Source organism: Ornithodoros turicata, chromosome 2 (assembly GCF_037126465.1).
Source record: "Ornithodoros turicata isolate Travis chromosome 2, ASM3712646v1, whole genome shotgun sequence".
NCBI lineage: Eukaryota > Metazoa > Arthropoda > Arachnida > Ixodida > Argasidae > Ornithodoros > Ornithodoros turicata.
Window position 1 is genome coordinate 84,486,080 of NC_088202.1, and position 256,334 is coordinate 84,742,413.

The 256,334-nt window shown below is 44.5% G+C and overlaps 9 protein-coding genes and 3 long non-coding RNA genes across 18 annotated transcripts; 7 read left to right on the forward strand and 5 right to left on the reverse strand.

The window, feature by feature from the left end:
* Nucleotides 1-2,077: 2,077 nt before the first annotated feature.
* Nucleotides 2,078-23,569, reverse strand: LOC135385635 (galactosylgalactosylxylosylprotein 3-beta-glucuronosyltransferase S-like). Of its 2 annotated transcripts, none has more exons than XM_064615079.1 (6): nt 23,358-23,569; nt 22,189-22,297; nt 21,926-22,107; nt 17,313-17,516; nt 15,767-16,054; nt 2,078-3,111 (listed from the first exon to the last, which is right to left on the reverse strand). In XM_064615079.1, exons 1-6 carry the CDS (start codon nt 23,421-23,423, stop codon nt 2,986-2,988), a joined length of 975 nt encoding a protein of 324 aa, XP_064471149.1. In that variant the 5' UTR covers nt 23,424-23,569; the 3' UTR covers nt 2,078-2,985. The 2 variants fall into 2 exon arrangements, with proteins under 2 accessions (XP_064471149.1, XP_064471151.1); XM_064615081.1 differs by lacking the exon at nt 2,078-3,111 and adding an exon at nt 13,594-14,211.
* Nucleotides 12,966-22,792, forward strand: LOC135385636 (uncharacterized). The gene is made up of 3 exons (XR_010420460.1): nt 12,966-13,018; nt 21,683-21,802; nt 22,708-22,792. It is a non-coding gene; the product is annotated as an uncharacterized LOC135385636 (long non-coding RNA).
* A 49,214-nt stretch (nt 23,570-72,783) lies between the features above and the next one.
* Nucleotides 72,784-76,020, forward strand: LOC135385634 (uncharacterized). 3 transcript variants are annotated; one of them, XR_010420458.1, is made up of 4 exons: nt 72,784-73,445; nt 73,942-74,036; nt 74,241-74,982; nt 75,809-76,020. It is a non-coding gene; the product is annotated as an uncharacterized LOC135385634 (long non-coding RNA). The 3 variants fall into 3 exon arrangements; XR_010420459.1 differs by having other exon boundaries at nt 72,790-73,445; nt 74,241-74,348; nt 74,874-76,020; XR_010420457.1 differs by having other exon boundaries at nt 72,792-73,445; nt 74,241-76,020.
* Nucleotides 76,021-98,449: 22,429 nt separating this feature from the next.
* LOC135385637 (peroxisomal biogenesis factor 19-like) lies at nt 98,450-106,440 on the reverse strand. Of its 2 annotated transcripts, none has more exons than XM_064615082.1 (8): nt 106,219-106,440; nt 104,875-104,936; nt 104,637-104,793; nt 103,890-103,972; nt 101,827-102,009; nt 100,183-100,359; nt 100,040-100,081; nt 98,450-98,849 (listed from the first exon to the last, which is right to left on the reverse strand). In XM_064615082.1, exons 1-8 carry the CDS (start codon nt 106,352-106,354, stop codon nt 98,751-98,753), a joined length of 939 nt encoding a protein of 312 aa, XP_064471152.1. In that variant the 5' UTR covers nt 106,355-106,440; the 3' UTR covers nt 98,450-98,750. The 2 variants fall into 2 exon arrangements, with proteins under 2 accessions (XP_064471152.1, XP_064471153.1); XM_064615083.1 differs by having other exon boundaries at nt 98,450-98,830; nt 106,219-106,438.
* Nucleotides 106,441-113,987: 7,547 nt separating this feature from the next.
* LOC135383801 (uncharacterized) lies at nt 113,988-117,834 on the reverse strand. The gene is made up of 3 exons (XR_010420073.1): nt 117,314-117,834; nt 117,006-117,144; nt 113,988-116,436 (listed from the first exon to the last, which is right to left on the reverse strand). It is a non-coding gene; the product is annotated as an uncharacterized LOC135383801 (long non-coding RNA).
* Nucleotides 117,835-122,920: 5,086 nt separating this feature from the next.
* LOC135385638 (ubiquitin-ribosomal protein eL40 fusion protein-like) lies at nt 122,921-125,428 on the reverse strand. The gene is made up of 4 exons (XM_064615084.1): nt 125,337-125,428; nt 124,805-124,996; nt 124,609-124,711; nt 122,921-123,064 (listed from the first exon to the last, which is right to left on the reverse strand). The coding sequence occupies exons 2-4, from the start codon at nt 124,986-124,988 to the stop codon at nt 122,971-122,973; spliced, it is 381 nt and encodes a 126-aa protein (XP_064471154.1). The 5' UTR covers nt 124,989-124,996; nt 125,337-125,428; the 3' UTR covers nt 122,921-122,970.
* A 134-nt stretch (nt 125,429-125,562) lies between these two features.
* LOC135385639 (small ribosomal subunit protein eS25-like) lies at nt 125,563-137,618 on the forward strand. The gene is made up of 4 exons (XM_064615085.1): nt 125,563-125,674; nt 126,181-126,270; nt 132,677-132,860; nt 137,503-137,618. The coding sequence occupies exons 1-4, from the start codon at nt 125,672-125,674 to the stop codon at nt 137,574-137,576; spliced, it is 351 nt and encodes a 116-aa protein (XP_064471155.1). The 5' UTR covers nt 125,563-125,671; the 3' UTR covers nt 137,577-137,618.
* Nucleotides 137,619-138,417: 799 nt separating this feature from the next.
* LOC135385640 (protein turtle-like) lies at nt 138,418-216,815 on the forward strand. Of its 3 annotated transcripts, none has more exons than XM_064615086.1 (16): nt 138,418-138,655; nt 151,340-151,702; nt 153,515-153,630; nt 158,811-158,964; nt 164,944-165,231; nt 166,194-166,478; nt 167,775-167,890; nt 167,998-168,151; nt 183,389-183,500; nt 188,867-189,045; nt 189,257-189,337; nt 192,300-192,515; nt 193,499-193,600; nt 196,812-196,973; nt 198,631-198,712; nt 212,662-216,815. In XM_064615086.1, the coding sequence occupies exons 1-16, from the start codon at nt 138,592-138,594 to the stop codon at nt 213,578-213,580; spliced, it is 3,393 nt and encodes a 1,130-aa protein (XP_064471156.1). In that variant the 5' UTR covers nt 138,418-138,591; the 3' UTR covers nt 213,581-216,815. The 3 variants fall into 3 exon arrangements, with proteins under 3 accessions (XP_064471156.1, XP_064471158.1, XP_064471157.1); XM_064615088.1 differs by having other exon boundaries at nt 138,420-138,655; nt 192,336-192,515; XM_064615087.1 differs by having other exon boundaries at nt 138,422-138,655; nt 196,833-196,973.
* Nucleotides 216,816-219,331: 2,516 nt separating this feature from the next.
* Nucleotides 219,332-224,222, forward strand: LOC135385642 (26S proteasome regulatory subunit 6B). The gene is made up of 9 exons (XM_064615089.1): nt 219,332-219,441; nt 219,835-219,912; nt 220,070-220,256; nt 221,365-221,511; nt 221,571-221,774; nt 222,917-223,084; nt 223,465-223,541; nt 223,667-223,891; nt 224,050-224,222. Exons 1-9 carry the CDS (start codon nt 219,409-219,411, stop codon nt 224,161-224,163), a joined length of 1,233 nt encoding a protein of 410 aa, XP_064471159.1. The 5' UTR covers nt 219,332-219,408; the 3' UTR covers nt 224,164-224,222.
* Nucleotides 224,223-225,025: 803 nt separating this feature from the next.
* Nucleotides 225,026-226,209, forward strand: LOC135383796 (dual specificity protein phosphatase 14-like). Its single transcript, XM_064613118.1, has 2 exons — nt 225,026-225,347; nt 225,435-226,209. The coding sequence occupies exons 1-2, from the start codon at nt 225,309-225,311 to the stop codon at nt 226,014-226,016; spliced, it is 621 nt and encodes a 206-aa protein (XP_064469188.1). The 5' UTR covers nt 225,026-225,308; the 3' UTR covers nt 226,017-226,209.
* Nucleotides 226,210-228,977: 2,768 nt separating this feature from the next.
* LOC135383797 (uncharacterized) lies at nt 228,978-231,454 on the reverse strand. The gene has a single exon (XM_064613119.1). It carries the CDS (start codon nt 231,342-231,344, stop codon nt 229,041-229,043), a length of 2,304 nt encoding a protein of 767 aa, XP_064469189.1. The 5' UTR covers nt 231,345-231,454; the 3' UTR covers nt 228,978-229,040.
* A 328-nt stretch (nt 231,455-231,782) lies between these two features.
* On the forward strand, nt 231,783-242,367 carry LOC135383798 (ubiquitin-fold modifier-conjugating enzyme 1). The gene is made up of 5 exons (XM_064613120.1): nt 231,783-232,098; nt 235,730-235,861; nt 236,889-236,965; nt 237,200-237,290; nt 242,244-242,367. The coding sequence occupies exons 1-5, from the start codon at nt 231,976-231,978 to the stop codon at nt 242,325-242,327; spliced, it is 507 nt and encodes a 168-aa protein (XP_064469190.1). The 5' UTR covers nt 231,783-231,975; the 3' UTR covers nt 242,328-242,367.
* Nucleotides 242,368-256,334: the final 13,967 nt, after the last annotated feature.

Below are 256,334 nucleotides of genomic sequence, written 5' to 3' on the forward strand. Positions count from 1 at the left end.
AAGTTCAGCCTGCCCGTGGCCGACTGGGACGCTGGGGGGTCGTACCCCACTCTACGTGCCCCTTTTGCAGACACCCCGAGTCGAACGAACATGTCGTTTATGACAGTCGTGTAGCCAGAGCTTTTTGGCAGAATCTGCGAAGGTCCACACGCATTCGGTGTCCCGGGATTTTCGGGAAACCTTGCTTCGTCTGCGTTCGCGCGACGGTCACATGCGAGCATTGCTAACCGCACGCGGATCATCAGTCTTGTGGTCCGCCAGTTGCCAAGCTGTTGTTCAGAGTCCCCGAGAGACTCCCACCCCGCTACTTGTACAGCGGGCAAGGTGTCTCGTGATCAAGACACTCCAAGAAGAGCTCTCTTCAAGTGCTGACCACGTTTTCCTTGCAAGATAGGAAGTCCTGTCTTATCTGGAACGTTGGGGAGGATCGATCTCCTTGCGGGACTATCGAGTATTGCAGCGCGGAGCAGTGGCGTATCTAGGGTGTGGCAGGTGTGGACAGGTGCCATGGGCGCCAGGTGAACAGGGGCGCCATTATGTGGTAGGGTGTGAATGTGCCAGGTCGGGCACTCAACCTGGCACATTCATAAATGATGTATGCACCCGCCATTAGAGAGGTTGTAGTGTGAAACGTAGTGCGGACCACACGAAAACGCATCCCCAAGGACATCATGTTAACCACGAGGTAGCTAAACTGGGCGCGTGACGTATTTGACGAGAACGGGGCACAGTGAGCAAACCGAACCAGCTCAGTGAGCGACTGTCACGGCCGAGACCAAAGCAGCCTAAACAAAAGGGAGATCCCACTCGAGACGTGACAGCAGCATTTGAGGATGTTTAGGTAGCAAGCCGATCGCAGCAGTGTGACTTTGAGAGAGATATCTGAGCAAGAAAATCGACCCGACGAAAAGAGGAGTTCGTATCGGGCGGACCAACAAAAGGGTCGACCTGAACCCGTGTGTCGGGCTGGGGCAGGTGTAAAGGTGTAGGGGCGATTTCGGCAAATTTTACACTTCCGATGTGGACAGCAACGAGCTGTACGAAGAAATTTTGTACTGCAGAATATTGCTCGCGAGGCGCACAGAAAACAAAATATCGAGACCCGAAGAGCTTCTTGAATTTATTGTTCACTATCAAGATGAGAATGTCTTCCCGAATCTTCGGGTTGCGGTCCAGATAATGCTTACGATCGCGGTTTCAATTGCCAGCTGTGAGCGGTCATTTAGCAAGCTTATACTTTACAAGCAAGCTTAGCAAGCTGATACTTTCGTATTTAAGAGCATCAGTGGGCCAGGACAGGCTCTCCGACCTTGCTGTCCTAAGTGTTGAAGGAGAAGAAACAGAAATAATTGATTTCAGTGACATTAGCGACAAATTTGCAGCAGCAAAAGCCAGAAAGGCTATCATGTGACGTTAGTGGGCCATTTGCATGTGTAGTAGTTCTGTGGACTTCATTAAAGTATTTACAAAACATGAGCAACTGTGTCCTCGATATGTGCCTGAACAGGGGCGCAGACTCATTGGTTGCCATGGGCGCAGGTAGCTCTAGATACGCCACTGGCGCGGAGGTCGCTAAGTGGAACGATTTCGTCATTCCGTCATCTCTGTTTTTCATTGCTTAGTCCATCTGTATGTATCTCATTAACACCTGTGTATAGCCTGCACATTAAATTTTTTCGCCGTAGCATATATTGGCCTCACCTTTACATCACGTTCACACATGTTCATTAGCACAGTACTTTTAAAAGCCATGTCTTCGTACCACCTGTAATTACGCCACCCACTGAATAAATTTCTCTATGAAGTTTTTTCTCTCGAAACTATGAAGTTTTGAGGGCTCTTTCGAAAATTTGTTGAAGTGTGTAAGTGGGGAAACTAAAGCGAATCAGTAAATTAATGATATAGAGAATGGTATACTAAAACGCTAAAGAAGATGGGCTCACTAATTCTGTGACTCATCTAATGAGTCAACAATACAATTGCGTAATGTCCAGTGGCTGCATTTACATTTATATTTTGCGTACTGAATCTTTCAGCGAGGTTGCTTTATAATAAAGTATTATAAATATTTAATTAGTATTAATATAAATATGGTGGCACTTTAATAGTTGGTGTACATACATGGTAGATTGAACGAGCATGCATTTTTAGGAAAATAAGTTATATAATAACTTATAATAAGTTAAGTAATAATATAATAAGTTATAGAAGTGTTATAAATATATATAAGCACATGCGCGCCCATTATGTGCACACGTGAATCAGGTTCATCCTGCGTGAAAGTCACGATTCATGAAGCCCTCCTGTATAAGAGCACTAACCAGGAACAGCAGTCGAGCCAAATACTGCATAAGTAGTAATTTTCGCGAGGTACTAATTTTCGCGAAATTTTCAGGCGCACTTTTCTTCGCGAATTTAAAGTTCCGCGAAATATTCGAACCAATGACAGAAAAATACGCGAACGAAATATGTAAGAAATTTTACCTAGGAGGCAACTATGTATGTATGGTGTATGTATGAGGCACTTATGTATGCGGTTTCTTACGCTGCATTGAATGCCAATCGTACATGCTCGACGCGGTGACAGGAATGACGGGAGACAGGGCAATTCGGCAATGACCCAGATACCAGCCGAGTAAGAACCCCCCAATCTCAGCTCTCTCAGTCAGAAGGGCTCAAAAGGAAGACAAATCAACGGGTTATTACCCAGTTTGTGATACCTTTTGTTAACTTCTTCCTGGATTTTCAAGGTGGAGGGCGCCTAAGACACCTGGTGCAGGGTCAAGGCACCGCGGTACCGCGAATTCAAGGCTCCGCGAATAATTGCCTGATCCTGGCTCCTCAAAAATTCGCGAATGATTGAGCCCGCGAGTTTAACCACTTATACAGTAAATAACAAAAATGCGTGGCTGTTCCACTGGACGGGACACTATTATATTCCACTTGCTGAGACGCATCTTCTCACTACGCCTAAGGTCGCCTTTGTTACCGAGGCCACAAAACGTTCTTGTAGAGTTCATGCACACTCGTGTTGAGGAGTCGTCGGTCTTTTTGCAACGTGTTCCATCTGGGATACACCGAAGATACCGTTTTGGTGTGCCAGACGTAAACCTGCAAGGGAAGGGTAGAGCAGGCTCATAACGTGCATATATCAGCGTCAGATACCAGCACCTTCAGACAAAAATATGCAAAACGGCGCAAGGTCCATCTGCCCTTAAATAGACCATGAAGAAACTCCCGAAAATTTTGAGCTTTCGGTTTAGAATGGCACTAAATCTCCAAAACATCGTGATTTGAAACATATCACATTTTTGCAATAGTGCATTCCACGCGTGAAAATAGCGGCAAGCGGCCGCACGATATACATCCTATACAAGCGACCTAACGTCAATGGCATCATTGCCCACGTTCTTTATTCAACCAAGGTAACTCCAGGGTTGGGGAATGACGTACACTTCTCGTTCGTAGCGTGAAGCGAGAATAGCTACTCCCGACGAGAATTTTCGCCCAGCGATAGTGACCCCCAACCGATTTTCAACATGGCCGCCGTAACAGTCGTTCACAAACGACAAAGGTTTCGGTAATAGTAACGCTTACGAATGCACTCATGCACGGCGAAGGTCTAAGCGGCATTAATGGCATGGTATGGCATTAATGGATCAGTCTTAAATAACCTTGAATGAGAGATAAGATGCAGGCTAGCCCTTTCGGCCCTGGAATTATTTATTTTAAGCCAGATTTTTTCAAATTTGTATTTTTACTACTGTGCACCTATATAGTATGCTTACATAAAAAATATTCAGTTCATAGTTATTTCGTGAAATGGCTACGTGTCGTCAAAACAGAGCACCAGGGCTCAATGGTTGTTGACTGCGGGGGCATATGGGAGACGAAGGCTGCGAGTCTAGTGAATGGTAGGACTGACTGAACGCGCGTTCAATGACCATAGTATTCGAATACAAGCAGCATGAACATATGGGGTGCGTTTTCTTATTCAACCCGAGTAGCCAGGAGTCGGGTTACGACGTCAGAGCCTATATCATCACGTGACTCCAGAGTAGCCACCTTTGACCGTAATTTTCGAACGGCTAGAGTTACTCTGCGCTGAAAATGGCGGACTGGCCTGACGGGCGAGACGATGTAGAAGTGGTGGCATACTGCCTGTTTAACAACTTACCGCACATGCGTGCACTCTAGCAGATTTTGAAAATGTTCGACAGTTTTTAACCAGTCCTACACTTCCAAATTGAACACCACCGAAATTGTCTATCAACAGGACGGTTGGTAGCAGACGACGTATCGTCGTTTGCTATCTTGTGTGTGACGTCAGAACGACGGCTACCCTTCTTGCTGCAGGAAGCCTGCCCCTGTGGCCGGCCTTCCATTTGATGCCAATACACTCTTCACTCCCTTCACCAATCCAATACACTCTCCCTTCTTCAGAGCAGAGTAGAGAAGAGTTATTACTCCTGGCTACTCTGGCTAATTTTCGCCGCAGAGTTATGACGTCATTTCCGCTAATCTGGCTACTCTGGCTATTTTACGCCGACTGAGAGTAACTCGGAGTTGCCAGAGTTGAATAAGAAAACGCACCCATGGAGTTTACGTGATGCACATTTGAAGACATTGGTACGAAGTTTTCGTAGGGTTTACTTGATTGCGTCGTTTTCGTAGGCTTTACCTACAACGATTAGGATTTTTTATCGACGCTTTCTATGCTGCACTTATATACTCACGACAACTGGGCAATATGGGTCTTGCATAGCATTTGTCAGGCTTGCTCCACCGACATTGTGTAACGTATTCTTCTCAGAACAGACAGCAGGGTGCTGTGGTTTATCGTGGACCCCAGGCATGGGGGTCTTGCAAAAAAACTTGGACCGAACATTGGATAATTTATTCCATGAGCAACAAGCTTTTTGGTATGCACTCCGAAAAGAATGCATCGATATGGTGCGTTACTCTTGTAGATTGTTGCAAGCTGTCACCTGGTCAAGCTGTCAACTGAGAAGAGGTGTGACACTGGCGCACATTTCTTCTCATTATCACGATGGTTCACTACGCGTGCCCTCGTACACTTGTGTGCTCTTTTCGGTGCCTTCGCTGCTTTATCTTTGCTCGATCGTCCCCTCGCCTCACCCCGAACAAATCCAGCAATAAGGCATGTCCATACCCCTCCCCTCACCAGCGGCATGGCCGAGTGGGCTAAGGCGTCCGCTCGTTGGTGGTAACCAAGGTCGTGCTCTAGACTGGGAGGTGGTGGGTTCGAATCCTACCGCCGGCTGTGCTGTCTGAGGTTTTCCCTGGGTTTTCCGAAGACTTTCCAGACGAATGTCGGCACAGTTCCCCCTGAAGTCGGCCCAGGACGCATACTAACCCCCCTGTCCCCCACTCCTTCCTGCTATCCTCTCTCCGTCTGTCCACATCTGTACGTCGCTCATAGCCACAGTTGCTTCGCGGCGCTAACACGCAATCAAAAAAAAAAAAAAAAAAAACCTCCCCTCAAGTACGTCCTTCGAGAAAGGGCTCCGTTTCCCCCCAGAGTGATGGTCTGGAAGGCAACTATTTGAAAAGCATGCGAAAGTACCAAAACGAAGAAGATGATCGCAAGTTATGCGACAAGTGCTGCATGAACTATCGACGTACGCGCCCTATTTGCACAGTCACTGAGCCCTGATGGTGTCAAAATCGCCCAAGTGGTTAACACCCCGGACAAAAGATAAGCGCGCACCGATCAGTTTCTCAATGCACTGATGTTTCCTAGGTCTCACTTTATGTCATAGAAAAAGATCAATGTCGTTACCCTGTAGAGAAAGCCACAATAAAAGGACAAAGTTCACCCATTCTGCGTTCATAACCACGACCCTGCTCCGCCATTTTTAGCGCTTCGTCTTCGTCTCGGCACGCGACTAACGAAAGAAAATTGATGCTGTCGACGCGTGGGATGCCCAACATGCAGTTCTATGTCGGTTCCACACTGTTAAAACAGAACTTCACCACATAGCACGCTCCTAACCAACCATCATACCGAATGATATCATTCTGTGTCATGATTTGTTCAAAACAGGCGGGAGGCGCCAATCTGGGACAGATTATCTTGTCCCAGATAGGCGCCTCCCCCGTGTTTTGAACAAATCATAACACAGAATGATATCATTCAGTATGATGGTTGGTTAGGAGCGTGCTATGTGGTGAAGTTCTGTTTTAACAGTGCAGTAGTTTCGGTTCGGTTCCCGAGTTCCACGAGCACTTTTTCTGACCTGTCCGATTTTGACAACGCCAGGGCCGAAAGGGCTAGCTGGTTGTACATGATGATGATGGTAATAATAGTGTTATTTACGCTCACAAAACATTAAAAGCCAATGAAAAAAATGGCTAAGTAGCAAGCGAGCTGGTGAAGATGATGCATAATGTAAAACCCCGAGACTACACTCTTAGAAATGATGGATGGTGGTGGTGATGGCGATAGGGCTTGCGATAGGGTTCTTAGAAATGAACTTCACCACATAGCACGCTCGTAGCCAACCATCATCCCGAATGACAATGTTCTCGCCCCTGATTTGCTGAAAACGGGAGGAGGAGCCTATTTTGTGCCATTATGCACGGCACAAAATAGGCTCCTGCTCCCGTTTTCAACAAATCTAAGGCGAGAACGTTGTTATTCGGTGTGACACCCCCCCCCCCTCATTTTTAAGAGTGTAGGGAACACGAAGGGAACACGTGTTGTGTCTGTCTCTTCGTGTTCCCTCGTCTCGGTGTTTTACATTATGCAACATTAAAAGCCTTTGAATAAAATTTTGCTAGCATTTCAGAAAAAGCTTGGCTCAAATTTATTGCCAGCGATGCTAACACACTTAAACACGTTTGACAGAATGACACAAAATGCAGCCGGTTTTTGACACCGTCAAAGTCAAGGTCTGCACGGTACATACATATCAATCTATTGTATAGAGATTCGAATAAAAGCAGGACTACAAAACTATATAACTATGTAAGATTGATGTACAGCTATGAACCTGTATGGACGTTCCTTTCTGCATTCCTCAACTTCATCGTCGCCACTCATGATCGATGTCCTTTGCTGACAGCACAGGCAGCGGTAGCACATTGGGTCATTTGCTTCCTTTCCCACAGGCATACTTAACAGCAACCGTGCTATTGTTGCGCACTCAGAATCGCCAGTCACCTGTTTTACAGTCCAAGAACTGATAGTCGCGGTGTTCGTGATATTGGTCCATAAAATAGTACCGGTATTGGGTTATTATTCAAATCAGCAATTAACACTCAGACGCAAACACGAGCTTCAGGAGGTAGGAAGGTATTCATGACAATGGTCCCCAAAGTATGACAAGACAATGGCAGCGTCTCTTCCTGCAGGTGATATTACATTGCTAAGCTAGAATTTGATAACTTTCGATGCACTAAAACCCGTTAAAGTCGAAAGGTACGCTGCAATTGAATGACATGATCTCATTATCAGACCAGAATTTATTTGTTTTCTTCCCAAAGAAGCTTATCTATCTTCGCCAATTTGTATGCAACCTATTTTTCAAGCACCTTACATTTTCTACGCCATGACCCTACGACTGAATACGACAACACACGAACGAGTTCGCAGGTGCACACTACAACCATAGTTGTAAGGGGCGAATGTCGCCTTCGTAGAAATACTCACTCACAATCCGCTCTGCTCTTGGCTCGCTCGCTCACTCACGCTCAATCACCGCCCGCTCAACTCTCGGATCGTTCACTCACGCTCACTCACTCAACGCCAGTGGCGTATCTAGGGTGTGGCAGGTGTGGACAGGTGCCATGGGCGCCAGGTGAACAGGGGCGCCATTATGTGGTCGGGTGTGAATGTGCCAGGTCGGGCACTCAACCTGGCACATTCATAAATGATGTATGCACCCGCCATTAGAGAGGTTGTAGTGTGAAACGTAGTGCGGACCACACGAAAACGCATCCCCAAGGACATCATGTTAACCACGAGGTAGCTAAACTGGGCGCGTGACGTATTTGACGAGAACGGGGCACAGTGAGCAAACCGAACCAGCTCAGTGAGCGACTGTCACGGCCGAGACCAAAGCAGCCTAAACAAAAGGGAGATCCCACTCGAGACGTGACAGCAGCATTTGAGGATGTTTAGGTAGCAAGCCGATCGCAGCAGTGGGACTTTGAGAGAGATATCTGAGCAAGAAAATCGACCCGACGAAAAGAGGAGTTCGTATCGGGCGGACCAACAAAAGGGTCGACCTGAACCCGTGTGTCGGGCTGGGGCAGGTGTAAAGGTGTAGGGGAGATTTCGGCAAATTTTACACTTCCGATGTGGACGGCAACGAGCTGTACGAAGAAATTTTGTACTGCAGAATATTGCTCGCGAGGCGCACAGAAGAGCTTCTTGAATTTATTGTTCACTATGAAGATGAGAATGTCTTCCCGAATCTTCGGGTTGCGGTCCAGGTAATGCTTACGATCGCGGTTTCAATTGCCAGCTGTGAGCGGTCATTTAGCAAGCTTATACTTTACAAGCAAGCTTAGCAAGCTGATACTTTCGTATTTAAGAGCATCAGTGGGCCAGGACAGGCTTTCCGACCTTGCTGTCCTAAGTGTTGAAGGAGAAGAAACAGAAAAAAATTGATTTCAGTGACATTAGCGACAAATTTGCAGCAGCAAAAGACAGAAAGGCTATCATGTGACGTTAGTGGGCCATTTGCATGTGTAGTAGTTCTGTGGACTTCATTAAAGTATTTACAAAACATGAGCAACTGTGTCCCCGATATGTGCCTGAACAGGGGCGCAGACTCATTGGTTGCCATGGGCACAGGTAGCTCTAGATACGCCACTGCTCAACGCCCGTCGTCCGCTCAACGCAGTGTCATTGTTTGTGCTGTTTCGAGCTGTTTGCTTACTCGTATGCTCACTGTGGTGGTGGTGGTGGTGGTGGTGGTGCTGATGAAAGGGCTAGCCGTTGTCGGCCTCACAGAGGTGGGCAACGTCACGAATGACACCCTGGGGGAATGTGCGTCCTGGGCCGACTTCTAAGGGAACTGTGCCGGCTTATGTCTGAAAGCGTCTGGGGAAAACCCAGGAAAAACCCCAGACAGCACAGCCGGCACCGGGATTCGGACTGAGAGGTACAGGGTTCGGTTCCCGGTGCCGGCTGTGCTGTCTGGGGTGTGCTGTCGTATGCTCACCTTATTGCCTTCCGCGAAGAATCAAATAAAGCAACCGCCTATGAACGAGCGCTGAAAACGCAGAGAGTTTGCACGGAGAGCACACGAGAGTTTGCACGGTCATGGGGGCCATACATTGAACGCAGCAAGCTTCTTCGTCGGTGAAGGTCAACGATCAACGTCACATAAGAGAGAGGAGGACAAGGCGCGAGAAGGCACCCCGCCCATTGGGAAACAATGGGCGGATTGAGACCGATAATTGTTGCACCTTGACTGGTTTTATTTGCTTTGGCGGATATTGGAGTAATTGAGGAGGCGAACACTAACAGGAGTTAACAGGGGCAACGCGTCTCTCGCTTGTTAAAGGAGCACAGAAAGCGCTTCAGTCACGACCAATTATTCAAACCAAGCCGTTAACCTGACTGCTAAAACGCACCATGCGAAGTGGTTCACTCGACAGACGCATACACATCGCGGAATTCGATTTTCAAAATCGCGACTACGCGCAACAGTGGCAGTGCCCACAACTAGCCGCCAGAGTCGTTTTGTCGTCATCCCGGTGCAACCCGCTAGCTGGTTTACGTGTTTGGGGAAGCGTCGTGAGCTACATAGGGAGAGAAATGGAAGTAAAAACGAAAAAGCAAAAAAAAAATGCGAAAAGCGCTGGCTCCGACTGGAGCGCGGTCTGTCTTGTAACCCTGATGACATCACAATCCTCCTCCTCGTTTCGGCCTGCAGAGCGAGTCGAGCGGGAACGCGCGCGCGATGTTCGGGGGCGTTTTATCCCAAGAAAAATATGTGCACAGAGAATTTTGTTGTGTTAGATATCACGTCATGTTACAACCTTTCGTAATTCACCGGAAAGTTTGCACTTCCTGAAAGCTTGAATGCGCACTATGACTACCTCGGCAGTTCAAAGGACCGTAAAAAAATAATTTTCGTCTGCCGGTATTGCTCCGAAGAGAAATCAGGACCCCAAGTGACCAGATCGAACTTCAAGCGGCACTTAGAGGTGGGTATTCTGCCGTGGCCCTTGTGGATTTAAGTGATGCATTTAGGCACACTGTAGCAATTTCGCGACGCACAACATTCCTAAGAAAAAGAGGATCGTTTCATCGTTTAATGTGTCTTAAAGTTCATTCTCTTTTACTTCTCTGGATGTTTTACTATCACATTATAGTCAAGTAAGTGTTTTTCTGGAATGTAATGACCGACGTTGGTGCAACGTTGTCATCGTTGCGCAAGACTAGCTTTCGTATTGCTCACCTTGCAGTTTTGAGTAAAGTCACGAGGTCTGCTTCGTTTTCGCAGCTCAAGCATCACGATCAATATAGGGAGGTACAAGCGAAGAAGTAAGAGACTTTGGATGCGAACACTGCAGCGTTTGGGAAGCGTGCAACACTACGCAAGCTGTCACCGTCTGACACCTTTCAAAAGAAATTCAATGCAACGGTTGCAGAAATGGCGGCGCAGGATGGACTTCCACTGAGCGTAACAAGCGGGTTGGGGTTTAGGAGGCTCCTTGGACTTCTGAGGCCAGAGGTCAATGTTATTTCACCTCGGACAATGAGCCACACTCTGGAGGACTTGGCAAAGCAATATGCAGAGCCTGCACTGCGCGAAGATATCCAGTCTGCCTCAGATCACAGCTTGCACTTTGTCGTGTATCTGTGGTCTAGCAGGACGCAGCAGTCGATACGTGGCATAGAGGTACAGTTTGTAAACATTGGGCACTGAAGACCGCAACACTCTCGTTTCACTACTTCCCGGGGCACCATACCGAAAATCAAATTCAAGAGACATTTGAACAAGAATTCCTGGATCACTGCGTTGAGCTGAGACATATTGGTTGTGTCGTTTCAGACAATGCGTCTGACATGACGAAAGCTTTCAACATGTCCAACATGTTCTTGGATAAATGGACCTTCTGGAGCCCAGACCTGGAGGCGATCAGGATGAAGAGAGTCCAGAGGACTGCAGAGGACTCAAGCACTGAAATTGATGTTGCCGATGCTCTCAATTCATGCCACAGGATCAGATGCGCCGCTCACACACGTGAACTTGCGGTCAACGGTCTACTCTCTTCTGTAGAGCCTGCTTCTGAGCTATTGACTGTACTTTCTCGCGTTATTAACATTGTGGCGGACCGTGGAAGACGACGACGACGCGCCTCTGCTGCCGCGCGCTACTGCGCCTGGCAGCCAGTTCTGCCGGCACCGTCCTAGTGTGAGGCCACGTCCATCTGCCCGCTGGGACATTCCATCATCGCCGGTCAGGACTCATGTAGGGGAACACCACCTCCTCTACATTTGGTGACCCGAACAATGAACACCATGTTCGGCGTAATTCGGCCATTCATCATCCTAAATTTTTCGCCAAACCAGCAGCGAACCATCTTCTAGCAGGCAAGGCGCACTGGGACCACTGTTCCACCGAGGACCCGCAGGGAGACAACAGCAAGCTGACTTTACAGCCTCCACCTGCTTCATGATGGTCCTCCCCGGCACTTCTCTGGCGACAACCAGCATTCACGCTCTCGTACCGGTCGCGGTACTGTCGCCCACTCAGCCAACAATCAACGCTCGGCAGCAATCACTCAACGCACTCAACAACCGCTCAGCGCAATCAGCAGCCAATCAACGTAATCAGCAACTACTCAAGCACCCAACCACTCAACCAATCAGAACTCACATCATCACTGGAACCCGCCCGGATCGCGGCGCTCTTGTTCCCGCCATCCCGCTGCTGCTGCATCAACAGCCACAATCGCAAGCCGTGTCTCCAATCGTCCACCATCCACGAGTCGTCCTCATTCTCCTCTTCGTAGTATCGACGCGAACCTCAACCGCATGCAGCGCTCCGCGTCTGAGGTGGGGAGTGATGTGGCGGTCCGTGGAAGACGACGACGACGCGCCTCTGCTACTGCGCCTGGCAGCCAGTTCTACCGGCACCGTCCTAGTGTGAGGCCACGTCCATCTGCCCGCTGGGACATTTCATCATCGCCGGTCAGGACTCATGTAGGGGAACACCACCTCCTCTACATCTTCTTCAGGCAGTCATCTTACAGGACAGAACAACGTAAAGACGCTTGCGGAAAAGATATTGTCCCACCTACGGGAACACGATGGAATTCAGTGTCGGCAGCACTCAATCGTCTCAGTGAAGTAAGAATTATCTCTGATTCACGCGTTCTGTCGTTCGTGTTAGCAGCATTGGCCTCATTTCAGCGGTAATGCGTTGTGTTGAAGTGGCACATGAAATCGGCGAGTTTCTTACCCACCGGGGAAGTCTACGTAGCAGTCGAGGGCCTCGTTCAGACCAACAGCATCCATGAGTCAAAGGCTGTCGGAATGATACCTCCTATGTTCACCCTCTCACGTGTGAAAGAATTGCAGAAAGTGTTGCAACCACTCGCTGATGCAATCAATCGGCTTCAGGGTGAAGCAGTCAAATCCAACATTCTCCATTTGTGCATTTCTGTGTGTTTTTCACGGGTTATGGACGTGGAGACAATAGAGTAAGTTGAACTGTTCCGGATTGTGTAAAATCAATATGCAGTGGCTGCATTGTGCAATGTAATGGCGCTCCAGCGACCAGCAGCGAACTTACAAGCTACGCGGGCGTAGTATTCAACGCATTATCTGCTCCTTTTGCGGAACTGCAGTCGTTGTTGCTAAAAAAAAACAAGACTTCTCCCCTTCTTCAAGATGCCGTGATGATCGCAGCAAGTGTCCTGTGTCCTAGGCAGAAGCTACGGACTTTTCAACCAAGTGTAGGGGAAGGGCTGTTGAAGCTGTCTGCTGCTCACGCTCGTGCCGCTGTAGAAAAGCTCCTCTACTCCCTCGGTAAAGTGCGGAAGTGTTTACGTCCTACAGCTATTCGTTTAAGGCCATTTACAGACAGGGAACGTCGAACTTTCAACATTTAATCATAATCAACTTTTAATCATATGATTAAAGTTTGGAAGTTCAACATTTCCTGTCTGGATCTCTGTGTTATTTTTGTCGTCTTCGCTGGTGACTCTCTGAACCGGCCCCTGCGTGACTGATGTTTACTTGATGAAAGAAGGAAGTCACTGAAAAGGTTAGCTAGCTGTAGGACACGAACCCACAATCTTCTGGATTACCGGTCCAGGACGATGTTTATGTTTAGGGTTCGATGTTTTCTTGCTTGATAGTACTAGTACATTCATGCCAAAATTTCGGAGCAAACCTTACATGGCCGATATGTAATATTGACGCCTTCAGTGCCACCAGAAACGCACCAGTTCTGTCACACGCTTGCTGATCTCCCAAGTGAATCCGAGCAACAACTACTTTATTTTGGCTTCGGAGAGTGGGGAGCTTCATCGCCACAGGCGATACTCTACCCCATTGCTGGTGGGAAAGTGGGGAATAAAATAACCAGCCCCTTCACAATTACGATCGAAGTCCGATAGTGTCCAGAAATGTCAGAAGAGCTTTGAGCGCAGAGCGTTGCTGGGCTGGATTAGGCCAGGGACCGAGCAATTTCGATAGGGAGAAGGGGCGAGAGTCCAGCTGAAGAGGAGACTAGGAGAGTGTGGTTCGGGAAGGTTGGGAGTGGGAGCAATGAAGAAGAATATGAATCCGAGCAAAGGTTATAAGCTCAGGATACTTGCAACGGAGCTTTTTTGTGTCGCCGTTTCCAGCAGGTGCGGACAGCGTTCCTGATGACTTACAAATGGAACTGATTGACCTGCAGTGCGATGTACTGATATAGAACAAATTCGCTGAAGTTGGTACGGCTTCGTTTTATTCTTACATTGGGCGAAAATGTCCGAAGATACGTATGTTGTCGCAGAGAAACCCGTCCATGTTCGGTATAACAGACCTCTAATAGTAGTAATAATTCGTGGTTTTACGTCGCAAGACAACTGTATCAACATAGGTCTGCGAGCAGGTGTTTTCATTGATGAACCTGAATAGGTCAGAGTTACGTTAACTCACAAACGAACACCTCAAAGCAGCCCTTAGGATTGGAACTGCACAGCCACCTTCACCTGATGTTGACGCAATACCTAAAACAAGAGGTGCAAAGTTTCCTCAGGACACAGCAAATAAAAAGGATTGCCGACCATGTGATCCAACAACGCAAATATATACGTTATATGTCATCGCAACTTCTGTGTTGCATCATCCATAGGAACAAGCTACCCCAAACCCATGGTATGAGGCCCGCCGACGCGAATGAGTTCGGCACCCCTGCTGTACAGTTAATATAGGAGATATAGGTCCTATATCTCCTGTAATACATATATTTCCTATAACCTCTATAAGACCCATAACTCCTGCTATACTTATTTCACTTATGGGCCCTATATCCAATAAGAAATGTATATACATATACATAGAGGATTTGTTTGTTTCTCTTTTTTCTGGCACTATTTTTCCACCCACAAACGCGTTTTGGAGTAGCCAGTTCTGACTGGGTCGGGACTAATATCTCCATGTTTTTCTTTCTTTTCCAATTCCATTCCAATTCCAGGATTATCAGTAGGGACGTCAGTTTTTCAAAGTATTCACCGTGTACATCTAGGTACCGCTGTCACTGCTGTGGCAACTGTTTGATGCCTTTAGCCTAGAAAGGAGAGGGTTGTTGTCGTGGCCACAGCAGGACATCTTTCTGGAGGGCTGCCTCTGTGTGGAACGTCTTTCCTCCAAAGGGGCTCAAACAAATGGTAATCGCTTGGGGCTAAGTCTGGTCTGTAAGGGGCATGGGGGCAAACCCTCACAGCACATTGTCAGAGATATTGACTCTTCCGAACAACATCCCAAGGTAGCATTGGCAATCCTCGGTCATTTTTTTGAATCCCGGGATTTCGGAATTGTTCCAGACCAACACCCGGACGGGATTTCGGGATTGAGATGAGGAGAATGCGGGCAGGCCATACACAGCATGTTTCCTGTATGTAGTGTGTGTGTCATCATCGCTCTGTGTGTACATGTCAATCAAAACATTCGTAAACTTATGTCTTTCCATTGTGTTTGGTAGTGTGCGGCAATTTTTGGTGTTCGGTATATTTGTCGAAGAGCAAGGTGGAAGCCCTAGGCCCATATGAGCACATTCATTGTAAAATCATGTTCGTGAAAATGGTTAAAGCCTGCTTTCCTTTTGTATTAGAACCTGAATTGGTACTACATGAGTGTTCGCGATGAGTTCACAATAACTGAACGTCAAGCAATGTGCTTGGCATCCACAGTGGCGCTATTCTTGATAAGTTTGCTTAAATAAATTTGCCCTATTGATGAACCCGCGCGGATACAGAGGTCGCCAAGTCAGCACACACTGCCTGTCTGCTCTCAATTACAGTTAACGTGATGTTATGCACCGGGCATTCAGGAGCACCTAAGTTAGGGCCCCCACAGTTAGCCCCCCAAGCCTTTTACGTCGTGCCGGATCCGAAAAGATGCGAAAGTTACATTTGATTTCAGGTATGTCGTACACCCGGTTTATATCTCCAAAGCTGGCTCCAACCACAGTTATGCAGCTATATGACTTAGTCGAGTTCGAGCGTATACTTGGACCTTCTTAACGAATTTTTCATTGGTTAGCCCACTTACTATCCAACTCACCTGGGTGCAGTTGTTGCAGAGGGGCTCCAGATCCCCTATGCTGACGTTGAAACTGCGCAGAAATATATCCTCTTGTTTTCCCAGTATATGGGGCATGACTGCGCGTTTGTTACCACACAGCAGGCTCAAGTTGACGGCAAATCCCGCCATGTCAACTGCGAACTTCCGGCCGCCCCTGTAGCTGTCGTGGAAGGCCGCTACTTTGCCAGATATCACAACAGGAGCGCTTACGCCATATTCTCCGATAGTGCCCACTGGGAAAACACTGATGCGTTTGGTCTGCCGTATCTGCAGCATTAAATAGGGTCCATAATTACCAGCAAATGGTTGCTAAATGCAACAACATATAATTGAATTATGGCAGTTGAAGAAAAGGCATCAGCAGCGGTATTCGAACCCACACCCTCTGGTTGCCGGTCAGAGCATCTCTGGTAGCATCACGGCAATCAGAATGTGTCGGTTCGAAGCCCACTGCTGGTGCCCTTTGTTCAAGTGCGATCATTCAATTGAAGTATGCAACTGGGCGTTGTGAGGCTCGTGTTGCGTTTGTCCTTCTGTGTTTATCTACCTCATCCGCTACAACAACGTATACATGACGACGATGCTATGAGGTGTCGAATGCAACAAGCGACAGATACCCAAACATCTATAGCATCAGAGAGTAGCGTTGCTCTAAGACCTTATTACGAATAATAATGTTAGTATTTTTTGCATTGATTCATTTTTGTTTTTGTTTTTCCTGATCTGTGGAATAAACATCTGTTAGTTAGCATAGAATAGAAAAGCATAGTTCGTTAGAATAGAATATGGTAGTTAGCAGAATGGGATTACTTTGTGGTCACCAGGTGTCCCTAGCATGTGCATGGTAGTAAGCTGGAATCCTTGTAAATATAAGATATGTTTCTGAGTCTACCCGATGGCTTTGCGATAACATGACCTGCGAATAAAGTAATATTCTCTATACACCGTTTTCCCGTGGACGTCGCCATATTTGAACCGCAGAGCTGTCTAGCTGGGGAAGCACGTTGAAGGCTGTTTACCGCATATGCCAGAGAGAAGGAAAACACGCGGGACGTATGCTTCCTCCGTGGTATCGTTGTCCTCCTTCCTGGAATGTGCTGGGTGCGAAAGCGCTGGGGGGCGCGAGGCTGACTGGAAAACGGTGTATAGAAAAGTCACTAGGGGCACTAAGCTTAGAAGTAAATAAATCATGCGACTTTTTGTAAGCAAAGGTCCGAAAGCCGCCACTACGTCATGTGTCTTCATTGCATGCATGTCATTCGCCGTTATAAGTTTAATTAACTCGCTCGTAGGTACACCTTTATCGTCCAAATATGGCCATCATGGAAAAGCCGAGAGAGGTCTACAAACCCGGACGAATGACACATATATAATATACACGGTACCGTTAATGTCTGTGGCAATCGCCCACACGTACAAATCTTTCGATTTCAATATGGATGAGCTACACGAGGAATGAGATCAATACGCTGCGACCGAACCATGTGAATTTATAATCAACTTTGCTATGTGTCTACTTACTGACCTCGTCGAACAGCCTAACGTCATAAGAGTTGTCATCGTCAGCGAAGTACACAACTCCAGGACCTGTAGCGTTGGTTCTTAACCACTGGATGGCCCTGTTTCGAGCTGATACGCCCCGTCCATATTTCTTTAGCTTTCTGTTGCTCGCAGTTGGACCCAGCAGGTGCACTCCCGGGATACCAGATCTCTCTAGTATGCTACTCACCTGCGCAACAACAATCGTGCAGACACACTGCCATCACAACAACTTTATTTTGAAATGGAGAGTGGGGAGGTTCATCGCCAGACTTCTTTCTCTGCCGCATCCGCCTCGGATGCGGCAGAGAAAGAAGTTGAGCGTGGGGGGACGCAACAACGGAAGAGTGTAAGTAAAACTTCCACTCGACGCGAACCCGGGAGGAGGGGGACCCATGGCTGTGCAAGGTGAGCTAGTTCTGGCCTCGAAAGAAAGGTGGAGGCCACAGGGGACCTGTGGAGCTGATCATATCTTTGGTACATCAAATAGAGCATTTTGGAGATTAAGGGCAGAATTGCGAGACGAGTGCAAGAAACAGCCGGCCTTGTCCTGATTGTCGTTTGGATGAGACCATTCGCTATTCATCTTACCGTAGCACCTTCTTGGTGGTCCCGTTCTGTTCAGAAGTCATTCCCCTCACGGTTTCTGCCATCCTCTCGTTTGGTCGTCCTTCTGGGCGCTGCTTACCTCATACCATCTTTTTCTCAATCATCTCCTACATGTCATCCACTCAGCGTTCTTCATAATGTGTGGTGGTGGTGATGGCGAGAGGGCTTGCCGTTGACGGCCTCGGACAGTCGGAAGCAACTGTGGCTATGAGCGGCGTACAGATGTGGACAGATGGAGAGAGGACAGCAGAACGGAGGGGGGGACAGGGAGGGTTAGTATGGGTCCTGGGCCGACTTCAGGGGGAACTGTGCCGACATTCGTCTGGAAAGTCTTCGGAAAACCCAGGGAAAACCTCAGACAGCACAGCCGGTGGTAGGATTCGAACCAACCACCTCCCAGTCTTCAGCACGACCGTGGCTACCACCAACGAGCCGGACGCCTTAACCCGAATGGCCATGCCGCTGGTCATCGCATATGGATGTATGAGCTCATTCGGCCCTTCAACGCCCAAATTGTTGTAATAGTTATTTTCTCAGTCTTTCATTGTATGTATCATCCATGAGTATTCAGAAAACTGTCTATGTGTTTTCCAACTGTCGTATTCATGAATCTATAGAGTTATGCAGATAGCAAGGGGCACCGGGTCCGTCTCCATCTTCACCCTTTTTCCCCAGGTCTATCTTCCCTTACAGTACTAAATGCCCTCTAGCGGTCGTTTGTGGCAAAATCCCCATCTTGTCCTGATCGCACGTCATAGGCAACGTCGTCTCTAGGTCATGTGTTACTTTATTGTATGTCGCTATCGCGCTTGTCGACCTGTTCCAATCAGCATAAGAAAAGGAGGTGAACGTGTGTTGCCAGTGTAAATGATACGGCGCTTCTTACAAGACAGGTAGCCTATTTCACCGAAGTATGAGTGCACCGCATCGGCTGGCTGTGCTTTAACGTCGGTGTCGTTGTCATATCCTTAGGAGTAGCCAGCTGTACAAGGCCTCAAGCGCAAATTTACGTGCTTTACTGCGAGGATATCGTGTAAAACTAATTACCAATGTTGAAAGAAGTTACAAAACGGCACACAGAAACAGCAAACGAGTTGTTTACAAAGTGCTCGACCACCCATCATGGGAGCAGTCATCTATAATGTCACGTGCATCTTGACTTTTGCAATGACGTCTCACGAGGACCTGTTCGGAATGCATTGCGTTCCCTGTGTTCGACACTCCCCCAATGATGTCATGTTTATACGTGAATGACAGTCTCCACATTCGATGCCGGAAATTGGCTCCATGTGCGCACCACAAACAACAACATATATGTTGTGATGATGAAGTGGGGAGGTTTTCCACTCTAGGAGTGGAACGGTACACCACAAAAGTTTCCACAGGACCGCCGAAAAAAGAAATATGGGACAATATGGGCGCGTTTTTCTTATTCTATCCGGGTGGTTCAGAGTAATCTGCGCTGGGAGAAAAATCGACGGTAGAAATCGACGGACGAAAAATGACGCCCTAACACACCGCTGAAAATTCAATTCTCGTCACTCAAGGGATGTCGCCAGTACCTACTCTAAGTAACCAGGTTCAGCAGGTGGGTAAGAGAGAGTTGTGACGTCACGCATACATAATTCAAAGGAGCTGTCCGCTGCTGCCGCAAAAAAAGAAGTGAATGTAGCGTTCTATTTCATTTCTATTTAGCTCCCTGAGTTGGAGGGTTAGAAACCAATCTGAAATTTTGAACAATGCTTTTACAAAAGTTCTAAATTTTTGTCAGATATGTTAAGTTGTGCCTGCCCTGCCCTCATAGGGCCCTTGGGATTTGATAAACGAAATGAAATAGAAAAACGAATGTTCGTTAAGTGGGTCTTCTTCGCAAAGTAATTTTTGAAGGTGCGCGGCGGTAGCGCGCCTTCCGACAACGGGACGACGAGCGCCATCTCTCTACGAAGACAATAAGCCGAAGTGCGTGGAACGAAAAGTGCGGCATTGTTCGCTATAACTGCTATAACGTCAACGTCTGACGGACGCCACGCACGTGACAAAACAAGTACCAACTAGAAATATGTTACGTATCAACAGAGGGAAATTTTCGGGATCTTGTTCGACGCACCCAGGGATTCAAATTGGAACGTTTAGAGCCGTTAATAAAATTTAATGCGGATAAGAACTATACAAATTTGGGACAGTTACAAAATCTGCAAAATAACTCTCCGGAATGTGTACGAGCCAGTACAGAAGCGCGTATTTTCCTCTTTCTCTTGAATAACTTTTGGATAAACTAGCTCGGGATGTAGTATCCTTCGTGATAATGAGATTCAGTTTAATACAGACGACTACTGATAAAACGAAATATTGTGGATACTGCAATAACTCTAACTGTGAAACAATGTAATGCAACGCCGTGGTCTCCTTTTCCGGTGGCGACCTATGTTCTAAAAGAGAGAGAGAAACATTTGCCTAATTTCCGCGCTTTGAAAGTAAAGAAATCGTCCATTTGGAATGCTGACAATCTCTACTCAAGCAAGCCGGTGTGGTAGCCTCCAATGTGCAGACGTGATTACCACATTATTATTATTATTATTATTTTCGCACACTCTTGCGACAGTAACTCCACTCCTTCGTTACCGTTTCTTTCATCTTCCTTTTTTATTTACATCTTAATTTTGAGCACGCAGCTTTAAGCGTCACGGAGTAGACGGATCCACAGTTGCGTAACCACCATCTCCATATTTTTGTTCACATATCCATTCCATTCCTTTATCATTATAGTGCCATTGGAGAAGGTGGCTCTGACATGTGTATTTACCTATGTATACCCACATCCGCAAATAAAACTCCGCTTAATTAAAAATATTGATGCATACCGCACCACAATTGATCAAATACCACTGTCCACCCTGGCTATCCTCTTGCTTCATCTAGAGTCATACTTTCGGCCTTCGTCACACCTCACCTCATCATAACCTCTGCGGTACCACACGAGTGAGATCAACAACGACAAGCCGGTCCACCGTCATCACAACCGCCACCCATGCATGTGACTGTCTGCCGATGGTACTCTGTGGTTCGCGTATGTTGTGCCGGCTTCATATAGGAAACTCTGCCGAATGTGACTATGGGAAAACCCAGAGAGAAAAATTCACACAGTACAGTACACCACAGTAGGTGTTCTGTATTACCCGATTGACTGAGTGTGAGCGAGGACGCTGCATCAGAAGAGTTGAACTGCAGACACGTAAGGAGTGTCCACACTGGAACTGAAGGAGCAAGGACATGAATTATCAGCGCTCTCACGAACCAAGTCTCATGAAGTAGCTGGTCGCAGAGGCGAGACCTACTTCTATATTTGTCTTTTCTATATCTATCTATCTATATCTATAAATCAGATAAGGAAGTAGTAAACAAATACACATTCGCCTCCTCATTTGAGCTCCTGTTGAGAATGCTGATGATCACCCAGGTCACTCAATGACCGACACTTGTTGCTCCCCGTCCCCCGCAACCAAACTGGTGTGGCGGCGCTCAATAATGTGCAGGACTATTTCTCGCCACTCTAAATGGCTCTCTGCAATAATGATGACAGTTTGCCTACATCGCTTATTACTTGCATGCTGACTGTGTTTCTTGTGTGCCGAATGACATCGATAAGTTACATGACGCTCGTAAAATGACGTTATATCTGCTAAAATACGCAGGTTCACGATATTACTGCCCCTCTACAATAATAATTCGTGTTATGTTTCCTTCTAGTGTGTCCTCTTCACTCCGCCAGGACGCAGTTTGAGTCAGATGACATAACGGCGATGAGGTAGAACTCAAAGGCGTCGAGTTCCTAAGATTATTCTCAACCGTGCTCACTGGAACCTCTAGGTAACAAGCTTTCGTTTCTAGAGTGTTTAAGTGGTACTTTAGATCATTAGTGCAGCGAGATATTTACTTGTAGTCGACACGAAAGGCTCTCAGGTGTAAGAAATGTCGGATGAGATAACTCACTAGTGGCGTGTACTTGTGCGAATCCTCGACGATGATCCAGCAAATGTCGTTGGCCAATCTAAGGGTCTGCATGAGTCGCGTTAAGTCAGGAGCTTGGGTCGCCCTCCTGTATGTCGGAGTTACGACGTATACGACGACTGGTACATATTGTTTCTGTGCTTCTCCTTCTCGTAGGGGTTTGCCTTGAAGGGAATCGTTGATATTACCATGCATGCATAACTACAACCCCCGGTGCCCCAGATAGGCTTATTAGCGTGAAGTACTTGTGAAAAACGTTGCACCACCAAGGTAGATGAAAAGGTAGCCGACGGTGAAAATTGCACAGGCGGATGCAGTAATCCCCTTGAAACCGTATATCTGCAGGAACGGGCACTGTTAGACAGAAAATAAAATAAAATAGTATCTCAAGCTGTATCAATTGGTGGTGTCGATGAAACAAACGTAGGAGGAAAGCGAAAGAAAACAGTGTTCCTCAGACGAGCTAATGCACCGCCCAATTTGCTGAAATTCGAAGAAGAGGGATAACACAAGGGTAATTCCGCTGCTCATGCACAAATTTAAGAAACACCCTGTCCGCTGCGTTTCATCGATATCATTTTAGGGGACGTTTTAACTCTTTGGTGAGAACTCATACTGATCTCATATAACTCACGTCAGACCCTGCTACTTCACCCAAAGTCTTTTGAAAGTAACGTACCAGCTAAACCCGTGCAGGTACGTTCGCAAAGTCCTGTCCCTACAGCAGCGGGAAAACCGAAATGACTTTTCGTTCTTTCTACTAGGTTTGCAAGCAGTCACCGTAAAACAGGAAGCAAATATTAGAGGGTCGTCTTTCGAACGGATACGGCTACTGTAGACATAACATAACGTGGACGTGCTGCGCAGCATGACAGGGTAAGCATCTTCGTTGTGATTATATTTGTGACCTATAACGGATAGCTGAACTCAACGCTGCAAGTAACACTTCGTTGTTTTCTTCAAAAATTTAAAAACAATCATTTTGCCAGACGCATAACTTTGCGAGGAACAACATCTGCACCAACATTTATACCCTTGGGGCCTTTTTTGATATGTGCATAGTTGTATTGTTGACTGCTTAGATGTGTCATAAAAATACTGAGACCATCTTCCTTATTATTATATGCATATTAAACATAGCCAAGCTGTAAGACTAGGAAAAACCCTTCCAGGAGCAGTACTGCAAGCGACACTGCCCGGCGACCAGGAAAGAACGGGAAAAGGGCACTGCACAACAAAGCCAGCGGGACTCCGGCTGTCACTCGTGGTGCAAACCAACCGAACACACCACTTTTTCCTCGGTGCTTCAGGAAGCGCACCGATGTCCTTCTGCTCCGTCCTAGTGCATATCGTGTCTCAATTGTCACTTTCGTTTCCTCAAGCGAAATTTCGGAGAAGAGAAAATTTTACTTACAAGCCTTATCCGTTGGGTGGCACTGATGAATATTCTGGAGTGCAATATCTTCATTAGGAAAGGCATGCAGAATTAGTATGTTTTTTAGCCGCCACACACGCACTATAGTCAGTACAGGATCTCTTGTAGCCCGCTCCCTATACTGATGGCCCTCCTGTAAACTTGATGTCGGACTGCCGCAACCAATGGTCCGTTACGAATAGCTGAACACGAAGGCGTGTGTCGCAAAACGGGAAACGCGATAAGGCCTCCCACTACTTTCCTGTCTGTATTAATTGGGAACACGCTGTACGGCGCTCACAACGCAGCACCCTGCAAACAACGCGCCTTCGTTCCGCAGAGGCAACCACACGATTTATGTTCGTTGGCGCTTTGCCGATAGGTACGAGAATTGATCGGACGTTCAACAAGTCGTCGCATCCCTACACTTCGTGCCTGACGTTTTGGCAAATTGCTTCCAAATTTGCATATTTTTCTCTCGCGATAATACTGGAGGAATTTACCGCTGTTACTGCGTTTGTATGTGCGTTATTCAACGAATCAGAAATATGCCCGCAGGGACTAATCATTTAATAGGATACTGTTGAATGTTGATTTCCACAAATTATACCACGTTTCACCTACAAACATCATTACTGTTGTAGACGTCAAGTTCACTTCAAGTGTTAATGGAGAAGTATATGCGTGAAGCGTGATGTTCTTTGTGTTCCTCCTCTCTCGGTTGCGTTGAGCTGGTGAGTTGCTATAAATAGGTGCTCCCACTGTGATCCCACCTGATGTACTTTACAGTGCAATTGACAGGTCAAACATGAATTACAGCGATCGACGTTAATATTGCCATTCGAGCGGCATTCTTTTATAGCACTTGACCGCAAAGGAACTTGGTTCCCAACTACGCGCTTTTGATAGATACAACCGTATATTACTTGAACCTACCAAACCACTTTCCTTATTTTCCCTCGTTATATTGTTATTGCGGGACCCGCATTAATTGTTACCCATTAGCCGTTATTGCGGGATCAGACAGCATGCCACTTATACACCGTTTTCCAGCCAGCCTCACATCCAGCGGTTTTGCAGCCAGCAAAAGCCAGACAGGAGGAAAGCGATACAAGGGAGGAAACACATGACCGTGTGTTTTGCTTTCCTTCTCTTTTGCTTGTGCGGCAAACAGCTTTAAACGTGGTCCGCCGGCTAGACGGCGCTGCGCTTTCAATATGGCGGCGTCCACGAGAAAACTGTGTCTATCCAGTCACCTTATGCGTGTCTTAGGGGGAGTAGGGGTGATGTACGGGGAAGGTGGCCGTCAGCCTGCTCTGAAGTGGCGGGCTGGTGCACCCAGGGGATGGAGAAAAGGGGAAGTGAATGACGATGGTGGCACATGAGAGGCAGAGGTGTGCTAACCCTCTTGCTCAGGGATTGGCACAGAAAACATCCGAGCATCCCTCAGTAGTCCTTTATCTTTTAAGCTGGCGGGCACCGCACGTCATGCGGCGCACTTATCGAGCGGCATGGAATAACGAAAGGTTAAAAATCGACTCGAAGGCTGCCGTTGAGACATGTACTGGACCCCAACTACAGCTGGGTGGTTTTACACAGCAGCGTCCAATGTCGTCGACATTTCAACGGCGTTTGACTTTAACCGGGAGAAGTGGTCTTAATTGAGTTAGTCAACTGGCATTATGAAAGCAATCACTGAGATAAACTATGCGTCGAACAAGCTCTTCGTGTAGACCGGTACCTTTCTTGGACAGTTCTGGCTTTTATGTGGCCTACTTTTATGTTGTGCGCTTTAGTTCGCGCCAAAAATTGCAATTACAACGCGCCAAAAATTGCCAGGAGCGTGTGCCACTTATGGTAGAATGAGACAAATTTTATTGCGCCTACAACATTCACGTGGTGGGCACTTGGAAGAAAAGTTGAACCCAATGACGCACTTAAAGGGTCGTGTAAGTACAAAGAACAGCCGTTTACTAGAAGGACCTTGGAGGCGGTTCAACTCGCATTTACTTCGACGGTAGTTGAGAGTGTCAGTGTAACATGGATATCATGTGCCGGTCAACCTCTCATCTAATTTCTCTAAAGGAATCTGTATATCTCTTTGTGTTCCATTATGTAACATTATCCGATGCAGTACCGTTGCACAGGAGACACTTTGCCGCGGACAAGACCAGCTGATCTAGAAAACCAGACCTGCATCGCGAATAAACAATTGAAATTCGTGATAGAGCAGAGACAGGCACCGCCGTAGCACACAGCACGCGACAGTGGCATAGACAAGAATTTTTTGACGCAAAAGTTATGTGGCTAACACTTTTCATGAAACGTTTTTGCGTTATGGTTTGGTTGAGCGTTACATATATTGGTAAAATAATAATTATTATTTGATTATTTATTTAATAATAACATAAATATGATTCAATTAAATTACATGTTACCACAGTAAATTGTACGCCCAAAAACATCTTGGACGTTTGTAACGTAGGGGGTGCTCCTAATTTTTTTTTTTTTTTTTCGCCGGGACTACTGGGAGGGGGACGTAAGCTAGACTGCCTTACCAACGCCAATGTGCTTCTGTCATATTGACATGCTGGTCTCTAGGTAGTCTCTGAGGGGTGGGCAGGTGCTGCGCTCGCTGCGCCCCTGGCACGAGGTTCGTCCTATAGCTACTTTCGAAGCTATTATCACTGCATATATAACTATTTGAATGACACATCTCTTGCGCAAACCACTGAAGATCCCAGCAGAGACATACAACCGTCCTGTGAGTAACGATAACGCACCATAACGTGGTGGCGCGGCATAAATGGCATGCATAAACCCGGCATTAACTTTTTTTATGTACTCTGCTTATCCATAGGGTGGGGTAAGCTGATGAAAATATGTAGCTTGTCATTTTCGGCTCGTACGAAATAAATATCTGGTTTAGCACCACAGTAATTTGTGGATCACTTCTCAAAGTTTTGGGGATTCAGTTAACGAATTATGGTACAATTTAGGCGATTATTCTGACTGCTACTAACAAAATAGTTGCCTTCAACTGCCTTCAACATAGACCACCTTACCCTATGGCCTATGCATATCAAGCAAAGTAAATACATATCATGAAAATGTGATGCATTGTGTATCGGTATTGCAGATAAACCCTTATGAAAATGGATTTTGCCTTTCTACAGACTTCTTATGTACTCTTCATTCCTTACATTTACAGTCTGTTGACTTTGACCGCTTGCTGATCAAGTCAACAGGAATTTCTGTTGTCTATGTGTGCACTACCTGTGGGCTACATTATATGTACTTTCTGTGACGGAACTTCGTTGACAACATGTACAAAGTTTGTTTACTACAATTATATGTACTTTTTGTAGACTGATCATACAGGAGGTCCTGAAATTCTCTTGACTTCCTGTGCGATTATCCAGCAAAGCTAGTGTTGACCCTTGCGGTTGTTTTCTGTTCACAGTCAACAGACCAGAGCCAACAGAAACTACAAATTTTCTTTAGATTTTTTGTTAACTTTGTGCTGACATGATATGTTTACTTGCTGTTTACTTAGATACGGTAAGTTTCTGTAGACCACTCACAACACAGATGAAGTATGTTTTTCTATTGAATTTACACATACTTTTTGCATATCCCTTTCAAAAATGGCTGTTGGTTTCTGTTTACAGTCAACAAACCAGAGTAAACACAAACAGCAGATTTTCTTGAGAATTTCTGTGAACTTTGTGCTGGCATCATATGTTCACTTGTGGCGTTTAACTTTCTGTGGACCACTCACAACAACAAGAAAGGCAACATGTTTTTCTTTTGAACTTAGCAGACTTTTTGCATTGGGAACAACATGAAACGAATAAGGAAATTTAACCTGTTTGATTCACTGTTACATAAGTATAGTTTATTCTCAATAAGCGAGCAAAACCACTTTGTGCTACAAGTGCCTTTCAAAGAGCGAGATCCTAGCTGCACACGTCCCTTATGAAAATGAATTTTGCAGGTTTATTGACATATTTTTGCATCCTTTGGCCTGTTTTTCATTTGTTCCCACTTTGATTTCCTGTACGTTATTGTAAAACAAAACGTCTATAGACGTCCTTTGAAGTTCAGTTTTTCAAACTGTCCAAACAGGTCGACAACAAGAAGTAACTTTATTTGGATTTCCTTTTTCTTCATGTTCAAAAAACAGCATGAAATAGAAAATCAAAAGACGTGCCTTGTTATATGAAAGCCTGTTGTGCCAAACTACAGAACATGAATAGGCAAAATACGAGGTAGGGTATCGCCTGCATAAAATCTGTACATACAGATCTCCTTTGAACAGGTGTAACTCTATTCGTCGACTTTCCTTTGGCTATTTGGCACGAACTTTCTGTAGACATCTGTTCAAAAGAAAATCGATAGAATATTTGTCTTTTGTCTCTGCATAGAATTTACTCAGATGAAAACTGTTATGGAAATTCCGTTGAAGTGTATCAAACAGCCCATAAATTTCCTGTTGACAAAAACACGATTTTCTATTGCCGGAGCTATTCACATATTTCAGGCAACGTTGAAAATTGGCCACCGCATACCTCTTGGAATTCTGTTGAGTTCCTGTCGTGTGAAAGTGCATTGATGATTTATTTAACCTGTGTTGAAAAGCAACACGTGGCCATTATTAGCACACGCGTGGGGATCATCGAGGATAATCCTCTGCGCCATTCGCAATGGCTTAATTTACCAATGCTTTCACGGTGTCCACTTCTGAGCACTTAGCATGTAGAAAGACATACTTATTAAAGAAAACAGTACTACAGCTTGTCTTGCCAGCTTCCGCAAATTCGAGACTCCTGCTTGCGTCCGAGTCAGAATGAAGGGTGAGGTGTCCCACCTTAATTCGATTACGCATACATACAACACTGAAGTGGGGAATTCCTTGAAGTATCAACTCACCATCAAGATAACGTATGTGTTTATAACTGCAAGTTTACACATCAGCGCGTAATTTGCCATCCAGGTTCACATTGATGCAAATGGAAATGGCCATCTCAAAACGCACCAACAAACAAACAAACAACAACAACTTTATTTGAGAATGTTGATTGTGTTAGAAACACAGATGCTATCTTGATGGTAAGTTATATAGTCCAAGCAATTACTAACTTCAGTGTTGGTTGTATGGGCAATCCAATTAATCTGAGACACATCACCCTTCATTCTGACTCACAGGTAAGCAAGAATCTCGCAAGACAAGCAGTATGGCTTATACTATTTGATCCCTTAGGAAGGAAATGCCAGTGCTGCATATGCCTTTCTAGTTCCACATGCTACGTGTTCAGCGGTGGACGTACTGAAAGCACCGGCAAATTAAGCTATTGCGAATGACACTGAGGACTGTCCTCGATGATCCTACATGTGTGTGAATGATGGCCAGAATTGGCCAGAATGCCAATGATTTGTTCCTTAATTTGTAACTTTCTTCCACACTGCTGCTCTCTCTCATTTGTTTCCAAATTCCGCAAAATGCCCAATACTGCCAACACAGCTATGCCCATGAAACATGTCTGCAACGTCAATAGTAAGTCAACAGGAGGGCTTCAGGAAATCTGTATACTGGCACCGCTTCATTTATGCAAAAAGGATATGTAAATTCAATACAAAAGACATTGCCTTTCTGTTGGGAGTGGTCTACAGAAAGTTAAAGACCATAAGTCAATAAAAATAAGCAAATGATGTCAACACAAAATTAACAAAAAGCTAGTATGGGACCCCGTGTTAGTTACAGCATGAATTAACAGCCCTATTTACATTCTGATATCAAGTGATATAAAAATGTAATAAACTTGGCTAGGTATAATATACTGAAAAATAAACTGTGGCAGCTCAGAGGTCACATACTGTTATTGGTACGACTACATAATATACATCAATAAAATTAGTATTGTGGGATAGCATAAAGAAAAACATTTCTTACAACGGGTGTATGAGAGATGCAGCGTGGTTTATTGGTATTGCTGCAGGAGGAATATTACTGGTAATAAAAAGGTAATGGGATGAAGAGCATCTTGTTGTGGTGGGGAAGCATGCGTTACTCGTGTGATTTTAAGAAAGAAATCTCCCCAGCAACAGGAACAGCAACGAACATCAGATGGTACGGAGCTCCGGAGACGGGAGGTGTTGTAGGCAGAGAAGAAGCGTACCTATTGGTACGCATCTACGTATAGGGGGAATGTGTAACGACTGGGTTGAAGCACTTCTTGTGTGTTCAGTTGATTGCAGAGGTGTAAGTGTTATAGACTATATTGCAGCCTGGTTGTTTATAATTTTGCATGCTAATTGTAGTGATGTGAACATAATATATTTCTCCACGGTTAATATTTCTAGTCAGTTCTGTAAGCGAAAGCTATGAGGTCATGTTTCTTATGAAACAATATAGTTCCTATGGCATTATCTACGATGGTTTCCACAGGGCGTAATGATGTTTTATATGTCAGTCCATATATGTTGTTTGAAACAGTATTCCTCATTTTGATACGTTTCATCTTCTTTCCTACCGCGGTAACAATCTACTTCAGAGCGGAATCAGACCAGTGATTCGCCCTCAGCGACCCCTAGAAACCAAGTGCACTTACAGGACCCTTTCTTATTGCTTCGGTCACGCAATTGTCTTCGTTGCACAATTTGGTTGGCTTCTCTTGACCTGACGACATACCCCACAAACCTGACAACAATGTCGCCACAGCTTTCCGCTCCGCTTGAAGCTACGCAATATAGGACACTCAAGGGCTGCTGGAAGGTGGTTCAGCGCGCCCTTGGGTGGAAGGAACGGCGAGGGGAGGCGCTGAGGTAGAGTGCGGTTCGAGGGTAAAAGAAAGTGGAACGCTCGAAGCGCGGGCTCCGGAGTGCAGCGGAAAGGAAAAGACCGACGAAGGGAGGGTGCCCACTAGGTATCCCCGAGTGCGATAACCTTAGAATACGGTATCCTTTTCTACCGCATTAACTTGCTTTTAGTAGAATATCAAACTGAGATTTTAAACGAAACAGTCTCACAGCTGTGAGAGGGACATTGGGACGATACGTAACTGTAGAGCATGTGTACGTAGTCCTATAGAGGCCGTACAACATTCTCGTAGAGCGGTTGCATGTTGGTGCCATTTAGCGCCTTCCTTTGCATTCCATCCAAAGGCGGGAAATGAGACTTGATAGTTTTTGTGTGCCAGACGTACACCTAGAAAGAACGTAACAAGTGTTAAGGAGGCCGTTGCAAAATTTATTGCGAAATAGATTGTCAGAAGATCTCAGTATGTGCCCATGCTACGGGACGTAAAGTTTGCGCTGACGCATTCCCTGCACTCTCACTTCCTTCAGCTCAATAATTCGTTGTTCCTTCATAACTCCAGCGAGGTTATTTCTATGTCTGAACATCTCTATTTTTATCTGGCCAAGTATTTGAGCTATTTGTATATTTTACTGGCCATTTTACTGGCCATTTACTGGCCATACTGGCCATTATTTGTATATTTTACATTAGGCCAAGTATCTGAGCACGTAGCATTGGCATCTCCTTCCTAAGAGAAAACAGATACCATATAGTGCTTGACTTGCGAACTTCCGCATATTCGATAGTCCTGCTTACCTGTGAGTCAGAATAAAGGGTGAGGTGTTCCAGCTTAATTCGATTACGCGTACATTCAAGACCGAACTAAGGAACTAATTGCTTGGACTATTAACTCACCACCGAGATTACGCGTGTGTTTGTAACTGCTTTCGGTTTGAAGCATTCAGTAGATCCATTGAAAGTCAAACTTGTGCAGTGAGATGGCTATTTGCATCAATGTGATTTAAAATGCATGGCAAATTACGCACTGCACAAGTCTAACTTTCAATGGTCCTACTGAATGCCTCAAACCGAAAGCAGTTACAAACACATGTGTTAGCATGGTCGTGAGTTAATACTCCAAGCAATTCCTGATTTCGGTGTTGGATGTATGCAAAATCAAATCAAGCTGGGACACCTCACCCTTCATTCTGACTAGTCAGAGGCATGCAGGACACTCGAATTTGCGGAAGCTCGAACGTGAAGCAACATATATCTGTTTTCTCTTGGGATGGAGATGACGGTGTTGCATATACCTTTCTAACTGCACGTGCTACGTCTTTGCACTGGTTAAGCTATTGCAGACAGCACTAAGGATTATGATGATCCTAGACGTGGGCCAATGATGACTACGTATTGCTTCTCAACACAGGTAAAAAAAGATCAATGCGCTGTCACACAACAGGAACTCAGCAGAATTCCAGGTGCAGACTCAATAGATCAGAGTTCAATCCCAAGATTCGCGGTCACCGCCCCCCCCCCCTCCCCCCGCCGGCGCACTCCGCCACTATGCTCAGCCGCTATGGGGGAAGCGGCCTTACAGGATGTGAATTCAATGGGAGACAGTGTTTATGCCAATTAACAGTAAAACAGAATACAATTTTTAAGATGTCATCGTCTAGTAGAGAAGAACACCATGTAAAGAACCCCTGGAGACACAAAAGGCGCTAGCAGAATATAAACCTAGTGCACCCTGGCCAAATGATTTTAATGCATTGCGCCTATGAGGATTCCGTCGATTTTTGCACAGCGCCCATGTTTAGACTACGATTTTTCGACAAAGACAGTCAAATTTTGGAAATGTCATCGCCTATTTTTGTTCAGTACGTCCTCCAGGCCACATACCAACCATGGCACGATGTGTGAGTGTTAATCCTGATGCACCCAGTGCCTTCAAAGTTGCTACTCAAACAGGGCTCCCCTCCTAGGCGCTCAACGGACTAAGTCACAGTATTATCGTAATACGCATGCGCTTAGACTGTACGGCCGGTCTGAAGGAGTTCGAAAGGCGAACGGTCATTTTTTCCAGAAGTCGAAAGGGCTGACAGAATAGACAACTTTATGTTGAGTGAGTAATATACAAATGATACCGTTTTGTATTTTATATCGCTTTTATATGAAACTATACAACTTGAAACGCGGCCCCTGAGGGTGCAACAGGGGAACAAGATACGGGGTTCAAACCCCGTGGTCTTACTTTCACATATACATATTACAAAATCAGCTTAGGACGTCTTTAATATTATTTTATATCAAATGATATTAATCCTCGAAGTTGACAAAATTGGCCACTTGGCCATTTTGAGTGCCGTTTTGGAAGTGATTTTGTCAAACGCGACCTCTCAGGGTGCAACAGGGGAACAAGATACGGAGTTCGAACCCCGTGATCTTACTTTCACATATACATGTTACAAAATCAGCTTAGGACATCTTTAATATTATTTTTATATCAAGTAATATTAAGCCCCGAAGTTGACGAAATTGCCCACTTGGCCATTTCGAGTGCCGTTTTGGAAGTGATTTTGTCAAACGCGACCTTTCAGCGTGCAGCAGGAGAACAAGATACGGGGTTCAAACGCCGTGATCTTACTTTCACATATACATATTACATAATCAGCTTAGTATATCTTTATTATCATCGTTATATCAAATGATATTAAGCACCGAACTTGATGAAATTCGCCATTTGGCCATTTCGAGGGCAGTTTTGGAAGCGATTTTGTCAAACGCGACCACTCAGGTTGCAACAGGGGAAGATACGGAGTTCTTACCCCGTGATCTTACTTTCACATATACATATTACAAAATCAGCTTAGAACATCTTTAATATTATTTTTATATCAAATGATATTAAGCCCAGAAGTTGACGAAATTGGCCACTTGGCCATTTTGATGCCGCTTTGGAAGCGATTTTGTCAAACGCGGCCCCTGAGGGTGCAACAGGGGAACAAGATACGGGGTTCAAACCCCGTGATCTTACTTTCACATATACATATTACAAAATCAGCTTAGAACATCTTTAATTTTATTTTATATCAAATGATACTAAGCCCCGAAGTTGACAAAATTGGACACTTGGCCATTTTGAGTGCCGTTTTGGAAGTGATTTTGTCAAGCGCGACCTCTCAGGGTGCAACAGGGGAACAAGATACGGGGTTCAAACCCCGTGGTCTTACTTTCACATATACATATTACAAAATCAGCTTAGGACATCTTTAATATTATTTTATATCAAATGATATTAATCCTCGAAGTTGACAAAATTGGCCACTTGGCCATTTTGAGTGCCGTTTTGGAAGTGATTTTGTCAAACGCGACCTCTCAGGGTGCAACAGGGGAACAAGATACGGGGTTCAAACCCCGTGATCTTACTTTCACATATACATATTACATAATCTGCTTAGTATATCTTTATTATCATCGTTATATCAAATGATATTAAGCCCCGAATTTGACGAAATTGCCCACTTGGCCATTTTGAGTGCCGTTTGGGAAGCGATTTCGTCAAACGCGGCCTCTGAGGGTGCAACAGAAGAACAAGATACGGGGTTCTTACCCCGTGATGTTACTTTCACATATACATATTACATAATCTGCTTAGTATATCTTTATTATCATCGTTATATCAAATGATATTAAGCCCCGAATTTGACGAAATTGCCCACTTGGCCATTTTGAGTGCCGTTTGGGAAGCGATTTCGTCAAACGCGGCCTCTGAGGGTGCAACAGAAGAACAAGATACGGGGTTCTTACCCCGTGATGTTACTTTCACATATACATATTACAAAATCAGCTTAGGACATCTTTAATATTATTTTTATATCAAATGTTATTAAGCCCCGAAGTTGACGAAATTGGCCACTTGGCCATTTTGATGCCGTTTTGGAAGCGATTTTATCAAACGCGGCCCCTGAGGGTGCAACAGGGGAACAAGATGCGGGGTTCAAACCAGGGTGTCGAACCGAACCCGAACCCGAACCGAAAACCGTACACGAACCGTTATTTTTGCCGGAACCGAACCCGAACCGAAATTTTCATGACACTGTTGAACCCGAACCGGAGCAGAACCGTAAAAAATAATAGCGGTAACCGGTTCGCAACAAAACGGTTCTGACATAACAGAAGTCAGCATAAGAGTTCCTCTCTATCCCCGAACGAAGACACATTGGTATCATCATCACGCGCCTATATCATGGATTTCAGAAATTTTCACCTAGCAGTGAGACGACGACGTATAGTAAGTATACTTTCAGCGTCTTTTTAACATGTTGAAGCGCAGTTGTCCTCGTGAGCGCCGCGGCTAGCGCCCCACGCACGCGGTGCGGCACCTACTCTTCAGAGACCAGGTGCCACGCGGACGAATGAAACAGGAATGGAGTAGGCCAGTTATGTAGCTCTACAGGACGAATATGCGATCAAATAAGCGCCCAAGATTTCCCTTTACACGTGAGGAGTACAAATTAAACAAGTCAGAAACATGAGAAGTGGAGAAGGAGCGTACGCAGAACGGTGCCTGTTTGATTGGTCGTGGCTTGAAAAGTAAATGTGGTTGTGCTTATTGATGGTGCAGTTGTGTCGTGACATATTGCCTTTGTGTTGTGTATTAACTAGTACACTGCTGTGAGCTCGGACAGAGTAAGGCTGGCAGGCTTATTTTCGACATGCTTCAGTACGGTTTCAGATCGATTCACGTTGCGAAGGCAGTGTGCCGGCTAGTACTGTCGTCGCTGTTACGCTGTCCATCTTATTAGGCTTCCTTTAAGTGTATCTTGCTGGCACTGTGCGTGTGAAAAAAGAGATTTTGGGAACAGAAAGTAGCAGAACTACACCGCTTCAACAGCGTGGACTCTATTTGCAATAAGTGTTCATCCATTCCTCATTTCTCTCGCTAAAGGGCTACCTCACCGCTAGAGACGTCAATGCAGACAACAGCAGTAAGCTATTAGCCACGCATTTCCTGATAAAAGCAGTTTTATGGAACATATAAAACGGAAGCGTTGAACCGGTTCGCGAACCGGTTCGGGGCTGCGAACCGGTTTGCGAACCGGTTCGATTCTTGGCGTGACCGAACAGGAACCGAACCCGAACGAAATCAAAACAACGCGAACCCGAACCGAACCGAACCCGTATTTTTTGCGGTTCGACACCCTGGTTCAAACCCCGTTATCTTACTTTTACATATACATATTACAAAATCAGCTTAGGACATCTTTAATATTATTTTATATCAAATGATATTAAGCCCCGAAGTTGAAAAAATTGGCCACTTGGCCATTTTGAGTGCCGTTTTGGAAGTGATTTTGTCAAACGCGACCTCTCAAGGTGCAACAGGGGAACAAGGTGCAGGGTCCAAACCCCGTGATCCTACTCTCTCATATACAGGTTACAAAATCAGCTTAGGACATCTGTAATAATATTTTTATATCAAATGATATTAAGCCCCGAATTTGACGAAATTGGCTAGTTGGCTATTTCGAGTGCCGTTTTGGAAGCGATTTTGTCAAACGCGACCTCTCAGGGTGCAACATGGGAACAAGATACGGGGTTCAAACCCCGTGATCTTACTTTCACATATACATGTTACAAAATCAGCTTAGGACATCTTTAATATTACTTTTATATGAAATGATATTAAGTTCCGAAGTTGACGAAATTGGCCACTTGGCCATTTTCAGTGCCGTTTTGGAAGTGATTTTGCCAAACGCGACCTCTCAGGGTGCAACAGGGGAACAAGATACGGAGTTTAAGGCCCCGTGATCGTACTTTCACATATACGTGTTACAAAATCAACTTAGGACATCTTTAATATTATTTTTATATCAAATGATATTAAGCCCCGAATTTGACGAAATTGCCCACTTGGCCATTTTGAGTGCCGTTTTGGAAGCGATTTTGTCAAACGCGGCCCCTGAGGGTGCAACAGGGGAACAAGATACGGGGTTCAAACCCCGTGATCTTACTTTCACATATACATGTTACAAAATCAGCTTAGGACATCTTTAATATCATTTTATATCAAATGATATTAAGCCCCGAACTTGACAAAATTGGCCACTTGGCCATTTTGAGTGCCGTTTTGGAAGTGGTTTTGTCAAACGCGACCTCTCAGGGTGCAACAGGGGAACAAGATACGGAGTTCAAACCCCGTGATCTTACTTTCACATATATATGTTACAAAATCAGCTTAGGACATCTTTAATATTATTTTTATATCAAATGATATTAAGCCCCGAAGTTGACGAAATTGCCATTTTGAGTGCCGTTTTGGAAGCGATTTTGTCAAACGCGACCTCTCAGGGTGCAACAGGGGAACAAGGTGCGGGGTCCAAACCCAGTGATCCTACTCTCTCATATACAGGTTACAAAATCAGCTTCGGACATTTGTAATAATATTTTTATATCAAATGATATTAAGCCCCGAATTTGACGAAATTGGCTAGTTGGCTATTTCGAGTGCCGTTTTGGAAGCGATTTTGTCAAACGCGACCTCTCAGGGTGCAACATGGGAACAAGATACGGGGTTCAAACCCCGTGATCTTACTTCCACATATACATGTTACAAAATCAGCTTAGGATATCTTTAATATTACTTTTATATCAAATGACATTAAGTTCCGAAGTTGACGAAATTGGCCACTTGGCCATTTTCAGTGCCGTTTTGGAAGTGATTTTGTCAAACGCGACCTCTCAGGGTGCAACAGGGGAACAAGATACGGGGTTCAAACCCTGTGACCTTACTTTCTCATATACATACTACAAAATCAGCTTAGGACATCTTTAATATTATATTTATGTCAAATGATATTAAAGGGACTCTGACCAGAGGTTCAACAAATCTTTCGTTTGCATCTATTACGAAGGTATAATATGCCTCCAAGCCACACGCGAAATATTTTGGCTATGCGCGGCGGCAAAGTTTGCCAAATGGGGAGCTGAAAACCAGCTTGGCTTTTCCTCCTCAACTCACGCAATCGGCGCCAAAATCTATCCTCTTGCGTGACGAAAACGTGAGATTCTTGTTTCATTGGGCGCCCGGACCGGAAGTTCTGTTGTTCGTTTGTGAGAGCGCCGGCATCCGGAAAGCGATCTTCAAGATGGACGTCGAAGCAAGAAATGCGGAGACTTCGAGACTTCGACTTTTTTCTGACCTTTCTGCGATCGAGAAGGAAGTGGTTCTGTGTGCTGAACAGTTCGGACGCCTCGCTTTCGAAACGTCGCCGATGCCGCAAAGGCGAGCTCAAGTCAATTAAGATCTACGAACATGGGTAACAGATGAAGCAATCAGTCGCCTGTCTTCGACAGACAGGTGAGCGATGAGCTTTTTAACGCACACTGTGATCGAACATGTAAACGCGTTCTCTGAAATTTCATGTCCTCATATTTAATGCGTACTTGCTGTTTAAGGTGCCGGGGCGGCTGGTGTGTCATAATGCCGAAGGAGATCGAATGCTTGTGATGCAAGGAGCTCGAAAGCGCAGCCGAATGACAGCAATATGAGTGCATTACATCCCACGCAGATTTCCAACTTCTATGCCTCAATACGACTGTCCTGAAGGTGACATATATTGAATTCCGTGGGCAGCGCGAACCTATGAGCGACCATATTCACAAGTAAGATGGGTAGAAATCCAGCGAACCGGTGGAGATATAGGAAGGGAGTTGCCCCAGGATAGAAGCCGCCGATATTTCGAACAGAGACTGTTCTTCTTCTGGGAAGAACAGTCTCTCGGAAGAACAGTCTCTGTTCGAAATATCGGCGGCTTCTGTCCTGAGGCAACTCCCTTCCTATATTCACAAGTAACTAACATTTGGCCCTGTCGAACGATGTTAAAATTTGGTCGCTCAAAATTGGTTTGGTCCTGCATTAAAGTCGCTAAAGCGTACAAGTGTATTCATATTTTGTACATATTTTTCCCCATCCATGATCATTTAGCATTCATTGCCTCTCATTTGTTAATAGCCGCATTTTGTATCGTCCTGTATCGTTGATCTTGTGTGTGTCTTGTGCTTGTTGTATAATACCCACGTGAAATTCGTTCAGTAAATCTCTCCCACACAAAAACTCCAGTACAGGGCACACCACATAAAAGACGACACAATACAGAACTGTGAACTGGAGAAAAGCAATATAGGCAACTGTGTAATTGTCAGTGTGCTGTGTCTTAAGTCACCTTTTTATGTCTTGCCCTGTGCTTAGGTCTTTAGCGTAAGCTTTTAGCGATATTGAGTGTTCTTACTTTCGATTCACTGAAAAGTAAAAAAAATGTTAGCTTCTAAAAGAATACAGCATATGTATATACAGGGCGTGTGCAGATAAATTGCAGTCGCTCTCAAGTACACGTGGAAATGCCACGACACACACCCTATACTGTGACCGGCTACCTATTTGCCTAAATTATATTTTATGTACATCTGCGTACACGATATGGATATACTGCTTATCGCCAGTTTGCAACGTGTTTTTATCACAAGCTTGGAAAAAACAAGAACATGATCATCCCAGCCTGTGCAGCAAACAGGGTCTGGCGAGCCTTCCACACAGAAACTGCCACAGGCTTCAAGTGCCCAACATCCTAACTGGAGGTACCTCTTCGTACAGCTCGTCTATCGCATTTAAACTAATTCAGCATCTGTATTTAGGATTACTTATAGCTCTCAGGATGATGCATGGTCCATGAGTTCAATATGCATATTGAACTCGGCCACGGTTTCTATTACAGGCTGATGCATCACGTCTGATAAACCAGGACTCTAAGCACTTTCTAGGCCCCCTTCGCTAGTCATGTGCAAAGGTTACCGCACCATGAAAATTAAATACATGTCCCTTAGGCCAACAATGGTAGATTAATTCGGTTAATTAATTCGGTAGATTAATGGTTTGAGTAGCATTAGAAGCCTTGGCAACGTCCCTTGTGTGCTCTTTTAGTCTTGTCCCATGTTTATCTGTCTCGCCAACGGTTGCATCACAGTCTATGTACTTAACTTTATATGCACAGTCTTAACGCCTGATGGGTACAGTGCCCTTCAAATGGCGTATGAAACACCTTGGTTGAGAGGAATGCACACCACTGATTTGACTCCTTCGATGTTGTTTTTGACTGTTCTCTGTTGTAGCGATGATGCGACCCGGATAGTCGACAAGACGTTCACTCTCTTTGTTCTCAACTGTTGTGTTAAGTCGGTGTTTTCAGTAAAGGATTCTACATTATGAACTTTGTTTGAATGATGATTAGTGGCGAGCGTCATACCCTGGGCCACTACTAACAATTGCTTGGGGTGATGTGGTGAAATGGGGTAATGAGCCTTGTAAACAATTTACTTGGCAATATATTTCTTTATCTGTCATAGGTTGAAGAACCGTGTGGTGCTACATAACGGAGAGGCGTGTAATTATACAAGACCGATCACCTAAAGGCATTGCTGCACACTAGATTAAAATGTGATGCAAATGTAACGTGACAAATGCTGCATGGTGGCAATATGATAGGTTCTCCTCACGAATTATTGGCACGGTTGCGGTTAGTCAAGGAACTGCATATCCAGTTGATGGTAGCAGGATCAAATTTTAATGAGGCTAGTTTGGCCAACAAACAAGCATAAAGCACAGTGTCAAAAGCCCTCACGAAATAAAAAAACACTGCATCTGCGTGAACCCAGAAATCAAGACAGTTTAAAATGCTGTACAAGAGATAAACTGATGTTCTGAGGCTGGAACAACATAGAGGGGACAGATACAAACAAAGCCTCAAATTGCCTAAGAAATCAACGATGAAAGATGAAAGTCACTGAAAAGGTTAGCCAGCTGTAGGGATCGAACCCACAGTTTGTATCTGTCCCCTCTATGTTGTTCCAGCCTCAGAACATCAGTTTATCTCTTGTTCAACAGGTGCCGCTTGCGTCGATTTCCGTCGTATGAATGTGTGTATAAGTGAGCAAAAATGTAAGAGTGAAAGGAGGGTGAGTGAGAGTGAGTGGCTGGTTTGTCGTCCCTTCAGATGACGCACCCCGAAAGTCGCTGGAGAGGCGTGTTAGCTTAGCTCAATTGGTAGAGCCCTGGACCGGCAATCCAGAAGATGTGGGTTCGATCCCTACAGCTGGCTAACCTTTTCAGTGACTTTCATCTTTCATCGTTGACTTTCATCTTGTGACTGAATTCTGTTAGTTTTGTCTAAATTCCCTTTTCTAAAGCCATGCTGGAATTTAAAAAAGAAATTGATAGACTCAACATGGTTAACAATGTGCTGGCATATGATGTGCTCCATTAGTTTGCAGGGAACCCTAAAAAGTGGAGCTGGTTAGTAGATAGAAAGAGCATAGTTGACACCTCTTCTGAAGACAGAAATTAGCTTGTGACCTATGCCCACGACTCAGACGTATACAAAGCACCTTTCACACAGATTAACGCATCTTCGTTCCAGGACTTCCACCTTCAAATGTTCATCACTGTTGAGTAGCCTGTCATTCTTGTAACACATATCTTAATTGAAATGCAGGTGCATAAGGGATGGTCTGAAAGAAAAGCGTTTGGTTGTAGTCCGCTTAATGTTTCCGAAAACAAACTCCACATTGACTATTCTTCTGAAATGAGCAACTCCGCAACAAAAGCAAAAACTATCTCTGGCCACATCATTGTATCCAACTGAAACATGATACTTCAATCAAATAATGGCAGTTAAAGATGATGATGCTGATTCAATTTTAATGGCGCATAAGCAACTCATGTTCAACAGTTGCCGCCTGCGTCGATCCCGTCGTATGAATGTGTGTATGAATGAGCAAAAATGTAAGAGTGAAAGGAGGATGAGTGAGAGAGAGTGGCTGGTTTGTCCCTTCAGATGGCGCACCCTGGAAGTCGCTGAGAAGGCGTGTTAGCTTAGCTCAATTGGTAGAGCCCTGGACCGGCAATCCAGAAGATGTGGGTTCGAGTCCTACAGCTGGCTAACCTTTTCAGTGACTTTCATCTTTCACCTTCAAAGTCAGGCTATAGCACGCCAAAACCATGGGAAAATTGTGACTATTAAAAAGCAGACGATTATACTAAAATAATATTATATTAAAAATAAGCAGTGGAAGAAAAGGCAGAAACAATTGTTGGCATTGTGTGGCTGGTGTCGATTTTTCCACGCTAGGTGTTCAATAATAATGTACGCTAGATATCCTATAGCATCAAAAGTACAGCGATATACAGACTCAATATGTGGTGGGGATATGTGAAACCAATATAACACATACTTACATTTCAAACTTCATTGAAAAAGGCAGTTCAGGTCTGTCGGATTTGTCAGACTCGATACAAAGCCAGTAAACACAGTGTGGAATGACTGATTCATCTTTCGAAAGCAGAGGTGCAGCCCCCACGACCTTTCGTCATATCGATGCTTCAGAGCGGCATAGCCTAGTCAAGAGCCATCAGATGAGTCACATAAAGTATAACTGGGTTCATCAAGCGGACGGTTCTGTGCGATACGTAAGAAAGCATACGTGTTACAGAACAGCTACAAGAATGATCGGATGCACTTGCATGGTTTTTAGTGCGTAGACTTAGAACTGAAAAATAAATGTGCTAACCTTGTTGAAATTGCTTTTATGTCAGAACCACACGAGAGCACACTTGGTTTCTTCAGGTGAAGGTTCAAAGAATTCAACTTCAGCATTTGCAGTACATCATCATCATCAGGTCACGATGCTCCTTTGATACGCAGCAGACATAATTTCGCTGAGGCGAGTGACTGCCGTAGCGGTTCGTTGCTACGCAGCAGATCAAGGACAGTACGCCGCAATGATAGGTGAAACGTTCATAATATGGCGAACAACTCCAACACCAAATACAATGACCCGAAAAAGGCAGGATGAGCCGGGAATCACACAAGTTCGCAAGTTCGTCATATGGCAGCCATTACAGCTGACCGGATACGGAACCATATGGAACGCAAGACAACAGAACGCAGATTGAAACGGCAATCGTAGAAACTACTGCATGTGTTAAATGCAGGGTATATTTTTCTTTTTGAGACTCCGTAACAAAAACATATTAACATATAAATGTCATTTCATAAATGGAATTGACAGGGCATTGTGTGATCACGTGACGCGTTTGAGCCAATAGTGGGCGTTGCCAGTGGCCCTCATGTTGACGTCATTTTGAGGGTGGGCTGGGGTTGATACATATGTTTTCTCGGTTTGACGCTAGGCGTGCTGCCCTCGGATGAAGTCGAATGTTTAAAATTCGAATTTAGAGAAACCGTGGGGTTTTAGTGCGTGAATTTACGCATGGAGAGTCCTTGTTGGGTGCTCTATCGACTGCAAGTACGAACGAGCTCCCACAACTTCTGGTCAGAGTCCCTTTAAGCCCCGAAGTTGATGAAATTGGTCACTTGGCTATTTCGAGTGCCGTTTTGGAAGCGATTTTGTCAAACGCGACCTCTAAGGGTGCAACAGCGGAGTAAGGTACGGGGTTCAAACCTCGTGATCTTACTGTCACATATGTATATTACAAAATTAGCTTAGGACGTCTTTAATAATATTTTTATATCAAATAATATTAAGCCCCGAAGTTGACGAAACTGGCCATTTTGCCATTTCGACTGCCGTTTTGGAGGCGATTTTGTCAAACGCGACCTCTCAAGGTGCAGGTTGGTGCACGATTAAAGGGGTTTCGAACGTTTTAAAGCGGTCGATCTGCTGCCGAACGTTGCGGTATCCTCTGTTACAATCCCAGTACAAGCCTTTCATAGTATCTTTTTGGCACCATGATACAAGTCATTTGAGTCATTCTAAAGGGCTTTGCTGCCGCCTTTTCCAAATTTTGCGGTGGTTTCCGATGCAATCACAGGAGAGGGGCATAACATAAGCCTTCTCGTCTTTATATGTGTGTAAAGTGTCTGCCACCATGATTAAAGGGGTTTTCGTCCGTTTTAAAGGGCTCTGCTGGAACCATTTATGAAATTTTTTTCCTTGCCATATCGTCGCGGCTCTCTCATGCTGAATTCAAACGGCAGGTATCAGCTTTCAGTCCTTTGCGCAACTCGTATCAGCACCGAAGAGCAACGACAATTTTCTTCTTTGTCATTGTTGTTGGAGCTGGCACTATCATCAATGCGCATAGAAGCCAAGATGCGGTACCCGGCGTGATAAAATGTCTGCGTGATTTCGAGTGGAGCGAACCATAGGGTGGTATATCTTTATGGATACATATCTATGGGTATATATACATTGGTGGCCAGCTTCGCGTAAACAGCTGAGCGGAGTTATTAGGCATTCGCATATACAATTCATCAATGAAAAACTTCACTTGATACACCACCAGAAACAAATGAGCTTCTTTTCCAAATGAGACACTGAAAATTTGAAAGGCGTTTCAAGTTCTTCGTACATAATTCTTCACGAACGATTATCCCAACGTTCAGGAGCACTGAAATTGTCGGTTTACACACTGTATTGTTGATTTTGCTTGCATTTTCAACGTGAGAAAGGAAAAAAGAACAAGGAAAGAGAAATCATTAAAAATTTTCACACACTGACCCTCGTACAAAACTACTCCATCTCTGTTTTTTTTTTCTTTTTTTTCTTTTTTCTCTGCGCCTCTCTGTGCTCCGTATAGTTTTTCGCGCATGATATCCGGAGAGGCTGCTGTTATGTTGCAAGCCCATAAACTTCGTATAATAATTAAGATGATGCCATTTTCTGCACTTGTCTCCACTATTACTTCTTAATTATCATATTACTTACAGTGTAGTTTATCAAAATGCACGTTCAGACCAGATCGCTCTAACTACTTGTTGAGGTTCATGAGCCACAAGAACTGCTCGAATGTGAATGTACTTCGTAACGTCGACAGGAGCAGCACTACATCGAACAAGGGTAAAAACAATGCCTGAAAATCTGGTCATACCATTCATTTCGAATTCTTCATTGTTGGGGGTGGGGGGGGGGGGTGGCAGTTTTATTCTATTTAGTGGTCAAAAGACCTCGGGGCACAGAATAGCTGACTGCTGAAATGCGCATGACTGCAAGCCATGCACATGCGGCCCGCGTGTGTGAGAGCTCTGATTACCCTGATCTACGCATTGCTTGATCTTAAGCGAGAAATAAATTATGTACTTCAGGGCGCGTAGCACTTGTTTAGCGTTATCTCCAAATCTGCTAATGAACAACTTTATTTTTGAAGTTGGGGTGTCTAATCGCCGCCGGCGATATTCTACCCTGTTCCAGTTTCTACTTCCCTATACAGGCTATACTCAATCCCATGCCAGTCTTCATGCCATGGATCCATACAAGTGGTTATTGGAAATCTACAATAAACATTGGAGACGGAGTTGAAAGGTATAGGCTGCATGGGACTGAAGGAACGGGCCGCACCATCAAACGCGTTATTGTTGTTTCGCTTCAAGCTGATCTAAACTCGCTGATTGCTATGCAATTTATTTTTGGAGCACCTTACATTTTCCACGCATAACGTCAACGTCAACGCCTGTACCGCCTCATAGCCGCAGTTACTTCGCGGCGCTAACACGCAATAAAAGAAAACAATACAACAAAATCCGTACGGTGCATCCGATGCATCCTACATTTGTAGTTGTAAAGGACGAATGTCGCTGCAACATCTGTTGTAATTGTCTGTTCTTGTGTTGTTGTAAATTGCCGTGTGACCTATCCACCTGCGACTATACCTATAAGTATGGGTAAACAGTATTGTAAATACACTAAAATAAAATTCGCTCAGTGTCCTCTACTTCTTCACCGCCTCGTGTGTCGGTAACCTTCTGTATTCCTACCCACTAATGGGATTTGGGAATATACACGCCTTCGATTCTGAATGTATTTAGTTCTGCACCAGAATCTCTGGTCCAACGAAGTGGCGTTTGATCAAATCATTGCCACTCGCAGACGCCACCACTCGCATCGCCACAGCACTCGCAGACGCCAAATTGTCCATGTCTTCCATTTCATTTAGTAATAACTCTGGATATAAACGTGATATCGAAGATGTCATCATTTAATTGCGTAGTCTGTATATCCATGCTTAATAGCTATGAGTCCGCGGCCCATACCTGTATCCCTTGCTGCAGCCTGCGAAGTAGCGTTTGGTCAAATCGTTAATTCTCAAGCGACCAAAGAACAAACAGGAGACAAGATCACACACAAGTCGCTCTGTTGTTGTTTCGGGTTTGTTCTTTGGTCGCTTGTGGATTTACACCAACCAGCCCAATCTATATACTTCAGACATTTCGCCAAATCGTCGCCCAAGTGGCACTCACTGGCGCCAAATTATCAGTTTCCTCGAATATCTAGGGCGGTCATTCTCTGTGAAGTTATCCCCATATAAAGGTCGCTCACGAATAGCGCTCTGACACTACGCATTTTGTTTTTACAAAAAGAATATCGAGCGAGATGGGCAACAGCCATCGTTTGCATTCTGTACTTTTCACTTTCTGTTTCTGCACAGTGCTTGCCCGTTTGTTCCTCTGAAGAAAGCGCTCGAGAACTCTTCGCTCATCATAGTATCCCATCGCAAGTCCGCAGCAAGCATTTTTTTCTTGGAGTCTTAGCACGTCAAGGAGCACGCTACGGAAACGATACGACAAAGGGGACTGTCAAATGCGAGACCAGCAACCCCACATGAAGCTGAAAGCTATCCAGCGACTGCGTTCTCCTTATAATGGAGCAGAATAACGTGCAGGCTTTCCGATCTGCTGAAACTCCCTGCTACCGGAAACAGTAACGGAAACGAAAATGAGACAGTGGTATCGGAAACCAGTAACGGAAACGAAAATAGCTGAGAAACGAAAGAGGAAACGGTAACCGAAATATGTCCGCTATCTTTCCCTGAGTCGAGACCTGTACAAGAGCGCGGTATGGGATACTCCGAGAGACATTGTGGCCACGACATTGAGACGGTCGAAAAAGGTCAATAGGCAGATCACCTTTTTATTATTAACTTAATTAGCTTAGAGAACAGTCTCCAGCATTTCTCTTGCAATAATTTCAGTTTTATGCTACGTTTTTCAAGGGGAGCAGGACCAAGGTGCGCTCATACTCGGTGACCACGCTGCGAAGCCAACGTTGCAAGTATGCCGCCGACAAAAATTAGGTTCTTCAGTTTAATAAAAAGTGCATAAATGAGGTGTTCTTGTACATTTCTATGTGAAGCACGTATTTCTAACTTCTTGTCGCGGTCGAAAGTGTTCCCACTGAAATATTCACTTTTCAATGATTTCCGTTATTTTACGATTTTTTTACTACACCTAAATCGCTTAGAAGAGAGTTCAGAATTTTTTACTAGAACTTTATGGACTTTACAACCGCAAAATTTGCTTGTGTTTTGTGTGGTGTAGTTATTTTTATTTAAAAAATGTCAAAGTTTGGTAAATTTTGCAGTATTTCTCAGAATTCCCCAAATCCTAAATTTTTCGGCATACTACTGACATTAGCATGTTGCTGACTAGTCAGCCTGTGGCATGGTCTTTCTAGAAAACACGTTTAAAGTTTGAGCTTCTTCGGTGCAGTAGGACGCTCATGACACGCTTCCATAGGGAGTATGGTTTTTGCTCGCAGCCCAAACTTCAGAGCCCTCTAGCGTAGGAACGCGGCGGTGCTTGAGGCGAATATTTGGGATTTAGTATATGTCTACTACCACAATGAACTCCGATTTTTTCTTTTTTTTTTTTTTTGTGACAATCGGCGATGGTCGAACAGCATCGCTGGATCACTTGGCGTCGAATGCACCAGCAGTGACGCTAACGAGAGGGGGGCTCCCAGTAAACGCAAAGGAGTGCAGACATACCTCTGGCGGAGTTGGTCAAAATGAGGGCAGAGGAGCAAAATCTCTTTCATCCTGGCCACAATGGGAGCAAGCAATGGACAAAGAGCGTCAAGCACGGTGAACGTAAAAATTTAGGGGTAGCCCCATGCATCGAGCTCGCGTCAATGAGACTTCTGTCTGCCTGGAGCTGCAGAGGTTAGGATTCCACGAGGAGGAGAGATGTTCATAGGGGGGTCGTGGAATGACAGCCCGAGACACGCTTGTGAGTTGTCTATACCTGGCAAGAGAAGTACGCCGAATACCTGGAGCTGCAGAAGTTAGGGTTCCACGAGAAGGAGAGATGTTCATAGGGGGTCGTGGAAGGACAGCCCGAGACAGGCTTGTGGGTTGTCTATATCTGGCAACAGAAAGTACGCCCAAGACCTAGAGCTGCAGAGGTTAGGGTTGCACAAGAAGGAGAGATGTTCATAGGGAGGTCATGGAAGGACAGCCCGAGACAGGCTTGAGAGACGTCTGTATCTGGCAACAGAAGTACGCCCACGACCTGGAGGTGCAGAGGTTAGGGTTCCACGAGAAGGAGAGATGTTCATGGAAGGGTCGTGGAATAACAGCCCGAGACAGGCTTGTGAGTTTTCTATATATGGCAACAGAAGTACGCCCAAGACCTAGAGCTGCAGAGGTTGGTTCCACGAGAAGGAGAGATGTTCGTAGGGGGTCGTGGAGGGACCGCCCGAGACAGGCTTGCGAGTCGTCTATATCTGGCAACAGAAGTACGCCGAAGACCTGGAGCTGCAGAGGTTAGGGTTCCACGAGAAGGAGAGATGTTCATAGTGGGGTCGTGGAAGGACAGCCACGAGAAGGAGGGTTCCACGCATGTGTCGACTACAGGCTTGTGAGTCGTCTATATCTGGCAACAGACGTACGCCCAAGAACAGAGAAGAGAGGAAATATCTCCTCGGTCTTGATCTTTCACGTAGCGGTCGTTATTGTTATATTTAAAGTTCGCGCGCTCCAAAGCCGCTTTGGTAGGCTCGCGCAAGAATTCGTGGCGATCACGGGCCGAAGCACTGATCTCTATGTATACGTGGTGTATACTCTATGTATACCAGGGCGTGAGTCGTGACGTGGCCCACATACGTGAGGCCGACAACGGCAAGCCCTATCACCCTATCACCACCACCACCACCTCTATGTATACGGATATGTATATATTAGAAGTCGGCCCAGGACGCATATTCCCCCAGGGCGTCAGTCGTGACGTTGCCCACCTACGTGAGGCCGACAACGGCAAGCCCCATCACCACCACCACCACCACCTCTATGTATACGACAACGGCAAGCCCTTTCACCATCACCACCACCTCTATGTATACTGGGAGGTACCGAATCCCGGTGCCGGCTGTGCTGTCTGGGGTTTTTTCCTGGGTTTTCCTCAGACGCTTTCAGACATATGTCGGCACAGTTCCCCTAGAAGTCGGCCGAGGACGCATATTTCCCCAGGGCGTCAGTCGTGACGTTGCCCACATACGTGAGGCCGACAACGGCAAGCCCTTTCACCACCACCACCCCCCTCTATGTATAAAGGCTGGATCGCGTACGGGAGAGGGGCTCGTGGGAGACAGGCACGCATTCGGGCCGCCATGTTGGTGGGCCCTAAAACGCAGCGTGTGCCCATTGGAAACAATGGGAGGCAACAGAGATTGTGAGTATATATGGCGCTACAGGCGTTGATCATTGTTTGTCGTCACGCGATTTTGTAAGGTGCCAGTATACTGATGTATCCTAACAGTGTTTCGCAGGTGCCCTGCATTTCGATTCTTAATAACGTTATGTTTTGCATTCCGAAACTAGACCGTCACTGCAGTGCAGCGCTGGGAATTGTACTACAGCACGTTTCCCAGCCAATATTTCAATAAGGAACGATGTGAGGTTAACAACAACTATGTATATAATATCCCGTGCTGCGTTCTGGACAAAAAATTTTCCGCAAAGAACGGTCCCAGAAGGGATATACCCGCATGGTAGAAAGAAATCGCCCCGTAGAATCACAGCCGTTGTTCCAAACAGGCGTATGCGTTTAATTTGATTGATATCAAGCAAGAAAGGGTCTTTTAGTGAACGACAGTGGTGTCTTCGATGTAATGCCTCGCAAATATGAACACACCGAAGCATCCCAAACAATTACTGCACGCAATTAGATTACGCTTAGGCCAGTTAATCTAGGTGTTGATGTAAACTTAATCAAGTTATTTAGTAAGTGGTAACACCTCCTTGAGACACAAGACTTATCTCCTTTTGAAGTACAGCACTTCTTTTTTCTTCTTCCTTCATTTGCTCTGATTATTTGCAGGTGAAATTGAATGTCCTTCTCGCGTACTCACATGCTTTTGCTGAATAGAACTGCAGCGTGAATAAAGCTGCGTAAGGATGGGGGCCTGCCATCCACTGCTGACTTTTTCATGCTAGTTATGTGGAGCACGTTGCAAAAAATGCAGCTGCACATCTGAAACTCCAATCATTATCATCGTCATCTAAAAGGGAATGTGGTAGCACTGCTGTGAAACCAGGCACGATTTCTGAAAACCCTCTATGGCACTTTCCGCAGTTTGCACACTTTTCTTCAGCGTCAGTCTCTCTCACATGAGTCACTTTGCATTAACAGTGACTCCCATCTTACATTTTCATGTGCGAGGGCTCTCTTGCACTACACATGTACGGTTTCCCAACTGCAACATGACGATTTGGAGCTTGAAACTGGAGCCCTGGTGTTCCCTGTGTATGAAATGATACCAACAGAATCTTGTCAAACGTGATGTTTAGTGGAAGATGGCTTTCTTGGTTGTGCATTCTGAGTGACAAAGATTAAAACGATATGCTTTTGTAAAGATAAGTGATGTTATGCTCTATGAATAAAGAAAATATACATTTTTCAAGTTCAACATTTATTCTGGCATATACGCATTTCAAGATACAATGAATGCGCAGGGAAGTGACAAAACAATACATGTATTGTTTTGTGACCTCCCTGCAATGACAATATATATCACAGAAATGACAACGTACAGGTACACTATGTAAATTTGTTGCACCCAATTTTCATACATGCTGAATTTTAAATTTTTGTTTTGCTGCCTATGTGTTCAGTGTATTACAAATTGCGTAATGCAAATAACACTTTGTTAATTTCAAGCTTTTTGCTCCCATCCAAGATATTCCTGTCCTGAAGGAACCGCCCCTTCGACACCATAAATATTCAGTAGGTTTCACCCTGGCAGGCCCTGCCACTGCAAATTTCCTGAATTGAAACCCTTCAAACTGTGTCATAACCTTAAATGCGTCAATATTTTTGCAAGTAGTTTACATGCTGGAGGACACTCCTCCTGCAGCTAAGGCAACTACAGAGAGTTCCAAGAGGCCGAAGGTAAACCTACAGCTGCATGAGTTTGATCAACAGTAGTGCATTCTCAAGAAATAATTTTCTTCTTATAGCATATATGTGCATGCCTAGTAACTGAAACAATGACCACAGTTCCGCAACGAGTTTTACTTCCTGAGGGTGTACACTGTAGAGGTGGGTTAGATCTACAACAGGTAATACAAGGTATTATGTACTATGAATCAGTGATGGCCACTAAGTACTTCTACTACTTCTACTATAACTACTTTGCAATGAAGTAGTTTAACTAGTAGTTCAACTACTTTTCAGGCAGGGTAGTTAAAACTACTTCTTTAGCTACTGCAGTGTAGTTTAACTACATCTATAACTACTTAATGTTGTCCATCAGCGCCAATCCCATTCTATAGCGTTCTTAGACCCCTAAATATGAATCACAAGCAGTGATAAAAGTGAAAATTTAGTACACATGCACGGCACAATTGCTCTGCACCTCCGTTCTCATCAAACAAGTAGCTCAAGGTAAAAATGGGAAGCACAGCCATGCCGTAAAGCTTGCGGCAAAATCGGAAGTAGTTGGCGCCTGCAGTAACCTAAAAAACAACAACAACAACTTTATTTTCGGCCTTGGAGAGTGGGGAGTTTCATCGCAACAGGCGATACTCTACCCCAGTGCTTGGTGGAATGGGGGGAATAAAATAACGTGCCCCTTTACAATAACGATCGAAGTCCGATGGTGTCCAGAAATGTCAGAAGACCTTTGAGCGCAGAGCGTTGCTGGGCTGGATTGGGCCAGGGACCTAACTACTGTAGCCAACTACTCGAAATAGTAGTTTAACTAGTAATTGCACACTACATTTCTGCAAGTAGTTGATAACTACTTTTTAACTACAATCAGGTAGTTTAACTACATGTAGTTAACTACTGGCCATCACTGCTATGAATACCTTTAAAAATCTCATGTGACACATATGCTTTTACTTTTTGGAGGTGCTGCGGTGATCGAAGTTTGTGGGCACTGCTCAGGTTTTGCACCCATTTCTTGCGTATGTCGAGGCAGCTGTGAAGGAGAGAACATTTGTTAGGTTGCAACTAGTTAAAAATAAATATGTTGTTTAGTAAAAGCATCGCATAAATGTTTAAAACATCAGTTTAAAACAGGGTTTACAAGCTTGATATCTTTTAAAAATTTCAACGTTTAAACGCTGTTGTAAAAGAAATTATAGCTTCATCACTAAGACACAATGCTGGGTGAAGGGATCTAAGGTGTATATAAAGCTCTTTGAAGTGATGTGTTGCATGATGTGAACATGTAAAGAGAATGTACAAAATTGAGAGAGGTTCACCACAGTGCGTGCACTGGGGTGGTTCCTCCTCGTAAAGTAGGAACCCGTGAATGAGGAACATGATACTTATCTGTAAGCTCGATCGCATCAGACGATGACACAGGTGATGCTCGATGACACAGACGATCCTCTGGGCAGCCCCCGTGAGGAAACCTGTATTGAGGGACCACACTGCTGCAAATAACACGACAAGATACAAATTATTATTATCGCAACAAGCTGACAACATAGCTCAGACACAAAGGCGGTATCCAAGTCACACCACACCACCGTTACGTAGGATTCTTTGTCACAAATCAAACCAAGGCACAAAATAATACCAATACAAGAAAAAGGGTGACTATCTTGGTCTTATTATGACGTAATACTGAACTTATACGCGAAGGTGGTTCAAAGAAATGACTGTGCACTTGCTTCCGTAGAGAACACTTGGTACCGTGCTAGCAATGCATGCAGAAAAGCGCTCGAGTGCTCGCGCATATTGATGACACCACTATCAGTGTAGTGTAACATGTTCTCTCCAGCATGTTATGCACTCAAACTGTATTTGCCGGCGGGTAAAATGCAAGTGCGTTCGATTGAACCTCGGAAGAGCGATCAAACAACTTGCACCCAGTGCTGGTTTTGGACAAAAAAACACTTCATAATTGTCAAATAAATGTACAGAATGGACACCTATTTATTCCTTGATAAAGAATGACTCACCTGTAGAAATTTCGGCCCGGTATCATTGCCGGTACGGTTGGTACGACCGTAATTGCAAGAAGTTGCCATGATCGCTGCGGCGACTGTTTTGGGTACAGTAAGATGGCGGCCGGTTGCCGCACGATCGCGCTCCCTATCCGCGATCCAGCCTTTTACAATCGAGATCAGTGGGCCGAAGTGATGCATTTAACGCGCGCGTTATGGGATAATGTCGTCTTCGTCGTCGTCGTCACTACTGTGTTTTCTTCTAAATAAACAGTGCAAGATACAAAGCCCCCACTACGCCGAACGTGAAGCACCACTAAATCACTATATACACTAGGAGGTAAATGTCCTTCCTTCTGGCGACGCCGTGATCCCCCTGCCCTCGATGCCGATGCCCCGGCAGGTTGCTTGGCGTCTTGTCACCGCGGCCTAGTTGGACGCCCGTCGAGCTAGCCTGGCACACGACGTTTTACCGCTTCGGGGCCGTCTTTCTCGGTTCGGAGTTGCCACTCCTTTCTGTCCACTCTGCGCTTGTCATGAGACTTCTGAGCATGCGTTTCATACTGTCTGGTGCCTTATACACTGTGGCACGAAGTCGAGGTCCTGTTCGGCGTCCCCCAGATTCGGTGGAGTGCCATTCAATTGCTCTTCCAGGCTCCCGTCCCGCATCGCGATAGGAAACAGTTTTTTCTTCTGGCAGTCGAGATCAATTACTAGGTGTGGATTGCTCGCTGCATTGCAGCACAGGGTAGCTGCGTCTGTAGTGTAGCAGAAGTGCTAAATCTTGTACGACCAGGGATTCGCAGAGCCCTTCTCAGAGAGAGAGCAGTGCTGGGAGCTGTGCACTTCGCAAGGCAGTGGCAGACGTCATCGGTCCTCTTTGAAGATGACAGAGGTACGTATGTGCTACACTATTAGGTGGTCATGTAGATTGTGCCGTTGTCACTTACGCAACTTTCCACGTGTCTTCGATCCTTGCATGGTGACGTCCAGCACACATATTAATCTTTGACATTCAGTGATCTGCTCTAAAGTTGGCATCTACGTAGTCCTACACTCTTAAAAATGAACTTCACCGCATCGCACGCTCCTAGCGAACCATAACCTCGAATGATATCGTTATCTGCCCTGATTTGTTGAAAACAGGGGCGTACGCCTTCTTTGTGACACTTATGCTGTTTATAATTGTCACAAAAAAGGCGTACGCCTCCCGTTTTCAACAAATCAGAGCAGATAACGATATCATTCAAGATAATGGTTGGCTAGGAGCGTGCTATGCGGTGAAGTTCATTTTTAAGAGTGTACGTGATACTATATGTGCGGACCTCCTACGCGGAGAGGAGCGACACGCCATTCTGTATGCTTAGACGGTACAAGAAAACGCTACTTGTATAAATTTGTCTTACCGCATTTAATGAAACCATCAACAAGTATTTCAGTTTGTGCTGCTCTAATGCCAATATCTTTTTCGCCTCAAGGTAATCAAAAACGCGTGATGGTTTTATCCCGATCTGCATTACAACCTCCACCGTCATCAGATTGCTTGCGAGTCATTTCTAATAAGATCATCAATGGCTCTCATGTTTGTATTTGCCGCACTTCTCAATCCATAACCATGCACCGTAGTGACCTCCTCTAAGTTAGGTTAGGTTGGGTTAGGTTAACGCCCCCCCCCCCCCTGCCGTGAAAGACTTCCGACGCCTCTGCTTGCCTATAGAAATATCCGTGTCGTTGATCCGTCGGGCCAACCTTTTCGGTATCAGACCAAAGAAATAGCGCTCCGGCGCCATGAACTTTGTGAACATACTCATCAATACACACAATCCTTGAATTGCATAAATGCATACACACCGTCCTCATTCCCAGTCGTGTGGAGCGCAGCAGCAATAGGAACAGCCGCGTTTCTTACAACTGGCTCCTATGTTCCGGTTGCAGGTTTTTGAACTCGATCAGCAGCACGTGCGGTGAGTTACGCTCTGCACTGCGGACGTATGTAAAGGGGATCGTGCACCTCCCACACACCCTGTGGGTGGATTGTGTTACAACTCTGTTGTGTGGTATATACCTGGTGTGTGACTGTGCTACACCTTGCGTGGAAGCGAAATCTTAGAGACTGAGCGTCGGAAACCATCACAAAAAATCACGCATCGTGGACGAAATATTTTGCGATGGATTCTCTTTCTGCCAAAGCACCCGCTACTTGCTCATACATGGCAGGGTCAAGGTTCTTTGAAAATGTTTTCTACCTTTGATATGCCAAACCGAGAGCAGCCTGAAGAAAAAATGTCCCAACCTCATCGGTTACACATAATTTAATGGTAGGTATAAAGCGGGAAACAGCTTGATGCTATACTAAAAGGCCACATTGCATCAAATAAATATCGATAAATCTATACGTGATCGCCAGGAAATTTGGGAACAAAAAATGAAGGGTATTTCAAGGACATTTTAAGGCTCAGCCGTCATTTTGCCTGGGACGTAAAATGTAGTCGATGACCAGGGTTTCAATGTTTCACAATGATATTCATAAGCTATAGAACCGAACCGAACCCGAACCGAAAACCGTTTTTAACCGTTATTTCTGGCCTAACCGGAACTGAACCGAAACACTCGACGCCATCTTGGAGCTGAACCCGAACTGAACCGTTAAAAAATACCGGTAACCAGTTCAAATAACGGTTCGTACGGAACTAAGGGCGGAACTTTGCACGTTGTGCATCAACATAAAAACGACATTCTTCGTCTTTTTTTTTTTCCTTCTTCTTGTATTAGCTTCGTAGTCTCCCTGTTGCTTGCCGAAAAAGTCGTGCCCTGCTGGAATGCTCTGGATTTTCTGGAGTCGCAAAATAACAAAGATTGTAACTTAAAAACTGTTATGACTACTAATGTTTAAAGGGATTGTAAAGTGAAAAGTAACCCCCATATTTTTGCTCACTATCGTGCATAACGTCATTGTTTGATAACACTCGGAAAGCATTACTTCTCAATTCGGTATATTTTTTACGTATATCCATTCCCAGAATTCGCGGTCACCCTCCCGTCGGCACGCTCCACCGCTATACCGAGCTGCTTTGCGGGAAGCGACCTTACCGGACAGGAATACAATGGGAAATTGCGTTTATGCCAATTAACACCAAAACTGAATAAAAATTTTAACGTGTCATCGTCTAAGAAGCAAGAACAACATGTAAAAAACTCCTAGAAACAAGAATGGCAGTAGCAGAATGTATATCTAGTGCACCCAGGTCAAATGAATTTTAATGCATTGCGCCTATGGGGATTTCGTTGATTTTTGCACAGGGCCCATTTTTGGACTATGATTTTTCGACAAAGAAAGTGAACTTTTTGAAATGTCATCGCCTATTTTGAATCAGTACATTCTCCAGGCCACATATCCACCACCGCACGGTGTGTGAGTGTTAACCCTGATGCACCCTGGGCCTTTAATGCGTTCCAGACAAGAACCCGTTCTTAGGCGTCCCGCGCACTAAGTTCTAGTATTATCGTAATACGCATGCGTCTAAACTCGGAGTTCGAAAGGCGAAGGGCTATTCCTTGCGGATATCCAAAGGGAACACCCGGGGTGCAACAGGGGAACGAGACCCGGGTCCGATACTCTGGGATATTAATTAATAATATACAGACTAAATAAATAGATTATGACATCTCTGATATCAATTTTATATCAAGTGTTATTATCAATCAAAGTTTACCAGAATGTCATTTTGGCGTCTCGGACGGCCGTCTCGACGAGGATTTGAGCAAACGCGCCGACCGTGGGTGCAACAGGGGAACGAGACCCGGGTCCGATACTCTTGGATATTAATTAATAATATACAGACTAAATAATTAGATGATGACATCTCTGATATCAATTTTATATCAAGTGTTATTATCAATCAAAGTTGATCAAAATGTCATTTCGGCGTCTGGGACGGCCGTCTGGACGAAGATCTGAGCAAACGCGCCGACCGTGGGTGCAACAGGAGAACGAGACCCGAGTCCGATACTCTGGGATATTAATTAATAATATACAGACTAAATAATTAGATTATGACATCTCTGATATCAATTTTATATCAAGTGTTATTATCAATCAAAGTTTACCAGAATGTCATTTTGGTGTCTCGGACGGCCGTCTGGACGAGGATTTGAGCAAACGCGCCGACCGTGGGTGCAACAGGGGAACGAGACCCGGGTCCGATACTCTGGGACATTAATTAATAATATACAGACTTATAATTAGATTATGACATCTCTAATATCAATTTTATATCAAGTGTTATTATCAATCAAAGTTTACCAGAATGTCATTTTGGTGTCTCGGACGGCCGTCTGGACGAGGATTTGAGCAAACGCGCCGACCGTGGGTGCAACAGGGGAACGAGACCCGGGTCCGATACTCTGGGACATTAATTAATAATATACAGACTAAATAATTAGATGATGACATCTCTGATATCAATCTTATATCAAGTGTTATTAGCAATCAAAGTTTACCAGAATGTCATTTTGGTGTCTCGGACGGCCGTCTGGACGAGGATTTGAGCAAACGCGCCGACCGTGGGTGCAACAGGGGAACGAGACCCGGGTCCGATACTCTGGGACATTAATTAATAATATACAGACTTATAATTAGATTATGACATCTCTAATATCAATTTTATATCAAGTGTTATTATCAATCAAAGTTTACCAGAATGTCATTTTGGTGTCTCGGACGGCCGTCTGGACGAGGATTTGAGCAAACGCGCCGACCGTGGGTGCAACAGGGGAACGAGACCCGGATCCGATACTCTGGGACATTAATTAATAATATACAGACTAAATAATTAGATGATGACATCTCTGATATAAATTTTATATCAAGTGTTATTAGCAATCAAAGTTTACCAGAATGTCATTTTGGCGTCTCGGACGGCCGTCTGGACGAGGATTTGAGCAAACGCGCCGACCGTGGGTGCAACAGGGGAACGAGACCCGGGTCCGATACTCTGGGACATTAATTAATAATATACAGACTAAATAATTAGATTATGACATCTCTGATATCAATTTTATATCAAGTGTTATTATCAATCAAAGTTTACCAGAATGTCATTTTGGCGTCTCGGACGGCCGTCTCGACGAGGATTTGAGCAAACGCGCCGACCGTGGGTGCAACAGGGGAACGAGACCCGGGTCCGATACTCTGGGACATTAATTAATAATATACAGACTAAATAATTAGATTATGACATCTCTGATATCAATTTTATATCAAGTGTTATTATGAATCAAAGTTTACCAGAATGTCATTTTGGCGTCTCGGACGGCCGTCTCGACGAGGATTTGAGCAAACGCGCCGACCGTGGGTGCAACAGGGGAACGAGACCCGGGTCCGACACTCTGGGACATTAATTAATAATATACAGACTAAATAATTAGATTATGACATCTCTGATATCAATTTTATATCAAGTGTTATTATCAATCAAAGTTTACCAGAATGTCATTTTGGCGTCTCGGACGGCCGTCTCGACGAGGATTTGAGCAAACGCGCCGACCGTGGGTGCAACAGGGGAACGAGACCCGGGTCCGATACTCTGGGACATTAATTAATAATATACAGACTAAATAATTAGATTATGACATCTCTGATATCAATTTTATATCAAGTGTTATTATCAATCAAAGTTGATCAAAATGTCATTTTGGCGTCTGGGACGGCCGTCTCGACGAGGATTTGAGCAAACGCGCCGACCGTGGGTGCAACAGGGGAACGAGACCCGGGTCCGATACTCTGGGATATTAATTAATAATATACAGACTAAATAATTAGATTATGACATCTCTGATATCAATTTTATATCAAGTGTTATTATCAATCAAAGTTTACCAGAATGTCATTTTGGTGTCTCGGACGGCCGTCTGGACGAGGATTTGAGCAAACGCGCCGACCGTGGGTGCAACAGGGGAACGAGACCCGGGTCCGATACTCTGGGACATTAATTAATAATATACAGACTTATAATTAGATTATGACATCTCTAATATCAATTTTATATCAAGTGTTATTATCAATCAAAGTTTACCAGAATGTCATTTTGGTGTCTCGGACGGCCGTCTGGACGAGGATTTGAGCAAACGCGCCGACCGTGGGTGCAACAGGGGAACGAGACCCGGGTCCGATACTCTGGGACATTAATTAATAATATACAGACTAAATAATTAGATGATGACATCTCTGATATCAATCTTATATCAAGTGTTATTAGCAATCAAAGTTTACCAGAATGTCATTTTGGTGTCTCGGACGGCCGTCTGGACGAGGATTTGAGCAAACGCGCCGACCGTGGGTGCAACAGGGGAACGAGACCCGGGTCCGATACTCTGGGACATTAATTAATAATATACAGACTTATAATTAGATTATGACATCTCTAATATCAATTTTATATCAAGTGTTATTATCAATCAAAGTTTACCAGAATGTCATTTTGGTGTCTCGGACGGCCGTCTGGACGAGGATTTGAGCAAACGCGCCGACCGTGGGTGCAACAGGGGAACGAGACCCGGATCCGATACTCTGGGACATTAATTAATAATATACAGACTAAATAATTAGATGATGACATCTCTGATATAAATTTTATATCAAGTGTTATTAGCAATCAAAGTTTACCAGAATGTCATTTTGGCGTCTCGGACGGCCGTCTGGACGAGGATTTGAGCAAACGCGCCGACCGTGGGTGCAACAGGGGAACGAGACCCGGGTCCGATACTCTGGGACATTAATTAATAATATACAGACTAAATAATTAGATTATGACATCTCTGATATCAATTTTATATCAAGTGTTATTATCAATCAAAGTTTACCAGAATGTCATTTTGGCGTCTCGGACGGCCGTCTCGACGAGGATTTGAGCAAACGCGCCGACCGTGGGTGCAACAGGGGAACGAGACCCGGGTCCGATACTCTGGGACATTAATTAATAATATACAGACTAAATAATTAGATTATGACATCTCTGATATCAATTTTATATCAAGTGTTATTATGAATCAAAGTTTACCAGAATGTCATTTTGGCGTCTCGGACGGCCGTCTCGACGAGGATTTGAGCAAACGCGCCGACCGTGGGTGCAACAGGGGAACGAGACCCGGGTCCGACACTCTGGGACATTAATTAATAATATACAGACTAAATAATTAGATTATGACATCTCTGATATCAATTTTATATCAAGTGTTATTATCAATCAAAGTTTACCAGAATGTCATTTTGGCGTCTCGGACGGCCGTCTCGACGAGGATTTGAGCAAACGCGCCGACCGTGGGTGCAACAGGGGAACGAGACCCGGGTCCGATACTCTGGGACATTAATTAATAATATACAGACTAAATAATTAGATTATGACATCTCTGATATCAATTTTATATCAAGTGTTATTATCAATCAAAGTTGATCAAAATGTCATTTTGGCGTCTGGGACGGCCGTCTCGACGAGGATTTGAGCAAACGCGCCGACCGTGGGTGCAACAGGGGAACGAGACCCGGGTCCGATACTCTGGGACATTAATTAATAATATACAGACTAAATAATTAGATGATGACATCTCTGATATCAATTTTATATCAAGTGTTATTAGCAATCAAAGTTTACCAGAATGTCATTTTGGTGTCTCGGACGGCCGTCTGGACGAGGATTTGAGCAAACGCGCCGACCGTGGGTGCAACAGGGGAACGAGACCCGGGTCCGATACTCTGGGACATTAATTAATAATATACAGACTTATAATTAGATTATGACATCTCTAATATCAATTTTATATCAAGTGTTATTATCAATCAAAGTTTACCAGAATGTCATTTTGGTGTCTCGGACGGCCGTCTGGACGAGGATTTGAGCAAACGCGCCGACCGTGGGTGCAACAGGGGAACGAGACCCGGGTCCGATACTCTGGGACATTAATTAATAATATACAGACTAAATAATTAGATGATGACATCTCTGATATCAATTTTATATCAAGTGTTATTAGCAATCAAAGTTTACCAGAATGTCATTTTGGTGTCTCGGACGGCCGTCTGGACGAGGATTTGAGCAAACGCGCCGACCGTGGGTGCAACAGGGGAACGAGACCCGGGTCCGATACTCTGGGACATTAATTAATAATATACAGACTAAATAATTAGATGATGACATCTCTGATATCAATTTTATATCAAGTGTTATTAGCAATCAAAGTTTACCAGAATGTCATTTTGGTGTCTCGGACGGCCGTCTGGACGAGGATTTGAGCAAACGCGCCGACCGTGGGTGCAACAGGGGAACGAGACCCGGGTCCGATACTCTGGGACATTAATTAATAATATACAGACTAAATAATTAGATGATGACATCTCTGATATCAATTTTATATCAAGTGTTATTAGCAATCAAAGTTTACCAGAATGTCATTTTGGCGTCTCGGACGGCCGTCTCGACGAGGATTTGAGCAAACGCGCCGACCGTGGGTGCAACAGGGGAACGAGACCCGGGTCCGATACTCTGGGACATTAATTAATAATATACAGACTAAATAATTAGATGATGACATCTCTGATATCAATTTTATATCAAGTGTTATTAGCAATCAAAGTTTACCAGAATGTCATTTTGGCGTCTCGGACGGCCGTCTCGATGAGGATTTGAGCAAACGCGCCGACCGTGGGTGCAACAGGGGAACGAGACCCGGGTCCGATACTCTGGGACATTAATTAATAATATACAGACTAAATAATTAGATTATGACATCTCTGATATCAATTTTATATCAAGTGTTATTATCAATCAAAGTTTACCAGAATGTCATTTTGGCGTCTCGGACGGCCGTCTCAACGTCGGCTGAGTTATATGCTATCCTGTTGTTTCTACGTAAGACGCCCTGTGACGATCCGCGGGCCTGGGTCATCTACTCAGATTCAAAGGCTGCTCTTCAATGCATAGCCAACATGGGAATACGTGGATCGCTCGCCCCAGTTGTCACTGATATCCTCCATCAGGTTCAGCTTCTAAGCGATCACGGTCATCATATATCCCTGCAGTGGGTCCCGGGTCACTGTGGTTTGAGCGGAAACGAAGAAGCCGACAGAGCGGCAACGGCTGCCCAACAGTCTCCGGCTGTTGTACCAACGGTGTTATCAAGAGGAGACAGGAGATCACTTCTGAATGAGCTCATTCAGCCACTAGCTCGCCAGCAGTGGAATCGGGACATCACTGACAGGTCTGTCATGTATTCTGTGGATCCCACTATGTCCTTCTCAGTTCCTGACCGTTTACCACGCTGTTTCACGTCCCTCCTGCACAGGCTTCGTCTCAACGTTGCCTTCACTCCCCAATTCAAGTGCTGAATCGGATACTGTGACAGCTGCCTATGCTCCAAATGTGGCGTTGAAGCGAACATTGAGCACGTCCTAATAGAATGTAAGCTCTACGAAACGGAGAGGCGGCAACTCTGTGCTCAGCTGAGTGGTGCTAGCCGGCAGACGTTCAACCTGGCTGCAATTCTTGGCCCATGTCAGAGCCATGTCCAACACCGTCGAGGACTTCTGATGTTCTTGGAGTTCCTCTTGGCTACCGGCTTGCTCCAGACGCTGTAGGGTCCACCCCTGCATCTCAAGGACCATTGGCGCTTCTTTCATGTGCTTCTTCCTTTTGTGCGACGTATAGCGTTGCGCAACCAGACGACGGGAGTTCGAGTTGGACTTGCACATAACTTCATTTTCATATTTCACATCTCATGCTTCTCGTGTAATGGGGTAGGGTACTGCTCTCAAGCGGTGAATCACCCCAGGCCATAGTCATGATTTAGTTGTTGTTGTTGTTGTTGTTCGACGAGGATTTGAGCAAACGCGCCGACCGTGGGTGCAACAGGGGAGCGAGACCCAGGTCCGATACTCTGGGACATTAATTAATAATATACAGACTAAATAATTAGATGATGACATCTGTGATATCAATTTTATATCAAGTGTTATTATCAATCAAAGTTTACCAGAATGTCATTTTGGCGTCTCGGACGGCCGTCTCGATGAGGATTTGAGCAAACGCGCCGACCGTGGGTGCAACAGGGGAACGAGACCCGGGTCCGATACTCTGGGACATTAATTAATAATATACAGACTAAATAATTAGATTATGACATCTCTAATATCAATTTTATATCAAGTGTTATTATCAATCAAAGTTCACCAGAATGTCATTTTGGTGTCTCGGACGGCCGTCTGGACGAGGATTTGAGCAAACGCGCCGACCGTGGGTGCAACAGGGGAACGAGACCCGGGTCCGATACTCTGGGACATTAATTAATAATATACAGACTAAATAATTAGATTATGACATCTCTGATATCAATTTTATATCAAGTGTTATTATCAATCAAAGTTTACCAGAATGTCATTTTGGCGTCTCGGACGGCCGTCTCGACGAGGATTTGAGCAAACGCGCCGACCGTGGGTGCAACAGGGGAACGAGACCCGGGTCCGATACTCTGGGACATTAATTAATAATATACAGACTAAATAATTAGATTATGACATCTCTGATATCAATTTTATATCAAGTGTTAGTATCAATCAAAGTTTACCAGAATGTCATTTTGGCGTCTCGGACGGCCGTCTGGACGAGGATTTGAGCAAACGCGCCGACCGTGGGTGCAACAGGGGAACGAGACCCGGGTCCGATACTCTGGGACATTAATTAATAATATACAGACTAAATAATTAGATTATGACATCTCTGATATCAATTTTATATCAAGTGTTATTATCAATCAAAGTTTACCAGAATGTCATTTTGGCGTCTCGGACGGCCGTCTCGACGAGGATTTGAGCAAACGCGCCGACCGTGGGTGCAACAGGGGAACGAGACCCGGGTCCGATACTCTGGGACATTAATTAATAATATACAGACTAAATAATTAGATTATGACATCTCTGATATCAATTTTATATCAAGTGTTATTATGAATCAAAGTTTACCAGAATGTCATTTTGGCGTCTCGGACGGCCGTCTCGACGAGGATTTGAGCAAACGCGCCGACCGTGGGTGCAACAGGGGAACGAGACCCGGGTCCGATACTCTGGGACATTAATTAATAATATACAGACTAAATAATTAGATTATGACATCTCTGATATCAATTTTATATCAAGTGTTATTATCAATCAAAGTTTACCAGAATGTCATTTTGGCGTCTCGGACGGCCGTCTCGACGAGGATTTGAGCAAACGCGCCGACCGTGGGTGCAACAGGGGAACGAGACCCGGGTCCGATACTCTGGGACATTAATTAATAATATACAGACTAAATAATTAGATTATGACATCTCTGATATCAATTTTATATCAAGTGTTATTATCAATCAAAGTTTACCAGAATGTCATTTTGGCGTCTCGGACGGCCGTCTGGACGAAGATTTGAGCAAACGCGCCGACCGTGGGTGCAACAGAAGAACGAGACCCGGGTCCGATACTCTGGGATATTAAATAATAATATACAAACTAAATAATTAGATGATGACATCTCTGATATCAATTTTATATCAAGTGTTATTATCAATCAAAGTTTACCAGAATGTCATTTTGGTGTCTCGGACGGCCGTCTGGACGAGGATTTGAGCAAACGCGCCGACCGTGGGTGCAACAGGGGAACGAGACCCGGGTCCGATACTCTGGGACATTAATTAATAATATACAGACTAAATAATTAGATTATGACATCTCTGATATCAATTTTATATCAAGTGTTATTATCAATCAAAGTTGATCAAAATGTCATTTTGGCGTCTGGGACGGCCGTCTCGACGAGGATTTGAGCAAACGCGCCGACCGTGGGTGCAACAGGGGAACGAGACCCGGGTCCGATACTCTGGGACATTAATTAATAATATACAGACTAAATAATTAGATGATGACATCTCTGATATCAATTTTATATCAAGTGTTATTAGCAATCAAAGTTTACCAGAATGTCATTTTGGTGTCTCGGACGGCCGTCTGGACGAGGATTTGAGCAAACGCGCCGACCGTGGGTGCAACAGGGGAACGAGACCCGGGTCCGATACTCTGGGACATTAATTAATAATATACAGACTTATAATTAGATTATGACATCTCTAATATCAATTTTATATCAAGTGTTATTATCAATCAAAGTTTACCAGAATGTCATTTTGGTGTCTCGGACGGCCGTCTGGACGAGGATTTGAGCAAACGCGCCGACCGTGGGTGCAACAGGGGAACGAGACCCGGGTCCGATACTCTGGGACATTAATTAATAATATACAGACTAAATAATTAGATGATGACATCTCTGATATCAATTTTATATCAAGTGTTATTAGCAATCAAAGTTTACCAGAATGTCATTTTGGTGTCTCGGACGGCCGTCTGGACGAGGATTTGAGCAAACGCGCCGACCGTGGGTGCAACAGGGGAACGAGACCCGGGTCCGATACTCTGGGACATTAATTAATAATATACAGACTTATAATTAGATTATGACATCTCTAATATCAATTTTATATCAAGTGTTATTATCAATCAAAGTTTACCAGAATGTCATTTTGGTGTCTCGGACGGCCGTCTGGACGAGGATTTGAGCAAACGCGCCGACCGTGGGTGCAACAGGGGAACGAGACCCGGGTCCGATACTCTGGGACATTAATTAATAATATACAGACTAAATAATTAGATGATGACATCTCTGATATCAATTTTATATCAAGTGTTATTAGCAATCAAAGTTTACCAGAATGTCATTTTGGCGTCTCGGACGGCCGTCTCGACGAGGATTTGAGCAAACGCGCCGACCGTGGGTGCAACAGGGGAACGAGACCCGGGTCCGATACTCTGGGACATTAATTAATAATATACAGACTAAATAATTAGATGATGACATCTCTGATATCAATTTTATATCAAGTGTTATTAGCAATCAAAGTTTACCAGAATGTCATTTTGGCGTCTCGGACGGCCGTCTCGATGAGGATTTGAGCAAACGCGCCGACCGTGGGTGCAACAGGGGAACGAGACCCGGGTCCGATACTCTGGGACATTAATTAATAATATACAGACTAAATAATTAGATTATGACATCTCTGATATCAATTTTATATCAAGTGTTATTATCAATCAAAGTTTACCAGAATGTCATTTTGGCGTCTCGGACGGCCGTCTCAACGTCGGCTGAGTTATATGCTATCCTGTTGTTTCTACGTAAGACGCCCTGTGACGATCCGCGGGCCTGGGTCATCTACTCAGATTCAAAGGCTGCTCTTCAATGCATAGCCAACATGGGAATACGTGGATCGCTCGCCCCAGTTGTCACTGATATCCTCCATCAGGTTCAGCTTCTAAGCGATCACGGTCATCATATATCCCTGCAGTGGGTCCCGGGTCACTGTGGTTTGAGCGGAAACGAAGAAGCCGACAGAGCGGCAACGGCTGCCCAACAGTCTCCGGCTGTTGTACCAACGGTGTTATCAAGAGGAGACAGGAGATCACTTCTGAATGAGCTCATTCAGCCACTAGCTCGCCAGCAGTGGAGTCGGGACATCACTGACAGGTCTGTCATGTATTCTGTGGATCCCACTATGTCCTTCTCAGTTCCTGACCGTTTACCACGCTGTTTCACGTCCCTCCTGCACAGGCTTCGTCTCAACGTTGCCTTCACTCCCCAATTCAAGTGCTGAATCGGATACTGTGACAGCTGCCTATGCTCCAAATGTGGCGTTGAAGCGAACATTGAGCACGTCCTAATAGAATGTAAGCTCTACGAAACGGAGAGGCGGCAACTCTGTGCTCAGCTGAGTGGTGCTAGCCGGCAGACGTTCAACCTGGCTGCAATTCTTGGCCCATGTCAGAGCCATGTCCAACACCGTCGAGGACTTCTGATGTTCTTGGAGTTCCTCTTGGCTACCGGCTTGCTCCAGACGCTGTAGGGTCCACCCCTGCATCTCAAGGACCATTGGCGCTTCTTTCATGTGCTTCTTCCTTTTGTGCGACGTATAGCGTTGCGCAACCAGACGACGGGAGTTCGAGTTGGACTTGCACATAACTTCATTTTCATATTTCACATCTCATGCTTCTCGTGTAATGGGGTAGGGTACTGCTCTCAAGCGGTGAATCACCCCAGGCCATAGTCATGATTTAGTTGTTGTTGTTGTTGTTCGACGAGGATTTGAGCAAACGCGCCGACCGTGGGTGCAACAGGGGAGCGAGACCCGGGTCCGATACTCTGGGACATTAATTAATAATATACAGACTAAATAATTAGATGATGACATCTGTGATATCAATTTTATATCAAGTGTTATTATCAATCAAAGTTTACCAGAATGTCATTTTGGCGTCTCGGACGGCCGTCTCGATGAGGATTTGAGCAAACGCGCCGACCGTGGGTGCAACAGGGGAACGAGACCCGGGTCCGATACTCTGGGACATTAATTAATAATATACAGACTTATAATTAGATTATGACATCTCTAATATCAATTTTATATCAAGTGTTATTATCAATCAAAGTTCACCAGAATGTCATTTTGGTGTCTCGGACGGCCGTCTGGACGAGGATTTGAGCAAACGCGCCGACCGTGGGTGCAACAGGGGAACGAGACCCGGGTCCGATACTCTGGGACATTAATTAATAATATACAGACTAAATAATTAGATTATGACATCTCTGATATCAATTTTATATCAAGTGTTATTATCAATCAAAGTTTACCAGAATGTCATTTTGGCGTCTCGGACGGCCGTCTCGACGAGGATTTGAGCAAACGCGCCGACCGTGGGTGCAACAGGGGAACGAGACCCGGGTCCGATACTCTGGGACATTAATTAATAATATACAGACTAAATAATTAGATTATGACATCTCTGATATCAATTTTATATCAAGTGTTAGTATCAATCAAAGTTTACCAGAATGTCATTTTGGCGTCTCGGACGGCCGTCTGGACGAGGATTTGAGCAAACGCGCCGACCGTGGGTGCAACAGGGGAACGAGACCCGGGTCCGATACTCTGGGACATTAATTAATAATATACAGACTAAATAATTAGATTATGACATCTCTGATATCAATTTTATATCAAGTGTTATTATCAATCAAAGTTTACCAGAATGTCATTTTGGCGTCTCGGACGGCCGTCTCGACGAGGATTTGAGCAAACGCGCCGACCGTGGGTGCAACAGGGGAACGAGACCCGGGTCCGATACTCTGGGACATTAATTAATAATATACAGACTAAATAATTAGATTATGACATCTCTGATATCAATTTTATATCAAGTGTTATTATGAATCAAAGTTTACCAGAATGTCATTTTGGCGTCTCGGACGGCCGTCTCGACGAGGATTTGAGCAAACGCGCCGACCGTGGGTGCAACAGGGGAACGAGACCCGGGTCCGATACTCTGGGACATTAATTAATAATATACAGACTAAATAATTAGATTATGACATCTCTGATATCAATTTTATATCAAGTGTTATTATCAATCAAAGTTTACCAGAATGTCATTTTGGCGTCTCGGACGGCCGTCTCGACGAGGATTTGAGCAAACGCGCCGACCGTGGGGGCAACAGGGGAACGAGACCCGGGTCCGATACTCTGGGACATTAATTAATAATATACAGACTAAATAATTAGATTATGACATCTCTGATATCAATTTTATATCAAGTGTTATTATCAATCAAAGTTTACCAGAATGTCATTTTGGCGTCTCGGACGGCCGTCTGGACGAAGATTTGAGCAAACGCGCCGACCGTGGGTGCAACAGAAGAACGAGACCCGGGTCCGATACTCTGGGATATTAAATAATAATATACAAACTAAATAATTAGATGATGACATCTCTGATATCAATTTTATATCAAGTGTTATTATCAATCAAAGTTGATCGAATGTCATTTTGGCGTCTGGGACAGCCGTCTGGACAAAGATTTGAGCAAACGCGCCTACCGTGGGTGCAACAGAGGAACGAGACCCGGGTCCGATACTCTGGGATATCAATTAATTATATACAGACTAAATAATTAGATTATGACATCTCTGATATCAATTTTATATCAAGTGTTATTATCAATCAAAGTTGATCAAAATGTCATTTTGTCGTCTGGGACGGCCGTCTGGACGAAGATTTGAGCAAACGCGCCGACCGTGGGCGCAACAGGGGAACGAGACCCGGGTCCCATACTCTGGGACATTAATTAATAATATACAGACTACATAATTAGATGATGACATCTCCGGTATCACTTTTATATCAAGTGTTATTATCAATCAAAGTTGATCAAAATGTCCTTTTGGCGTCTGGGACTGCCGTCTGGACGAGGATTTGAGCAAACGCGCCGACTGTGGGTGCAACAGGGGAACGGTGCTGCCAACGAACGGCGAAAAAGAGCAACTTAGGTTTCGGGTACCGGGCTCGCAGGGATTGGTCAACCCTTACCACGTGAGCATTAATTTTGTAGAGAACAAAGTTGACGCACATTATCTTACAGCTAAACACCATTTTAAAAATGACGCTCACTTCCATAGTTTCTACGTTAATAAAGCGTTCAGCTACTTCGCCACCACGAGCTACGATCCGCCGCGCCATCTGCAAGGCCGTCTGTGTAATCACGTTCATGCATTTATTGTCTACGTCGTGGGTGGTCATGTCGGTCGCGCGAAGCAGAAAATGGAAGTGAATGAATGTCTTTGGCTGCTGTGTCACGTATTCGAGATACCTACATATGCCTGGTGTAGTTTTAGTGTTCGGGGATGAAAAAATCATCTTCGTTCATCTTCGACGACGGGCGTTTTCTACCACAAGATTCCACAGGAGAGTGCGCGAAAACGGATGTGGTTCGAGGCACTGCTGAGCTCATTTTGCTGGCGATGACTACGAAGATGCCGTAGAAGGCGAATTGCGAAGCCGTCCGAAGCAAACTGCCGTTCAGTAACCAGTGATTTTGCTTCACCGAGGTGAGGTGTTCAACACAACGTCTCAGGTATGTACAAGTGTCCCACATGTATAAATTACAATATAGCGATGACGTATTCCATTCAACTTATGTTATCCTACTTGTCCCGTACTGAACGTTGTCAATATCAACAAATTTAATTTTAGGGCCTTCCAGTATTGAAATGACGCCAGACTGCTTCGTGTGTGTGTGATCCAGGCACTCAAATTGACCTTACAGAAATAGCTGAAAGCAGGTATGCAAAGTTCACAGAGGGAAGCACTAGATTTGTTACGTGTTGCAGACTTTATTGTGTCATTTTTGGAGTCTTTGGACAGCTGCAGAACATTAGTATGATGTCAACACTAGGAGAAGAAACCGATAAGAACTACTACTTCTTTGAAGAGTAGACCCAGGGAACACATGGTAGTCAACTAGACGTCCAGACCTGTTCTAGCCCTAGACTTTAGGGATAGTGCCCAAACTAGACGTTGACTAGACGTCTAAAAGTCTTACCATTATTTAGACGTCTAAAATTAGTGATTTACTAGACATCTTGTAGACATTTAGTAATTGACGTCTAATTGTAGACGTCTTGTAGCTGGCCTTGTATGTACCACATATTAGAAATCATCAAGATTTTTGTTTTATTAGCTTTTTAAGAGGTGTGAACACATTCACACATCAAATACAGTCACTATATTATAAGAGGTGGTTCTAAGCTTAGCTTTCAGGCTTACAAAACTGAAGTTCAATTGTTACAAAACATATGCAGGAAACTGAATTACTTGATGGCAGAGTTAACATAATTGTGGTGTTCAAGTTGTCCGTGAACCGGCCCTGGTGAGTGAGTCTGTTCGCCTTCTGATCCCGAGATCGCTGGTTCGAACCCGGCCAAAAACAGCAGCAACTTAGTGCCAGGATACAGGTTGCTTAGACATGCCATCTTCCACAAGGGACATTAAATACGGTGTGTTGTGTGGTGAGCTTTCATTGCACATTTAAGGACACTCAGGTGGGCAATCCACAGACCGACTGCTGTGGTGTCGCTCATGATCTCAGTTGTCTCGCAATGTAAACCCCAATTGTTATTAAGTCTTCCATGCTGGTATTTGTCCACAAGAGTCGTCACAAGAAATCTAAAAAATGTAGCCAAATGCAGAAAGAGAACTGGAATTAGGAGGGCCATCCAAAAATAAGTTTCCCGATATTTGTTATTCAAAGGAAACACCACTAGGACAAACTGAATGGTGTAGTAGTTGGGTGTGACATCCCGGCACTGCAGATGTTGGTTAATGAAGTGCCGTTCACCTAATGTGTCAGGCATTCAAGCATGGATGTAATATTTCCGAGTACGTCTGACTATCCTAGTAAGGAAGAGTTATCCTATTTTTCGTTAAAGAATAAAAGAGTGAAAGAGTACTTTAGAGAATATCCACTGACAGTTAACACCTGTTTATACAAAACACTTTACAGGCATTGAAATGGTGTGTCCTCTATACAGGGTCGTGAAAATCTGCACAATGAACAGTACAGTGGGAGATCAGCTATAACACCACGAAACGACGTTTCTTTTCTGAAATTCCGAGAATTGTTAACGGAGACTGGCGGGTCACTGGTACTGCACTCTGATACTAATGAGAACAAATTTCCTTCAGCATGGTCAACGAAAGTTATGCGAGATGGGGGCCACATTTGCTCGGTAACGTTTGTAAAGAGCAACGAATGAATGCAGCTTGCATTTTCCTTCAATGGTATCAAGACAATTTTACTTAATGAAACCTGGATGCATTATGCAAGTGCTGAGACAAAATACCATAGGAAGTCATGATGGGTGCCCGGTGAAAGCATTCTGAAGGAGGTCAAACTCGAGTTTTCGTCTGGAAAGGCTATGCCGACAGTGTTTTAGGACTATCGTTGTCTGCAACTTGTAGATTACCTCACATGCACAACCACAGTAAATGCAAAGATGTACTGCGAGATCCTGGGAAAGCGTCAAACTACAATGAAAGAAAAACGCACAGGACTTGGAAGGGTGTAGTACAACCACGTCAACGCTGTCTGCACTCGTCTTGAAAGACTCGGGATTTGTTCCAGAAATTCATCTGGAAATTTGCCAAAGAGAGAAAAAGTACACAAGCGAGCTGGTACAACGTTGAAGTAGGAAGCATCACCTTGAGCATGAGGAGAATGAAGTATACAGGAGACACACAAACGTGAGTTTCCTTTTCGTGGGCTTCCTGTATACTTTGTTCTCCTCGTGCTCAAGGTGATGATTCCTACTTCAATGAAAATTTGCCCAATCTGCTGTTCCATCTTCCTCTCAAAGCACCCCTCGGCAGTCACCAATTCGCAAGTGATCATGAAACACAAATTGATCAGGTGAAATGCAAAGTGAATGCCTCACTTTGTAAACAGGGCATAGCATGGCACAGACAACGTATTGAATACTTGGTATCACAGTATCAAAAATGTTCAGCTAAATAAGGTGACTGTGTTAGGGAGTAACGTTGAGCTCTAATCTGTACATAAATTTTTTCAATGTTGTGCTATAGGTTTATTATTTTGATCACAGCAGAGGAACTTTTGTTGGATGATCCTCATACATGAAGGAAATTCCTTATTCTCTTACTTTCCATCACACGTGTGTGGAGCAGCAAGTACAATCTGTTTGCAAATGATCATACTGAGGTAATAAAACTGGACTCTGCAACAACCTTCAGAAACTATGCAAGGAATGGATCACATTAACTTTGTCCAATTATATTATGACCAAATGGATAGTATGTAGTCTTTCATGTTATGTGAGTTGTATGCCCATATATTGTAACAAAAGATCAGTCAAATGAAGGCAGTCTGACTGAGGTATGTAGATAATTTAAATAATGTCCATACATATGATGATCCGAGTGTTTTTGGCTCACTGACATGCATATACACTGACAGCATCCACAACTAGAAGACATTACCAGAATCTAAGTGCTGTGAAGTAATATTTTATTTTACTGAATATATATCTTTTTTTCTTAACGGAAGCCCGCATTTGTTCGGGGCAATGTTTTTTGAACTAGCGTTCCTGATGGCGTTACCGTTGCTGGTAAATGTAAATTTTGTACGACGTAACTCCCCTGCACCAACACCTTAGCACCAACTGCTACACCAACTTAAAGAAATCAGCAACTAAATTATTGAATCACTGAAACGTCAATAAAAAAGTCGACGACGCCGACGAATCGTGCAGCGCAGCACTATAAACCATAGCTCCACAAACACAGAAGCACTTTGCACGTACTGTGGGCAGCAGATAGCAGATGTTTGTTTACTGCACATAACATTTTCCCACAAGCTACACAGCTGCAGCAGTAAAATGGAATCTGACGTGACTCGGGGATTTCAGAACCCTTCAAAAAATCTTGAAACTGCCCATGGTATCTCTTTGAAACCACTGAACAGGCAATGCGCTACATATTAGGCACACCTGTAGCTCAGTAGCAAAGGCACTGATAAAATGTTTGCAAAAAGAACAGCGATTTTCAACACATACATCACAAAATACGACACTCGTCGCTGCAACAACGATGGCGATTGCATAATGATGATGATGTTGGTGTAACTTCCGCTGGATTGGCATATGTGTTATTTAACATTTAACCTCCACCACCCAATTATAATGAACGGCCACAGAAATTAAAGTATTACAAAAAATAAGTACTCAATAAGCACGAGCTAAAGCAATGGCAATGACGCCTGCCCGTCTACCCAATCACCATCCATCCATCCAACCAGTTCGAACCAGTTCAGTTTCAACGGTTGAAACTTCAAACTTTCCGGACGCGCAACGGGTAGCAGTTGGGGTCTTCGCGGCTGCATTCCACTGGTTGTTATACGAAAACCTTTCGAAGTTCTAATCTCCCGCGCGTTTTGTCTTGCAATTTTTGAGCATAGCGAGAACGTACGCCGTGCTGTCCAGTGATAAAAGCTGTTGAGCACAGCAGAGCTCCCAGAGTACTGTGGTGGACAACGTTTCTTTGTTCTCTGGCTTTCAAGTTTAAGGGGTGAGTTCACTCTTCATTAAAGTATGTGCCTGTTTCTGTGCACCAAATCGCATGTAGTAGAGATGCGTGGCATAATATTGGAATATCGTTTCCTTTATTTCGGCTTCGTATCACCGATTGAAGCATATTGGAAGTGTGGGTTGACCTGACTGCACTTGCATTCAAAGTAGTGATTAACCTTGTATGTTCGGCAGTACAACGTTTAATTAAGTGCCTTGGTTCGTCTTTGTGCTAAAACAAATACGGTATCACTAATTAACCATCGATATTAACGAGTTTTCGATGACTGTTGAAGTCTTGAGTACACGAAAGTCGACAGTTACGGTTTGCAGGGCGGACATGCTGGAACATAAATGCTGGTTAGTTCATTGTCATGTCAGCCCGACTTCGGTTGTTGCATTTTTCGCTGGTAGTGAAACTACACACTGAAAATTTTGCGCAAGTACTTTTGTTTGCATATCATGGTTTCATAGCAACTGGGTTTTTCTTTTTATAGGTGCTTGGACTATCTTGCATCGGTGGATATGAAAATAGTGGTAACCTACCCTACGAAACAGCTGTTTGCACATAAGCTTAACAGTTCCCTGTGAGGTGAGGGGAAGCAGTTGTCACTGACGTGTGACTGTGTTGTCCTCCAATGTTCCTGATGTTCGATGTGCCCCCTAATCTTACTCTGGAGGGTGCCTCTTCAAATTTTTTGTCAACAAAGTATTGCAAATATAGTTGGTGGAAGACTCTAACTGCTTTCCATTTACATGGTTGTCTTGTGGTTAACGAAATCGAACTTTTTTTCAGATGCTGTGAAAGTCAGCAGGGAAGTGCGATGTAGAAGAAACGACTGCCAGAAGCTTGCTAAGGAACCGCACAACCTGTGTGGGCAGCAGACAAAATATTCATCAAACGGTACAAAACTAGTATTTTTGTGCTTTGTCGTTTTGAGACATCCTTGGTATTGTATGGAGAACAGCGTGACTATGTCATTTCGTCTTACTTCACACAAACAGCTATCTGGTAGTAGTGCAAGATTTGAGTTCCTAAAAGGTTTATTCACTGAAGTCACCTCAGCGCCATACTATAGGTCCCGCAATGTTTAGTCCTTGCATTTGTTTGCTGCATTATGCTTTTTAGGTGACTATTAACACCAAAAATATGGAAATTGCTCAGACATTCTACAAATCACAGAGCAACAAGTTTTAAACACCAGATATACGGTGAGTATAATATGGGTAACAGCTTGACTGAAATCTACAATAGGGCCGATGGCAGCAAATCTGCCTGCTAGCGACAGTGGCGGTCTCCTGCGGATGACGTCATGTGAATAAACTTGTATACTACTTGTACGTACTTATAATATTTGACGTGGTGATACAGCTCTTGCTTTGTATTGTCTTTTATAATATACACAGTGTTTATTTTTATCCTGTACAGAAGCTTTGCACCAAAGTTATGAGAGCAGCACAGATGTTGTTTTAGCGTAATGCAGTGATGGAAGTGCTGCGCCAATCATGGAGTGCTTAGCAGTCGCCTGCTCGACCAGGTAAGGTCGTGTGTCACGAGAAAACGCCTGTCACATTGATGTACTTTCACAGCGAAAGCTGTTACATCCTCATTTCCCTGAGATCCTGGCAGCATCTGCTAGAGCCCTGTGCAGATAAGATTTTTAGCATCCGCGTACACGTTATCCGATCCGCACCGTTGCATACACAATCGTTTAGATCCGCAAGTTTCGAAGGACGCGTAAACACAGCCGGAAGAATGTTGGTATAATTTCGGATGCCTCCATGCTCTCATGGAAGGACTCATGGCGACAAGCAAAGGTAAACCTTTCAACAAACGCGATATGGAGAGACTTCTGGAACGCTTCCTCACCGGTGCTCGTGTGGACGCCAAAATGCCTTCTCTCCCGTCTTGGCCGTGCATGGTCAAAGGTGAACCCGGACATGCGCTCACTGTCGGTGCGCAATACAAATAAATTGCTAGTAGAAAAATTATAGCATGCGGTATATCTGCATCCGATCCGCACACCGCAGAAAGTGATAAATTCTCATCCGAATCCGCAAGTATCTTACGGATATCCGCTTCCATCCGCGGATGGTGCAGGGCTCTAGCGTCCACATCAGGTAGTGACGCGCAAACAGATTTTCAGCTGTTGCTGCAATTTGCGTTGTGTAGCTGTAACAGTTCTGTGATTTTTGTACGTGCAGCTTCTTTTCTTTGTGTCTCTCAGATCAGTGTTGATACAGCTTTTGCTCTTGTGTGGCCAGACAAGCATCCCGTGAAAGAGTGTGCATAGCCACTAAACAAACTAGTTAGAACTAGCAGGCTACATAATGCTTTCTGACATGTTTTGTTCTATTTTCTAGCCACAGTGAGTCATTGGAGGCAGTGCTACAGCACCAACAATCACTCGTAGGAAGAAAGGAATGAGGTGGCCATCAACACCCTGCTGCCAGTTCAACACTCCTCAGTCAAAACACAAGACGCCTGCTTGGCGGCAAAGTCAATCCAGTTTTAGACAAGAGTTTTGTACCGTAGACTTCGTGTGTGGTTTACTGCGAATAAATGTTTATGCTGAGATCCGTGTTGCTATCAATTATGTCACATTTCTGCATGAATGCATGCCAGGACGGTAGCAGGACTAGTCATGGTCTAAAGGTGGCTAAAGTAAGGTACAGGAAATGTATAACCCTAGACCTGTCGCCTGAATGGAGGGATAAAATTGGTCTAGCTGTAGACTTCATGTCTAATACATGGTTAAGTGTCTGACCCTGTTCCAGACATCCAGGTCAAAAGAGTGTCTAAATCACGGCTAGGTACATAGACATCGGATGTCTAGGGCTAGGTGGCTAGGTGGCGTAACGTTAGACGTGTTATTTGACGTCTAGTGGAGGGATACTAGACATTTGGTCTAATTGCGTAGACATTCTATAGACATTCCTTATCTCTTTTTTTAGACGTCATTTAGACGTTTACTAGCCCACCATGTGCTCCCTGGGGAGGAATACTTCCTGTTGAGGTATAGTTATGACTAAGGAACGCTAATTAATTTTCTAGAGATGCATCCTCTACACTTGAATGCCCAGTAAAACAGCGAAAGTTGATTGTCTTTGAAGCTCCACTACTGGAATTGTTCAAAATGTGTCGCAGCTACAGTGAGCCATGCAAGGTTACCACATCATAGTGGTCCTAAATTTGCTTGGTTCCCCTATCTCGGACACAACGGTCATTTCTCTTTATTGCTCTCCCGATCCTACCATCTCAGAGATTAATGTGGTTCTCCATGCGTTGCCTGGGCACTGCCTTTTTCTACTCACGGTTTCGGTTTCTTGTTCTGTTGAATAAATCTTCAATTGAGAGTTTGCAGCCATCACGCTGTCTACTGTGTTTGCCCCTCATCTATATTGATGTGCGATAACGGTATAGCACATCAACGTGCCAACAGCCTACCAACAACAGCCAAACAACCTTGCCTTGCCTTATCAACATGCCAAATCTTTTTGGTGCCGCAGATCATAACTTCAAAGAGTGTGTGAAAACTGTAGGGTAGTCCTACTTTTGGATGAAAACTACACGATGTGGTAACATCCACATATCTGAGAAGATCACCGATCGAGTCTCCGGCGCCGCCTTGCTCATCTATGCTACCGGGAGCTTTCCCTCGCGGTGCTACTTGGCCCTACCCAGCACGCTGAAGTCACGTCTGCGCTGACACGATTCCTTCGGGAATCTAAACTCCTGGGCATTCTCTGATGCGTCCTATGCGCAACGATTAGTGAAGGAGCTGTTTCTTCTGTATTTTTTTGATAATTTTCTGTATCCCAGCTGTTTGCGTCTTCTTTTGTTTGCTTGAAAGCATTAGGGAATAGCAAGCCCACACCGTGGCTAACCTTTCCCTTCTCTTTTTTCTTACTTTGCATTAAACATATCCCCCCCCCCCCCCACACACACACACATATCTGAAATTTTAGTCGACAGAGATTTGCCGTTTTTGCACAACCTTCATCGTACATTTCGTTTTTCTCGCTCAGCACGCGTGAAGAAAAGTTATCATCTTCATCAAGATGGCAGGTCATTGTTGGATCTATCTGCAGCATTATTGTTCCTGTAATCTTTTCATCAACAGAGAATATAAAAGTGCACACATGGTGAAATATAACTTGCTTGTTAAATTCAAAAGGGAAAGACAAAACTGTTTATACTTCTCTTGTTTACTTTGTTGCAGGTTTTACAACTCTATCAAGTACGTCAAAACATCAGACGGCAAGAGGTCCTACTCTGTTTCCTAAATCTCTGGACAATAAAAAAGAAAGATATAGTTTGAGTTGTGACAAAATGTTGCCTCTGCTCTTATATTATATTTCAATTAGATGTTACGATGCATTTGTCGTGTACACTGAAGCCAGTTTCAATTTGCAGAGCTGTCAAAAGTACTTTACAAAAGAACATCTCAATTACAGTAACAGAGAGCTTATGCAATAAATTATTTAGCCGTTTTGGAGTACTATTGCCCACACCAATGCCGCATGGTTAACTTTCAACTCAGACAAAGGGTAGCTAATACTTGAAGTTAGCCCTCAAGTACTTCTTTAGAAATGTTAGTTGGTGACATGATAATTAATCAGTTACAAGTACTCCTTTTAGCAAAACAGAGTTAAGTTTTAAATCCCAATTTCGGTTCAAACATTAATTGGCATTTGGAAACCTGGTCAAGAAGAATTATATTAACACAGTTCAGCTGAACGACACTGATGAAAATTATCTTATTTACTCCTCATATATACAATACATGAGTATAATCTGCAAATACAGATATGCCCCCAGGTTACTTAACCCTCTAGGAACAAACTAATAATTATAATATGTTGTGACTGCAAAGAAAAAGCAATGAGAAAAACTTGCCGCAAGCAAGTAATGAAATGAAAGCAAGTAATGAAAATTTGCTGACGTCAATATATACATTTCTGCACGTTTGCACGCTGATGGGAAAAGCATCCCTAATAGCATGCACGACGCAGGCAGGAAGAATACTTTCTATTGTACTTTCTCACAGCACCCCATATCCTAATAATAGCCAACAGGTGATATAGCGGAATTTCCTGCAGAAATAAGGGTTTTCCGTCCAGTTTTCCGTTCAAGGAGCGCGTAAAGACCACACGGCCCTGCCGCGTATGTTGCCATGCTCTTCGTTTTCTCGGATGCATGTAAAAGACACTTGCACAGCTTCCGTGTACAGTATTTTGAAATATTCGTTAGTTGTGATGCAATTGTCTGTCTGCTTTTCACACGCATTCTCTACATCTCGGCAGCAAAAACACTGGTCCGTAGTATCCATCGGTTTGCTTTTCCCCCGTGTACACCTGCACGACTTTTTTGAGTGAGGAGACACCCTGTTCTGGCCTAAAATAGAAGGGCGCTATCTCTGTCTCCTCTATACTCTACTACAGGTGCTGGTGTTTGCTTGTAGGCCGCGTACGTCTCTAGGCTCCTCTTTTTTGACATCGCCTCCTTCCAGCGGTGTTCCTCCTTAGCTGCTACCTCTTTTCGGACTGTTCGGGCCCACTCCCTTTCCGACTTTGCCACGTGTGGTGTGGTCCCCTCGCTGTACGTTCTGTCCAGGGTTGAAACTCTTCGGACCCAGTTAGTTTTTAAGCCTCGATACCTTATGTAACGATAGATCCTTCCTTGCATAACATTGGTCTGGGAGGGGTACAAGTCGTCCGAAGTAGGTGAGTTTTGCTCGGGTGTCCCGTTCCAGTTTGAGGGTTGTATATGATGGCGTCATTTGCATGTGTAGCTGCTGGTACCGCCATGGTCTTTCACAGTGTACAGCCTACTGTATATGGATTATAGGAATCTATCTTCGCAAGGTTCCACATATGCCTCTTCAGCCGGTTAGACTTTGTGATGAGGAGCCTCTCGTGCAGACCTAGGTACTGTGCATCAGCGTTGATAGTGGCGCCTAAATACTTGTATGAGCTACACCTTGTTAGACAGCTTTCTTGTAGGACCAGTGTGGGAGGATTGTGCACATTGAATCCCATCCACTGCGACTTTTCGGCGCTAAACTTAAGGCCGTCCTCTCTGGCCACCTTCCCGCAAATATCTGGGAGCTCCTGCATATTTTTTTGCGAGTCAGAGAGGTGAACGACGTCGTCGGCGAAGGCCAGACATGTGATCTTTGTTGTCTCTAACCTAGCTTCTGGTGTGACTGTCGAGAACATGAGTCCTGGGCCTGTATTTTCCAACGTCCGTAGTAGGTCATTTATGTATAGATTGAAAAGTGTTGGCGAGAGGGGGCAGACCTGCCTCAGTCCTGTCAAAATCGGTATTTCTTCGGTTTGATAGTTCCCTAGCGTGTAGATACCTATGCAGCTGGAGTAGGCATTCTGAAGGAAAGGAACGATTTCATCGTCCATCCCAATCTTCCGGAGCTTGCTCCAGAGCCTCTTGTGCGGGATACGGTCATAGGCCTTTTCTAAGTCCAGGAATACAAGATGTAGTTCGGCATTGCCGCCATCGAAGCCTCAATCACCTGAGTCAGGGTAAAAATGGTATCGCTCCCTCGACGTCCCCTTCGAAAGCCGTTTTGAGCTTCGCTGAACATGGTCTTTTTCTCACACCAGTCCCTGATTCGATCGTTTAGGATGGACATCAGGAGTTTATAGACGTTGCTTAGTATGGTGATTGGTCTGTAGGGGTCTAAGTGCTCACTGTCTTTTCCTTTTCCTTTGTATATTAACTTTATCTTTGCCTTTTTCCATTCAGCGGGGAATTGTTTTGTGTGTAGGATGTTATTTAGAAGTGCGCATCTTCGACAGATGGCGTGGGGTGATGCAATTGTCGACTGACTGCTCGGTTTCCTACTACTAGGACCCTGGACGTCCAATCATGGAAAATTCGATTAAAGAAAAACTACAGCGATTTCAGCGGAGTTCTTTGATATTTAAACTTTTGAAGGTTAAAGCTTTTCGCTGAACATAAAGTTTCGATAGGTTTATATTCACTTTTCGGTCCCTTTAAATTCGCGTGCTTAATAATTCGCGAATTTGTGAGGAGCCAGGATCAGGCAACTATTCGCGGTGCCGCAGTGCGTCCACCGTGCATCAGGCGTCTTATATGGGCCCAGGGGCGGATATAGAATTTTCCCGAGGGGGGGTGGGAGGGTCCGCTGTGGACAAGTGCCACGTGCATGCTGGGATCGGTCCACTGAACCCTATGTTCAAGTCAGGAATTGAGGGGGTCCGGACCCCCCGCTAGATCCGCGCCTGTATGGGTCCTCCACCTTGAACTTGTTAAAAAAAGGTATCAAAACTGAGCAATAACCGGTTGCATTTGTCTTCCTTTTGAACCCTTCTGACTGAGAGAGCTGTGATTAGGTGGTCGCTACTTGGCTGGTATCTTGGTCATTGCCGAATTGCCCTGACACCCATCATTCCTGTCACCGTATAGAGCAGGTTTAGGTACAGGTTTACAACGAAACTTCCAATTGACGGAAACATAAGCCCGTCGGAACTTGTCTGTTTGTAATATTACCGGGTGTTACCCTTGCCCCTCTGGAACATGAACTAGGGGGGGGGCGCCTCCCCCAGGAAGTCCCGCTAAGAGACTGACACCAACATTTGGGGCTCGGCGCACCCGGGTCAGAAGAGCGAAGAGGCACCAACCCCCAAAAATGCATCTTGCAATTTGTAAAATATGTATCCGCCCACCATACTCATTATCACAGTAGAAGGTGAGGCGAAGAAACACAGAGGATGACACAACACATAGCCTGAATTTCGCCCCAAGCAATCAGATCAACGAAACGAAGCAGTCGAAAAGGTTCCAGCAGCTGCCAGTGAGGAGTACACTCTTAAACCCGTACCTTTTATTGTAACTTTTAGAAACATGTAACTTCTATATAGACGTAGATTTCGAGATTTCTTATAGGTTACACCACTGTAACGTATATTTAGAGGTTAAAAGCGACCAAAGTCATGTCTTTACAACACGAATAGAAGTTACATCTCGGAAAAAACAAAAACAGCTTGTTGTAACTTATAAATGTACCCTCTACTCCGGCACTGTAACTTCTAAGCGAAATCTCCAACGATAATTTCTTTGTTAGTTTCTTATCGTTTGTTTTCCTTCTGTTTTGCAGCATAATACAGTGGAGTGCAGCTGTAGCTTCCACAGTTTCGCCACGAAAACCACCGCCCCCCCTTGACCTCGTGATCATCCGTAACGAATCACGACAAAGTAGCCGGAAAACGGCGCCAAAAAGCGCGCGCTGGCTGATCGAACTGCGCATGTGCGCCGTGTGCCCTTTCCACACCCTCTCACTCGAATTCTCTCTCCCTCCCCCCTGTTCCGAGCGCTTCGCCCGCTTCGCCATCTGCTAATGCTAAAATTATCAAGAAGCAGAAAATGAAGATCCAGAAGACGAAGGAATTCACATGTACAAATTTATTGACACGGTAAACATATAAACAAGGAGCAACATTTGAATGCAAGTAAATCTACACGATTATTACAGAATACTGCAGAATAAATAAAGAATAAATAGTGCCGAGCAACAGAAAGCTTGACACAATCCTAAGGGATACATCCTTAGTGATAAGTGATACAATCCTTAAGGGAACCTATTAGGTTTGGACAAAGTAGATATTATTACACACATACATAGCACGTGATGAGTCGCAGAAGCCGTCCGCTTCATCCCAGCACAATTGTAGAATTTTCTGGTGACAGGGGCCACATGCTCGCGGATCGCAAGGCAACGAACAGCTGTCGGCGTCTGAATGAAAGCAAGAAGAAAAGGAACCTGTTAATGATATGGTAAACCCGAGCACAGGCAACGTTAATTGGCTGAATACGCTATGTAAGACATGCTGTTGTTACGCGCCCAATGACAAAATTCGAGGAGCCCGGCGTACGCGATGCACGCTGTTTTCCTTTTCATGCACACCAATGTATTAAACATCAGACACATTCAAATAGCGCAACAAAACGCAACAAGTAACGCCACGCATAATCATCTACCAGATCATGACTGATAACCGGCAGAAAGCGATGTAATACGGGACGCGTGTATATACGGGACAAGGCGTACCTCCATGCACACAGTTAGGCGACAGTATTAAACGTCTGATCACTGACATGCATCATACGTTTGTCTGCTTACCTTTCATTCAGGCGTTCGACCATGGCTCGAACATCTTCGAAATCCACGAAACGAAATCACCGTCTGCTCACATACGTAGACGCCAGCTACACAACGGTCAGACGGGTCGGCGCCTCGGAGAAACGAACGCGGGAGAATCCACCGGTTAAATGAGCCTCAGCCAATCATGATTGGCACAATTGGCCCTAATTCACACACTTCATACACTGGGTAAGTGTACGTTTTGTGCTAGGTACGTGCGTTATTTTGATAGCAAGAGCTCTTAGCGCATGTTTGTTGTGATTATGGCAAGCGTTTTGCGGTCCTGCATATGAACGCCACTTACGCTTGCTACTTTTCTGCTTTTACTTGGTCGCCAAGTCAATACACCAGCGTGCATTTTGCGAGCTGCGGATATATGCATCGAGATATATAATTCGCAGCTTCCCACTTGTTGTATTCTTACGATATTCTAAGACTCAATCGCGGAGTGAACGCATTCCTGCATTTATGCTGATTTTTACCTTGTGCTTTGTACGGATTTGAATGGTTCCGTAAATGTTACTCTCATTGCCCAAACTTTTGTTCCCAGGATCCCACATGCAGGTTCACATACCGTCACCAGCGCAATGCAGTACCTCACAAACTCGTCCCAACAGAGCGCCTCCAACACTGATAACGCAGTAATGTAGTGTCTCCAGCGTTACCGTACACTCATATTCCTCAAGGTTGTGTGCGTTTTATGTAATACTGTATTGCCATTTGCGCTCGTCTCGGCAACACGAATGTGGAATAAATTTTTTTCTGCTGCAATTCTCCATTTCGTTGGGTCTGTTCAGCTTAGCAAACATAGGTCAGTTGTTTTGACTCGCTGGCTTCCTCGCACTTTTATGCATTGCTTCTCACTTAGAAGATAGTTCTTTTTTCCACATACATGGTAAAGCGACCATGGTTTCTCCTCACATCAGAATCGCACTTGTGCACAATGTGTCACCTCTCGACAGACTTCTGTTTTTGTAATATACATATGTTCAAGATCTCCTTTTCTGCTGGTTCATTTTGGTACCTTGGTGTGTTCTGTAAATGTCTGCCCATATCCCACGCACAGAGTGTTTGTTTTTATTCGCATCACACCAGCGCTCATTTGACAGGTGGGTTATGTTAATTTTCGCAAACTAACCCATCCGCAGTTACAAACATTTCCGACATTTCCTGACACATGTGCTTGTAACTACGGATTACTTAGCAAAAATTCACATAATCCACCTGCCAAATGAGCGCTACTCTGTTGCGAATAAAAATGAACATCCTGTATAAAAAGCCGCACGTTGGCGTAACCTTTACCGGGCAGGTGCTGGATTGAAGGCCATAACCTCTAATTAGTGGGTTTCCTTGTAACTTTTATAAAAGGTACTGCTCAGAGGGTACCTGGTAGCTTCTGAAATAGAGCGTAAAATATTGCGATTTTTTACCCTTTACTAAAGGGTACCGAGTTAAGAGTGTAACGGTAGGATCTTCGGAACGCGTATCCATTGGGAGCGGGTTCAACTCCCGCTGCTCCATTTCATTGACCATATTCATTATATTGCGCGCATTTCGGGTCAAACACCGAGGATTCAATGCATTTTGTTCCTTTTGCACTAAGTTTTCAAAGGCGTAATGCCTTCAGTTGTGCACATGTTCACTGTTTACGTTGTCTCTGTTTTTCTTTTTATTTATTTATTTTCTTTTTCTGTTCTTCCTTCCTCTTATTTCTATACCAGTTCCGCATACATCATAGGATCCCGCCAGAGTGTGTGATTCTTCAGCTTTAGTTTTGTGTTATTCATTTTTCTTTTCCTTGTCTTTCCTTCTTTTTGTTTTCTTTTGCTTTCTCTTTTCTTTGCCTTTTTTGTCTTCCCCGTTTCACTGTTTTCTTTTCTTTTTTTTTATAACAAGCCGACATCCATCTGGCTTACCTTTCCTTTCTTTTTTTTTTCTTAATAAACATATCCCCCCCTCGCCAGAGTACTTACTTCGCGGTGGGCCCTTGCCCCCCCCCACCCCCCACCCCCCGGGAAAATAAAAACTCTCCGCCTCTGCCTGCAACGCTCTTTGGTGTTTCTGTAGAACGGTTCTGTCAGAGCGGACGTCTCCTGTCGTTAGAGTCGCAAAGCGAGGGTGATTCGTCGGTGGAAATTTGTGGTGCGTTTCTGAAATGTATTTGCTATAAATTGTTTTACTTAGGCAGCCGCTCGCTTTTTTAAAGGTGACTGCTTGCAGATGCCACATAACGCGTAGACCTCACTATGTCAAAACGACATGATTTTCTCGCTCATACGCGGACTACGATGCAACCACAGTGTCAGCAAACGTGAACTGGAGTTCGCTGTGTAAACCCACGCTTTAGGCAAAAAATTCAGTAGATTTAAGCGTGTTTTGATCTTTTTTCAGTATTTCAGTTGACAGACTCGAAGTCCAATAGATCTTCTGAAATTTCAGTACACCTGGCAACACTGCGTAGCGATTGGGAGGGAAGCTGTTGCTTTACTTTTCGGCATGACAGCACCGGAGTATGTACGGAGGTGTTTAAAGGAGTATGTACGGAGGTGTTTAAAGGAGTATGTACGGAGGTGGAGCAGAAAGTCGCCATCCGCCAAGTAGAAAAGAGTGAACGGTCCAAATCTGCCAAGGCAAATTTCACCGGGGAAGATAAGCTCTCCTTGCTCAAAGTAGGCAAAGTAGAAAAGCCGCGCTGCTTTCGAAACGCTACTACGCCGAATGATTGCATCTATAGAAGCAACCAGTGCGCATGGATGACAGCAGCTATTTTTGAGACTACGTGCGACTTCTGTATCGCAAGTTTGATGCTGCACAGCGCAATGTCCAGTTTGTCGTCGACAACTGCACCGGTCACGGCAAAACTGAACGCGTGAAATGGGAAACGCGGGATGGCGTGCCACTCGTAAGTGGAGTCGGAGTGAAGGCCGCAACGGCGAGACCTGGCCACCGAGAAAAATTCGCTGCGTTCGCCCTACTAAAATAGTGCAACATATTTTTGCAGCTGGATTTAGGGGATACGTTGGCCTTTAAGTAACCGCAAAATTATTGGATTAAGTATTGCAGGGGCTGAGGTATGCCATACCAAACATCGGCAATTTTCTGCTCTCATCTAACTTTACTGACATCTCTTTCGGCAACAAAACCCGTTAGAATGGTTTTCTACATATTGAACGATAGAGGAAAGATTGCACATTAAAACCCTACTTCATTTATGAATATGTGACTTGCCGTCGTGGAGCAATGAGCGCTAGAAAACGTGCAATTTTTGTCATATATGCTGATTTTGGAATTTTTTCTTCAGCGTCCCTTTAACGTGACACCATTTTCACTCCGTACAGGTATACTAGAGTGCCCATACTTTATGTGTGCTAGCTATGAGGGCTGTGATGCGAATGAAGTGGCATCAGTAAGGCTGCAAAGTTGCGAGAAAAAATTACGTCGCGAAGACGGTGCCACCTTACCCCTCTCCATCTGTGGACTGGTTGATCGTAGGAAGCCCCGGAAACCTGCTTTCGTTTTCACTCAAGGTCATTTACAACATATATTTTTTTCACTGAAATCAAAAACCGTCATCGGCGGACCTTGGTCGATTTAAAATGGAATTACCCTCATTCAAGCTGAAGCTCCTTGCAAAAGCCAATAATTAAGAACAACCATTCTCATTGTACACTTACTCACTAAGAACAAAACACCGTGTGGCTGAGGTCTCACAAGTTGACACAACCTGCCTTACGTTCCCAACATAAGCATGCTCTTCATTTGATGTACCATCAGGGTTACGTGATTTATATCATCTTGATCATCACCGGGATTCGAACCCGGGAGGTACCCGGCTTCGAATCCCGGTGCCGGCTGTGCTGTCTGGGGTTTTTCCTGGGTTTTCCTCAGACGCTTTCAGACACATGTCGGCACAGTTCCCCTAGAAGTCGGCCCAGGACGCACATTTCCCCAGGGCGTCAGCCGTGACGTTGCCCACATACGTGAGGCCGACAACGGCAAGCCCTTTCACCATCACCACCACCACCCACCACCATATCATCTTGATTTTAAACGCGATTTTAATCACTACACTCATAAAAATGAACTTCACCACATAGCACGCTCCTAGCCAACCATCATCCCGAACGACAACGTTCTTGCCCCTGATTTGTTGAAAACGGGAGGAGGAGCCTATTTTGTGCCATTATGCATGGCACAAAATAGGCTCCTCCTCCCGTTTTCAACAAATCTAGGGCGAGAACGTTGTCATACACTGTTAAAACAGAACTTCACCACATAGCACGCTCCTAGCCAACCATCATTCCGAATAATATCATTCTGTGTCATGATTTGTTCAAAACAGGGGGGAGGCGCATATCTGGGACAAGATAATCTGTCCCAGATAGGCGCCTCCTCCCATTTTCAACAAATCAATACACACAATGATATCATTCGGAATGATGGTTGGCTATGAGCGTGCTATGTGGTGAAGTTCTGTTTTAACAGTGTACGGGGTGATGGTTGGCTAGGAGCCTGCTATGTGGGGAAGTTCATTTCTAAGAGTGTAGTGCTAATCGTGATTTAATTTTATCGTTTTTTTTTTACCAACTAATTTAGTTTGGAAACGAAATTACTTCGTGACATTGAAGAGGGCTCCAACAATGTATAGCGTAAAATCTCAGCTTGTATTTCAACTCATTCCAAAAACACTCAGGCCAATAGCTGCATCGGCCAAACTACATTGTTTAACCCATGATAGTATTCATCATCAAGGAAACCTATGTGTCATGGGGTGTAAATTGAATGCTATGTACGAATCACTACGAATTTTATTATGCATCGTTGTAATTCACGATTATGAGGAAAATGGTCAGCTAGGAGGGAGGCTTAAAAGAGTCGATTAAATCAAATGAATCCGATTTATTCGATTTTTTAAATCGCGATTTTCTGCAGCCCTGTGTACCATGCAGTCGTGTTACACTCTTGAATAAAATTAGGAACCTTGCATCAGATTTTCTAATTCCTACAATCGAAAATAAATACTAAACACGTAATTATTAATCACAAAACATTTACAGCAGCTTCAATGGTCTCCACATCATTACATTGTATCACAAAACAAAATTGCACCGTGTATATAACATGCAACAAGCACTTTTAAAAACACAGCAGTAGTCTTAGTTACATAGCGGCTTTGCTAAGGATGTGCACAAAGCGCGTGAAATAAAACTCTTTAAGTCTGGGAACAAAGAGAACTGTCATCTCGAAAGACCTGAATACAGACTTCTTGTTTTAACAGCCAGTCTCAAGGTCGGGGCTCAAAATTAGGGCGACCACACGTGCCCTTACCGAGCACCAATGTTGCGCCATCTCTTACGCGAGAGCAGAGGCTCCAAGTTCGTAGCTCTACCGGAAGAAGCAGACGACAGCGGCTCACATATCCCGAGCCGAGCGCTACCGATGCGCCATCTATTAGGCAAGAGCAGAGGCCGCAGCGCTCCGCCTCCCGAGTCCTCCTATTGGCGCGCCAATTGGGGGCGGAGCGTCCCTCGCTCTTGGTCAGCAAAGTCAAGGATAGTCCCAGAGCAGCTCAGAGCAGAACATAATCTCATACGCGCTTGAGTTCGTTTCTCCAGACGCGACTTAGTAGTGATTTTTGGTATACATATATCCTACGCTGTCGTCTTTGCGTACGGAAGGGATAGTGTTGGTTATGCGTAATACATTAACAGAGCTTTGCGCATTGCGCAGAACCACCACGCTGTTTCTTACGTACGCAAAGGCGACAATGTATGATATACTAAAACTAGGGATGGGACGAATCCAGAATTTTGCGAATCCGAATCCAAGGAAGGTTCTGCCAATCCACGAATCTTACGAATCTCGAATCTTTCAAATCCTTTCTTTAAAAAGAGTTTAAAAAGCCAAGAAAAAACTTCTACTGGAGAGTGTCTTGAAGCAGAATATGACATACATTTGTTTAATGAAAAAAAAAAGTTCAGTTTCGGGAGAAAGTATACCCATATAGTTTACGTCACATATTTAACATATTGTTCATCGACTACATAAGAAATACATATATTCTCGACTCTGGATTATTTCCATGAAGCTAAAGCAACAATCAAAAGCAGAGCCATACCTTTAAACTGTCCAGAGCAATGTAAACAAACAAACAAGAAAACACCCGACGGTCAATGAGGCTTTCCGCGGACTCCAGTGGCGCCAATTAGAAAAAAGAAACGAACAAACGTGGTCGGTGGATTCGAAAGATTCGATTCGCCGTTTTGGGCGCTGGGATTCGGATTCCCGAATCTCGAATCCCTGCCCGTGATTCGGTTGGCACATCCCTAACTAAAACTTTAACGTCGTTTGCGACGTCAAGCCCAGCCCAACCGCGAACGCGAATATCGCCAACCCAATTCGAGAAGGTGTCGAATTGTTGCCCCTTTCCTGGCTGTGTATTCAACAGGGGAGCTATTCTCTCAAAGTAATTGACCTCGATTACTTTGTGTGTCGCCTATCATTGGTCGTTACGCGAAGAAGGCGTGAAGAACAGAGGTGAATGCCACGCGTCCTCAACCAATAGTCGAGCCCTTGATCCTGCAATCTTCGCGCTTTATCGGAGTGCCCCCCATATCACAGCGAGGCCGCCCTTCCGCGTGTTCTCGCTGGAAGCGGAAGGTTGTATCGTGAAAGAGAAATTTTTGCCGACGTGCGATATGTGCGCGTAGAGTGGATAGCCTACAGTGTGGCGCCACTTGACTCCCAACGTAGCGAAATGCGCAATGTTTCGCACGCAATCTATGCACATGAAGGTTATTCCACAGTGAAATGAACGGAATATCACCACATCACATTAATTATAATACACGTTTACACCTATGCGCCACGCTTTTCCCTCCTTTCCTCGCTGTCGTTTATTTCAGTATAGCACATAGCGCCCTCATGTCGTAGGAAACATGGAGGAAGGAAACACAGGAGCTATACAGGAGCGGCCGTTTCGAACAGATTTCCGTGGGACCCCTCTGGTGGTCGCTCCTGTCAAAACGGCCATTACTTCCTGTCCACCACGTGATCCTTTCTAAAGTTTCGATTTAGCAACGCTTTGCTGCTCGCGCTGCTTTCTGTGCTTTTCCAAAGTCATTTACTCTTAAAGGTGTTGCGACACTTTCTCTGATGTGTTGAAGCATAATATGTATGCATCGTACTCATTATGAGAACACCGTGGAAAAAAGAATTTTTCCTCTCGCTAGATTGGTTCGGAAAATAGGCGCAGCCACAGAACGACGGCCCACGGTGTGACCTCACGGACCCCTCTCCTCCATTTGGCTTGGGAGACGCGTGTCTTCCCTCGCTGCTCCTGTGTGACGTCACCAATGTCGCTTCTTCGGGGCCGTTTTTCTCCATACCTGCTCACGTCATGGACCTGAAAACTTGAATATGGGATGATGTCGGGTGATAGAATAGTTTTTCGTATTTATCTGGGAAAGCTGGAAACCACCTGTCACAACACCTTTAAAATGTGAGCACCATTGCGGGAACAACGTTTTGTTAACGTGTCCTTACCGCGGTTGCCATTCAACAGAAATCAGCTCTGTTACGGGAATAACCTTTCATTCGTAAGTACGCACTTGATCGGTTGTTTCGTGCCCCTCTCTGTGAGAATCATCTTGAATCATTCCTTTACAAACGGGCGCTGTACTACAGCTGCAGGTTCATTTGATTTCATTCAGTTTGATTACTGGCAAGCTTTACCACTTCAGCAACAAACACACAAAACGTGGCCACGTCGTCACACAAAAGTCGCTGCCACGAATGATGTTTCTGGTCCTACGTGCTTGTCCTGCAGACCGTAACCGGTCTTGTAGTAGAAGGGTAAACCGAGAGTAAACTTCCGAACACATATAAACAAAACTGGACGCGCGGCGTTCATCACAATGCAGATATCTGAACTGCAAGACAATCACGACTCTCGTCGTCTGCTTCGGGAGCTGGCCTGCGCATGCTCTTGGAGATCACGTGAGCGGTCACATGGTAGACAGCAGCATCCCAGAATGCAATGCGCAGCTGGCACGCCCGTCCCAATGGCAAAAAGTTGCAAGGGCTGCTCCTGTGTTTCCTTCCTCCATGGTAGGAAAGCACGACCTTCCTACTGTTCATGCGCTAAAGACACCGGCGGACGACGATACCGGCTAGGGATAAATAAGGGTAGCCTATGGGCGGAGCTTGTTCTGGTAGCTCTGCCCAACAGTTCTGACGTAAAGTAATCGAGCTCGATTACTTTTGACGAACTCCCCAGGAGGGGTCATGATCAGTGGCGTATCCCGACCTCCAAGGTAGGGGGGGGGGGGGGGCTCGGTACGAACCACCGCTGATCCCAGTTGCGCCCGTTGACACACACATACCTGTGCATACAGCAAGATGAGAAATGAAAGTCTAGAACGTTGAACGTTAAAAATGCGATTATGTACAGGGTGTGTGCAGAAAAACATGACCCGCATTTTTACATGTAACTCGTTGTCTACTTACCCGAGGAACTTCCGGTGGCGTACGATGGCGTATTTATGCGTGCGAAAGCTACAAAAAAATCCTGGAAACCATACTCAGGGTAAAAAAAAAAATAAACAGAACGTGAAAACATCGGCTTCCATGCATTGGAATAAGGCGGTCATGAGAGTGCATGGTAGTGCATGGCGGTCTCAGGAGAGTTATGTGCAGGCACCGCTAGTGGTACTACCGATGAGTCCATGTGGGACATCGTTTCGATTTCTGCACCAATAGCTCCCCTAGCGGTACTTGAACACAACTCTCCTGCGTCCGCCATGTTGCCCTATTCTGATGCACGGAGCTCGAAGTTTTCGCTTCCACGATTTTTCTGCAGATTTCGCACGCATAAATGCGCCATCGTGCACCACCGGAACTTCGTTAGTTGGGTAGGCAACAAGCTATGTGCCTAAATGCGGGTCACGTTTTTCTGCACACACCCTGTACATATAGGCTGTCATGGCCGGCGATGCTGCGTCTCGACATTGGAAGTAGGAAGTAGTTTGAAAACCTAATAATTTCAAAACTATTCAAGAATGCTGCTTCGATAGACAGACGCCAGAAACAGCAAGAACCTTCGCGATCGTCACGCTGGACAGGGTTGCCAGATGCCAAGCTGGTCTCCCGCCAAAACTGATTCAGAAAATAGCCCAAATATAGCCAACTCACGCCAACGCATAAAAGAAAAAAATAGCCAAAAGTGTTTTCGTTACTCTGTTCACAAAACCGGGAGAATATACAGCATAAGATAGGAGCATGCAACTTCACCTGGATTAAGGATGTATAAGTTCGCTTTTAAACTTGTTCAGGGATTCGGATGGCATAAAGTCCCCAGGGAACACGTGGTAGTCTACTAGACGTCCAGACCTGTTCTAGCCCTAGACTTTAGGGATAGTGCCCAAACTAGACGTTGACTAGACGTCTAAAAGTGTTAATTACCATTAGTTAGACGTCTAAAATTAGCGATTTACTAGACATCTGGTAGACATTTAGTAATTGACGTCTAATTGTAGACGTCTTGTAGCTGGCCTTGTATATACCACATATTAGAAATCATCAAGATTTTGTCTTATTAGGTTTTTAAGAGGTGTGAACACATTCACACATCAAATAGAGTCACTAAACTATATGATGTGGTTCCAAGCTTAGCTTTCAGGCTTACAAAACTGAAGTTCAATTGTTACAAAACATATGCAGGAAACTGAATTACTTGATGGCAGAGTTAACATAATTGTGTCGTTCCAGTTGTCCGTGAACCGGCCTTGGTGGCTGAGTCTGTAGTGTGTTCGCCTTCTGATCCCGAGGTCGCCGATTCGAACCCGGCCAAAAACACCAGCAATTTAGTGCCAGGATACAAGTTGCTTAGACATGCCATCTTCCACAAGGGAATTAAATACGGTGTGTTGTGTGGTGAGCTTTCATTGCACATTTAAGGACACTCAGGTGGCCAATCCACAGACCGACTGCTGTGGCGTCGCTCATGATCTCAGTTGTCTCGCAATGTAAACTCCAATTATTATTAAGTCTTCCATGTTGGTATCTGTCCACAATAGTCACCACAAGAAATCTAAAAAATGTAGCCAAATGCAGAAAGAGAACTGGAATTAGGAGGGTCATCCAAAAATAAGTTTCCCGATATTTGTTATTCAAAGGAAACACCACTAGGACAAACTGAATGGTGTAGTAGTTGGGTGTGACATCAGGGCACTGCAGATGTTGGTTAATGGAGTGCCGTTCACCTATGTGTCATGCATTCAAGCATGGATGTAATATTTCCGAGTACGTCTGACTATCCTAGTAAGTAAGAGTTATGGTTATCCTACTTTTCGTTAAAGAAAAAAGAGTGCTTTAGAGAATATCCACTGACACCTAGCCACTTTTTCGTAGTTAACACCTGTTTATACAAAACACTTTACAGGCATTGAAATGGTGTGTCCTCTATACAGGGTCGTGAAAATCTGCACAATGAACAGTACAGTGGGAGATCAGCCATAACACCACGAAACAACGTTTCTTTTCTGAAATTCCGAGAATTGTTAATGGCGACTAGCGGGTCACTGGTACTGCACTCTGACACTTATGGGAACAAATTTCCTTCAGCTTGGTCAACAAAAGTTATGCGAGGTGGGGCCACATTTGCTCGGTAACGTTCGTAAAGAGCAACGAATGAATGCAGCTTGTATTTTCCTTTAATGGTATCAAGACGGTCAAGATGAATTTCTTGGAACAATTATTACTAATGAACCGTGGGTGCATTATACAAGTGCTGAGACAAAATACCATAGGAAGTCATGGTGAGTGCCCAGTGAAAGCATTCTGAAGGAGGTCAAACTCACGTTTTCGTCTGGAAAGGCTATGCCGACAATGTTTTAGGACTATCGTTGTGTGCAACTTGTAGATTATCTCACACGCACAATCACAGTAAATGCAGATGTACTGCGAGATCCTGGGTAATCTTCAAACTACAATGAAACAAAAACGCACAGCGTACCACGTCAACGCTGTCTGCACTCGTCTTGAAAAACTCGGGATTTGTTCCAGAAATTCATCTGGAAATTTGCCAAAGAGAGAAAAAGTACACAAGCAAGCTGGTACGACGTTGAAGTAGGAAGCGTCACTTTGAGCATGAGAATGAAGCATACAGGAGACACACAAACGTGAGTGTCCTTTACGTGAGCTTCCTGTATACTTCGTTCTCCTCATGTTCAAGGTGATGATTCCTACTTCAATGAAAATTTGCCCAATTTGCTGTTCCATCTTCCTCTCAAAGCGACCCTCGGCAGTCACCAATTTGCAAGTGCTCATGAAACACAAATTGATCAGGTGAAGTGCAAAGTGAATGCCTCACTTTGTAAACAGGACATATCATGGCACAGATAATACAGTATTGAATACTTTATATCACAGTACCAAAAATGTTCAGCTAAATAAAGTGACTATGTTAGGCAGTAACGTTCCGCTCTAATCTGTACATAAACTTTTTCAATGTTATGCTATAGATTTATTATTTTGTTCACAGCTTAAGAAGCTTTGGTTGGATGATCCTCATACATGAAGGAAATTCCTTATTCTGTTACTTTCCATCACACATGTGTGAAGCAGCAAGTACAATCTGTTTGCAAATGATCATACTAAGGTAATAAAACTGGACTCTGTAACAACTTTCAGAAACTATGCACGAATGGGCCACATTAACTTTGTCCAATTATATTATGACCAAATGGATAGTATGTAGTCCTTCATGCTATGTGAGTTGTATGCCCATATATTGTAACAAAAGATCAGTTAGATGAGGGCAGTCTGACTGAGGTACTAGATAATTTAAATAATGTCTATACATAACGCAGCACTTTTTGGTATAACCACCAAATGGATAGGCTGAAATCTTGATGTGGCTGAAACAGTACAAACTGCGTTTTGTAGATTCCAACTGGAGGTTCACCCCTCTTCCTTATTAAACTACACATCTGCGGAACCGGTATCCTTGATCGTGTCTTGCTTCCTTACATCCTGCACCGTTTTGCAACAGCGAACTTTCCCAAAGCGCCTAGGATGCTGATATCCATGCTATCAGTACATTTACAGTACATTTAGCAATATAAGATCGCTATGAACGACCAAGTGACCTAGCAGAGTGGAACAATGTTGTGTTGTGATTGGTTAAAGGGACTATCGCATCCGGACACATGGGTAGGAAACAGTTACGAGAATGCCTGGCACCATTGGATATTCCATTTCGCCATTTTTTTTTTCTGCTGAGAAATGCTTGGATATCAAATAAACGAGTTTCTTTTTTTCTTTTCGGTCAGCACAACCACTGGGAAAACGAACGCTGACATCATCGTAACGCATAAGATAATTCAACCAATGCGAAGGCGGCGCGGCGCTCCCCATTTTCTCTTCGAGCAACGCTCCGAGATATGGAGATATTGTCTGCTTCGTGCATAGCAGCGTACATGGCTTCGTGTGTGAAAGAACCTATTTCCTTGAACTTGCTGGGATGTGATCAAAAGTGAAGCATAGAGGAAAGTGTCATCGGACAGTTCGTTCGCACCGCATGCACCTTCTCCTACGACACAGTGTTGCCACACCTACAGATTTATCATGAGATCTACCTACTTTTTGAAAAATCTACAGATCTACAGAGATTTATGGAAATCTCATGATTTTTGGTCCAATGAATGGATCACTCGACGCAGTACGTGTTTCGCATCAGTGCACAAAACGACAACGATGAAAAACGTCAGCAGAACGCGGGAATGAGTGTTTGACCGACTATTTTTTTTTAATATTTTCTGCAGTTAATTTGATGAAAACGAATCAAAGAAACAGCCTCTCAACGACCACCACAACTGGCCTCCTGCTGCACACAGGACGCATGCTGTTGGGTCAAGCTGCTTTGCCTTCGCCATTGACAAGGATTTGATCCGTCGATCACGAAACTGGCGGGGCTCGCCGGAGGAGAAGGACGTCTTCAGCGAACGAACCATTGGCGAGCCTCAACGCTAAATCTGTTTTCTTGAATATTTGGCGAGCTCTTTCACCAGCACCACCACCTCTTGAGTATGTGCGCGTTACCAGTTTGCCTCACAGACTTGACTTGGCTGGCTTTGAAGTGAAACCAAACGTTTATAATTCACCTAACGCATGTACGCTTTCATTATGTCTGTGGAAATAATATACAGTCAAACTCCTTTATAGCGAACACCTTCTTAACGAAAATACCACTACAGCAATTTTTTTTTGCGGTCCCGCTGGAGCCTATAGGTCCAATAATGGACATCCTTTTTAACGAAAATACCCCTACTGCGAATTTTTTTTTGCTGTCCCCTGAGTTTCGTTGTAAAGGAGTTTGACGGTATCGAGCTTTATTGTTTTTGTGGTCCATTGTTATCCTCGCTCATCACTGTGATGGTGGAACGAGCGAGAGAAATGTTCCTACTACACGCGATAGGTTATTCTTGCATTGGAGCGCCACAGCTGATGTGAATACAGATGTCAAAGTATTAAAATCTACGTGCAGTGACACTTTTTTGTGATTGTAGCAGACACTTAAGTCCACTGCAATCACAAGAAACGCGGCATCGCAAACCGAAACCGAAAGTTCCAACGGCAGTGCGCCGCAGCAAGAAATTCCAGCTGTGGTCGTGGTCTTCAGCAGTGGAACGAAATAAGCCCTTGCTCTTCCACTAATATAGAGACGCATGCAGACGTTCCAGATTTGAAGGCAAAGCGTTCAGGAAATCGAGTTTTGAGTGGCTACAGATTTTTAGCTCGATCTACAGATTTTTCGGACTCGGATCTACAGATAAATTTTTTTTGCGTGTGGCAACACTGCGACAGGATGGAGTGGCAGAGGCTGCATGTAGAGGTGTGCGCCGTGGGCATTTTTTTCGGCGGCGGCGTAGTCCACGTTGAAGGCCCGGCGGCGTCAGCGGCGTCACGCCGATGCTATCATATCGGCGTGCGCCCTGTGGGCTGTCAATATGTTCTCTTCTCCAACGGGGACGCACGAACACCTCAGAGCGGTATTTTCATCAGGTATTTTCTCCATCATTGTCAACGCGACGGTGGCAGTATTTACTGTACCTTGCACCAAACAAGTGCGTCAGCACTGGATAGTATTATGAAAGAAAACCGAACACACAAAGGAACATTAGGAGAAGTAAAGCACTTCAAGAAGGTCGTCGTCCAAGAACTTTGACTGGGCGCGTTAAGTGCGCGTTACGCGCTGGAGAAAACAACATAGCTAGATAATCCGAACGACGAGCACTACACGTAACAGTTATAGCGAGTGCTGATCGAACGTTCACAGGACGGCGACGCGTGAAAGCTTTGTCCACTGATCCAGTGGCTCTTTTTGGGAAACCATATAAATGTGCGAACGTTAGCAAACGATATGACGTAAGGCGCACCCACCACGTCATTGAACAGTATTTTTGCAGAGGCTGTAGTTATCATGAATAAATACTGTAGAATCATTTAATTTCGCAGCCCTAAATTTTCGCGAATCGAGTAGGGATATATTCGCAACAACTAAATTTCACGCACTCCACGAGTTCCTCGAATTTTCTCGATTCGCAAAATTCGAGGTCTCGCGAAATTAAAAGGTTTTACAGTATAAACTCGTCCAGAACGAGTGGGTTGTGTCTGCCATGCTTCGCGCGCATTATAAGGCCCGCATGAAAACACCCTCTCTGACTGTGTGCTTTTCGCCGGCACACACAAACTGCACACTTGATGTAGGCGCTAATCTGTTCGTCAGATAGACCGCTTTCCAATCCACATAAGGCGAAAGTCGCGTCATTTCTGCGCTCGGAAATGGCGTACTTCTTGTTTCGGCTCATCTGCATAGCGACATTCAGCGTCGGATATTTCAACGCACGTGCGCGTTTAAGAATTTCTTAAACATGGAATGGCTTTCAACGACGAGTATCTTCCGTTCTGCTATCCCATTTTTACGCGAAATTCCTTAATTAAAGAATTAATGAATTTGAGGTAATTAATGATCTTATGGTTACATACTTTCTTCGAGATTATATTCGCATGACCAACTCAAAAGCGGCATGTATTTCGTCCCGCTATTTTTTAAACAAAATTCTGTGACGAATAAAAAAACAAAACACACTGTATATGGATAATGACCAGTGCTATGGTGTTGGTGGATGACCGGCAAACAACCTGCAATAATTGAATGACAAGTTTTCCTTGAGTTGTGTGCCTCCAGGGTCGACTATGAAACGAAACTCTAAAGCATGAACAGCATATCAGGAGATGAAATTGTCACTGCTAAAAACACCACAAATGAAGCCTGGAACCTAAGATGAAAGAAAAACAAACAAAATATTAGGTATGGGAGATATTCGTTTATAGAAAGTGGATCAAAATGGGCACATTACACAGCCGCGCCGATTTTTCAACATCGGCGGCAGCGGCGGCGGCGCGCCGACAGTTTTGGTACGGCGGCGACGGCGAGGCCCTGACCTCCGGCGGCGGTGCTTCGGCGCGGCGGCGCTTCGGCGCGGCGGCGCACACCTCTAGCTGCATGGCGTACATCATCCAAGGTGGCACAATTTCATCACTGCTGTACTCCTCAGAATCGCTTGCAAGCGAGGCGACGTCGCCTTTCGAGTCTGCTCTGGCGATGTATTTCACCAGATTGCTCAATACATACGCAACTTATCCACTTGGGGCTTTCACTGCCCTTGTCACCAAGGAATATCATGGTACTGAAGTTTCAGTATCGACCACGATTGACGAAATCGCGAAGTCTGTATCAATAATTTGGACACCTAAGTGAATATGAAGGCCTTTTATTCCAGTCAGCGTCAGTGTACCACTTCTCAGTGTACATAATGTATTTACATGCACATCTTTAATTTATAAAAGTTACCCAACAGAACAACAGGGAGCACAGCTCCTAAGAAGTACATACATACCTATGCGTCTTGTAAATACTTTCCACAACCAAAGACTATGAGTTCCATACAAAAACCTCAAGGTGCAATGCACTAGAGGCAAAACATCTGTTTAATTTCATGTGAACCTTTGTTCGTAAACTGCCAAGCAAATGGCTCCAAGACTCCTACACAGGTGGGTTATGCTACATGAGACAGCACTGCTCTGGCATTCCAGGGACACGAAAGTTGCCTGCTTCCCCCATTGCAAGTTCTGGGCTCTGAAATGAAATCCAGATGCTGTACTTGTGTTAGCAAAGAACAAAAGGTGCCCAGCAAGTAACCACTACTCGAACATAGGTAGACTACTTTCTTTAGAAACTATTGGGTAGAAATGTGGAATCGACTTACAATCATGAACATACTTGGCAGTCAGCTGAGTGAAATGAGCAACCTATATTCAAACTACTACACTTCCTTTCTTTGACGTGAAAACATCTAAGTTCGGTTTGGTAACCAGGTCAAAATTTACAACGCAATAAAATTATGCTGAATTTCATGATGTAATAACTGAGTGAGTAATAAACCGATAGCAACCAACTGGCTAAATCCAGATATCTTGTACGTGTAAGATTCTATCTAATAAGGTCATTGCGGGCAGTTTATCTCGCGAACGCGTGAAGCTGCTAGGACGCCGATCGAGGTGTTGTTGGAAAGCGCTTGAGAGGTTCTACCTGCACCTTAAGCGATATCGGCTTCAACAACAATAACCAAAATTTTATAAATTTGCAAAGTTGAAATATCAAAATTTTGCAAGAATGTCAGCATATATGAAACTAAAATATGGTCAGAATCGAAGGAAACAGCAATCTGAAGAAAAAAGGCAGCTCGAGAGGAACTCAAAAATCCCCCAAAGTCCAGCACCGAGCGATCGAGAGAGCTACGGGAGCAGCGAAGATGATTAGCGGCGGAGGCAAATTTGACTGGCGGCACACACAGCAAGCCCTCACCCTCTACCAGTAGGGTAACTTCGACTTGTACGAGTGAGAAAGCGACCTACAAAGACGATGGCGTGCATCCAGAGGGGAGCTCAGCACCGTGGAGTCACAGCCTGCCAGAGAATCCCAGGGGCAGCGGCGACGGGAGGTGGCGCACGCCGCCTTCACCGTGTCATTCGAGCCGAACGACTTTAGCCACGCAGACCGAAACGGTCACTAAAGTCCCGCAAAGGCGCAAAGGATTTGGAGAACGTGACCTTTTAATATAAAACACTACGGCTCGAACATGACTGAGTCCGCCCCAATTTCTTTCTAGTTTCCATAGACTGGGGTCGACCTATATTCAAGTAAGTATGTAGAGACACTCTGTTGACTTTTTGCTAATAATTGTAGCTGTGTAGCTTTCTGTAGCTTAGTAGCTGTGATGGCAGGTGCACCCACGTGAATCACACTTACATTCAGACATACTCCTTAGTACTATGAAGTACTTACAATTTCTACTAGTTCTTTTGGAGGTTGTCCACATTCTTGCATCTGTATTGCATCACAACAGAAGACACAACATATATTAGCTAATGCTCTTATCAATTATCCCATGAAATCTCAATAATAGCAGGGAGCCATCCAAGACTTACCTTTTGCATAAAATTCAACACACGCTCAAATCTTGCTTTTTTCACTTCTGGGGCATCGCTCGGTTGCTCAGCCTCAAACTCTTCACAGACCTGCTTCATTAGTTCGTACTGTTTGTTGAAGCGATCATAATCTTGGGACGTAAGCGAAGGCCTTTTCTCTGCTAACCAGTCGGGATACTGCATGAAGGAATACAGAAAAGAACATGAGACAGGTAAGTTCTTGTAAACTAGGGAAAATATGCAGTGAGGTACACCAAAATATAATAGAGCATAAAGTTATGTAAAGATGCAAAATTCCTGATAATTTAGTGTTCCCAAAATAGAAGAATAACTGACTTGAAAAGAAGTTTAAAAAAATGAGACAATTTAACTTTGCATTGTTTACGTCCAGTACATAAATAAAAAGTAGAATAGCTTTTTGTATCTCAGTAGAAATCGGAGTTGGGCTAGTTGGTGCATAGTAAGGAGGAGGAGGAGCGCAAACGGAAGACAAGCACAGAAGTGAAGTTAACGGGGCAAGCACTTGTCCTGTCAACTTGTCATGCGTGCTTACCTTCCGTTTCGCGCTACTCCTTCTTCATAATAGCTTTTGTAGCGTCTGACTCAAAAAGGCACACTATGTTTTGTTGATACTTCCGCCTCACTTATGCGTCATTTCTTGCCAGACCATTATATTTCAATGTCTGGAAGTTCTGAGCAATGTTTCCAATGAAGAGGAACAAACGAAAACATTTTTTTCTTTTTCCCAGGAGGCCTCGCATCTGTACTTGCGACTACTGAGCATTTACATGAGAAATGCCAATGGTCTACAATGGAGAAATTGTCTACTATTACTCCCTTTTATATTGCGTTTTATGGATTCAGAATCATCTGCATAGTCCTGTGAGATGAGAACATTGTGAGGGGTACCTAAAACCTGGTCACAGACCTAACATAACATCAAACTACATAACTCTCCACTTCCTTTCAACAATGAGCGATATTCCTACTAGGAAGATATGGGCTTCCGCTTTTGAACACGTAGCTTGTGAAGTAAATTACCTCTGAGACAGAAATTTAAAAATCTTATAGCAACTAAATCTATTTTGCACATTTGTTTTTTGTTCAACCTGTTCGTCTTGCATGTGCAAACACAATTTTAATTCCACTTCACATTGGCTTTCTTATTTTGTTTAGTTGAGAGTATCTTTGGAGCAAAGCAGTTCCTAAGAGGGTGCAAGAGGAGCAACCACCCTGGATGCCACACCCAGAGGAGGGAGCATCAGAACCTCATAAGGCTGGACAGTGAAGTGAAAGGCAAAATAATTTGCACTGCAAAATTTAAGCTAGAAATTTCCTGATTCATCTTTTTTTGTCAGTCAGAAGCCATAGCCTTCAAGTGCAGAACATTCATGCCAGTCATATGTGCATGCCTAAAAATGAATAACAGATGTGAATTCTGCAGCCGGCTTTTTTCCCTCTCTCTCGCTTTGTGCAATCTTTAAACAGTGCTTCACAGTCGCCCTGCCCCGGGTGGCAGTTGGCTTCAGGATGGCTCTGCTTGGGAAAATTTTAAAATGTGGTCCAACTTGACCACAGCTGGCAATGAAACACACCCTGCTCATTTGTATCTACTCCATCAATAGCAAGACAACTAATCCGTACCTTATCAACAATGTCTCTCAGTGCTGGATATAGCATTTCCTTTGAAAGTAGGTTCTGCATCATGTTCTGCATCATAGACACAATGCCTGGCATTCCTGCCATTGGTCCATTTTCTGAGATGCCGCATCCATCCACGTTTAAGGATCCCATAAGGGTGGACAACTCGTCTTGTGATGGAGGATCCTTTAAATGTGGGAGTCAGAGTTTCCATGTTCAAATGCAAACAACATGTACTGTGAAACAAGCAGAAAACAAACTCTTTGTAGTGGCAACAGACCATGCTACACTAGGCATTTACACAATAATGGGTGCCTAATTTATGTACTGATTCTGTTGTGGAACTTCGAACATCGTACTGGATCGATAGCTGGATCACTCTTAAAGGAACGTGGAAAGGAGATTTGATTGGCTGAAAACCATTTTTAATTTGTGAAGCAGCATGTAAAGCTCTACCACGTAAAATATTTTGTTACAGCGCAATTCAATTTGTAAAATCGCTGCCGTGGTGTGAGGCTCGCAAGCTCGAGCCACAAGGCACTCCCCATTGCCCGTGACGTCAAACGTTAAAAGTGCTCTCATTCGCTAAAAAACATTTGCCACAGGTGGTGCATCCTACATGCAACAGTCTTGTGGTACAACATTTCCACAGTATTATCAGAACATTATTGAAACTTGAAGGGTTTATGCCTGCATATCATTGCTGGTCTGATCCAAGGTTATATATAGTAAATTCAAATTAAATCAAACTCCAGGGAGCCACAGATTTTTGTTTGAACTACAAAAGGTTTGAATCATGTGGAAGTTAAACTATTTATGTTGCAAGATTAAATTACAACTTGTCATATGAACAGCTACAGGCTCTACACACACAGAACATATTCCCAAAGCATTGTGTTGGCCTCAGTAAAGCCTAGAAGTCTACCCTAAAACTCTACAAACCACCAACCGAAGTACGCCGACAAGTCAAAGTGTCGCAGCGGACCCGCACATTGAAATCAGTGCGCAGTGTTAGCAACATCACGCACATCAGTGACAACACCACCTGGAGCTGCAACTTTGTTCCGGATTTATGAAGTTGTACGCTTGAATGTCAAAGCTGCTGATATTTTACTCTGTCCAGCACCATATTAATGTCCAAGTTCAAATGTTAGCGGGCACAAAGTCATTTTCCCTTTTTAAACAAAGTTAGCAAAAATGCTGTTCAAATTTGAGGTACTAATGGTCGATTCACACGATGCAACTTTAGTTGCGCGCAACCAGGTTACGCCACCAAGTTGCACCGTGTGAACGTGAAGCTCTGGTTGCGCAACTCGAGTTGCAGGAGTTCACGAGCGATTTCTCCTGCAACTCTAGCTGCAACCTGTCAATCACACGGCTCCACCTTGCAAGCGCGACCAATCAGGAAGACTTCCATGTGTCAGTTATTGCAGCGGCAGTACGCGAGACGATGAAATTATCACTGACCAGTGGAAATTATGCAAAATTATCAAACTCGCAACGGATTGAAGTCATAACGGGCGGAAGTCGCAGTGCGACTGGACGAAAATGATGACAGTGGTGTTTTTTCGCACCACCTGGCGAGCTCGGTGACATCGACGGCATTCCAAGTTGCTCGCCATATGAAAGGGACATTTTTGGTGCAACTTCGGTTGCGCGCAACTGTGGCGGGAACAGAGTTGCAGCAAAAAGCTGCTCTGTATGAATCGACCCTAATCCCTCCTACAGACATTCTGGGTTCATTCCACCCATGTCGCCTCACCAGCACAACAGCGAGACAGCTTATGACAAACGGGTTTATTCCACACATGATCCTCCATAGATCGCATGAGTATCCTCCTTTCCTTGTCATTTGGCGATGCCAATGTGGCAGTCCCCATAATCTAGGAAGCTTTTAAATACATTGAAAATGTAACGTGCCAACCAAAATTTGGGGATCAAATGAACTGGAAGTATCAAATACCAGAGTTTGAAGAGCCTACCGTATTTGTAAACTTTTTCCACATTGATAATCATGCCGATGGTTTAAGTATGTAACCCTATGTGCAGATAGAAGTAGCACTTACACCAAGAGAAGCAGCTGTGTCTGATATACTCTTCATTGTCTCATTTAACGTTGCTGCAAATTCTTCGTCTGTTGTGGCTGTTGCTGTATGAAGAGAAAGTATGGCTCAAAAAATGTACTACAATAAAGCAGATGTGTGCCAGCCACAGCAAAATGACTACAAGCAACTAAGTCAATACTTTTTTTAAATTTTTTAATTAGAAAAAAAAAAGGTTAACACTGTTTCTAATAATATCATCATCAACGCTGTTTCTAATACCGATACAGTTGCCGTCCGATTTCTCAAACTCCACAATTTATCATTTTCAGAATTGTTAAAATTCCACGTCCAATATTTCACACCATTGCTCAAAAGAAGAACTCGATTTGTCGTACACATTACGGTTCAAGCCAGTCAGGCGCAACAAAATTGATTGAACCTAATCAACTGTACACTACTACATGAAGGCCTGATTCACAATATATTAAGGTTTGGACAGTTGTTTATTCATATTTAGAAAATTAATTTGATTGACTGATTGAATATACGAGCCCTCGCTTTACACACTCTGGAATAAACAAAAACCCCCCTTACCAACACATGCCAACATTACCCACAGAAGAGTAAAAAAAAAGTAACTAAGCTACACTAGAAGCACAGCTGTCTAGCTAAGGGTGCTCGAGATTCATAAAAACAAAATGCACTACATTATGGCCTATGTAGACAGCTCCGTTCAAAAAAGCATTACCTTCAATCCAAATAAATTACCTGCACGATTAGCTGTAGCTGCAATTTTGCTGAACTGTTCCTTTAACTCAGGATCTTGATCCAAGTACGAGTTCATAACATCAGCAAACTGGCCAAACTCTGCTGTCCATGGGTGATCTTCTGCAGATGACGTACCAGTGTTCAAGCAGTTTGTGTCCTGTTATAATAATAGTGTATAACCGTAGATGCTTACACAGGCCTTTTACATAGTGAAATGACGCAGAAAAGCTGCTCAAACCTTTTTCTTCTCTCCTTTCTTCCCAAGGCTTGGAGGAGCATTTTCGAAATCTTTCAGGGCACCTGAAGAAAGACGAAGGGATTCATTGCATATCTCATGCGTGAAGTAAGCCCACTGTAACCCACTTAGTACGAGCAGGCTCCTTAAAGTGGCAGTCCAGACCCTTACCAAAGTCTTAAAAATGCTCTCACATGCTTTCTCATGATTCTCAGAGTCAGCATGCAAAATATTCATAACTGAATTTTATGTCCACCACTCTAGATGTCGTGAATTTCCAGTAGCTTCCCGTTTTTCTTCTATCATGTCTTCCAGCCACCGCTTTGTGACAAAACATGCTGTGCAAGGTATCACAAAACAGTTCTCAATCACGTTTACCTCAATAGCACACGCTTGCGGCATCCGCCACGGTGAGGCAGGTCATGCTCATGCCACCTTAGTAGCGAAATGGGATGTGAGCATGCTGTTCGGTGTTTATTATTGCATTGACAGAATGGCGTAATTGCATCCTAAAAACTATGACGCTCTGGTGGGGGAAATTTTGTACGTGGAATCTACGCATGGGCAACTCAAATCACAAAATCAGTCGACACCTCCAGGTTGTCTTTTTAAAGCTTACAATGCATTTAGCTCCAAAGCCAAGAACTCCACAAGTGTTTGCACGACATGTGCTGTGGTGCATGTTATTGCAGTATTTTTACTTCTATGACTATTTTATGCATATTTTGCTACACCGTTGCATATTTTGCACATATGTATATGCATACTTTGTTCTACTGTCGCATATCTTGCACATATGTGTATGCATGTTTTGTTCACAGTAGCAAGATCTACATGAGCAGGACTTGCACAGTTCTTTGCTCTGTGCTTGCACCTGTAAACGGGATGTACAGGGGACAAGGAACGGGACAAGCCTTTCCCTGCCTTCTCAGAAACCAAAGCAAAGCAAACCAAAGTTCCACACTGAATGCTCTGCACTCAGTCGAATCTATGAATGCAGAGTAACTGCACTGCAAGTAAACATAGATAGACCAACTCATTCCGAAACCTTAGCTTCCAAAACAATGGTTTAATTGCCAAGAGGAAGTTATAGAACTACGTCCTCGTAGAGAGAATCAAAATCACAAACAGGAAACCTTCAATGGATGACGTAGTCCAGTATAATATGAAACCCTACGTAAATCAGCTACTTCAATCACGCCATCGACGGCAACGACAGGGCATCCTGAGAAACGCTTGCACGTTTGAACTGTAGAGACCGCCGCACTGTAGTGCGTTGACTTTTCATGCAGACCGCTCCCGGAAAGCCCATGACAACATTCGTCCAACATGTTGTAAATTCCTTACTGTCAAGAAGATCATCAAGTTCTTCGTCTTGCTGGTCGTCCACGTCCCCAGAGAGGTCGACTTTTTGTGAAGTTGCTTGCACATGATCATCCGTACTGTCAGATTTTATGCCCTCCGAAGGACCAGCATCAGCCATGCTTGCGTTGCCCGGCCGTCGACTTCAGTGGGAAACATGCAGAATGCAAACCTTGAGGATATGTACAGGTTGCTAGATGCTGGCTGCGCTGCGCTGCGCGTCATAGCTACCTAGCAAGCAAGACCACTGATCTCTATCTATAAAGGCTGGATGGCGCATGAGAGAGGGGCTCGCGGGGAGAGGCGTGCATTCGGGCCGCCATGTTCGGAGGCCCTAAAGCGCAGTGTGCGCCCATAGAAAACAATGGGAGGCAACGGAGATTGTGAGTATTTATAGCGCTGCAGGCGTTGATCGTTGCTTGTCATCACACAATTTTGTAAGGTGCCAGTATACTGATGTATCCTAACAGTGCTTCACAGGTGTCCTGCCGTTCGATTCTTAATTACGTTATGTTTCGCATTCCGAAACTAGACCGTCACAGCAGTGCAGCGCTGGGGATTGTACTACAGTACGTTTCCCAGCCAATATTTCAACAAGAAACGATGTGAGGTTAACAACCACCATGTAAGTAATATCCCGTGCTGCGTTCTGGACAAAAATTGTTCCATAAAGAACGGTCCGGGAAAGGATATACTCGCATGGCAGAAAGAGATCGTTCTGTAGAATCACAGCCGTTGTTTTAGCCGTGTATCGGTTTCATATGATGTATATCAAGCACCGCCGCAGGAAGTGTCTTTTAGTGAACGACTGCGGTGCTTTGCCTCGCAAAGTGGTAACACCTCCTTGAGACACAAGATTTACCTCTTTTTGAAGTACAGCCCTTCTATGTTTGTTTGTTTCTTCCTTCATTTGTTCTGATTATTTGCAGGCGCAGTTGTGCCAAACTGAATGTCCTTCTCGAGTACTCACATGCTTTTGCTGAATACAACTGCAGCGTGAGCAAAGCTGCTTAGGAACGGGGGCCTGCTATCCAGTGCTGACTTTGTCATGCTTGTTATGTGGAGCACGTTCGAAAAAATGCAGCTGCACATCTGAAACTCCAATGAGTATCATCGTCATCTAAAAGAGAGCATCGTAGCACCGTTGTGAGACCAGACACGCTTTCTGAATATCTTCTATGGCACCTTCCGCAGTTTGCACAATTTTGTTCAGCATCGAAGTCTCTCATAGGAACCACTTTGCATTAACTGTGACTCCCATCTTACATTTTGATGTGCAAGGGCCTTCTTGCACTACACACGTATGATCTGCAACAGGATAATTGGACGATTTGGAGCTTGAAACAGTTGTCATTTTGGCCCTCGTGTACCCCGTCTGTGAAACGTAAACAAAAAATATCTAACACGATATGCTTTTGTAAAGAAGGTCACTGATGGTGAGTAAAGGGAATATACAAGTTCAAGTTTATTCAACATTTTATATCAAGTTTATACAACATCAAGTTTATTCAAGTTATTTCTTGCACTTATGCGTTTCAGGATACAATGAACGTGCATCAGGGAGGTCACAAAAGACTACATTTATTGTTTTATGACCTTGCTACAATGACAATATATATTTTAGGAATGACAATGGACAGGTACTCTCTCTAAATTTGTAGCACTCAATTTTAGGTTAGAATGAGCAATGAATAGCAACTTCCCTCCTGGTATTTTCTTATATATGATGAATTTTGAATTTAATGTGATCAAATATGTGTTAATATAATAATAATATATAAGAATATAATATGTGATAAATGAATGTGATCAACAGTAGATGTAAACAACACCAGTAGCCAGAGAAGTGCATTCTCAAGAAATAATTTTCTTCTTATAGCATATATGTGCATGCCTATTAACTGAAACAATTTCACGGTTCTCACGGTTTTAATTTCTGAGAGTGTACTGTAGAGACGGCTTAGATCTACAACAGTTAATACAAGGTATTATATACTGTGAATACATTTAAAAATCCCATGTGACACATACTTTCTGGAGGTGCTGTGGTAATCAAAGTTTGTGGGCATTACGCAGGTTCTGCACCCATTTCTTGAGTATGTCGAGGCAGCTGTGAAGTAACCTGCATTGATGATGATTATTCCAATTTTTATGGTGCATCGACAACAAAGGAAATAATACATCAGAACATTGGTTTGGGTGCAACCAGTTAAAAATGAATATGTTGTTTAATAAATGCATTGGACAAATGTTAAAACATCAGTTTAAAACATGGTTTACAATCCCTGTATCTTCTAATAATTAAAAAGATTAAAAACTATTCTAAAAAGAATATGGGGAACTCTTCTAAAAAGAATTATAATCTCTAATTATTATATTGCTGGGTGAACGAGCCTAAAGTGTAAGGTGTGTTTCTGATGTGAACATGTAAGAAAATATGCAAAACTGAGAGAGGCTAACCACAGTGCGTGCACTGAGGTTGTTCCTTCCTGTAAAGTCGAAACCAGTGGATGAGGAACGTGATACTTACCTGTACACCCAGCCGTATCACACTGCACAGATTATTCACTGGGCAGCCCTCATGACGAAACCTGTATTGAGAGACCACTTTTGCCTTAAAACTGCTACAAATAGCACGACACGCTACAAATTATTACTATCGTAACAAGCTGACGATACAGCTCAGACACAAAGGCGTTATTGAAGTCGCGCCACACCACCGTTACGTAGGATTCTTTGTCACAAATCAAACCAAGGCACAAAACAATACCAATACATGAAAAAATGTGACAATCGTGGTCTTATTATGACGTAATACCGAACTTGTGCGCGAAGGTAATTCCAAGAAATGGTGGTGGTGGTGGTGTGTGGTGAAAGGGCTTGCCGTTGTCGGCCTCACGTAGGTGGGCAACGTCACGACTGACGCCCTGGGGGAATGTGCGTCCTGGGCCGACTTCTAAGGGAACTGTGCCGACATATGTCTGAAAGCGTCTGAGGAAAACCCAGGAAAAACCCCAGACAGCACAGCCGGCACCGGGATTCGAACCCGGGTACCTCCCAGTCTCGACGTGACAAAGAAATGAATGTGGCACTTGCTTCCGCAGAGAACACCGTGTACCATGCTAGCAATGCATGCAAAAAAGCGCTCGAGTGTTCGCACATATATTGATGACAACACTACCTGTGTAGTGTAACATGTTCTTTCAAGCATATTATGCACTCAAACTAAACTGCACTCAAACGCCGGGTAAAGTGCAAGTGTGCTCGATTGAACGTCGGAAGAGCGATCAAGCAACCTGCATCCAGTGCTCGTTTTGGGCAAAAAAACAATTCATAATGGTCAAATAAATGTACAGAATGGACGCCTATTTATTCCTTGATGAAGAGTGACTCACCTGTATAAATTTAGGCCCTGTAACCTTGCCAGTACGGTTGGCATGACCGTAATTGCAAGAAGTTGCCATGATCGCTGCGGCGACTGTTGTGGGCATCGTAAGATGGCGGCCGGTTTCTTCACGCTCGCGCTCCCTGTCCGCGATCTAGCCTTTTACAATCGAGATCAGTGAGCAAGACCTTCGCTGCCTTCGCCGCTGTTGGCCGCTGTGAGTTGTGACTAGACACTAGAGATGCGAAGCCCCGGAAAAAAAAACGGAAATTTTCGGGGGGGAAAAAGCAGTTTTTTCCTCGTCTCCGGAAAAATTGCCCAAAATTTCCAGGCGACAAAATTCAAAAATGTAAATTTTCGTGCCTTCGATGCGTTCCAACCATGGAGGAAGGAAACACTCTTTGCGCCAGACCAGTGCCGTGTATGCCAAAGGGAGTCTGGCCATTAGGAGGAGCCTAAAAACGGGGCTCGACCTGTCAATCAAATTGAGCGTTTTTCATTGGCTGCTGTTTTCTATGCGGGCCGCCAAGACCACGACCTACTAGATTATAACGACCATGTCAGGCGCACCCCTTCTATGCGCTGCATTTTTGGAAGGTAGCGGTGGCGCTTCTGATCGTCCCAGTTATTGCTTCCTCAACTTCTACAATACTTTGTACTTCAGCTTACCTTAGTATTTCTGTACAAGCGGTGGACGTTCCACAGATGTTTCATTCTGAGGTTGATTATCATCATCATTCTACGCGTTTTCATAGGAGCTATCGCTGTTTTCTGCTACGGTAGTCGTACACACGCTTCTGCGCGTTCAGAATTCAAATTTCCATCGTCCAATCGTGTTGGGCCGATCAGTAGCGCCCCTGGCGGATCATGCGGACAGGCTCCTCATAGGGTTTACTGATTGTGACATGGTCGTTATAATCTAGTAGGTCGTGGCCATGACACCAAAATTTTCCCGAAAATGGCGGCGTAGCTTGGAACGGCGAAGCGAGGACTTCATGACATTTTTTTTTCTCAAATTACGTCAATTTTATTCCGTAAGTGTACATTCTGTTGCAATTATCTTGCAAATCACCTTTAAGTTACGCTCCAGTGTCGATGTTTACCTGAAAATAATATGTTTCGTCGTCCTTGTTAGGCCTAGTAACGACAACGATCACAGGCAAATAGCGAGAAAAACGCTACAAATGACCAAAAATTTTCATTTCATGACGTATACTTTTATTACACACCTTTGCCCGTTCTTGGTTGAGTCTTGTTATGTTTCAGAGTTAAAATACGTATAATACCATAATACCGGTGGTGGTGGTGGTGGTGATAGGGCTTGCCGTTGTCGGCCTCACGTATGTGGGCAACGTCACGACGCACGCCCTGGGGGACTCCCTTTTAATATACGGCTCTGCGCCAGACCAGAGCCGTATATTAAAAGGGAGTCTGGCCATTGGGAGGAGTCACAAAAAGAGGCTCGACCTGTCAATCACAGTTTCGCTCCTCTGATTGGTTTGCTTTTTACCAAGGGGGTCGCCATGACACCATACTGCCACCCAAAATGGCGACGAAAACAAGCACAGTGAAGCGGGGATTTCGTGACCAAAAATTTTCACAGACTAACCTGATTTTACGCTGCAAATGTACATCCTAATATAAATTTCTCGGAAATCAGTTTCAACTTATGCTGATCCATCGATATCTAACTGAAAATAATACGTTTTGTCGCCGGTGTTAGGCCTCGTGAACACGGCGATCACGACGAAATCATAACAAAAACGGCGCTGTGCTGTACAATCTTATTTTTAACAGCTGGATTTCATGGATATAAACATTCGTGCCTCTTATATTCCAACTATTCATGTACATTTGTTTAAAAATCATACCGACAACAGAATGTGTCCCAGTAGGTGGTTCTGCCGGCAGCGGTACAACGACGGAAGCAGACGACAATTCCCGACGTGCCTTACGCTCCCTAGGTGGCGCTTATCAAATTTGCGACCAACAATCCACTACTTTTGCAGATTGCGAGAGGTATCCATTTCAATCCCATCCAATCCACTTGCCACCCAAAATGGCGCTGCCCATGTTGGATATGGGGGCAAATAGTGAGGATAGGCTGATTGATAGCGCCCCATATTTCAAGGCTTCATTGGTCGGAAAACTGAAAAAGTGGGTGGAGCTTCAGGTATAGGCATGACCCATTAATGGCCAGACTCCCTTTTAATATACGGCTCTGCGCCAGACTAGCGTAGCCACCCTCTAGCGGTCGCTCGAGTCAAAATCGCCATTACGTCCTGTCCACCACAAGGGTGACACAAACCCGCCATTGTTGTAACTACCCTCAAGCGGGTGCTTTTAGCAAAACTGCCATCTTGTCCTGGTCGCACGTCATAGAAAACGTCATTTTGAGGTCATGTGACTTTGTTTACATGTCGTTTTGCCGCTTACCGACATTTTCGCCGTCATAACACCAAGAGATGACCGTATTTTGTCAGCGTAAACTATGTGGTGCTTCTTCCGCAACATGGTAGCCCATTTCACCTTAGTTTAAGTACATCGCATCGGCTCGGTAAGTCTTAAAGGTCAGCTACGCCGATTTCCCGATGTGTTGAAACGGTTGTGATATTCAGAACGAGCACATCCAACTGCCCCCGAAACGCACCTTCGTTTCTCAATTTTGTCTTCCTATTACGAAAATTAATTCATCAAAGAAACCAAAACAAGCCATGGGCGCAGCCATTTTTGTGACGTAGATGGGATAAACCTGCTCCATATACGTAGATAGAGAATCGTGCGTCTGATTGGATGAAAGCTGAGGCTTTCTCTGACTTCCCTAGCGTCTTCTCCCGTTTGCGAGCAAATCCAGTTATGGCCGCCGGCTGCGATGAGCGTTTCGTCCGACGTAATCCCGAGAACTATTGAACGATGGAAACAACAACCGCAAACTCACCTCAACATCATTTTCGGCGTGAAATTGTGATTATGTGCTCGAGAACTTCGCAGTTCAACCGTTCGGCTGCCATTCACGTCAACCCGTTTGCTGCTTTTACTACAAGTGCAGGAATGGGAGCGATTGAGCAACAACGTGAGACTTGGTGATCGTTTGAGCATATACCTGCAGAGGACTGGTCTTCAAAGAAAGAAGGCCGTATTTCTGCCCATGCACATCGTGCGATTGCGAGGCTTGTTACACGAGATACATATATTGTGCAGCATCACAGCGCGACTGCAATGAACGACGTAGGAATGTATCGTGACCACTCGAACTGCATTCGTTGAACCATTCGTCGGTTACATGAAAGTGTTCATTAGAGTTGCCCCGCACAAAAAGTGTTGGATGTAGTTTTGTAGTGTGTTGTTTATCTCGTAGAGCGCATCGCGGCATGTAGGTCGAGAGCTCTTACACGTATTTTTGCATGTTTACTTGAATGTGCGCATTGTTCTATACCACACAGGCCATATTTCATTCATAGTTTCGCAAATAAACACGTACGGGTAGATCTCATATTGCTTTTGAGTTAGGCATAGTGTCTTCAGATCAGGGTACGTGTACCCTGTTTGCTGGGCCCAACAGATGTTATTAAGGGTAGTGCAACATTTCCCACTTCTTGAACCGTGCTAACATTGCCAGAATAAGGAACATTACACTGTGCTGTGTATTCCACACTCAGTTGTCTCGCGACGTAAACCCCAATTATTATATTGGGTACTCCACATGTTCAACCAGTCAGCACTTCCCATATCCTATTTTTTTAAACATGTGCTTAAAATTGCACAACTGCCACTCAAGTAACTTTGCCACCAAATTAGTCAGTGACAAAAGGTATATGTATTTTATCACAAATTTAATAACCTTAGTGGAAATGGTTGATGTTGTCCTCTGCCTTGTACGGTGCACTTCACAGCAAAATAGTCCAAATGTTTTCCTTGTCCCCAAATGCCCTGTCAAAGCTGAAAGACTCTTATCAAAATGGGGAAGCGGGCTTGATTGTCCAGAGAAACAAATATGAAACTGCAGTGCTCAACGTAAATAACTGCATGCTCAGCAACTAAGGCTGGTGATGCCGAAGACCTAAAATTTCTAGGTTAAAAGGAGAAAAAACTACTGCAGCGTATTAATGTTGTTTCAAAAGTATAACATCACAAAATTTGTGAGAGTCAGTTGGTGTATTTAGTTATGTTGGTCACCTCCTGCACCAATTTTTAATAAAATTCAAATGCGTTGCTACCAACCAGGACCTAAGCCTGACCTATGATCTAATAATAATAATAGTATCTATCTATGACCTATATGGACCTTCACCACTAGTTTGGTCTAGGTTTCACACGAGGCTTCTAGTGAAATTCGAAGCTGCTCTGTAGAGCTGACAGGAGACTTGCAGAGTAGAGAATTTTTTATTTATATTTTCCAAAGAACATGTAAAAAACAATGTGCTGTACCAACTGTATTCAAAGAAATACAAATATACTTTGTTTTAGCTATGTGCATATTAGCAGATTATAGGTGACCGATGACACACAATGGGCGTCAAGGGTGAGAACACAAGAATACTACCACTACAGGCACTGTCCTGGAATTCGAAGTCACGAATTTGTCAGAAAGCAATAACCACGCACAGCCTAAGGATCATATTGAGCTCCTTCCATTATTCTTTTTATTGACAGCATGTTGGCTGCCATCCAGTCCATGAAAGTGACCCTTATCGTTGAAAGAACGGTTCAACAGCAAACTAACTGGTGATAGTGGCCATGATGGCGAGACCTGAAGAGGAGATACAAGAAGGGACATAAACAAGCTATGTTGAGACATTGTGTATGTCCCTTCCTATCCCTCGTCTCAGGGTTTTTCGCTATCGACCTTCATGATATTTCCTTCGGCAAACTTTACATATTTTTATGTAGAATTGTGAAGGTACAGCCAGGCACCGTTAGCAAATCACACAGTACTTTTCTTGAATCAAGAATCCATAGAAGGTACACAGTCATCTTCAGCATTGCACACATCTATGGGACATGTTAATCACTTTGGAATGTCACAGACATGTCATGGAGGCTGGCACATGATTAGTGGTGCTGAACAGACAACTATTTGTCATAGTTTAGGCATAAAAAGCAGTTTTGTCACCTGCATGTTGAGACAGATGTATCTCTACATACTTTGCCATGACACAAATATATGAAGCAACAAATGTACCCACTACTTTATTATGGTTATTAGTCAACACTGCCAAGAACGTGGGAACACAGTCTTGTATCACCTACACTCTTCAAAATGACCTCCACACACGACACATTGTAGGTCAACGAGACTCCAGAATGATGTCCTCTCCTTCCCCATTGGCTGAAAACACTTTTCTACTACTTTGCATAAAGGGAAGTTAGTACAAGAAACGCACAGATTCCTTTTTTGAGTAAATCAGTATCCAGAGCGTTACCATACTGTGGTAGGCCTGCAGTGCATTACGTGGTGCAGCACACACTGTAAAAAATTTCACCGTAGAACATGTCCCCCGTTCTAATGACAGTCTTCTCCAGTTTTTCAAACTGCCATTTCCCATAGTGCTTTATGGTATGACACAGTATTTCTACATCTTTACTGTAGTTTACTGGTTGTAGCAGAAAAAAGACACCACTGTTTCCGATCACAGGACGCAAGCCATAAGTGCTATACGGAAACAGTACATGCTGCTCTCTAGCAGTTGTTAGTGTTTGGACGTGGTATGGTGCATGCAGGGTGAATTCCATGGTTAAAATATCCAAACGTGAACAACTGTTAGATTACATGATGTAGAATGCTCTATAGTACAGTAAACCTTCAAGTCGGACACCTCCCTACCTCGGACAACTCCCCATGATTTCATTGCACGGGCAGGCTCCCATTGAAACTACATGGGGACGAAATTCTCTATGTCGGACACCTCCCTATCTTGGAAGTAGGATAGGGTTTTCCCTGCAAAGTTGGACAAAACCCTGGCCAAATTACCTCAATATCGGCCCATCTTTGCACCAAAAAGACCCAAAATGAGCCAGTGACCTTGACTTTTGCCCCTTTTTTCCCCTATACTGGTCTCAGCATTTTGTTGCTTTAGTTTTTAGAGTCCAAAAACAAGTGCTGTCAGTCTACATTGTAATTCTTTATGTGAGCACTTGTCTTCAGTTTGTCTAGAGCCTTTGAACGAGCACTGCACCAAAGCCATGAGAAGTACGCTGACGCTTCAGAAACAAGTCCTTGCTGCACGAAAGGCTCCAGAGGTAATGCCATTGAGTAGAATCTGAACGGAATTGAATATACTAAAATCAGTAATAATTATCAGTGAGTGGGTAGAGGTACCACTACCAGGCACCACCACCAGGTACCACTAAGGACCTTAAATTGAAGAAGGGAGACATTTCTCACAGCTGTGATCTCTTCCATTTTTTGTTTGCACTCATATTCTGTAACTCGGACACCTCTATAAGTAGGAGACGCTTCGGCTGCACCGCGGGTGTCCAACATAGGAAGGTTTCACTGTATTTATGTTCCGTGTCATGTGACCACAAACAATATATGCTTTTGCTCATGCTGCACAGCACAGGCGAATTGAGCTGCATGTGAGGATAATAACATGAAACCCGAGGCGCGGAGGAAAAGGCATGACTTTACGGTCCCTGTGTCAGTTTCATGTTGTAATTGCGTACCAGCTGGCCTGTACCTGAGAATAGGTTTGCTGCATTGTACACGCAGCATAGACATGCAGTATGTGGCGTGTTATAATGCTCCATGTGGATTGTTTCGGTACAATCTTGAACTATGCATACCAAGGGGTAGGGCATCTGCGTGACAGGTTTACCTGGAAGTAAGAATTTAAATGTTAGCTGAAGTCATTGAATAATTAACATTATCAATATACTGCTGCAGATCATACCAACAATAGCACACAAGATGCTCCGATATGTTATGCAGGAATGTCTCTGTACTCACAATATTAGTACAGCAGCTACAGAAAGGCATAAAACAAGTTTTTGTACACATGATACCACTTGAATGCAACACAAGCTTCTGCTGCACTGCCAGAACACCACGGCAGACAGATTTACCTTACTTCACCTGAGAAAAAGTATGTACTGTTGCACATATGATGCTGTTTGAACTGCCCTTGAGCGGTCTGGAAGAACACCTTATTGGTGACCAAAATACAACAGCTAAGCCAACATTAAATTTATACCTTACTCAAAATACACAAGATGTGCTGCCGTGCATATGATACGATGATACCGCTTAAATGTACTCTGAAAGCGCTGGCACCTCAGGCATGGGTGCTCTAAGCTAGCGAGCAACAGCAAGGGTATACGAACACAAGAAGTCGAGCACAAGTGATGGAATGCACTTGATTAATCAGAAAATGAAATGTCTCAGTACCAGGTGTCACTGTTCCGTCAACAAAAACATATGAACTTTGAAGGGGCGTCTGGTTGGCACTGGTGAAAACCTTCAGCTTGAAACCCAGACGGTGATAGTTGAGACGTGGAGTGCAAGCTTTTCGGTGGTGCCAGAATGCCTGCGAAATCATTTAACAAATAAGGCAATTCCAAATCTGTACTGAGAATACACCCGCTGGGTCGTAATCTCTAAAGGATGAAGCAGTAACTGACAGATAGCGTATTTTTCTCTTCTACGCGATGCAATTTACACCGCATGACTGACTTGTCTAACATTACGCGTCTTACCTTTATCTGCTGCCTAGTCGTGCCCCTGCAATCTCCTGCTGCAGATAAAGTTGGCACAGCATCCCGGACGAGACATCTTCAGCTTCTTGTGAAACAAGTTGCGCATTGCTTCCGTAACATTCGTATGAGGCAGATCAAATCACTGCTTTCGAAGGTGGCACCCAGTCGGAGTTGTAACCGATTGTTGCAGTCAATAGATTTCTCTTTCGCCTTTCGGAAAATTGTGGTTTGACACATTGGAACTGCATGCTGAAGTGTTCTTGCAGACGGGAGCAAAACGCTCACGCATTCTCGGCACGCAGCACAAAACACGAATGACACCAGGAAGTCTGTACTGGCCTAGCAAATGCTTTGCAGTCGAAGGAAGCAAAACTCACGTTCCTCGTGGGTTTAGTGAAGTCCAGAAATATATTGGCTCCCTAATAGCGAACTGTTTATCACTTCCCCAATGTGAATCTGCGCAGCAGACGGCTCGGCAGGAGAAACTGGCCGGCTTGGCGGAAGAAACCAAGCCAAAAGTCATGCCAAGCCGGAGCGCGGGCAGACCACGAATGTGTCGTCGACACAGGGTTTGCGGGCCACAAGACGGGATGTCAGTGAAACTAAAAATTCACTTTTTCGGAAAACCACGAGGAGTTTGGGATAACTATTTTGCATACATAATCAGTGTTCCCTTATGAACACACCGTGTGAGTACCATTCCATTCTGTAACACTCGAAAATCGGCGTAGCTGAGCTTTAACGCGCGGTCGTCATTACATCTTTGGAAGTTGTCAACAATACGAGACTTTATGTGTAAAACTGTGCGTTTTATTGCGAGATTATCGGATAAAAATAATTACCGTGATCGAAAAACATCCAAAACGTTGTCCAGAAACAACAACCGCATTGTTTACAAACGGTTTGGCCGCCGATCGTGGGCGCCGCCATCTTTAAGGTCACGTGTGCCTTGACGTTTGCTGTGACGTGCGACCAGGACCTGTCCAGGATGCATTGCGTTCGCCCAGCACGCTTTCGTCTACGGAGCAATACATTGGATGCCACCCCTGTGCTGTCCACCACGTTATCCCCTCTAGAGTTTCGGTTTTGCAAGTCTTTGTTCTCGCACTGCTCTCCGTATGATTTTGCTTTTTGAAAGTAATTGATTGTGAAAATGTGAGCACCATCGTAGAAACGACGTTTGGTAATGTGTTCGTGTCCCGGCTGCGGCTCTTGTTGAACTGAAAGCAGCTCTGTCACGGGACCACGTATTGTTCGTAAGTACACGGTCAGTTGTTTTAGTCGCCTGTGTCTGTTCGAGCCATCTTCAATTGTACGTTTCGGACCTGACACTGTGCCGCAAGTTCATGTCATATCCTCTGTTGTTGTACAAATCTGATTAATACTGTTCTGAGTACATACGCTGGAAGTCACCGTTGCCACCCGTCCCGCGTACTCCTTTTGCGTTCTGCAGACTGTGTCTTCTAACAGAAGAGTAAACAAACATTCGAACATACAGAAATAAAGTGCAAGCCCGCGTTCATCGTAATACTGCTATCTGAACTGTGACAGTACTACAGCTCGCGTCGTCTGCTCCGGTGGCGCCGTGCTGTCTGGAGGGTCACGTGAGCGGTCACGTGGTAGACAGTAGTATCCCAGAATGCAATGCGAAGCAGGCTACGCTCGCCCCCGATAGAAAACTGTCGGAAGGGCCGCTCCTTGTGTTTCCTTCCTCCATGGTTCCAAACCGCCAACAGTCCTTGGGTGCCTCTTGGCCGACTGGCTATGCATAATTTCTACAACGGTGCACTGTCATTGGTCGTACGTGTGCCCAGTGTCGTTGAATTATCTCAAACTATGGGCTCTATGGGGAGCTGTTGGAGCCCGCCTCTAATCCGCCAACAACCACCAACTTAGAGCTCCGTCTGGCTGCTCCAAGCCTATATCCAGCCTATACTATAGAGATCAGTGGTACAACACAACCAGGTACAACCACTCGCGCATAGGGTGCTCCACAGCGTGGTCACCGGCCGCCATATTGGGGGGCCCATCGCATCCTGTCGTCTGCATTTAGTTCAAGCGGTGCTGCCCGTATTTTTTTAAATTTCTTTTAAATTAAAGGGCATGTCATGCCAGTTTGTTGCAGCTTCACGCGGACAGAGAAAGAGGGATAATTTTTCACAGCTAGGCTCTTTATTTTGAAGAAAAATATGTTTATTCGTATCGCGTGCATCTGAGAACTCGGGCTTGTTTGCACTTCGCTGGTGCCATTGCGTACTAAGAAAGTATGTGTGACTGCTTTTACAGATCTCAAGACCATGTGTTTTCTATAAACAATGCGCTTGTGCTTGCAGGCTCCCCTCAGTCACTCAGCTGTGCCGAAGAACCGGATGCAGAACCTACGCCAATATGCCAATTTGTTCCACTGTTCTTTTAATCTGTGAGGTACGGTGAAAGCAAATAAACTGCTGTGTTAACCTCGTATGTGCAGTTGCTCCTAGAGCGTGTGTGATAAGTCATGCATGTGCATGCTCTTCGTGCACAGCGCTTCGAATTTCTGTAATGAAATACGCTGACAGCTGAACAACTGCGAAGCACTCGTGACAATAACGTTATTTTAACATTATTTTAACGTTTAAGAGGATGAATGGGGAGTTTCATTGCAAAGGTCTACACTCCACCTCATTGCTGGTGGCGATGTGGTGAATAAAATAACAAGCCCCTTCAGAATAAGGATCGAGGTCTTATTGTAGCACACACACACTCGTAGAACAAAATACGATAATGGAAAAAGTCAAACGAGAACCGTACAATACCAAATCACAATACCAAATCGGAACACCACACGAAAACCGAACAAATAAAAAAATATAAAAACGGAGGTACCTTACAATAACAGAGAGTGTGAAACCTTTCTGAGTAAAAATAATTAACTTTATAGGTTGACATTCACCAAATTCACCTTCATGCGTACGCGCCCTGTGCACGACAGTTACGACCCCCTATTCGGAATACATACAGCGGAGAAGAAAAAGAAGGCAATTACCATTACAAACTAGAGGAACACGGGTGAAGCACGTTTGGAATACATCAGCACACTGATTCCTATCAATTCGATATCGATTATCTTAAAGATGCGTGCTAATCAGCAATGAGGGGCGTTTAAAGTGCAATAAATATTCCAAATCAAATCGCTTCCCATTGTTTCCTATGGGAGCAGCCGGCGGCAGTGGGCCCTCCAACATGGCGGCCGGTTGCTGCACCTCTCTCCCACGAGCCCCGGCCCTGGTAGCACACTATGTTGCCGAAACGTTGCCCCAATGTTTCCTACAAACGTTGCCTAAACGTCGCTAATGTCCTCTTCAGGCCACGTTCCAGTAACGTTGCTAGAAAATGTTCTTACAACATTGCTGCAACATGACAACTACAACATGCCACAAAAGGGCAACGTTATGACGACATTTATGTAACATTGGCAAGAGGTTGGCGGAGGTATTTGTGCGCAATTTCTTTCTTTCCTTCTTTTTCTTCTTCTTTTTTTATGCGTCGGAACACAGATGCATGCTGACTGCAAGCACTTGTACGCCACTGGCAGCCGACTTGAGTTCCGCAAATCTCTGCATCACTTACTGGGGTAGGGCTATAGGGGGACCGCTTGGGTATCCCGTTTGGATATAGAGGTACTGTTACCAACCAGTAGCCTCTATTTACGAATATGATGGAGCATATACTAAAATGCAAAGTGTTGGGGTATGCCCGTTAAGTGTAGCAGGGCGTGCAACGTTTGCAACGGTGACCAGGATGCGTCTTTGAAGTTAGTCCTTGCATCTGCAAGAGTCAAGCGTACTCAACATTTTTGATATCCCTCCCTGTCATATAGTGTGTTTTTTAATTCAGACTTTCGTATCTAATGTGATAACCTACTGTTTGGAACTGTAAAACTGTTTGGAGCTGTAGGTTTCCTCCGTGGGTAAGAGTATTACGCAGTGTTATGTTGCTGGAAAGTCAATGCACAACGTTCACGAAACGTAAGATTCACAATGTTGCTCCAATGTTGCATGAACATTGGTGAGCGTCAACTAACGTTGGTCCATTTCTGACAATGCTGCAGGAACGTCCGGCCGCAACGTTGCTTAAACGTTGCCCTGCTATGTTGCTTGAACATTGCTGAATGTCAAGTAATGTTGGTCCACTTTTGATAATGTTGCAGGAACGTTGTGAAATGTTGATAAACGTTGCCCCACATTGGACAACATTCGCAACATTGCTGCAACATCCAGGCCATGCGCGATCCAGCCTTTGGGTACAACCGCTTCTTCCTAGCAGACGACTGCCGGTATGAAGTTTTAAATCACGTAATGTAAGTAGATCGAATCAAAAATGAGTAAAGATGTATGTGATGTATCAGATGTATGTATGAGATGCAAGGTACTTGCGGATTAGGACAGAAATTTTGCACTTTCTGCGGTGTGCGGATCGGATGCGGATGGCTCGAGGTCGGATGCGGATGCGAAGGCGGCGGATCGGTAGCGGATATACCGCGTGCTGTAATTTTTCCACCAGTAATTTATGTGTATTGCACGCCGACAGCGAACGCATCCTCGGGTTCACCTGACCATGCACGGCAAAGACGGGAGAGGAGGCATCTGGCGTCTCGAACCACGCGAGCACCAGCGAGGTAGCGTTCCACGCGTTCCAGAAGTCTCTCCATATCGCGTTTGTTGAAAGCTTTACCTTTGCTTGCCGTCGTGAGTCCTTCCGTGACAGCATGGAGGCATCCGAAATTACACCAACATGCTTCCGGCGGCCTCTACGCGTTCTTCGAAACGTGCGGATTTTGTGGATCGGATGCGGTAACGTGTGCGCGGATGCAAAAAATCCCATCCGCGCAGGGCTCTAACTCGAACTACAGCCGAAAAGAGTCTCCCGGTCGGGGAGGACGGGTTGTTTCAATTACCTATCGCTGAGTAGAAAGCAGTCTCATATGGGATGCTCTGCTCTGCATTTATGCCTAGAGGTTGAACACTACTAAAGTTTCTAGCTCATTGTATGCTGTGGCTTGGCCGGCAATGCTTCGACTCAGCAGTAACCGCATTTGTTTCCATTTTTTCGGAAAAAAAAACGGGTTTTTTCGAGCGATTCAAAATTTCCAAAAATTTTGCATCTCTAGTTGTGACGCCAACAACACGACAAGCAAGGGCAATAAGGGTGACAACGTGCACAGGTAATTCATAAAGTGGAATACGTGTCGTGTCGTATTCCCGTTTTGAAGTGTTCAGATCTCGGTCTTATCGATTTTAACGTGCAGTCAACAGTCTTGATCTCTACTATTTCCTTGCAATTTATCCCCCTCAGGGGAAACTAGCAGTTCAGAGCACAGCAATCAAGGCATGTGTACCACTAAACTCTTCAGACAGCATCACAGTGCCTACTTTTTATGGCATCTTTTGAACTATGGCCATTAGTACATCAAATGTACCCTTGCTTTGCCCTAGACAACATTTTAACAAAACTAAAAACTAATTGAAAAAATTTTCTATTCTTCCTTGATCATCTGTCCTAGGTCCCAGAAAAAAATATTTCGCGTTCCGTAAACCATGATAACTCGGAAACACACAAGAAACAGAGTTCAACCTTGTGTGTTGCTGTACCCAGCAGGGATTTATTTGAAAAACTCTCTACTTCAGTTTCTTCTTGGGACGCAGGTTGTTAGAGTGTCCACACTTGCGCTTCCTGCAATTAGTGGCCTTCGGGTGAAGACGAGCGTAGCACCTAGACAATGCCAAAAAAATATGTAGAGCACTGCAGCCATGATAGGCCACACAAGCACAAAACTCTACAAACTATAAATTAATCCAAAGGTAAGGTACACAAGCGATATTCAGAGTAAAGCAAATTTCTACAGCTGCAAAAATGCACTGGGGCAGCAAGTGACAACTACATATCAAAAAGCTTCCTTTGACACCAAAAAGTGTTATGTGGTACCTCAGCTCATAATGTTAAGCCTTGGAATTGAAATTGACAATTGCAACAACATTACCCGAGATTTTTCTCCCACTAAAACGAATGCTTATGTTGCCTTTTGACACAGTCACTCAAATCCACGGTCAATGCACCAAACCTTCCATAATCAGCCAGAATACTGCTGATTCAGGAAGTTCCCATCCAGAGAATTAACGGGTACGAGTGGTTGGCAGAGAAGAGCTAAAAATCAATGTTCTGGCAAAATATTGGTTACTAAGACACACTTGCTAAATGAGGTGTTCAATATCCTTCTTGCCACCTGCCAATGGATTTGAGGGAAAATGTGTCTGCCAGCTACAATGCTTCGTATTTATGTTGTGACGTAAGTCTCTTTCAAGCTAGTCTAGATTGTATAAAAGTATCAATCTACATTTAACATGTCTCAACAGTGAGCTTCAGATGGAGTAAGACCAGGATCCCCTTTTCTCGTCTTTGTAGCAGTTGCCGACAGTAGCGATATGGCTTTTTAACACAGAATGGCACCATCTTTCATACATGTACGTACTTTTGGGGATCTGTTAGCCTACCTGAATTTTGCGTACCCTTTTATGAAATTTAAAGCAAGGACTAATATTAATAATATTTCTCCTGGCACACTATTGTGTCTCCGTATCTCCAATGGCGTACGTAGTTGACTAGATTCCTCTTTTTTAAAGGTGAACACAATTACAGCATGATACAGAACCCATTTTGAGGTCCCCTGGTTTATACATCTGGTACAGCACGAATCACGCTTATGTGCATCACACGAGCCGTGGCCACTGACAGGATTCTCGTGCCTGGTGGCAGGATATGACGCCGTTTGGACAAACCATTGTCTGTTTGCAGGGGAGAGAAACAGATTCGTGTTTCGGCTTCAGAGTAACACATTTTGTAGTTGTTGGTAGAGCGCTGAACGGGCCGCATTCTTAGGCCCAGGCCTGACCTGCCGTGCTTGAGTTAGCCCGAGCAGTGCTGTAGTTGTTGGTATGATTCATTGCTTCCCACACTTTGAATGTGCCTTGTAATACAATATTTCTCTGTCATGCAATCAGATAGGTGTGACAAGCAAATTGTGTTGCTGTCCAACCGAAACGTAAATCGCACCCGTGCCTATGTACTCCCTCCCCAAGAACCAGATAATAGTCTGTCCAACCAGTTTCATATCTCACCACTGGGTACTGTCAGAGGTGTCAGAAGTCTACAAAACGTACAGCAGAAATGTTTTTGTATGTGAAAGTGAGTCAACCTGTCAATTTGTGTGCACATCATACTTTGAGCAGAACGTATAAATGCACTCATGACATACTCACTTGCGGCAAATCATTTTGTCGCAGTTGTACTTCTGAGCCAAGATACGCAAACTGGGCTCAATTACACCACCCAACAGCCGCAAGCTCAAGTGCAAGGTAGCACCTACAAGGGGAAAAAGTCAATTTCAGATAATTCACTCGTCAACTAAAAAAAAAAAAACACACACACACACAAATGAAATGCAGTGAAAAGTACCATTGCCCAAGGCACCGGCGGTTTCTTGGTCATCAAGCTGTTTCGTGCCGAACAGCAGTCTCTGCTCGGTAGACGGAACACCTGTGCGTTCTTCAATGCCGTACTTTACGTGACTGATACTGTCTTCAGCGTGTACATCAAGGGTGACGGTTCGACCGTCTAGGGCTTTGACGAACAACTGCATCGTGGAACCTACGTGACGAGAAAGCCATGAACACAACACGTTCCGATCATGAACGATTACAAACATGAACCTTGTAGACTACCATTTTTTCCGCGTCTAAAGAATTTTGCCTTTATTTTACTCGGCCACAAAAGTGTCTTACGCTGCAAGCGAATCCAATTATGCTGTCATATTTGGAGGCCCTATGGTAGCCCCAAAGTTGACGGTGCTGGCGGTTTCGAGAAACCGAAGTGGGGTGAAATTCTATATCAGCACCTCGTCGCAATCACTTCATAAAGACAGTCTGAATACTCCTGATGAAATTGCTTACGGAAAAGCAGCTACAAAAATTCTAAACACACTACTCACCACCACGCGTTGCAGAGGAAGTTGGAAAAGAAACGACGGGGTCCAAAAATCTGGAATTCCAGTTCCGGTACTGGTAGCCAGACGTTGGTTAGAACAAGTTCTTTGGGCAGATCCAGTATGTTATTATATGTGTATTTTCAACACGCCTAAAAATAATAATGTGTGAGTGGCACGAGTACATAGCTCCGAGACTGTTTTCCGATGCACACACATTTTCTACTCTACAGTGTTTTATTTTCCACAGACGGCAGCACTGGTGACGACGGGAGACGGGGTTCTCGATCGGCTGAACAGGTCTTTCTGTTGGTAGCTTCCTTTGGAAGTGTTATTCGAAGATGGTATGTTTGAAGGTTTCATGTTGTTTAAATGTTTTCTCAGTCAGATTTGAAATATTTATCATCGTATAACGTCAGTGCACTTCAGATGCTTGCGTGTGCGACTAAAGCTAGAATATATTAGTGAAACAACTCTTAACATTTCTTGAGACATCCACGTGTTTGTATTTAGGCCTACAACACACCGCTGTCTGACAAACTAAACTTTAGTTCACATAGTACATATGAAATATGCGAGGCTTCATCAACTTGTAACGTTATTTCATTGACTCGCTGCGTGATTGAATTCCTGTTTTAGCTAGGAATCGCTTTCGCAGGTCAGACATCACGCTACATAAACTCCTCAAGAGGTGACCACGTCGCGTTTTTGCAAATGCGAGTCGGACCTCTGGAGGCATATCTATTATACAGTTCCAATCACTGATCATGTAATCGTAGTGGAAGTACGTCACCGTTGAGATTTCTATGAAGATTTGAGGCAAATAAGTTTCCTGAATGTGTCGTTGTAGCCAGCCAAACAAGACAAAAAGAAGACCGACACCAAAGGGTCTGCCAAAAAGAAGGAGGGATCTTCCTCTGGAGGCAAGGCCAAGAAGAAGGTAATGTTCTTACTTCAAAGTTGAATGCGAACTTAGTCTATCCACAAGTAGACATATTGTCATTTTTGGTCTACTTTATTTCTTTATCTGGTTTTATTTCTTACTGGTTCATTTACTGAACAAGGTTACGTTGTTTAACGCCTGGTTTGGAGCATGCTGTTTGTGGCATACCTTGAATGCATTTCCACTTCACGTGCGTAGTGTTTATAGATGGGTTGTATCGGCGGGGTGCACAAGTTCACCAGAAAGAGGGAAAAAGCACCGGTAAAGCTATGGTGTGACATCACGTGCAAGCCATGTATTCACAAATCACTCACAGGGGGTGCCGAAGTTTATTTAACTATAATTTATTTAACTATAATGCCAGCCAACTGAGGTCGGCCAAGGCATGAGCCAAGGCAGTTGCTAGCTTATTTGAGTTGACGCCAGTGAATGAACTATTGCCAGTGTGAGGTTTGAATGGTCTTTGTAATACTGCCCTGTGAAGGGTCCCTGAACTGATAATATAAAGTGTCACAAATGACTATTAGGCAGTGGTGGTGCAATTTCATTCTCCATGTGGAATAGCCACCAGTGTGATACCAGGATACTACAGTCGGCCCCCGTTTATCCGGACTTCATTTATCCGGATCCCGCGGTATCTGGACAAAAGGCGCGGGAGCGGATTTTCCTCCATGTATTTTGTTCTCGTTTATCCGGACTTCAGCTTCCGGACTCGGACAAAAATTCCAGGGAACGAAAGTCGAAAATTCTTGTAACTCAGCTTCAGTTATCCGGACTACCGTGAGTAAGAAGAGACGCTGACCCCGCTTCGTCACCCTTTTCGCTGTGTTGGGGTTATTTCCGTCACACATCAGGGACCTACATTCCTCCGTAGGGGAGACAACTGTGCACGATGACCCTCTTCTCTATTTGTGTGCGTTGGGTCACGTTGACCAGTGGAGTCATTTGGAAATATCTCGAGCAACTGTCCGGTTCTAGAGGGGAAAACTCCAACCCAAGGGCCTGCTGCTTACGGCCCATTGGCCGATGAAGACATTCCCCTAGCTGAGCTGCGATCCTTGATGCAGAGGCTCACTGCGACTGCCGTAGATGATGCTGCGGTTTCTGACTACGTTTATGTTGATAAGGATGATGACGCTTGTGCAGCTATGACTGATGACGGTGTGATTGCTGCTGTTGTGTCCGATGATGTGCAGCAAGACGGTGCTGGTGACGCCAGTGAGAAACAAGGCTCCGACATTGACACTTTGCGTCCACACTGACATTCTTCGAGCAGCGCAACAGCGTGGCTCAACTCTATGCAATTAGCAAAAGTTTGCAGGAATCGAGTGCGTACACTACTATGTAACAGCTGTCATGGACGAGATTTCTGTGTTTTAATTAAACCTTGCTCTATAGGACATTTCTATTCGGTCGTTTCATTTATCCGGATGCCCCGGTATCCGGACGATTTCGACGGGAATGGCACAGTCTGGATAAACGGGGGTCGATTGTATATACTTTGCAAATTTGATGGCGACCCATTGAGGCAGCTATGTTTCTGCTGCATCGAGCATCAGCAACTCATGGTAGTGCACATAACGACATCTCCTTACCTGACGTGCAATATTAGTGACACGTCATTCCTGCGGAGTCATTTTCAGCTGTAAATTGTCTATGCTCGAGCTACAGTACAGTATTGGTCTAATGTGTTGGATAAAGTTACCACACACGATTCATACGAGGGGTGTTCAAGTCAAACCGGGACTTTTCATTTTTTGCAAAAGTAAAATGAACTTACAGGCGAGAAATCAGTTTTATTTTTCAACGAAATCTCCAGCTGCTCTAATGCACTTGTCCCAGCGTTTCACGAGGGCTTGGATGCCAGCAGCATAGAAATCCTTACCGACGCGTAGCACCCATGATCGGACTGCATTCTTGACCTCGTCGTTGCAGCTGAAGTGGTGGCCCCCAAGGAACGCCTTCAGTGGCCTGAAGAGATTGAAATCGCTGCAGGCGAGGTCTGGACTGTGAGGGGAGTGTGGCAGCAACTCCCAACCAAGTTCCTGTAAGGTGCATGTCGTGAGATGCGCGGTATGTGGGCGTGCATTGTCCTATAGGAGGAGGACTCCTTTGGTGATGAGGCCCGGCCGCTTTTTCTTCAGCGCCTTATGCAGGTCCCTGAGAACCTGGCAGTAATATGCACTTTTCATCGGGGTACCACTGGGCAGAAAATCAACATGAACAACGCCAGCCTTGCCCCAGAAAACCGTGGCCATGACCTTACTCGCAGACTGGGTGCTTCGGAACTTCTTGGGAGCTGGTGAGCCCGGATGCTTCCACTGTTTTGATGCGCGTTTAGACTCTGGAGTGAAATGGTGCACCCACGTTTCATCGCACGTGATGATCCGATCAAGGAACGGCTGTCCTTCAGTGTCAAAACGGTTCCTTAGCTCTTGGGAGATTTCCAGTCTTCTCTGCCAGTCAAACAATGAGAGCTGCCCGACGGGCACTAACTTTCCGAAACTGGAGGCAGTCATGAATGATAGTGTTCAACGTTCCCACAGAAAGGTCCGTCTTTCGAGCCAGTTCGAGACATGTTATCCGTTGGTCCTTGAGGATCAGGCGCTCCACAAGTTGGATGTTCTCAGGAACTCTGACACTGGGCTCTGAGCCGCCCTGGCCGGGATCGTTCTGCACTGATGTACGGCCGTCTCGGAACCGTTTGCACCACTCAAACGCTTTGCTGCGGCTAAGTGTATCGTGGCCATACTGAGCCTGAAGTATTCTGTGAATTTCAGATGACTTTACGCCTTCATTCACGGGAAACATCGTGACAATTCGCTGTTCAATGTGGGCGCTCACCTCGTTGTCGGCCATCTTGTCCAGCACATGTCTTCTGTTTTGTACAAACTTTGGACCACCACGTGGTGAACGCGGAGGCCTGTCACGTGTGAAAATGACGAAAAAGAAGTAGCGTGAGCCATTTGTACACTCGAGAGACAGAAAGTCCCGGTTTGACTTTAACACCCCTCGTAGATAAGGTTTCTGATTTGTGGGATCTATTTTTACTGAAATTTAGTGGACGTTTATCGGCATCTGTTTTGTATAGAGAAATCTGTTTTCCAATTACACACACATAAAAACATGATTCAAGGAATAGGCGCCACCATTAGTGCTGCCACCCCGTGGTAGTCACAGGAACTGTGCACGTGTGGACTGTCGTTTGCAGAGTTCCTTCATTTTCCTGTGTGTGTGTGTGTGTGTGTGTTCGTTCATTTCGTGCCGGTTCATTTTCCCCCCCTCGGGAACCGGTATAGAACAGATATCGCCACAGCCAGCACTCCTCATGTGAACAGCTGTGCATATCACACGCGGAAGCAAGCAATCTTCTTTTTCCTTGATCTTTCGAACGTGGATACGCTACTCAGATGTTTACTGGGTGACTAGTTGTATGGAATATTACGTTATCGTCGGTCATACTCATTAAAGACGGCGGCCACCAGTATTCATCCCAATGAGAAGAGTGATTTTGGCAGTCCACCCCTGTTGTGTCGTCGCTGGGAACGAGGCTAAGGAGCGCACGGAGACTAGTGGTTTGAGACTAACGCGACTAGGTCTATATTCATGATGAAAAATGTCTGAATTCAGGTACCTGTACAACACGTATAGGGTTTATTCACTGCCGTCACCTCACCACCATACTGTAGGTCCCTCGAAGTTACGTTCCCCCATTCGTTCGCTGCCATATGCTTTTTGGATGACTATCAATGTCGAAAGCAAGGAAATTACTTGGATATGCTACAAATCAAACAGCACAAGAACTTTGGAACACCAAATATACGGCGAGTGCGATATGTGTGATGGCTTGGATGGGACCTACAATATGCCGGCCGATGGCAGCACATCTGCCTGCCAACGACAGTGGCGGTCTCCTATGGATGATGTGATGTGAATAAACCCTATATTGGTCATGAGTTGGTATATCAATATGAACACCATGACAGAAACCAGCCAAATTAATCGTGCAATTTATTTTCTACTGAAACTATCGAATCTGAACCACATAGAACGCCATGCAGTCGTCGTGATATGGCATCCTCCCTCAGGATAACATTGCACTACTTTGATAGCTTTGTGCACCCCATGTTTACACTCGTATGGTGAGGATGCTTGGTACAAGTTTTGGCAATTCAGTGCGCTATAGCCACGTTTGAGCAAGGAAGGGTAATTGACGTATATTAGTTACGGCTTTCATTACTGAAAGGTTTCTGGTTGTGGTACCAGCCTTTCAATTTTGTTTCCCTTACTGTTTCTGGTAATGAAATGGCTGTTGGAGCCTACAAGGAGACCTCTCTTTAATCTGTCAGTACCCCCTTTCCCCCCAAGTGTTGTTTTGAAGTCGCAGATCCAGACCGCACAAGTAATTTCGATTCAGTAGTACCCACACATCTTCTGGGATTTAAAAAGTTCTGTGGAAGCAAATCTTTTATCGTGTGGAGTGCAAAATTTCTGAGTGTAGGTATCCAGATGGATGTAAACTTAAGCCGAGGTCACATCATAGGCAGATACTATCACTTGTGAACAATACTGCCATGCTGCAGTGAAACGGAAAAGCAGTATGCTTGCATCACCGTGCCATGTTGTGGAGTCTGTTGCGTAGATCTTTGTGTATGTTTCCAGCATGAGTAGTACCCGCAGTTTGACCCATCCTGAACATCCCTTAATGCTCTTCCCATGCCCTTACATTGTATCCGGGGTTCAGGGAATAGTGTCCCCATGGGGAAAAGGAAATACTGTAAAAGTGGTGAATTTCGCGGTCTTAATAACTTGCGAATTCGTGTGGGAGCGTGTTTCGGGAATATTTCATGGAAGCGGAAATCGCGGGTCCGGGGAGATCGGGGGATTGTGGCACTGCCGAGAGTAAACAACGAGAATTAGATGGCCTCTACATGCTGGCTGACTTATAGAGGCTTACCGTGAACTCAAATCCCGTAACGACGACATACGTGCTGGTTTTGTGAAAACAGGTATTTGCAATGTCAAGTGATACATTATGCGGATATACTTCTGATGTTGAGGTGACGTTTTCATTATAGAAATGTTTGACAGAACAAAGTGTGAGAATTAAGGTCGTAAGTCGATTTGCCTTTGTGGAGCTCATATCGTCGCGAATTCCAGTGCCCATACCTTTTCGTTCCCGTTACCTATATTTCGCGGAACCATAATTTCGCTAAAAAAGTTCGATCGCGAAATTCGCTAAAATTAAGTCCTCGCGAAAATTTCTACTTTTACAGTAACTACAAGGCTTGCTCCGAAAGTAATGCCTCCTAATTTATTGTGGGCGCCCAGCGCCTTAGAACTGAAAGCTAGCAGTCGCAACGTAAACTATGGGTCGCTACACCATAACCTGGTAAATTTCATCAGCGTCCTCCAGATAATAGGTGATTAGCACCAAAACAAAGTGTGGGATGTCATGGACATTAGTATCAAACAGAAGTGTGTGATTGAATTCCTCAATGCAGAAAAAGTGGCAGTTGACATTCATAAACACTTGGTGAATGTTTATGGAGACGAAGTGATCGATGCGAACACAGTTAGGAGACGGGTGGCACGTTTCCGTATATCCGACAGCGGTAAGACAGACAAGCCACGTTCGGGGTGGCCCTGCACGGCAACCACTCAAGAAAATGAACAACACCTCGATCAGCTCATCTGTGCCAATCGTCGGATTGTGACGCGCTAACTCTGCAATACGCTTGAAGTAGGCTTCAATGCCTTGCAGAGGATGCTCAGTGATCTGGGATATCGAAAACTTTGTGTGAGATGAGTGCAGACGTTCCTTACACGGGACCACAAGGACCACCACGCACAAGTATGTCAGGAGCTGTTTAATCAGTATGAGGCTGAAGGAAGCAGCTAGCCTGGATTTGGCCCCTTCAGACTCATCTGTTCGGGCCCACGAAGAACGCATTGCTCGTGCAATGTTACACTCACGACGGTGCCGTTACTGCAGCTGTAAGAAACTCGTTGAACTCTGTTGGAAAATATTTTTACAAACTGAGGGTACAGTCTATTCTTCACCGCTGGAGAAAATGCATTGCAACCGGAGATGATTATGTGGAAAAATGGAGGCCTGTAACTAAAGAATTGCCCTATTAAATGCTGCAGGTGTAGTTCCTATATCTTTTCTACTTTTCTCATTAAAGGCAAGGAGGCATTACTTTCGGAGCAACCCTTGTAACTTACGTTGTCATGTGAGAGTAACAGCCACTATCGGAATTCAGTGTCAGTTGGTCATTTATTTCTATTAATGGAAGCAAGTGGTACGTGCTTCAGTTACTGTTACCGGCTCCATTTTCTGTAATATGTTGTTTCTGCTACTGCTCCCTGACTACAACGCTGTGTATTTCTTCCTTTGCAGAAGTGGTCCAAGGGAAAAGTCCGAGACAAGCTGAACAACCTTGTCCTGTTTGACAAGCAGACATATGACAAGCTTCTCAAAGAGGTACCCAGCTACAAGCTCATCACCCCATCAGTTGTCTCTGAGAGGCTAAAGGTTCGGGGCTCTCTGGCCCGTAAGGCCCTTGAGGAGCTTCTCCAGAAAGGTAACTATTGCATCTGTCAACGCGTGCCCGCATAAACTGAGTATTGTTGGAAACTGCCCTGGTGGGCCAAGTTATGAAAGCTCTTCTATTTTGCGATGTAGATTTTTGTGTGCAGGGCACACACTATAATTGATGGCAATTGTTGTGAAGATGTGTAGTGCTCATTATTTACCGGTGTGCAATGTACGTCATGGTTTTTCTTAACAAACTGCCCTGAAAAGGACAGTCTGCTGTGGTCGACTGATACTTGATGGATTTGTCTCTAAGTTACATCTCAATACCAAATTTCATCTAGCAGGGCATTGTAGTTTCTTAGATAACAAGGAAGATGAACGTCATGTTCTCATCCAGTTTCATATTAGCTACCACATCTTGACGGTTGTCACAAAGGAATGCGATCGAGATAAAGGTGTTTGAAGCCTGTTTTTGAGGCATGATAAAATGCAATCAAGTTTTGTCTCTAATCAGTGACTTGATTGTTCAACAAAGCAGGAACTGGATGTTGCTGTCAGTGACACCACGACAGCAAGGGCCCTGGCTATAAAGTCAAGTGTAAATAATTGGCTGCAAATTTCACTGAAATATTTTGCAAGTTGTCTTTTAGCGTTGCAAGCAAGCATATGGTGATGGTGTTTTACTATAAAAATACTGCATAGACTGGATTACATTGTATTTGTCCAATTGTAACATGCGGGCTTACGTAACTCACGAAAATTAAAAAATACAAATTCTGCCGTGGCAATAACGCACAGACGTCTCCGGTACGCCCAAAATGCGCGACAGCGCCAGATTCTCTTTTCGTGCTCTCGCAATCACCTTCGCTTCGTGGTGAAACCGCTTTTGTGGCACGACTAAAGACCTGCGATGTCCGAAGGCGCAGAGCGGAGTGGCATAGCGAGCAGTCTGCTACTGCTACGCCACGCTGTGTTACCTTTCTAGTGCTTCTGTGTGTACTATGCCATGAACTAGCTCCAATAAATACTGTCGCATACCGTGTAGAGCTAATTGGAGTAGATCTACGTATGAGGTGTGTCAGCCTATTTGTGTTACCACGTGCTGCAGGGCATGACAGTAGATAATTTCGGGTTCCTTTGACGTGCATGGGACACACACTGCTAGAAGCAGTGTTTACTTCCCCTGTATTGCTACTGTCCTCGGCCAGGATCGAACCCGCGCTCTTGAGCTCTGCAAGCCGTCACGTTACTGACAGTGAGGCTGCCGCGAAGCATGCCCCTGCTCTCTCACATCCCACATGCATGAAGCGCTTCTGAAACTCATAACCACTACGATAAAAAAACGTGATCACGTGGTCGCAAGGAAGGGGTGTTGCATCAATGCGGCCAGCCAACGTTCAGCAAGCTCTTAAAGGGGCCGTAAACAATTACAAAAGGTGCACATTTCTTTGTGTTATATTATTGAAACTTAGGCAGTGAAAACTCCTTGAAATTACTAACGATCAAAAACAAAAGGCGCTTGCATACGGATGAAATATTCACTGCACTCTTTCGCATTTTAGCTCCGCCCCGCGCTCTAACTTTACGTCATTTTGACGTAGCCCTTTCCTTACCAATTACGATAGTGTTCCACGCATGATTTTATTTCAAATGCGGAATTGGACTAGATGAACGTGAATCCTCTTCTATTCAAAATCTAAACAGTTACAGTCTCAAACTGAAAAAGAAATGCGTTTAATTTAGGTATCATACCCGCACTACGTTTTCTGGGCAGTAACACGCAGCACACCACGAGCGCGAATGAATATCCGGGACTACAGTTCCGGGATCTTAGGTAGGTGTGCGATGGAACATCTTCATCTTCGAATGGTTCCGACAACTGGGCTGCCGTATTTTGGTTTGAGCCACGCGGCATCGCGTCACCAGCTCGCGTGGTACAGTGGATAGCGTGCTGGCCATGTCACGTCGTGACTAGCCATGACTAGCGCGGGTTCGAATCGCGTCATGTGATAGCAGCTCAACTGTTGACGTTTGCGCCAGCCGGAGATGTTGAAGATGTTATGACGTTGAATTTCGGAACCACGGGGAGCAAAACGTCGTTTCACACAAACAAACTGAGCGCTGCGACTCACGGCTGATAACGAAGTATGTTTATTGGCTGGTAATTTGAAACGTCATGTGCGCAGCTCGGCCCCCTGATTGGATGGCAAAACGCTATGTAGCCATGTGACTATGCGTGGTGGAGAGAGGGTCGCTGGTTACTCATCTTTGAAAGCAGTTATATGGGTCAATGAGCTGGCACAAGCCGAAAGAAATGTATATTTGGGTATTATGATCTGCGTTCTTTCATGGGGTATCATTATTTCAGAAATGTTTGGTGGCCTGTTTACGGCCCCTTTAATAGTGTTCTCTGAACTGTTTTTGGGCACGATTGTAACACATACGTGATTGTGAGCATATATTTTGAGTGAATATAAGTGTTTGAATTGTGCAAATACCGTACGTAGGTCAAGTGTACAGTCAGTGGAATGATTTATTCTCCAAGGATACCGCAAACCATTCAAAGAAGATGCATGTACACGTGTCCACGTGCAGTCGTTTATCTGACTTGTACGTGAACACTTCGTCAATTCATGACAGGTCGTCGTTGGTTCTGTCTAAAGCATTGCTAATAAGGCAGTTTTTGAAGATTTCACCACCTTCCACACACATATCAAACATACTTGAGAGCGTCGACCATTGCATACACCCGTTTGGTGTCTTCCGGTTTTCTTAGGACATCCATTCATCCTAGAGTTCACTGATACGATATTTGAAGGGTTTATTAAGAATGACATTGAACATCTGCAGAATGGAGGTGGGTGAAGCGTGAACCAAAAGTGCTGTTGCACCGCTTCCGAAGACAGGGAATGCTGTGCTGATCATGTGACGATGTATGTGTTGCTATATGGAAACCCCTGTCTGTACTCATTGACTAGCTTTAAAGGAACCATGAAAGGATATTTGACAAGCCTACGATCATTTTTGATTTGTTCCTCAGTACTAAAGCATTCACCCTGTAAAATATGAAGTTGGAAATGAAAATTGTTCAAATAGCAAAAATATTCAATATTAACCACGGCAGTAGGCGGCTGCTACGACCCGCCTGCGAGGTGAACTGGCCGTGACATCATACACAGAGGATGTTGCCGATTCGTGAACGGTCGTTTGCGAGTAAATTGGAAAATTTGCGAGCAAGCTTGCAAACTTTGCCATGACATATGTTTTAATTTGGCCTAGAGCTAAGATCGTATCTAATCATTGACACAGAATCCTACCAGAAGTGTAATATAGCCGTTGATTGTTAGCATGGTTACTGGAGCACGTTTTCATCTCTGAGATGCTGCTGCTGCTTCAGAAAATCTCTGTTGGTGGTCTTTTGGGAGCTGCTGTGTACGGAATGAATCCTAGACGCTGTGTGCGTCGCATAATCTCTTCCTCCGTCGCTGACAATTTGCGTTCCACCATATTTCTACTGATTTCGACAGCAGACGTACGACGTCGTTGTTGTCCAAACCGAAACCATGCACCCACGTGGTCCCGCAGGGTGTGTGCTTCAGGTCGTCCACAATTGGCTGAGAGTACTGGACGTTGATGACATAAGCCTGCTTCGAAGGGATGTATCCACCATCACGCCCCGCTATTTTTGCGTGGTAACCAGGGTGTCAGAGCGAACCGGAACGGAATCGAAACTGTATACATTTTTTTCGCTCAGGAGGGAAACCGAAAAATATATTTAATGGTTTTCGGTACAAGAAAAAACTTAACCGGTTTTGACTACGGATAGGCGAATGAAAAACAGACATCGTGTGTTCTGAAGTAATGTCGTGGATACTATACGAGGGATACGGTTACGGTTTAATGTATGTCTGTATAGTATGACCCTTAGGCTCCCTTTGTAATGGTTTATAGTTCGCGCATGCACACAGACTTCGAGTGTTCATTTTAATTTGATCCCCCCAAACTCTCCTCAACTAAACAGCGACCCAAGGGGGCAGCATAACGGCTTCTTTATCGGTAGTGTCTCGCAACGCGTCCCTTGTTTGAGAGCAGCTAAGTTGAAGACATTTACGTATATGCGAGGACAAGCCCGTGCAAAGTGGCTACTCTTTTGTGGACAGGACATGAAGAAAATAAAACGGAGCCGTCGAGCCTGTGGTTCGGTTTATATGATCAACACGCCCAGCGTCTCACCTTGCTTTATATGATAGCTTTAGTGTGGGTCCAGACCGTCACTCTCAGTAGATCTTACACATCCCAACTTTTGTTTTGTACACATTTGTTTGGTGCAGCTTCCTCTTATATTCCAGCTGGTCCAATTGCTTCACATGAAAAATTCATAGAAGTTGCATATTTAGGGGCTGTGGGAAGATGAATAGAGCTTGCTTGGTGGACAACGCCCATGACTGGAAACATCTTCCCACTTCGAACCCACAATTTTGCAATTTCAAGCAAACAGTTCAAAACCCTCTGTTTCATTCAACACATGCACAATGTTTGAGCCCCATAATGTTCCATATACAGGGGTGAATATTCAGCATTGCTGTTTTCATAGTAGTGCAGCATTAGGCTTTGAAGTTGTGAGGTACAGACAAATTTTGATGTTTCAGTCATGTTATTCCTCACACTTACTTTGATCTTTATTTCAGGACTGATCAAGCAAGTTGTTAAGCACCACAGCCAAGTCATCTACACCAGGACAACAAAGGCTGAGGATGCGTGATTTAATAGTTGCTTTCAAATAAAGGAGGTGAAAATTTAAAAATGTCTCTTTCATGTATCTGTCGTATGGCATGTAGAGTTCTGAGAAGCTCTAAATGGGGCTTTTTGCTTCTGGAATGCACTGCGTCTTTAATCCACACCAATAGCAATATCTAAAATGGAATAAACATTTCATTCACTTTGCCATCTGCATAATGTTATTTTCATTCGTTTGCACTCATAGTTGAAGCAAATGTCACAGACCCCATTGGAGTGATAATGCCTAAGAGAATCAATATTTTATGTGGAGTATGTTAGGTTAGGGGGTCATGAGTAAAGCACTGACATGTGTCACTATTTGCAATGCGTGCCCGAATGCACTTTTGTTGACCCTCTTTAATACAGTTTAACGACTTCTAAGTCTGTTTTTGCTGGTCGCACATTCTTCTCCAGGAAACATAGCTTTGTCATTTATCTCGCTCGGAGGCACCTATTTCTTCATGGCAGCACTCTTATTCAGACTTTTGTGATGGTGACAGGACAAGGTTTGCTCGATTTTTAAGACTTCCGGATTGTTTCAACTATCGGTGGCACCTTCTGCGTTCCTAATTTTTGTGTCCTAACTTTGACAAAATCCTTATTGGTCATGGTGCGATTTCTAATATGCCTGTGTTGCTATATGCAAAGCGCAGCGCTCTGCACTCGTAGCTTCCATTTTATTTCATTTGCATGGTTCTTGGACTCGTTCACAAGAAACGGAGTCCGCCGATAAAACCGTGCGGACAAGGTGTTCACAGCGTACTAGCGCAGTCGTAAGTCCCGTGCCCAGCTGAGCTGCATTATGATTGGCTCTCATGTTGACTCTTAGCTTATTTTGTTGCGCGCGCTCTGATTGGCTGACGGAGGAGCGTTGCGGTCTGTGGAGTGGTCCCCGGCAAATGTTGGAAATACAAGTCGGGAGAGAAGTCTTGATCGTAATGTAAACAAATATACTGCACTAGGAGAACATTGGCCTATGTTTGAGAAATCCTGATGAGATGATCTTGAAGAAAAGATGCCAATTATTGGCGTTTCTCGTCTGCCTATGGGCCTACAAGTCAGGTGAGAATTGGCCTTCTCCCCTTTGCTGTCAGAGGAGCTCTATGGCCGGTCACGCAAGCTAGGCCTACTGTTCACTGTTTCTGTTGTCCGTACACTATACTGCATGTTATAACATACATGTCCGTGTATAACTTAGTTCATTGGCAGCGTAGACGTTTTTATGCGAAAACATTTAATGTTTCTCGAGTACACAAACGTACGGGTTCAGATCTCTAGAACGTCGATGGGGGCGGGGACATGTTTCTCGTCGAACCTGTTTTCTGTCCAGGGGTTTATCTCGGTCATTTTAGGAAAAACTGAAGCTCGAGCTAACCTAAGTGTGCTGAAATAAACTGTTCGGGGCGATATGCTGATGTTTCGGATGCGGAGAAATGATTTCTCCTATATCCGCAATCTGACGTGCATGCTCTCGTGCTCTGGCACGGCCGTAAGCTGCGCGCGTATGTTTTCACTTTCCGACGCTGAAATCGGCGTCCCCGGTTGTTGGTCATATCGTGTAAACTCTATAGGGGTTTGTGATACCGTTTACACGTACACGCTGTTAGGAAAACCAAGTAGTCGCGATGTTGACGAGACGCGCGTATCTAATAAAAAAAATAATGCATAAGAAAAACTGCAGTGCACTTTCGCTGTACTGTGGCCACATAATAGGACCTTGCAGCCGAAACTTGTATGAATACTCCAAGAGAAGATATCGCGCAACACTTCTGACCATTGCAGTGCTGGTCATCACATTATTCATTATGTGATTTAGAGGTCTCGGGGCATATGTCATCGAAACGACTGGAATGCTTCGAGACAGTGCCTGGTTGCATGCCCTGCGAGATTAGTTGTTTGTGATTGAGCATCGGCTAATTGGGACGCGAAATACTGCACGAATTACCTTTTACCATCTCTCTCTTATTGAGGCACCGTGCGAGATCATCACTCGACGCGGCCGCGTGAGGGTAGTGTGGGAAAGCCTCATACACAGGTACAACCGTCCGAGCGTACGAGTGGCGAGTCGCAATAAACGCAAAGATAGTAAAATTTCTGTCGCTGTAGGTTCTTACGCACTGTTATTATGAGTATCGAAAGACGGTAGTAGTAGCAGTGAGGTTGACCGTGAGGTGTTATGTGCTCTGTCTTATGAAGAAGGGATGCGTGGCAAGTGATTTACATATGACTTGTGCGCAGACTAGTGTCAATAAGGAAAAGTATAATGGCTCACGCTATCGCAAACAGAAGCTGAGGAAGTGCCTTTGGAGTCCCAGATTATTTGGAGTTAATTGCAAAGACGTTCAGTCACGTTTACATCGAGGACGGTGTTTTTTCTTGTTTTTTTTTTATATTTCGTGCTAGCGCCGCGAAGCAACTGTGGCAGTGAGTGGCGTAACAGGCGTGGACAGATGGAGAGAGGACAGCAGGAAGGAGTGGGGGACAGGGAGGTTAGTATGCGTCCTGGGCCGACTTCGGGGGGAATTGTGCCAATATTTGTCTGAAAAGTCTTCAGAAAACTCAGGGAAAACGGCACAGCTGGTGGTAAGATTTGAACCCACCACCTCCCAGTCTTCAGCACGACCTTGGCTACCACCACTGAGCGGGACGCCTTATCGTGCTCAGCCGTGCGCCTGGTACACACTGACAACAACTCTCAAGAAGGAGAAGATAAAAGAAAGAGGCCTTTTGGAAACTAAATTAATTGCCACAACCAGTCCTTTTAGGGCTTACCAGGGCATCCCTTGAAATACAGGGACTTAGTGTTAGGGACCATTTGCAAATCGGGGGAATATTTGCGAGGCTTTTTTCCCCCAATACTGTTATGTTGAATTAATTGATTGTGTGCCATTGCAGCTCGCAAGAGGCCAGTGGTCGTGCTAGACAAAAGCTGTCTGAATATAAGCAGTGCCATAATAAATATCGAGAGCACTGAGTAGCTGTTCATCTTTATGTTAACTTGGCAGAGGTGTGTACATTTCACCATTAGACTTTCTACTCTCCCTTTCATTACTGAGTGCACAAAAATGTTCGAAGAGCCCCAGTGCTTTTGATGAGTACTGTTACCGGTGACGTCCTACCAACATTAGCTGAACGTATAATTCATTATCCATGCCCACTTTTGGAGCTCTTTTGATTTTTTGCCTTCAATATAATAAAACATAATACACACAGAAAAGTGTGCACCCCAGAACATACAAGAAGGCAGCAACATTTCCTTGAGTTTGAGGAAAATCAAGAAAAATACAAAAGACAGACACTACACAAACAAGACTCAAAACGGCACTGAGGGTTTATTTCACAAAGTTGTCGAAGGGTGCATAGAGTGCAAGGTTGAACACTTAGGTGGGAGACAGGAGGTCAACTAAGGAAGGGGGAATGACAATGGAAGGCTGACTGATGGCATTTGGCCTAGTTGCTATGGCCGACGATTCTAAAAGCATCCGTGGGTAATCTTCTTCAAGATGCCACGCGCAGCATGCGCAAGGCTGTGTAAACATGGCTAAAACCTGAATAATGGATTGCCTCTTCCCCAGTTTTACGTTTCACCACAACCACCGAAACAGCTTGACACTGCTGGCATGGCGACATTTGAGTTACCAACTACTCAAATGTCGCATTGTGATGTAATGTCATGACGTGTCTGATATGTAATGTAATGTCAGAAGCCAAAGCTCTATGGCTGCATGTAATTTTGCTGATGATACGCTACAACTTCATACATTAGTTGCAGCCATACAGCTTTGGCTTCCCGAACCACACTCTCTGAGTGTCTCCATCAGCAAGCTGGACTCTCATCACCTCTCTTTATCAAAATTGCTTGACCCATGGCTGCCCATGGCCGAATCCAGCCCACCAACGCCCTGCCCTCAAACCTCTTCTGACCTTTTTGGCCACCGTAGGACTTCGGTCCTCACTGTTCACTCATTATTCCATTTCCCACATCACCGCCAGCAATGGGGTAGGGTATCGCCCCTGGTGATGAAACTCCCCAAACTAAAGTTGTTGTTGTTTGGCTTCTTTTTCTAAACATATTGCTACTGGTGGTCATGCGTAAGAATTAGTGTGGGCCACTTTCGAATGTTACCTGCAAAAAGAGAAGGTGGTATATGAGAAGAGACATGTTTCACGGCTACAGACGCTAAATATGAGTTCAGCCACAAGAGCAATGTTCGGTGAATATTTTATTATTCGAAATATTGCTTCATATGGATCTTGAGCTTCAGCTTATAGCAAGTTTTTGAAACCTGTTAGATTGACTCGCTTCTTTATTTTTTATTTTGTGAAAGAATACAGTTAGGTTCAAAGAAACTATCATGCCCATAACCACAGGCCTGATTTTTAGCCCGTGTCCATAGCTGCATAAAAACTTGTTACAACATCTGCATATCAATATACTTACAATATTTGCACCATATTACTATGCTGAAAATGAAAATAACAATCTCGTGAGTGGTTGCCATCGGTTAGCTACGTTACAGCTAAGATACCTGCGAATGCCCATAAAACCTATGCGCGTCGCAATCAACATGTCTCTCGTTATCTTTGTGTCCAGAATTGTTTTCTCTTCAACTCCTTCATACGGCCATTTACTGAGGTGCCATCTTTATTGACATCACTTCCACGGGCAGAGCATAATTAGACTAATTAAAAATGCAAATGATGTGCAGTAGTAATAAGGGCTCACTATAACTGGCACATGTCCATCTGCACATAATCCACACATTTCAGCGACAGTGACGACAAATCCCTGGCGGGATGTGACCACACGTCCCGACATGCAGTTTAGACAAATACAGCGCATTAGTCTTCTGCATTGCTTTAGTTAGCTGAGCAACGAAAAACAAAAGTCGTTCTGAAATTCTCGTTTTTTTTATGCCATGTTGGCGTTGCGAAGCAACTGTGGCTATGAGCGGTGTACATATGTGGACAGATGGAGAGAGGACAGTAGGAAGGAGCGGGGGACAAGGGGGGTTTGTATGCGTCCCTGTCCGACTTCAGGGGGAACTGGGCCGACATTCATCTGGAAAGTCTGCCAGAAAAAGAAGAAAAACATAGCTAAAGATTGTACCCCCTGGGGCAGAATTCCCCAATGCAAAGAAAGCTGCAAGGGGGAACAAGTGCCATTTTACCATCTTACCATTTTACCATTTCTCTGACAGATCAGTTAGAAAGTTTCAAACCGAAGAGGGCGCAGGACCCTTCCCATTTTGTTGTCCATGCCCTGCATAACGTGCAGCAAAATGTGCCATTCAGCAAAATGTTGATGAGTGCTGATAAAGTGTATGCTGATGAAGAACTTGAGTGATGCAGAAACCATGGAGTTTGTGAATACAGAGACAATTCTGATTGCTACTGTCATGCGGTTTGTGCATCAATGTAGGGAAACGGGCGGGGCAGAGAGACAGGGATGTAGACACACGCCAGGCATTTTTTTTTCCCTCACTCACTCACTCACTCTCTCTCCCCCTGTTTTCGCTTGTATTCCTAATTTTCAGTGCTCTAGCTAACAAACGTGCCACAATTTCTTTTTTGCAAATTGATAATTTTCATTGTGTTCTTTCTGCTAATGTGGTAACGATGGTGATGGCTACGTAATGGCTAACGATGGTAAAAAAAGGAGCTAACATACTGGAGATCGACGAAACTTAAAGTATGGCCACTAGGGGGGGGGTGCAGGGGGTACGGTCTACACCGGGTGAAGCACTGGACCGCACCGCCGCTTCTTCCCTTTCTCTATGGTGCGGTGACTCCAAACAACAACGTGAGCAGCCCTCTGCGACCACGTGATTCTTTTTCTGAGTGTGGTGTAATATCGTTAGTTATCGTGTATCGCCTCATACGGAACGTGATCCGTTAATGGGGAGGGGAGGGGGGGTGACACAAAGGGCTCTCGCACTGGGTGACTCATACCCTAGTGACGCAACTGAGTATGGCAGTCCAGACAGCGGCGGGATTTGAACCACGCATCGCTCGATTACCGATTACAACACAACTTGAGGTTTGTGTTGTGTTTGTCTTTCATAGGGTCCTGTAAGCAGCACTTGGTTCACAACGGTACAAACTAACGTTTTCCTGTTTGTTCCAAGTGTGCCACAGGGAACTTAGTTTGTGCCATGGCGCAACAACTTCACCGGAGGTAGAGTTGTGTCAGTTGTGTCACACCAAACTAGCGGAAGCGGAAGAGTGGCGAACGTTGCTATGACAATGGGGAAGCGTGCGCCCGCTCTGGGGTGTTGGGACTACATATTTGCACAGCTTGGGAGCGTTTCGAGGCTATAGGACCAAAAACTGAGACCGATTGCGCAGCACTGGACATAAAATAATTTTGGCTCTAATTACTTTTCCTGCTCCACTGCTACGCAATGAGTCCCAATTCTTGGTCCCATAGCCTCGAAACGCTTTGCAGCTGTGCAAATAGTCCTCTGCACGGGTGCACGCTTTCCCGTTGTCACAGCAACATATAGGCAGACCAGAAATTTTATTTTGGGAGGGCCTCTATGGGGCTTTACATGGGGCGGAGGATTCCCTCTCCCAAATTATACCAGCAAAGTTCAGTTTCGGGGGTGACCTGGTGGGTCAGACTATTGGGGGTGAAACTATCAAATCCAAGCTTAACAATATGATGTCACCCGCTTCAAAGAAACAAGGTGATTGGCTTTGTATACAAGGCGTGTGGCAACTGAGGCTTTGTATGTATTTGTCCTTTCTATGTGTTCCAGAACATCAATTGTCTCATGTTCAGGCGATTGGCTGTTTATGTTTTCGGAACTCCATCTACTAAAGTCGCTAATACAGATGGAGAAAAGGAGCTGCAGAAGCAGCGAGATACATGTTTACCTGCCGGTGACAAACACACATGGTCACAGTCAAAATCACATTTATTTTCGTTGATTCTGTGGTATAGCTGTTGTGCTGGGTCGATTGACCGGATGAAAAGCGTTCGCGTTTCCGCCCTCCGAAGCTGCAGCATGGAGCGGTTCTCGAAAAGTGACTTGAAACGCTCTGCATTTCGCGGCGCCGCAAAACAACGTTAAAAAAAGAATGCATGTGTGAATCCAGCTTACGCGAACTCTCCCCCATGGCGGCGCTGCAGTATCTCTTCTGGCGCGCTGTTGTGTCTCCAACAGCGTATGTAGATGACGGACTAGATTTCTTTTCCTTCTTAAGTTGAACACGACTACAGTAGTTTCCCCCGAAATTGACCTCTGAGGGTGTACCGAGCTTTGAAGGGGTATATGTTTATGGACGCATGTTTATGAGTATATGCATTGGTAACCGAGGTGTATTGGGAAAATTCAGAAATTTCAGGGAGTGTTGCAAAAAAAAACAGGGGGAGTGTACACCCCTGTAAGGGGGGTGTAGGAGAAACCCCTGCAACCAACCAATAAACCTGAAATTCCTTTTATTTCGTTTTCCCCTTAGAGTGTGGTAGTACATACACACACAAAAAAAGAAGTAAATCGGGGATCTATTACAGCTTCTAGTCCCATACATACAATTGCTCCCCATTTCAGTCCCGTGACCCTGATATTTCCTCCCCAGCACTGCAAATGGTCCCCAAACCTCAGATAGACTTCCGTGCATTTAGTCCCGAAAGAGACTAATGGGTGTGGCAGTGCATCTATAGTACCCAAAAGGACTGGAATTACTCCTTTTTTTCTTTTAGTGTATAGTGCTTTGCGTGCACAAGCTGCAGAATTACCGTATTTACTCGAATCTAGGCCGATAGTTTTTTCGGAAAAAGCGGGCACGGTTTTGGGGGGTCGGCTTAGATACGAGGATTTGGCTCCTCCGTAGTGCCATCGTCATCACGCGTCATACGCATCGCCGCCGCCGCCGCCGCCTACCTGAGACGCGCGGGGCGCACGTGACTTTGTTTTCATTGCATCTGTGGCGTGGTTTCGAAACGTGGAGTAAATGGCAGATGAGCATAGTTGGAGAAACGGAGGCGTAGAAAAAATGTAATATGGGGCTTTGTAACTAGGGTTCCGCGTTTTCGGCATTTGCCGAAAAATGACGAAAAACAACCGCCGAATATATTCCTGGAACTTCGGCACGTTCCGAAAAAATCTGAATTACACTCTTGCATATGGTGCTACATGCCGATAATGCCGGTACCCGATTGCACTTTTCTTCCTCCGGGACATCACATTTTCGTTTTTCCTTCACCTCGTTTCCAGGTGGAATGCGGGGAATACCGCCGTGCGGAGCTGCTAGTCTTTAGTTCAGGGAAAAGCCTTCCTATGTAACACTTTTATTCCTGGGTCTAGGGGGTTCAAGTATATGTGGAACCCTCTAACGAAGGAAAGGAAATTATTTGTGTTCTCAGTGTCTCCCTACTAAGCTGCTCTGCTTTCATGAGTCATTATAGCTGCCGGTTTTTTGGCATCTATGTGACACAAGCGTGTTAAAATGCCGAAATTATCCGAATTAAAAAAAAGATAATGAAAAAAAATATATATAAATACCGAAAAACACCCGCCGAATCTCCCCAGGAATAAATCCCGGAGACGCGGACCCTATTTATAACGTTTCCCGTGAAGGGCCCTAAAGTACTGGGGTTTCCTTCGGATCAACACAATAAGCTCTTTGCCTTTTGGTAATTTGTATTACGATGCTGACTTGTCCGGTAAGCCCTGACAGTGTCCGGCGCCGATATTGAGCGCATGTTTGTGCAGTTATGAGTGGGGAAACAAACGCAGAATCCAACATCTGTCACAGTAACAAAGCCTTTCGTCGACATCCCAATTGGCGGCAAACTAATAAAGGGAATACAAGTTGAAGCCGGAAAACCTCCTTGGAAAACATAGGAAGAAGGACACTCTTGGGAAACATGCTAAAACAAGGCAACAAAACAGGACAAGCGCATACCTCATTCAGACCGGATTCTTAATAACAAACACCAAAAGGAAGGGACCGTTTGAATGACCGAAGGACCGTCGACAGTGTGGCAGAGCCACAGAGACTCTACGTCACATCCTGGATGAATGCGGCACATTACATATTGATGCACCAGGGATCGACGGAGCAATAAACGTTGCGGAAAACATCGCCGTTATTATCAGATCGAAAGTATGCTGAGGTGTGTGCAGTGCCGTCTGGTAAAATGGGGGCATCTCGAGAACATGATAAGACACTGAAGTCTCTTGAATGTGTTCTGGTATAGGTGCTAAATCTGTATATTCTCACAGCTGTGACTCCACTTGGAGGTCTGTACTATATCAAAAGGGATTAGGTACAATTACTCTACTCCACTGCCCTGCAAGGGGTGGTTCACCATCGAATCCCACACAAGCACACTTGGCTGCAGTCGCGAATGCGTTCAAAGTGGTCGCTCTTCCCCACCTACAGTCAGCATAGAATAACGGGTTGTGTCACATTTGAAGAACGTGTCGCCAAGTGCGCCAATACGCGCTTGAAACTTAATTCTGATGTGAGATACAGCTCTCGGAGTCGACACATTTGGCAACACTCTTCTACCGGGAACCAGGGCCCCTGTACGGTTCACAAGCAGGGCCGGCGAGAGGGGGGGCAGCCGGGGACAGTTGGTCTGCCAGTTGACGCCCCGGGCCCGGACCTCTTCAGGGGCCTGCACGACCCAAGGCCCGTCGTAATCACGTAAAGAAGAAATACTCGTAATATGTTATCGAGATGCGAGAAGGGGGCCTGGGTATGACCCATCCCCTGGGCCCGTAATTTCCCTCACCGGCCCTGTTCACAAGACGATAAGACGTTTAGATGTTTTGCCAAGACGAGCCCGCTTCTACAGGAAACGTCATTCTGTACCATCCACGAGTTATTCACCAGCAGGCAGATCACTCGGAAATAGCACGCCACCACCGCAGGTTATGGTCTAGAAAGGGTGGTAAATAAAGACGTCGAGGAAGAGGAGGGCAGATAGATGGTGCAGAAAAAGATCAGATAAACATTCTTCCGGACCATGTGTTGGACGTTCCTGAAGGGAACTGCAAGCTATTCCATGCAAGAGAGTTTACCATGCGCGCCTCTCCCGTGTATACATGAAAGGGACGGCCTACAACCTCGTGACTGAAACCTTGTATGCAGATTCTTTCCTTATCCATAACAAAGCCGCGGTAATGGTGGAGCATAATATGGCGCTATGGGCTGGTATTCCCTTTTCACGCTATCACGACATCCTTCCCATGCAGAGTTATTGTTTAGAATCCTCGCGAAGTTCACGTTAGGGTCCACCTATGCACAAGTGTCCTGTTGTTGAGTGACCGATAACCGCGGTTAGGAAAATGGCCGGCATGGTTCCCCAGCTCCAAATTTCCTCTTTTCATGTACCATGCGTACATCATTGATCTACATACTTGGTCTTCTTTATAGGAACTGAAGACTGATTCCCTGTACTTAATTATTTCCTTCGCCATGTACCTGGACATGCACATACCCTTCGGCAAAAGCCGCAGTTTCAAGGAATACTTCGCAGGTCCGCTAAACACAGAGTCTCTACATAAGATCCTGTACTCGACGTTCCTGTATCTTCCATGCATAACATGATAACTCCTTTTGGACATTGGGGTTTGATCGGCAGTCGAGTGGAGCATCAAGCTGTTCACACTCACTGTCGATGCTCACTGTCCTCTGTTTGACAATGATGCCGCAGCCACGGGTTGACTACGGAGAAGGAGTGCATTTAATGCTCCCACCTTCAACCTGCTTATACCTTTTATTCGTGGCAATATTTCGGTGGAGGTGCTAGTCGATCCTCATGCTTATTCCTTCCTGGTCGTCTCTCCCTGTCATCCAGTTGTACGGCCAGGCTTCAGCGTTCGTCCGACAACTACACCTCAAACAACTGGCTTTTGAACAACGCGTCGAGGAGATGATCACTACAGACAGTGCGGTTGCAGAGCAGTGATGGCCAAAGTATCCCACAGTTTTACTTAAAGTAAAGCACAAAGCACCTGGCGCTATTGGTATTCAAGTACAGAACAAAGTACCATATTGTAAATGTACTCAGAATAAAACGCAAAGTACTGAGAAAGGTACTTCAAAGTACACGTGAAGTACCCTGCAACGTTTGTTGCATAGTATAACGTGATTCTTTTGATTGGCATTTAGTAAGCATTTTCCGCAAGTGCTAGTTCAAAACCCAAGCTGTAGTTAGTGCTTACTCATGACTATGAAATGTAAGAGATGGCATAATTTGTATTTACATCTGCATAGGCAACCAGCTGTGCTAGCGGAAAGTATTTTTATTTCCTGATGTATTAACCCGTGCATCCCTTAGTATACTACGAAAAAATAGGACAGCAATTCATGTTCTTCAAAAATACTGCTACTTATTGATATTTTCAATTTTTTGTTGTTGCATTTCCAGTTGGGCACTTGTTGGGAAAGTACTAGAGAAACTTGAACTACAGTACAAAGTACACAATAGTAAATGTACTTAAAGTGAAGTGCAAGTACTTGATACTTTAAGTACTCCCCATCACTGACAGGGAGTAAGTGTGTGCTGCAGCTTCCCCCGCAGTGGTTTCGGGCATTAAGCTGATCACTAATCGACGACGCAATCCTGTGAACCGCTATTTTCTTTCTTTTCGCTGCATTCATGTTCAGGTTTGCATAGTCCCTTTTGGGTCAGTCACCCCCTGCACCCAATGTAAGGGTGCGTGCATTGTTTTCAGGATGCCTATCCCGCACCCCTGCACTTTCGGGCATCCGTTTCACGGTGCAGATTGAAATATTTGTGAAGACTTTCGTGATTTCTGAGCTATTTTGTCTCACCACGAGATCGAGTGGCTATGCTACAATACGCATACTTATTGCAGTGACGTTCAAATGTATTTGCTTAGATCAGGGGTCGGAAACCTGCAGCCCAGTTGCGCTGTAGGTGCAGCTCAGCGCCGACCAAGCACTCGACAAATGTCCACACGTCCACAGTACAAAACGCAGGACAAAAGTCCTGGGCTTAGCTGACTGTCAGATGGCACTGCAGGAGAATTCCTCACGCAAAATCAGCTCTTTGTGTTTCCTTTCCTGATCATAAAGGTGTTTGTCGTATTCCCTTGCCGTAACTTTGTGAATGCAACAAGCCATCAAAGATGCAAGCTTTCAGTGCAGTTATACTTATTAAACAGTAATAGTTACCCGCATTAAATCCCCATTTTTTTTCTTCTGTATCACGTCATATCACTTTACTTTTTGTTTTTATTTCTACCCGTGCTCTCGCAGAACACGGCTGGCCACTTTGAAGATTTGCCGTCATTCCACCCTCCCATACGTGTGGTCGGGAAGCAGCTCCCAGATTCTGGCTCCAAAACACGGGAGATCGGGTTACTTTGAGCACTGCTTCCCATGTCTGCAGCAAACACAGGAAGCTATAAATTTGAGGGTTCGAAGACATTTGGTTAGTTGACACAACGTTTATGCAGGGGTTGTTGTCTTGTTTGATTTTGCTTGGTATGTAGCAGGGGTCATGGGGAAGAGGTCTCCTCCCTCTTTACCATTTTGATGCCTGCAAACGATGCTCGTAAACTCACGTCACTTCCCACTTCTCCCCAAGAAAATGATCACGTGGCTGCTAGTGGTGCCATCCATCGAGAAAAGCTCACATGGCCGGAGCAGGTGATTCCACCTTAAAGAACCCTCAGGTGGCCAGAATTAATCCACCGACCTGCCACCGTGGCATCGCTCATGATCATGGCTCTGTCTTGCGACGTAAAACACAAATTATTATTATTATTAGCTTTTAATCTCGCGGGTCAGAAAAGTCCCTACCCTCAGGTGTCAAGTCTGTGATGTCATCTTATCTGCACAATAGTGAGGCATGTGCTTTCTTTTCTCTTTCTTGCTCTTTGTGGTTGTATTTGGCACTACGTCTGACATTGGTCAGACTTATTGAGGGACAGTCGAATCCGTTCCAGTCGATTTTCAAACTATAGTGTAATTTTATTCCTCCTGGACCCTCGACCACTGTATCGAAAATCCCACACGAAATATTGGTGTAGTTTGACTGTTATCCGACGAAATACATGACAAGAGCAGACACCAGATGTTGAGAGTATTCCGGAATTCCTTCTCTGGAAAAACGAGAAACCGCCACTCCAGGGCGCGACCTTGAGAAAAGGAATGCCGCAGCCGTGCAGGCGTCTCATAGAGTTACCAGGCATCTAGACGGCGCCTTTCCTCCTCTGAGCGCGACGCCCCACTCCGCTGCTTAGGGAGTGACGTCACACCGCCGGAGCTTCTGCGGCCGCGGAAGCAGTGCTGATCTTCCAAATTCGTTTATTTAATATCTAAACACTTTTCGGATGAAAAAATTTGCCTGGTAGATTGTCAGCCGATATTGAACATAGTGGTATCAGTTTCATGGAGGGTTTCTGGATGCAACCGTCCCTTTAACTAACTTGAATTGTCGGCAGCCAATAAAACTGCTCGGATGAGCTGACGTCATAACACACCAGAAGGAGCTGGGAGAGTTGGCCGCTGCTGCACGCATTTTTTGTGAACTAATATTCTCAGGAAATACACGCTTCCCAAAGGAAATACTTTGGGCGACAGTTCCTGAAGGTTCATATTAAGCAGTAAAAACTAAAAAGGTACATGCTCGAGGTCCTCTTCATGCTGCTTTAAAGCTCTGGAGATTAGTATACCCTTTTCATGTATGGTTTCTGACACCCGAAGAATAATCAGTGCGTTGGTATGCTTCATGTCTTATGTCTTACCTTCACCCAGTGGCAGCCAGAGCCTCTCCATCACAGCAGGCCTCAGCAGCTTCGCTGGAGCCCGAGCATATGACAGCTCTCCTTGGGCAGGATGTGATTCTGCACTGTCCATTCGAATACCCAGATGGGCTGCCAGTGCCGTATCTGGTGCAGTGGCACAAGAAGGACCACAAGATTCCCATTTACATTTGGTACGACGGGTATCCCCCTCATGCTGCAGACGACTACCGAGATCGTATTTCTCTCTCGGGTCAGTCGTCCCTCAACTTGACCAATGTGCGCGAAGGAGACAAAGGCTGGTATGAGTGCAAGGTGTTCTTCCTGAATCGCGAGACCATACGCAATGGAACCTGGATATATCTTGATGTCCTTGGTAAGTTCCTTCTACTTTGTACAAGGGATTATGATTACTTGCATTGCAGTGCAGTTCCTAAGGTACTTGTCTGTGCATTGTGCCCGTCCATCCACATAGTAGGGCACTGCCAGATGACATTGATGGTGTTGATTAACGACAGCATCACAACTAGCTAACATCGTAACTACTCAAAAACTTGTGGACTGGAAAGCACTGTTTGTACTGCACTTACGTGAAATTCGATTTTCAGAATGGGCTCTTGTTTCTCTCCATTGTCAAGAACACATCTAGAGGTGCACCAATATAAATAAATTAATCTAAAGCTAAGCGAACAACCTCATTGCTACATTGCATTTCTTGGACTTTCATAAGCAAAAAGTGCTAGGCATGTATACCACAGTGTTTCCTCATAACGAGGCACAGATTATAGATATGTTGCACTCATTAGCTATACTTTGTACAGTTTCACTTTGTATTGTTGGATCTAAATTGAATTAAACCATATGTGCCATGTTGCAACTGAACTGAAGAACAGCAGCTACTGGCACATTCTGCATGCTGTTACAATGGGTGCATAATTGAAAGGCATATTATCATATTACACTTTTCCATATTATTGATTTTGTGTTAGAGTGCCATTTCTACCACACACCCTTCATGTTTGATGTACTAGCGATACACCAAATAATAGCCTAAAGGTCCATGAGGAGATTCCCAAAAAAATCTGAGTTCTGAGTAGAGAATGGCTCGCAAGGAGGCCCATCATCTGAAATATATCCTATTTTTGCCATGTTGCATTCAACGCGGGCGCAGTTCACGTGCAAAGAAAGTGTCGAATGTTCGCCAGACACACCCCCTGCAAGCAGTCTGACGTCACTTACATCCTTTCCTCACTCCAAAGTTGTACTGAACTGGCCCAATAGTGGCCAAGGTCATCTACTTTTGACGTCACAGCCAGTTTCTTCGTCGTGCAGGCAGCGAAGGCGTCGAAGCAGTCGCCTTTTTTTGCCGTGGTTTTTAGTTAATATCTCCATTGTTCTAACCAATGTTGAGTTCATATTCCACATGGTGAAGGGACTAGTGGCTAGGAATGCATATACATATGCTTGCAGAGGTTTTCGAAATCTCTTCATGGTCCCTTTAACACTAACCATTCCATTTTATCAACACCTTACCCGTTTGCAGGGCCAATGACCGTACTAGAAGACAGTGCTATAAACATCACCACTCTATCACTGGGCTTTAACAGAAATTAATGAGGGGGCATGCAGACCCTTAATCCCAAACACAGGACCCTTAAGTGTAATGATAGCAAATGCACCACATTTAGCATATAGATCATATTGAACAAGTACAAAGGAGTGATGTGAGCACAACCCTACATAGTAGGATGCTGTGGGATCTTGTGCGTTTTAACGTCTTGCAAATAAGTTTTGATCCTCTGCCAGCTACAAAGGACACTGAAAATATATCAAGGCATAAAATGTTTAAGCTCTGAAGGTATTCATGGTAGAGTTTGTTGAAGGGCAGAAGATATGTGCTAGTTCAGTCGTCTCTTGTGTTCTTTCACTTGTTGAGATGAGGAAGTGTACCGCTCCACATGACATATGGTTATAGTATCATCAAAAGTGCTTGGTGTGGCCTATCAAACATACTGCAAAAACGTGTTTGCCGGTGCATGTAGTGTGTTCTTAGTGTCTATTAGTATGTATACACTTGATTCAGACTGCTGCACCCATATGTTCTGCAACTTATGCCTCAATAAACTGAGCTCAGTTAGCCATATCAGATTCGTAGCATGTAGAACACTTTCTAAAAAAAATTTTGCAGCTCCACCACATTTCAAGGCCAAGCCTGAACAGGTGATCTATGTGAAGGTAGGGGAGTCGGTAGTTCTGCCGTGCGAAGCCGAGGGCACCCCCACCCCTGCTATCATATGGTACAAGGTGAGTATTTCCCGTAATTGCGGGTGCACAAATAGGATACTGTAAACGTATTTTTATTCGCGATCTATTAATTTTCGCGAATCGCGCATTCAGACATTTGCGAAAGTATTCGCGAGTATTTAATTTCGCGATGCCAGGGCTGTTTCCTTTCGTGGGATAAACATCAAGCTGTGTTCGCGAGTACAATTTTTCGCGATTTTTTAGCGGTCACTAAATTTGCGAAAATTAATACGTCGCGAATAAAATTATGCTTACAGTACTTGCCTCTCTGTATTTGCATAGCTTTAATTTTTGGTATATACAAGGTCTGATCATTTAATTCTGGGACTGATTTATTTGTGAGTGGTTGTATACAGTTAGTGGCTAGCAGGTCTTGTCTCCTTCGAAGTAGTTCCCTTGTGATTGTATGCACTTATTCCGGCATTCCTGCCACTGACAAAAGCACCTCTGGTAGTCACTTTTTGGAATAGTCCTCATTTGTTTCATCGCGTTGGCTCGAATCTCTTCCACTTCATCAAATCAGCATCCTTTCATTGCTTTCTTCAGTTTTGGGAACAAGAAACCGCATGGAGCAAGGTCAGGGGAGTACGGAGGGTGTGGGAGCAACAGGATGTTGTGTTTTGTGGTGACAGACCTGTGAGCAGGGGCATTGTCATGGCGCAAGATCCAATTGCCGGAGTGCCACTTCTCGGGGGCGGTGTCTGCGCAACGTGTCACGGAGGCGTTTCACGACTGTTTTAGGATCTTCTGGCACGTATTGAATGCTATTCTAACATCATCTGCAACCTCTCACATTGTTAGACGTCGGTCAGCACGAATGACTTCTTGCATATGTGCCACGGTCTCCTCGTTGTGGCTCGTGGACGGCCTGCCTGGGAGGGGTCGTTTTCAAAGGATCCACGTCCACTCTTGAAATGGGAATACCACTCAAATGTCTTCGATCGACTTAGGCGGAACTCTCTGAAAGCTGTTTGCAGCATTTCATACGTTTCTGCACCGGTTTTCCCGAGACGGAATCAGATGTCGATGCACACACGCTGCTCGACTGTCTTCTTCATCGTGAAATGCAACGCACACTAGGTAGGCCTTAATTCAGAGGCTTACACACAGTGTCTGCGAGGAGGAAGCGGCGTCCGGTTTTCCACATGTATTTGTAAAGGGCTGCCAGATGTCCCGCCTTCTTGCTGCATCGCTGTGTGTCATAGTTCTTGGGTGGGGTGTGGGGAGGGGGGATCAATCTCGGAATTAAATGATGAGATCTTGTATACAGGATTTGTTTTGTTATCAGGATGAACCTGTTTGATTTCTAAGCAACTCCTATTAGACCTGGAATACAGTCATGCCTTGCTAATATGGACCCCATTAATCTGGACTTGAAACATAGAGGATTTTTATGAGGGCCAAACTTCTCTGTGTGTTTATGTCACAGTAATATGGAAACTCACATTTTTCAACAGAGGATATTGCAATAAGGTACCATGCGTATAGTGCCCTATGTATTTTTGTGTCGTTATTATGGTCCGCATTGGTATAGAGGGAACTTCGCCCAGCATTGAGCAAACATTTTGCTGCAGGCAATACAGGAACGACTTTCTGGAGAACAAAACAAGAAGGAGAAGGAGATGTTCTAGCAACAGAGATAGCCATTTAACTTGTCGGAACAATTGACAATTAAATTACGATGAGTGCACAAGTGCATCAAGGTCACCATCACAGCTGTTGTGGCACGTGAAGCTGTGCAAACAGCACTTAATTGTTTTCGGACAGTGGCGATTGGCATCACACAATTCATGTTTCTACTTTCCCTTCCTCAACAAATTCCTTTTGTTTTTCTCAGACACTCGAGCCCATTCATTACGATATTCGATATAGCGATAACTCTGCTAATTGTGATCAAAATGCTGGTTCCTGTCAGTTCACCCATTGAAGTACATGTAAGTAAGTAAGTACATGTACAAGACTTCGATGTAACGAGCCTCGTGAAATGTGCTTGCTCGCGAGAGGCGATCAGAATTGCGCTTGCAAAAATCAAGAAGCAAATTCAATTTTTTTTTGTTAAAAAGAAAGGTAGGATGCACTTCCAAGTGCCATAACCTCCATAGCCATAGTGCGTCAAAGTGAGAACAAGGTGTGTTTAACTGCACGTAACTCACATAGATTAGATGCGAGCGTTACAGAGCATGCAACCATATATGGGCTCTACCCCAGCTCATACCAAGACAACTCATACCGGGCCAACTCATACCACACTCAACACATACCAGGACAACTCATACCACACTTAGCACATGCCAGGGCAACTCATACCGGAATAACTCATACCACACATAACTCCTTTTTGTTTTTTAGGGGGGAATAGGGGAAGGAGTGTTGATTATGGGAGTAGCTTTTTTTTTTTTTTTTTGTGACGTTCATATTCAAGTTGCGCCGGGAAAAGCCATATCAGGAAAAAATGGCACAGAATGTGATTTATACTGAAGGAAATGAACGAATCCCACAGATGACATTTGCCGATGAACACTGAAGGATATTTAAAGCGCACTGCAATTGTAATAGGAAATGGGGAATTTTTTTAAAGAAACCAAATCCAAAATCCCGTCGCATGGAACACTAAGACACTAATCCTTTAAATAGGTGATCAATGGGCTGAATCCATATTCTAGCCTATTACAATACTATTTGCAAGGTGTTCACTGGCACGCTTCTCCAGGTGTTGTTTTCACAATAAATTTTTTTAAAGAATCCATCTTGAAAATGTCATCACATGGAACACTCAGACACTAATCCTTTAAATAGGTGATCAATGGGTTGCTTCGCGGCACTAACAAGAAAAAAAAAAAAGAAAAAACAACCAAAGGTGATCCATGGGCTCAATCCGTGTTCTAGCCTATTACAATATTATTTGCAAGGTGTTCATTGGCACACTTCCCCAGGCATTGTTTTCACGATGCCCTGGTATGGTAGCCACCAGCCAGGGACTGGCAACCCATTCTCCGTGATGGCCAGACAGACTTAGTAGGTAGAACGGCAGGAAGAACTAAACAACAGCCTCCACGGCAAGCGAATTGGTCCGATTCTCCTTCTTTCATTCATTCTCCGAACGCCTTCTCAACGTGGCCACAATTAAGGTAATCGAGGGATAAGTTTAGGGGACTTCTTGCAAGCAGCCAAGTATACTTTGAAAAACTCGGGAGCGGTTTTAGTACTCCACACGAAGACGAAAATGTGGGACAATATCTATTTGACTTCTTTTCAAAATTTCCTATTTCCAATAATAACCATTGTAGTGTGGGTTCAACTATCCTTCACTGCGCTTCGGTAAATGTCATATGTGGAATTTCAGTATAAGTGAAGTTCTGTCACATTTTTTCTTGATATGGCCTATCCCGGCATGACTCTAGTTTTGAGTTTGAAAAACTACTCCCCAAAACAACCCCCCTTCGCTCAAAAAAAAAAGAAAAAAAGTTGAGTGTAGTATGAGTTTGCTTGGTATGAGTTGTCTTCACATGGGTTGTCTTGGTATGGGTTGTCCTTGTATGAGTTGTCCTGGTATGAGTTGAGTGTTTTATGAATTGTCTTGGTATGAGCTGGGTGGTCACCAGCGTGACTTCGTAGGTGCGTGTCGATCCTTCTCCGCATCGTTCTCTCGGCCTCAAGTTGCTTCTGAGTTGGTGTGCATTACAATAGTGTTGCCAGCGTTTTTAATGAGGGAAAGCACATGGCTCGACTTGAAGTTGTGCGTGCTTGACAGTTTTTGTGTCAGTAGGCAAACCTCTTTGCGAAGTACAGTGCCTCCCAAAAGGTGAGTTGGCAGACAGTTGTGTGGCGCCACTCAAACATGTGTGGACGAGTTACCCGTGAACGAGGTTCCGAAAATGGGAACTATGATGAATATAACACTGGAATTCAGGGATGGGCAGTATTTAAATACATTGTAATTAAAATACTATTTAAAATATAAATACATGTATTTATATTTTGTATTTAAATACAGACTTGAAAAATGTATTTATAATTATATTTAAATACCAATTTTCGGGTATTTATTCTTGTAAATACTTTATAAATACTCTTAAATACAGAATATACTGACTCATATCTTAAAGTTGCCCTGCATTTGACCTTTCGGGAAGCAGGGCGAGTTTGGGGCGCAATTATGCCGGGTTTGCGCTAGCATGCGCATGCGACAAACCATTTTAGATGGCGAGTTTTTCACTGCTGTTGCGGACAACGGTCGTGACTACCCGATTACATTGTTCTACGAAGCATCTTCGTCAAATTTAATACAAGCATTTGTTCATCGGCACCTGTGGAGATGCTGTTCTCCTTTGCGAATCTGATTGTACGGCCGAACAGAAGATGCCTAAAAGAAGCAGTCTTCGAGAAATTTCTAATATTAAAATCGCCATGATAATCTAACAAATAAATGCTATTCTTTCTTGCTGATTTGTCCTTATGATCATAATTATTTCTATAATTCCAGATGACATCTTCCTGACATTATTTATGGTAGTAGTTACGGTATTTAAAGACAGTATTTATATTTTGTATTTAAATACTCACGTTGAAAACTATTTATGAAGAGTATTTAAATACCCCTGTCAACAAAGTATTTTGTATTTATATTTAAATACTCAAAAAATGTATTTATGCCCATCCCTGCACTGGATGACGAACAATTCGTTGATCTTAAGAGATGCGGAGCCTCACGTGGTATCGGTGGCTATGTTGTCCTTGGAAAAGCTTTCGACACAAAAGCTGTGTAAATGTAAGGCTAAATAAAATGATTTCGTGCTTTCAACAAAGGTGCATGTTCTGCGGTGTTCTGCTTGTTCCGTTGTACTTAGTTGATGTGATCCGGACCGGCGATTTCCCGAAAGTTTGTTTATAGCTATACCCTGATATAACAATTGGATTTCAAGTTCCCATCGATATTGTTATAAACGGGCTTTATAATATAGAAGATTCACTTTATGGACAGTTTTTGTGGAAGGGGGGAGGGGGGAAATGTCCTTAACCGTGCAGATATGTGCAGATATATTGCACCTAATTAGCTGTTGAATGGTGCCATTATTTGCTTGAAAATCAGAAAAAGTTTGCTAGCAGACATCTACCAAGGAGCTAATCTGTTTTTTTCTTCCTGCTTGTCCATCATTAAGCATGCTTTGGTATTCGTACAGGACGGCCTTCCCCTGGAAGAGGCTGGCAACGTCCAGATTCACCCCACAGAACTGCGCATCAACAATTTGCGACAAACGGACGTAGGAGACTACATGTGCATGGCACGCAACAGCGAGGGCAGCGACTCCGTGGTTTCCAAGGTCATTGTAGCTGGTGAGCAAGATTCTGAAGTGTATGAAGGCAATGTAGTTCGAGTTTCTTCTGCCTGTGGTTTCTATGTGGCTCAGTGTTGAGGGTTACTGTAAGTAAGTTACTTTTTGGTAACTTTTAAATGAACTTGTTACTTTTGAGTTCCTGGAAGTCCTTGAATACCTTATGTCGGTTTTAAGTAACTTTGTGACTTGGGGTAGGTTACAAGTTCCTTTACTTCAATTCTGGTGCACAAATAACGCGAGCTGCGTCCTCTCTAATGCGACGAGAGCCATGTGCGTGTTGGTTGCACGTGCATGGTGCTTCCTTGTCTGACTCCACTCCCTTGTTGCTAGTTGTCGAGGGCTATAGAGTATGTGTTACACAGTGAGTAACTTGAAAGTAACAGGTTACTTTTTTGAAGTAACTTTGAAACCTCAACTTTCATAATTTGCAACTTCCGTTAGTAACATACATGTAGTTATATTTTTTGCTCCAGAACATAACTTGTAATGAGTTCCTTTTATCAAGTACCTTCCTCATCTCTGATGTGATTATTTTTGTGGCACCAGGGTACACCCTAGAGGCCTTAATGCAGGAACTCCGCTTCAAAGTCACAGATTACATGTGTACGTGGATTACTGCTTACTCTTCTTTTGCTCCTGTCTTTTTAGCCCACATCATATGTCATCACTCATCAGAGATGAGGAAGTTACTTGATACAGGGAACTGGTTACAAGTTAAGTACTGTGTAAAAAATGCAACAAAGTTACTTAAAAAGTTACAGTTAATAGTTACAATTAACCAGAAGATCAGCGCACTAATCTCTAACAATTCAATTCCACGTAACATTGCGGAGTTCATTAGACCCAAAAATGCTACACCAGGTTCATTTTACCTATTGATTAAGGTACACAAGAAAAATAACCCCGGCAGGCCTATAATATCGGGAATAAACACACCCACCGAAAACACTTCTCTCCTTTTAGATCATTGTATTAAACACGTTCCTCCGCTTCACCCCTCTTACGTAAAAGACATCAGTGACTTTCTCCTTAAGGTCAATTCGATTAACAAGCAGAACAGCGATTTGAGCAACGTCACCTTGGCTACTATGTATGTTACATCCCTTTATACAAACATACCACACGATGAGGGTCTCGATGCGGTGAAAGTTTTTCTTGAATCTTTCCCATCTGAAGTTCTCCAGACATCAGCTGTCCTCTCGCTTCTTGAGCTTGTGCTCATGTATAACAACTTCATATTTAACGAGAAACATTTTGTCCAAATTCAAGGTGCAGCTATGGGATCACGTGTGTCTCCCAACTATGCGAATCTTTTCATGGTGCATTTTGAAGAAAAAACATTAGCATCCTTCCCGATCAAACCTTTAGTTTTCTTAAGGTACATTGACGACATTTTCATCGTATGGTCGGGCGATGAGCCATCCTTAATTGCGTTTTTCGGGCATTTTAACTCCGTACATCAGGCCATCAAGTTCACGTGTAACTTTTCTCAAGCATCAGTGAATTTTCTAGACGTGACTGTCTCTATACAGTCTGGTAAGCTGGTCACGAGCCTATGCAAGAAACCCACTGACAAACGCCAGAACCTTCATTTTGACAGCTACCATCCTAATACTCAGGTCAATTCACACGTCTAAAACGGATATGCTCTAACCCAGAAGATTTTGAGGCATGCGCTGAAGAAATGTCAAATTTTTTTAGAAAACGAAGTTACCCTCCCAACCTTTTAAACAATGCTCTCTCCAAGTGCAAATCTCTAGATCGGGATAAATTACTTTCACATGAACCGCGGCAGTAACAAAATCCCTTATCCTTCTTTACCACCTATAACAAAGTGGCGCAGGATACATCTTCACCCGCCATCTCAACATTCTTCACAGCGCCGAAAGACTTAAAATAATCTTTTTTGCTCCCCCCAATATCACATTCCGCCGATCACGTAACATTCATAATTTACTAGTTTCATCCCGTCTATCCTGACCAAATCCTGGTTGTTCCCCTTGTGGTAACAAACGGTGCCAGACATGTCATTTCATTAGTTCATGTACATTTATCTCGAGCACCTCAAATTTTTTTGCTTTCGAAATCCGAGGGTTGCACTGCAACTCTTTTAACATATGTTACCTTATTATGTGCACTAAATGCTGTATTCAGTATATCGTAGAAACCTCGAACACAATGAGGGGAAGGTTTTACAGCCATAAGTCCAATATTATTAATAACCATACTACACCCGTCTCTACGCATTTTAACCTCCCTGGACATGCTTTGGATACAGTCCTCAAAATCGTTATCCTTGAATCGGGTTATAACAGTGGCATGAAGCGCAAAAATCGCGAATCCTTTTTAATCGCAAAATTCCAGTCTCTGAAGCCGCACGGTTTGAACATCCACGCAGGCCCACTACAATTATTCAGCCCGTAAATATTATTTCTCGCATAACATAAAATAAAATAATGATAAACACATAAACACGCAAACTGTAAAACAACTCAACATTTTTCTTTCCATATTCTCTTCGTTTGACTCTCTCCTGAGACCATCTCTGTCTTCACGTTCTCACGGTCCATTGGTCACCTTTGTACTCCGCACCTGTGTCCTCATTCCGTCGCCATAACACCCCTTTTTATCCTTAATTCCTGGAACGTCACCTACATGCGTTCTTGTTACCCGTGTAAAAGCCTTTGGTCTCGCGTTATGTTGCGCTTCTGATACCCCTTCGTTTGTATTTATGTTCTTTTCGTTTTTACCTGTATTTACATCCTTTCCATCACCTTGTTACCCTCTCATACGAAAACTCTTTCGTCAACTGTATATATGTTCCTGTACCATGTTCATATTTTTGTAACCTGAAGAAGTGCAGTCTCGTGCAGGAAAGCCTTGTTACCGTGTGTAAATAAGTAAGTTGCTCCTACCGTTTAATATCACTCTTTGATCTACTGATCACCGGCAACTTGACATCGCCTGTTTTTCTGTCGTCGTATCTTCTATAAAGTTAGAGGTTGGGAAAATGAACGTGAAGTTCCAATTTACTTTGGAAAAGTATTTTTAGTTGTTTTTATTTATTCAATACTTCTATTTGCTTTATTCAATACTGCTGACAGTCCGTTGACAGTCAGTCGTGCCTTTTGCCCGATTTGCAAAAAAATTGGAAGTGACAAAATTTAGAGGTTCTACAGTATGCACTCTTTAGTTCTTGACCTTTGAATAATTAGTTCAGATCTTGATGTCACAATGGGCAGTGCAAGACGTTTTATAATAGGTTTGATACATAAAAATTACTGGTATACCAATCTACAATCGAATGAATGAAGACGTACGTTTATGTGCTTCCTTAGCTAGGTTGGCGTTATGTTGTTGATGTCCTGATAAACTTCTTCAACAAAGCACAAAATGTGCACATATTTCATAGAACAATGCCGAGTGTGACATTTTATCTAGCTCCACTGCGCACTTTGCTATTAGAAATGTGCTACTTGTCACTGCGATGGATGTACACCAACTCAGCCTACGAATACGAGCCCAGAGGTGAATTTGTAGCGTTCAGCAAGCAACAACAAGAGAGCAGAATGAAAGATTGAAAGACGATCGTCGAAAAGCCAGATAGCTGCGGAGATCGAACCACGTGCCTCTCGCTTGCCAGATGAGTGCACTAACCACTACGCTACACTGGCTGGGATTGCCGACGACTTGCTATAAGGTGTCTCATTCATGTTCTCAGGCACCTTGAGGATTGTGTTGTGTTTATGTGTTCCAGCCTCAGAACAGTTGCTTTCGGGGAGCGGGGTCACACGCAGCCAGTGCGTACATGGCTGCTGTCTCGCCAGAGAGGGGTGACTCAGCTTGCGTTATGTGTGGACCGGAATTGAATGAACTTGAACATGAACATGAATTGAATGAACATGAACTTGAAACTTTCCCCAAGTTATACTTTAACAAAGTTACCTAAGAAACTTGACTTGAATTTATGGCGCTGAAACAAACACCACACACCGGACAGACATAGTACGAGGAAACAACCATCACCGTCGACTTCGGCCAAAAAACAAATCAAATCAGAGCCCTACGAATTCAAGATAAGCTATCTGTTCAGGCGTGATAGCCAGAGAGGGAGTTCTTGTACACTTAGCAGATCCAGTATGGGTCATTGCGTGCATCCCCTATAACATTCTAAAATTACTGTTTGCTCAAACAGAGGGGTGCACGTGCTGCTTGCGACACGGTTGTCTGCAATTGCCAGACTGTGGCTGAGCGATGCCCTGTTGGTGGTGTTGCACACGAAGGTACTATACAAATACAGTCTCCCAGGGCAGGCCACTATCCCTCTCTCTCACTAGCAGACGACGCCTGGGTACTTGACGAGCGCGACACCGCTGATAGTGGACCGCTCCGCCACAGGTTGGAGATTTCAGACAACCGTGTTGCTAGCAGTACACCTATTTACTGCCAAATGACCTGCACTGGGGCCATTTTTCAAAGACGCTGCATGTTCTCTTCAGCGCGTTTTTATGCAGCGCTCTGTTTGGCTAATGTACACTAGATCGCATATCAGCAGCACCTGGTATACTGCTCATGACTTATATTCGACATACTTGGTCTTATGTGCTACGTGGCACACCATGTTTTTCTGCTATGTTTACCGATGCCACCTTAGTGGGTGTGGAAGTAACTAATCTCGCCCCATAAATATTGCCAAACCTTTTCAGATTATGGGTTAACTTGTGTACATGTGGCATGACTACGATTTTCTTCAAGAGGGCATGTTCTTCTTTTACCTGTTAACAATGCCCCAGCTACCTCTATCGATAGCGATGTAGGGTAGCTCGCCTTTTTCAGCCTTTCAACTTGAGCATTGAAACTGAATTTGCACTTACCTAAGAAAGGAACGAGCTCCTCAAGAAGTTACTGGAAATCAAATGTAACACATTAAAAGTTACAAAAATTTAACTTAGTTACAGCAACGAGTTATACCATCCATCACTATACAGTAGTAGTAGTAAATCATCAACGTAATAGTAGAACCGTTCGAATAGCAAATTTTCCATTGCGAATAGTTTACGAATATTTCACTTGCACTCTGAATCGAATCCGAATAATTTTGAATACCTCATGCTGAAATATTTTCTGGTGTTGTGCTCATTCAATGATATTCTGCTCCAAACTTGTGAGCCTTTTCACCCAGCATAACATATTGTGAGAGAAGGGTCCCTCTGTGTTGTGTATGGTGGACTGCAACAGTGGGATGAACTGCATTGAGTGTTAGTCAACAGGTTCCATGTAGCCTTCTTTTTGTGTGCATATCTCCTCATTTCTATGTTTACATTGTGAATTTCCTGTACTTTTTTAGAAACTGCACATATTTCCATCTGTTGCTGAACATAACTCTCAAAGTTCGGAGTACATTTACTGGAACATGTAGTGCCCAGAGTACAGTGTTGACCATGAGCTCACAGAAGTAGACTTTAGTAACAGAATATTGTAAACAATCTAAAGCGGGCTTCACCTAACACTTGGGTGTAATGAGGTGAAGCCGACTTGCAGAATGGAGTCATACACCAAAGAAACAACGATGAAAGTTCTTTCATGATGACCAAAGAAACAATTTCAGTGACGTGAAGTGGGCTTCACCTAACTCTTTGATGTAATAAGGCGAAGCCCACGTGCAGAATGGCGATAGCAATACCTCGCTTGAGTACTATTCGAAAAATATTCGAGAATTTCGAATACTGAAAATAGGTTGCGAATAGCATCGGATATTCGTTTCATACTCGAGATTTCGAATATTCCCACAGGTCTACATAATAGTGATCTTAAGTATTCCATAATTGGTGTGTGTTTTCTTCTTCCTGTGGCAGTGTAGCTGCTGTCTTGCAAAGCTATAGATAATGGCATGTTTTGGGCTGGTACATGCACATATAGTGAATAGTTCACAGACAGACAGACAGGCAACTGATCTTTCTATAATTGTATTCAACAGGCCCTGCTGTGATAGTAACTCCACCTCATAACTTGACCAAGTTGGAAGGCAACTTCGCAGAGCTGGTGTGCGAGGCAAAGGCACTTCCTTCCAACATAACCCACCGCTGGTTTTACAATGGAGTAGAGATCTCAAAGCTGACCTGGTTGCAGACACGTACTTTAGTCCGCCAAGATGGTACTCTTTTTATCAACCCCACCGCAGCTGATGACTCTGGGTTCTACACATGTGAGATTTCTAATGGCATCGGCACACCTGAGTCTGCCACGGCCTACCTCAATATTGAATGTAAGTTTTGCGACAGTTGTTGCAGAATAATTATGAAATGGCAGATGTTCATGAGTTACATTGGATTACAAGACCCAAAGGTCCTGGTTTCATACGATGTTCCTAGTCACAGTGCAAAATATTTCAATGAAATTTCCAGACAATAATTTCTATTTGAGTTTTAATGACACGCTGCCATGATGTCACAGTTTGCTGCTTCCGTTTTCGTTTTGCCGAGCATCTATGCCATTGATCACAACTGAAGTTTCCTGATTACATTTTATGATATCTCAAAACAGTTCTTAATCACTTTTAAATAGGTCACATGTCCTCGTGAGATCTTTAAGTGTTCAGCTACCCATGCTTGTCACCTTAAAAGAGAAACTGAATGTGAACATATGGTTTGTTTTCTTGTTTTCGCCCAAAAATACAAGTTCTGTTAAACAAAAGCTTGCATCTAGCCTCTACACTTAACTGGCAGTGGAATGCAACTCTAATATCCAAAACCAGACCTGCGTGACCTGGATGTTAAAGGGACCATGAATGGATCCTCAAAACATCTTTGAGCATTTTTCAGGTCGCTAATTAATCATTCCAGGTTGCTAATGCGCTCACTATGCAAGGTATGAGCCGAACATTGGTTAGAATAATGGAGATATATATAAAACTAAAAACCACAGCCAGAAAAGACGACTGCTGCAGCCTGACCGCCACTGTCGCTACGGGAAAACTAAAGGTGACGTCAGGAGCAGGTGGCCGTCACGACTTGGAATGAGCATGTGACGCCAGGCTCACCACATCTTTATTTGTAAACTGCTCCCACTTAGAATGCAACAGGGAGAAATTTCATATGCTTCAGATGAATGTCATCCTCGAGAACTCAAATAGACTCTTTTAGAATAGAAATAGAAAAAATAGAAAATAGATAGAAACTTTTCTAGAATCTCTTCATGGTCCCTTTAATACATTTTGATTTCTTTCAGATCCTGCACGGGTAAACTTCACACCTGCCTTCCAGTACCTCCCGCTGAACCTTTCCGGCATAGTTCGCTGTTATATCCAGGCCAATCCACCAATCCAGTTTGTGACCTGGTTCAAGGACAGCCGCCCATTTGATGCCAATTCTATGAATGGGGTGGTGAACCTGAGCAATGGTTCCCTCTTCTTCCAGAGGGTGTCGTATGAGCACCAGGGACGCTATCTTTGTAGTCCCTTCAACATTCATAGCACGGGGGGATCCTCACAAGTCATGGAAGTTCTAGTCAGAGGTATGTCCTCATTATTCAATTGTATTTCTCCACATTTTTACCTCCCATGTATTAAGAAGAGGTAGAAGACAAGTATGTTGGAAAATCCTATATTTTGGGGTATGCTGAAAAATGTGAGAGAGGCTTTCATGGCTGGGTACTGAAGCTGTAATAGTCTGTGATTAGACGCGTACACCAGCAACACTACGAGAAAGTAGGAGGTACATTGTGTTACATTAATAAACTACTACCAGCTCCCGTGGCATAGTGGTTAGGATGATCGCTTTCACAGCAAGACTGGGAGGTGACACCGGTTCGAATCCTGTCACCGGCTGTGCTGTTTGAGGTTTTCCTTGAGTTTCCGAAGACTTTCCAGACGAATGTCGGCACAGTTCCCCCTGAAGTCGGCCCAGGACGCATACTAACCCCCCTGTCCCCCACCCATTCCTGCTGGCTTCTCTCCATCTGTTCCCGTCTGTATGCGGCCCAGAGCCACAGTTGCTTCGCTGTGCTAACACGGAATTAAAAAAAAAAAAAAGAAACTACTATAAGGGGGAAACCAACATCCAGCTGGGCTGTCTTCACAGCGATGCATGATATAAATCTACATCTGTTCTGTATGCCATGCTAATGCAATTAAAAAAGGTAAATATACCTTTTTAGCTTAGTACTTTATTAACTTTAATGACTCCCAGCTAAATTCTTGGCACCACTAATGGCATCCACTACAAACTGCATTCATTATAGTATATTTTGAGCCTGAAGTTTCTGGGAAATATTTTATTCTAAATTGGAGGGGGGGGGGGGGTAAAAATCACGTACATGAACATGTTCTCTAAATTCATGTGAATTTGGGTGGAAAAGTGTCCAGTACGCTAAATTCGGGGAGAAATCGGGCTCAGTTACTCAAACTAGCTGTACTGGTTCGGTACAAACAGTGATGTAACTGCATTTGGTACCAAACAAGTTAGTGTGCATTCCTACAGACGTCACAGTGAGGGCAATTTGCGGGGTAAAAATCGGGTTTCACTCAAAAGAGGCAACCTTCAATTCGGGGTGCAAATTTGAGGGGGAGTGGGGTTAAACCATAAAACTTCAGGCTCTAGGCATATTGCACTTTACACTGTGTAATCATCTCCAATTAAACCACCCTAAGCGTTAAGGAAAACGAGCCAAGGCGAGCTCCATCTAGGGCCAAACACAACACATAGAGCTTCCAACAGCATTAGAGCTTCACAGTACCACTACGAAAAAAATTTACCATCTCTCTACTGAGACACCCAGGCCCACAATGACATAGGCAATTCTCAATTTCAGAGCCACCACTGTTTTCAGTGAAGCCTAAAGAGCTGTACCAGCAGCCACGAAACACTGAAGTTACCATGCCTTGCGAAGGCAAAGGGCATCCACCCCCCACTGTCTCGTGGAGGAGGGTAAGAGTTTAAGAACAAAATGCGTTCGATAGCTTTTCAGGAATCTCTGACATTAGAAAGTCTGCATGTTAGAACTGGACGTAAATTTATCCTGAAACTTTTTTAAGGTGGACGCCAAGAAACTGCCAAAGAACCGCCACTCCATTAACAAGGGAAAGCTGACTATTAAAAGCCTCCAGAAAGAAGACCATGGCCGCTATGAATGTGTCCTGCAGAATGATGTGGCAACTCTGGTAACTAGCACGCTGCTGCTGGTTGAGAGTAAGTACTCTTCTGAACAGGGGAATGTAACATCACACGACTATCCTTGACTTTGCTGACCAAGAGCGAGGGAGGCTCCGCCCCCAAATGGCGCGCCAATAGGAGGACTCGGGAGGCGGAGCGCTGCGGCCTCTGCTCTTGCCTAATAGATGGCGCATCGGTAGCGCTCGGATCGGGATATGTGAGCCGCTGTCGTCTGCTTCTTCCGGTAGAGCTACGACATTGAAGCCTCTGCTCTCGCGTAAGAGATGGCGCTACATTGGCGCTCGGTAAGGGCACGTGTGGTCGTCCCAACTTTGAGCCTCGACCTTGAGACTGGCCGGTAACCTAAATTCCGATGACGCGGCGATTGCAAACCATAGTGCGTAGTTTTGACGATAATGCTTCATGGATGTATTATTTTGGCCAGTTCGACGTTTATGAAAACGGAAAGAAATGTTGCTGCTTTTGTTCTACTCCTCGCACTGAAATAAACCATTTAAAATAGTTGTACTGTGTGTGTTTTTTTTTTTTCCTTTTCGTAAGTAGTTACGCAAGTATACTGCGTAGTTTTGACGATTATGCTTCATGGATGTGTCATTACATTACCAAACTTTTGGCCAGTTCGACGTTTCGCTCTGCTCTTATGCGTGAACATTGCCTCAACTCGTGAAAAAGGAAAGAAATGTTGCTGCTTTTGTTCTACACCTCGCACTTAAATAAATCATTTAAAGTAATTGTACTGTTTGTGTGTCTTTTTCTTTCTTTTTGTAAGTAGTTACGAAGTATGTAAAAAGGAAAGAAATGTTGCTGCTTGTTCTACTCCTCAAACTGAACTAAATCCTTTGAAATAATTATACCCTGTGTTCCTTGTTTCTTCCCCTTTTTGTAAGTAGTTACGGAAGAAAATAATTGTGCTGTGTGTGTGTGTTTCCTTTTTGTAAGGGTTCCGGGACATTTGATCGAACGTCGTTTGGTCGAAAGCCGTTTGATCGAACGCGGGACATTTGGTCGAAAGGCATTTGATCAAACACCGTTTGATCGAGACGGCAGCGGTCGTTTGATCGATTGTTTTATTCGTTCGCTTGGAGGGTTGATGTTTCACTCTGTGTAATCCGCTCGCCCATAAACACATTCGTCATCCTAATCCACTTTTTCGCATCCAGAAAGCGATCTGATGGTGTGCTTTTTTTTTTTTTTTTTTTGTTGCTATTTATTTGCATTAAGTGCTGAAACTGCGTTTGCACGAGCTTTGAAAGTAAAGTTAGACGTTTAACTCCACTCTCCTCCTCGTGGCTGATACTGCCTGAGCGCATTGCTAAAAGTACGCCCAAACATTTCATTTCCGCAACCCGGGACAATTTATTCCTACGCCCACGCTAACGTGAGACATGATATGCAGAAGGTATCAGGGCCTTGGAGAATTGCTTCTTAATCTTGTCACGTTGTCTGTGTGTTCTCAGAACACACAGACAATCATACAGACTTTCCCAAATTGGAGTTCTAATTTCTCTTCTCGCTTCCAAGACTTAAGCAACGGGGGTGGCGATGCCCTCATTCGCACATTGTGCTGTTTTCTAGACGGGCGGAAATCCCTGAACACACGGGATGAGCGACCTGTAGCCTCTAACCATGACACCCTTCACCGCTGGAGGCTACAATGTGGAACTCGAGAGAAGCCCACAAATATGGGAGGATGAGATATGTGTACTTAAGCGTATTTTAAATACAAATACGCCTAAAACGGTATTTAAATATAAATACATTTTTCTTGCCTGTATTTAAATACGTATTTTAAATACATGTATTTATATTTTAAATACAAAGTGTTTAAATACTGCCCATCCCTGGTGTTCTGTTTCATGAGCTATCCACAATGCCGCTCCTGTATTTTTGGAAGCATAGAACCCCGCCGAACCATTATTTCAGCCCTCTACAACCAGGGGCCATAGGCTAAGCCCAGTGCTTGTGCATTCTTTCCGGAACCCGGTGCAGAGCAGCCTGTGGCACTGACTGTTGTCTGAGTTAAGGGACACAAACCCGTTTTCTTCCGACAGTACTTAAAGTAAAATCAGTTCAAGCAAAGATACTTAATTAAGTACCATTTAGCTATCGAGCCTCTCTTCGGACGCGGGATCATTTTTTTCGGAACCAGCCGCTGCTGCGGTCCCCCCCCCCCCCCCCCCTTTTGTCTGCTTCTGATTCAAGTGGACTTTGTTTCATCCATTTTTTGTGTAAATTAAGTCGTATTTATAAGATTAGTGTTGTCATACATATGTTGAAATTTTGTTTACCCTGCACGATCTAACGCTTAGAAAGAAACGAGGCACATCTGCAATATTGGGTATTGCCACATGAAAGGTCTTTTTCGTACTATCGAACGATAGCGTCCTCACCATTCTGGGACGAAGAGTTACTAAGATACGCTGATTAAACTTTGTGTTGTTTTGTATATATGTGTGTGTGTGCGTGTTTCCCTGTATGCACTTTAAAATTTTCCGGAAAAGTAACTACGCGCGACAGCCATGTGGTAATGACCTGTCGCAAAGTCCATACTCTTGTCTTGTCTATAATCCTAAATATATTTCGGTTACTTTACCGAGAAGAAGCAGCTTCAAGAAGCAGTACAAGGTTCGATTTTAAAAATGTTCTTATGACCGCATATATTTATTATCCTCTGACAAGACGCAATAAAAAGCGCTTCGATCCATGTCTCACGGCCAAAGATCTCTAAATACGCAGTTGACATCGGAGTTGAAACCGGAAAAAGTAAAAGAAAACACTTTGTTTTCTGAGTTTGTTTCCAACAATATACGTTCAAGCAACAATGCTTGCCGGTTGCAATTGGCCGAATTTGGAAAACGTTCGATGTATAACGCGCACGAGTGCATGACGCGCACCGCAATGCTGCTACAAGTTTACTGCCACCAGCATGCACAATAATAGAAGGCGGTGTATCATTGATGGATATGCTTTATTTGAAACACACCGATGCAACAGAGTCGGTGTCATAGTATACTTCAGTCTTCTCTCCGCTTTCCGTTTCGCGCCACTTCTCAATCATGCCATGCGCGAAGTCCAAGAACATGAAAAACCCAATTCAAAAACAAATGCGGCCAGTGCGTTTACAAAACTGAGCAGCGTTTTATATTCTTTGTTGGTGAGTTCAGTTCAACCAGATCTCACACACTTTTAACCGTTTATGAAGTCCAGTGCCCTTTCGCCGGTTTTGTCAACTGACCGTAAGAGATTTGTGAGAAACTCACAGCACACCCTTGAAGACGCTAGTACGGCACCGTCCTGAAAAGGAACTCTGCAGGAAAATATTTCCGCGTGTTACGCGCACCGTTAGATAACGCGCAGGACTTCTTCCGAGCACTTTTTTTGCTGTATTACGCGTGCGTTATACACCGGAAAATACGGTATATTTTTTCCTTCTTTCTTTTTAACTTACGCCCTAGTTCTTCGTATGCCGACGACTCCCTTCGTACTTGGTTTCTTTGTGCACAATGGTAAATGTGGGCATGTAGTCCAGACAGTAGGTTCCTAAAGGGGTAAGACCGTTTAGGAACCTTCCTTCATTGCTCTCTTTTTCTTTCACCCATTTGTATACTGTCTGGACTACATGCCGACATTGACCATTGTGCACAAGGAAACCGAATGTCTCCGGTGTCTTCTCAGCCGGAGTCTTCGACCTCTTCGGGAGGACGCTTTCTTTCAAGCGTCCTCCCGAAGAGGTCGAAGACTCCGTCTGGATATGCACTATAAAGACCGTACGTGACCGCATATAGTGTCACTCTTGTCTTGGAACATGTTTCATCCGAAGAGTCTCGTTGCTGCTTAACTGTCATGGAGATCAGCTCAGACGTGCTGCAGGATATCGCTGCCCAAAGTAAGATAATCAGTTTCATAATTTCTTAAATGAAAAGTCGTGAAAATGGTCACTGATATTGTTGAGTGATACTCATCTATTCCTCCCGGTTTTTATGAAATTGCATTTTTATGAAATTGCAAATTTATTTGCATTAGGTCAACCTGAGGTCATCAGATGGCTCATGGAGCAAGGTGCACTGCGTAGCGACATGCGTTGCAGACTATGCAATCGTCCTGCGACGCTGTTCAGCCCGGCTACGGGTACGGCAAGATGGAGGTGCAGGAACCACGGCCACAACTGGGAGGAATCTGTCTTTCATGATTCCATGTTCAGGAAGTATAAGATTCCACTGAGACTCGCCCTGAAGCTGATGCATATCTTCGCTCATGACCGGCACACGTACAAGTATTTAACCCTGGAGTGTTCGAGAACTGCCAGAAAAATAGCGGATCGGACGATCGTTCGCTGGCTGTCCTTGTGCCGATCCGTCGTGTCCGTGGCCATTCAAAGACAGATTGCAGCAGAAGGTAAAATTGGTGGAAGGGGAAAGATCGTAGAAATCGACGAAAGTCTCTTCGGCAAGCGGAAGTACCACAGAGGTCGTGTCAGGAAAGGTCATTGGGTTCTGGGCATGGTAGAAAGGGAAGTCAACCCAAACGCCAAGCGCAAAGGAGGCAAGCTGAGGGTTGTAGTTTGTCCTAACAACAAGCGGGACAAAGCCACCCTTATACCGCTTATCAGACGCTACATCAAGAGAGGGACAACCATAATCACGGACTGCTGGGGTGGCTACAGAAACCTCGAAACTCTAGGTGAAAACCCTGAGCAATGGAGACGACGTGGGAGGCGGAAGTACTACACCCACAAAGTTGTCAATCACCGGGTTGAGTTCGTTACAGGACCGAATCGTGAGGTTCATACGCAGACCATAGAGTCCACCTGGCGCGTACTTAAACGGTCGCTTCATCGTGGAGGCCCTCAAAGGAAAGACATTCAACGCTATTTGGACGAACAGCTGTGGCGGAGGCATGTTCAGAGGATGGGACTTGACCCGTTCATCAACTTCTTGGAGTGTGTTGGTACAGCAAAAAGTCGCGTCTTCTCGGGAACAGAGGGGCTCCGATACCAAACACGTCCCGTCTCTCGCAACCAGAACTTGGGCCATCATCCAGCACGCTCTCAACGACGACACAGTACTGTACCTAGCCACAGGCGTACTATTACGGCTGTCATACCACGTGTGCCAACTTCCATGGCAGGCGTCGTCGGTACTACAGGTATGTTTTTCATTTTCGTCGCTATTTGTTTGTTCAATTGTTCAGTAAGCAAATCTGACCGCCGGCATCTCACATCATTCCTATTTTTCAACCATCAGAGCGTGCGGGTCCTTCTCTGCCACAGACCAACGCCGCGACTACAGCTGTAACGGTTTCTGCACGCCCAGGTTCGAATGCGCAGGCAGTTCGGCGGGTACAAACTGCACGAAGACATCGGATGCAGCAGGTCTCACCTTACTCGCGACCGAACGCGTCAAGCGCGGCTCCAGCTGTTACGGCGACTCTAAGCAATACAAACAACGTTCCCGTCATTGTAAGTTTGGCCACCGCACCTTTCCCAGTGCAGGTAATGCCGACGCCCATAATTCTTTTGCATCCCGGGTTCGGATACCAACACCCACTACCCCTGGGTTTTAACGTCCCTCATGGCGGTGTGGCTTTCCCCCTGCAAAACACCAGTTTCATTGTACAGTAGCAAGTAACAACATTAAGACATGGATGTGCCCAAGCTGCTAGTCAATAAACGGACGTTTAACTACCTACTCTTTGTGGTTTGTTTCTTTTCGCTTCAATCATTATCTCCGAAGGGCAAGAGCAGCATTTTCATTACAACCGGGCGACGAACATTACGGTGCACGGACATTTCGGTGCATGTCGGTGCGCAGCATGTCGGTGCAACATGTCGGTGCGCGGACAACAGGGAAGAAAAAGAAAAAAGAAAGGCGTTGGTAACTTGGCGTACTTCCGTAACTACTTACAAAAAAGAAAGAAGAAAAAGAAACAGACACAGTACAATTATTTCAAATTATTTATTTCTGTACGAGGAGTAGAACAAGCAGCAACATTTCTTTACTTTTTGCATACTTCCGTAACAACTTACGCAGGTTTAGCAGTTAATGCAAATAAATAGCAAAAAAGAAACAGAGGCACACACAGTACAATTATTTTAAATGATTTATTTCAGTGTGAGGAGTAGAACAAAAGCAGCAACGTTTCTTTCCTTTTTCATGAGCTGAGACAATATTCACGCATAAGAGCGGAGCGAAACGTCGAACTGGCCAAAAATTTGGTAATGTAATGGCACATCCATGAAGCATAATCGTCAAAACTACGCAGTATACTTGCGTAACTACTTACAAAAAGAAAAAAAAAAGAAGCACACAGTACAATTATTTTAAATGGTTTATTTCAGTGTGAGGAGTAGAACAAAAGCAGCAACGTTTCTTTCCTTTTTCATGAGCTGAGACAATATTCACGCATAAGAGCGGAGCGAAACGTCGAACTGGCCAAAAATTTGGTAATGTAATGGCACATCCATGAAGCATAATCGTCAAAACTACGCAGTATACTTGCGTAACTACTTACAAAAAGAAAAAAAAAAAGAAGCACACAGTACAATTATTTTAAATGATTTATTTCAGTGTGAGGAGTAGAACAAAAGCAGCAACGTTTCTTTCCTTTTTCATGAGCTGAGACAATATTCACGCATAAGAGCGGAGCGAAACGTCGAACTGGCCAAAAATTTGGTAATGTAATGGCACATCCATGAAGCATAATCGTCAAAACTACGCAGTATACTTGCGTAACTACTTACAAAAAGAAAAAAAAAAGAAGCACACAGTACAATTATTTTAAATGATTTATTTCAGTGTGAGGAGTAGAACAAAAGCAGCAACGTTTCTTTCCTTTTTCATGAGCTGAGACAATATTCACGCATAAGAGCGGAGCGAAACGTCGAACTGGCCAAAAATTTGGTAATGTAATGGCACATCCATGAAGCATAATCGTCAAAACTACGCAGTACACTTGCGTAACTACTTACAAAAAGAAAAAAAAAAGAAGCACACAGTACAATTATTTTAAATGATTTATTTCAGTGTGAGGAGTAGAACAAAAGCAGCAACGTTTCTTTCCTTTTTCATGAGCTGAGACAATATTCACGCATAAGAGCGGAGCGAAACGTCGAACTGGCCAAAAATTTGGTAATGTAATGGCACATCCATGAAGCATAATCGTCAAAACTACGCAGTATACTTGCGTAACTACTTACAAAAAGAAAAAAAAAAGAAGCACACAGTACAATTATTTTAAATGATTTATTTCAGTGTGAGGAGTAGAACAAAAGCAGCAACGTTTCTTTCCTTTTTCATGAGCTGAGACAATATTCACGCATAAGAGCGGAGCGAAACGTCGAACTGGCCAAAAATTTGGTAATGTAATGGCACATCCATGAAGCATAATCGTCAAAACTACGCAGTACACTTGCGTAACTACTTACAAAAAGAAAAAAAAAAGAAGCACACAGTACAATTATTTTAAATGGTTTATTTCAGTGTGAGGAGTAGAACAAAAGCAGCAACGTTTCTTTCCTTTTTCATGAGCTGAGACAATATTCACGCATAAGAGCGGAGCGAAACGTCGAACTGGCCAAAAATTTGGTAATGTAATGGCACATCCATGAAGCATAATCGTCAAAACTACGCAGTACACTTGCGTAACTACTTACAAAAAGAAAAAAAAAAAAGAAGCACACAGTACAATTATTTTAAATGGTTTATTTCAGTGTGAGGAGTAGAACAAAAGCAGCAACGTTTCTTTCCTTTTTCATGAGCTGAGACAATATTCACGCATAAGAGCGGAGCGAAACGTCGAACTGGCCAAAAATTTGGTAATGTAATGGCACATCCATGAAGCATAATCGTCAAAACTACGCAGTATACTTGCGTAACTACTTACAAAAAGAAAAAAAAAGAAAGAAAAACACAGTACAATTATTTTAAATGAAGAGCGGAGCGAAACGTCGAACTGGCCAAAAATTTGGTAATGTAATGACACATCCATGAAGCATAATCGTCAAAACTACGCAGTACACTTGCGTAACTACTTACAAAAAGAAAAAAAAAGAAAGAAAAACACAGTACAATTATTTTAAATGAAGAGCGGAGCGAAACGTCGAACTGGCCAAAAATTTGGTAATGTAATGACACATCCATGAAGCATAATCGTCAAAACTACGCAGTACACTTGCGTAACTACTTACAAAAAGAAAAAAAAGAGAAGCACACAGTACAATTATTTTAAATGATTTATTTCATTTCTTTCCGTTTTCATAAACGTCGAACTGGCCAAAATAATACATCCATGAAGCATAATCGTCAAAACTACGCACTATGGTTTGCAATCGCCGCGTCATCGGAATTTAGGTTACCGGCCAGTCTCAAGGTCGAGGCTCAAAGTTGGGACGACCACACGTGCCCTTACCGAGCGCCAATGTAGCGCCATCTCTTACGCGAGAGCAGAGGCTTCAATGTCGTAGCTCTACCGGAAGAAGCAGACGACAGCGGCTCACATATCCCGATCCGAGCGCTACCGATGCGCCATCTATTAGGCAAGAGCAGAGGCCGCAGCGCTCCGCCTCCCGAGTCCTCCTATTGGCGCGCCATTTGGGGGCGGAGCCTCCCTCGCTCTTGGTCAGCAAAGTCAAGGATAGTCGAAAATCGGGGGGTAAATATCGGGTTGAAAATCAGGACCTGCCAAACAGGGTAAAATCGGGTGATATACTGAGAAGTGATGTATTTTCGGGTGAAAAAAAAAAAGATACTTTTATGTGTTGAAATTAATTAATAATTGGGAGTATACGTCGCGAGACAACTTTAGGTTTAGGTTTAGGTTTAGGTTGTGCCTTGTCCCCTTTGAGTCGGGGCAGTTTCCCTGTCAGGATCCACCGGCACTAAAATAAAAGGAAGAAAAAAAAATACAAATGATTTAGAGTCGCTAAGTTGGTCCGTTGTGTGGTTTTGCGCGAAGAGCACTCGCTGTTAGTCTGTCCCAGTTCGTCAGGTGTCGCCTTGTGGTCTCCACGATGTCACTGGCACTGCCGTCGTCTGGTGGAGTCGTTAAGCCAAGCGCTGTTGCGATGTCTGCTCCCTCAGGTCTGGTGGCCATTGTGGCTGGACATCTAAATAAGACATGTCGGATGTCTTCTTCTTCCTCGCCGCACAGGATGCACGTTGTCTCGTTGTGGCGGAATAGCTGGGCCAATCTTTGCCTTGTCAGGAGTGCGCCCGTCCTGGCCTGGAATAATAAGCCGCTTTGGCGGTCTCCTCTGTAGGCGTTGAACGGGGCCGGTGTACTTTTGTAGCTGTTGTAGAGAGCTAGGCTTTGTTTCTTTGTAGTGCGCTGGTTCCAGTCTTCATTTTCAATTTTCTTCATCTCTTTGTTTATGCACCGATTCCATTCAATTGAGTTTTTCGTCGTCTGACGGCGGGTGCCTCTGCTATATTTGGAGTCTATTCGGCCAATGCGTTTTACCCATTCTGTTCTGATGCCAGTGTATCTTACGTGTTCAAAGAGTCGTCTCGCATACCTGCCTTCTGGTAGATGGATGAGTCTTCCTAGGTAACGAGTCTTTGACCGCGCATCTCGGTACTCGAATCTAGACCACCCTATCTCTCCCTCAATGGCTGTGTTGGCGGTGGCCATGTTTCCTCTGAGGATCCACTTTCCAATTTCTCTTTGCTGCCGTTCAAGCGCCTTTATGGTAGTTGTGCTGTAGCAGAGGGCTTCATTCGCATATGTTGCAGCCGGTACAGCTACAGTTTTCCATAGGAGTTTCCCAACTGAGTATGGGTTATAGGAGTGTCGAGCAAGATGCCATATATGACCTTTCTTCCTGTTCGTATTAGCAATAATTGATTTTTCGTATTTTTCCAAGTAGTCTGGCTGGTTTTGCAGGAGTACACCTAGATATTTGTATTCATTTGTGTGGGTGATCACGAAATTTTGAAGGGAAAAAGTCTCGCTGCTGGCGCTGTTCCTTCCTATCTTCATCCATTGTGTTTTCTCCTTGCTAAATTTCATTCCGTTAAGCTCTGCCGTCTTTGTGCATAGGTTCAACAGTTGTTGTAGATCTTGTGACGTCCTCGCTAGGAGCACGATATCGTCGGCAAAAGCGAGGGCGGGGAGGTGCGTTGTCGTTTGTAGGCCTTTCGTATCGTGGGTATGTATTGTGACTCCTTTGCCGCTCAATTCTAATTCTTGCAGTAGTTCGTTAAGGAATACGTTAAACAGCGTCGGTGACATTGGGCATCCCTGTTTTAGGCCTACGATCTGCTTAACTTCGCCTGACTGATATTCTTCTAATTGGTATGTGCAGTAGCAGTCCGAATACAAATTCCGTATCAATTGTACCATTCCTTCTTGGAGTCCAGTGTGCCGTAGTTTCTGCCAAAGTGTTCCGTGTGGTACAGCATCGTAAGCTTTTTCAAGATCCAGGAACGCTAGGTATAAATCGTTTCCTGTCTTCTGCGTGAGTTCCATAAGTTGAGTGATGATGAATAAATTATCACTTCCTCGCCTGTTTCGGCGGAAGCCATTCTGGGCTTCACTTAGGGAGTGCTCGTATGCTTTATTCAGGCGATCGTTGATGATGCTGGCGAAGAGCTTTGCTGTATTGTTTTGCAATGTGATTGGCCGGTATGAGTTTAGGTCGTCCATTGATTTCCCGTGGCCCTTGTGGATTAGTCTGACGACGCTTTTCTTCCAACTTTCGGGGATTTCCTTTGTTTGTAGTATGTTGTTGAATATTTTTCTTAGGACTGTTTTGGTATGCGGCCCGAGAGCTTTAAGGAATTCGTTCGGGATTCCGTCTGGACCAGTCGCTTTTCCTTTCATTAGTTTCTTGACGTGTCTTTCAAATTCCTGCTCCTCTATGGGTTCCACGCGGTCATCGTTGTAATTTGGGGGCTGTTCCCCTGTTTCGTGTGGGCTCGTCCTCTTGTGGATAGCTTCTTGTTGTTCCTTGAAGAAGTCAGTCATATATTGCTCAAGCTCGTTTTTGGTTCGAAGTAGTTTCCCGCTTTGGCGGTCGTGCAATTTGACTTCCACGTTCGGCGCTTCGTTACGGTTGTCGATGTTCTTCACGTATTTCCAAAAATTTTGGCCGCTTCGTCTTCCCGCTGAGCATATGTTTTCTTCTACCGTTTTGTAGTACTGCTCTATTTTTTTTCCTATCAGCCGTTTGGTTTCTGCCTGTTGGTTTTGATACGCACGTTTTTCATCTTGGTCGTCCGCTTTTTTCTTTATTGCTTCTCTCCATTTACGGCACAACCTTTTTCTCTCTCTTATTGCATCTGTAACTTCTTTGTCGCACCATGGCTTCCGCTTGCTCTTTCGTATGCTACCCCTTGACTTGCCGACAAAAGAAATCGCTGCCTTTTCCATTTCTTGAAGGAAGGTCTCGTAATCTGGTTGTTCTTCTCTTGCCGTAAGGGCTTCTTCAAACTTTGTAGCAAATATCTGGATATTATCTTCGTTTCCCGTCTTCCACCGTGCTTTTTTCCTGCGCTTTAAATCGCCGCCGTAGTTCTTTTTCAGGGGGGTTGTTATTATTACTTTAATGCGATTGTGATCACTGTCACAGCTATGTTCCTTTTCCTCGTCGATGTTGATACCCTTGATGTTGAATGGAGGTTGCTCCCAGAGGGGACAAGCGAGTGCATAGTCAATAGATGTCTGGTGTGTTCCCCTGGTCCATGTCACGCGTCCAGTGCACTTTTCATGTAGGTTCAGTATAACCAGATCGTGTTTCTTGGCTATGCAGCGAAGGTGCCGGGACTTATGGTCTTTTCCGTCTAGTTCCATAATATGGCAGTTGAAGTCTCCGAGTAGCATAACCGGGGTCGCGGGTTGTTCCTGTTTCATGTCCCCGATATCTTGCATGATGCATTGACGGATGTTCTCGTTCCACTGTGGGGTCTCATTTCCTGTTGCCATGTAAACCACTCCTATGTTGACGTCATATTTTCGGAACACTCTGAATTTCGCCCACATGTGTTCGATGCACATCTTCTTTGATATTAGTTCCACGTTCCTTCTGTCGTACATTATTCCTATTCCTCCGCCTTTTTTGTCTGTTTTCTGCCTGTTCAAGCCAATCCAGTTCCATTTTTCCGTAAGGAGGGGTTCCTCCTGGTCTCTCAGGTGTGTTTCCGTTACAGTGTAGATATGTATGTCTTCGTTTTCAGCATTTTCTTGCAGTTCCGTCCACTTTAGTCGATTTCCCCCCTGTAGGTTTAGTGTTGCGATGCCCAAGTCATTGTTCCTCGATCTCCGCCGGTTTCTCTTCCTTTTAGACTCGGTTAGTACCACATGTTCTGGTACTGTACACCTCCGCTGTTCCTCACTGGGTACCATGGACGGGGGCGCCTCGTTCTGCTGGGTGGAGGTGGCTGGCGGTACTCCCATTCGTCGAAGGGGTGGGGGAAGTATGCTTCCCGGGGGTAGCGGCTCCTCGGCCTTCGTCTGGACTGCATCTCCTCCCCTAAAAAATCTGTTATTCTCTCAGAGAGTTGTCGGGCTACTATCTCGCTTCCTTCCGGTGACAGGTGGATGTCCACCATCCCTGATGCTTCAGCTTTCCCCAAAATGTGGTAATTGTTGATGAACTGCATGCGAGGGGTCGCGTGGCATGCCGCTTGCATATCCTTGTTTACTTCTTTTATTTTGATTTGAATCTCGTGTCCTCTCTCCTTCGTGTAAGGTACCGAGCATACCCCCAACGTATGATTGGGGTGGTCTTGGAGCCATCGGGTCATTCTTGTTGTCATTCCGGAGACGATGTCCTTTGGTTCCCCGCCGTTCAATATATCATTGAGGCCCGCCATGAGTAGAACGAGGTTTTCTTCGTTCTCAGTTTGGGTCAGCTTCTCCATTTCGTTAAGAATGTGATCCGCTTTTGCTCCGGGCAATGCATGTACGCTTACTCGACTGTCTCTTTGGACTTCATTCAGCAATGGTTTTTTCACCCTATTTAGGTTAGAGTCCCCTAAAAGTGTTACACGTCTTTTCGGTGGGGCCCTTCCATTTGTGGGCACGCCGGGGAGTGTGCCCGTCTGGACTCGCTTTGTGGTTGTATTGACCTCGTTTCCGTTTGGGTTTTCGAGGGGGGATCCTTTAAGCCCTTCTTCTTGACCCATTTCGTCCGCCATGGTGGCTGTGGGGGATGGGACGCCATTTGCTGTCTGTTTTGACAACTGAAGCTCTCCATTTTCTTTCTCGAGTACCTGGACTCGGTTTAGTAGGGATTCGATCACTTCCATCTTCGCAGTATTCTCAGCGTTCATATCAGTGACTTTGTCTTCGAGAGCTTGAATTTCCTGTCTTGTTGGGTTTTTCTCCGATTGTGTCGTTTTCTTCAGTTCCTCGTTTTCTCTCTCCAGTATGTTTAGATTTTCTGCATGCGCTCTGCAGGCTACTGTAAGCTGTTCAACCTTTCTTGACAATGACTGGTTGGTCTCCTCAATCTTAGCAATTTTCTCATGTTGGCTATCGATTAGCTTTTTGTATATCTCGAGCTTCTTGCAGATTTTACACTCGAAGGACGGCGGTAGATCTGCGTCCTCGCAGCTCTCAAATCCTGTCTCGTCCATGTAAACCCATCGACTACACTGGTCACACTGAATCATATCCTCTAATTCGGGTTCTTTCGCAATGGTTTCGGTGAGCAAATTGGATTCACTCACCTTAGAAGCTTTCGGGGAGCGCGCCTTCTTTTGCGTCTGTCGCGTCATCGCGCTTCGCCACCGCTCTACCGCTCACAGTGGTCAGTCTGTGGTCAGGCCACAGTGGTCAGTCTGTGGAGTGTTGAAATTAAGCGAAAGAATATTTATTAAGAGACTGGTAGATAATTCACTGTATAACCACTGTATCCATCGATGAGCGTTGAAAGCATGCTCGGGCTCGCGTTGGTATGCCTCGTATATCGTTGGCTGTTGCTGCATCCTCTTTACTACTACTACGCGTACTTTGCTGATACAAGTTACTCCCTACAAGATTTGAAAGTTGGCTTCACCTAACACTTCCGTGTATTGCGGGCAAACCCACTTCAAGGAACGCCGAGCGTTGCTTAACTCTGTTTCTTCGCTGTTTAGCGTGATTTTTCCTGATTCCTTTACTATTTTTGGCAACAGCTCAAGCGTATACGAAGAGGGGAGTCAAGTTCTGTATTTTGTTTATGGTAACAGCACACGAAAGGGTCTCCTCGACGTCCACGGAAAGCACTAGCAGTACAAAAATCCAACACTGAAGTTTTCAACTTACTTATTGACACAAGCTTTCATGTAGCAGACTACATTTCTTCGGGTGTGAAAAACACAGGGCATTTTTGGTACGAAACCAAGGTATTACTTTGGTTGGCGTTGCCATTCTGCAAGGCGGCTTCACCTCATGATTGAAACGGATTTTGAGGGACAAGGGACTCTGTCATGGCCCGGTTAATCTAACTTATCACTAAACTAACCAAGTTGATGATGTCTTAGGTTAGTTTAGTGAAGTTAGGCTAGATTAATAGGACCATGGCCGATAATGAAGTTGGGAGTGCGAGGCAAGCTGCCACAGCCGCACTATTCTAACCTAATATATCACTAAACAAAGTGTATGATGTCATAGGTTAAAGATGGCTTTCCCGTAACACAAATAAATCAATCGAAGAAGTGGGCTTGACCGTGATACACGGAAGTGTTAGGTGAAGCCAACTTTCAAATGGTGACGCCTACCAAAGGAACATTTTTCACGCTAGAAATCGGACCTGCATGCAAGCGTTTACGAACCCGACGTGTTTTGTTTACTTCACCAGCAAAGCACGTGGATCAAGTCCTTGGTTTGCACTTTCGCAAACCCGGTTTACGGGTTTTATCGGGTTAAACACGAACTATTTTGATGTAAATCGGGGGGTAAAAACGGGCTTTAGCGGGTTTTACCTGAAAACTGAGGGCCCTATGTATGTTGCATTAGTAAAGGGTACCACGAACACTGCATCATGTGATTGATTCATCTCAATATTGTTAAAATCAGTATATGGGGCTCTTTTAAGTACCACTTGGAGCACGAAATATACCACAGTTCATGCTGTAAAGATGCATCATTATGAAGAGCTTCGGACTGAAATGACCAAAGTTTAAGGCATGCATGTGACAAGAAAAGAAATATATTTATTGAAATGTCAAGTGTAACGTTCAGAATGGCAAGCGGTTCACATACATAATTCCATTTCTCACTTTTCTTGTTGAGAAAAATTAACCTTCTGTAATTGTACCTTCCGCATGACAGGCACCACACCACATGCTCCCACAAATGTGTCAGTAAACACTAGCGCATTTGCTGCCACTGTTTCATGGCTGCCTGGTTATGATGGAGGCCACGCTCAGACTTATGTCCTGTGGTAAGTGGAGCTGTTTTGTCCTACATGTTGTATTTATTCTTAAAGTGCCATAATGGGCTAATGTCGTGTCTTCAGAATCCTACCGAATTTGTCACGTCCCACACTGTATTTTCCCAAAATCGAGCGTGGGGCGATATCAGAGACATGGGCTGTTGCTAGGAGAGGCTCCTGGGGCCCTATTCCGAGCCACTGTCGAGTACCACGGACAGTGTTGATAGAGGAGTATCGGTAAGGAACGATTACGACCACCGGGAGCGATGCCTGCCAGTTTTGGTATTCCCACGTCACCTTTAACGATAGTGCGCTAGGTGCGTTGACTGTCGTTTTACTTGGCTGCAGAGTTAAAATGTCACGGAACGAAATGCCAATTGTGCAGAAGCAGGAGAATATAACGTGGAATGGCGCTTGTTTTGAAAGCAGCCGACGACGCGTTGCCGACGAAGAAAAAGTCTCGCGCTTCTTGGCCAACGCACAACTACAGTCGGCGACCGATTTTTCGGACTCCAAAAATTTGGACTTTCCAATATTTAGGACAAAAGTTGTGGCTTTATCAGACATCTTATTGAGCCAATGTATTTTGACGTCTCAAAATTCGGACCGTTTTTCGCGGGTGTGGTTCGATTTTTCGTACATATTCGCCTCGTCTTGTTGTTTTGTTTTGTTGTTTTTTTTTTCCTTTCCCTTCGCCTTTGCTGACGGCGAGCCTTAGTGCGCGCAGAGGCGGAGTTTATGCACGTGCACCACTGATGAGGTTATGCTCGCGCGCCACAAGCACCCATCAACGAGCTATTGTTGGGGACAAGAAGTGAAACCACAAAATGATGTCCATGCCTTCAAGTGGTTCTGAGGTTCACGTCTTCCTCTATCCACGAAGTCGATCGTCTCGATCGACTTCGTGGATACTGACGAATGCGATGAAGACTCGAGCATGTCGGCACGAGGAGTGTTATCATGTTCATCGATAACTGCGCAGCACATGGCGCAGTACAGAACCTCCAGGCGATACGTTTAGAGTTCTTGCCTCCGAATACAACAAGTGTCCTGCAGCCCATAGACCAAGGAATCATAAAAAATCTCAAGGTTCTCTGCCGGTCCCGCCTGCTCTCGAGTGTTGTGCTGTGCTACGAAAACAAAACTACCTATAACGTTACACTTGTCGCCGCGCTTCATATTCTTGCCGAGTCGTGGGAAGCAGTGAAAGGGAGTACTATAGTGAACCGTTTTCGTCAGGCCGGATTTTGCAAGGACAGTACGCAAGTACGGAGTACGAGCACAGTTGTATAGCCACCAACGATGACGGGTCGGCGAACGGCCGGGCATTGGTAGAGGACCTTCGAAGCTCTGATATGACAATACCTGCAAATGTAACGTTTGAAACGTACGCCGAAGTGGATGAATGTGCAGAATTTTGTGCCGAAATGACTGATGGGCAAATCGTTTCACAAGTCCTCGACCTGCCAGCGGAAGGCTCCGACGATGACCACGACGATGACGTGAGTGCTATTGCTACTCCTTCAACAGCAGCAATACTTGCAGCCGTCGATACTCTCGGAAATGTCTACCGTGACAACATGACATTAGTCGAAATAGTTTTTTTGGTGCCTCTTTGAGTTTTCTTTAATAAAAATCATTTTGGGAGAGATTTGCGTCATTGACTGAAAAGTCGGACTGCTCGATAATTCGGATAGATTTTGTGGCTTTTAGAAGTCCGAAAAATCGGTCGGCGACTGTAATAGCTGTTGTTCTTTTTACCTGCACCTCCTGAACTAGTGCAAAGAGTGCACACTCTCGCATTCTTTTTGTCATGCACTCGCACTGCACCTGCCCAACCTTTTTTGGGGAAGCGCTGACCTAGTTCCGCACTAGTTCTCAATTTTCTTGCACAACGTATCCCGGTCGTGCAACGCAAGGGTGCAGAGGAGTAGACGACAAGATGGCGGAGAGCGCTTTGTTTGTGGCCGGCTGTTGTCGGATAACGGCGAGTGTATAATTCAAGATAGGGAGCATTTACTTGCGACATCGAGCAAAATTTATGTGTGCTTCTTTTTAAATACCTGTCATGCTCCTTGTTCGCACAGTTAACGCAGAAGTAAACTATACATACGTACGCTCGTCACTTGGCTCTTTCGTCCCCTCCGTCTGTGTCGCAAAACTGCTATCGTCTCCAAAAGCCAGAATGACGTCATCCGGATGAACAACATAGGTGCACATTGTGGAAAGGCTATCACTAGTACATGATTTATCACCTGTCCATCCAAAGCAGAACATTGCATGTACGGAAACAATTATTCGGGCATTATTGTGAGCATTTGCACTGTTAAAAGAGGACGTATAAGGAAGGTTAATCTCCCAGTATCTGCTTACGAATTGTGAGTACAAACAAGGCGGAAGAAAAAAGGCTACAATACAGCCATGCTAACACACACAAAAAAACATTCTGTAGCAGACGACAACGTCTGCAGTTCCTCATTCTTTTTAGGAGCTGGTTTTGCCGCATCAGTGCAACTGGTTCAGACCTGTGTCTACACCTCGCGTGTACTGCAGCACTTTTCTTTAAAAAAGAACGCACCTAATGTGTCGCCTTCCTACACACTATTAGACAGGCAAAAGGAGTGGGCAGAATGAGTCACAATATTAAATTCCAGCAAAGGAGCTGCCAGAACAAGTGGAGAAATGTAAGCTTTAGGCAGACCTTTGTGTATTGTACTGATAATCTGTACATGGATGATAGGGAAGTGTAGCCTCTGCGGTGAAGCAGTTTCACAAAGATGTCTTAGTATTTGATAAAAACGTGTTGTCGCGCAATCTAAACACCGGAGCCAACCGTGGCAGTGTTGATAGCCATGAGAAGTAACTTGCAGCCATCTTGACAGCTCCCACACCGCTTAATTACAGGATCGAGGCTGTCGTTCCCGCAAGCGACACCGTTGCTTATGGGCGACACTTTTGGAGCAGAGGGAATACTAAATTCTCGTCGCTGGCATCACGTTGCATCACATACCACGTGCGCTTGCTCCCGAATGACACGTTCGAGCTACCAACATGGATTGGAATAGGGCCCCAGAGCTCATGGTCACATCACCTACTCTTGGAGAGTCCGAAATCATGAAGCTTTGTGGGTTCTTTCAAAAATTTGTAGAAGCACATAATGTTCACTGAGGCCTTTACAATTTGCATGCTGAGTCTTTGAATGAGGTTCGCTCATAGTACAAAATAAAATATAATTTTTTTGTCCGTAGTGGTTCTTCAAGGGTGTCTGCACATCTAATTTACTGTTTTGTTACTTATCACTAGGGTTACGACTTTTCGTTTTCTTTTTTTTTTCAATACACTCCGTTAAACATTCCCCAGTATTTTTTTCAGATTTATCCGAAAAACTCGGATTTTCTTAAACAGCCCAGGGCTTTCATGGTCTGGCTGTTTCCTATTTCAGAAGTGAATGTGTAGAATGCCCCACACAAGGAGAATTCCAACTGAGCACTATAGAGAGCCGAGTACAGCTCACCACGGCAAATAGGTCAATGCGTATAGCCTCTATTGCAGGGCCAATGAGTCATTGGCAATGACCGAACACGTGGTCCCTCTGTAACATAGACAAAGGGTACAGCCTACATGTGTTCTTGCATTCTATCTGGTACTCCCCTCACCAATATAAGGTTACTCTCTTCGACTGTAAGTTCAGCACAGTTTATGACTTACGTTGCTCTCGGCACGTCAAGAAACATGATACCACGGAAACAGAAGCTTCCGGTGGACCATGCCAGGGAACACTCTGAATTCGAGGTGTCTTCAAGTGACAGAGAAAACCTAGTGATTTGTACATTCTGCCCGGTGACTGTCAACGTTAGCGGTGGAAAAGCATCCTGTAGAATTTCTGAGCACCATGATTCCAAACAACATATTCAGCTATGTTTCTTTGTTTTTTAATGCTCGCTTCTTATTTCCTCAAGAAACTCCACCAACCCATTCCGTGTGCTGCTCCATTACTTGCAAACTCCGTAAAGCCCCAAATTGTCTAGAAATTTAAAACTCTGATAAACATTCCCTGATTTTTGCAAAAAGAAAACCCCGAAAAGTCGGAACCCTACTTCTCACATTACTTACTATACTAAAAATAAATTCAAAAACTTCTATCGACTTCAAGTGTTTCCAAGATGAATAACCAAAATCTTAATTTGTACAGAAAAACAAGAAAAATCCAACAACAACTTTGTTTTTGATAACAATGAGTGGGTTGTTTCATCATCACAGACAATACTTTGCCTAACTGCTTGCAGAAATTTAGTGAGGATATGATGATGATCTTCACAGTTAGAACTGGAGACAGGGAAAATGTAAATGCATCTAATGGCAAGTAAAGTAACCGCCCAATGCTGTCTGTACACACAACAGTTCTCCCTCCAGGTGGTGGTGCAGTGCATTGTCCACAAGGGCTAGGAGGACACTCAGTACCTACTTCTTTCTTTACTTCTATGATGTCTTTTTCGCCAGCAATGGATGACTTAATGCTATTCCTTCCAGAGATAGGAACCACCTTCTTTTTAATGTTTTGTTTGCTATGGGTTCCAACTCAGCCTAATAATGGAAGAGGATTCACTAGAAGAAGGAGGAAGGATTGACAACAAAAGACGATTATGACAAATATTTTTCTCGTGTTTGTCTCTTCTGCTCGATCTCAGGTTTTTTTTTAAAGCATGAATGTTCATCGTCATCAGTTGACCTACTTTCCCTCTGTACCTTGACCCTGCCTCCCTCGCTGTGTTATCAGTTAGGATTGCTTGCTTGACACGGGAGCACAGTGCTATTTTATTTGTCTCTCTTAATTATTGTGAAAGTTGTAGTAATTGAGAAAATGAATCTTATGTGAATGGTTTATAATCTGAAATTGTACAACCCAGTGGACTTCCTGCACTATTGTCCTCTTATAATAAGCAACATGGGAAACTCTAGTTTGTTCCCTGTTCTTTATTTTCACTTCTCTGTCTTTATATCTTTCTGCAATGTTACAACACTTTATGCGACCACAAGAGTAGAACTATATCACTTTTTCCTAGCACTATATCTAGAAGTATCTAGCAATATCTAGCACTCATTCCCTACCAAGTCCTCTACATATCAAAAGGAGAGGGGACTGCCGATATCCAATACCTGGCCCTAGATCGTAGCCATGATTTTATGCACACAAATGAATTCAGCCATGTGGGTACAGCTCGTTCCATTGGTAGCTGTCGGAAACAGTAGTTTTTGTTCATTTGTTCACTCATTTTGGATGCTTATAAGAAAAATGTCATGCTTCCCAAAAAAGAATTCGCTTCTTTCTGCCACTGTCCCATAACATCTCAGTTGTATAACCTTCAAATGTGCAGGTACCGCTTGGTGGGACAAGGAGATTCGGAATGGCGTACAATACGAGTTTACCCGGACAATGCAATAACGCTCACCATTCACAATCTGCAGCCAGAGTCACAATATGAGTTCCAAGTGCTTTCGCGCAATGCTTTTGGAGATGGGCTGTATAGTGAGATAGTTCGGGCCAACACCACAAGTGAGTGCATACCCCTGATTCAATGCCATGTGAACCTGAGTGAACCTGTGATGAAATTATTTGTTCTTTTTGGGGATTGTAACTTGAAAAAAAAGTGTAATAAAGTCATCATCACAACATTTCTAGGGGACTGCTTAGATTTTACATGTTTGTTTTGAATTTTTGCAATTGCGATTCCATTATTGTGAACCATTGCTTTCTGCCCTTTCAGAGTGGACATATTTAGAGGGAGCATATCCTACTGATGCCTATGGCTCAACCTACATACCTACGGTGAACAGAACCCCAACAGGTAATTTTTTGCTTTTTGTTTTCAGCTACAATGCCAACGAATATTGTTGTGTTTATGGCCTCCTTGCTTCATAGTGTTAAGCATCTTAAGGAAGCAATGAAGGGACTTAGAGTCAAAACTTTCCGGGCTCGCTTGCACGACCATTGGGGAAGTTCTTTGGTGGCGCCCTCAGTAGCTTCTTGCAGCGACTTAACGCATGACCAGTGTTGAGGACAGCATGTTCCTCAAAGTTCATGCTAAATGTGTCCAGCTGAAGCATACATTAATGTGACACGAAATGTGCTTAAGATATTTCCCTGAAATACAGATCATCGTCGAGGCCCCCAATCATGACATGCCATCAGCACATCATCATCTTAGGTTTGAGGTTTAAGTAGGTGGGGTGCACGGGATAACCCACGTTCCTGCATGTGACTCGTGACTGCTTCTGCCTCTGTAGCATAAATATGAAACGGACCTATTGTGCTATGTAATGTGTCTATATTGTTGTGGTATTATATGGGGTGGTCGGTCAAAGCAACCATCACTGAAGGTTGGGACAAGGTACTAGCGTGACACGACCAGGAATTGCGACACAAAAACAATCCGTAAATTGGTTTAATATCACTGAGTGGTGAAAGATGTTAATGGAGATGAACCTGGGCCAAGCAGACTCTATGAGCCTTGCGGAGATACACAGAAACCAAGAAGGAAACAGCAAGACTTGAAACGGTGGAGCTCAGCGGTTTAAACGATGCCTGGAAAATATGTTGAAGTGGTCAGGAAAGGTCTGCAGCGGGTGATGTTAAAGATGTCCTTTGGTAGCAGCCTGTCCGATCCAAGATCCCTCACGTCTGCCGCAGAATGTCTTCACGAGGAGATTTCTCGTTCTCTGTCGCCTTGATGCCCATATCGATGCCGCTGACTGACATACCCGCAATGTCTCTTGGCACCAACTCATGACAATCATGCTGATGCTGATGTGTGCTCCTGCTCTGATGGCAGCAGCAAAGTTATCAGCAGGTAAATTAGAGGTGCTGCTGCAGAACTGGCAGGCTGGATGCAGCAACATCTCTTGCACAAAAGAAAGCATATCTAGCAGACATCTGATCTAAAGCAGGAAGAATCTTGAATCCTTTATGTGGCCTGTGAGTTGTTCCTTTGGGGCACTTGTGCTCCGTGCTACAGCCATATCATAGTAAAGGAGCAGGACGAAAACCCAGACAAGACAGTGCACACACACAAACAACTGCTACTGCTAGCTACTTCTGGGTTTTCTTTCTGCTGCTTTACTATGATCGATCTGTACCAACTTCTCCGCCTGTCCACACTTGTGCTCTGTGCTAGCATTGCTGCAGATATATTAACATGTTTAACGAATCTGTTGTGTCGTCCCTGCGTGTTCCTGTGTCTTGAGGTTTTCGTTTCCATCATGGTTCACCAGCTGGCCTGCATTTTTCTGTCTTCTCAATCTTAACATATGTGGCTTACAGTACACCAAACCCTTACTAGTCCTTTAATATGGAGCAAAAGGTCACAAGCTCCAGTTAGATGCTAGTGATCTGTACGTTGCTCATAGCCACAGTTGCTTCGCGTTGCTAACACAGAATAAAAAAGAGAAAAGAAAACATACCAGTGACATGTTCAGCTGTGTGAATAGTGGGTATTAATGGTAAGAATTATGCATGCAGGGAGAGAAATTATCTGCAGAGTTTTATAATGTTCAGGTATTCTGATATATGTACAGCCTAACGGTACTATTGCCTACACTGATGTGAATCTGTATCTCAAATGTATGTCTTGCCTGCAATTTATGAAAGCAAGTTTATAAGATAGTGCACAAGTGCATATATTTAAATCGACAAGGGTAAAAAATGCAAAGAAATGCAAAGAAGCATGAGGACCAAGTTTAACCTTGTTGTACAGACATGTGCAGATGTGCAAGTTGCGAAGGATGCTAAATCACTGCTACTTAAAGTGCCACTACGGACAAAAAAAAATCCATATTTTATTTCATATTATGTATCAACCTCGCTCGAACATTCATTATGCAAAATAAATAAATATAAATCTCGCCAGTGAGCATTACGTGCCTCCACAAATTTTTTAAAGAAGCTGCAAAACTCATTTGGCTTCTCAATGGGTATGGGACATCATCGAGAGTTGGCGTCTGGCTCCTGGCAACACCGTGAGCGACTCTGCTCTTCACTGAACGTTGGAGGTCTTCCAGCGGCTGTGACGAGGAGACGGAAATTGACTTTCGAGGAGAATGTTGCCAGACGCATTGGCAGATTGGACACCCCATGACATCGTACTTCTCAGAACTAGAAATGAATTTTATGATACTTCCGCTTCACATAGGGAAGCAATATTTAGAGGTGTGCGTGGTTGCGGTTGCGTATATCCATGCTACATCCTGGTGTTGTGGGCAGAAATACAACATTTTGAAATCCGTGTGGAAAACAGTGCACATCTGCAGTGGGCGCGGATATCCGCATTTCATCTGCAAATAAGCATTACCGTCTCTGTAGACGTCCTCCAGGTGGACCCATAATTGAGGGGATCCAATGAATCCAAAATGGTGTTGAAGTGTGTTGTCCTTGGCATTGCTGCGCCATTAACTGCACTTTATTGGACAATTTTGGATGACAGTATGGGACGGGTACAGTGCGGATGTGGATGCTGTCAACGCTCACCTCTAGCAATATTTTGAGAGAACACAGTGTAAGACCTCGCATCCCAATGGTATAAATTTGGAAGGATTCTGAAGGCATGAGATTTGGTTCGTAGTGGCACATTAAAGGAGCCGTGACATTTTCGTAGGCATAGCTCATTGCGTCATGCACGCATTGCAGAATGGCACTTACAGTAATGAAACTTTACTCTGGCCTTTGCATGCTGCTTTCTACTTTTTTTCATTCATAAAGTGACTGAATGGCTCAAACAGATGTGTGCCAGAGCAGAGCGTCATTACGTAATGCAGATGTTCCGACCACGGTCCCACCCCCTTCCACCGTAGGCCCCAAGCCAGCAGCTCCACGAAATGTGACGGTACGGGAGACTCCAGCGGGGGTTCTGGTCACGTGGCAACCACCCCCAAACACCTCAGTACCCATAGCCTTCTACTGTGTTGAGTACAGATCACCCGACAAGCCTTGGGCACGGAGCACCAACATCATGATGGGTAACGAATACACAAGTGAGTTACATTACCGTGTGCAACTCCAATAACTAGAAGTTTAAAAGTGAGAAGATATCTGCTTGTGTTGGTTAATTACTTTAAGCCCAAAACCTTCGGTTTCCCCTCGACCAGAATTACAACAACATTTGACCCTGACTGAATTACAATAGCGGCCTGTTCCCTTCGGTGCTTTGAACCACACTAGAAGAATATGATTTTGAGTGAAGCAAAAACTTGTAAGGCTGTGAACCTTTAAAAGCATTCTTTACAGACAAAAGCATCCCAAAATGTCTTTAGCATCCTCGACATGGTCACTTGTTGCAAGCACTTGCATTTTTCGTACCAGCAGTATGGTCTAGTGGATATAGAATCCCACCACTGCTTGTACTGTGTGAGACTTTTTCCTAGGTTTTCTAGCACACCTTCCACACACATATTGGCACATTCATCCCCTGAAGTTGACCCCTGTCTCCCATCTCTTCTTGTGGTCCCCTGTCCATCTCTGCATGTATGTTTGTAAAATGCTCATGGCAACAGTTGCTATGCTACATGCACATGATGCAATGCGCTGGCAACATGCGCTCGATGCTGACGCAGAATAAAAAATTTAGGGTTCTCTTTCGGCTGGAGAGGTCCACAAGGTTGTGGTGCACAGTTTGCGTTGGTGACTTCTAATTAATTTTAATTGATTTAAAAATAATAAATACTGGATTAATTAATAATAAATTATTTTGGAATAAACTACTCACACGAGTTAATTTAACCTTACACCTATCCGTTTTGCCGAAACGTTACATGAAATTTCTGAGGTGTCAGCCACACACATGATCAGAAAGACGTAAATTGCAGTTAAAAAGCAAGAAAAAAATCAAAATTTGGTGCCCCCCTCCTATTGGCAAGCAGAGTGCCGGAGACTCCTTTTGGGCTAAGAGTTGTTCCACACTTGAAGAGATTGATAGCCTTGAACAGGTTAGTGACACTCGTTGCTTGTTGACGTGCAGTTACAGACCTGCCCGAAGGGACAAAATTCTACATTCGGGTGTCATCATTTTCCATCACCTCTGCTTTTGAATCGAGCCCCGAGTCCTTGCTTGTTCTGGCAGGTAAGTTCCATTTCTTACAGCTTAGGAGTTTTATATGGTTAAAAAGTATACAGCTGCAAGCGCACAACTATGTATCTTGTGCTCTCTTTAGTGGTCATTACACATCTTAGTTTGGCCAACGTAGAAGGTTTGACATTTTAATTAATGGAATTGAGCATGCAACCGTTTTGGAACAATTCACAAACAGATTTGTGTGGCAGGCTGCAATTGCATGGGCAGATGTGTACGGCAGATAAACGCAGTTACATTTGAGAACTTGTTCGGTATTGTGTAAGCAGCGCGTATGCCATAGTCAGCAGCCAGCTTTTCTAGGGAGTGGCAGGTACTATGGAATATACTATGGTGTAGGGGTTGTTGTGTCATGTGGATCAGTATTTTATATGTGGAGTGTGATATGCCTTCAAATGAGAATCCTGCATTTGTTTCGCAAATGTTGTTTACATACTGTCCGTTGTGTACGTATGCTGTTTACAGGCTGTCCACTTTAAGAACTAAAGAACCCTGTGACAAGTCGTGGTGGTTGAAATCTACGTTGTTTGCAAAAACCATTGTTCGAGACACATGAATTGTGGGCCATCCTTAGGTGCTGTGTCAAATTAATGTAAGGAACAGTAGCCGGGGAAGTGTGCTGTCCTGGGATGGCTTCACAAACATTCAAAAAACAACGCTGAAGCTTTCTATGTTTCTTTCGCGGGAAGGGCCACGCTTCTTCAGGTACAAAGGAGGTGGTACAAAGGAATGGAGGAAGAAAATGGTGACCCACTTCTTCCTGTTTCCTTCTCACTCTTGTTTTAAGGTTTTAAGTAACTGTGGCATTTTTACCTTGTTGTCATTATGAGAAGAAGCTTCTAAAAAAAATCTGAAGAGGCAGGTCTGTGTCCTCTTCATCCTCCTCCTGATACTTCTTGATAGTGAGGGTGCAAGTCTTGAAACCAGAGTTCTCACAACTTTCTTTCTGCTATTATGTACCATTCTGGTAGGAAATGTATTTTGTAATGGAATAGAGGAAACCTCACATGCGCTTTCTGTTTCTGGCAACAACAAAAAAAAAAAAAAGAAAATTTATAATAAAAAATGCTGCATTGACATATCAAATTTCAGAGTTCAATTCAGAAAATTGATTCTTTTGTGATTGAAAATTGGTCAGAGTGCTGTAAGCCATGGGAAAAGTCTGCTGAAGATAAATACCATTGACCTCATAACTTTTAAACAAGCAGATTTTTAAAATAGTTTTTTATGACATTACTAGGTAAAACGACCTCTATTTTAAAGAGCATGTTTAGAGTATTGGTTATCAGTTAAATTGGAAATTCGATTTTGAATTTGTGTGGTTACTTATCTCAGGGCGATACAAAATTATTCTTTTGTGAGTCATATCACTGGAATATATACTTACTCAAGGGTCTCAGGGCCATGTGTAATTTTCGGTTTTCAACCACATTGTTTGCTCTCGATGAGACAGGCTACATTCATGAATGTTACATGAATGTGTGAATGCTGTCGTGCAGTGTGCGCACATTGAAAATAACTCTGATGATCTCATGGAAATAGCTGTAATTGTATTTGGCTTTAAACAGTTGACAGTTTAAGTGTAACATGAGCACAATATGACAGCTTGGTTAGGATCTAACAGGACCATGATGCAGCTAAGATAAAAAAGAAGACAACAAAAATACAACTGTGAAGACAGTAGCCTGTGCTTTGGAAGCGACCACAGAAGAAAGACACCATGGATGAGAGCTGAAGAAGAGCTCTGTCCTCATGATTTGGATACGACTCCGAAGTGTCATCTTTTATTGTCCTTATGCCTTAGCCGTATGCCTAGCTGCCATTAGGACTATAACATGCATATATCAAGCAAATTATCTAACTTAAATAAAAGAAGTATGCATGAACTCTGATTTTCAAGAGTAATAAAAATGTCAACTCAGGCAGTAACGTATCCAGAAAAGTATGTCAGGAGACATTACACAGAAACTTTTCGTGGAGGAAGAGGATTTCACCCTCGCTTTCCCACTTTCACATGCACTACCATAGGTACAATTTCAGAGGTGGGTTAAACCCCCCCCCCCCCCCCCTCTTTCTATCTATGCCATTGAATTTGCATAAAAAAATTGCATTGAAATGAGCTTAGAAGTTTCCATTGTATGGTGCTTCAAATGTCTGTCGTAGTTTAATTGCCTATGGGACACATGACGATGGTCACTCATTTTTGATGTGCTTCAGCTTGACGACTGTTAGGCAGGTTTCAGTGAGATTTCCAATGCTACCTGGTCATGCTAACGGCTTAGTAGCTACTGTAAAACCTTTTATTTCACGACACAAATCTTTCACGAATCAAGCCCAGAGGACATATTTACGGCTACTAATTTTCGTGAAATCTGGGTGCTAAAGTTTGTGGTTTGGTTGGTTGCCTCACATATATACCTTAATTCTTCTGTTGCTATGATACATAAAACATTACATACATTATAAAACTGGAATCTGTCCAGAAGAAGGCCGTGCGCTTTATTTAAGTATCATCCCATGTTCTCACCCAGTGCTGCACTTCTGGGGCTTTCTCTAAGTCCACTCGAGACTAGATTCCGTGCGATTTGTATGAGCACATTTCACGCTATTGTAAATCAGAACGTAAGAATACCGACTGATCATTATCTCACCTTTGCTGGTCCTTCCTCTCTAAGAAGTGCGCATGTGTTAAATATTGTTCCATTTTGCTATAGAGTTGATAGCTTTAAGTTTAGCTTTTTTCCGAGATGTGTTGACGATTGGTATGCTCTTGAAGGTTCTGCCCGCAAGCTACCTTCTAACCAGTTCTTTCAGGCACTCCTGCAATAGTCTCCATTGAGACTGCAGTATATGTAAATAAATAAACAAATTAATAAATAAGTATCATATAGTTAAGGCAGTATTGCGCACGCTTGTGCTGTGAAACCGTTTAAATGCTTACTAGCAACAAAGGGTGGAAATAAAGTTTCGGATCATACCACTGTTTTGGAAGTGTCAATTTTTGCTCAAGATTTTTGCATGCCCTCAACTTTCTTGAAAATTTGGGGGGCGCAAAAAATAAGGGATTTGCAGTATCTAGTCCCTGCTACCCCACCCCTCTTATTCATTGCTTTTCCAGAGTCATATCGTGTGGCACCGTCTAATGTTCCTGTGTACAGTATGCAAACCCTTGAGAGTGTGTGAGTGTTAGTGTGGTTTGTAGGAGCAGGTTGCTGCGTTTCAGAGCGGGGCCCCAAGTACAAACGAGACCAAGCCATCATCTCAGGTGTGGTGGGGGGAGTGCTCTTCTTCATTGTGGCCATCATCCTCTCTGTGTGTGCCGTCAAGATATGCAATAAGCGAAAAAGGAGGAAAGCAGAGAAAGGTGGGTGCTTTTATTTCTCTTTTCTATTTTTGGCATGATGCATTACATGATTTCAGTCTTGGCTAGTAACTAAGTTACAAGCTACTTGTAACTGTGACTTGTTACTTTTTGTGGTAACTAGTCACCTTTCTACAAAATTTGCTTGTGACTGCAACTACAGGTTTTCTCGTTCATGTTAATCCATTGGTCACTCAGTTTAATCCAAGCACTATCCAATTTCATCTAAGCAACAATATTCATAATGCAGTATGTCAAACTGAAATTTGCAAAAATTTGTAGTATTCTTATTATAACTATTGCTATCTGGAATATTCTGCATTTATGACTACTGTTTGTCACTATGACATTTCATGACTATTTCCGAGATACATGTCATAGCTTGACTTTGCTCGACTACAGCTGCTTCAGACAGTGTATTGCGATGATGCAGTGTATGCGACTACATAGTTGCCGCTCTTTTAACTGTAAAATGTAACTATACCTAAGTTACTTCAGTATTGCAATATTTTCCAAATGTCAGTTCCTTAACATTATTTTGTCGACAATTCAAACACCCTGCCAATTTTTCCAACCAGAAATTCCATGAATTTTGTCACCTCATACAAAGCCAGGATGGCCTTAGGCTAGCTCCCGTCACACTGTTAGGGTCCTTGGGGAATCCTCTGTTTGCAGCATGGTACAACTATGCTAGGACAGTACAACTACTAAAACCGATTTTTTTAAGAGTTACATATATTTTGCTTTTTTTCTTCTGAAATGGTAATTGTAAAGCAGCTGAGATACTTTAGAGTGGTAAACGTAGCTGTAACTATAGTTAAATTTCGAGAAGGGTAATTGTAACTGTAACTCAGGTACTATTCTTGGAGGCTAACTGTAACTGGAACTTAGTTACCTTTTTTTAGTAACTCACCCATGACTGCACAACTCTATTTATTCAAAGTTAACAGTCCGAGGTCATTCGCCGACTGTTTACCATCGGCGCATGAGTGCAAATGACACTGGTGAGGAGAATGATGTGGTGGTGTCTATTCTTCCTTTCCATCTTCCTCACATTGTGCTGTAGCATATTAGTCACAGGAAAGTCGAACAATTATATGCCAATGCTTGCAAAGGTATGATCACTATGTTTCATAGAAGAGGGGTAGCAGAATATAGGATGCCTTCTCTGTTCAGTAGAATAGCTGGCAGCAATGCAGACTGTTTACCTAACTATTGTTGCTATGTGGTACCGTGTGCAGCAACGAGAGAGAGAAAGACTCTCCTAGAGGCACCGTCCCTCCTTAGAATATCATGATTAGACCTCCACTGCCATGTGGTAGGCGACATAGAAATAAGGTACATGGTGCAGTGGCATTGGAAATAAATATGGGGATTGGGCATAATAACTGTTGAGGTTATATTGATCTTAAAAAGAAGAAAATGCTGCTGATAGGTGACATTGTACTCTCAGATTCATAGCAAATTATACCAGTAACAAGGAAAAGAAAATGGTATGCTAAAATGTGAGTACAAACACGTATGAGGTATTTTAGTGTTCAAAGCAAATATTTGAAAAAGAAAACAAGGGTATCCTCATGCTTTCTGCATGTTTTTGTTTAGTGAGTTATTTGAACAGATCGATATATGTATGCATATATGCACGTATTGTTTGTTGCAGCCTATATGATGGTCACATGTCCCGTTGCGGATGCAAGAAATGGTGGCCATTCTCATGGAGGCAGCCCAGTGTCGCTGAAGAAGTAAGTACTCTATTGCGTTCTGTGTTCATGCTATGTGTGTTTCAGCATTGTGCTTTGCATTTCAGCTCCTTATCTGTGTTTCTCTTTTTCTTTGCTTTCATTTGTTGAGATGAGATAGCACTGCATGTTTTTTACTGTGGAGCCAGTACTAGTGCTGCCCTGCATAACATTACTTTTTTCTAATGTGTCGACCTACACCTGTAGCATGACACTAGCGCTGTGAAAGTTTACGTATAATTCCAACAAGGATTACAAAGTTTAGAAAAATTATGTACCAAAGCGAAGCATAGACATCTACGTATATTGTCATGGTCTGCTTGCACGAATGTTGAAGAGATTCCTCAATGGTGTCCTCAGTAGCTTTGGTGGCGCTTTAGGCACGCTGCTACGGTCCGCAACACTGAAACACTGATCCCTTGAATGTTCACGGAAGCGGGCCCTATTCGCACAGGAAATAAGAGCCATACAGTCTCTGTTACTCACAGCCCAAAGTGTGATAGAGACTAGCTAATAAGTCACAGTGCTGGCTATATATAGTAAATATTATGAGTAAAAAGTTTACTTATCCATAATAGTAAGCAAAGGCACATTTTAAAATTAAAAAAAAAAAGTGGCACAAAAGGTTATGAAAGCATACGTTGTAATGGTGACTATATAGTACCGTGCTAACAAGTTGGGCCGGGCTTGAGCTCGCATCCTTGTGATCCCTAAGCAGACATGTTACCAAGAAAGCCACTGCGGCCAATGGAGACTAGTGTGCCACTTATGTCTGCATTTTGCAATGATAGGCACAGGTGACTGTGACACGTTCAACATCAAGCACTAGGCATTTAAGTTTGCAATCCTGCACGACTGATGCTCATGCGACACGTCACATGTGGCATAAAGCGAAGCATTGAAAGCATATGGGAGGCATAGGGAATTTATTTTACCTGGCTGGACCTGGAGTTGCCTTATCAAATCTTAGCCTAGGATGACGACAAATGCAACTTGACGGTGTTTGAAAGCGAACTTTTAGTATGCGGACTGGCTCTGACAGCTCTAGTTGTGGTAGGAACATACATTGCAACCATCCTTGCAAAATATATTAACTGTCTAATATTTTACTACTCATACCAAAGTGGTAAATAGTAGCAGACTTTATAACGTTCACAGTGACCGTAATAATGGCACCGCAAAGTCCCGAAGACACAGCACTAGTCCCCTACAAAAAGTGCACTATTCCAGTGCTTTGTTAAGTCGTCGTTAGTTGAACGTCATCTCGAAAACGATTTATTAACAGATTAAACTGGATTACAATAGGTGAACGTTTCATGCATGCTGCCTCCCATCTTCTTGGTGATGTCATATGATCATGACGATCTCTTCGTCGATGGCGCTTCTCCTCCCTTTCTCCCGACCCGCACCCAGCGCCGGCTAACACGTCCCGCCGTGCGAGATTGCGTCCTCGCAATCATCGACCAAATAGTCTGCCATCTAGCGTGGGGGTCGCCGGGCACGTCTCGGTCGTGCTGTGTTAAGGATTTCCTCGGTGTTGGTGCCAGCGTCCAGGATTGGTTGGTTCGATGATGACATCATTTGTGTAGATATTGCCAGTCTCTTTTGCTTTGGACCCTCCGGCGTCATCTTTTCTACCTCGTATGCGCCGTGGTTGATTTTGGTTATCTTGTAGGGTCCGTCAAAGGCAGGCGAAAGTTTGCCTTCCCGAATGTGCGTACGGTACAAAACATTGTCACCAAGTGCAAAAGTTGGCTCACGGTGCCTTCGGTCGACAGATTTCTTCATTTGGGCTAGGTACTCTGTGAGGCTTGCGCGTGCTGCTTCTCTCTTCTCTGGGATATTTTCATCGCGGGCTTCTGCATCGGTTTCGAGCTCGTTGTCGATGGGGTATCTAGGAGAGAAGTTGAAGAAAATTTCAAATGGAGTGACCTGGAGGCCTGTGTGCAGTAGGTTGTTCACTTGGAACGTTGTTCTTAGCAGGTAGTCGCTCCAATTGTGGATGTCTCCATTGACGTTCTTTCGTAGAATGTGCAAAATTTTGCTATTGGCACGTTCCACGAGTCCATTGGTCTCTGGTGCATACGGGACTGTCAGTACTCGTCTGATGTGTCGGTCCTCAAAGTATTCTTGCGCTGCTCGTGATGTTAGTACCTTGTCGTTATCACTGATGATCACTTCTGGTGTTCCAAAAGCCTGCAGGATGTTGTCCTCGATGAATCGTAACAAGTGTTCTGTGGACTTGTCTCTGACGGCCCTTGTGATTATAAATCTCGTTGCCAGGTCTACTGCGGCGATAAAATACTTATTTTCATCATTGGAGTTGATCGGTCCCACGTGGTCTATTGCGATTGCCTAATGGTCTAAGCTTGTAGTCCTTGTGGCTCTTTTCGTCTTCTTCGAGCGCAGTCATGATCTGTTTCAGATCTTTGTCATTTCGCTGTGCTATGTTGATGCGAGAGTCTTCAGCTCGTATCACACACACATGTTGGACTTTGGTAGGGACGCGTGAAAGACCGTCGGCCATTACATTATTTTTCCCAGGCATGTGTCGAAGTGTGAAGTTGTATGTCGAAAGGTCTAGCATTATGCGAGCGAATCGTCTGTTCGGATCCTTTTTGGACATTATGTTGTGGACTGCCCAGTTGTCTGTGAAGATGTTGAAAGCAGGGAGGCCTTGTAGATAATGGTGGAATCGCTCTGTGATGGCCCAGTGAACTGCTATTGCTTCAAGTTCTGTTGAATGTTTATGCTGGTCGGCTTGAGGTACCTTCTTACTTGCATACTCAACGACTCTTTCGTCAGTTCCGTGGAATTGAGTTAGGACTACTCCAAATGCTGCCCGCAATGCGTCCACGTACACCTTTGTTGGCAAGTCTGGCCTAAAGTTGGCTAGTATAGGTGCTTCCGTTAATTTTTCCTTAAGCGTGTCCACTGCTGTTTTGCACTCGGGATTCCATGTCAGTGGTGTGTCGTTTTTTGTCAAATCGGTTAGGGGTTTAGTGATCCTGGCAAATCCCTTGATGTACTTCCTGTAGTGCGACACAAACCCAAGGAATGAGCGCAGGTCCTTCTTGGTTCGTGGTACATCATAGTTGTTCACGGCTGCTGTTCGTGCTGGGTCGATGGCAATACCGTTTTGTGACAGAATCAGTCCCAAAAAGGGTATGCTCTTTGACATAAATATGCATTTGTTGATGTCGATGCGCAGTCCAATATTGAGGATGCTCTTGAACGTGCGGTCAAGTAATTTGACATGGTCACTGGTGTTGCTGGTGAAAATACACACGTTGTCCATATAGACAGCAACGTGCCCGGTTTCGACGAGTTCTCGTAGTCCCTCATTCATTATGTTTAGCATGGTGGCAGGTGGTGTCGTTAGCCCAAAAGGCATTCGTAGTGGTTCATAGTGTCTGCTTTCTGTCACAAATGCAGCTTTGTGAATGTCGGTCTCTTTGATAGGTATATTAAGGAATGCCTTTTTGATGTCAAGCTTGCTGAAGAACTGTGCTCCAGCTGTCTTTCTCAGGATGGAGTCTATTCGTGGCATGGGGTATGCTCGTTGAACGGTCTTGGCATTCAGAAATCTATAGTCGATATAGAGTCTCTTTGGTGTGGAGTCATGATGTGGTTGATCTACAACGATCACCGGTGAGGCGTAACTCGATGTTGAGTGACGGATGGTTCCTCTGTGCAACCAGTCATTGATTTCCTTCTCGATGAATTGTCTGTTGGTTTCTGTTGTGCTGGTATTGTTGCATTCGTACTGGCTTGTCGTCGTTTAGCTCAATTTCGTGTTGAACCGTGGGGCATTGACCCAAATTGTCGTCAGGTTTCGTGAAGACTGATGAGTTTCTTCTGAGCATGTCTTTCATAGCTTCAAACTGCTCAGTTGTAGCATTGGAGGCATTGTTGAGATGCGTCACAAGGTGTTCAGCCTCATTTGGTGTCGGAAGTTGTCGAGAGTCTTGCTCGAGTTTGATGCTGCCAGGTGACATGGATACTGTTCCTCATGACATATACATATGGGGCACAGTCTCATCGTTTATTGTGGGTACTCCTGGTGGTCTTTTGAAGACTTGATCAGATTTGTATGTACAACTGCCAGTGCCACTGACTCTTTTTTTGTGAAGTTTGCCTTTGGTATCCATTCAACACTGAAGCTGTTCTCGTTGCAGCGTTCAGCGTAGTAGAAGGGGATTGCCTTTCTCCAATCGAGTCCGATGATTACTGAGTGCGGTATTTCCCGGCTCACACAAGCTTGGACAGTGGCTGTAGCGCATCCTATTGAAACGAGCGCTTGAGTGACTCCTAGTGGCTGGCTCGTGTTTCCGAATGGTCCTCGCAGCACAGTTTCATTATCCAGGACGATGTGGATGTTGTGGCAAGAGGCGAAGTCTTCGGATAGGAGAGTTGTAGCGGAGCCTGTGTCCCACATCGTTTCTGTTGCAATGCCATTGACTGTTGCTGGCAGGGCAATGACGTTCTGTTTACTGCTTGGGCATGCAGCTACATCGTTGTTAACATGCTTCTCTGAGGTGATATTTTTCTGGGGTGTGGTGCGATCGGTGCGTTGTTGCCATCGTCTTGTTGCCACGGCCTTTTGTTCTGGCGTTCATGTGTCTGGCTGGTCACACTGTCGGGCTCGGTGGCCAGTCTTGAGACATCTTGCGCATATGTCTGATGGTATTTTCCCCAAGTTTGACAGGTGTCTCGGGAACTTGCGGTGCTGGTGGGCTTTGGTGGCTCAATACCGTATTTGGCGTTTCTTGTGTTCGTTGCTGGCATCGGAGTGCCCCGTTTTGCACGGCAGTGCTGTTGTTGTGACCTCGGTTGTACTGCCCTTGTCTCTCGATCTGGCTTGCATACTGCAGGAACTCACTTAAAGTTCCTTGGCGTAGATCGTAGTAGGCGGCAAGAATCGGTTTCTCTGCTGCATTTGACACACCTTGCATTAGCCAGTCGACGATGTCTTCGTTGGACAGATCGTAGTGCCCTTTTCGGATAAGTTCCAAACGCGAGTACATGTAGTGCACTATTGATTCATACGGCTGCCGTCTTCTATTGTTAACTTGTGCAATCCACTGACAGAATAGGAGAGGCCTGTCAAGTTCGTTCTCCAGGGCTGCCACCCATTCGTCCCACTTTTTGTGAGCAATGCCGTCTGTCTTCTGCCACTCCAGTGCGCGTCCTCGGAGTCGTTCAATTGCAGCACTCAATGTTGCGGCCTCACTTCATGATGATAAGTCGCGCATGGATTCCACCGCCGCAATCCACTCTTGTAGGTTGTTGTCCGTTCCATCGTACGTGGGTAATGTCGACGTCAAGTCGGGTCCTGTCATCACGTGGAGGGGCCCAGCCTGTCTTTCGAGAATGTGCGCTATCATTGACATTGTGGTGGCTAGCATACTGGCAATGTCGGAGTCCATGTACATTCCTTGTTGAGGTGATGGTGCATGAAGCTGTGGCCTGGGACATAGTCGTTTGGGGCTTGGTCTTGCCTTCATTGTCCTTCGTGCCGTGTCGTGGGCTTTCAGACTCCTCTTGCTTCGTGTCGCTTGAGATGTCCATTTTCCTTTGGCTTTTTCTGGTGATGCCCGATGACTATATGACTAGCACGTTTGTCTTGACGAACTGGCTCATATGTGCACCTCGTGGTGGCATCAAATTTTTAAACACCAGTAAACCTTAAAACATTCAGAGCGGACATAGTAGCAGTAACACATGCATGATTGTTATAGCCACACAATCTAGTCCCTGTGCACATTAAGAAAATGTCAATGCACGATTCTGGACAATGTATGAGACAGTATATGGTGTGTATTAAAAGGGTACATGGTGGCAGCTACATTCGGCTCTAGGGATAAGAAAAACGTCTTGGTGCTGTTCTCGTCTTGCCTGATTGTTAAATTCATCACCCCTTCTGTCATTTATTCATATATTATGCGCTTCATTGCTATGCCCTATTGATTGGCATATTCAGGGTGGGAGTTGAAGGGACGTTAAACCACTCCTTCTGTGCCCAGAAACTACAGTAGACCCTTGGTTATCTGGGCTTCACTTATCCAGTGCCTGCATTATCCACACAAGGAACATCCATACCTTACTTCAGGGACACAGTACATACTTCTGTTCATGCAATTTGCTTCAATTTATCCCGGCTCCAGTTTCCAGATAGAGGCAAAAATTTCCAGGAACCAACGAGGGAAAATACTCAAGAACTGCCTTCACTTATCTAGCATTGAGTCACATACTATGCGCATCCTCCATTTCGTCAAGCGGGGTAGACAACTTTGAGAAGTTTTCCTTTCCCCCCTTTCCATTTTATTCATGGGCCACACATTGAGCAGTCCAGTTATTTGACGCCGTAAGAGTAGGTCATTCGGGGCTCAGCCTCAGCTCATACCTGGAGAACTCATACCAAGACAACTCATAATGGGACAACTCATACTAGGACAACTCATACCAAGACATCTCATACCGAGTGACATGTAGGAAAACAGAGGCACGGACAAAAAAGGGACAACACACACACAGATCCTCAGACACAGCAAAGAAATTTATTATTGCCAACCAACATGGAGGAAGGAAACAGAGGAGCGGCCGTTTCGAACAGATCAGTGCCGTGTATTCAAGGGGGAGTCTGGCCATTAATGGGACCCGCATATACGTGAGGCTCCACCCACTTTTTGAAGTATCTAGCCAATCACAGGTCGAAATACAGTTCCCTATTATTACAGGCCATCCAGTACTTACATCTCACCCTTATTTACTGGGTGCCACCATTTTGGAGAAACTAGAGTGATTTGGATTGAAACGGATAGCACTGGTGATCAAAAGATCAAAACGGCGGATTTTGCGCCCACTTGTGGGCGCTGAGATCTGCATGGAGAGAGTCTGGCCATCAGGAGGAGCCTAAAAAAAAGAGGCTCGACCTCGACCTATCAATCAAACTTGGGCGCATTTCATTGGTTGCCATTTTCCATGGGAGCCGCCGTGACACCAAAATTTCTCCAAAATGGAGGATGGTGCTTGGAACGGCGAAGTGGAGACGGTAGACAAGGAGCATCTCAGAATGCAACGTGAAGGCTTGCACGAGTTCCAATGGAAAACGGTCGGAAGGGCCGCTTCTGTGTGTCCTTCCTCCATGCCAACCAACTTATACTGCCAAAAACCGGCAGAGAGAAGCAAGAGGAAAGAAGGAAGCATTGCTTATCTTGATGAAGTACCAGCTTGCCTGCACCCTATCTCTATTCTCACTCATACCAAGTGAACTCATATCACACTCATCTCATTCCAGTCCGCCATTTCAGAAAGAGCTAGGGCCACAGTGTGGCTAACTGGTGAAGTAATATTGTTGTCAACCATGGTGTGTACTAAAACCATGTGCGTGCTGTCTCAGTTAGTCATAAAGGGTTACTTAGACATAACCTGAAGTTCATGGAGCATCCTGATGCAACATTCTACCTGGGGGGTGTACTCATCTGTCATCACAGGCTGGAACAAGGTTATTACCGGTGTTCTGTGCCCGAGCAGCGAGCAAATACTGGACTACTACTTCTGCTGTGGATTCAGTCGTTTGCACGGAAACCGAAAAAAGTCAAACGTCCCCCCTTGCTGTACAGTACTTTGCTTTGCAACTGTTGAACGAAGATGGTACTACCATCTTTATCAAAAAGTCTTCCGCTCTGTAGGTTCACAAAATGTTGCCTCTCGCCACAAAAATGTGTAACCGGATACCATGTGGATACATAATGGCAGACGACAAATGACAACGCAGATGACGATAGACAGTTTCTCATGCCCTCCGAAATAAACGCAGGCTTTGTTGACAACTGATGGCTGGTCTGCTCTCGAGTTTGTTTATCCGGATCCTCCGCTATCCGGACATTTTTGCTGGAAACCGTCAGTGCCAGATAAATGGGTGTTGACTATATTCTCCTTGACTGGAGGTTCATAGGCATCAATCAACTCTACAACTTCTCCAAAATGGTCAACATCCATAACTGGCTTGGCTGTGCTGCTGCGACTAATTCGTGTACATTCATCCGTCATAGCAAAAGCATCAACAATTTGATGTAGTGCGTGATACATACCACACTTCCTACATAAACTTTCCACTGAGCCTGGAACTCACTTTGACCACCTTCCGCGTGCGTTCACGACCCGTTGAACACTCTTGAAATACAAATCATGTTGTGTCCTTCATGTGATATTGTGCTCCACGGCCTTCTGTTCCTGCCCACATTCGCAGTGTATCATCATCAGTATGAATGACCAGTTTGGCAGGAATGAATGTTTCAGAGCAGCACCTGTACATGTTACATAAAATATTAGAATAGAACATTGAGAAGCCTGTGTGATAGATAAGGCTAGCCCTTAGAATGGTGTCAGTTCCTAATCCATAGTGTGTTAGAGTTGTGAGGCCTACGTAATAGGTAAGGTTTGTCATCAGAACGATGTCAGTGTCTCATTATCACCTTTAAAGGACGACGGAAACGAAAATAGGCTGCACAGCTATTTGCCTCATATTGCGATGTGTACCAAAACAATCCGGAATTCGACTTAGATTTGCGTATATTAGTTGAAACGCCGCCACAATCGTGATATAAAATTCGGCCGTGGAGCACTCTGAGCCCCTGGTGAGCGTCGCCGCGCCGCCGTAGCAGACCACGGAAGTGACGCACGTTGGCTCTCCTGTTGGAGTTCCTGACTTTCATTTCGCTTCATTTCATTTGGTGTTTCGGCGTACGTCTAATTCCTGCTACGGGGAAAGAACGAAGACGAAGAAGCTTATACGAATCCATCTCTCATAGAATATATTGTCTTCAGACATCCACGAGATCTCCGAATCAAACATCTTCAGGCGTTATTCAGAATTCGCCGTGTTTGTACCGTGCAGCCGCACATGGAGCGCGAGAGATATTTGACGTCACGCGCTCCTCAGATTTTCCCGCAATGCTTGGCGCGCTCCATGGGCGATTGTGTCGAGTGGGCGGCCCAGCGCTCTCGTAATCGTCAGAAATATGGCCATCCGCACAGCGTACTTGCAAAATACTAGTGGCACCATAATTTTACATAATATTTACACCTTGTTCGGTCCCCTTTTTGCAATGGACAAATTTCGTTTCCGTTGTCCTTTAACAATTAAGGAGGCAGTATGCTACCTTGACACATTTCACTAGGATTCAAAGTACATCTACTATGTGCACAAGAGAAATAGATATCAGATCTATTTTTATGTGTTGGTCGTGTGCTGTGTTTACGAGATATTTTGAAGCAGGAGAGTATCTTGGTCAAGAGCGTCACTGCTGCTGGCAGTTTATTAGCTTTTGAGCTGGTAAACGATAGATAAAAAGCAGGCCAAGTATAGGCAAATGTTGCATAATTTCTTAGGCAACCCGTTGGGATCCACAGAGAGAAGTCATATCAACTGACAAATGATACCAAGTGGCAAAGTATCATGGAGCTTGTACTGTATGCTATCCGATTCGCAAGGTTTAAAATCCATCTAATCCAAAAAGTGGTTCTCTTACATGTAGTTGATGAAGTGTGTCACTTGGAATGAAAGTCAAAAGTATTACCAGTTTTGATAAATGTCTGTGATGACTAACGAAAGCTCTCTTTCTCTTTCCCTTTTGTTCTTAACTGGCGCCCTTGCCACCAACGGAGGAAAAAAGGTGACATAACTGTCCTTTCTGCACTGACCCATAGTAGTAGTAGAATGAGCACACCTTCACAGTAGGATCTTTCTTGAGAATAGAATTCATCACTAAATTTCAGAAAAGTACTGTACTGTATTGTAGGAAAGACTAGAAAAGCAGAGGTATGTGGACGTGACAGGCTAGGCATTGGCACTTGAATTGGACGAGGTTCTGCAAGGTGTTGTGCGTTCAGACAACTAGACAGGTTCATATATCATTCATATCGTTTTCATTTCCTACAGATTATTGTTCACAGCTGTATGCTTGCTATATTAAATTTGTACCTTGTTTTATTGTGGCCTATTTTCCTCATAGTGACATAATTGCCTAAAGTTTACATGCTTGTTCAACTATACGCACATCCAGCATGTTAGCACTTAGGGGTGCAGCGCCTCTAGCTTTTGCCTCTTGGAGTCGTATAACTCTAGATGAATAAGGTGTTAATTGCTATGACGTGGAAATGATTTCTGCATCTTTTCTAATAGATGTATGTGCACCAAATGGAGAACCTTATAACTCCAAAAGCACTCATAACTATAAAAAGAAAGACATTTAAAATTTCCTTGACGTTGGCAGACCTTTTGCAGTTCTGTGATATTTGCCATTTAGATTACATTTTAAATTTCAAATTATCCCTTTTCTTATTCAAATTCAGTATACTTTGTCACATACAACCTGCAATGCATTTGAAATTGATTAATCTAATCACAACCTGATCATAACACCATGAAGAGAAGTAGCCTTCCTAAACTGGGGTTAAACTTCCTGAAATTCCTCAGCCAATGATGAAAGTACCAGGACCACAAAAAAGCAACATTGAACTTCCTTTACAGTGTAAAACATGACATGAATCTGAGACACACAGTACTGTTTGATGGTTACTGCAGTAAAATCCTGATGACATGATTTTTGAAAGAACGTGAAGTCAAACCCATCACAATATTTCTCTCCAAATATGTAATAGTGCAGCCAAACACAGACTAGGCTAACAGCATTGCATTGTGATAAGGTGCAACACCACAACAGGTGCACAGCTAGAAACAACAACAACATTGAACTGCTGCATAATAGAGTTGTATAACGTGAATTAGTTTGTTACCATGAGGAATTTCCTATGTCAACCACAGTAAACGTGCATTCTGGTTACACAGTAAAGCTATTGGGCTTCATTTAGAATGGTTGTAGCACTTGGCAGCAGAACTATAAACCCCCTGATAAAAACAAACGGCTTTAGTTCTCCAACTTAAGTCCAACCTTGTTGCTATATGAGCTGTCTACAGTGACATCTATGCTGCTCTTTGCAGCTGTTAGGCAAGAAAGGCATCTGGGGGATCATAAGAAATTACTTTCAAAATTGCCTTCAAGCACTTCTCTGCGGACCGTGACCATTAGGGGGGTCTGGCAAGGCACGAGATTGAGGTTTGAGTGATTTACTTGAGCTGTGCCAATGATCTGCCCTGCCAATTTGCATCAGCACGCAATGAAATCTGAAATGCGATATAATCAAAGTGCAATACAGCAGAGTTGCCTTACATAACATTGGTCAGGATATTGTGCAGATTGTTTTGTGAGGCATGATGTATGGGTTTCAGTGCGGTTAAAGCTGAACAACCAAAAAATGGAATTAGTTTCATGATTACATCCGGTGATTTATCCAGACACCCCCTACACCACGCTAACTGCTCCCCCAAATCTGTGTCAGCTTCAGATGCATGTCAGCAATGATACGTGAAGCTGTTACAATGTGACTCTAATAAATAACCCCCCACCACCACCCGCAAAAAAAAAAAAAAAAAAAAGATCAACACCACTTTGTGCTTGTGATTCTGGATAAACCACTGGTTACATCATGACCTCATCACAGTTACATGCTGCCTCACGATGAGCTCTGCGGACACAGTCCACAGGGATAAGGACGGTCCTCTTATGTTTCACGTGATGCAGGCTGAAGAGCACCCTGAACCACAAAGCAAGCCAGTGATCTCCAAGGGCTGTTGCCTATATGAGCTTGTGTGAAACAAAAGACAATACATTCAAGCACTAAGCTGTAATTCCTTATCTGAAAATGAGGCCTGCTAAATAAGGAAAGAACATGCCATTACATCAGAGTCGCACAAAGTGCGAGTCACTGCTTTGACACACTATACTTGAATGGGTCAAATGTTTGAATAAAAAACAAACAAACGAATTTTGATATCCCACAGCATCGAGAAGGAACTAGAAAATCATAGTTCTCATAAAAATCTAAACAAACATATTTCCCAAATCATGTACAGGGTGCGTCATGTAAGACTCACCAGAATTTTTATAAAAAACCTATGAAAGCAGCATAGATGTTGCTTTTTCAGTTGTGTTCTACAGCCAGGCGAACATCCTCTCGAAGAAAACGTGTAACTACAAGATGACTAATAACCTAAAATTCGTCAATTAACTTTTTCATTAGAAGATTTCGGGCAAAAGCGAGATGGCAGACTGAGAGACTATCCTAGTTGCAAGCCATTTCATGTTTAACAAATCCTGAAACCTGCATGTGCATTAAAATATCCATCCCCGAACTTTGACATGCAAATGAGCCGGAGCCGAAACCGAAACCGCAGCGACCGGGAACGCGGGGAGTACAGCGCTCATTTCACGTCAGAGGGCCACGTGATTTGGAGCGGTGGAGATAATTGGAGCAGGTGCCGCTCAGCTGGCCGGATAAACCGCTTTCCGACCCAGATAAGCCTCCGTCGGCATGGGTAATTCGCTCCTCAGGCGCGCTTTTTCGGTTTTGGCTCATTTGCATACCAAAATTTGGGGATGAATATTTTAGCGCACATGCGTGTTTCAGGAATTTTTAAACGTGGAATGGTGTTCAACGAGGATAGTCTCTCAATCTGCTATCTCACTTAAGCCCGGAATTCCCTAATTAAAATTTTAATTAATGAATTTCAGGTAATTGGTCATCTGGTAGTTACGTACTCTCTTCCAGAGGATGTCCGCCTGGCCGTAGAACTCAACTGCAAAAACAACATTTATGCTGCTCTCATAGCTTTTTTATAAAAATTCTGGTCAGTCTTACGTGACGCACCCGGTATAGTCCAGGATATCATTTGTACTGGATCATCATATAATGCAATAAAAATACTGTGCCCCAGCTGGTACTCATAATAACAAAAGAACATCATCACACGATCTACACCGCACCTTTTCCTGGTTCTATTTGTCTGAAATCATATCATCGGGATTTTACTTGTAGAGCAACATAAAAATATGCGAGGAAATACAACAAAAGGTTGGCTTCAATGTTGAAGGCAGGCATCGTGGATGGGAAAGTGGTTTCATGGCCATTCAATTTCCTCTGCTTTTCAGTCTCCTTCTGAGGGTCACCACCTGTTGGCAGGTCAGCACTTCCTTGCCTGTCTCCATGCTTGATTGTTTCATGGCGGGTTTAGCATGGTCAGATAAAGTGGGTATCCGCGCAGTCTGCCTGCCTTGACTGGCGGCATTTTGCTCGGGACTTCGCATGGGCTCCAACACCATCAGTGGCGCAACAACAGGCAGCGGGGTACAATTTGCACCACCCTCCCAATAATTTTCGTCCTTTCGGACGTGACATCATGCGCACAACATGCAGATATAGCTTGAAGAGTTGTTGCGTTGCTGTTCCTTGCCTTACAGTCCTTCGTTCAGTGACACTTGTTGAGATAAGGGAAAGACTTGTAGCATATTGTGCCACTCAAATCTTTAGTTTATACTTGGACGTCAGCATTTTGTGATTCATCATGGCATGTTTCACAAGTATGCATGTGATTGAGCAACTGTCACTCTGGTTTTTAAGCATTCACTTTCCGTTTTCCTCTCTTATTTTGTCTGGTGTACTGGTTTGAAATATACCCTTGTTGAAACACATTTCCTACAGCTTTTCTTTGGTCTCGGGAAAAGGAGTAATGTAAGAATTGTTAGTTGTGGCTCAAAGATTCAATGCAGTAATGCCCTGAGGCAAAAAAAAATTCCCTTTCCAAAGTTGGAAAGCTTCTATTATGAGTAAATGCAAAGAACATTGAACCTTGAGTGTTTGGTATCTCTTTCGGTCTTAAGTGTGAGTACGTGTGCAGCACATAAAATCACAGCATGACAAAGGTTGCATGCAGTTGTTTGAACGCACAGTTATATGCCGCCTGTGAGATAATATTGTGGTGTCTCGATAGTGGTCTGTGATGTTGCAAGATCATATAATTCTAATTGGCAGAACGCTTTACCTTGCAGACACACGGAAGGCGGAGTATCAAGTCTAGCACTGGCCGTTGGGCGGCAGATCCTGAGCAGGCACCTCCTGCCCCCCACTCCGCCCTCAGGGCTGCCGCCACAGCCACTGGGGCACATTCAACGCTCCACTGAGGGCAAGTTTGTGATCCGGCCGTCGCCTCCGTCCGGGCCCTTCCTCCGGAGGCCCCCTGCAGCCTTCCGCACTAGCAGCCCCGGCCGTGCCGCCACACCATCTATCTTTCCTGAGGACCTCAGCTCCGTGGTCCTACCTTCGTCTGCAGAGCGTTCCTTCCCCAGTACAGTACGTTCGAGTGCTCCGCTCTGCACACCGCCATCATCACAGGGGGCTCTCCAGCGAGGCTTCAGGCCCATCCATGCGCCAGTGATACGTTGCCGAGAGCATGGCCCACTTGCTACAAGCAGTCCGCCACGCCTGGATACCTCGTCGGGGAGCTACACACGAGACAGGCTTCTGGGTGCTGTGCAGCGTGTGCGCTGCAGTAGTCGTGCTTTGCGGCACAGCAGTGCGCCTGAGTTAGCGCAGCGTCGATGGCGTGCCTCCGATGAGGAAGGTGCATGCCGTGCGAGTGTCACTAGTGGCAGCTCGGGCCGTGGCAGCTCAGCAGGGGCTGCCCATTCACGCGGAGACTCTCTTCAGGGTGAGCTGGCAGGTCGCGTACCACGTCTCGACCAGTCGGTGGACGAAAACTACGAGTTCGACCCTGTGCTGAGTCCTCCGCTCGAGGCCCAGTTATTGGACACGTGGCGTGATCAGGCAAGTGGCCTGAGTGACAGCGAACTGTATGCGGGGGTTGCGTTGCATCGTGATGCCGAGGCGCGCTGTGCTGCACTCAAGGAGGAGTTCCTGCGGTTCCGCCGCAGGCGGCGACAGCAGCTTCCCCTCGAAAGTGCGTGCTAGTGCTGGACACATCCCACATTCCTTCCTGAGACTCTTGTACTTTGCACCATTGTCTCATCACTGCCCTGTGTGCCAAAAAAAAAGAAAACTGGAGACATTGTTCCTAAATGGATCTTCCTTCCTAGTCATGGAAGCAATAAAGTCATCCGCAATCTCGGTGCTCGATGAAGCAGACGGCGGAGGAGGAGAAGCGGGGCCCTCCCCCACCTCAGAGTGTAGCTCAAGCGACATTGACAACCCACTGAAACCTGGCAACAGACTTGTACAGACATTTCTGAGTCGTTGGACAGTTTTTACTTTCAGACAGCATCCTGCACACATACACACACACACACACACACATACACATATACACAGATGAGAAAATACTAGATAGTAATGTCTGTCAAGCACTACAATTGTTGATCTTTTGACCAGTAATGGGTTTAGATCTGTGAATAGGTCCCACAGAACAAAACAAAAAAGTGCACCGGTTCTTTGTAGACTCTCCCACGATACCTGTGAGTGCTGTTCACAGCAGTACACAATGTGGTTTGGTAGGGGTGCTCGTGTGGTACTGTCCTTCGACGAGCAGATATAGGAATGTGGTATATAAAAATGTTGTGTGAAGATTTTTAAAGAGTACAGTTTACACACGCATCACCAATATAGTACAATAATTTCGATACGCCAACACCTAAGGAGCAGCTGTGTATTTAGTTCTTAAGCATGTTTGCATTTGGTTGAACAGACTGCACAAAGGCTTCTGGAAAGCCTTCATTTGAGGTCCCTGTGTTGTGATTTACATTGTTTTGTACTTGTGTAATGGCGGCCGTCCCGGATCGCGTGCCGGAAGTAGTTAACTACATTCCTACTTACTCTAGTAGTGTGTACATGCTGGTAGTAGTACCCACATGCTGAATTGCACTCTGTTGGCGAGCGTGCGTCGGAGGCCGGCCGCACACACATATGCATGTGTACATACAATATACGAGTATGGAATTCTAGTACTTATAAGCATTAGTCCCCAGAAGCACAGAACTGTAGCCACTAAAGTTATTGCATCCACCTGTATCATAATCACACATACAGTTCTAGATGGATCATAGTAGCTTTATCAGTTGACATACATAAAAAAATAACGCTAAATGGCTCAAGGAATGCACATTCCAGTCCAATACAAGCTACACACCAGCAGTCGAACGTGTTTTAAATGACAAAAAGAAAAATAATAAAAACTAAGCGGATGTATGACAGGTAAATGAGAAGAGTATGAAGTTTACATTTGTACACTTTCAAACAGTATTTTGATTTTGTGACGGACGAAGACCAAAAAGCTTGGGAGATCTCGTAGTGTTTTCTGTTGTGGTGTTTAGAATATTTTGTTTCACTGTGCTTGGTTTATGGAATTCTTATTGTTCACAACTGGCCCCTTTCTGCATGGCAGAAATGAAAGTCCTTTCTTTTTTTGTTTTCAAAATCAAATTGTATATATCTTTAGTGATTTTAATCTTTTATTTATGTAAGTGAGGTGTGGCCTATATACCAGAGGTATTGGTGGATAGAAGAAGAGAACCTAGTAGTGGATGGCCTTTAAGGAATCACTGTATTGCTTTGTTACGAGATCAGAGAGGGAGCGCAGGACTAAGGTTGTGCAATGTGGTATTTTTGTATGCATAAGAAGAGGATGTTTATTGACATGCTGTTGTGTTTAATGGGATTTGAAATTTGGCTTGGGCAATATCCCAACATTCGTCTGGTAAGACTCGACATTTTGCAAATTCTCCACTGTGTTCAGCTTTTTCAGGGATTTGAATAATGTATAATAATGAAATGTCCAAAGCTATTATGAAAGCCCCTTTCTGTTCTTGTCCTCCTGCATGAAATAATGCTGCTGCTATGCCCTTATGTTGTACATAGATGTTCACACGGGAGATGGAAACATTGTAGATTGTTTCGCCACGACAGGAATGTTTGGTGAATAGGAATTCTGTCATTTTGTCTTTTATTATCTTGTCATTTTACTTGAAGGGTTCCACACAAATACACGTGCACACAAAAGGAAGTGATGTCAAAGGGGATATCTGTGACTCAGAACTTCTTCCACGAACATGCAAAGATGGATGCTATGTACATGGCACATCAGCATGCTACTGTTTATCGAGCAGAACACACACTCTGGACATAACTGCAGTAAGTTGCAGCATTTCAAATCAAAGCTTAGGCCAGTGTTCAGAACCACTCAGAAGACAAAGTCACTTCACCAACAGTTAGAACCCTCGATTTGGAGTAAAATGTGTCCGAGATTGAATTGTTCTCGTTTCACAAGCACGGCGGCTAGATACGTCCCTGTATGTTCTTGTAAATGGGTTGTAGGTTCATAGACTTCTTTTTCCCGTGTCATATGCGGCACTCGCATAAAGACTAGGAATTAAAAGGACGGCTCCGTCTCCCTCAAGGACATCACAAGCCGGCACACTAGTTCATCTGTGCATGAGTACGATTCACCATCGGAACTCCCTTGCATTGCAAGTACAGTACCTGCCAGGCATACTACTCACAGTAAACACACGTTGAGCAAATTTTCCTAAATCTTCTGAAAAAGTTGCTAGTCACTGAAGAACCAATTAATTTACATTCTGCGACTTTTTCAATAAGTTCCTATCACTGGCATGAGCTGCTTGATAAGCAAAGGGGTTTTTCCTTTGTCAAAAAATTGGATTTGTTTCACCCGTTATAACTCCCTGTGGTGTCATATTGTTTTAGGGAACACCATTTTTCTCTGAAATGCTACTCTTATACTTTGCGACAGCACCATTTCATTGTCTCATCATCGAGCATGGGACATAATAAGGTGAACTCTTGTTGGCAAGGTGGCTCGTTCTTTCATTACATGGTGCTGCAATTGGGCATTTCTGTGAATGTGTCCATCATGTTAAGTTATGTACCTGTGAGTGGTTGTTTACCTATTATTTATTTTTATCACGTACAATGTGCAAATACTCATATTATGAGAGATTACTCATTTGTTGTGTGAAACAACGTTAATTCCATTTTAGGCAGCGAGCAAGTAGTGGAAGCATGAAGGTCGTGAAGTTAGTAGAACTTTATGTTGATAGAGCGAAACAGTGGAAAGCAGACTTGCGGGTTGCTTGGGTATTTTATGACGTTGCATCAATATTTTTTCCTGTGGTGTTTGTCACCAGTGAGACCCTTTACCATGCTATTACTGAATAAACATGGTTTTCTTACAACATGTCCAGAAAACTTGTGGGGGATATAATACAAGGTGTTTCTTTTTTTATCCGTTAGATTTTTTACAAAAAGGCTGTAAGAGCAGCACTGATGTCATTTTTGCGGGCGAGTTACACAGCCGGGTGGATGTCCTGTAGGAAAGAGCATGCAAATACTGGACAACTAATCACCTAAAATTCAGCAATTAACTTTTTAGATGTTTTCGTGAAAATGTGAGGCAGCAGAATTGGAGGCAACCATCAATGAATTTGCCCTCTTTCTCAAGAATCTTGAAACGAGCATATACTTTGAGATATAAATCACCAAAACTTTGGTATGCAAATCAGGCGAAACCAGAACTACACACTTCTCGAGCGCAGAAACAACATCTCTTTGGCTTATCTGGGCAGGAAAACAGTCTATCTGGCCAACAAATCAGCATTTATTCAAATCAGCTCGATCGCTACAAAACACGTGACCCTCCTATGCTAAAGCCCTTTCCCTCTTTTTGTGCTCGAGAAGTGCATAGTCCTGGTTTTGCCTGATTTGCATATCAAGCTTGGCGATTTATATCTAAATGTACGTGCTCGTTCCAAGATTTTTTAGGGCGGATTGAAATAATGGTTGCCTCCAATTCTGCTGGCTCGCATTTTTGTGAAAGCATTCAATCAAAAAGTTGATTAATGAATTTTAGGTGACTAGTCGTCCAGTAGTTAGACGCCCTTTCCCACAGGATGTCCTCCTGGCCGCATAACCCGTCCGCAAACATGACATAAGTGCTGCTCTCACAGCTTCCCTAAAAAAATAATGAATGAAAAAAAAATCCAATTTTTTGGAGGTTCAGGGAAAAGCATTTTTCAGTGTATTCTAGGCATGTGTGAATATGAATTTTTCGAATACCAAAATGAATAATTCTATATTTTCTATAAAATTATTTTCTATAGTGTCGTTGCACCAAAAAACACAGAATCAGTCAATCATTTTCTATAGAATATATATTTATTTCACTTAATGTTTAATATTTTCACTTAATGTTGAGTCTGTGTGTCTGCCCCAAGAATGCCCTTCTTTTCTTTTTCCAGTTACCTTTGCTTCACAGGGTATACTGTACAAGGCAAGTACAATCACTCTACTTGCACCTCGCAAGTCATGGAATGAGCACAAGATCACCCTTTGTATCTTGCGTGCTGCACATCATATACTCAAACGTACTTGTGCATAGCAACTAAAGAGCTTGGCTAACAGTATGGAAAATGGTTTATTAACATATTACCACACAATATCACGCAGCAAGAAGACACTAAAAATGATCACACTAAACACCAATGAATTCCTGGGTACTGTGACATAGCGACCAGTGTGGCCACTACAGTCACCCCTGAGGAAGGAGCCGAACTGGCTCCGAAACGTCGGGTATCCCCGTCCTGTAACTTGGTTGGAGATCTTCGTTACTGTCACTTCATCATGTTTTGTGACCAAGTCCATCCTATCTACACAGTGAAGGTGTATGTATCTTGTGTGCCCTTTGAATCACATCTATGCAAGAGTTAGTGATTCAAAACAGATGTGTCGATCTCATTCTCGTGGAAGATTGGTCTGAACTTCGGCTCCAACTCACCAACACGTTTGAGCAATGCAGGGTCAAACAAAGCGCATATGAGTTTTTATCTGCTTTCAAACAGAATACCACATAGGTCACATCTTCATTGCTATACCTAATTTTTTTTGTTGCGTTTTCGGATTCATTGCATTAGTAGGATACCAGTTCCAAGATTTTACCTATGTAGTTCTTCGCGAGGTCTGCTAAGCTTTGTCCATACGGTGTCCACAATACGTGTACGTGTAGTCACATATTAGTCTAGTCCACTACGGTGAACCCTTCCTTTTAGCGGTATCTGTCTTGGATTTCTTGGCCGGCATGATCGATTGAAGGTAATCGGCGAGATCATCACTGACGCGAGCACACAGTAAAACGTCGTCAGTAGAAATTGTCGCGCGTTTTGCATGCTTCGCGAACAATTCCAAGCTTCGCGCAGTCGTTTCTATGGTTTTCCAAACGATTTCCGTGATTGCTGCTATCACTTCCCTGCTAAAACGGATGTCTTCATGATGAGCCACAATTTCAGTGATTTTCCCAACTATGTAGTGCACAGCTGCTTTGAGAGATTGTTCTCTGTCGGAGAGACGACCACTTTCAGATTCGGTGTTCATTGTGTCAGTGGGAAAAGTAATAGTTATGACGGTAACAAGTTGTGCAACGCTACAAAAAAACTTAAGATCAAGACACGCGCTAGTGAATAGCGCAAAATCGGGGATGACAACAACATAGCAGCCACATACCAAGCCGCGTATTTATTTCAAAGTTTTGTGGTGGTGTTCATGGTAGTGTCTCATTCATTTTGTGTCCTATAGTCATGATATATTTTTAATTAGAGTGTTATTAGTCTTTTCATTGGAAAATATAACGAAAGGGCGACAAGACTCCAACTACCACGAACGTTGAGGTTGAGGGTTGAGGCGAGGTGACTTAAGCTCACTTTGGAAGCCACAGCAGCAACACTGGAAGGGACAATACATTTTTTTTGCTTACCTCGGTGTAAAGAGTGATATTTAGAATGGAAGAACTGGGTATTATACTCCCTGAGAAGGTAAGCATATATATATTTTGCTATTTTTTGTGAGGCTTTATCAAACTGACCTCATGTGGTTCTATTTTACAAGATCATTCGGTGTGTAGTACACATGGACCGGGTCCGTTGAACCGGTTGCGCACCATGACAAGCAATATTTGATCTATTTATCATATATGTATCGCATGGCTGCATTTGGAACGTTCATTTTAAAAACACGCAGTGTCAATTTTGTCTCGAATGTTGTATTTTATCGGCCGGACTACGGGAACGGTCGGTAAACTGCGGTAACCCGGGTAATTAACCAAATCATGGTCTGTATTCAGAGATTCAGCAACTTAATGCAAATTAATATTAAATTACAGGCTGTGTGCTATGATAGTAATTCACAGCCATGTTTTCGTGACGTAGGAGGAAGCCTGCACTTTGGATCCAAAGCTACCAGGCACGGACGACCTAGACGCCGAAGATTTGTACATAAAATACAAGGTGCGGTAACATAATGAACAGTTTACTATTTCGCTTTCAAAAGTATTGCGACTACAAGCGTTATGATGGTAGGGTGAGCTTACTTTACCCCTACCTGTACTGTTCTGGTTCGCACAGTCTGAGCAGGAGAGTGATCTAGCTGTTACTGTCGTTACAGAAACTAAAGAGACAGCTCGAGTTTCTTGAGGTGCAGGAGGAATACATAAAAGATGAACAAAGAAACTTGAAGAAGGAATATCTCCACGCACAGGAAGAAGTAAAGAGGATACAGAGTGTACCTCTTGTAATTGGACAGTTTTTGGAAGCAGTGGATCCAAACACTGGCATTGTGGGATCCACAACAGGTAAGTGATGATGAAATTCCTTCCACACATCAAGGTGCTGGTTATTCAGATTGAAAATCAAGTTGCTGAGGTGGTGTCCAAGGACCTTCAGCTGGAGGAGTCAACATAAGTACTAATATGAGTGCTGAAAAATTTCATATCTTGCAAAAAATCTGCCCTACAACAGTAATCAGTTACCTTGCAGCTCGGCTCACACCTGTGAATGTGATTGACAGTAGCTACAAAGAGGAATTTGGAAATTAAAATGATTTTTCAAAGGGCAGTCTTTCAAAGTGCTCTATTAATAGAGGGACAATTCGTCTGAGTGATGAGGCATCCGATATTGAACACATTCATTATGTGCTGCTTCATGTACTAGTTTGAAAATAGCAATAGTCAGTTTACATATATCGGAGCAGTGTTTTTGCAGACTGGTGGCTGATTGTGAGCACTGTGATGCTGTACGTACTTCTCAAAAGTAAAAATTAATTTTACGATACTTTCGCATTGTGTAGATAAACTATATTTTTGGAGAATACAGTGTGAATGATGTGGATTTCTATCCGGTAGACATGAAGTTTAGTCTGTAGTGGCACCCTAAAAAACAAAAACCAGAAAGGTTCTGTTGGTTCTCCCTAGCATACTGACTGAATGTGAAAAAAATTATGTAGAAACAACATTCTGCTAACAGTGACATTTTTTGCCTTCTACAATCTGCAAGCACATCGATGTCGAAAGAGATAAAAACCTTGTTTCCAATAGCTCAAGTAATGTTATTATGAAAAATATAAATCGCATTGGTCAGGACAGGTATCAACAATACTGGTACAAAGATTAGTAGTTTTCCATAACAACACAAAGTTAAAAAAAGCAGTCATATGTTAAGTGCATGTGTGTCTGTGCACATCTGTGGTCATCATGAAAGAAGTGAGCAATAGTGTTATTGGACAGTACTCTGCATTATGGTAGTCTGTACATGGGGTTGCAGTATATGCGTTTGAGTAAATGACATAAATGCAGGCGAGCTAGTCATGAATTCTATACTGACAGAAGCTGACAAACAGAACACACATTCAGTTAGCCGTGGTCTTGGTGTTTCTGTGTAAAGCCTATGGATCTTACATTTCAGGCTCCAACTACTATGTGCGTATTCTGTCAACCATTGACCGTGAACTGTTGAAACCCAGTGCTAGTGTTGCCTTGCACAAGCACAGCAATGCTCTTGTAGATGTGCTCCCTCCAGAAGCTGACAGTAGCATCTCTATGCTAAGAGCAGGTAAGCATGCACATGCAGCTCTCTGTGACCAAGGGGAGTCATGTATGTACTATTTTTAGACGAGAAACCTGACGTTAACTATGGAGACATTGGTGGACTGGACATCCAAAAGCAGGAGATACGAGAGGCTGTGGAACTGCCCTTGACTCATTTTGAATTGTACAAGCAAATTGGTATTGATCCTCCCAGGGGAGTGCTCATGTACGGTCCACCTGGATGCGGAAAGACAATGCTTGCCAAAGCTGTTGCCCATCACACTACAGGTAAATTGTGCTATGTGGCATGAGAAAAGTAAGGTGCTTGGTTATTTTTTTACTTTCTCTGTACTGTCCTTGCATTATCATTAGAGCCTGAAGTGTTAGGGTTTAACCCGTTTCTTCCCCAAATTTGCACCCGGAATTGAAGGTTACCTCTTTAGGGTGAAACCTGATATTTACCCGGCAAATGGCCCACACTGAAGCCTCTGTACGAATGCACACTAGTTTGTTTGGCAGCAAACACAATTATGTCACTGTTTGTACCAAACCAGTACAGTTCGTTTGAGTAATAGAGGCCGATTTCTCCTCGAATTTAGCATACTGGAAGTTTTTCCACCCGAATTTGCATGCATTTTGAGCACATGCCAATTTCCCCAATTTTTACCCCCAAATTGGGAAAAAATATTTCCCCAAAACTTCAGACTCTAATTATCATATTGCTTCGGCTCACCCGGTCCTAGTTCACAAAACTGATGTCCCAATCCAAATTTACTGATGAGTAAATCGAGCATAATTTCACCTTAAAATTTTCAGCTCGCAAAACATATAGAGCAGTTTGCTACTCAACCCCACCGCCGTGCTCAACACTTCACCCCGTGCTCTTGTTGTGAAGGGCCTCCCACAAACCGCACTTCAATCCCATGTCAACACTTCTTGGACAGTGGGTGGGGCATTTTGGAACAAGAGTTTGCCTCGGAGACATAATGCCACGATGACATAGGGAGATAGGCTGTAGTGGGGAGGGAGTCCCTGTTGCCAATATTTGAGACAATAGCCGAAATTTGTTACTGAGTCTTACTTTCCAGCACAGGAACCCTGAAGCTTTCCCCCATGCAGAAAGGACGTGAAACACTTCAAGGAAAAAAACTGATCTAGATAAATACATCATGAGTGCCCTGTATTATGTAAAGCTACTTCCCGGTTATTTTGTTGTGTATCTAGTCTTCATAGTGTTCAAGCTCCAATATTAGATATAAGACTCTAAATGTTGTCTCACAGCTTGCACAGCCGCAAAATACAGGCCCTAACCATTACATATAAAATTGATGAGTAGTTATTATTGGTAATTATTGGTGCATTGTGGAGTGTGTGTAAATATCCTTTAGCATGCAGAACGCAGATTCAGTAGTGGTGTCTCATTCTTTCAGCTGCATTTATCCGTGTGGTCGGATCAGAGTTTGTGCAAAAGTACCTCGGTGAAGGTCCTCGCATGGTGAGAGATGTATTTCGGCTGGCCAGAGAAAACGCTCCTGCCATCATCTTCATTGATGAGATTGATGCTATAGCCACGAAGAGATTTGATGCTCAGACTGGAGGTTTGGCTCTTTTTTGAATCTGCATTATGTTTAGATATACAGTACTGTACAGGTGGTTAATTTTGCAGTCTTAATAATTCGTATGGAGGCACGTTTGGGGAATATTTTGAGGGACCTTAAGTTTGCATCAAGTTGATCCTGCACCACAGAGTTCTTAGGGTTATCACTTGCTTCACGGAAAAATAGCATTCACGAAATTTCCAAAAATTAACTCCTCGCAAAAATTACTACTCATACAGTATGCCATGAGCAATGCAATAATAAGCATATTAAGCAATAAGCTTAATAAGCAAATGCAAAGATGACTCAATGGTCCCCTCCACCCAGACTACCCTATTAGCTTGATATTGAGGAATGTAGGATATTACACTTCTTTGCAGCTGACAGAGAGGTCCAGAGAATTTTGCTTGAGCTACTTAATCAAATGGATGGCTTTGATCAGACAACAAATGTCAAGGTAGGCTTTTGACAGAACTACAGTTGTTTCCTTGAAGTCCCACACAGGTGTTTCTCCCATTCGAACTAGCCAGTGAGGAGTGTTTTATTAGTGCTTTTCATCCTAATTATTGTATTGTTTCCCAGGTGATCATGGCCACAAATCGAGCAGACACCTTGGACCCTGCTCTCTTGCGTCCTGGACGTTTGGACAGAAAGATCGAGTTCCCAATGCCGGACAGGCGTCAGAAGAGACTCATCTTCTCTACCATCACTTCAAGCATGAACCTCAGCGAGGAAGTAGATTTGGAAGACTACGTTGCACGTCCGGACCGTATCACTGGGGCTGATATCAATGCCATTTGTCAGGAGGTGATATGATCTGCACTTTCAATGTACCCTCGAAGGAGTTTTCAGGCAAAGATAATTCAAACCTAACAAATTTGAAGAGAAATCAATGTGCAAGTACAAACGTTGTTGAATATACACTATGTGTTCCGATAAACTACATGGATGATTTGCTATTCCAGGCTGGAATGCATGCCGTGCGAGAAAACAGGTATGTTGTGCTTGCCAAGGACTTCGAGAAGGGCTACAAGAACAACATCAAAAAGGATGAATCTGAACATGAGTTCTACAAATGAAAAAAAGAAAAAGTTGTATTTTCTGTCAAAATAAATTACATGTAGTGCTGGGATATGTATTTATGTGCTTAAGGTCTGTCTATCCTGTGACTTCAAGTGTGGTCATCGTTATGTCGAGGAGTTTATGGCATCTCCATCCAGTGGTTTATCCAGAATTTCAAGGAAGGGGGATGTTTACGTCATAACAGTTTAAAGAATCATTACGGACATGTGTCTAAATCTGATTTTAAAAAAGCCCCCCCCTCCCGGGGTATGTTGCGAGACATTTAGGGGGGTCAGCCTGGGGTCTGGTTCCGTTGAAGGATCTGGGAGTTGGCCAACTTGTCTTGTGACCATCAGTTGTGTAGTCAGGGAGAGGGTTCAAATCGCCACAAAACCATACCTTTGATAGTGCATTTGGAAAAGGGAAAACGAGAGTGAAATCTTGACATTCGAAATATTTTTCTGGCTAGGTTGTTGCCAGCATTTACAGACTGCTAGTGTTTTTTTTTTAATGTGTACACACCATGCAGAAATTACACATCAGTGCACACTGTTCATAATTTCGTGCATACAGTTCACACCTAGTTCTTCCACAGTAAAAAAGAGGTTAATTGTTGGGATTCTGTTGTGCTTGCTGGGGCTGGGGGTTTCCGGGTTTATCCCTTCCCGAAATCATCGCGCCATGCGGCGAGGTCGAAACGTCGAAAGTCAAACGCAGAAGCGGACGAAAAAGAAAGGTTGTTGTGACCAAACTTGTCAACAACGACAACAACAAAAAAAGTCAAAACATGTTTTCTTGCTCAGCGTTTGCGTTCTTTTCCATCGGCTGTGAAAACGAAACGGCGTATGTAGCGTAGCGTACGTAGCGCTGCCGCTGCGCTGCGCCATCTGCCACTTGCCGCGGTCGGTGGCCCATCACACGGGTGCGATCGCTTGAGCTGGCGTCCGATGTGGTGTGGTTTTTCGACCCGAACCTTTAGTTTGTATATAATTCAAATGTTCAGATAAACGTTTCAAGAACTTTTATTTGCTGCAACTCGTCGCATTTACAATGGAACCGCAGGCGATCTCACCAGTGGACATTTTATCTTCGATGACTGTCTAGATCATCGTTCTGTCTTCCAAGAAATGTGTGTATAAAACTACACACCAACTCTCCGTTAATGCACAAAGCCCTCAAGAAGCGTCTTGTTCCTCGTAAGGTGTGTACATTTTTGGACCGGGCCAGTGTATAACGCCGCAGCTGTGCTCCTATGATAGCCATCCAGTAATTCTCGAGTCACTTTCAGATCCCGCGAGTCCGCAGTATGGCGTTCGGAGTGATTTCCCAAGTGACAGACTTTCTGTTTCTAAGTGGCGTAAGGCCGCTTACCTTACCAGCTGTACGGAGTCTAGGCATCACGACGATCATAAATTGCACCATGGACCTTCCAGACCTACCTATCGGCGCTGAAGTTGAGTTTGTGCGGGTACGAGTCGACGACTCGCCGATTTTCGACTTGTCGGTATACTTCGATCCAGTCGCCGATCGTATTCAAGAAGTCTATTTACGCGGAGGGAAGGTACTTGTTCATTGCATGGCAGGAGCAAGTCGGTCACCCGCCTTGGTCATGGCCTATTTGATGAAGTACCATCGCATGCGATTACGCGACGCGTTTCGGTATGTGAAGCAGCGCCGACCTGTGGTGCATCCGAACTATGGTTTCTTCAAGCAGCTCATCGACTATGAGAACCAGCTCTTCGGATCTGCATCGGTGGAGATGGTGCCAGTGCCCAGCCTTGGACCGGGTTATGGTCTTGTACCAGACATCTACCTCGAAGAATGCAAGGGCCTTCTTTGGCTGCACAGTCTCAAAGCTATGGGGCGTTGATTAGGGAGCAGAACTGACTTATTACAGTTCAGCACATCTTCCACTAGTCTAGTCAAACAAATTATGCGGAGGTTGTTGCTGCTCCAAAGTTTAAATAACCATAAACATGCAACTATTTATGTCATCTCTTTATCTGATAGTTCTATGCATTGTTCTATGAGATGAATAAAAATTAGCATATTTTTAAGATTGACCCTTCAACCAAGCCTTCTTTTGATGATCTAGCTAGTACTTGGAGTGCAGCGATGTCTGCGCAATTAAATTGCCGCTCAAAGATGTATCACACATTTCCAAAAGAGGAAAAATATGCAATTTTGCAAAACTTGTAGTTGCATAAAGGGTGGTTCACTGTATGCCTCAGCGCTGTTTATAGTTTCAGTGCTCTTTGATTTCTTTTTCGAGTATCATCATGCCTCAAGAATAGCAGTGGGGTAGCCAGAGACGGGGGTACCTTTGGTAGTGCCTTTGGGAGAGGGTAATGAGGGTGAAATCCCCCTCCTCCATGTAGAGATCCCATAGAACCCCTCCCAAAATATTTTTCTGGTTACATTACTGCCACATAGCATTCTGTGGCATGTTTTATCCTTTATTTACATTGTATTTCAGCATTTTTCCCTGAAAAAGCTAACAAACAAAGGCTGGGACACGAACTACTACATAATAGCTTGATGAGATTCTTGCTCCTTCCCTTGATAGGGATGCATGTAGCAAAGAACAACATTTAGGGACTAGGATGCTGGACTCCCTCTGATACAGAGATCTCAAACACGTTGGCCGCATGTGGCCAGCGGTGACCTGTTCTGTGGCCCAAAGGCACTTGACCACCAAAGAGAAGGAAGCTATCCCTCTAAAAAGATTTGAGATATTCAATCATTGTTTTTACATTTGCCCAGCATAGTGCCGCTCCTGTCTGTGTTACACTGGTGTACCACAAAATATTTCAGGAGGGGTTCTATGGGGACTTTACATGAGGGAGGAGGATTTCATCCTTATCTCCCTCTCCCAAATGCACTACTGAAGGTACGATTTGAGGGGGTGGTTTGAACCCCCAAAACCCACCCTCTGGCCATGCCACTACCATGTTAGGCAGAACATATGCACGTGAGCACTTCTTGTGGCTCATGAACCTGAACAAGTTACAGACGCAGCAACCTGGTCTTCGTGTGCACTTTGGTAAACCACCAGCTCCTGTGGCATAGTGGTTAAGGTGATCGCTTTCCATGCCGAGACTGGAAGGTGACACGGGTTCGAATCCAGTCACTGGCTGTGCAGTCTGAGGTTTTCCCTGGGTTTTCCCCGAGGACTTTCCAGACGAATGTCAGCACCGTTCCCCCTGAAGTCGGCCCAGGACATGTACTAACCCCCCTGTCCCACACTCCTTCCTGCTGCCCTCTCTCCATCTGTCCACATCTGTACGCCACAGTTGCTTCGTGGCACTAACACAGAATCTAAAAAAAAAAGAAAAGCTGGTAAACCACAACTGTAGCTGATGTGAAGATTAGTATGGCCTCATCTTAATCCTCACACTAAGTTAAATAGCAACACAGCAAAGAAGTAGAGGCAGAACAATTATGTACAAACATCATTATATTTTAATATTTCAGGAGTCATGTTAACGTAGCAAACTCAAATTCATAATGTTGCCTAGCTGTTTCTATCTGATGTTTCTATTATTCCTAGTTGAAACCGTGAGCAAAGGAAACAATACAGTGTGTAAACAGGAGACAATTTTAGGGCTCCTCAACAGTATCGTAATTTGTGAAGAACTACATATTTTTTAAGAATCGTTTTTCATACCAGCTTATAGATTTCTCATGGTGTGTCAAGTGGAGTTTTTCAGGAATGCATTCTACACACACAATCCGACTACAATAACTACATTGCTCGTTTTTCTCTCTGCATTTTTACTGTATGGTATGTTAAGAACACATGGTTAAGGAATGTGGAGAGGACATGGACAGGCATCACAGACACACCCTTTGAACACTGTTTTTGTGTTGTCTGTACATTGTCTTCTCCACGTTCCTTGACCATGTGCTGTATTTGCTCAAATGCTAGACGCCGCCGATTACAAGACGACCCCCCTAAAAATGATCGCAAAATCGGGGAAAAATAATGACGAAAATTGCCACTTAACATACTTTATTAAGAACATTCGACTTTCATATGTGTTGGAATTGCCGCTGTTCTCCTTGTCCGAGTCGTCCCACAGAAAGTTGTCTTCAGTCCCATTCATTGTGTTCGAGATACGTACTGCATTTCTTTAACGCATGCACTACGATGTTCTCAGGGTTGCCCCTCTATATGTGCGTCCAAAATCCATGCGACTATACTTGGCTCAGAGGGGCACGCTTCAGACGTCCAGTAGGAGTTAGCTGCTTCCCAATGTTAGCTTGCCGTCCTCTCTTCGGCCTACCGAAGGTTTTCCTTATGCTAGAACAGTCAAAGATTTCTTTCTGTTATCCAAGCCATCTTTATACGTTTGCCTCGGAAACCCCGAAACGCTGCCCAACTTGAACGTTGTTGTTCGTGGTTTCATCTACTGCTATCATTTTCCACTTGAATGTGGCAGAGTAGAAAATACGCTTTGGGGCCGTCACAAAACGCACATGCAAACGTGAAACACAACGAGCACCAAGACAACAGACACAGCTGACAAGTGAGGGAGAAGTAAGTCACATGGACTTGCCTTTTGCTCTCCCCATTTTTGTCTGGCGTTTGCGCTCTCTCCCTCATCTCGCTAGAGGTATGGTTTCTACTGCAATATGACCCCCATTTCCTAAAAAAAAAAAAACTCGTCGTGCAAATACGCTATTCATTTAAGCACCATTTTAGCACCTTAAACTCATTACATTGATAGAGCACATGTGCAGGGGAAAAAAGTACAGCTGTAATGCCATAGAACTGTACTGGCAGAGTGACAGATGCACTGTTAAAACACCTAAATTGTGTACACACACATAACAGCTTCAATGGCTTTATTAATAATTACAGAATGAAGTTTTCTATAGTAGAAAAAAGAAATCAAGAAGCACCAAATGTGTAGTCATGATCCATGTATGTAACTGAAGTCGCAGCTGAGTTTTGCGCGTGGAAGGAACGCAAGTGCTCTCCTGAGACCCTCAACCTTGCAATCTGCTCGTCAACATCTATGGGCAGTTGCACATCCGTTGTGCACAGCAGTTCCCATACATTTGCAGATGCCTCATTGAGTTCCTGGAGAACCTGGATTAGCTCCATCCTTCGTGTCGATGTGATGTCTAGCTCGAAATTAGTGACAGGCTCTTCCTCAACAATCTCCTCTTGCATGTGTTCTGTAACTGGTTCAATGATGAGAATCTCCTCCGTCGACGTAACCGCTCCCATGGCAGGATGGCCCAGAGTTTCATCGCTGGTTGCTCCGTAGATGGCTTTGATGATGCAAGCGTGGATGTGCTTACACATATACCGTGATGGGCAACTGCAAGCAAACTTATGGACACAAACGTTGCACTGTTCACAAATGCGGCGGCACTTTCCTTGGCACCCGTTTACGCATGTCACTTCGTACGTGAGAGATCCGCATCGGACGGTCCACTTTTCACTGTCCACTTGAATGATGCAATCCGATGGAATGAGCAGGCCATTCTGATGTGCCTGAGTGATCAATGCCTTCTCTTTGGTAAGGGGACCCTTGACAGGCTCAAGCACACTTTCCAAGTGATTTGTCTTGGATGCCGTGAGCAAAGTGTACACGAGCTTGTCGACACGCTTGTTCGCTTTTGTCAGGAAGTAGTGCCTGAGGAACCGATCGAATGTGTCCAGGTTCATGGTAGCATTCGCGGTGGTCACGTAGCAGTTGGCCCACAACTCTGCTCTGGACACAAAATTTGTCTCTAGGTAGTTTCCAAACGCTACTGTGCCCCTCTCCCCTTTAAGCTCCCTTAATAGCCCGTTCATCAGCATTTGGAAAGCATCTCGTGATGTCTGCTGGTAAAGGACATCTAGAGCTTTCTTAATGTGATCCCTGGTGCTCTGTGTAGGAACAAGAAATGCCAACTGCTCATTCCACACTTTTTTCACGTGCCACTCACACAGTCGTCTCTGTGGCGCGTGCTCGGTTCCGAAGACTTCGAGCCAGGCAGTGTAGTACACTTTGGAGTCATCTGACAGGAGACATTGGGGCTGAAGGATAGCCACATTCTGGGCAATAGCTTGGTAGAACGTGAAAATGGATGAGGTGATATCGGCAGTCGTCAGACACCATGCTACCGGTGCCCCATCTCCAGCTGAATTTGATACAAGGAGAGTGATGAGGGTATACTTGCACGAATGTGCACCCGGAACAGCATGTACGCATATCACCTCAGCACCAAAGGTGAGAAGCTGTTCTCTTTGTTCCGGAGTCTGCATTACGAGGATGAAGTCGTCTTCGATTATTCGTGGCAAGTCTGGACCCGACGGCACGCCACTGGGTTTGAACAACAATATGGGACTCTGTTCAGACTCGTCAAGTCTGTGCACAAGCTTCTTGACGCTTTCGCTCTCGTCGTCGTGCAGTCTCCACAATCGGATCCCTTCTGCATTTGCAATGTTTCGGATGTCAGCAGCTGTGATGAGGTGAGACCTCCTCAGGTCTTCTGCCCTCGTTGGGTATTCCCCACGAACATTCTCCAAAATTTTGTCGACGGGTAATCCGCTCTGGAGATAGCTTATAATGGTGTTACGGTCTGAAGATGAGATGCGCAAGTGCTCAACATCCTTGTCGTGTCCATAATGCGTGAGGCATCCTGACACAGTCACAACTCCGGTGACCAATGCCTCCCTCGCTGTCAGATACGCGGTGCAGCAGTTTCCCGCTTTGCATGAACCCTGCGATTTTATCCTCCGGCGTCTCTCTTGCTTCGGAACACTCACACCCGACCGGTTGCAAAGGTATCTGTGGACACGAGCACGGCGCTCTGCGCTGCATGATCTCGTTGTAAACTGAGATTTCTCGTCAACTGAGAGGTCGTCCAACCACTGGCGAAACTCTGCCATGGAGGTGAACTTCTCGCGAACGTCGATCATTTCTATGGTGTGTGCCAACGTGAGGTGGTCGCGCAAATCGTCTCTGCGATTTGTGGAAAATGTGCACTCGTCTTCCAGGCATCTTAGCTCCTTGGTCGACACAGATGACTGACCTATCACTTTGTGGACTTTCCTTCTGTGCTTGGATAAATTGCCAGACGTGCTGAATTGCTTGGCGCAGTACGCGCACGTATAAACACGGCCTCCAGGTATATCTGGCACATCTACTGCGACTTGTCCTTCCGGTAATCGTATGGGCTCTAACATTCCCTGTATCATGATCGAGATTTGTTTACGCGCGATTCCCTATTACGAGCATACGGCCGACACGATATGAGAAATAACGCTCAGCTCAGTACATAGTTGCCCCCACCTATTTTCTTTCGCGCGTTTTTGGTCGAGTTGGCTCTTCTTTCTCGATGCAGGTCTTAACCATTTATTTCACTTCTGAACTGGAAAACGTTAGACGCCCAGGAAACGCTGCATTTTCCTGCAATGCAATTCGAAGGCAACGTACTGTCGCAATTTGTTGATGTCCTGAAAATTACTTTCGTAAAATAAATGTAACTATTCATACAAAAGGTATGTGATTCTTTGGTCAGAAAGCTTTGGCCTAAACTGTGTCAAATGGGGTGAATAGGAACGGGTAAGGGAAGGAATGTGTGATGTGACAGCGAGAACTAGTCAACGAGCTGCTGTGGAACGTCCGATGACTGCCCGGCAACATTGTGCAGAGCTAGGTGGCAAAAGATGTCTGCTCGCATTTGCTAATGTGATTGTTTGGTAGTATCACGTTACGTATGGTAAAGTTGTTGTATGAAACACTGAACTGCAGGCTGCTTTAGTTCGCGATTAGGGATATTGTATTGTGTACTTGAGAAGTCAATTCAATTTCGCGGGCACAGAAGCCATGGTTGACGACGCCACAAGGAAAACTCTAAGCAATATCCCTCTACTAAAAACGAAAGCAGGGCCGAGAGATAAAGATCTGTGGCCAACCAGACTAAAGGAAGAATACCAGGCCCTTATACAGGTAACTAGTACTCTGCTTGAAGAATTGCGGTGGGCTCTGTAACGACAGTTCGGCAATGTTGAGCCTTGACGACTGTGCACATGCCATTACTTGAGGAGTGCTCTTGTAGACACGGGCGGATCTACGGGGGGAGGTTTTTATGTGCTAACCCCTCAATTTCTGTCGTTGCATAGAATTTCAATTGACCTTAGGTAATGTAGTATTGTAGCGTATGCTGTCCCAAGGCAGGATCCCCCCCTGAAAAATCCTGGATGCGCCCTTGCCTGTAGATGGCTGGTTAGCCTCTTACTGCACTTTGATGGGTTGGTTATTTAGGATCGATCAAGACGAAAGGAGAACAAGGCAAGAGAGTTGGTGTGAAGCACTTAGGGGATTCATTATTACCTTGACTATTAGCAAACGATTAGGGACAACCACACAGGACGGCATCACGAAAGACGCACAACGCGACAAAAACTAGACAAAGTTTTTCAATGAAGTGACATTTAACATGAATCGAATCACAGACAAGTATCAATGTCCCGGCAGTAAGGAGACTGTTAGAGGGACAGAGTTTATTGCGCACCATGCGTGTTGTACAAGCGAACCATCGAACTCTGCCTCGCGCTTCCCGCGATGCCAGTGCGGCTGAGACGGAGTTCGACAAACCAGTATATAACACTCCCACCTTTTAGTATAAACATGACACACTCTCCCCTTTTAGTACAAAACAAAGTCTCTGAAACGCGTTGGAAGTTTTGATTGTCGAGTTGTGGGAGCACTACGAGTGGACTGGGCGATGCTGCCGGCAGTCTGTCTGCGGTCTTGCACAGTTGGTTCGGTGGTGGTCGGAGAGACAGATGCAGCCGGCAGAGGGACGGTGCATGCAACTGTAATTTCCTCAGCACTGCATTGCGTTGGTAGAGCCTAAAGTATTGTAGATGGTCAATATGTCTTCGGCGTAGCTTGCCATCCTTTGTACGGAGAAGGTGTGAGGAGGTCCTACACGTCGCAGCACTACTGCTTGCACCCAATGGAGTTTGCCCTGAAAATTTCGCACTATCACTCGCTGGTTTACGGTGAAGATCTTTGCGACCTTTAGGGGTTGTTCGTGGTCTCCCGAGTTGTGGCTCGTTGGGTGAACAGCGTGGAGCGCTGTTTTCAGCTCGTGGCCGAACATTAATTCTGCTGGCGATATTCCCGTCGTGGTGTGTGGCGTGATGTACTGTCAAAAAAGTAATTGAGCGAGACTGCACACAATACTGCCCTTGGTGAGGTTCCTGAGAGCGCCAACTTCGTCTCCACCAACATCCGTTCAGCTTGTCCATTTGTGGCAGGGTGGAACGGAGCAGAGGTGATGTGACGAATCCCATTCTTTTGACAGAAGCCATTTCCCGCAAAGTGAACGCTGTACCATTGTCCGTCACCAGTAGTCGTGGTGTTCCAAAGGTAGCGAAAATGGCCCGCAAAGCCTCGATAAGTGCTGTTGTCGTTGTGGAGGTCATTGTCCGTACTTCCAACCATTTAGAAAAAGCGTCTATAACAATCAAGTATGTAGTCCCGTCCACAGGACCAGCAAAGTCCATATGCACAGTGTCCCATGGAACTTGACTACGTTGACAAAAAGGTGAAGGGCAGCTCGTGGCATTCTGGAGTTGAGCTTACACTGCGTACAGCTCCTGACTGTCATTTCTATTTCGTGATCCATGCTGGGCCACCACATGTGGCTACTTGCACATCTCTTCATTGCAGCCATACCGACATGATTAGCATGGAGTAACTGTAGCACGGAAGTACGAGCTTCCTCAGGGATAACAACCCTTGTTCCCCATAATACACAGCCTTGATGTATCGAAAGCTCCTGTTTCCTACTCCGATATAGAGAAAATTCCGTCCGTGACCAGTCAATATCTTCCCCTGACTGCAAAGCTGTGAACAGTGGTTTTAGTACCGGGTCCATCTTCGTAAACTGACTTATCTGCGCAGCGGTCAGAGGTAGCGCCATGTGAGCCTTCATCATTAAAACGTCACGGGGAGGTTCCAATAGACCTTTTTACAAATGCAAGCGCCACCTGTGGCACACAAGGGCTCATGGGAACTTCGAGCGCCTTACAGCATTACGAGACGGCCAGGGGTGGAGGAGGAAGAAGAACAATAACATTCCCGGTGTGCGCAGCAGCAGCGTCATCCAGGGTAAACCATAACCGAAGCAGACGACGGAGCAATGTCGGTCAAAGTTCCCATACTGCTTTGCGCCGTGCGCTTGGAGGCACGCACATCTCTGTAAAATCATCTATTCATCATAGGAACTTGGAAGAGGTAGACGGCTCAGTGCGTCCGCATTGGCATGTTTTGCACCTGGTCGATACTGGAGGTCATAGTCACATGCTCCAAGGGTCACGCACCAACGGATCATTCTGGGTAACAGAATAGGTGGCATCGGTTTTGATCGACAGACAAGTGCCATGAGGACACGCGAGTGCCGAATAGTGCGGTTGAGCGGCCATGTCGCAGCAACGTTGCCGCAGTAGGGCAGCCTCATTGATAAGTGACCTGTAACAAAAAAAGAGAAGGGTCATGAATGACGCACAGTACGAGGTCTCCTTTCTGCAGGAGAGAAAAAAAAAAGCTGTAAGGAGACCTTAAACAGTAAGGAGAAACATGTATTCATATTCTGCTTGTTTGAATTCACTAAATAATCAGAATTATTGACTAAATTATCTATTTCATGAGTGATCTATATGAAAACGTAGGAGCAGGCACCAAGTGCCCTTTGGGTTTTTCAGGGATTCTCTTGAAATAGACAGTGAAAACCTGGAAAAGACAGGGAATTTGAAGCCTACAATTTGGACACCCCAATTAAGCTAACATGTTTTTTCTGTATTCTGTTCTGAGTATCAGCACACTCCAATTATTTGTATGTCGTCTGTGGTATGGTGTGCTACGCTTTCATGCATCACTTAGTTTACTAACATTAGAGAGGAGTACATTATTCGCAAATTAAAATTTTCTCACAGGAAGAAATTCATAAAGGTGACGTTCTGTGCCCATATGCAGAACATTTGCAATGCAATGTAGAGCCTTTTCCCTCTGTTTGATGCTGTTTTGCCACCCTACACTAAATGGCGATAACTTAGGTGTGAGTTAAAAGGCTGTTATAGAGATGACAGCATGTTGGCGTATGTGTGTACTACAATTTCCACACATTTGCTATTTGAGATTTGGTAGTTCTTGCTGGTTAATTATGTGATTTTTTGTTTGTTTGTGCTCTGCTACCTACCTACAAATACCATGAGTTTTTTTTCCATAATATACTATGAACATCCGAATTTGGGCAGTTATTTGTTTAACGAAAGTATTACTGCCAACACAATTAGATCTTTCTATGCGAAATGGATGTCGATAAACACCCATAAAGTTTGGAAAAAAATAAATGTAGTAAACTGGAAACCCTAAGCATAATGCAGCCCAAATGACACTAGGTTGCAACTATTCGCAACATCAAACAACTAAAAGTATATATACGACTATTTGCATGACGTAACAACTGCTACATTAATTTTCGGCAATTAGAAAAAAAATAATGTAGCAATGACTGTACTTACAAACAAGGCTGTCCACGACTACAGTGTCAATTCCATCCATATTGCAGTATGTACAGAATAACAAGGAAAATGACAATGACTGGTTCAGGCTCGAGTCCAACAAGGATGGGACCAAGTGGTTTGGGAAGTGCTGGTACATCCACGAGCTCCTCAAATATGAGTTTGAAGTGGAATTTGATGTGAGTCATATTTCTTTTAACATTCACATCTGACCTCTTACAGCACAGCATAGCAGTATCTTCAGGTAGTTGGTGATTCCTTGCTTTACACTTCATATTCTTCTGTGTGCTAGAGATGTTTAAACAGATACTGTGGGGGTGGCACATGACAGCACAATGGCTTTGCCAAACATGTGAAAGTTGCATGTGTTGAGTATGGAGGAGTCCAGTGCATGTACATTGAATTTGAACAGTGTACATTTAAATTGAACAGTGCATGAATTTTATTTGTACTGTGTTTCTTTGTGTGTATTATATTTTGTGCAAAATGATTTTAAAATCCTAAGGCAGGCACCCAAGGGTGCCTATTGAAGAAATTTTTGCAAATTGAGAGTGGGGGCTTGAACAGTAAAATTCTGAAATTTAAGCAGGAATGGATACAGGTTCTTGTCAATGCAAATCTTGTCTGGTCAGGTGAAATGAATTGCCAGGGTTTGTAACTGCCACCTTTATAAGCCATAGTGTCAATGTAGCCATACACAGCATGTTTTTTCTGCATTGATGGTCATGTTACCAGGGCCTGAAACCGAAACAGATATCCGTTACAGTTCACTTCCCGAAGTTTGCAAAGGGTTCAGTTCTGGTTGCACCATTGCATTCCACCATTGCATAAACTGGCAAGAACACTGTTGCCCATTTCATGCCTATTAAGCTTCACGTACAGTAATGCGTGCTTTCCTTTCCAATTCCAATTAATTTACTTTTTTTTTTCACTAAAGCCTTGGTTTTGTTGATTGAGGCATTTCAGCTTCGATATCTATTTGTGTTCTCTGTGTGCAGTTTTAAATAGCATATAGGATTGTGTATAAGAATAGAACTTAAACGTACGTTTGGTACATATTCATTTGGCGGTGACAACGGTTTAGACACAGACTAACACACAAAGTGTCCATGTCTAAACCGTTGTCGGCTCCAAATGAGGATTGTGTGTGACGGGAACTTGGTCTTGCACAAACATCTTCATGAAATTTAATCTTTTGTGTTACAGATTCCAGTTACATACCCCACAACAGCACCTGAGCTAGCTCTCCCCTCTTTAGATGGAAAGACTGCAAAGATGTACAGGTAATAAAAAAATTGTTAAGTTGGATGGTGCTCTAGGGTTCAGAAATCTCACAACTCACTGCAGCCACGAGGAGGGAAGAACAGCAACTTGAGATCAAAGAAATTTTGGATGAGGTGAAAGGATGAGTGAGCCTTAGCAGCTCACCATCCTCTCTCGCTCCTTGGCACGCATCCTTCTATAAACTCGACTATCATTTATGTGTGACCCTTGACTGATGGCCAGTTCTGTTTCAGGGGCGGGAAAATATGTTTAACGGACCACTTCAAACCTCTTTGGGCAAGAAACATTCCCAAATTTGGTATTGCACATGCCATGGCTCTGGGGGTAAGTGTACCTTTCCTCATGTTACACGGTATTGTAAACATGTGGAACTTTCTGGCAATCTCAATTATACCACATACAGTGGGTGTTTCTTTTTAGCTGCAACAAATTTTCCTAAAAAGGGGATTTGCCTAGGACGCTTTAACTTTTGCCATTTGATTACTTCACGTGGCTGCTACTAGAGAGCCATATTTTTTTCTCAATTAGGGGACTAATTAACAGAGATATCTTAATCAACTTTTTAATTATTGCCTTTAGGGAGCACATCTCAATTGGGATATTAAAGCCTGATCTCCACACGATCCGCTCGAACTACTGATGAAGCACAAAATGAATTGCAGCACGCGCTATACAAACTTGACTATTTCACATCCGGCGTCTGCTGCAAACCGCAAGTGACCGGCAAAAGAGCGACAGTGACGTCGATATCTCCGCCTTCACTTAGCGTCACAGAAAAACGTCATGTGCGATTCAGGCAAACCCTTATCGCGGTATGTTTCACGATCTTTGTTTTGTTTTTCTTTCTTTCTTTCTTTTCCTCCTTCTTGTGTTCGCAGTCGCTCGCCATATCACTCCTTTCATCCTGCTCCTTTCATCACGGCTCTTGCCCTTCTCTGCTGATATGTAGTGGTGATGCGCAAAGCTCCTTGCAAGCAAAAGACAAAAACAAAACGGAGATCGTGAAACATACAGCGATAAGGGTTTGCCTGAATCGTGTATGACGTCTTTCTGTGACATTAAGTCAGGGCGGAGATATCGATGTCACTGTTGCTCTTTTGCCGATCACTTGCAGTTTGCAGCAGTGGGTGAAATAAAAAGAACTACCAAGTAGCATAGCCAGAAAAATATTTTGTGAAGGGTTCTACTGAAACTTTACGTGAGGGGAGGATTTCACACTTGTTTCCCTTTCCCAAATGCACTACCAAAAGCACAATGTTGAGGGAGGGTTGAACACTTGAAACCCTCCCCTCTGGCTGCACCACTGTACCAGACAGCAAAATCCAAAGTGATAGAAACTAAATTTGCAGTGTACTTATGAGTACTTAAACATATTTTGTCTAGTCCTTTGTAATTTACTTAAAAGTACATTTGCAATGTGATACTTTTTACTACTTAAAGTACTAATGATGCCAGGTGCTTAGTACTTTACTTTAAGTACAATTGTTGGGTACTTTACCCAACACTCCCCATTGCAGCATGAAGAGATACTGTTACCTAGTGTCACGTGAAATCATTTGTGTGCATTGTTACGTACTATTGCTTGTGGTTTAAAATCGAGTAATGTGTTTCCAAGATGATGCAGTTTCACCTTCATATTCATGTGCATTGTAGAATCGCTGTCTGCGCTAATAGTGAAAGCTGCTGTGCGACACAGATGTGCCAGGATAATTTCATTGCATTTCAGACGAGCCAGTCTCTTTTGGTTACTATTTCATTTTCATTATTTCCTGTGTGAGAGCAACAAATCTGTTATGAAATATACCACTGGTCCCACACTACAGATCGCACTAGGGTCTCACAAGAAATAAAACTTGCACCTTGTATGTCCCAGAGTGCCTCACGGCAGGTGCTTCCTTAGCACTTTAATGGCACCAGATTTCATTGTGTAGAAGTACAAAGGAGATCTTACACCTGTTTTTATATTTTCTGCATGTACTGTATCTCTAACACAAAAGCACGCAACATGCACTTTTTGCGTAAAGTATATTGCAGAGGGCACCACATTACTTTTGCAATACAGTTCTATTTTCAATATGTGTAGGATATGTGAAAAAGACTTACCTGTGAAAAAGACTCCTACCTGTCACGAGGTGAATGAGGCTAGCGTCAAGGTTCTGAGCTGGCAAGGCTCTGAGAGCTGCTGTTGCTCGAGTATTGTTTTTTTTTTCTCTCTCTCTTTCGCTCAGTTGCCACTGTGATCTGATGTCTGGGACACGTGAATGTTTCATGACAGAGGTGGTTCTTTCACATGAAAAATAACAATGAAAATGAAGGAAGCTATGAAGACTGGATTGCATAACATGAATGAAATCACTTGCCAATAAGTTTACACTCAGTGTGTGCCAGATACGTTGCAATGTTGCATCATGTTGAGCTTGACCAGTGTTGTTTATTGTGTCCTCGCTCTTCATTCATAATGAACTACAACCAATTAGACCAACTTTCTACACAGAGTTGACGTTTCAATAAGTAGTGGGCTAGTTCCATCTCATATCGAACAAGCCGATACATTTGAGGTCTTGAATGCACGGGGGAAAAATATATATATTGAAGCCATTGGTGAGCTAGGAGAAATAAACGCGGTTCGGGAAATAGGAAAGGAGGAAAAAAGTGCCTCTCAGAAGACAATGTCGTCGTGCGTGGGTTTGAGTGTCCCCCGCAGGACTATTACTTGTCGCATTATAGTGGTTTCTTGCTCTAGCTTTAGACCACCTATATTCGTGTTCAACTTAAGAAGGAAAAGAAATCTAGTCCACCAAGCACATACGCCGTTGTAGAGAGGGAGACGCAATAGCGCGTGACTCAAAGTTGACTCAAAGCGCCAAAATGCACCATATTCACTGCAACTTTCCGGACGATGTACCGAGCGGATAAGATTGAGCTTTATGCCATTTAATTTATCATTCATGGGGCTATCGAATGATATATAATTTGTTGCACTACTCTATCAGGTATCTAAGCGATACTTTTTCAAGTAGCAGCGTACCTCCGAAAAATTACGAATTTCAGAAGCCTTTATCTAAAAAAACCCACCAAAAACTTGCCTCGAAAATTTGATATGTCATAGGTATTCCCTTAGACCAGTGTTTCCCAAACTTTTGGCGGTGACGGACCCCCGGAAGTGATGAGAACCAATTCACGCCCCCCCCCCCACACACACACCGTCACAGCCAGTGCATAACCAGCAACCTCGTCAGCTGCTGCGTGCTTTCGATACATCTTCAGAAACGATTCCGGACTGGTTTCTTCTTCTTGTTTGTATGTGTATGACGCGGACAAACGTGCATTGCAGGACTTTTCGATCAGAAATTAGAAGCTAGCCGTTGAAGCATGCTTGTAGCAATTTTGGAAGTTCTGGGTGTTTGGAAATGGGGCAGCATGTACGAGCGCGTGTTTATGGGGACGAAAATCCTCACTGTAACGTGAGAGACGGTCGCGGACCCCCAGGGGTCCGCGGACCACACTTTGGGAAACACTGCCTTAGACTACACACAGAAGAAAGATCAAAATTCGGACTTGACTGGTAGGCGCACTGTGAACTTTTCGTCGGTCCTATACGTGGAGCGCAATGAAGCAGTGGCACCGTGTCCTGCATTTGGCAAAATCGAATTTTTCAAACAGACTTTCTGCTATTGCCTTCGCATGAAAACTAGCTGCTATCATATGAAGCTGTTCTGAGCGTTTGCGTTCATAACAGTGTTATAATCACTGAATGTAGTTTGTGCAGCAACCACATGTACTCGTTTTTTTCACTGGACATGAGGTAGGTGCAGTGGCGTAGCCAGACCGCCAAGGTAGGGGGGGCTCGATACGAAAACTTGCCCCCCCCCCCGTGGATATGCCACTGGGTAGGTGTGATGTCACGGACGACACAGTGCAGTTTTTCAGATGTCTTCATACACGCTGTATAAAGGGCACTCTGTGCTCTTCTGTGGCCGAGGATGATGCAAAACTTGGCGCAAGCTGTCTCCCCGGAGTTAACGCAATTAGGACCTCCGCATAGTCACAGCATGTCGAACCGAAGATCGTGGATGTTGGTCAGCGGCGCCAGTCGGGCTGTTTCGGCAAGGTTCACAAAAGCCACCAGGAATTAACCTTGAGTGTGTGCGTCAGACACTACACAACGACACTTTCCTCTATGCGATTTCCGCCATCCGGGGTCATGGGACCGTAGGAAAGGAAACTTTTTGAAAGAATGCTGGAAGTCACTGCCTCTCTTCTGCCATAATGTGTACAGTAAATATGCTTCGATATGATCACCGTGAACGAATATACATCTTAAAAAACATGCAAAAGCATTCTGTTCTTCACAGGCTCAGCACTTGCAACGCATGTGTGACGTCCGTGAAAAATGCGAGCGCATTCAGTGATTATAACACTATTATGAACGCAAACGCTCAGAACGGCTTCAAATGATAGCAATTAGTTTACATGTGAAGAAAGAAGTTCGATTTTGCCCCACGCAGGACACAGTGCCACCGCTTGGTTGGGCTCCGTGTATAGGATCGGTAAAAAATTCACAGTGCGCCTACCGGTCAAGTCCGAATTTTGATCTTTCTTCTGTGTGTAGTCTAAGGGAATACCTACGACATATCGAATTTTTTTAGGCAAGTTTTTGGTGGGGTGTTTTAGATAAAGGCTTCCAAAATTTTTTTTTTTTCGGAGGTATGGTGCTACTTAAAAAAGTATCGCTTACGTACCTGATAGAGTACAACAACAAATTATATATTGTTCGACAGCCCCATGAATGATCAATTAAATGGCATAAAGCTCAATTTTATCAGTTCTGTACATCGTCTGGAAAGTTGCATGAATATGGTGCTTTTCAGTGCTCTGAGTCAATGTTGATAATTTTTTCCAGATAAAAAAAAACGACACAGCACCACCAACGCAGGAGCCTCTTATGCCCTAGGTAGTCCATAGCCAGAGCAAGAAATGACTATAATGCGACAAGATGCCTTGCATATGACGCTCAAACCCGCGTGCGACGACATCATCTTCTGAAAGGCATTTTTTTCCTCCTCTCCTGTTTCCCTAACCGCACAGCGCAGAGAATTCCGAAGGCGTTTATTTCTCCTAACTCACCAATGGCTTCGACATATATTTTTTTCCCGTTCATTCGAGACATCAAATATACTGGCTTGTTCGATTTGAGATGCAACTAGCCAGCGGTGGAATGATGGAAGTTGTTACAGGGTTCTGTTGTACTATACCATTGTTTTTCTTGTTTTACAGCTGGGTCCGTGGCTCGCAGTAGAAATTCCAGACCTAATACAGAAGGGAATCTTGAAACATAAAGATGAGCTTCCTGCAAAGTAGCAGATATATGAACGCTTATAAAGTGAACATTATTTTGAAACATTGTTTCATCCCTTTTGGACATATGCATGGGTGTACTCTTGGGTAGCGTGTTGGACTACATCTTGTTTTAATGTTGCTGTAAGCAAATGGACATAACTGCTTCCAGTATTATATACACATTGAAAATAACCTACTGTGATATCAATCTGCATTTATCAAAACCTCGTGCTTATCAGTATTTGGACTGGAAAACTCCAAATGGTGCTTCTATCCAGTAATCCGAGTACGTAGTGCCAGGTACACTCTCTGCACACAAGATTTTAGCACCATATGAAAATGGCAATCATTGCAGTTAAAGACAGCATACAAATTCCACATGATACACATCTTAAATGTGTATGGTATGACTGTCAGTCAAGTGTGGCTTTTGCAGTATTTGGAGAATCTACGTGTGGTATTCCGGAACAGATCTGCATAGCAGTATAAGCTACGCAGTAGACGTAACTAAGTTACATACGTATTGACTAAGGAATAGCAGCGCACTATTGCAATTAAGTTACAGTTACGTGACTCAGCAAGTAACTTAGTTACAGAAAGGGTTGCCAAAGCCAAAATGTAATAAAGAAACAATTACAGTTACTGATTAAGTGCAGTTAAGTTATTCTCGAGTTACTTCTGGTGGTTTCCCATTAAAGGAGCAGTCTAGAGGCCCACAACTTTTTTTCTGTTTTTGGTCAGTATGGAATGTTAGGCGGCCGAAAACAGTTTTCCCACAATTAGTGCAACCGTAGTTAAATTGGGACGCCTGCAATAGCTCCCCGGACCTCCCGAGCGCGAAACACCCTCCTTCGCCTTCACGATAGGCACGTGATGAGCGCCACCACACATGTCACTATGTGGCGCAAGTGGTGAGGACGCTCCTCATTGGACTTGGGATCACATGATCGTGTTGAGCAACATCGCCCAGGCCGGAGCGTCTGCTACCGCTTGGAAGACGCCATGCGTTCTCCGGCTTCGTGATGTCCGAAACGGAGGGTTTGAAGGCTGTCAACGACACAACCACGATTTTTTGGGACCGCAGACACCACGGGAAGAACGAGTGGTGCAGAACGAAATTAACTGCGTTTGTACAGAAAAATCCCGTGCTTCTCGACAGTGTGCAGCCTGTCCGACAGTTTTCACCGTGCAGTTGGTTCAGTGGCTAACAGGTGGCGCCACAATACCGCTTCGCAATAGCTTTCTGCTGCTGTGAATTCTGAGATTGCACAGAAGCCACGGATATATTACTCTTGTGATCGTAATCTTATTTTCTCAGGCTGCGTATATGCTTCTTCTTTTTTAAAGAAAACGTGATATAAATCATATAAATAATAGAAGTCAACAAGAAGCAGCCAGCAATGTTCGTAGCAGACGGTTTTTCCTACGAACGAATGAGGGGCTCTCTACCACGAACGTCACACTAGAGTAGGTGTGGTCTGCAGTTGGAGCGCTCCGGCCTGTCACCGCGGCAGCGATTTTCCAAATTAATTGCACCATGGTGATACAACTTTGGACCGAAATATTTTGTGGGAATGCTTTTCACATACTGCTTTACAAGATGACAGCAGTTTTCGACCATGTTTGATACCACTTTAATGCTCCTTTAAAGCAGCCAGATTTCCTACAACATATTTAAAAATGCAACAACAAATGTTGTTCATGCACAAAGTTCATAATTCACACAATAAACTAGTTGATACAAATGTATGTATGTGTTGTATGTGAAACAAAACTTGTATGCAGAAAACAGAACACTTGAACAGGTAAACGCATTAAAGATCGCTGTAAAGTTAGTTGCTATGTGGCACTAGATGTAGTATTCATCATTAAGAGGGGCGTGGGTACCACCATAAAACACATTTATGTAAAGAGAGGTTGAAAATCTACATAATTGATTGCATGTGATGATACCTCCACGAAAAGATAAAGCCTTGCTTGAGTATGTCATGTTTTAAACAAATGCTGAAACCTGTGCAAGCCCACTAGCTATATAAGAAAAATGAAAAACCTTATTTCTGTGCTTGGCCTCTGGAAAGAAACAATACTGCAGGCAGTGCTGCCCACACAGTTGTTTCGTGGCGCTAACACACAATAAAAAATACTTCAGATAGAAACTTATAGCAGAATTGTAAAACTGCTGCAGAAAGTCTCTGTTCCTTGAGTAGCAGGCAAAAATATAGTTCATTTATTTACTCATTTATGACAGTATTTTTATAGTAATTAATTACTCAAAAACTAACAATTACAAAAACCTAATTTGTCATAATTATGTCACAGCTCTGTCCTTCAATGCCTTCTGCAGAACCTGCACTAGAAAGAGGCACATATGTTGGACACCATGGCATCCAACTGTGGATGCTGCTGGTTACGTGCATGGATGCCATGAAGTGAGGAATCTTTCTTAATGTTTTCCATATTTAGTAAAGCAACACAAGCTGTATTTTGAATGCGTTTCAACGCCCAGCCATCTTGTTTCCAACTTCGTCTACGGTGTCAGTCTTAGCACGACCTATGCTTAGAAACTGACCAAGTGACCTACGAACATGTATTTTGAGTGTTGCAAGCCACAGTCAGCTTGTGTTGAACTTCGTCGACTGTGTCATTTCTTAGCGCAACAGATACTCAGAAAGCAGAAGCCATTTCCAAAGCTGTATTTTCATCGCGTCTCAAGGAGCAACCATCTCGTTTGCAAGTTCGTCGACGGTGTCAGTTCTTGGCACGATAGACTCTTCGAAACCGCCGAAGCGACATACAAACCTGTATATTTTCAATGCGTGTCAAGGTCCACCCATCTTGTTTCCCACTTCGTGGACGGTGTCTTTCTTAGCGTGAGGTGCTTAGAAACCGAAGAAACGAGCGAAAAACCTGTATTTCATCGCGTGCCAGTCAAGGCGTACCCATCTTGTTTCCCACTTCGTTGACGGTGTCCTTCTTAGCGTGAGAGGTTCTTAGAAACGGAAGAAAGAGCTACCAACCTGTATTGCACCGCGTGTCAAGGTCCACCCATCTTGTTTCCCACTTCGTCGACGGTGTCGTTCTTAGCGTGAGGTGCTTAGAAACCGAAGAAACGAGCGAAAAACATGTACCATTTCATCGCGTGTCAAGACGCGCCCATATTGTTTCCAACTTCGTCGACGGTGTCCTTAGCGTGAGAGGTGCTTAGAAACCGGAGAAACCAGCTACCAACCTGTATTTCATCGCGTGTCAAGGCGTACCCATCTTCTTTCCCACTTCGTTGACGGTGTCCTCCTTAGCGTGAGAGGTTCTTAGAAACGGAAGAAACGAGCTACCAACCTGTATTTCACCGCGTGTCAAGGCGCACCCATCTTGTTTACCACTTCGTCGACGGTGTCCTTCTTAGCGTGAGAGGTGCTTAGAAACTGAAGGAACGAGCAACCAACCTGTATTTCATCGCGTGTCAAAGTGCACCCATCTTGTTTCCCACTTCGTCGACGGTGTCCTTCTTAGCGTGAGAGGTGCTTAGAAACTGAAGAAACGAGCTACCAACCTGTATTTCACCGCGTGTCAAGGCGCACCCATCTTGCTTCCCACTTCGTCGACGGTGTCCTTAGCGTGAGAGATGCTTAGAAACTATATAAACTAGCTACCAACCTGTGTTTCACCGCGTGTCAAGGCGCACCCATCTTGTTTCCCACTTCGTCGACGGTGTCCTTCTTAGCGTGAGAAGTGCTTAGAAAGTGAAGAAACGAGCAACCAACCTGTATTTCATCGCGTGTGAAGGCGCACCCATCTTGTTTCTCACTTTGTGGACGGCGTTGTTCTTAGTGCAACAGATGCTTAGAAACTGAAGAAACAACATACAAACCTGTATTTTCAATACGTGTCAAGGCGCGCCTATCTTGTTTCCCACTTCGTCGACGGTGTCGTTCTTAGCGTGAGGTGCTTAGAAACCGAAGAAACGAGCGAAAAACATGTACTATTTCATCGCGTGTCAAGACGCGCCCATATTGTTTCCAACTTCGTCGACGGTGTCCTTAGCGTGAGAGGTGCTTAGAAACCGGAGAAACCAGCTACCAACCTGTATTTCATCGCGTGTCAAGGCGTACCCATCTTCTTTCCCACTTCGTTGTCGGTGTCCTCCTTAGCGTGAGAGGTTCTTAGAAACGGAAGAAACGAGCTACCAACCTGTATTTCACCGCGTGTCAAGGCGCACCCATCTTGTTTACCACTTCGTCGACGGTGTCCTTCTTAGCGTGAGAGGTGCTTAGAAACTGAAGGAACGAGCAACCAACCTGTATTTCATCGCGTGTCAAAGTGCACCCATCTTGTTTCCCACTTCGTCGACGGTGTCCTTCTTAGCGTGAGAGGTGCTTAGAAACTGAAGAAACGAGCTACCAACCTGTATTTCACCGCGTGTCAAGGCGCACCCATCTTGCTTCCCACTTCGTCGACGGTGTCCTTAGCGTGAGAGATGCTTAGAAACTATATAAACTAGCTACCAACCTGTGTTTCACCGCGTGTCAAGGCGCACCCATCTTGTTTCCCACTTCGTCGACGGTGTCCTTCTTAGCGTGAGAGGTGCTTAGAAACTGAAGAAACGAGCAACCAACCTGTATTTCACCGCGTGTGAAGGCGCACCCATCTTGTTTCTCACTTTGTGGACGGCGTTGTTCTTAGCGCAACAGATGCTTAGAAACTGAAGAAACAACATACAAACCTGTATTTTCAATACGTGTCAAGGCGCGCCTATCTTGTTTCCCACTTCGTCAACGGTGTCCTTAGCATGAGAGGTGCTTAGAAACTGAAGAAACGAGCTACCAACCTGTATTTCACCGCGTGTCAAGGCGCACCCATCTTGTTTCCCACTTCGTCGTCGGTGTCCTTAGCGTGAGAGGTGCTTAGAAACTGAAGAAACGAGCTACCAACCTGTATTTCACCGCGTGTCAAGGCGCACCCATCTTGTTTCCCACTTCGTCGTCGGTGTCCTTAGCGTGAGAGGTGCTTTGAAACTGAAGAAACGAGCTGCCAACCTGTATTTCACCGCGTGTCAAGGCGCACCCATCTTGTTTCCCACTTCGTCGACGGTGTCCTTCTTAGCGTGAGAGGTGCTTAGAAACTGAAGAAACGAGCAACCAACCTGTATTTCATCGCCTGTCAAGGCACACCCATCTTGTTTCCCACTTCGTCGTCGGTGTCCTTAGCGTGAGAGGTGCTTAGAAACTGAAGAAACGAGCAACCAACCTGTATTTGATCGCCTGTCAAGGCACACCCATCTTGTTTCCCACTTCGTCGACGGTGTCCTTCTTAGCGTGAGAGGTGCTTGGAAACTGAAGAAACGAGCTGCCAACCTGTATTTCACCGCGTGTCAAGGCGCACCCATCTTGTTTTCCACTTTGTCGAGGGTGTCTTTCTTAGCGTGAGAGGTGCTTAGAAACTGAAAAAACGAGCTACCAACCTGTATTTCACCGCGTGTCAAGGCGCACCCATCTTGTTTCCCACTACGTCGTCGGTGTTCTTCTTAGCGTGAGAGGTGCTTAGAAACTGAATGAAGAAACGAGCAACCAACCTGTAATTCATTGCGTGTCAAGGCGCACCCATCTTGTTTTCCACTTCGTCGACGGTGTCCTTCTTAGCGTGAGATGTGCCTAGAAACTGCAGAAACGAGCTGCCAACCTGTATTTCATCGCGTGTCAAGGCGCACCCATCTTGTTTCTCACTTTCTGGACCGGTGTTGTTCTTAGTGGAACAGATGCTTAGAAACTGAAGAAACCACATACAAACCTGTATTTTCAATACGTGTCAAGGCGCACCCATCTTGTTTCCCACTTCGTCGTCGGTGTCCTTAGCGTGAGCGGTGCTTAGAAACTGAAGAAACTAGCTACCAACCTGTGTTTCATCGCGTGTCAAGGCGCACCCATCTTGTTTCCCACTTCGTCGTCGGTGTCCATAGCGTGAGAGGTGTTTAGAAATTGAAGAAACGAGCTGCCAACCTGTATTCTCGTGTCAAGGCGCACCCATCTTGTTTCCCACTTCGTCGTTGGTGTCCTTCTTAGCGTGAGAGGTGCTTAGAAACTGAAGAAACGAGCTGCCAACCGGTATTTCATCGCGTGTCAAGGTGCACCCATCTTGTTTCCCACTTCGTCGTCGGTGTCCTTCTTAGCGTGAGAGGTGCTTAGAAACTGAAGAAACGAGCTACCAACCTGTATTTCACCGCGTGTGAAGGCGCACCCATCTTGTTTCTCACTTTGTGGACGGCGTTGTTCTTAGCGCAACAGATGCTTAGAAACTGAAGAAACAACATACAAACCTGTATTTTCAATACGTGTCAAGGCGCGCCTATCTTGTTTCCCACTTCGTCAACGGTGTCCTTAGCATGAGAGGTGCTTAGAAACTGAAGAAACGAGCTACCAACCTGAATTTCACCGCGTGTCAAGGCGCACCCATCTTGTTTCCCACTTCGTCGTCGGTGTCCTTAGCGTGAGAGGTGCTTAGAAACTGAAGAAACAAGCTGCCAACCTGTATTGCATCGCGTGTCAAGGCGCACCCATCTTGTTTCCCACTTCGTCGTCGGTGTCCTTAGCGTGAGATGTGCTAGAAACTGAAGAAACGAGCTGCCAACCTGTATTTCATTGCGTGTCAAAGCGCACCCATCTTGTTTCGCACTTCGTCGACGGTGTCCTTCTTAGCGTGAGAGGTGCTTAGAAACTGAAGAAACGAGCTGCCAACCTGTATTTCACCGCGTGTCAAGGCGCACCCATCTTGTTTCCCACTTCGTCGACGGTGTCCTTCTTAGCGTGAGAGGTGCTTAGAAACTGAAGAAACGAGCTGCCAACCTGTATTTCATCGCGTGTCAAGGCGCACCCATCTTGTTTCGCACTTCGTCGACGGTGTCCTTCTTAGCGTGAGAGGTGCTTAGAAAGTAAAAGAAACGAGCAACCAACCGGTATTTCATCGCGTGTCAAGGCGCACCCATCTTGTTTCTCACTTTGTGGACGGTGTCGTTCTTAGTACAACGGATGCTTAGAAAACGAAAAAACAACATACAAACCTGTGTTTTCAATTCGTGTGAAGGCGCACCTATCTTTTTTCCCACTTCGTCAACGGTGTCCTTAGCGTGAGAGGTGCTTAGAAAATGAATAAACTAGCTACCAACCTGTGTTTCATCGCGTGTCAAGGCGCACCCATCTTGTTTCCCACTTCGTCGTCGGTGTCCTTAGCGTGAGAGGTGCTTAGAAACTGAAGAAACAAGCTGCCAACCTGTATTGCATCGCGTGTCAAGGCGCACCCATCTTGTTTCCCACTTCGTCGTCGGTGTCCTTCTTAGCGTAAGCGGTGCTTAGAAACTGAAGAAACGAGCTGCCACCCTGTATTTCATCGCGTGTCAAGGCGCACCCATCTTGTTTTCCACTTCGTCGTCGGTGTCCTTCTTAGCGTGAGAGGTGCTTAGAAACTGAAGAAACGAGCTGCCAACCTGTATTTCATCGCGTGTCAAGGCGCACCCATCTTGTTTCCCACTTCGTTGATGGTGTCCTCCTTAGCGTGAGATGTGCTAGAAACTGAAGAAACGAGCTGCCAACCTGTATTTCATTGCGTGTCAAAGCGCACCCATCTTGTTTCGCACTTCGTCGACGGTGTCCTTCTTAGCGTGAGAGGTGCTTAGAAACTGAAGAAACGAGCTGCCAACCTGTATTTCATCGCGTGTCAAGGCGCACCCATCTTGTTTCCCACTTCGTCGTCGGTGTCCTTCTTAGCGTGAGAGGTGCTTAGAAACTGAAGAAACGAGCTGCCAACCTGTATTTCACCGCGTGTCAAGGCGCACCCATCTTGTTTCCCACTTCGTCGACGGTGTCCTTCTTAGCGTGAGAGGTGCTTAGAAACTGAAGAAACGAGCTGCCAACCTGTATTTCATCGCGTGTCAAGGCGCACCCATCTTGTTTCGCACTTCGTCGACGGTGTCCTTCTTAGCGTGAGAGGTGCTTAGAAAGTAAAAGAAACGAGCAACCAACCGGTATTTCATCGCGTGTCAAGGCGCACCCATCTTGTTTCTCACTTTGTGGACGGTGTCGTTCTTAGTACAACGGATGCTTAGAAAACGAAAAAACAACATACAAACCTGTGTTTTCAATTCGTGTGAAGGCGCACCTATCTTTTTTCCCACTTCGTCAACGGTGTCCTTAGCGTGAGAGGTGCTTAGAAAATGAATAAACTAGCTACCAACCTGTGTTTCATCGCGTGTCAAGGCGCACCCATCTTGTTTCCCACTTCGTCGTCGGTGTCCTTAGCGTGAGAGGTGCTTAGAAACTGAAGAAACAAGCTGCCAACCTGTATTGCATCGCGTGTCAAGGCGCACCCATCTTGTTTCCCACTTCGTCGTCGGTGTCCTTCTTAGCGTAAGCGGTGCTTAGAAACTGAAGAAACGAGCTGCCACCCTGTATTTCATCGCGTGTCAAGGCGCACCCATCTTGTTTTCCACTTCGTCGTCGGTGTCCTTCTTAGCGTGAGAGGTGCTTAGAAACTGAAGAAACGAGCTGCCAACCTGTATTTCATCGCGTGTCAAGGCGCACCCATCTTGTTTCCCACTTCGTTGATGGTGTCCTCCTTAGCGTGAGATGTGCTAGAAACTGAAGAAACGAGCTGCCAACCTGTATTTCATTGCGTGTCAAAGCGCACCCATCTTGTTTCGCACTTCGTCGACGGTGTCCTTCTTAGCGTGAGAGGTGCTTAGAAACTGAAGAAACGAGCTGCCAACCTGTATTTCATCGCGTGTCAAGGCGCACCCATCTTGTTTCCCACTTCGTCGTCGGTGTCCTTCTTAGCGTGAGAGGTGCTTAGAAACTGAAGAAACGAGCTGCCAACCTGTATTTCACCGCGTGTCAAGGCGCACCCATCTTGTTTCCCACTTCGTCGACGGTGTCCTTCTTAGCGTGAGAGGTGCTTAGAAACTGAAGAAACGAGCTGCCAACCTGTATTTCATCGCGTGTCAAGGCGCACCCATCTTGTTTCGCACTTCGTCGACGGTGTCCTTCTTAGCGTGAGAGGTGCTTAGAAAGTAAAAGAAACGAGCAACCAACCGGTATTTCATCGCGTGTCAAGGCGCACCCATCTTGTTTCTCACTTTGTGGACGGTGTCGTTCTTAGTACAACGGATGCTTAGAAAACGAAAAAACAACATACAAACCTGTGTTTTCAATTCGTGTGAAGGCCCTATCTTTTTTCCCACTTCGTCAACGGTGTCCTTAGCGTGAGAGGTGCTTAGAAAATGAATAAACTAGCTACCAACCTGTGTTTCATCGCGTGTCAAGGCGCACCCATCTTGTTTCCCACTTCGTCGTCGGTGTCCTTAACGTGAGAGGTGCTTAGAAACTGAAGAAACAAGCTGCCAACCTGTATTGCATCGCGTGTCAAGGCGCACCCATCTTGTTTCCCACTTCGTCGTCGGTGTCCTTCTTAGCGTAAGCGGTGCTTAGAAACTGAAGAAACGAGCTGCCAACCAGTATTTCATCGCGTGTCAAGGCGCACCCATCTTGTTTCCCACTTCGTCGTCGGTGTCCTTAGCGTGAGAGGTGCTTAGAAACTGAAGAAACGAGCTGCCAACCTGTATTTCATCGCGTGTCAAGGCGCACCCATCTTGTTTCCCACTTCGTTGATGGTGTCCTCCTTAGCGTGAGATGTGCTAGAAACTGAAGAAACGAGCTGCCAACCTGTATTTCATTGCGTGTCAAAGCGCACCCATCTTGTTTCGCACTTCGTCGACGGTGTCCTTCTTAGCGTGAGAGGTGCTTAGAAACTGAAGAAACGAGCTGCCAACCTGTATTTCATCGCGTGTCAAGGCGCACCCATCTTGTTTCCCACTTCGTCGTCGGTGTCCTTCTTAGCGTGAGAGGTGCTTAGAAACTGAAGAAATGAGCTGCCAACCTGTATTTCACCGCGTGTCAAGGCGCACCCATCTTGTTTCCCACTTCGTCGACGGTGTCCTTCTTAGCGTGAGAGGTGCTTAGAAACTGAAGAAACGAGCTGCCAACCTGTATTTCATCGCGTGTCAAGGCGCACCCATCTTGTTTCGCACTTCGTCGACGGTGTCCTTCTTAGCGTGAGAGGTGCTTAGAAAGTAAAAGAAACGAGCAACCAACCGGTATTTCATCGCGTGTCAAGGCGCACCCATCTTGTTTCTCACTTTGTGGACGGTGTCGTTCTTAGTACAACGGATGCTTAGAAAACGAAAAAACAACATACAAACCTGTGTTTTCAATTCGTGTGAAGGCGCACCTATCTTTTTTCCCACTTCGTCAACGGTGTCCTTAGCGTGAGAGGTGCTTAGAAAATGAATAAACTAGCTACCAACCTGTGTTTCATCGCGTGTCAAGGCGCACCCATCTTGTTTCCCACTTCGTCGTCGGTGTCCTTCTTAGCGTAAGCGGTGCTTAGAAACTGAAGAAACGAGCTGCCAACCTGTATTTCGTCGCGTGTCAAGGCGCACCCATCTTGTTTCCCACTTCGTCGTCGGTGTCCTTCTTAGCGTAAGCGGTGCTTAGAAACTGAAGAAACGAGCTGCCAACCTGTATTTCATCGCGTGTCAAGGCGCACCCATCTTGTTTCCCACTTCGTCGTCGGTGTCCTTCTTAGCGTGAGAGGTGCTTAGAAACTGAAGAAACGAGCTGCCAACCTGTATTTCATCGCGTGTCAAGGCGCACCCATCTTGTTTCCCACTTCGTTGATGGTGTCCTCCTTAGCGTGAGATGTGCTAGAAACTGAAGAAACGAGCTGCCAACCTGTATTTCATTGCGTGTCAAAGCGCACCCATCTTGTTTCGCACTTCGTCGACGGTGTCCTTCTTAGCGTGAGAGGTGCTTAGAAACTGAAGAAACGAGCTGCCAACCTGTATTTCATCGCGTGTCAAGGCGCACCCATCTTGTTTCCCACTTCGTCGTCGGTGTCCTTCTTAGCGTGAGAGGTGCTTAGAAACTGAAGAAATGAGCTGCCAACCTGTATTTCACCGCGTGTCAAGGCGCACCCATCTTGTTTCCCACTTCGTCGACGGTGTCCTTCTTAGCGTGAGAGGTGCTTAGAAACTGAAGAAACCAGCTGCCAACCTGTATTTCATCGCGTGTCAAGGCGCACCCATCTTGTTTCGCACTTCGTCGACGGTGTCCTTCTTAGCGTGAGAGGTGCTTAGAAAGTAAAAGAAACGAGCAACCAACCGGTATTTCATCGCGTGTCAAGGCGCACCCATCTTGTTTCTCACTTTGTGGACGGTGTCGTTCTTAGTACAACGGATGCTTAGAAAACGAAAAACAACATACAAACCTGTGTTTTCAATTCGTGTGAAGGCGCACCTATCTTTTTTCCCACTTCGTCAACGGTGTCCTTAGCGTGAGAGGTGCTTAGAAAATGAATAAACTAGCTACCAACCTGTGTTTCATCGCGTGTCAAGGCGCACCCATCTTGTTTCCCACTTCGTCGTCGGTGTCCTTAGCGTGAGAGGTGCTTAGAAACTGAAGAAACAAGCTGCCAACCTGTATTGCATCGCGTGTCAAGGCGCACCCATCTTGTTTCCCACTTCGTCGTCGGTGTCCTTCTTAGCGTAAGCGGTGCTTAGAAACTGAAGAAACGAGCTGCCACCCTGTATTTCATCGCGTGTCAAGGCGCACCCATCTTGTTTCCCACTTCGTCGTCGGTGTCCTTCTTAGCGTGAGAGGTGCTTAGAAACTGAAGAAACGAGCTGCCAACCTGTATTTCATCGCGTGTCAAGGCGCACCCATCTTGTTTCCCACTTCGTCGTCGGTGTCCTTCTTAGCGTGAGAGGTGCTTAGAAACTGAAGAAACGAGCTGCCAACCTGTATTTCACCGCGTGTCAAGGCGCACCCATCTTGTTTCCCACTTCGTCGACGGTGTCCTTCTTAGCGTGAGAGGTGCTTAGAAACTGAAGAAACGAGCTGCCAACCTGTATTTCATCGCGTGTCAAGGCGCACCCATCTTGTTTCGCACTTCGTCGACGGTGTCCTTCTTAGCGTGAGAGGTGCTTAGATAGTAAAAGAAACGAGCAACCAACCGGTATTTCATCGCGTGTCAAGGCGCACCCATCTTGTTTCTCACTTTGTGGACTGTGTCGTTCTTAGTACAACGGATGCTTGAAAACGAAAAAACAACATACAAACCTGTGTTTTCAATTCGTGTGAAGGCGCACCTATCTTTTTTCCCACTTCGTCAACGGTGTCCTTAGCGTGAGAGGTGCTTAGAAAATGAATAAACTAGCTACCAACCTGTGTTTCATCGCGTGTCAAGGCGCACCCATCTTGTTTCCCACTTCGTCGTCGGTGTCCTTAGCGTGAGAGGTGCTTAGAAACTGAAGAAACGAGCAACGAACCTGTATTTCATCGCCTGTCAAGGCACACCCATCTTGTTTCCCACTTCGTCGTCGGTGTCCTTAGCGTGAGAGGTGCTTAGAAACTGAAGAAACGAGCAACCAACCTGTATTTGATCGCCTGTCAAGGCACACCCATCTTGTTTCCCACTTCGTCGACGGTGTCCTTCTTAGCGTAAGAGGTGCTTAGAAACTGAAGAAACGAGCAACCAACCTGTATTTCACCGCGTGTCAAGGCGCACCCATCTTGTTTCCCCATTTGGTCGACGGTGTCCTTCTTAGCGTGAGAGGTGATTAGAAACCGAAGAAACAAGCTATCAACCTATATTTCATCGCGTGTCAAGGCGCACCCATCTTGTTTCCCACTTCGTCGTCGGTGTCCTTAGCGTGAGAGGCGCTTTGAAACTGAAGAAACGAGCTGCCAACCTGTATTTCACCGCGTGTCAAGGCGCACCCATCTTGTTTCCCACTTCGTTGACGGTGTCCTTCTTAGCGTGAGAGGTGCTTAGAAACTGAAGAAACGAGCAACCAACCTGTATTTCATCGCCTGTCAAGGCACACCCATCTTGTTTCCCACTTCGTCGTCGGTGTCCTTAGCGTGAGAGGTGCTTAGAAACTGAAGAAACGAGCGACCAACCTGTATTTGAACGCCTGTCAAGGCACACCCATCTTGTTTCCCACTTCGTCGACGGTGTCTTAGCGTGAGAGGTGCTTAGAAACTGAAGAAACGAGCTACCAGCCTGTATTTCACCGCGTGTCAAGGCGCACCCATATTGTTTCCCGCTTCGTCGACGGTGTCTTTCTTAGCGAGAGGTGCTTAGAAACTGAAGAAACGAGCTACCAACCTGTATTTCACCACCTGTCAAGGCGCACCCATCTTGTTTCCCACTTCGTCGTCGGTGTCCTTAGCGTGAGATGTGCTTAGAAACTGAAGAAACGAGCAATCGACCTGTATTTCACCGCGTGTCAAGGCGCACCCATCTTGTTTCCCCATTTGGTCGACGGTGTCCTTCTTAGCGTGAGAGGTGCTTAGAAACTGAAGAAACGAGGTGCCAACCTGTATTTCACCGCGTGTCAAGGCACACCCATCTTGTTTTCCACTTCGTCGACGGTGTCTTTCCTAGCGTAAGAGGTGCTTAGAAACTGAAGAAATGAGCTACCAACCTGTATTTCACCGCGTGTCAAGGCGCACCCATCTTGTTTCTCACTTTGTGGACGGTGTCATTCTTAGTGCAACGGATGCTTAGAAAACGAAGAAACAACATACAAACCTGTATTTTCAATGCGTGTCAAGGCGCACCTATCTTTTTTCCCACTTCGTCAACGGTGTCCTTAGCGTGAGAGGTGCTTAGAAACTGAATAAACTAGCTACCAACCTGTGTTTCATCGCGTGTCAAGGCGCACCCATCTTGTTTCCCACTTCGTCGTCGGTGTTCTTAGCGTGAGAGGTGCTTAGAAACTGAAGAAACAAGCTACCAACCTGTATTGCATCGCGTGTCAAGGCGCTCCCATCTTGTTTCCCACTTCGTCGTCGGTGTCCTTCTTAGCGTAAGCGGTGCTTAGAAACTGAGGAAACGAGCTGCCAACCTGTATTTCATCGCGTGTCAAGGCGCACCCATCTTGTTTCCCACTTCGTCGTCGGTGTCCTCCTTAGCGTGAGAGGT

Bases quoted from the DNA above. Each gene is read 5' to 3' on its own strand.
- LOC135385635 (XM_064615079.1), bottom strand. From the start codon at position 23,423: ATGCCTTTCCTAATGAAGATATTGCACTCCAGAATATTCATCAGTGCC. The intron at 22,298-23,357 runs GTAAGTAAAATT...TCTGTCTAACAG, and splicing joins CCACCCAACGGATAAGGCTT to TGCCCGTTCCTGCAGATATA. The intron at 3,112-15,766 runs GTGAGTTGGATA...CTTCCCTTGCAG, and splicing joins TCTGCAACAACTGCACCCAG to GTTTACGTCTGGCACACCAA.
- LOC135383797 (XM_064613119.1), bottom strand. From the start codon at position 231,344: ATGATACAGGGAATGTTAGAGCCCATACGATTACCGGAAGGACAAGTC.
- LOC135385637 (XM_064615082.1), bottom strand. From the start codon at position 106,354: ATGGCTGATGCTGGTCCTTCGGAGGGCATAAAATCTGACAGTACGGAT. The intron at 104,794-104,874 runs GTTTGAGCAGCT...TTATTATAACAG, and splicing joins AGAAAGGAGAGAAGAAAAAG to GACACAAACTGCTTGAACAC. The intron at 103,973-104,636 runs GTAATTTATTTG...CTCTTCATACAG, and splicing joins AGCTACAGCTAATCGTGCAG to CAACAGCCACAACAGACGAA.
- LOC135385642 (XM_064615089.1), top strand. From the start codon at position 219,409: ATGGAAGAACTGGGTATTATACTCCCTGAGAAG. The intron at 219,913-220,069 runs GTGCGGTAACAT...CTGTCGTTACAG, and splicing joins ATTTGTACATAAAATACAAG to AAACTAAAGAGACAGCTCGA. The intron at 223,892-224,049 runs GTGATATGATCT...TTGCTATTCCAG, and splicing joins TCAATGCCATTTGTCAGGAG to GCTGGAATGCATGCCGTGCG.
- LOC135385640 (XM_064615086.1), top strand. From the start codon at position 138,592: ATGATCTTGAAGAAAAGATGCCAATTATTGGCGTTTCTCGTCTGCCTA. The intron at 138,656-151,339 runs GTGAGAATTGGC...ACCTTCACCCAG, and splicing joins CCTATGGGCCTACAAGTCAG to TGGCAGCCAGAGCCTCTCCA. The intron at 189,338-192,299 runs GTAATTTTTTGC...TACGTAATGCAG, and splicing joins GGTGAACAGAACCCCAACAG to ATGTTCCGACCACGGTCCCA.
- LOC135383796 (XM_064613118.1), top strand. From the start codon at position 225,309: ATGCACAAAGCCCTCAAGAAGCGTCTTGTTCCTCGTAAG. The intron at 225,348-225,434 runs GTGTGTACATTT...AGTCACTTTCAG, and splicing joins AGCGTCTTGTTCCTCGTAAG to ATCCCGCGAGTCCGCAGTAT.
- LOC135385638 (XM_064615084.1), bottom strand. From the start codon at position 124,988: ATGCAGTTGTTCGTCAAAGCCCTAGACGGTCGAACCGTCACCCTTGAT. The intron at 124,712-124,804 runs GTACTTTTCACT...TTCCCCTTGTAG, and splicing joins CGCCGGTGCCTTGGGCAATG to GTGCTACCTTGCACTTGAGC. The intron at 123,065-124,608 runs GTGAGTATGTCA...GGCATTGTCTAG, and splicing joins GACAAAATGATTTGCCGCAA to GTGCTACGCTCGTCTTCACC.
- LOC135383798 (XM_064613120.1), top strand. From the start codon at position 231,976: ATGGTTGACGACGCCACAAGGAAAACTCTAAGCAATATCCCTCTACTA. The intron at 232,099-235,729 runs GTAACTAGTACT...TCCATATTGCAG, and splicing joins AATACCAGGCCCTTATACAG to TATGTACAGAATAACAAGGA. The intron at 237,291-242,243 runs GTAAGTGTACCT...CTTGTTTTACAG, and splicing joins CACATGCCATGGCTCTGGGG to CTGGGTCCGTGGCTCGCAGT.
- LOC135385639 (XM_064615085.1), top strand. The intron at 126,271-132,676 runs GTAATGTTCTTA...CTTCCTTTGCAG, and splicing joins GAGGCAAGGCCAAGAAGAAG to AAGTGGTCCAAGGGAAAAGT. The intron at 132,861-137,502 runs GTAACTATTGCA...TCTTTATTTCAG, and splicing joins TGAGGAGCTTCTCCAGAAAG to GACTGATCAAGCAAGTTGTT.